Consider the following 288,358-nt stretch of genomic DNA (forward strand, 5'->3'; position numbering starts at 1 on the left):
CACAGGCTCTATCACATATTTTATTTGTTTTATTTGGTTGTGTTAGTGTATTCATATTCTTTTTTCTCCACGGAATGATTTAGAGTGACTTACAAAGAGATACACAGATGTCTAAACTCTGTGAGAGCAGGGACTTGGTTTTGTTCATAGCTGTATTCATAGCTCCTAGAACGGGGCCTGGGAAATGGTAAATTCTCAAGGGTTAGTTGAGTGAAAGAATGAATGAATGGCAAGGCATTTTTTTTAATGTTTATTTTTATTTAGTTAGTTATGTTTGAGAGAGAGAGACAGACAGGCAGACAGACAGAACACGAGCAAGCGTGAGCAGTGGAGGGGCAGAGGGAAAGGGAGAATCTGAAGCAGATACCATGCATGCCCAGTGCAGAGCCTACCTCGGGGCTCAATCCCATGACCTCGAGACCATGACTTGAACCGAAACCAAGAGTCCACCGCTCAACCAACTGAGCCATCCCGGCACCCTGGCATCACCCCTTCATAATCTGAATGAAAGCTCAAGTATTGGACTCTGTGGGTCAAACTGGATACTAACCAACTTCTGGACGCAGAGAGTGCCAGAGGGAGTTCTGGCTTCCTTAGCTCTGTCTTGTGGTTTGATGGGGGTATTGTCTCCTACTGCCCTGGCCCTTCAAGGTCATGTTAAGGCTAGTTTGCCTGAGGGGATTACTGCACCTAAAGTGTGTGTGTGTGTGTGTGTGTGTGTGTGTGTGTGTGTGTGTAGGAGCTTGGCTGCCTGTACCTTTGGTCGGGGTCAAGCTTTGAATTAAGTTCTATCTTTACTCATTCCCCCATCCCTTTTGTGACAACTACTACAAATCTAGCAAGTGGAGCCCAACAGGGTCTTTGAAGAAGAGCAAAACCTCTCCAAATACAGTAAGCTTTCATCTCCCCCCAGTGATTACACGCACACTTAGTATTGCCATTTAGAAACAAGTACAATATGTGTTTTAGAGTCTTGTTACAACCTCTTCCACTCTGGATCTGCTTTCAGATACCAACCTATGAATGAAGTAGGTGCACAAGTCTCTAAGATGTCAGGGAGCTGTAGCCTTTTCAAAGGAAGGAGCCAGATGTCCTCAGGTACCATCTAGACCTATACCTCTATGTTGTTGGACTGCCTTCATTCTCCACTGTTGCTGCAAGTGGTTAGTGGGGGGCTGCTCTAGGAGATGAATGGGGAAAGTTTATGACAGACTTAGGGAAGCATCACATATCTGTCCTTGACATCCTCTGTACCCTCACAAATACCTATTAATGAGAAACACATCACTGCACAAGGAACTGGGCTTCACTATAGCAGGAAATAAATGGTTTGTTCCCTTTCAGAGTTGGCTTTTAATTTTTTTTTCCAGTTTTCTTTCTCTGTGTCCTTCCTTCCCTTTCTGTTTCTTGATTAAAAAAACAATAATCCCTTTTCTGATATCCTAGGAAATATCCTGAGATAGCCTATGCAATTCCATTACAGGTAGTGAAGTTCTGACTTCAAAATGAATTGTTGAATCAAATTCTGCACACTAATGAAGGAATTATTCTACAAGCTTCTGCCAATAGCAAATATGCCAAAATTATGCTACAAAAGGCACATTTCCCAGAAAATCAAACGAAGGAAATAGGAAGGAACAGGCAAAGCCCTTTTCTTTTTTTCTCTTTTAGTTCCCCCTGTTGCCTAATTCACAGCTTTTATAAGGTCACCTGAAAAAGGACAAGATTCTGGAGACTTGGGCCTCTGTTTATTTGATCTTATTTTTGTAGTTCCCCGTTCCAGCTTTACCTTCTCTATTATGGCTTGTGCTCACTTAGAATATGAACAATATCGTTACCAGATGGCATTCCAGGGGCATCACCAAATAGGTCTCTTCTGGAACAGGCTGCAACAAGATTCTAAAACACAGCTTGTATTTCTCAAAGGGTTTAGTTAGCATAGACGCCATCTTACTTGGGGAGCCTGAGACTTACTGTATTTGAAGGGTTTGGGGTCTTTCTCAAAGGAGTTGTTGGCTTCACTTGCAGGGAGGTCACAGAGGTAATGGGGTAACACATGAAAATGGAACCTTCAATCCAAAACATAATGTGAGCCACTTCCCAACCTCTAATCAAGCAAGTTCGTCTCTTTTCTCTATGAGAAGGGACATGGGTTTGGCTAAGCAAAGATGGGGATGGGGTGGGGAAATGCAGGAGAGAAAGAGACAAAGAGACGACGAGGGAAGAACGGAACAGAATTTCTATACCCTAAGTGCTGCTGATTCTTCCCCAGATGGAGCTTGTGTCTACAGTGATGGCCTGAGGTTTGCTCTCATAGACTGGGTGTTACCCTCTTGGGCTCCATCTCCCTTGGCTTTGCCATCTTCATGCCTTCTAGGCTCCCTCATAGCTAGATCCTTGCTCACTGGATGTTGTGGCTGCCTTCACTACGACACGGAAGAACACATTCAGTTTCCATTGGAGCCTTTCTGCATAATTTTTGGGAAATTCAAGAAGAGATTAAAAAGGGGGGGGGGACATAAAAGAACAGAAAAGTGCTTTAGATTTCTGTTTCTTAATTTCCCTTCAAGAAATCTCATCATTTGAGGCTTCCTCAATGGGTGAGTAGCTTGGATTTTGCCCGAGCTCATCATGTATTGATATGTATTTGCCAAATTCTATGATTGGGCACGATACCTGAGAGCACAGGATCCAAATGAACTAAGTTTGTATTATTTTTTCAATGTTTGTCTATTTCCAAAAATTTAAATCAAATTCACGGAGCCTTGAATAAAACAGTACACCAGCAAAAAAATAAAAAATAAAAATAAATAAATGCACTGAAGGTGAAAAAAAAGGAACCTGCTGTTTGATTTACATCATTTTATTAATGGGTTAGTCAACATTTACTCAGAACCTACTGGGCACAGAATGTAATAGACATGTGGGAAAATTACAAAAGATATGGGAAGATATTTTTTCTGCCAACTGATTTAGTCTAACGAAAGACACCAACTAAAGACATTTGAGAACAGCTAAGAACACAAATAATGGGAACCTGCGATGTTTGCTAAGGACACATTAGTTTCAATTGTCTATGAGTGATGAAGGGCTGGCTCAATGAGCGTGTCCTGAGACCCATGTTGCAATGAAGCATTCCACTGGGGATGTTGTGGCACCTCCTTGGCCAAAACAGTCCGACTGCAGACCTCACCTCTCTCAGCCACTGCAGGAACAACCATACAGCTAAATGTGGTGACCTTAAAGGGCTGGTTTCATACCCATCATACCTGATTTTACTTAACTGATAATACAGTTGTGGCCATTTGGGGTTTTTTTCACAGGCTTTGTAACTATATCAGCTCAGCGCTCTTCCATCTTCTTTAAAGTCAGGAGAAACAGATGTGACACTTAGCTTTGAAGACACCACTGGCAACAGTTTCTCTGTGCCTCTAGTTGGCCGGCTCACATTTTTGTGGATTTCATGTGGAATTAAGCATCGCTCTGGATAAATCTGATTTTTTCAAGGAGAGTGTAGACTCCTGATCTGTGCTTCCTGCTGGCAAAAATCTGGAAAGCTGCCAATGATCTGGCCAAGAACTCTGTTTTGAATGAGAAAGCCTAAAGCGTGGCTCCTGACTTGACCTCAGTGTTTCTAGATCCATTGGGAACTGTCGTATTTAACTACCTGTTCTTGTGAGTGGACTGCCTTTGAGGCCCACTTAGTGGCTCTGAACAACGCATCTCAGAACACCTGTGTGGAAGGATCAGTTCTGCCTTAAATCCATTATACATCAATATTTTTACAAATAATAATAAATAACATAAATAGAAAAAAAATCCTCCAAAGACATACAAAACATAAGCTCAATTTCTTCCTTCCTTTCTTTCCTTCTTTCTTTCTTCCTTCCTTTCTTTCTCCTTTCTTTCTTCCTTCCTTTCTTTTCTTTCTTTCTTTCTTTCTTTCTTTCCAGATTCGGCAGACATAAACCATTCTGCCATATTGCCAAAAAAGTTCTAAATGCTTAGTTTGTTTCCGTACTTATCTCACTGCAGACGGGTTACAAACAACTTGCAGAATGGATCAGGAACTGGTCCCTGGGTTGTCGTTGAAGCAGCACTGGCTTGAAAGATGAGGGGGCTGTGAATTATTTTCAGAGTAGGAGCCTTTAAGCTAATTGTTAAGGAGCCAGAGAGCAGCCCCCTTTTAGTTGATTCCCTGTAGCCTTTTTTTTTTAATTTTTTTTTTTAATGTTTATTTTTGAGACAGAGAGAGACAGAGCATGAACGGGGGAGGGTCAGAGAGAGGGAGACACAGAATCTGAAGCAGGCTCCAGGCTCTGAGCTGTCAGCACAGAGCCTGATGCGGGGCTCGAACTCACGGACCACGAGATCATGACCTGAGCCGAAGTCGGCCGCTTAACCGACTGAGCCACCCAGGTGCCCCCCCTGTAGCCTTTTGTTCTGACTTAAACCAGAACTTGCAAATGTGAAATCAACAATGCTCGCTCGGCCTGAAAACCAGCTCCCATTTCTCTTGGTCTCCCAGCTGGGACGCAGGCTCCTCTGGACACGTCCATAGAGCTATTTAGTGCAGCGTCTTACCTCTTTGACTAACCTACAAGATCTGCCTCAATAGTACTCAATAACATGGTGAGGAGGAACAGAATGATAATTCTAAGCATACGCACTGGGGCACGTGACCCCATCAGATTTACAAATACTGCTGAGAGTGTCCCAAGAAATTTTGCTCGGTCACCAGCATCTTCACAGGAGAAAGACTTGTTGAGAAAACCCAAGCAGGGTAAAAGATAAATACAGTCAATCGCTAGACCCGGCACAGTATTCGCACCTTCAGGCCGTGATTCTCCATGGGAAGATTTGGGAGACGCCTTGGCACCAAGGACGGAACCCGATGTCCCGAGGCCCCGCCCTTCCTGCCACCCCCACCCAATGGCCCGAGTGCCCTGGTTGGGCCTCCCTCACTCTCTGCCCGAGTTATTCATCTGGAGCTTCTTAGCTCGGCGGTAGTTTTCTCAGAGAGGCCTTTCCTCCTCCTGCCGGTGTCCTCTCTTTATAAGCCAGGGATTTCTCCCTTTCTACAGCTTATGATTTCTCATTCTATTTTCGTACATGGCTCCTTGTGTTGACACTGGAAGCCGGGGAGGGCGGGAATCGCCGTGTTGTTCCCCCTGCAGGTACCGCGATTGGCACAGTGCTTGCAACCCACGCCCTAAATGGCTGCTTAGTGACAGCCCGGCCACAACAACCACGCTCCGTGTAACCTTTGCTTTTCTCCCTCGATTTTGCTCGTAACCTTTTCATTACATGGGTTTGATAGAGTGGAATCCTAAAGTGACCTCACTTTGTTTCATAGTCCCTTCAAACCCACTCTGTGGGTTCCTTCTTTCCTGCCCCTGAGGGGGATGTCAGGCAGGTCCGATAGCTTGTACAGTTAGTCGTAGGTCATAAAAAGTCGCTTGCAGGGGCGGCTGGTTGGCCCAGGCAATTAGGTGGCCGACTCTTGATTTCGGCTCAGGTCATGATCTCACAGACCTTCGTGGGATGGAGCCCTGCATCAGGCTCTGCAATGACAGTGCAGAGCCTGCTTGTGATTCACTCTCTTCCTTTCTCTCTGCCCCTCCCCTGCCCATGTGTGTATGCTCTCTCTCTCTCTCTCTCTCTCAAAATAAATAAACTTAAAAAAAAAGTCACTTGCAGTCACAAGAGCTGATATATTCGTAGTTACAGCTGAAACCGGGGGCCTGAGGAAAATCTGTGAATGTTTGCCCAAACTTGGCTCCTCTGGTGGGCCCCGTGCACAGTAGTCCAGGAATGCCCTCACATGGCGCTCAGTGAGGTCAGGGCTGGGGGTAACGTGCCGGCACCCCCACCGCCCTCGCCTGCACTTTTCCAATTTGGATTTTCCGCAGGCTGGGGCAGGGTGGTGAGCTGCAAAACTGCGCTCACAACCTCTCCCCACGCGCTGGGAGAGGTCCAGCATCTGCTGTCCACGTGGGAGCTGAGGCCACACAAGGAGCCCACCAGATCCTTCTAGGCCTTAGGTCCGTAAGCGAAAATGAGGCAGAGGGAACCTGGTAACATCCTGTTTGCTCTTCTCTGAGGGCACCGAGACTTCCAAGGAAACAAAGTCGACCAACTCTTTTCAGGCTTTCTTTTTTCTTCTTTGCACCTTTGGACACTGCTGACTGTGTCCTCCTGAAGTCCCTTTGCTTGGTTTCCATGGCGTCTGGCATCTCTTCACCTCTTTCCATTCCCCTCTCAGGCTCCCCCAAGGATTTGTCTCTTAATGATTTTTCCTGACACATCCATGTCCCCAAGTTGTGGGCTCAATCTCTTTCAAGACATAGTTGATGCCTTTTTTCACCGATTTATGGATTCATTCATTCATTCACTCATTCATTCATCATCTTACACTGTACATGAAGCCTGAAGTAAATTCTCATGATTCAAAACTCAACCTTAGGGTCATTTTCTGAAAAAAGCCTTTCAGCAGCCAGATAGTCCGGCTCAAGTTCAGCCTTACATCTGAGGTACCTGGTACTTATCCCTGCTCTAGAACTTTCCCCATTGCTGATATTATTGTCTGGGATGTCTGCTTCTCACACTGGACTGTGAGCCCTTGAAGATAGGGACTGTGTTCTAGGAATTTCTGCATTCTCATAACATCCAGAAAAAAAGTGTATTAGTGTTTATTGAATAAAATAAATAAGCGATTTTACTTTACACGATTAATAATCTACAATTATCTACTCTTTGGAAGGAAGAACACTGAAGATCAAATAAAATGGCCGTCTTCCAAGGACAGGCTTGGCTGGAGGAGAGGGGTGTTAGAACATAGTGAAGAACAGGTTCTCGATCAAAGACCTATGTTCAAAGCCCGGCTTTGTCACTTACTGAGTCACTTCATCTTTCTGAGATTCAGTTTCTGTAAAATGGGGCTAAGGATGGTCCCTACCTATTCATAGGGTTCCTGTGGAGGATCACAATGAGGGGGTTGGGAAAGCACTTAAAAATAATCATGGGGGGTGCCCCCGTTTTTTATATTTAATAATAATGGGGGGTGCCCCTGTTTAGAATATTTAAAATAAATATTCTAAAATTATTTATTTTAGAATCAATAATGTACAATATTATTGTGCCTTATGGAAAAAAAGATTGTGGAGGGTAAAGAATGGACTGTGGGAGGGTATTTTGGGGACAGAGGTAGGAGAGGTTGGGCCTTTGCTATAGGAGAATATAAAAATGCAATTTTCTTTTCCCCATCTCTTCCCTTTCAGAAGACACTGGAACCCTACTGCACGTGGGGAAAGATGAAGGTGCAGTGTAATTACTCTAAGCTATCCTGCCAAGAATGGACATGTGGCGAGCTAACGGAGAGTCAGAGCAGAGAAGGAGCCCATCAAAACTAAGCCTCTCTGGAATGAGAATCACTACGTGTAAAAAAAAAATATCCTACATAACTGACCGCCTCAGGTCTTCAGGCAATTGGTAATATCAGGAAGAAACAAATTTCTAATGCTTTTAAAGCCAAATTCAGATCCATGAGTGAAGTTCCGGACCTACATTCAACTCGGTCTCCCTCCCCAAACCCCCACCCCCACCCCCGCACCATCGGCCATTCTAGCGCATCAAATCACACTAAGGCACAGGTCTTCTGTTTGGAATTCTGAAGCTCAATGTATGAAATGTAAGAGTACTATTTTAGATGCAAGTGCAGATCCTGGAAAACAGCTGAAATAATCAATGCAAAAAAAAAAAATCACAGGCTGAAAGTCTTTTAGTAGAGAATTTGCGACATTAGGTTTTAAAAAAAAGGGAACAAATGTCAAGGGCGGCTGGGTTAATGAGTACAGAGAGTACAGCTGCTCTTACCTCTGGAGACGAGAGCGCTGACGTGGATGGAGCGAGAGCGGAAAATGAGGGTGGTGATTGCAGCAGCCCCTAACGGGCACTTGCTCCACATCAATAGATAATGGGGTGTGATTGGCACCGCCTGCCGAACTGGAGATGCTGGGCTGTAATTAGGATGTTGGCTCTCATCAAAATACAGTAAAAACAAGGAGAGCAGTGATTACTCAAACCTGAAGCTATAGTCTGCAAGATGGCTTGCTTTTTAAATTCTCTATTGTTTCAGCGTTCATTAAAAGAACAAAAAACCCCCGCAGGCCGTACAAAATTCAGATGCCATCTAATAGAACACATGAGACGAGCCTGAGCTTTCTGTACAACGGCCAGTGTTTAGAGATGTGCTCTGTAAATTGCAATGAGAAGCACTGTAGAGCATTTCTCTTCAGAAAGAGATTCCGCTTTGCTACCTGGCCATCTCTCCATCTTCATTTTATGCCGCCTGTATTATTGTGTCCGCTCCGAAGCAGCATTGACCCACCGTAGGGTAATAACAACAGGGAAAGGACTTCTGGGTGTAAACCTTGGCTTTGGATTCACTGAGGGCAGTTAACGTAAGTTCTCTTTGAAGATCAAGTTGAACCAAGCCTTGCTTGCTTTTTTTGAAATGTTCAAAGCTTCTTATGTGTGTTGGGATTTACGCATATCGGTCTTCTGACATTCCTCGTAGTCTTCTAGGCCTTAATCCTACAGAATGGAATTCACTTTTTAAAAACCACACTTATGGGGCGCCTGGGTGGCTCAGTCGGTTAAGCATCCGACTTCGGCTCAGGTCACGATCTCACGGTCCGTGAGTTCGAGCCCCGCGTCGGGCTCTGTGCTGAGGGCTCAGAGCCTGGAGCCTGCTTCAGATTCTGTGTCTCCCTCTCTCTCTGACCCTCCCCCATTCATGCTCTGTCTCTCTCTGTCTCAAAAATAAATAAACATTAAAAAATAAAAAATAAAAAAAAATAATAAACCACGCTTAGGGGAGCCTGGGTGGCTCAGTTGGTTGAGCATCCGACTCCTGGTTTCGGCTCAGGTCCTGATCTCATAGTTGTGACAGCGCAGAGCCTGCTTGGGATTCTCTCTCCCTCTCCCTCTGCCCCTCCCCTGCTCGTGCGCATGTGCACACACATACTCTCTCAAAACAAACAAAAAAACCACATTTAATTTTTTCTTCTTCATATATTTATTTACAGTATAGACATTTTCCCCTTCTGACCCAAGTTACACATAACCTGTATCTTATTATTTTGTTTGTTTGTTGTGAATGAAATCAGCAAAAAAGAGAAAAGAGCCACCCTGGTTAGGAGGTCACGACTAACCTAAATTAGTCTTGTAAAATAGCATTTAAAAAAGTGTTCTCTAATCGTTCTCATAAAATAGTTTCTCATAGTTGTTGAAGGAAAAAAGGATTAGTCCAGAAGTTAATCAGCAAGGACGCCATAAAGTAGCGATCTTAGTCTTCAGAGTTTAGTCCATTTCATGCATTATCCACACTTTTATGTATATCCCACACACACCGTTACGGCCGGGCCTTCCGTCCACTTGTGGAATTGTAATTTGTAGGATATTTTTTTGAGATTAGTTCAAGTATATTGATAACTATTGCTTGTAATACATGTTTTTCCTTATCCCAGGTAAATATTCTCATTTCCCTGATGGAGTTTGATTCTTCCCAGTAGAAGGTAAGGCAACTCCAAGCAACTAAAAATTTTCTAGAAGTTGTACACACCATTGAAGTGAAACTATGATTTCATAAACCCTAGGTATCTGATTTAAAACTCATTCTTGGGGCACCTGGGTGGCTCAGTCGGTTAAGCATCCAACTTCGACTCAGGTCATGACCTCACAGTTCGTGGGTTCAAGCCCCGCATTGGGCTCTGTGCTGACAGCTCAGAGCCTGGAGCCTGCTTCGGGTTCTGTGTCTCCTTTGCTCTTTGCCCTTCCCCTGCTCACACATTATCTCTCTCTCCCTCTCTCAAAACTAAATAAACATTAAAAAAATTAAAAAATATCATTCTTGGAGCACCTGGGTGGCTCAGTTGGTTAGGCTTCCAACTCTTGGTTTCAGCTCTGGTCATGATTCTAGGGTCATGGGATAAGCCCTGCATCCAACTTCACCCTGAGCGTGGAGTCTGCTTAAGATTCTGTCTCTCTCTGCCCCTCTCCCTCACCTATGCTCTCTCTCTCAAATAAAAAATAAATAAAATAAAATAAAGTAAAATAAATCATTCTTTAGAAACTATATAAGCTATTTACGGCTTTTATAATTATGGTATCACAGGGGCACCTGGGTGGCTCAGTCGGTGAAGCATCCAACTTGATTTCTGCTCAGGTAGTGATCTCAGGGGTGTGAGATTGAGCCTTTCCTAGGGCTCCTTGTTGAGTGTGGAGCCTGCTTAAGATTCTGTCTCTCCCTCTCTCCCTCTGCCCCCCCCCCCCCATGTGCACACACTTTCTCTCTCTAAAAAATTAATAAACATATAATTATGGTATCACATAAGTATAAATGATTCAGTACAGACTTGGATGTTTGATTTATGAACTTTTGTGCTAGATAAGCATGCTTGCAGTCTTGTGGTGATTAAATGACCATAATGTTGGCCTGAGCATCTCATGCAACTTTATTGGCCTGCCTGCTCAAGGGTATGTGCATTCGAGAACAGGAGTGCTCTATAACCTTGTATAATGAATCATATATGGAGAAGTAGTAACAACTAGACTTACTTAATAGTATTAATCATTCCTTTACTGTGTTTGTCACAACGTTGTGAGCCTACAACTAACATCTAGTGAACATTAGGCATGGAGGAATGCAGTTTATGCACATTATCTTAGTCTGCAAACTACCTCGTGGGGTAGGCGCCATTACGTATCTCAGGAAACTGAGGCACAGACATTAGGCCACACAGAGCTATCAGTGGAGAAGTCAAGATTTGGACTCTGGTCTGCTAGTCTAACCATTTTGTGCCTGTTAATGTTAACAGAAGTCAACAAGGTTATTTATCACTTGAATTGGTTGACGTGGGAATCTTCACAAGAGACTATGTTTTTTTTCTTTGGCTCACTTAACCTCAAAGTTACTAATAGTTATGCATGAGACTATGTGATGGGCCTAAACCTCTTAACTGCTTTTTTCTGATTTGCTTGCTTTCAGGACACCCAAATGTTTGATTTCAGCCTTAAGCCAGCAAAGTATTTTCACTGAAAATAGTTAGACAAATTGGCTTAGCCTCTTCCTGAATGGTGTTGAATAAAGCTGGTTAATTTTGTAAAGCAAATCATGCTTAAACCCAGGACTGGTTTGTTTTTGTAAATAATGCCTCGTTTCATCCTAGTGGATTGGGCTTCCAATGCAGTCTAACCCCATTCATTCCCTTCTCAGGCCCTGGGTTACTAATCTTTCATTCTTGCAACAAATACTTGCTAATGTCTGCTTTGAAATTCCCAAACCTGTCTTGTGTTGAAATTTTATAGTTGATGATTAACTGAATCACCTATCACATCAAGGGTGATCTTTGGGGAGAACCATCTGTTTAAGCATTTCCCTGGAATTTCCCCAGGATTGCTTTTGAAGCCATTCCTCTATTTTCTCATTTTCATTTTTTAAAATGTTTTATTTATTTTTGAGGAGCACAAGCAGGGGAGGGGCAGAGAGAGAGGGACAGAGGATCTGAATCGGGCTCTGTGCTGACAGCAGCAAGCCTGATGCGCGGCTTGAACTCACAAACTGCGCGATCATGATCTGAGCTGAAGTCCACACGCTTAACCAACTGAGCCACCCAGGTGCCTCTTGAAGCCACTCCTTTAAAAACCAGGGGTGCCTGGGTGGCTCTGTGGTTAAGTCTCTGACTTGGGCTCAGGTCATGATCTCACAGTTTGTGAGTTCGTGACCCGTGTCAGGTCAGGAGCCTGCTTTGGATTCTGTGTCTCCCCCTTCTCTGCCCCTCCCCTGCTCGCACTCTGTCTCTATCTCTCAAGAATAAACGTTAAGAACATTTTCGTAAAATGCAAACCAGTGGGCCCTCCCTGCAGGCCGCAGCCTGACAGGCCGAGCAGCCCCCCAGGCTCCTGCCGCCTCCTCCCTCAGGTGTGGCACAGGGCCTCGCCTCACTATGCCAACAGCGGGGCACAGCGCGCTCACCTTCATGCTCGGCGCCAAAGCTGATGGTGAGACTGTTCTAAAAGGCCTCCAGTCCACTTTCCAGGAGCAAGCGATGACAGAGTCGGTGCACAACTGGCAAGACCACAGTTATTTAGCGGCCTTCGTAAACCAAAAAGGCAGCTTTGCCAATTTGAGAATTCACCCACATGGATTGGCATTGTTGGCACTTCAGAGTTATGATGGTGATTCGCAAGGCCAAGAAGTTGAGTCTTTTGAAAAAGTAGAAGAGAGAATGGAAGAACTGAAGCGATGACCACCCATGGACAGTGGCCCACTGCTGATGGCTGCCTGGTTGAGCTGATGGCTGCCTGAGTATGACACAGAGGTGCCTGGTGTAATGAAGATTCACCTTTCAGAACATTACAATTCTACACTCAAAGAAATTTGGAAATATTCTCATCCTTAAGTGGGGGTGTTAACCTGGCAGAGGGTGATTGAGGTATATCCAAACCATCGTGGGCATTGGAAAAGACTACAGTGGCACTGATTCTAGGGGGTGGAGATGGGGACATATGTGAAATAGTCAAACTGAAACCAGTGATGGTCACTATGGTGGAGATTGACCAAATGGTGATTGATGAATGTAAGAAATGCATGTGAAAAACATGAGGCATCACCTTAGACAAAACTTGAAAGAGCCTACTTTCAGGTTCTAATAGAAGACTCTATCCCAGTACTGAAGAGATACACCAAAGAGAGTTTATGTGATTCATGATTTGACAGCTGTTCCAATCTCCACATCTCCGGAAGGTTCCACATGGGAGTTTCTCAGGCTAATTCTTGACCTCTCAATGAAAGTACTGGAACAGGATAGGAAATATTTTACACATGGTAACTGTCAATTTGACAGAAGCACTCTCAACTCCACGATCAGCTCGGGAGGCTGTATTGTCCTATGGAATTCTAAGGGATCATCGATGTTCTTTCACACTTGGAATTGTGGGTATTTACACTGTTTGGTAGAAAGAACCTTGAAGACCAGTATCCCCTAATCATGCATGCTGCAAATAGCCTTCCTGACCTTCTTATGCTGTATACATCAAAATGAGTCAGGCAACAGTGAATCCTTTCAAGTTTTTTTTTTTTTTCTAATTCTTTTTTTTTATTTAAAAAAAAATTTTTTTTTCAACGTTTATTCATTTTTTGGGGGGACAGAGAGAGACAGAGCATGAACGGGGGAGGGGCAGAGAGAGAGGGAGACACAGAATCGGAAACAGGCTCCAGGCTCTGAGCCATCAGCCCAGAGCCTGATGCGGGGCTCGAACTCACGGACCGTGAGATCGTGACCTGGCTGAAGTCGGACGCTTAACCGACTGCGCCACCCAGGCGCCCCTTTTTTTTCTAATTCTTATTTTTAATTAAAAAAAAGTAAATGGGGGCACCCGGGTGGCTCTGCCGGTTAATCGCCGACTTCGGCTCAGGTCATGATCTCATGGTTTATGAGTTCGAGCCCCGCATGGGGCTCTGTGCTGACGGCTCAGAGCCTGGAACCTGCTTCAGATTCCGTGTCTCCCTTTCTCTGCCCCTCCCCTGCTCGTGCTCTGTCTCTCAAAAGTAAATAAACATTAAAAAAAAAAAAAAAGTAAATGGAAAAAGTATATTTGGATGGGCTAGGGTGTTTCTTCTTTTTTTAAAGTCAGCTTAAGGATGAACAGACAGCACAGTGATGGCTAAATGCACTTAACCCCTAGAATGTGACTTTTGTTACTTTTTTTGTGTGTGGGCTTTTTGTTTTTGTTGTGATCATGAAGATCACAATGATTGAATTTAGTTGTTTGGAGGAATGAACATCACTGTTTTGGTCTGGAGGGAAGTTCTTGATGGTGCTTCTTTCTCCCCAAATTGACTTATTAGATATTGAAATTTGGTGCTTGTAAGAGTTAAGAAAAAATGAATGGCAATGTTTCAGAGAAAAGTATAAATTAGAAAAAAAAAAAAAGAAACGATCAATGTTAACTATCACTTCTTGAAAACAATTCTGTTTTATGTAGACAGGCAGAACTAGTTTTCAGTGAAAACATTTGGGAACACCTTGTAGACACAGGGTGTCATTGGATATTGCTAACAAAATGTGCCACAAAAAATATCTCATTTCTTCATCTATACAAGCTTTGTTCTGGGATTAGTTCTGGTTTTGACTGTGCAGAATTAGTGAATTTTAGAAGAATGCAGTTAATACTTTTGTTCCAGAATAGTCCACCTGGACCACCCACAACCATATTCTACAATGCAAGCAAGCAAAAAGGCATTTTACAGAGGCAAAGACTGAATCCCAAAATGGTAAAGCAACTAGTTCAAGGCTACTCAATGACTCTGACAGCTGGCGGTCCTGCATGCTTCCCATCAGGAAGCTGACCTGAGGCCAGGTGACAATGCCATATTCTGCCATGACCTGAAGGCCAGTAAAGAAAGACTTTCCTGAGAGCATTTGGGACAAGGGGGTCTAGAGCTTATATAATTCACAAATACACTTGGGTATTTAAGTGTGTCTGTGAAGTTTTAGCTACATACAAAGGATTTACACTACATATTATATCCCCATTGCAAATATTCTTGGTGCATCAGCATATCTGCATATAAAGGGTTGAAAAGTTCTGTAGTAAAGAAACACCTTTTGGGGCGCCTGGGTGGCGCAGTCGGTTGAGCGTCCGACTTCAGCCAGGTCACGATCTCGCGGTCCGTGAGTTCGAGCCCCGCGTCAGGCTCTGGGCTGATGGCTCGGAGCCTGGAGCCTGTTTCTGATTCTGTGTCTCCCTCTCTCTCCGACCCTCCCCCATTCATGCTCTGTCTCTCTCTGTCCCAAAAATAAATAAAAAAACATTGAAAAAAAAAAATTAAAAAAAAAAAAAAAAGAAACACCTTTTAACTCAGCAGTCTCTGAATTTATTGACCATTTGTTTCCCTCAGTAGCTCGCATAAATTATATGAAACTAATCACCTTTTTTTGCATAAAAGTTTTTTGGGAAAGGCTATTCTGAATGTCTGTGAAGAGTTTACTGTTTAAACATGGTACATTTAAATGAGATTATATACTAAAAGCATAAAACTTGCTAACAATAAAGAAAATGTCCAGGATACAGCTTGTGAAAGTAAAAATTTTATTTTGATTGATTTCTCAATGTATATAGTTCAATATAATGCCAGTTTTTAATGGCAAAAATTTGGTTCCACTGAAACTCCATGATGCTACAGAGAGCTACTACTTTTTCCAGGAAGTAAGTAAACAGCTGGAAATAGAAAGCAAAACTTTCTAGCAGCATGGCAACTTATTAAGCTGCAGACCTAACAAGCCTGCAACTTTTATACTAAAAATGGCACAAACATGAGCTGGTGACAAAAGTGAGAAATGGAGAACAAGATGTGAACACCAAAAGGAGCAGTATAGGTCCTGTGAAGACAACAAAAAACCAAATATAGCTGTAAGAATTTTTAAGGATAATTATAGAAAAGGGAACCAAATGTTTTACTCAAATGTTTTTTAGAGCCTTTCTTTAGAGATACAAATATATATATATATATTTATCCAAAAATATGTTTTATACAGATAAATGCTTCTCAATTAAAGATGGGACCAAAGCTATAGTTATAACATAAAGCACTGTCTTTTATAAGACTATTTATCCAACTCAATTTTTGATTTCTTTAAGATTAGCGCAGTGTTTTCCAAATATAATTACCCAGCATTCTTTTTATAGATATAAATCAAAGTAGGCATTATTTTTAAAAAGGGTTTGTAGGTTAAACAGTATTTTTCTAAGATGCTGTGCATATAGAACTTATAACAAGCCCCATTAAGAATCATTATTAACAAACATATCAAAAAGGGCTATAGTCAACTTTGCTTCTTTATAGTAAATATTTAATTTTCTGATTTCCAGTTTATAAGTGTTGAAAATGCACAAGAAAGATTTTTCTTCACATGTAGTTTTATGTTCATATATTTTGATTCAATACATACGGCAATAAATCTCCACACATCATAACCAATAGTATGTTTTCTTTTAAATGGGGATGTGACATTAACAACCGTTACCTATATAATAAAGCACACAATTATTTTAGCGAATTTACAAATCTTTTTCCCCAGGTGTAAAGACTACAAAAATTCCTAAAAATTAGAGGATACTTGAAAACATATTAAAGTTTGACTTCCAACTTTATAGTATTTCCATTTTACCCTGAAAGATAACTTTAAAAATATGACCTTGCTGGAAGAGGCCATCTTGCTAATATAAAAAATTGGTGACAGCAAGAAATTTTATCACTGATATGTAGAATTTTTGTAAATAGTTATCTCTCCAAATCATTAGAAAAACGTTCAAAGATAAAAAACAAAATAAAATATGGTGGTGGTCCCTAAACTATTTTGAAGGCAGGTAGCTTAGTCTAAGCTAAATATTTTTTTCACTCATAGTAATCATCCTTCCCTCAAATGCCCTTTAAAAAAATGCATGAAACAGTACAATAGCAAGAATCAAAGAGCACAAACTGTATTTTCAAGGACAGAAAAAAATCTCTAGTGCTGAAAGATATAGTAAAAAGCAGATTTCTTTGGGGACATTAATCAATTAGATTATAATTCATTATGAAGATTTCTCTTTTCTATTACGGGGAGAGTCTGCTCCATTTGAAGTTACTGTTCCATTTACACCATTTTCTGAAAAGAGAAAAGAATCAGGGTTACTCTCTTTTCTAAAGAAATGCAAAGAATACCATCTTTATTCATAAAAGTACCTTCAGAAAAGGAAATTTAAAACCTCGTATGTATCCGTTTGTCCTTATGTAAAACTTAGTGGTAATTAATTTTTTTTTTTTAAATATTTTTTCAACGTTTATTTATTTTTGGGACAGAGAGAGACAGAGCATGAACGGGGGAGGGGCAGAGAGAGAGAGGGAGACACAGAATCGGAAACAGGCTCCAGGCTCTGAGCCATCAGCCCAGAGCCCGATGCGGGGCTCGAACTCACGGACCGCGAGATCGTGACCTGGCTGAAGTCGGACGCTTAACCGACTGCGCCACCCAGGCGCCCCAGTGGTAATTAATTTTTAATAGTATTTAACCAATCATAAAACCTGGTAACATGTAACACAATGAACCAAAAGTAGCAAATTAAAAAAAAAAACTATGTCAATTGTATCTCAAAAAATATAAATTAGAAAAAAAGCAATTACTGATGTAAATTTATAATTTACAAAAAATTTTTAAAAAAGTGACAGAAAACAAAAAATTCTAAAATCAATTACAAGAATTTTAAAATAGTAGTCTTAAGAGCAGTACTTTTGATAGAAATAAAGAACCTTTCACATTTGTCTGCAAAGTTCTTAGGGATATGTTTCTTTACAATACACAGAGTCGGTATTTAGGATAACTCTTATGTTTAGGAGTGTACTATGGCTGCCGCCTTCTTCAAGTTATGATGGGTATATATATATACGTATGTATGTATGTATGTATGTATGTATGTGTGTGTATACAACTAATGTCAGACTCATCTCTCCAAAAAGATCCATAAAAGTTGGAATACATGGGAATGCAAGCTGGTGCAGCCATTCTGAAAAACAATATGGAGGTTCCTCAAAAAACTAAAAATACAACTACCCTACGACCCAGCAATTGCACTACTAGGCATTTATCCACGGGATACAGGTGTGCTGTTTCGAAGGGACACATGCACCCCCATGTTTATAGCAGCACTATCAACAATAGCCAAAGGATGGAAAGAGCCCAAATGTCCATCGATGGATGAATAGATAAAGAAGATGTGGTATGTATAGACAATGGAGTCTTACTCGGCAATCAAAAAGAATGAAATCTTGCCATTTGCAACTATGTGGATGGAACTGGAGGGTATTATGCTAGGTGAAATTAGCCAGAGAAAGACAAACATCATATGACTTCACTCATATGAGGGCTTTAAGAGATAAAACAGATGAACTAAGGGAAGGGAAACCAAATAAAAACAGGGAGGGGGACAAAACAGAAGAGACCCATAAATATGGAGAACAAACTGAGGGTTACTGGAGGGGTTATGGGAGGGGGGGATGGGCTAAATGGGTAAGGGGCACTAAGGAATCTACTCCTGAAATCATTGTTGCACTATATGCTAATTAATTTGGATGTAAATTAAAAAAATAAAATTAAAAAAAAAGTTGGAATACAAAACTTGGCTGTTTGAAGACAATGAAAAAAACATACAAACAAGGCAGCTCTGTGTATTTCTCCCAATTACTGAACATGCATGCACAAAGCAAGACTCAGAGAAGTCAAGCAGAGAGCACTTCCTTTGCAAGTACAAGAGAGCTGATTACTCTATAATAACAGGAAGAAAAAAATTTGAATTCAGAGTCTGTCAGAGAAGACAGATTGTACAAATAGCTGTTGATGTCCTAGGAATGAGGGCAAACTGGAAATGGATACTGTGACAGGATAGAATGATCTACCCATATTCAACCCAGAGCCTCTATAAACACATCTAGAGCCTACACACATTGTTATATAAAATGTCCAGTATTCAATTAAAAATTACCAGCCATCAGAAAGCAAGACCAAATGACTAAAAACCAAGAGAAAAAAAGTATGTATCAGAAATAGATCTTCGTTTTTTTCAGCCAGCACCAGGTGATGGGCATCTCACGGGACAACTGGCACAAGCCCTGCAAAACCAGGGGCAAGAGAAAGCCCTTCCACAAGAAGCAGAAGTATGAGCTGGGATGCTCTGCCCCATACACACAGTCCCAATCTGGGGAGGCAATAAGAAGTACTGTGCCTTGAGGCTGGATGTGGGGAACTTCTCCTGGGGCTCTGAGTGGAATTACTGACACTGTCTACAATGCATCCAACAGTGAACTAGTCCACACCAAGATACTAGTGAGGAATTGTACTGTGTTCAATGACAGCACACCATGCTGACAACAGTATGAGTCCCACTATGGGCTGCAAGCAGGGAGCCAAGTTGATTCCTAAGGAGGAAGAGATTTTAAACAAAAAAGAATCAAAGAAATTTCAGAAGAAATGTAATGACAGGAAAAAGAATGCCATAATCAGCAGTCTTTAGGAGGAACAGTTCCATCAGGGCAAGCTTCTTGTGTGCATTGCTTAAAGACCAGGTCAGTATGGCTGAGCAGATTGCTATGTGCTAGAGCGCAAGAAGCTGGAATTCTATTTGAGGAAAATCAAGGCCCAGAAAGAAAGAAATGAAAATATGGAGAATTTCACCAGAGAACTAAAATCTTTAATCCTAGAACTGGAAAATACAGTAACTAAAAATGCAGACTTAACAAATGGGGGCGCCTGGGTGGCGCAGTCGGTTAAGCGTCCGACTTCAGCCAGGTCACGATCTCGCGGTCCGGGAGTTCGAGCCCTGCGTCGGGCTCTGGGCTGATGGCTCAGAGCCTGGAGCCTGTTTCGGATTCTGTGTCTCCCTCTCTCTCTGCCCCTCCCCCGTTCATGCTCTGTCTCTCTCTGTCCCAAAAATAAATAAACGTTGGAAAAAAAAAATTTAAAAACACAAAAAACAAAACAAAACAAAAAAAATGAACAGCAGATTAGGCACAACAGAAGAGACCAGTGAACCAGAAAAAATACTCAGACTGAAACTCAAAGAAAAGGGATAAAAAATGCAGAAAGTATGAAAAGATGTAAGAGACAGGGGAAGAGGATTTAACACATATTATTGGAGTTCCAAAAGGACAAGAGAGAGAATGGGACAGAAGAATATTTGAAGAAATTATGGTCAAGAACTCTCCAAAAATGTAAAACAAACTAAGCCACGACTCAGGAAGCTCTACATGACAGAATGCAGGATAAATACAAAGACAACCACACCCAGGGACATCACAGTATAACTGCCAAAAAATTATCACACTGGATGAAAATAAATCCAATTATATGTGTTTACAAGAGACACAATTTATATTTAATAACAAAGAAAGGTTTAAAGTAGAAAAAATATAGAAAAAGATACACCTCAACATTTTACCGAAAGTAAGTTGGTGTAGCAGGGTGCCTGGGTGGCTCAGTCAATTAAGCGTCTGAAATCTTGACTTTGGCTTAGGTCATGATCTCATGGTTTGTGAGTTCGAGCCCTGTGTCTTTCCCACACTGTCCAGCAGATTCTCTCTCTCTCTCTCCCTTTCTCTCTGCCCCTCCCTCACTCTCTCTCCCTCAAAATAAATAAACATAAAAAAAAACTGTTGTAGCTATAGTAAATTCAGACATTTACTAGAGATGAAGGTGGACATTCATTAAGAGAAAAGGACATATTCAATAGGAATTTAGAACAACCCTAAATTTTGATGTACCTACATCTTCAAAATATTTAAAGCAAAAACTTATAAGCTACAAGGAGAAGTGGTCAATATCTCCTGCAATAACTGACTGAACCAACAGAACTCCTTCCACCAAAACAGTAGAGATATAAAAGACTGAACAATACAGTAACAAATCTGACCCGATATGTAATGGAATATCCAACAAATACGGAAAACACACTCTTTTGAAGTATAAATGGAACATTTACCAAAACTGAACACATGCTGAGCCATAATGAAAGTCTCAATAAACTCCAAAGAACTGAAATCATTCAGAACATGTTCTTAAACAATAACAGAATTAAGCTAGAAATGAGTAACAACAACAACAAAACCACTGGAAAATGCCCAAGTAGATGTTAATTAAACAATGTACTAATAAGTAATGCATGGGTCAAAGAAGAAACCAGATTGGAATTATAATATCCTGAACTGAATGATAATGAAAAAGACATATCAAAATTTGTAAAATGCAGCTAAAGCAGTGCTGAAAGGGAAAGTCTGCCCTAATTGCAAGTAATTCACAAGATGGGTGGAAAATCAATGATATAAAAATTCATTTCAAGAAGGTAAACCACAAATAACAAAACAGCAAATCAAGCCCCAAAAAGGGAAATGAGAACAGAAATCAATGATATGACTATGAAAATCAATAAAATCCCCCACAAATGTTGGTTCTTGGCTAATGAAAAAAAAAAAAAAAAAGAGATAAAGGCATAAATTACTAACATAGGGAATAAGATACCACTGTTGTACACAAATTAATAAAAGAATATTATGAATAATTTTACCAATATAACTGCAAATTAGATGCAATGGACAAATTCCTTGAAAACACAACTTACCAAAAGAGACACAATAAGGAATAAAATATCTGAATAATCCTATTATCTATTAAATAATGTAAATATCCTCCCCTAGAGAAGATTCTAGGTTACATGGCTTCACTGATGGATTCTTCCAAACATTTAAGTACGAAACAATGCTTGAAATCACACAAAGGATAAAGCTATTAATGGTTTGTTTATTTATTTTTGAGAGAGACAGTGTGAGTGGAGGAGGGGCAGAAAGAGATGGACACCAAGGATTCCAAGCAGGCTCCGCACCGTCAGCACAGAGCCTGATGGGGGGCTCAAACCCACAAAACCACAAGATCATGACCTGAGCAGAAACCAAGAGCTGGACACTTAACCACTGAGCCACCCAGGTGCCCCTCAATACTTTTTATAAAGCCATCATCACCCTGATACCAAGATCTGACAAAAATATTACAAAAACAAAAAGAAAAACAGATTAGAGGCCAATCTTTTGTGAATACAGATGCAAAAATTCTAAAAAAATACTGAAAACACCAATCTACTAAAAGTGATGCATTATCATCATCACCTTTGTGCCATAAATGCAAGACTGGTTTTACATCTGAAAACAAATATTTTACAAAAAAATACCCATCAATATCCTTTATGAATATAGATATAAAAATGCTCAATAAAATACTAGCAAACCAAATCAAACAACATCTTAAAGAGGATTATATACCACGACCAAATGGGATTTATCCCAGGAATGCACTATTGGCTTAACATTCAAAAATCAATTAATGGGAATACATGATATCAAAAAAATGGAAGGACAAAAACCATCTGATGATCTCAGTAGTAGATGTAGAAAAAGCAAGTGACAAAATAGAACATTCTTTCATAATGAAAATGCTAACAAACGCGAAATAGAAGGGAACTTCCTCATGCTGCTAAAGACATTTAGGAAAACCCATAGGTAATAACATCATACTTAATGTGAAAAGACTAGATGCCTTCCTGATAAAATCAGTAACAAGGTAAGAATGTCTGCTCTCACTACTTCTATTCAAAATTATTCTGGAGGTTCTAGGCAGGGCAATATGGCAAGAAAATGAAATAAAAATCATACAGATTTGACAGGAAGAAGTGAAGCCATTTCTATTTGCAGATGACGTGATCCTACATACTGAAAATGGCAAGGAATCCACACAAAACTTCACTAGTCAATAATAAACCTAAAAAATTCAGCAATGTTGCAGGATAAAAGATAAATATGGAAAAATCAATGCCATACTGCCAATGATTAACACAAAAATGAAATTAAGAAGACAATTCTATTTACAATATCATCAAAAAGAATAAAATATTGAGGAATAAAAAGAAATGCAAGACTTATATACTGATAACTATAAAATTTAATTGAAAGAAATGAAAGAAGACCCAAATAAATGGAAAGACATCCATGTTCATACTTCCCAAGGAAATCTACAGAGTCAAAGTAATCCACATCAAAAGCCCAGCTGGCTTTTTTGCAGAAACTGACAAGCTGATCCTAACATTCATATGGAGGGGTGCCTGGCTGGTTCAGTCATTAGAGAATGTGACTCTTTGTCTGGGGGTCATGAGTTCAAGCCCCATGCTGGGTGTAGAGATTACTTAAAATCTTAAAAAAAAAAAAATTCACATGGAAGTGCAAGGGACCAGAATAACTAAAGCATGAAAAAGGACAAAATGGAAGACTCACATTTCCTGATTTCAAAACTAACTAGAAAGCAACAGTAATCAAGACAGTGTGGTATTGGCATAAGAATAGGTACACAGATTGACAGAATAGAATCGAGAGCCCAGAAATAAATTCTTACTTTTGGATCAACCGATTTTCTCCCCTCGCCAAAAACAAGTTATTTATTCTGCCCTGTAAGCACTTGACCAACTGGTTTTCAATAGGAATATCAGGACAACTTAATAGAGAAAGGTTAGTCTTTTTGACAAATGGTGCAAGGGACAACTGCATATCATATGTAAAAACAATGAATGTAAAATGGTGCAACTACTTTAGAAATCAGTTTAGCAATTTCCCTGAAAATGTTAAACACACAGTTAACTATAGGACCCAGCAATTCATTCCTAGGTATATATCCAAGAAAGCAAAAACAGGGGTTCAAGCAAAAGCTTGTACATAAATGTTTACAGCAGCATTATTCATAGTAGCCAAAGAGTGGAAACAATCCAAATGCCTATCAACTAATAAATGATAAACATAATTTGGTATATTCACACAATAGAATAGTATTTGGCCATAAAAAGGAATAAAGTATTGGCATATGCTACAATGTATATATGTTGCATATGTGCATATACATCCACTTAGGTACATGCTAAGTGAAAGAAATCATTTGCAAAAGATCACATATTATATGATTCCATATAATATGCAGAAAAGACCAATCCATAGAGACAGAAAATAGGTTAGTATTTGTCAGGGGTAGGGGGAAGAAAGGGATAGGAAATGACTGCTAGTGGGCATGGGTTTCTTTCTAGGGAGATAAAAATGTTCTGGAATTAGATAGTGGTTCACGAACTTTGTGAATATACTTAAGAACCACTGATACCTACACTTTAAAGGTTGAATTTTATGGTATATGATTAAATTTGGTATGGTATTAAATAAATATTACTGAGAGAAATTAAAGACAGTCTAGGTAAATAGAAGTATACACCATGTTTACGCCCTGAAGTGCTCTATTCTCCCTGAAATGATCTATAGATTCAATGTAATTCCAATCCAGTTTCTCAGCAAGAGTTTTTTTTTGGGGGGAGGGGGGGAGGGCGGGAGTGAAAATTGACAAAGATGTACAAAAATTTATACGAAACACAAAGGCCCAAGAATTACTGAGACAAGCTTGAATAGGACAAGGCTGGAGGACATAAACTATTAAATATGAAGACATACAAGAAGGAAACCATAGTCGATAAAACTGGAACTCCCTGTGTCACAGTTCCATGTATAACACCAAATAGAAGTTAAAAAAAATTATTGCAATGTCAATGCCTTTTCAATAAAAATCCAGAGGAGAAAAGAAGGCAGATGCAGGCTCAAATATGAAAGATCAAGCAATAAGGAGTTATAGAAAGAGCTCTTCCAGTTGGGACTAAAGGGCAGATGGGAAGGGGCTGTGAAGAGGTTTTGTTTTCTAAATATTAGTAAGATGCTTGAAAGCACAAACTACCACTCTCTAGGTTAGTTACTGGCTACTAAAACAGCCCAAACATACTAGTCTAATGGAAAACTTGGGAAAGAGAAATTTAGTGGACAGCTTTTGAGGGGAATAACTGACCTCACACAATAACTGTAGAATGGGGCAAGTTTTACTTTGCCTCTAATTTTGCTAAAGAGAGAAAAAAATTTCTTTATAAGATTTTAAATCTTAATACGTTTATAATAAGACTCCACAACATTTAAAAAAAAAAATGTTTTCCACTGCTTACTGAATACAAACCTGTTCCTTTCCTAGAAGATCTGCCTTTAGTCACTGTTGGTTTCTTCTTCACAGTTGGTGCCTGAAAAGTAGAATGTTCTCTCCACCTCCGAAGCTGAAAATTAATGAACTTCCACATCATGAAGGCTTGGGTAATGCAAATGGATGCCAGGACAGCAATTCTGAGGATATTAAAGTCAATAAACAAAACATTAAGAGTACATCAAAACAATGTCATTGAATGAAGCATTCTATCTTGCACTGACAGAATTAACTTAGTGCTAAATTCCCAAGGCTGACAAGATTATGTTAATAAACAATTATTCCATTAGTAGTTAATCCCCAAAGTCAAAGAGATCCTTTAGTATTTCAATTCAGACATATGCAACTGCAACAGGTCTGATATCAAATCAAATAAATATGCTCCCCCCATATTTGTCTCTATTTTTTTTAAGGGGATTTGTATCATAAATTGGTAATACATACTATATAGCAGGACAAAGTGAGAAAAATGTTAAATCGATTGTACCTTACAGCTAACACATTGAAGTTCCCAGCACTGAAATCCAATTTCTGGTTCTCTGCTCTTGCAAGGCCAAAGCCAACAGTGAGTACTGAAAGAATTAAAGTCAGAAGTCTTCCCAAAACAAACAAAACTGCCCACAGAGAAAACCTGTAAGAAAAATATCCTAAGTCAAATTCATAAAATTGCAAAGATATGAAAAGATTCTAATATGAATCAGATTCCTATTAAGTAAATGCATATTAAGACAGCATTTCCTATTGTTCTGCAAAAGAGATTCGGAAGTAAAATGTCTGGGATATGCTATATACTATATCACACTCTTGAAGATACATAACAGCATATTTAAGATTCTAGGAAGTCCAATAAAGAAATAATTAATTTTGAGAATGCAAGCTGGTGCAGCCACTCTGGAAAACAGTATGGAGGTTCCTCAAAAAACTAAAAATACAACATACAACTACCCTACGACCCAGCAATTGCACTACTAGGCATTTATCCAAGGGATACAGGTGTGCTGTTTTGAAGGGACACATGCACCCCCATGTTTATAGCAGCACTATCAACAACAGCCAAAGGATGGAAAGAGCCCAAATGTCCATCAATGGATGAGTGGATGAAGAAGATGTGGTGTATATATATATGTGTGTGTGTATATATATATATATATATAATGGAGTATTACTCGGCAATCAAAATGAGTGAAATCTTGCCATTTGCAACTACGTGGATGGAACTGGAGGGTATTATGCTAAGCGAAATTAGAGAAAGACAAAAATCATATGACTTCACTCATATGAGGACTTTAAGAGACAAAACAGATGAACATAAGGGAAGGGAAAGAAAAATAATATAAAAACAGGGAAGGGAACAAAACATAAGAGACTCTTAAATATGGAGAACAAACAGAGGGTTACTGGAGGGGTTTTGGGAGGGGGGATGGACTAAATGGGTAAGGGGCCCTAAGGAATCTACTCCTGAAATCATTGTTGCACTATATGCTAATCTGGATGTAAATTAAAAAAAAAATAAAAAGTAAAACAAGTTAATAAAAAAAATTAAATTAAAAAAAAAGAAATATTAGGGCGCCTGGGTGGTGCAGTCGGTTAAGCGTCCGACTTCAGCCAGGTCACGATCTCGCGGTCCGTGAGTTCGAGCCCCGCGTCGGGCTCTGGGCTGATGGCTCAGAGCCTGGAGCCTGTTACCGATTCTGTGTCTCCCTCTCTCTCTGCCCCTCCCCCGTTCATGCTCTGTCTCTCTCTGTCCCAAAAAATAAATAAACGTTGAAAAAAAAAATTAAAAAAAAAAAAAAGAAGTATTAATTTTTATTTAGCTGATCTCTTTTTTAAATATAACTATCATTAATGATCCTCAAAATTATCGGTACATAGAAAAATTTTCAAAAATGCTAAATAAGACAAAACAAAAGCTATCCTGTTAACAGAACACCCATTCCCATTTAATAGGCCTACTTTTACTTTTTTTTTAAAAACAAGTCATAGTGCTCTGTTTTCAGTCCAATTGTGCCGTTGAAATGTTTTAGCATCTTATATAATCTATTATTTAATCTTCTTCTTCCCTGTTACTTTTATCCCTATTATCACTTCCTTATTACTCCTCCTCCAAAAGAAAAACATGCATTAAACAAAAGAGAAGTTATAATAGAAAAGTAAACCCTAAAACTCTTCCAAATTACAAGTTTCAACGTAACATCTGGCTAACTAAGACAAGACTCCATTTTAGAGAATAAAATACCATCCTGAATTGTAAAATCGTTTCATTTTATTTAAAGCTACTACTAACAGCTTACAGAGTGATATAATTGCCGGCAGCAGGGACCTTGGCAATAGCACAGTCCTTGACAATACAGGCCCTGACTCTTTAATTACACAAGAAACAGAATGGCTAAGCAACTTACCCTTTCTGATACTTTTCGTCACTAAAATAAAACAGGCGGGAAATGTGGAAAAGAAATTCAACAAAATAATGCAGCACCAGAAGAACAAGTCCCAGATGATTCAAGCTGTTAAAAGAACAAATTTAAAATGTAAAGATTAATTAGCAGACAGATTAGCATACTATCTACCCAGTCCATTTACAAATCCAAACAAAATCCCAACTCACTTTAAAAGATAAGCTCCAGCGATGTGAAAGAGGTAAAGACCAATGTAGACAAGCTGACGAGGAATATCTTCCTGTAAACAGAGATGCATTACAGATTAAAACATGCCGAAACATTTCCGTTCCTTAGTAGCAGTGTGGTAGAGTGAAAAATACACTCTTAGAGAAGACCTGAAGGCTATTCAGCCCCTGCATTCTACCCCAGCTGCTACACGGCTTTAGCACCTTTCTAGGCTTCAGCTGTCTCACCTGGAAAATGTGACTCAATACTTGGGTTTGCCTGAATCAGAAGAACTCAAAATCCCTTTCAGGGCCAAAACCTATGGTTTCTTTCTGTAATAAACATCTATTAAATGACATAATGTTGATAATCACAATGCTGCCCTTCTAATATTAAAATTGCTATGTTTATAGCAGTAGAGATGCTTTTATTTAGAGTAGTATTCATATTTTTTAGCTCATGCTTTGAATCCCTTTTAACCGTTATAACCATTAAAACTGAAGGTTAAAATTTTATCTTCTCACTTAGGATACTACCTTGTTATATAGTCTTTCTCCTTTTTTTTTTTTTTTTAAATTTTTTTTTTCAACGTTTATTTATTTTTGGGACAGAGAGAGACAGAGCATGAACGGGGGAGGGGCAGAGAGAGAGGGAGACACAGAATCCGAAACAGGCTCCAGGCTCCGAGCCATCAGCCCAGAGCCTGACGCGGGGCTCGAACTCACGGACCGCGAGATCGTGACCTGGCTGAAGTCGGACGCTTAACCGACTGCGCCACCCAGGCGCCCCATAGTCTTTCTTCTTCTAATAACCCTGTAAAGCCACATATCCAGATTCTACGTTTTGCTTTTCTTTTTTCTTCCACAGTCCCTAGTGACCTGGTTATCTTAAAAACCGTGTTTAAAAAAAAAATGTGAGTCAAGGGCTACTAGTGGATCATGAAATCAATTTAGGAGTCACACTAGTATCTTTTAAAATATGAAATAGGGGCGCCTGGGTGGCGCAGTCGGTTAAGCGTCCGACTTCAGCCAGGTCACGATCTCGCGGTCCGGGAGTTCGAGCCCCGCGTCAGGCTCTGGGCTGATGGCTCAGAGCCTGGAGCCTGTTTCCGATTCTGTGTCTCCCTCTCTCTCTGGCCCTCCCCTGTTCATGCTCTGTCTCTCTCTGTCCCAAAAATAAATAAACGTTGAAAAAAAAAATTTAAAAAAAAAATAAATAAAATATGAAATAAACTAGAAAATACTAGGGTGTACAGCACATTGCACTGTTTCATGAAAATTTTATTATGGTTTTCACACACACATATACACATTAAATTATAATGTAAAATATGATTTTTCATCTTGACTTGCAGTCAAAAATATTTGTAAAAACTGACAGTGTTAAACCCAATAAACACTTGTTAATTAATGAAATGCATAGACTTCTCATTTCTACTCTCTCTGGTTTTTGCTCTTCCACACATGTATGTGTGTGTGTATGTGTGCCTGTGTGTATAAAACATAGTTACATTAGCCTGATCTATGTGTAGTACAAAGCTGTATTAATCTGGTTAGTACTATTCATGTACTACAGCTGCTAATTACAATTTTTTACATGGTGGGTTGATGTTAAATGGACTGAACTGTATTCTTCTGGAACCTCACAAAACTCATGTCTGCCACCTAGCACAGTTGAGTGCAGGTCTCTACAGTTCAGTAGTTACTTCCCCAAATCTTCGGAGAAAGAACAGAGATTTTACAATTGTAGTTTTGAAATTGAAAACTCTTCTCTAGTAAGAATGGTACAAAGATCAAGTGTTAGAAAGGTAGGAGAAGAGTCAGATATTACCACACATAGTACTATGTTTTGGGACTGTCAGAGAAAAAACCCAAGATAGAACATCAACTTTAGAGAGGTTCTTCCATTTGGAAAGAGAAGGATCTCTGAAAAGGAACTTTCTTAATTAAGATTTTCTCCACGTAATTTTTACACTTCCAATGAAATATTTCTCCCTACAAAAGGAGAGAGGGAGAACAATGTCAAGACTAACATGCTAAAAATTCAACAAGGGAACCTTTTTCTGCTCTTACAATAATTTTAGAACAGCTCACTGGTAGTGTTATAAATGTGTTTTCATATGCTATGAATAGAGGTGCCACTAAATATATACATGATATACATGTTTCCTAGAGTGTGGTATTCATAGCACTGGCACTGCACAAAATAATTTTATATAGTACACAACAAAATACTTTTGTTGTGTATAGTTACAATACTTTTAACTATAATTTTAATTAAAATATTTTAAGTTAGAGCAAGTGGCATGTAAATGACTTGATATGGGAAATACTGCCATATTCCTTCAGATGTGTTAATCAATGCTCCAAATTTCTGAGGCGAAAAAAGACCAGGGAGACTCTCGATACTCGTAACATAAGCTCTGAAGTGTTTGAATTACTGACTGAACACTAAACTCATTTTCTTACATAAAAACTTGTGTAACACAATTAATTTTCTGGAATGACTGCAGGAAAAACTATTTTATAGAATCTAACTTCTTGGGGGGATTAAAAAATATTTAATTTCTAAAAAATGTTTATTTATTTTGAGAGAGAGAGAGAGCAGGGAAGGGGGGAGAGAGAGAGAATCACAAGCAGGCTTCTTCATGCTGTCAGTGCAGAGCCTGACAAGGGGCTTGAACTCACAGACTGTGAGATCATGACCTGAGCTGAAGTCGGACGCTCAACTGACTAAGCCACCCAGGCGCCCCAGAAAGAGCTTTTAAAATAGTTTCTACAACTTTCCAAAGGACAGAGGATCAAGAAATCTTTTTCCAAATAACATTCCCTTCAGCTATATACAAATTGACCAATGTCTATAAAGGAATGTTTGAAAGTCCAACCAGAGAAAAAGTTTAAGTAAAAACGGGTGACACAGAGGAGTGTTAATACTACAGGGAATGGTGGAGATTGTTGTGAACTGGAGAACACACATTCTACATTAAAGACATTCCCATATTCTTTTAAAATTACAAAGGCAATGGGGATGATATAACATGATTTTTTAAAAGAGAAATTTTACCTATATTTCAATTAGATCATGGCTATAATGGCACCCCTGTTTTAGGCCAAACCCCTCCAACATTCTCCAATCCTTGTGGGGTTACAGCTCCACTGGCAGGGTGCTTATATGTCTGAGGCCAACAACAACCTTGCCCAGCACTTTGGTCTCTGGGGTTACACATTTTCATGGAGTGAGGGGAATGGGAAACAGAGGTGGCTGGGTGAAACCTGGCCATCTTAGTTCACTGGCCACATCAGAGATTCCAGTTAGGCAGTCAGCATACCGTCCAAGAGCATCGATCATTGTTCTACAATCTAGTGTCTAGCTGAATTGCTGAAAGCAAGCTGTTTTGGCTTCTCAAGACATTTTCACACAGCATCCTATAATATTATTATGTAAACAAATGTTTTCTACCAGGAGCCAGAAATTAGGTTTTGTTTATTTTGTTTAAAGATTAATAAACTTCTTTTGTATTTGAGTAGAAAAAATATGTAATGAAAATGAGTTATTAGAAAAGCTTTATCAAGCTCTTATATATTCTTTTTTCTAAAATTTTTTTAATGTTTATTCATTTTTGAGAGAGAGAGAGAGACAGACACAGAGTGTGAGCGGGGGAGGGGCAAGGAGAGAGGGAGACACAGAATTCGAAGCAGGCTCCAGGCTCTGGTCTGTCAGCACAGAACCCGACATGGGGCTCAAACCCACAGACTGTGAGATCATGACCTGAGCCAAAATTGACCGCTTAACCAACTGAGCCACCCAGGCGCCCCAAGTTCTTATATATTCTTAATGCTAATGTTTAAATAGTTTATATAAGAATGATTTCATTCTCATGAATGATGAATTAAAATTCTAATAGTCTCATTTTTTATGGAAAATCTAGTAAATACAGGACATTAAGTCAAAACAAGTTCTAAAATTATAAATAACTTCAAGTGACATTTTCAGTTGTTATTCAAACATCTTTTTATTAAAAAGATCAGGCATATACTTCAGTAAAATTCTATCTTTATAAGAAAATGCTTTTCTTAACTACACACTACTAAAAACTTGACTTTAAATGGAATAGCATAAATATGCCCAAATACAAGGCAAAGATTTTTGCCTAAACCACACATGGAGCCACCTCCTATTTAAATCTTTTCAAAGCTCTTATGTTATAGGGATCTAGATCATTATTTTGAGCAACAAATATATGTTTGGGGAAGTTACACAGCCTGAAGAACCTTAATCAATGTTACTTCTAAGTGCTTATAAAGGTCTAACAGAGGAATCACTAGAGGGAAGATGATGCACTTTGGAAAAACGGAGTTAGAGGATTCAAAATTGGCTCTAGTGATGAATGACAGGTATGAACAACAAAGTTGCATGTGGAAAGTGTGAATATAACTTTCATGAAGTGGGAATGGGAAAATGCATTACACCTAATTTAAAATACTTCATATGACAATGCAATATGCATGTATAATTAAACGAAATAAACTGAATATTGGAATAAAGTATTTGGCTACCTCCTCTAGACTTCCCTGAAAGGTCATATATTCAAGTTGGCTGAGAAATTACATGGTTAATCTTCTTATGGGCAAAATGGAGTAATGTTTATATGGAGCCATACATTGTGTATGCAATTAAAATATTCTCCTCAGGAGAAACTGAGTTATTTGTGACTAACACACCCCTTGAACTGCTACTAACAGTGTTCCTTCCTTTCTTCATTTCTCTGTAGGATCAGTTCGAAACAATCACTGTACTAGTTTCTTCCAGTAAAGAGTTCTTCCAAAAATAATTTTCATAGAGTAAATTTTAAGAAACTGTTTAACACATATGCAGCTGTTACTTTCAAATTATGTTAATTACTTGAAACAGTTACTTTCGACTGTCATATGTAGGTGTTAAAAATAGTTTCAGTTAAGTTCTAAGTTATGCAAATTATTCCATAAAAATTAGATTGCATTTCTGGAGAAATGCCATCTGGCAGGAATTGATAAGGAAAGAACTTTGAAAACTAAAATGAACATTCACTTTGAAATGTCCCTCTTTATTTACATGGTCAAGGAACAAGACAGAGACATATGGATTAATAATGAAGCCCAAACGTCTTATGTCCATGGGTATACAAGTACATACATGAAGAAAGCTTTAAATATTTGAGCCATGGTAGTAAGACATCAAGAAACTATGATGTTCTCAGCAATACTGCCCAACAGAAGTTTCTGCGATGATGGAAATGTTCTCTATCTCTTCTATCCCAAATGGCAGACATGTAGCCACTTGTGGCTAAGTGAGTACTTGTAATAGGGCTAAGTGTGACCCAGAAAGTAAATTTGGTTTTTAATTGTAATTACTTCATGTATTAAAATTTTTTTTTTTGCTGCTACTTAATTTTGAGAAAGAGAGAGAGAGAGTATAAATGGGAGAAGGGCAGGGACAGAGAGGGAGACACAGCCGAAGCAGGCTCCAGGCTCTGAGCCCTCAGCACAAAGCCTGATGAGGGGCTTGAACTCACAGACTGCGAGATCAGGACCTGAGCTGAAGCTGGACGCTCAACCGAGCCACCCAGGCTCCCCAACTGTAGTTACTTTAAATGTGGCCAGTGGCTTCTGTTTTGGACAATACAGCTCTAGGACATCTGTGGTTCACATTAGGTGTTTAATGAATATGGAAGGGCTTCTGGAAATTTTGAGCCTAAGAATCTTAACACAGTTCTTTTTTTTTCTTTTGTTATTTTGAGGGAGAGAGAGAGAAAGAGAGAGTAAGAGCTCACGAGCAGGGGAGGGGCACAGAGAGAGGGAAAGAGAGAATCCCAAGCAGGGTCCATGCAGTTAGCACAGAGCCCAACTGTGGGGCTTGATGTCATGAAATGAACTGTGAGATCATGACCTGAACTGAAATCATGAGTCAGAAGTTCAACCAACTGAGCCACCCAGGTGCCCCTTATCTTAACATAGTTCTAAGCCAAAGGTTTTATGGATCTTCATCCTTATCCTTATAATCAACTTAAATAGAAAAACATTCTTCTTGATACAAGAAATTAACGTAAAGATAACTTCTTTTGAGACATAGTACATGAACTCTAAATTGGTGCTATTTTCTAATCATAGCAGACAACATCAGGACAGATGTTGTTGATGACAAACACATAGGACACAAAAAACAGACACAAAACAGTAGTAAATCAGGTATCTATACTCATGGATTAACTATTTGCAGTACATACAGAAATAAATGTGGCTTTGGAGAAGGCAGAGATAAACTGGTCACATTACACTTCTATCCTGAAAAGCTTCTCAAAGCAAGGAGGCTTTAAATGCAGAAAAATGTAAATACATATATAACAAATAGTATAAAGAATCCCCATGTAGCCATACCCATCTTTAATACTTGTTAACTCAGGACCAAACTTGTTTTGTCCATATTCCCACCCATGTTTCCTATATGGGGATTTTATAAATAATCTCTCCCTGAGAAAGGGAATAAGAGCATTTGATTAGTTTAAAGGTATTCCCAGAAAAAGAACTGATGTGCTGGGATCATAAAATTAGAGACTATCAGTGTGAATGAAGACCAAGGAGAGAAAAGAGGAAAAAAGGAGCAGAGAGGAGTTTGTATACACCAAAGAAACCCATAGAGGACAGGTGAACAGCTGTATTTTATTTTATTTACTTATTTATTTCTTGAGAGAGAGAGGGAGCATGAGTAGGGCAGAGGGGCAGAGGGAGAGAGAGAGAGAATCTTAAGAATCTTAAGTCCTGACCCAGGGCTCGATCCCATGATCCCAGGATCATGAGCTGAGCTGAAATCAACTGACTGAACCACCCAGATGCCCTGAGCAGTTTAAAGCAACAGGGAACTGGTACAGGTTTGAGAGAAGAAAGGGTTAAATAAGGGAACTAAAATTTACTTTGCGGACATCCGACTTCAGGAGTACGGAGGATAAAGCAGAAAGAAGGATATCGCACTGCTCTGGTAGTTATTTGTTCAAATACAACAAACAACAAACAAACATCTTTCCCACATGTTAAAAGTACGTTCCACCCATTTCAGGAAAAGTTTCACCGCTGAGTGTTTAACTATGGTTTACTTTATTTTATACTGAATTTTTCACTGCGACTTAGCACATAGAACGGTTAGTTGTAAAATAATTTGATTAATCCTTTTGTCTCATTTGTGAAACTCCTAAGAGTATCAATAATATAAAACTAATGTTGCGTTTTGAAATTTTAATTTTAATTTATTTTAAATTACCACTAATACAATTTTAAGACAAGTGATTAACATGTCACATGTAAAAGATTCCACTCTAAGATAAAATAGGACGAAAGGTTTACATCAAGAGATACGTGAGGATATCTCTGACGAAAGAGGGGAGGTGGGAGAATATAATGGGAGAGTTGAGGTGGGAAGGAAAGGGGGGAGGTTACAGACATGAGGAAATGTTTAATTTTAGAGTGACTTTTCAGAAAAGGAAAAAATGACAAGACAGCTTTCAAAGTTACAAAATCTCAGCTTACTTTTTTGGTTTTCTGGAAGTACAGTTCAGGAAAAGCATGAAACCAGTAAGCCAACTGGGCTATGTAGAAAAACTTCATTTGAAATCTGCACAAGAAAGCAAAAAATATCTTTTAAAGCATAATATTTTAAAAGAATAAAGTAAAACACTGGAAATCAGGATGTACTACGGAGCTCCCTTTGTGTTATCATTTCATGTCCCCCCCGCAATACTCTGCGCCCCCCCAGCAGCCACTTCCCCATCTCCCTAGAATATTCTTACCACCAGTCAATTCCTCGGGATTAAACGGCAGATGCAAAGACAGTATCTGCAGAACCCTGATGACGTGCAAGCTGGCTGAGAGGTACCAGAGCCCCTTGTCTATTAGCAAATTAATACTGATTAGTATGTCGTGTTAGCTACTGAAAACATAAGGAACATGACCGAGGGAATCAGTTCACAGACCTGTAAGGTTTCATCAAAAGGAAAGCAGGAAGCGCAAAAAGACAGACATAAAAGCGAAGGTGTATAGATAAACCATCACCCGAAACTGGTATAATCCCAACTGCAGATATCCCCTGGATTTTTTCTTAGGGAAACTCTACCTGGTTGGAACCCTGAGAGAGTCTCAAAAGAATGGAGGCAAACCAGAATTAGAAAGAGGGATAAAGCATAGAATTGTTCCCTTGGAGATAGATCTAATCAGCCTAGAATCAACAGTCTCATGACATTATAACCCTCCAGTGCCCCTGCTTTCTCTTTGTTCTCCATTCTCCTACTCCTCCAGATTTCTATAATAGAAAACACAAAGCCAATCGGGAATAAGTTTTTTGCGGAGAGGGGAGATATAGTCCCATATAAACCTGACATCTACCATCCTATGCCATAAAAGCTCATTGAATTAATATCATTTTTAAAGTCAGAATGACTCAGCAGTATGGGTATTACTGCTGGACCTAAAACAAAGGTATGCATGGCCATGTTGTTCCCTTCATATCTTTTTCTCCAAATGTTACACCATAGGGCATTTACTGAACACTGTCTAGGTCGTGAACACCTACATGCAGCCTGGCACAACGAAGGATATATAATATAGAGATAGTTCCTACTGCTGTCAAGGTACACAGAGTCTTGGTGGGTATGGGTACAATATAACTTACACAAATGAGGCAATTATAGAACATTCAAGACAATATAGAGATATTACCAAAATACACCAAAAAGACAAATTCAGGAAAGCAAAAGACAATACAGGCTAAAGTAGCAAGGAAAAATAATGCGGAATAGTCCTACTAGAGCTGGGCTTGAAGAATGAGTCATTTAGCAGAATGTCTTTGCAACACTGGGCTGTTTTACAGGTCTATATAGACACCTTGGGGGCTAGGAAGATATAAAAGAGACAACAATCCTTACCTTCAAGTTTACAGTGTAAGAGAACAAGAAATGAAAGGAATAAAAAGAGACTGGGATAAAGAAAAGGAGCAAAAGTATGGAGAAGATGGAGAACTGATGAGCAGAAAGGATGAGAGAGAAGGGAAAACAGAGAACTAAATTCCGATTCTTGTTAAAATCGGTTTTCTCAAGCTAATGAACATGTTGGAAATATTATATACATGAAAAAAGCACATTTTTTTTCTTATGGCAGCAGGACTGATGACGTAGCTACTGTATGAATTTGCAAAGTCCTAAAGAGAATGACAAGAACGGATTCTGCTTAAAAGTGACGTGACCATGGTCCATTACTAGGAAAAGCCTGCTAAAAATGACTTACGTCATCAGGTTATGGGGATAAGCCCTCCACAAGATAGTTGGGTCTGAGATGTAGTTTTCCTAAGAAAGAAGATATAAAAATTAGCCTATGGAGTACAATGCAAACTTCTTGGAAAATAACACTGTATTTTCATTTCTTGAACATTTATAATTTCCCAGACCAAAGAGTCCCACTGAAGTTGAACTTTTTAGTTATTTCTGAGTCTGTTGAATTGCTTATTTTAGCAAAGTAAAAACCACTATGAAAGACATGAGGTCAAATAAGAATAATTCCTGGCCTTCAAAATTCTTTCAATTCATCAGGGTAAAAAATACATGTAGGTGAACAAACATAAAACAACCCAAAACCAGTAGTGGACATAAGAGAGGTTAACAGTGGCTACAGGAGAGATGAATTTTGTCTCGGGTAATCGGAGGAGGGTTTTTGAGAAAGACGTGGCACTTGGCAGTGGATGGCGGGTGAAGGTGTTGCCAAGTTTTATAGGATGATGTCCACACACCGACCCGATCTATTCAGTGAGAATTATTGTACATGTAAAAACAAACAAACAAAAAAACCTCTCAAATGACTTATCTTTAATAAAAATAATTTCCCACTGAAATGTGTACTTTTATATTTTTTCAAAATATTGTACACTAGATTTTAAGCTAAAATTACATACATTTATAAAGTATTACAGAAACAGCAGTATAAAATGGAATGAGCCCTGGAAAGATTGACTTTTAGTGTATTTCCAACATTAAATATCATACACTTGCCTGTTTACTCATCTTTAACACAGTAATGCAAAAAAATTGTGTGTCCTGATAAATTCAAAAATTTGTACACTCTGGAGTCCATATAAATTTCAGAGATTGTGAATATTAAAACTGATATAGATACTCCCTTCCCCCTCATTAGTTAGAATGATACACTTAAAGGTTTTGATAGCTTTAACTGAAAAGTTATATAATATTTTAAGTTGCTTGGACAATACTCGACTTTTTTTTTTTTTTTTTCAGTAGGCTCCACACCCACCTTGGAGCCCAACATGGGGCCTGATCTCATGACTTTGAGATCAAGAGTTAGGCACTTAATCAAATGAGCCACCCAGGAGCCCCTCAGACTATTTTTAAAAGAGGAAATGACTGGAAACATTACAACTCATGGAACCCACTAAAAGTATCCCTGACCTCTGACTCTTTTTGCTAATAGAGTTATCTACAAATGACTACAAGATACAAAATCGACATTCAGACTGACTGAAAATGAATAACTTTCTGAAACACAGACATAGTTTAGAATTTCTGCTGTATAAAAACTAATCAAAAGAGCCATTTATCACTGAAATCTGATTTATACTAGTTCAAACAGAATTCCTCATCGTAGATAAGAACAAGAATACAAGAGGGATTTTCTAAGGTTCAGGATTTGCTTACGAGCATTAAAAATAGGACATCATTTTTTGTTCTGGGTATACAACATAAATACTTTGAGAAATGAAAACTTCAGCACAGTATATACTTACAGATATTAGAATGAATGTGCCCCAAATACAAGAGAAAAGGTAGAATGCACTAAGCTGACCAGATTCATTAAACTTGCTGTGTTTCGTTTTGGAGAAGTGCATTCGCCTATTAATTTTCTAAAAATAAAAACAACCATTAGTAATTAAGAATATATTATAAAATATATTTAATACATGACTACCACAGTATGGAGAGCTAGTACTTTACAAAGTATAGATTTCTAAGATTGCATACTTACATCCAACACATACTCTTGAATTATGGCATGAATAATTATCGCCACTAGCATGTAGAAGAAAACTGTAGCCAAATCTTTGATACCATAGTAATAAAGGGACGCTGATTCAGCAGCTTGTTCTTCTGAAGGCCAAAAAGGACAGGACACACATACACAAAAATATACATTAAGATTATAAAAACAGCACTAAGTACAACATAGTTATGGAAACAAACAAAAGAAGACTAATAACCTAATAAATAAATCCCACAGAAACATCATAGGTAATTTGCCTTTAGACATTTTGAGTCTTAGGAGCAATGAAAATTGAAGACACCACCTAGAAATCTAAGGCCTCAGAAATTACTTACAAAAGATTTGACACGTGTTAGTTACAGCCATTACAGCCATCAAAGACCAAAAAACAGGGAAAGGGAGGCCATACTCAGATCCTCGAAAAGACTGTAAAATTGGTATTATCCCAGGTAGAGATCGGATTATACTTAGGTTACACAAAGTTATACTTAGCCTGTATGTCTGTCTTTTCATGGAATTTTCAAACTTTCTACCTCATTTCAAATTAAACACTTCATTATGATTCTGATGGAAAAAAATGATTTAATCTATATATGAATTAGTTTTGATCTATAAGCAGTAGAGATAGAAGCAACTGCTACTTAAAATTGTTTTTAATCCTTGAAATTGTCATTTTTCAAAACAAATCTTAATCAAATACTTGTGAATTGCTATAGCTTATTACCAAGCTTTACGATTATGGAAACAATTGGGGAAAAGAAGCATTATTCTTCTCTGGCATATTCAAATTTCAAAACAACTTGGTGATTTTGAGGGATCTGATATCTAAGTCACTAAATCAAATATGGCTGACATCTGAACAACACGGGTTTGAACTGCATGGGTCCACTTACCTGCCGATTTCTTTCAAGAAATACAGTACGGTACTGTAAATGTACATTCTTGTCCTTATGATTTTAGTAACATTTTCTTTTTTTAAATAACATTTTCTTTTCTCTTCGCTTACTTTATTATAAGAATGCAGTATATAATACATACACAAAACATGTTATTTGACAGTTTATGTTATTGGTAAGGCTCTGGTCACCAGTAGGCTATTGTAGCTAAGTTTGTGGGAATTCAAAAATTATATATGGATTTTTGATTGTGCAGCGGTCGATGCCCCTAACCTCTGCATTATTTAAGGGTCAACTGTATTTATACAACTATATAACTGAATTAAATCCAATTCAATGTTTTATATATATATATATGTGTGTATATATATATACACATATATACATATATATACATATATACATCTATCTGATCTTGCATTCTAAATACAGAGCCAAATACTTGTCTGAATATGTTAATATTTTATTAGCCAAATACCCTCACCCATGCTAGTTAACTGTATTACTGTATTCAATTGCAACCAATATCCAATAACAACTGGATTTTCACATAGCCCAATTTAGAAATAAAACATTTAGGGGTGCCTGGCTGGCTCAGGTGGTATAGCATGTGATTTTTGATCTTAGGATTGCAAGTTCAAGCCCCATGTTGGGTGTGAAGCCTACTTAAAATTAAAAAAAAAAAAAGAAAAAAAAAAGAAAGAAAGAAAACTTTTAAAAATAAAGCCTGAAAGTGTAGTTTGGATGCTATTATAAACTCCTAGGGGCGCCTGGGTGGCGCAGTCGGTTAAGCGTCCGACTTCAGCCAGGTCACGATCTCGCGGTCCGTGAGTTCGAGCCCCGCATCAGGCTCTGGGCTGATGGCTCGGAGCCTGGAGCCTGTTTCCGATTCTGTGTCTCCCTCTCTCTCTGCTCCTCCCCCGTTCATGCTCTGTCTCTCTCTGTCCCAAAAATAAATAAAAACATTGAAAAAAAAAATTAAAAAAAAAAAAAAAAACTCCTAGAGTTTACTGACAACTATTACAGGTAGAGCACAACAAAAACACAAAAATAAAACAGGCTTAAAAGGATTGTTATAGGTCCAAAACATAACTCATAGGTCAGAGAAACTGAACCTAAACACTGTACCTTTAGAAACCTTGATTGAATGATAACACTTTAACAATACACTTTAACAATATCTATTCTTAGAATTTTCTTATGGAAAAGATCAGAAGGAAGAGAAGGCAAAAAGAAAAAAAAAAAAAAAAAGGAAAGTCAAGTCCACTTAGAAAATACACAATAAACATTAAACACATAAATTCCGATTTTCATATAGTGCATAGGGTGCAGCCAACAAAAACATCATTTCTGCATTACAAAATCATCAAAATAATGTTCAGCCTAATCATGAATGAAATCTGTTAAAATGAAGGAATTTAGTACTCATGGAAATTTCCAAGTTTGTTCAAGTAAACTAACAGAAAACTACCTACCTGTTGCAGGGAGGGTAACATTGTACTGAAGAGTCACAAAAATGATAGAGGCTTTTGCTGTTATCTAGAAGGAAAGAAAGAAAGGAAGGAAGGAAGAGAGAAAGAAAGAGAGAAAGAAAGAAAGAAAAAAAAAGATCAAGTTAATCTGTGACCTTCTCCCAAATAGAAGACCAGGGGAGGAAACCAGTAAAAGTTCTGCCCCAAATCTAAGAACCAAGGGCACCCTAGTTCCTGTGGCACCATGACAGGCCCAACTGGAATTCCTGATCACCAAGGAGTTGAGCTTGGGAGTGAACATAATTCACCTGAGAGTGCTGCAGTTTAGATGAGTCTGTGTTATTCCTAACTTTAGATTTCTAAAGGGACACTCTGCAGTTTCAGTAAATAGGGATTTGATCCAAATAAGACTCTCTACTCTGTACCATGAACAAAGTTCCTATCAAGAAAAAACTGGAATGTAAATTCATACAGAAAAGGAAGCACAGTTACCATGACAAAATGGATCCAAGGTAGGGTCTGTGGTGTATGTTTATCTCCCACACATTTGGGACAGTTAAGTGGTCAATAAATACTTAACTGACCTGACTACTGGTAAAAGTGAAGTGGTCAGAACAGAAAGATGGGATGCTTATTCAATATTTATAGGCACCCGGTAATGTGCTAGACAAGAAAGGACAACAAAGATGAATGATACAATTCTTGATGACTCACAGCTCAGTTGGGTCAGGAAGATAAGTAAACGAAGTGTTATAATTCTATAGAATCAGTGCAAACAGGTACTCAGGATAAAGAATGCATTTTGTTTTTGTTTTTGCTTTTTTCCTCTCAGTGGGGAATGAGGCAAAGGCTTCTCAGAGCACGTGGCGTGGAACTGTCTCTTGTTGGAAACAGAAGTCCCCCAGCCTCATAAAGAGGGACGAAGAGGGCAGCTTAGATAAAAGAAGAGAAAGCACAAAGGTTGAGTAGCAGCAAACATGAGGCCTGGCATGGATATGCATCAGTAAGCAGTAGAAAAGACTAGAAAACTTATCGAGTGCTAGGAAGGGCCTTGTTTGTTGAACTAAATAGTTTAGATTTTATTTTGGCACAACTGGAGAATTGTGGGGGCGGGGGGAGTTTAATTGTGTTTTTCAGAAAGATCATGGATGTAACCTACTAAGTGGTCTCTAAAGCATGAGATCCATTCTCCACACTTCAACCGGAATCACCTTCTGACCATGTTAACCCCTTTCCCCATGCCACCCATCCTCTATCCCCACCCCAAAAATCCTTCACTGGATTCTCATTCTTTGTAGGATAAAGAACAAGATCTTTAACGCGGCCCATACAACCATCTGTGCCCATTCCCTTCTCTCCAGCCCTACCTCAGACCACTGCCTCCCGCACTCCTCCCATTACAGGGTCTGTGCAAGTTCTATCTGAAACCCTGTTGAAAACCTTCCCCCTTCAGATCTCAGTTCAATCACACCTTTTCAAGGAAGCCTTCCCTGTCTTCTTAGAGTAGGTCACTTCCTTGGTTAGATTATCTCAGAAAACTGTGTTCCTTTCTTTCAAAACACATACTGTTGGTGTGATAATATTACTAATTTCTATCACACTCATTAGAAAGTAAGCTCCGTAAGAGCTGGGACCATGCCTGTTTCTTCATTACATGCTTAGAGCCCAGCATGGGGCCTCCTGACCCATATTAGATTGACTGATCGATACTTGAATACTCGATAACACATAAAATGAAGTACACAAATCAAAATATAAAACTTCTGCAAGATACCACATGAAAGACAGTAAGACCTGAACTAACACGGTGATAGTGGGATAGAGGCAGAATAAGGCTTGGGGAGTAAGAGGAAAGAGTCAAAGATTATGTACGGACACTTACAGCTTGAACAATTACGTGAAAAGTAACACTATTAACAAAAATGTGGAATACAAGAGGAGGAGCAGATTTTGGGGAAGAGAGGAAAAAACTGAGTTTTGGATGAACTTAGATTTCTGTGAGATACACAGGTGGAAAGACCAGTGGGCATATAAGCCTACGCCTGGAACTCTGCCGAGAGACCCTTGCTTAAAGACTTGGGAGTCTCTACTTTACAGATAGTAGTTGAAGCTTTGGGGGTACATAAATCACTTATGGAGAGTTCACAGTGTTTCTAGAGAAGTAGGACAACATCAGAGCCACGGAGTGGGCAGAGAAAAAGCTGGTGGCAAAATGAGAAGAAATGATCAGAGAGACAGAAAGAGAATGAAGAGGGCTTGATGCCCTTGAAGCTAAGGAGGAAACATGGCAAAAAGGTATGGCTAATAAAGTCAAGGTTTCAAAAGAGACTTGGCAGGAAAAGAGTACAATCGACTGGACAGTTTAAGAAGTCAACAGTGGTCACAGCTTGAGTGATCCCAATGAAGCAGTGAGAGCAAAAACCATATATAGTGGACTGAAGAACACAATAGAAAGAAAATGGTATCTAGCAATAGATGCCAGGTCAAAATTAATGTTTTTATGATGAGAGAGACTGAGCTTGTGTGGGGGCAATTAAGAAGGTGCCAGGGAAAAGGAAGAAATTCAGCATAGCAGGGGATAATGGACAGGAAGATCTCACAAGGAATGAAATGTAAGGATAGAGCTAGAAGTTAATTTTGAATAGTTTTCTTCTTAGATGAAGAAGCAGTAATAGATGAGACAGATAAGTGCAAAAGGCAGGAAAACTGAAGAAATTCACATCTAATAAACTCTTATTTTCTCTGTAGGGGGAAAAAAAAGCAATGCCATCTGTTAAGCATAATGGGGGATTTGGATGATGAATATTTATATTGTTCCTATAGGGAAAGGAGCTGGCCAGGGAAAAGTAAAAAAGATCACTGGGTGTTACTGATGTCTGAGATTAGAAACCTTTGATTTGTAACATAATCTATCCGCACAAGTGTAGCACTTTCTCTGGCAACCCTCAGCAATCCATGAATGGAGAAGCACATAAAAGGCGGATGCTGGTTGGATATTTGCAGGGCTAATATGGAGAAAGACCGTGAGGAAATGGAGCTGAGGGCCTGGGGTGAGTGGGGACAAGTAGTTAAAGTCTACAGGAAGAAAGCAAAGCAATGCGGGGGCCAAGGGACCATAAACGCTTAGACTAGGTAGAGAGCTGGCATACGAACAGTAGAATGAGGGAGATGAAACAATATGTAGGTTGTGGCTGTGTTCTGTTCTACTGGAATTCAGAATCTGGAAACAAGGCAGACTACGTGATAAAGTCCACAGTATGGGCACTAAAGTGAGTTGCTTAACTGTGGTAGATATGTAAAGGTCACTCGAATAGAAAAGGCGAGGAAGGCTTCTGGTATTACCATTTGGGTCATTCATACGGATGCATTAGAGCAGAATGAGGGCATGAGTTTCTAGGGCAACACCGCTTTCATGTGATTATTTTTAATAAAGTTGACCGATTACTAAATTTCATTTTTTTGATATCTTTGTTTAGACTTCTCACACATCAGCACATAACATACTTTCACCACATACCTGTTTCTAGTTTGGAATATGAGGTCACCACTACCATAGCTAAGAAAACGACTTAGGAGTCCTTTAAAAAGGACAAGTGAAATTCTTTAAAGATAAATTTAATATCAAATACCCAAAGCAACAAAAACTGGATTATCTTTTTATGGTGGGCTTCCAAATACAATTAAAACCTGGCCTCCAGCTACTTTAGCATGTGGCATTAAGTAGAGCAAGAGGAAAAATACAAACCACACATCCCAAAAAGTTTATTGAAAAAGCAAACCAGTAATCATGCTATTAGCCATTCCCAGGCCTCCTAAGACTCACACCCCAGCTAGCAATCCTTTAAATTAATATTACAATCAGTTAATAGTAAGACAAAAATTAGTTTGGAATAAAATACGTTGCAAAAACCTGTGCTACATTCAGAAGTACAAATAACTGAGTTTATGACAGTTTTGGACATTTACAAGAAAAGAATGAGACTTATATAGATACATCTTGAACAGGTCACATAAATCCTGAGGAATTACCTAATTCTATGAGTATGTAATATCATGAATATCCTAATGTTTGCTTAATCAAGTGGTCACCAGCTGGGGCTTGGTATTTTTTTCTTGCTAAAATTATTTTGTGCTTGTTAGAAGAAGGTGTGACTTACTATACTGACTGTATGCCTGAAAGATAAAGACAATTTCTGAGTATCAAATTCCACTTCCCCACCAGCTGATATAAACTTAAGTTCTTAAAAAATGAGATGGAGGGGCGCCTGGGTGGCGCAGTCGGTTAAGCGTCCGACTTCAGCCAGGTCACGATCTCGCGGTCCGAGTGTTCGAGCCCCGTGTCAGGCTCTGGGCTGATGGCTCGGAGCCTGGAGCCTGTTTCCGATGCTGTGTCTCCCTCTCTCTCTGCCCCTCCCCCGTTCATGCTCTGTCTCTCTCTGTCCCAAAAATAAATAAATGTTGAAAAAAAATTTTAAAAATGAGATGGAAAGAAAATGTTAGCATTAAGGCACGTCATCCTTAAAAATACAACAAGTCTCTAGAACTCTTCCAAGATAGCTACAATTGTAAATGCTCCCTCAAGTCTGCTTGGTACACACAACCCAGCCTCCTGCAAAGAAGCTCCTTTCCAGATGAAAATATTCCTCTTGGAAAGCCCTAACTCCTCTTATCCTCACTTGAATTCCCAAACATCCTTGTATTTTTTGATTGTTCAAATTTTCCTAACTCAAATATGAAGTCATTAGCTATAGACCGTGATATGCATTATGTGGACAGATACTGACTGCTAAAATCATGATTTTAAGTTACAAGCAATTTTTGATAACATGAAGTTTCCTGGAAATTAAACTTCGATTTCTCCAAAACAGTCTACTTCTTTTTCAACCTTTTTTGTATATGAATCTCTTTAAATGCTAACCACTGGACTCTTCTCTCACATTGAAAAATGCTGTCTTCTAGGGGGGCCTGGGTGGCTGTCAGTTAAGCGTCCGACTTCGGCGCAGGTCATGATCTCAAGGTTTGTGGGTTGGAGCCCCACATCCAGCTCTGTGCTGACAGCTCAGAGCCTGGAGCCTGCTTTGGATTCTGTGTCTCCCACTCTCTCTGCCCCTTCCCCGTTCAAGCTCTCTCTCTCTCTCTCCTTCAAAAATACACATTAAAAAAAAATGCTGTCTTCTATTTTCAACTTTGATAAATATCTAATGAATAATAATAGCTACTATTTATGGCATGGCTCCTGTAAGCCAAGCACTGAACTAAAGCCATGATACACATTAGTTAATTTAATTCTCAGAGTAACCCAATGAGCCTCGTTTTACAGAAAAGGAAACAAGTTCTGAGAAGTTAAATGATATGCCCTAGGTCATGCAGTGAGCAGGCTGCAGAGCCCTAACTTGAACATGAACCCCTTTAGCTACAGCATCTATGCTTCTACAGTATATCTATATCGATTTTTCATTTTGGCTAGTAATACAGTATCTGTTATCACTTTGTCAATTTCACCATAAATCCTCTGACATTTCCTCAATATATTTACACAAAAGGCTTAGCAGGTTCTACAGCAAAAACATCAACTTCTCTATTATTCTAGCACAAATACTGTAATTCTATAGTTATGTTAATGTTAGTTAATTTGAGATTCAGCAGCAATTATTTTAAAAGTCACGTAGGAAAACTAACCTAATTAAGTTTTTCTGATATGTAGATAACATGCATTCAAATCCTAAAACTTTAACATGTGGTAAGAAACATGTACAAGTTGCACAAACACCCCTCTTCTGTATATTACTTTAATGTTCCCTCAACTTCTGTTTAAGTCTTTGTTGTGTCTTTTCAGATTTACAAATTTTACAGATTACAGAGTCAAAAATCCACTCATCATATAAAAAAATCATTGACGTGGGGCAAGGTATAGGTGGTGAACTCCCCTCAAAATACGGTAGAAGTGTGTGAAATCTCTTACATAAAAGCAAAGTTATACCATTTTTAAGTGTCGGGATTTCTGATTTATATTCCATTTCATTGAAAACAATGCAACAATACCCTGCAGGTAATATTACTCTTAAATTATATTTTTAAAGTCAGGAATTCTTAACATGTGGAGATGGGTTATGGCAACTTTTACAAAACTGTTTTTACAAAATTGTACATACCAAAGTATCACTTCAAATATCAAGGCAAAAATATATATACAAATGCAAAATTCGGAAAGTGAGTACAAATGTTTAGAATTGCATTTTTAATATCATACATTCATATAGTACTTTACACAACCATCAGATGCTCTCACACCATATTATCTGATTCTTGTAACAGCGGCTGTGAGAATGCCACAGGTGCTGTTATTTCCTTACCCAGAAACACTGAGGCTTAGACTTGAGTCACCCAATAAGTAAGTAGCATAGGGCCAGCCGAATAGCGTGGGACGTATGTTAGTTAGCTCCCTTCTAACTTTTCCTTCCACCATACCTACTACCTCCTTAGTAGTGGACTGGGTGGAATAAATGACACTATCAGGAATCAAAAAAATCTATCTAGGTCCAGAAAAGCCTATTAAAAGAGAAGTAAAAGTAAACTAAAATGTTAACTTACCTAATAACACTTATAAAACCCACATCGACTCCACTTAAAAATTTTATTCATCTTGTTCACACACAAAAAAATTTATTCATCTGTCACTGGCAGTCTCGTTCTATTAGTTTTTCTCAAGAATTCTTAATGTCACTCATTCAACAAATATTTTTAAAGCACCTACTATATCCCAGGTACTATTCCAGGCACTGGAAACAGACTAATAAAACCTCAAAGTTTCTGCCCTCACCGAAGTTATATTCCAGGAGGAGGGAGACAAACCATACATAAGTAAAATAATTAGTATATCTGATGGGGCATAGCGGCTATATAGAAAATTTTTAAAGGAAAAGAAGGTAAGGAATGGGCGTGTGTACTGAGGAGCGAGGGAAAGAAAACCGTAGGATGTTACATACACGTTCACCTTGCAAAGTTTATTACCCCTATTCAACAGCTGTTAAATAAGTCATCAAAATACTAGGCATGTGGGAAGAGAATTTACACACTCCTGACATTTCCATTCTCTCATACTTCAAGAAACAAAAAGAAAATCACTCGGTTTCTTGGCACGGCTGTTCAGAAGCTACATTTATGGATCAGATCTTGTTTCTTTAAGGAAAAAGCAAGAGTCACGGCAAAAAGTTCGGTAAGTGACTGGTAATAATACCAGCTTGGGAGAGAAGAATGAAAACAATCGGGTGTGCCTCAATGTACCGAACTCGTGGAGATCGCTCGCTGCCCCGCGGCCACCGCCCTTCAAATAGGCAGCAGACGCCTGGCTCCGGCTGGTTTCCGCTCATCCCGAACTCGGTCCTACAAGGGCCCCCCCGAGGCCTGGCCTCCCCTAGTCTCCAGCCCGCGCCGGTCGGACGCACTCGGCGCCCAGGGCCGGCCATCCCCCAGCCAGCCCGCCCACCCGCCCGGGAGCCAGCTCGGCGGCACAGGGGCCGCCCCCGCCGCCCGCCGGCCCCTCGCCGGCTGCCACGTAACCCTTCGCGGGAACCAGGAACTGCGCGGCGCGGCCGGCGGGAGGGGACGGGGACAGGGACTGGGGCGGGGGCGGGGTGTGCGCGGAGGCTAAGTGGGGGACGCGGTGGCCCCCAGCTCCTGCGGGCGGTGGCCAGGCCTGCCGGGGCTCGGCATCCTCAGGCCCGCGCGGGGCAGGGCAGGGCAGGGCAGGCCTGCACTTCGGGGTCCAGGGGGCCGGCACCTCCCCCCCAGCCCCGTCCCCCGCGGTCCAGGGCCGAGGGGCCGAGGGGCGGGGGAGCCGGGGGCCCGAGGCTGGCAGCCCGGGGAGGGGGCGGCGGGGCGGGCGGTTGGGGCGCGGGGCGGACTCACCTCGAACATGAGCCCCAGCAGGAAGACCATCGCCACACAGGAGACGATGTCCGCGTGATTCTGCAGGATGAATTCGTGGCTCAGGACCGGGGGGCTCTTGGTGCTCTTCTTGCGAATCGCCATGGTGAAGCCACCGCCCGTGCCTGCAGGTGCTCCCCGGCTCCGCTGTTTCCAGCTGCTCACCGACTAGCTGCCGTCGCCGCCTCCCCCTGCCTGCTCCTCACAGCCCCGCCGCTGCCACTCGCTGGGGCTTCACTTCCCATCCCACAGCCAGTACGCAGCCGCCAGGGCCGCCCGAAAAAAAAAAAAAAAAAGAAAAAAAAAAAAAAATAAAGGCAAGCCCACAGCGGGGGTGAGCATGCGCACCGGGGAGACGGCGCTCGCTCGTGCCGGGGCCGCCCCTGCGAGCCCACAGCGCCGCCTGGGGACCGGAGGCCGTCGGCCCACGGCCGGGCCTGGGTACTGAACCAGAGCGGCACGCCCACTGCTCCGCTGCCGGACGGAGGTTGGGAGTCGTTTGAGGCGCGAGCTTCCAGCGCCTAGTTAACAGGCTGAGTCCGCGGCGGGTCGGAGAGCGGCCACGTGCGGTGGCGTGCAGGGTCGCAAGCATGCCTTCCCGCCCACCTGCCCACGCTGGGCTTGGGTGTCAGTGCTTGTCTCCATATAGATAGTCACTTCTTGAAAGCCGCAGCCGCCATCAAGATAATCTAAATACGACCACAGCCTAACTACATACACAAGGGTAAGGTGCATCCTTCAGTTTTAGCATCTTTTAAAAATTAACTTCAGAGTTATTTTGAACTCTCTTGGTGACTTAAAAAAAACTGTTGAAAGCTTGAACGAGTTTTAAAAAAGGAACAATTCCTATTCAGCCCCACCTACCCATCCTCCCTGCCCCCATTGGGTCTCTCACTGAAAACAATCACCATCACTTTGGGTTTACTTGCTTGATTCCTATTTGCATTTCTTAGTAATCTAGAGAGATGGTAACGAAGGTTTCTGGACTAGATAGGTCTTCCTCTTTTATCTTCTCAAACCAAGACTTCTTTGTACTTTTTCTTTTAAATTGCACCACTGTTTACCCATTTGCCAAATCTAGAAACCGAAGTCATCCTGGACTGATACCTTTCAGCATTCTTCCACATCCAAACTTGTCAGACACAGGTAATTCTGTCCCCTTGCACCTTTACCACTGCCACAGCCTGAGGAGGGGACTTATTTCTTGCTTACAACATTACAACTCTGGTGAATCACTGAGTGGTTTAAGATGATGGTTTTTTGAGTCCGAATTCTGCCACTTATGACCTGAATGACCATGGACAAGTTACTTAATTTCTATGAGACTCGATTTCCTCATTTGTGTATTCATTTATTGAAAAAAATACTGAGCGTTTGCCTACGTGCTCGGCACTGGGGATACAGAACTGAATGAGAAATACAAATTAACCTGTTCTTGGGCATTTTCATTTTAGAGAGTGGAGAGGATCTTTAAACAGCATTTAAAAAGTGAAACATATGTTAAGTTGAGATGAGGGTCCTAGACAAAAAAATAAAGCAAATGGAGTAAGGGAAGCGTGGGGAAGTTATATTTGCCTGAAGACTTGAAAGAGTTGAGGGATCAAGCCATGCCGATATCATTTCTATAAAGAGGAGATGATTGTAATTAAATGAGATGCAATTACATGAGATGATTCCAAGAAAGTGCTTCGTAGAGAATTAGGGCTCTATACACATTAGCTATGAATGTTCTTCTTTCTGGTCAAATGATTACTAGTTTCATTTACCTCCAAATCACCTTTCAATTTTTACATTAGAATGGTGCATTGAATAGGCTCAAGATTTCTCGGTGGTTTTCCTTTTCTTTCATGAAAGCTAGCATGACTAACTAGCTCTTCATGATTTGGCCCCTGCCTTCCCAGACAGGCTCAAACCCTGCCGTAATAAACTCCAATTTCTTAGTTCAAGCATTACTGACTTCACACACTATACCCTCTACAGCATGCGCTCTCCCCTGGCTTTGTGCCTGCTGCTGCTTCTGCCTGAAATGTTTTCTCCTTCCCCTTCTATACACCCAGCACACTCCCACTGTTTCTCCAAGTCACATTCATGTGTGATCTCTTTGAAACCTTCACTGACTTCTATGACTGATCTAGGCATTCTGTCTCTTATGATTCAATTGTGTTTTTTAAAACACATTTTTAAGATTTTAAGTTGAAATTTTAGGGGCGCCCGGGTGGCTCAGTCGGTTAAGTGTCCGACCGGGTCAGGTCATGATGTCACAGTTCATGGGTTCGAACCCTGCATCGGGCTCTGTGCTGACAGTTCAGAGCCTGGAGCCTGCTTCGGATTCTGTGTCTCCCTCTGTCTCTCTGCCCTTCCCCTGCTTGTGCTCTCTCTTTCTCTCTCTCAAAAATAAACAAACATTAAAAAAATTTAAGCTGAAATTTTAAGTTTTTAATAATTTATATCATATAGTTCAAGTGCACAATTTGATGGTGTTGAGTATATTAACAAAGTTGTGCGACATCATCACATTCTAACTTAAGGACATTTTTGTCATCCTCCAAAAAAATCCCATACACGTTACCACTCACTCTCCATTTTCCCAGGCAGTCTTGGCAGCCCTTGGCAACCACTAATCTCTCTGCATCTCTAGATTTGCCTGTTCTGACATTTCATATGCACAGAATTGTGGTCGTTTGTGACTGGCTTCTTTCACTTACCATAAGTGAGGTTTTTGAGGTTCATCCGTGTTGTAGCATGTAGCAGCATTTCATTCCTTTTTATGGGCAAAATAATATCCATTGTAAGGATATATCACATCCTCTCTATCCATTTATCAGTTCATAGGCATTTGGTTTGTTTCCACTTTTTGGCTATTGTGAGCGATGCTGCTGTGAACATTAGTATATAAGTTTTGTAAGGATGCTTATTTTCAGTTCTTTTGGGCTGTATACCTAAGAGTGGAACAGTAGAATTGCTGGTCATATGGCAACTGTATGTTTTACTTTTTGAGAAACTGTCAGACTGATTTCCAAAGTGGCTGTACCACTTAAAGGATCTTACGATCCTACCAGCAACGTCTGAGGGTTCCAATTTCTGTGCACGTTTCCCAGCAGTTGTTATTTTCTGTCTTCTAATTTTATCTATCCCAGTGGGTGTGTCTTAGATGTACATTTCCCTACTGACCAATGCTGTTTATCAGTCAGCCATTTCGTGTGCTTACTAGCCATCTTTGGAGAAATGTCTATTCAAGTCTTTTGCTAGTTTCTGTAATGGGTTATTTTTTAAAAAATTGATTGAGTTACGAGTTTTTAAAATGTATTCTAGATACGAGTCCCTTATCAGACACGTGACTTGAAAATATTTTTTCCCAGTCTGTTTGTTGTCTTTCTGTTTTCTTGCTGGTGTCCTTTGAAGCACAAAAGGTTTAAATTTTGATGAAGCCCAATTTATCTGTCTTCTCTTCTATCACTTGCTTTCTGTGGCCTTGGAAATCATTGCTTAACGCAAGATGGCACAGATTTACTACCGTCTTTTTTTCTAAGGGCTTTATAGTTTTGGCTTTTATATGTAAGTCTCTGATAATTCAGTCGTATTTTGTACATCATTTTATCTTAGCCGTTGCCGTACTGTATTCTCATTGTAAGTCTGCCTGTCCCGTAGACTAGTGCTCCTCGGGAAATGGGAGTCATTTCGTCATCGAATCTCCTATTACTTGGCACCTTGCTGCCAAGTTTTAGTGCTCCATGTCTATTGAGTGAATGAAAAGGAAAAAGGTTTCACGTGGCCTAGACAAAAACTTAAAATAGTTTACCCAACAAACAAATATAAAGGTGAATGGAAATCACGGCTCCACAAATTTAGTGATTTTGAAGATACTTAAAGAGCACTTGCCCTTTCCGCGCTACCCAGGGAAGGGTCCATATGGTGTTGTTCTGCATTCCTGTCGTTAAAGGAAACTTTCATAATGTCCAGAGCCCTTGATGTCCTGTAAATGAAGGAGGAGGAGGGTATCCTAAAATTCCTTGCAGCAGGAACCCACTTAGGTGGCGCCAACCTTGACTTCCAGATGGAACTACATCTATAAAAGGAAATGTGATGGCATCTGAAGAGAACGTGGGAGAAGCTTCTGCTGGCAGCTTGTGCCATTGTTGCCGTTGAAAACGGCTCCCGTCAGTGTCCTATCACCCAGGAATCCTGGCCAGCGAGCTGGGCTGAAGTTTGCGGCTGCTACTGGAGCCAGTCCCACTGCCGGCCACTTCACTCCTGGAACCTTCACTAACCGGATCCAGGCAGCCTTCCGGGAGCCGAGACTTGGGGTGGTTAGGATCCCAGGGCTGACCACCACCCTCCCACAGAGGCGTCTTCTGGTAACCCCCCTGCCATCACTCTGCGTAACACAAACTCTCCTCTGCGCCGTGTGGACATTGCCGCGCCTTGCAACAACAAGGGAGCTCGCTCAGTGGGTCTGACGTGGTGGACGCTGGTCCAGGAAGTTCTGCACGTGTGTGACGCCATTTCCCGGGAACACCCATGGGAGGTCACGCCTGATCTCTACTTCTACAGAGAACCTGAAGAGGTTGAAAAGGAAAAGGCTGTGAGCAAGGAGGAATTTCAGGGTGGACGGACTGCTCCAGCTCCAGTGAGGTCACCGCTACTCAACCTGAAGTCGCAGACTGGTCTGCAGGCGCAGCAGGTGCCCTCTGTGCCTGTTCAGCAGTTCCCTCCTGAAGCCTGGCGCTCTCAGCCTGCCGTGCGGACCGGTGTGCAGCTCCCACTGTTCCGGGCACTGAGTTGGTAGGAACAACCCCGGAGTGGTCTTAAGCTGCCCCTCCACAAAGGCAAACAAAATGGCAATAAGGTTAACAGAAGTGAACAGTTTCAAGATAGATAGATAAATAAATAAATAAATAGCACTTGCAATGCACTAAGCAAATGTTGAGCACTAGGGATATAACTGTGAACAAGACAGATTTAATATTTGTTTCTGAAGCTCATGTACAGGTGTCCCCTGCTTTTCAAAAGTTCACGTTACAACACTTCCCTTTATGAAAGACCGATGTTAGTACTTGTTTTTGACGACCAAAAGAAATCCAAAAGAGGATTTTCTCAAAAAGGCGCGAAGCAAAAATAGCGTTCAGCATCTGTTTTGCAGTGAGTGGTTACAGAGGCAGTGTGCATCCCAGGCCGCGAGAGTGACCCTGCCAAGCTCCTTCCCCTGGGCCTTCCCCGGGAACACGGCATCTCAGCATCAAGCTGCTTTAAACTGCGGCTGTGAGCATCTGTGCTTTATCTCAATTTATTTTGTACATCTTTTGGCAAGGTGGGTCCTAGGGTATCAGAAAAGCCCAAGAAAGATTATTTTTTGGGTCTGAGAATGCTAAAAACCTTTCCATATACATTAATGATAATTGTTTCTTTGCTCTCTGCCATTTCTGCTTACAAAAGGTTTCAAAGGAACACTCTACTTTCCCATAACAGGGGAAACCTGTACCTGGAATAAAAGATGATAAACGAGTACTTACCAGTGTGATGGGTGTTTTCGAGACTTGCTTGGTGCAGGGGGCGATAGGAATATTCTTGGTCATTTGGAAACTAATCGTTCCAGTAAAGTGAGTTTTTAAATCTAAATAGACTCTTTCAAACCTTAAGAATTTAATTATTTTTTACTCTTTTACGGGAAAATCCTCCATTGGTCTTTCAGTTTCATAAACCTATCATACTCTGGGCAGCCACAGGACTTGAGATGACCGGTGGATATGGCAAGGCAGGGGTTGTCTGATTGCATCAGTCTGGGTTATCCAGGAAACAGACGAGACAGAGTTAGAAGCATAAGAGATTTTTTTGGCAAAAAAAAAAAAATGACGCCTGACACCTGAGACCAGAAGGAAGGAGGACCAGGCAGGAAGATCCTCAGATGAAGTTATAGTCTGAGGAGGTTTCAGACAGCCCAGTGGGGAGCACCAGCACGCTGGGCAGAAATGGGGGGGCGCCTTCCACCACTGCTGTGTCAGGGACTGGGGGCTCCCTCCACGCACTCCAAAGATGATGGTGTGGAAGTGCAGCACCCACAATAACAGGCTTGGGATACCCACAGTAACTAGAGGGAGAGTGGAGTTTATGGAGAGGTTGACGACGGCAAGATGAAGTTGTCTTCTTCTGATCGCTTCTGTTTTCTCAGTAAAATACGAAATGAAATCATCAGGAATGGGGGTAGTACAATGAAGAGAGAATGGGGTGAGACTGGGAGGGTGAGTGGATTAGGGGAACATAACCAGACCGCAGAAACTTCTTGAGACTTGTAGACGTAAATTCAAAGTGACACTAGTAAGCAGAGTCACACAACTGTTTCCAGCCACACCCCCCGCTTGGATATAGGTGTGGAGAAGGCTGGGTCTTGCAAGGCCAGTATGACAGTGGAGCAAGGATGTTGAGGATGCGTGTAGATGAGGGCAGGGCTCATGAAGTGAAGGTGTGAGGGGTAGTTGTGCTCTGACCCTCTAGCACCTTCCAGCCTACAATCCACTCTTCTGCTGTGAAAGGCATACCTCTATAGACTGCATCCCTGAGGCTCCCTTGCACTCTCTCTGACTCCTCGTTGACTTCGGCTGAGGGAAGGCACTGGCCAAAAATCAGAGGAGAGCTCTGGGGATTTATGGTCCCTGATTCCTCCTTGCCTTACTGTTTCTGGCAGTGGCTGTGGTTTCCTGTGGCCATTGCCCAGTCAGGTAGCCTTTCTCTCACTGTTCCAGCTCTCCCTGGGCTCAGTGAGCTAGCTTATTCTCTCCTAGGCCTCTTCAGGCTGTTTGTGGTCATGGCTTCCCACATTCCTTATCCCCAGGAACTTCCCTGTCTCTCGTTACTTCCCTCTACCTGCCCGCTCCTCTGTGAACAGGCCCTTCATTAAACTCTCAGCAGTTTAACCCTTCTGAACATGCCATCTATCCCTTGCCAGTCTTCTGACAGATGCAGAGGACAGACCAATAGTGCTAAGACCTCTGAATGGGAGGCACCCATGGGGTTGAAGACAGTTGGGGTGGGACTAGTTGGCCCGAAAGGAAGTAGTCAGGGAGTGGGATGCTGGGAGTGAGTTCAGGTGTTGTGCACTCACCGGCCGTGAGGCGGTAAGGGCGTGATGAAGAGGGTGCGGAGGTGGAGGTAGGAGGAGTGCATTGGAAGTGAGGAGTCAAGGCACCAGGAGGCTAGGGGGCTTGACACACACTTTGCAGGGATGTTCAGTCACCAAGAATGACTGAAGGAGTAGAATCAGAAGGGAGCCAGGGAAGGAGCCAGCTGCCAACGGCTGACATGAACGAGGAGGAGTCAGAGAGCTTAGCAGATGATTGCCACAGGGGGATAGTGGGTGGTACAGTTGGAGGGCATGGGTTTCCAGAAGAGTTGGGGCTTTTGAGCAAGGGAGAAAAACTGTCATCAGCCATAAGGATCATGCAAAACACCCACTCCACCCCTGAGTTCTATGGTATGTGAGGTGCGGGAGGGAAAAAATAGCCACCTTTCGACAAGGCACAAGGGAAAACAGGTTTCAGTTTTCAGTGTTCGGTTTTCAGTTAGAGCTGTAGCCAGGTTTCTGCGTAAGATGGTGAAGAAAGTGGTGGAAAGTGTGGAGGTAACACAGCTGGGGTCCTAGGGGATAAAGTAGAAGGGTTAAGGGGCTGGTGGGGGGAGGGTTGGCTTTTAGTTTAAGTCACTAAGGGGATGAACAGAGTCATGTGGGGAAGAGACAATGGTGACGATGGGTGACGCTGGAGGTTTGCTTCTGGAGAGTACCAAGGTGGGAAGTGTTCTTATGCATGATAGAATCATCCTGGTGGTCTTTTAGGGGAAAGTGGGGAATCTACTCTAATTTTAACTTCCCTTTTAGGATTAAGGAGATTATAAGGAGGGGTGACTGCCACTAAGTCCTCTAAACGTGGGTTATGGTAGCGGGGAAGGTGGTCTTACTAAGGCCCTTGGGGCTCTGGAGGATTCTTTTAAGCAGGTTGGTTGCTCAGGTGTATCCCACTGTGGGGGCCATCGCGTGTCCAGCATAGTGCTGACCAAAGTGTGTACAGTCACCACATTCTGGGTAAGTGATTTTTTGGCAAATGTACCTTGGGCCCTCAGTTGTTGGGATTCTCAGGATATTTTCAGTGATGCAGAAAAGGACTAAAGGCAGATTATGTGGATTTGGGTCTACCCAGGAAAATGTTTGGCATAGGGTTGCTGTCGTTCTGAGAAATAGGAAAGAAACAGAAAGACGATCTTTGCCCTCAAAGAGGTTATCTCTAGTTGGCCATATGAGACCTACCCAGGGATGAAAAAACACTTCTGAGATGACGTGAGAGTCACATGCAAGAAAGTGCCTGATTGAGTGAGAAGGAAAATGTGACTGTTGCATTTCAGCCCCTCTTATATGACAGAAGGATGAGAGGAGAGGAACTATTTGTTGCATGCCTACTGTGTTCCAGGCATTTTGCTTTCGCATGGGTTATGTCATTTAGTCTTCACAAAAACCCTACGAAATAGGTGTTATTTTATTTTATTTAAAAAAATTTTATTGTTTATTTTTGAGAGAGAGAGCGTGAGTGAGCATGAGTGGGGGAGGGGCAGAAAGAGAGGAGGACAGAAGATCTGAAGTGGACTCTTCACTGACAGCAGACGGCCCGGTGCGGGGCTCGAACCCACGAACCATGAGATCATGACCTGAGCTGAAGTGGGATGCTTAACCGACTGAGCCACCCAGGTGCCCTAGGTGTTATTATTTTAATTTAAAAATGGGGAAGCTGAGGCTCAGAGAGGCTAAGTAATTTGCCCAAAGTCACAGGGCTAGTAATCTGTTTGCCAAGCCCGTTCTTGTTTCATGTAAGTACTCCTCCAGGACCTTCACTTACCAGGAAGATGTTGAATTTCCAGAGAACAGTGATTGTCAACCTAATCCATTCCCGACTATAGTTCCTGCCCTCATAGAAACACAGCACATTTTTTTTAATAAATTTTTTTTTATAACATTTATTTATTTTTGAGACAGAGAGAGACAGAGCATGAACGGGGGAGGGTCAGAGAGAGGGAGACACAGAATCTGAAACAGGCTCCAGGCTCTGAGCTGTCAGCACAGAGCCCGACGCGGGCTCAAACTCACAGCCCTCACGGACCGCGAGATCATGACCTGAGCTGAAGTCGGCCGCTTAACCAACTGAGCCACCCAGGTGCCCCAAACACAGCACATTTTTTAAAAGTTTATTTATTTGTTTTGAGAGAGACGGGCCGAGAGAGAAGGAGAGAATCCCAAACACAGAGTCCAATGCGGGACTCGATCTCACAAACCTCGGAATCATGACCTGAGCCAAAATCAAGTCATATGCGTAACTGACTGAGCCACGCAGGTGCCTCACTTTTTTTTTTTTTTTTTTTTTTAAAGCAGGTCATGGGGCGCCTGGGTAGCTCAGTCAGTTAAGCCTCCGACTTCGGCTCAGGTCACGATCTCACTGTCTGTGAGTTCGAGCCCCCGTGTCGGGCTCTGTGCTGACTGCTCAGAGCCTGGAGCCTGTTTCAGATTCTGTGTCTCCCTCTCTTTCTGACCCTCCCCCGTTCATGCTCTGTCTCTTTCTGTCTCAAAAATAAATAAACGTTAAAAAAAATAATAAAAAATAAATAAAAAAAAATAAAAAAATAAATAAAAGCAGGTCATTGATCTGTTTACATGCCATTGTTACATCATATATGGTAAGTTGTTAAAACATAATTGCACTCATATTGTAAGGAATAAATTGTATTTCTATGAGGAAGCAAATTCGTTCCATTCATAGTTGGAAATTATATAATTTCCTTGAGTATAAATTTTACTGCTATGGCAACTGTAAACCAAATTTATAAGGCTGCACCGTTACTAGTAGGGCAGACCGGAAGGAGGTGACACAGCACGACCAGAGGTGGGTCTGACCATTGAGGGAGAGCCGGCTGGTAACAGTTAGAGTCTGTGACCCACCTAGACCACTCCTGTGTTCCTCCAGGGCTAGGACACGAGTCGGCCCAGGACATGGGATTATGACTCTAGAGGCTTAAGGGGCCCAAGGTGGGCTTTCTCCCCTTTGACCTATTTAACTGATTTAACTTTGTTTCATCTTACTTTATTTAACACATCAAGGGCCCCGAGTCAAAGCTTCTCTGGTAGAAGAGAGATCAGTTTCAGAGAGCGGTGAATGCCTAGGGAAGACATGGAAACTAGAGAGTAAATACTTCCAAGAAGTTTCACTTTGAAGAGGAAGAGAAAGCAGGGTCTGCAACTACGGAGGAATAAGGGAGCCAAGGTAGATTTTGCGCAGGCTTTCGAATGATGTGACTGACAGTTGTGCCTGTGCGGATGACTAGGAGGAGGGATGAGAGGGAGAGTTGAAGACACTGGGGAAATGGGAAGAGGTGGCATCAACGGACTGAGGTCTCTGTGGTAGACAGAGCATAGATAGAGGAGTAACTTTACAAAGGAGGGGATGCCAGTTTTCACCCCGAAAGGAAGGAGGAAAGGTCAGTAGGGACAAGGCAGTCGTAGATCTGTGAGTAGAGGTTCCCCCACTTGGGTGGTGAGATCAGGAGAGGCAGTGTAAGGAAGACTGGGAGCGAGATTCTTCTTCGGAATGAATGAATGGGGGGAGGGGGACAAATGGCAATAAGAGTGGAAAGAAAGATGGCCGAAGGAGCAGGGTTTTTTGTTTCTGTTTTTGTTTTTCCCAGGGTGGCACTGTAGCGGTTTGGAGAGGAAGGAGATTGTCAGTCCCACTCAAGAGGGCCGAAGGAGATTGGTGGGTTGAGGGGAGGGCTGTGATAGAGCCAAAGCAACTGGTGAAGAGAATGTTTGGTGGAACAGTCGAGGATGTAGGGGATTTTATTTATAATGGAATGGATTGTATTAGTCATAACTCTTCTAGTTGCAAGTGACTGAAAAGAGGACATAGTGGGCTGAAAGTTAACAGATTGAAAAAGAAAAAAGGAAACAAAAAAAGCTTAGGGAGCTAGAGTGCCGTTGTGGATCTTAGAATCTAGAACCAGGCATTTGACCTTACCGGGACTCTCAACATATCTCCTTTTTTTCTGTCTTCTGTTTCAGCTTGGCTTCATTTTTCCCTGTTATAAATGGACTTTATTTATATGGCATAGAACATGGTTTCTTGGAAGATCTATCAGAATAATCCCAAGGAAAGACCCAGACTAGTCTGGCTTGGTAGCATGATCATTCCTGGGTCCATTTTTATGGCCCATTGTGGTCACCCACTTTTCCCTGTGGGTAGGGTAAGTGAGTTTGTTACTGGCGGGTGTGGAAGAAGGGGTGTTGGGCAAATAACATGAACCACCACAGGTGCTTCAGAGAACATGGTGTAAAGGTTCTGGAGGTGGAGGAACAGCAGGAAGTGGTTGGATCAGGGGAGAAAAATCCAACAGCAGCATGAGCATGAGCAGAATGAGTGTAACAGAGGGTGGGGTGACTCGTATTTGAGGCAACGGTCGAGGACCGTGGAGACGTGTGTAGTAAGGATTTCGGAAACAATCTCAGCAGACACAGATAGACAAGGGGGTCTTAGTTTGAATTTGTTGTGCTTTCAAGAGGGTCCTAGTTCTCAGGAACCGACAGGAAAATGGTAGTAGGTAAGCAGTTCCTGGGGAGGTTGTCACATTTGGGAGATGCTTCATAAAATAATTGGGCAATTACATCTGCCCGGGAGGCCATCCAGTAGATCACTTTCATCTGAGGAGGATGAAATAATGAACCCATCTTTCTGTGCAAAATGCTTTCTTAAACTGCTTTTAACATTAGGTCTTGTGCCTCAGGGAATTTGTGACTGATTGAACTGAGTTGATATCTTGGAGCCATCAAAAATGGTATAGGGCTCAGTGCCTCTAAGACAAAGCTTACAGCACCAATGAAAACAACTAAAATGTATATAGTTTCTTGCAGCCTCCCAAGTGCTGTTCATAATATTAATTTTTACCTCATGTCAACCTAGAACGTAATGTTATTCCTATTTCAAATGAGGAAACAGAGGCTCAGCAAAATGACTTGTTTAAGGTTTTACAACTATTACATTTTAACTCCCAAGATGAAGAATGTGAATTCTATCTTATAAAATCTCATAATCTTATGTAAGATTTTAGCAGAGAGCAAATTTGGTGTTTTGTGGAGTTTAATTGGTATAAATCAAAGTGAAATAATCATAAGGACTATGTGACTATATTCTGTCAATAATAACAACAACAAAAATAATAGCAACTGATATTTATTGGGTACCAAGCATTATGCTGAACACTATGGATATTTAATACTCATAACAACTTATTGAGTTAGGTACTGTTACCGTTCCTTTTCTTCAGATGAGAAATTGGTTGGACAAATACTATTGCTAAACCATTACCGTTAACCACCACCGCCAGCACCACGATGAATGAGAACAGGAATTGAACGAATACAGAGAAATCAGTAGTTTACTTTAATTTGGGGCAGGAATACCAGACTGGGGAAAACAGAAAGGGGTCTATCCCTGAGACTGTCTAAGACAAATGTTAAGTTTTGTCCCTGTGAAACAGGGCAGTTTTATTTCCTAGGCAATTTATCACTCCTTCTGAGATCACTCATAATCACTGGCATTTTCTTTGGTCTTCAGATTGCATCCACATCCTCAAATTAGGGCATAAATATTGCCCTGCTAAGTGGAGGGGGATTAAAAGAAATGAGTAACCAAGGACTAATTCAGCTGGGGATGTGGAAAAAAATGGTGATGCTATTTACCTAAAGGGCGAATTGGAAGAGGGCAGTAATCAGGAATGTAAAATTGCACATTGATGTGTGGTCTTTGGGAAACAGCCAAATGAAGAGTTTCTGCAGTTAGCAAAGGATTTAGGCCTGGGGCTTTAGTGAATGATTCAAGTTCAAGCGTACATCTGGAAATTGTTCAGCATGATGGTAATGGTTGACACCACTAAAATGGATTCGATCTTTGAGGTGGTGAATAAAAAGAAAGAAACAATGTATTTAGTCTGGGGAGTACCCTTAGCAAAGAGATTGAAAAGGGATCAGAAACTTAATTATGTATATGGCATTTAATAACAATGATTTTCAGAGTGCCTTTCAAACAGTAATTTCCTATGAAGCTTCCATAAAATCTGAATGAAGAAACATTTAAGCCCACCAGATTCTTTTACTCTATAATCCCAATAAGTGATTTATTTTAGGCTAAAATGCCCTTGCAAGGAATGTGCTGGTCCAAAGGATAGTATTATTACAAGTTATTTCCTCTGAAGTTGAAACTCATTAAAAAATACTGAACCAGACAAGTAATAAAATGAGGGAAAGAAAAGGAGAATAATTATATTAAAGAACTGAATTTTAAGAAAAATTGCTTTAAGACTAGTTTCCAGGAAGCCAAGGCAAAAAGTGAACATGGGGAATTATCTAGACATCATCTCACGTATAGTTTTGAAACATGGTTAATGTTTAGTCTTACATGGATTCTCTTTTACCTGGAGTATCTCATGAATGGGTTTTACATGGGGTCTGGGATGCATGTATTTTTAAAAATTTCCCCAGGTAATTTTGATAATTAGCCAAATTTGATGAACACTAGTCTAATAAAGAAAGCACAGCAGTTCATAGAAAAGAACACCTTTTATCCAGCTCTGAAATCTGAAAGGGATTTTGTTCCATGGAAACCAAAGAACACTGAATAATAAAATAGACAATGTCCTTGATAGGTAGCATTAAAAAAAAGATAGAGATTTTATTTGTGTGTATCTCACAGCAACCTTTGATAAATAAAAGCCAACAACCCAATACTAAATTAGAATTCTTTTTTTTTTAATTTACATCCAAATTAGTTAGCATATAGTGTAACAATGATTTCAGGAGTAGATTCCTTAGGGCCCCTTACCCATTTAGCCCATCCCCCCTCCCAGAAACCCTCCAGTAACCCTCAGTTTGTTCTCCATATTTAAGAGTCTCTTATGTTTTGTCCCCCTCCCTGTTTTTATATTATTTTTGCTTCCCTTCCCTTATGTTCATCTGTTTTGTATCTTAAAGTCCTCATGTGAGTGAAGCCTTATGATATTTGTCTTTCTCTGAGTAATTTCGCTTAGCATAATACCCTCCAGTTCCATCCACGTAGTTGCAAAAGGCAAGATTTCATTCTTTTTGATTGCCGAGTAAGACTCCATTGTCTATACATACCACATCTTCTTTATCCATTCATCCATCGATGGACATTTGGGCTCTTTCCATCCTTTGGCTATTGTTGATAGTGCTGCTATAAACATTGGGATGCATGTGTCCCTTCGAAACAGCACACCTGTATCCCACGGATAAATGCCTAGTAGTGCAATTGCTGGGTCGTAGGGTAGTTGTATTTTTAGTTTTTTGAGGAACCTCCATATTGTTTTTCAGAATGGCTGCACCAGCTTGCATTCCCAGGTATTCCAACTTTTATGGATATTTTTGGAGAGATGAGTCTGACATTAGTTATATACACACACATACATACATACATACATACATACGTATATATATATATCCATCATAACTTGAAGAAGAAGGCAAGATTTCATTCTTTTTGATTGCTGAGTAATACTCCATTGTCTATACATACCGCATCTTCTTTATCCATTCATCCATCGATGGTCATTTGGGCTCTTTCCATCCTTTGGCTATTGTTGATAGTGCTGCTATAAACATGGGGATGCATGTGTCCCTTCGAAACAGCACACCCGTGTTCCTTGGATAAATGCCTAGTAGTACGATTGCTGGGCCGTAGGGTAGTTCTATTTTTAGTTTTTTGAGGAACCTCCATACTGTTTTCCAGAGTGGCTGCACCAGTTTACATTCCCACCAGCAGTGCAAAAGAGATCCTCTTTCTCTGCATCCTCGTCAACATCTGTTGTTGCCTGACTTGTTAATGTTAGCCATTCTGACAGGTGTGAGGTGGTATCTCATTGTGGTGTTGATTTGTATTTCCCTGATGATGAGTGATGCTGAGCATTTTTTCATGTGTCGGTTGGCCATCTGGATGTCTTCTTTGGAGAAGTGTCTATTCATGTCTTTTGCCCATTACTTCATGGGATTATTTGTTTTTTGGGTGTTGAGTTTGGTAAGTTCTTTATAGATTTTGGATACTAACCCTTTATCTGATATGTCGTTTGCAAATATCTTCTCCCATTTTGTTGGTTGCCTTTTAGTTTTGCTGATTGTTTCCTTTGCTGTGTAGAAACTTTTTATTTTGATGAGGTCCCAATAGTTCATTTTTGCTTTTGTTTCCCTGCCTCCAGAGACTTGTTGAGTAAGAAGTTGCTGCGGGCAAGATCAAAGAGGTTTTTGCCTGCTTTCTCCTCGAGGATTTTGATGGCTTCCTGTCTTACACTGAGATCTTTCATCCATTTTGAGTTTATTTTTGTGTATGGTGTAAGAAAGTGGTCCAGGTTCATTCTTCTGCATGTTGTTGTCCAGTTTTCCCAGCACCACTTGCTGAAGAGACTGTCTTTATTCCATCGGATATTCTTTCCTGCTTTGTCAAAGATTAGTTGGCCATACTTTTCTGGGTCCATTTCTGGGTTCTCTATTCTGTTCCATTGATCTGAGTGTTGGTTTTTGTGCCAGCTAAATTAGAATTCTATTGGTATCAGAAAAGAATCATCTGGGTTGATAGAAGAAATTATATTTCTTGGTCCTCTCTAGAAATTCTGATTTGGTAAATCTGGGAGGTGCCAGAAATGTGTATTTGTAGTAAGCTCCCCAGTTGATAGTGATCCAAGTGGTCCAAGAGCACATTTTGTGCTGAGAGACTAGATGGCTAAGAGTATTCCTGGGAGTTTCAAGTTTAGATACAAAATTTTGAGATATACCATTTTTGATAGACATTTTTACCTTTTTTGAGAACTGAAACAGGAGAAGGAGGCTGGATTATCTACTTCCACGAAGTATGCTGGGAAGACTTCTGTGGTATGAAACCAGAGAGCTTCTGCTAATAAAAATTTTTCTTCACCTCTTGGGAAAATATGAAGAGCATAGGTTGCTTTATATGGCTCCATAGTAGATGTTAGTCTCACCCTAAAAGGAGGAAATGGATACTGAATGGATTAAAATCTCATGGAATTATGGGGACAAACATGGGAAAACTAAGTAACTGGTCTTTTGTCAGAGAAGTACTTTCTTCCAAACTTAAGTACCAAGGATATCACAGTAGTATTATAATCATGCACAAAATAAGTTCATTATAGCCTGGATTGCTGCAGCCTAATTTATATTTGGAAACCTCTGATTTGGAAAAATACTATTTTCCTCAGAGGAGTGCTTCTATGGGGCCAAAGTTCTTAAAAACGCTAGTAAACATAAGTGAGGAAATCTGTCATTTTAGTGTTAGCTTGCCTGCAAATTCTGTAGTGGGTAACTTAACCAACCACAGAGAAAGTATTTGTTGAGAGATAGAGGCAAAATCTTTTTCTCTTTACATTGGCTAGTTACTGAATCCTAAATTCAGTTTAGATCTCAATGGGAGAAACTTAAACTATGATAGATCTTTAGTACTGTACTGTGTTATGATTGGAATACAAAGTTGGGATCTACCATACAGCTATAAATAGCACACTCTGCTGGCTTCGGGTAACCTCAGGTCTAGTTATCTTTAGATGGTTTCATACTGCAGTGAAACTTTAAAGGCCATGGACGTCCAGTTCACCTTCATTCTCCAGGTCCTACAGTCTAGATACTAGGTATAGGATTTCCTCTTAGGGGAATCTTTATGCTTCAGATTTGTATCCATTAAGGATTATGAACTTGGAAGATTCTTACCCTTTGGGCTAAGAGAACAGTAAATAAGCATGTGTCTCTTATTGTTTATAATTCCTGAGGATTTTTGCAAGAGCAAATTCTATGACAAAAGTGCTTGCTCCACCGGACTAAAAGAGTTGGAACTTACCCATTGCATACTGTCACTATTTTGACATTAAAATGTTTAGTTTATATCACATTTATTTAAAAATTTCTTTAAAAATTTTTTATTTAAAATGTTTTTAAAATATTTAAAAGTTTATTTAAAAGTCAAATAGTGCCAACAGGAAAACCCTTTCCCAATCTCTTCCTTTTTTTAAGATGCCTTTTCTGGCATTAATGAAATTCTAACCCTTTTATTTCCTGATTTATCAATTTTAGACTTTATTGACTTTTTCTTATCATAGGTGATGATTCAGCACTCACAACCTCTTATTTCCTTTCCTCTATTATCCTTATACCACATTAAAAAAAAGTTTATTTACTCATTTTGAGAGAGAGAGGGAGGGAGGGAGAGGGAGAGAGAAAGAGCAAGTGAGCATGAGTAGGAGAAAGGCAGAGAGAGGGAGAGAGAGAATCTCAAGCAGGCCTTATGCTGTCAGCATGGAGCCCGACACAAGGCTCGATCCCAGGAACCAAGAGATCATGACCTGAGCCGAAATCAAGAGTCAGATACTTAACTGACTGAGCCACCCAGGTGCCCCCTTAACACAATTTTTAGTCAGTGTTTATCATTATTGCCTAGGTAGAATTGCAGAGACCAAAACTATTTCATAATTATTCCTTCCTTGTGTAGCTTGTGTTTTTTGGAATCAGTGCTTGCCTCATTTTTTCCCGCACCAGTATAGTTTTCTATTTACTGATCATTGTTTCAGTTGTTCAGCTAGTGCTGTTGTAGGACCACCACAGATTTTTCCTCCCAAAGGCTCAGGAGTACCAGATAATCAATCAGTTTCCCCTCTGGAGATCTCTTTTTGAAGCCCCTACCTCCTCCTGCCCCGAAATAAATAAATAAATAAATAAATAAATAAATAAATAAGTAAATAAATAAATAGGATAAATAAATCTAGAGCAGGGTTTAGGCACACCTTTGCCTTAGAATGTACTTTTGACGTTTTTCTATTTTGGATTTACTGTATCCGTTGTGTGCCTTTTTCTTGTTCTTCTGGAGTACATTATCCAGCAGTTCCTGAGAGGTGCATGGCAGACATAAACTTTTTGAGTCCTTGCATTCACACATGGCTGATAGCTTGGTTGGTTATAAACTTCTAGGACAAATAATTTCTCCCTCAGATTATTGAAGGCATTATGTCCTAATACACACTGAAAAACAAAAACAAAAACAAAAAAACTGTGCCGTTTCGATTCATGCTCCCTTCCAAGTGACTCCAAATCCCCAATCCTACTACCATACCCACAACCCAGAATCTTTTAAGATCTCCTCCTTAGCCCCTGAAATTTTATAATGTTATGCTCAGAAATCTTATAATGTTATGACTTAGTGTGGGTTGTTTTATCTTTTTTGTATTGCTGGGCATTAGTAGACCCTTTCAACTGAAAGACTCATGTCCTTCAGTTCTAGGAAATTTTTTTGTACTTCTCCTTTGATAGTTTCTGCCCAATTTCAGTCCTTTTTTTCTGGAACCCCAATTACTTTGGTGTTGTACCTCCCAGTTTTCTCCCCAAATCTTCTATCTTTTCCCTTCTGTTTTCCATCTTTGTTTTGTTTTCCAAAATTTCTATTTATTTTGGTTATATCTTTACTTCATCAGGCTTTTTCCTAGAGCTGTTTTTCACAGCATCCTGTTCTTGTGTTACAAATTATAATACCTTCTCTTATCTAAGAACACTAATAATTAAAATATTTTTTTGTATACTCTTTTTTTCCCTATCCCTGCTTATTTTGTTCTTTCATTTCTTATGAACTTTGGATTTCTGTTTATATTAAGAGATATTGATTGGGAACTGTATATATGTGTGGGTGGGCTTCCCTGGAGGGAGATATAGCTAATCTGTTGGAGAACTCCTATACAAATTTATGTAAAGTTCTTTTTTCTTATTTTTGTCTCTACCATTCACTTTCTCTAGAGATGAAAGTCCCAATATTCTATCTAACATTCATCTCCTTGGAAGCCACTGTTCTGGGGACAGGTAAGGAAAGGGGAATGGGAGTTTACTGTTCTTTCACTTAATTTTTTTTTTTCTGGCCTTCCGCTTCTAAGAATAAACTTTGGTTTCTTTTTTGGGGCAGCTGTTGCCTGGCTGTGTATCACTCGGGTATGTTGCACATATAAGCTTTCAACAATCCCACTTTTAGAACAGAGCACTGCCCCCACCTTCTGTAGCACCTGGTGCCTGTAAGTCCTAATCTTCTGAAAGGGTTGTCAGGGTGACTTGGCTCTCTTCCTTCCTACAGCAATTTCAGGATATAGTTTTATCCCTGCCCTAGCTCTATCTGTAGTCCTGCAAAATTTGGTTGTAATCTACGTGGTCCCCTCTTGCATTCTGTCTTCTCAGGTTTATACGTTTTACTATTATTTTTTTAATCTATAACTCTGTATACTTAGTATGTATTATTTTTTATTGGGTCTTGGAAAGGAGTAGCAATAAACATGTAGTAAATCTGCCACAAATGGTACTAAATAGAATTACATTCTCAAAGAATAATGCTTACTGTTTTTTAAAACTGCCTGTAATGTTAATGGATTTTAATGTGGATTTCTTGGGGATTCAGAATTGTAGCATTTATGTGCAATCTTTCAGGATAAAATTGGTAATATGCAGTAACAATATGGTAATATTGTTGAGGATTTAATGTTATATAATCCAATAATGGGTAAAATAAGCATAAACAGCACATAAGAGTCTTTATTTAATACTACTGACTTTTTTTTTTTTTTTTTTGGCTGGTAAAACACCTCTGTCCTAGTGATTACCCTATCCTTGATCAAGCTATTTTTGGTATCTTTCCAGAGGTATTTTCTGCATATGCAAGTAAATACACCTATACATATCCCTCCTCCATTTTAATTCCAAATGTTTCAGAAGGCCCAGCTCCATGGAGGTTGGAAGTAAGACTTTCACAATCAATGTTTCAAATATTGAACCTTTTTCTTCTATCAAAATGAAGTCTCCGTTCAAGCACCCCCCCCCCCCCCCCCACCCAATAGAATGGGGGAAAAGACCGATAATGGTGCATTTTCCCGGTCCAACAATGCCTGGAAGTTCGTAGCGTGTCTCACGCCGGTCCACGCTCTGGTAAGCACAGAGTGATTTGCAAGGGAGGTGGTGCTAATATATCGTCCTGGCAGGTTGAAGAAACACCTGTACTTGAATCTTTTCTCGTTTTCTCTAGGATTTTAGCTTCCCTGCTACTAGCCAATTCTACTTTTTCTTGAAGTGACAATCGGGGACGTGAAGATACTCCCAAATAACTTAAAAACACTCAAAAACTCTCACAGAAATACACAGGAAAGGTTCAGTTTGCATAGAGTTGGTCCGACATTCTGTGAGCTACTGCAGGGAACTGTTTTATCATACACTGGAAGGAAAGGAAAGCAATTCAGTAAGGAATCCATATTGCTCTAGAATCTTCCTTTGACTCTTCTTTATCTGAGAACAGACCTCATCCACTCTGGCTACAGGGGTAGGCATGTGACCAAACCTGGGCCAAATTACAGTACCTTATGTCCTGTACAGCTGAGACTGGCCTAAGGAATGGGTAATGAGCCAGTGTAAGTCACAGAGCCCTTCCCCTAGGATTTTTTCAAACAGAACCTGAAAGCATCAGTTTTGCTTGCTGGTTATGGAGCGGTTAGGATATGAGCCCAGAGAGGCCTGTAGCCATGTCCCCTGCCTTGTGAAGAAGCCAGTCTGATCCGCAAAAAAGGAAATAGAGGTGAGAGGATTGGGGTTGTATTGATGGGATCCATATCTTTATTCTTGTTCACAAGCCTGGCTCCACCCTTATCCTTCTTAGGTTGGTTACATGTGCCAATCAACTTCCCCTTTTGCTTAAGCTACTTGAAAATAAGTTTCCGTCACGTGCAGCAAAATAGATCTTGCCTATTCGGCTCCAGTTCCATAGACCTAAGTGCCTCCTAGGTATCTCCCTCTGTACGTTCCTTGGTACTTCCAACTCATCTATAGTACAATGCATCTTTCCTTCCTTAACCCATTCTACCTTCTCTATTTCCTGTATTTTCTCATCCTGGTTATCAGGTCAACATCTACCCAGCTGCCCAAGCCAGAAATCTAGATCTCTACTAGACTTCTCCTTTTCTACTTGATCCCCCTCTTTCAAGATCTAGTAGTTTCTAAGTGCTATTCCTTTTCTTAAATACTTCTTATACCCTGTCTTCTACTACCTTTGAGACCCCTTCTGCTGCTCTTTTTCTTCTCACTGTACTGAAAAGGCCAATCTCAGAATCCTTACTCAGTCCACTGTTGAATGGGGTTCCCTTCTGGTCCCAGATGATTGGTCTAGAGTAGTTACATAAAGGCTGGTCAGTAATATAAAAGACGGGATGGCAGGAAAGCACTCTTGAACAGGGACACTGAAGGTTAATTACACCAAGCAGGTCCTCTTCTAGGAGGAGATCTGCATCTGAGACATGTACAGGTCTACTCAGTTGTTGTGAAACAGAAGTTGAAGATACACAGAGAAAGGCAAAAGTGATGACAAGGAGAATGCACATTCTTGAGTAAACAGAAAATGTGTTTAAGCAGAAGCTGTGAGTAATTCAAAACTACTGAAAGGGTATATTGAAAGGAGGGTATAGTAATTGGCTATGACAAACAAAGAGGAATGAAATCACAATGGTTGGGAACCAACTCTTGCTGTTGGGAAGACAACAAAATAATACTACAACTGCTCTAGACTATGATTAACTGTAAAAAAATTTTTTTTAATTTAATTTTTTTTAATTTACATCCAAATTAGTTAGCATATAGTGCAACAATGATTTCAGTAGATTCCTTCGTGCCCCTTACCCATTTAGCCCCCCCCAACAACCCCTCCAGTAACCCTCTGTTTGTTCTTCATATTTAAGAGTCTCTTCTGCTTTGTCCCCCTCCATGTTTTTATATTATTTTTGCTTCCCTTCCCTTATGTTCATCTGTTTTGTCTCTTAAAGTCCTCATATGAGTGAAGTCATATGATTTTTGTCTTTCTCTGACTAATGTCACTTAGCATAATACCCTCCAGTTCCATCCACGTAGTTGCAAATGGCAAGATTTCATTCTTTTTGATTGCTGAGTAATACTCCATTGCATATATATATAAACCACATCTTCTTTATCCATTCATCCATTTGGGCTCTTTCCATCCTTTGGCTATTGTTGATAGTGCTACTATAAACATGGGGGTGCATGTGTCCTTTCGAAACAGCACACCTGTATCCCTTGGATAAATGCCTAGTAGTGCAATTGCTGGGTCGTAGGGGAGTTCTATTTTTAGTTTTTTTAGGAACCTCCATACATTTTCCAGAGTGGCTGCACCAGCTCGCATTCCCATATGATTAACTTTCTAATTCCTAAATTATGCATATTCCAGCCTGTGTGAAGCATGGCTGGATGACAATACATTGGTTCCTGTGAAATTTCTATGTTCCCTTGATTCTTTTTGTCTCTAAGACCTCAACCCACAAACATTATACTTAGTTCTCCAACCATGTGATGCTCTGCCATATCTGTTTATGTGCATACACTATTTCTTCCAACTGGAACAATTCTTCTCATCTCCTAAACATCTCTAACTTCTAGGGGTGCCTGGGTGGCTCAGTCAGTTGAGTGTCCAACTTTGGCTCAGGTCATGATCTCATGGTTCATGGGTTCAAGCCCCACGTTGGGCTGTGTGCTGACAGCTTGGAGCCTGGGGTCTGCTTCAGATTATGTCTCCCTGTCTCTGCCCTGCACACTCTCTCTCTTCTCTCAAAAAAATTAAAAAAAAAAAAAAGTAAACATTTCTAACTTCTTTACCTGGATACCACTTACTCATCTTTGAAGACTGGGCTCAGGCTCCTCTAAGCTTTTTTTTTTTTTAATTTTTAAAGTTTACTTATTTTGAGAGAGAAAGAGAGAGGCAGGGAGGGGCAGAGGAGAGGGAGAGGGGGAGGGAGAAAGAGAATCCCAAGCAGGAGCTTGGAGCGTGGAGCTCAAATTCATGACCTGAGCCAAAACCTAGTGGGTTCAACCGACTGAGCCACCCAGGTGCCCCATCCTCTAAGCTTTCTATAACCCAACCAAATTTCATGGTACCGCATATTGTAACTATATATCTCCAGAACTAGAATATAATCTTCTTTTGAGAGCAGAGATGCTGTTTTGTTCCCCTTTGTGTCCCCAGTGCCTGATCCAGTACCCAGCACAGATACTTAATGAATGCCATTGTTTTTGTTAAAGGTCAGTTGCTTAGACTCTGAAAAATCAGAAAGTTGAAGGGCCTTCCATTATCACCCCTCCTCCAATAGGTCCACTTGTAGTGGTGCCATGGTACTTAAAAAAGACCATGATTACATGGCTTTGTGCAGATTTCTTCAGTTCAGAATGCCCTTCTCATCCCTGTCCCCTCACTCCCTCCAAGAACAGAAGTAGGGAGACCAGAGTTATGGGCTATGGCAGTTGTCCAAGCAAAAAAGGGTGATGGCCTGGGCTAAGGACTATTGGTGGAGTAAGAGGCAGAGACAAGTTCCAGAGCTGGAACAGTCAGTATGTACTTGATGAAGAACTGGATATGATATGAGGGATGGGGCATATCAAAAATAACTATTGGGTTTTCTGGTTTGATCAACTGCTGTTTTATTCAAAGAGATTGGAAAGAATGGAGGACATGCAAATTAAGAGGTAAACTAAACATTCACATACACACATAATCAGACTTCTTGTCTAAATTTTGCTGGTATCTGCTATACTTAGGCAATGGGAATACAGATTCTTTTTTTCTTTTTTGGTGGTGGTGTTGGGGAATATGTTTATAGCCATTTTTTACCATTTTTAAAAAGTTTTTAAAATGTTTATTCATTTTTGAGAGACAGAGTGATACAGAGCATGAGTGGGGGAGGGGCAGAGAGAGAGGGAGACACAGAATCCGAAGCAGGCTCCAGGCTTGAGCTGTCAGCACAGAGCCCGACGCGGGGCCTGAACTCACGAACCATGAGATCATGACCTGAGCTGAAGTCAGATGCCCTAGCTGACTGAGCCACCCAGGCGCCCCCATTTTTTTTTTTAAACAATTTTTAAGTATACTGTTCAGTGGAATTAAATACATTCATGATTTATGTACAATCATGATCACAATCATCTATTTCCAGAACTTTTTCATCTTCCCAAATTGAATTCCTTACCCACCAAACACTTATGCCCCATTTCTCTGTCTCTCCCAGTCTCTGGCATCTACCATTCATTCTTTTTAAAAAAAAATTTTTTTTTAACGTTTATTTATTTTTGAGACAGAGAGAGACAGAGCACGAATGGGGGAAGGTCAGAGAGAGAGGGAGACACAGAATCTGAAACAGGCTCCGGGCTCCGAGCTGTCAGCACAGAGCCCGATGCGGGGCTCGAACTCACAGACTGAGATCATGACCTGAGCCAAAGTCGGAGGCTCAACCGACTCAACCACCCAGGCACCCCACCATTCATTCTATTTTCTGTCTCTTACCAATTGGACTACACTAGGTATCTCAAGTAAGTGGAATCATATAGTATTTGTCCCTTTGTACTGGCTGATATCACTTAGAATAATGTCTTCAAGTTTCACCCATATTGTAGCATGTGTCAGAATCTCCTTCCTTTTTTTTTTTTAAATTTTTTTTTTTAACATTTATTTATTTTTGAGACAGAGAGAGCATGAACAGGGAGGGTCAGAGAAAGAGGGAGACACAGAATCCGAAACGGGCTCCAGGCTCTGAGCTGTCTGCACAGAGCCCGACGCGGGGCTCGAACCCACAGACTGTGAGATCATGACCTGACCCAAAGTCTGACGCTTAACCGACTGAGCCACCCAGGCGCCACTATCTCCTTCCTTTTTAAGGCTGAATCATAGTCCATTGTCTGTATATACACCATTTTAGTTACCCATTCATCCTTAAATAGACACTTGGGTTGCCTCCACCTCTGGCTATTTTGAATAACACTGCCTTCATGAACCTGGGCGTGTAAATATCTATTCAAGTCTTTGCTTTCAATTCTTTTGGGTATATACCAGAAGTGGAATTGTTGAATTGTATGGTAATTCTATGTTTAACTTTGGAGGAGCCACCACAATGTTTTCCATAGCAGCTGCACCATTTTACATTCCACCAGTGATGCCCGAGGGTTCCAATTTCTCCACATCCTCCCCAATACTTATATTATTATTTTTTTTGATAATAGCCATTCTAATAGGGATGAAGTGGTATATCATTGTGGTTTTAATTTTCATTTCTGCCGTGATTAGTGATGTTCAGCATATTTTCCTGTGCTTATTGGCCATCTGTATGTATATCTTCTTTGGAGAAATGTCTATTTAAGTCCTTTGCCCATTTTTGAATGGAGTTGTTTATTTTTGTTACTGTTGAGTTCACAGTTATTTTGTAATGTGAAATGGTTTCAGGAACACAATAGGTCTCTAAAGGATGAGAATAAGTGTTTAGAATAGTATGAACATGCTGGGGACCTTGGGAAAAGGAGCAGAAAGAGGTGAGGATATCAAAAAAAGCTTAAAAAAATTTTGTAGTCTTACCTTTAGGAAAGAATTTTAAAAGGGCCATTTCTCAGGATTCTGAGCTCATTTTAGTATTGTAGTTTGGCAACCTTGTGGGTTAAATAAGCACTGGAGAGCTGCCCTGAGAACCTAACCCCTATTGAAGAACACTACTTATATAAAAAATGCCCTGTCTTATAAATCCTCTAATTAATTAAAAAACAACTTTTGGTATATAATTCATATATATGCTGATGACTACATACTAAAAACTAAACTTGAAAAAGTATGTTGGTTGTAGTAATGGACTACAGAAATAATTATTATATAATGACTTTAATTGGCATTATGCCAATGTTGATGTTCATAAATTATTGTGGGATACCATTATAAGAAAATATACAAGATACAGGGCTATAGAACTAAAATAAAATCATAATCGGTAGAAGCATGACAACAAAGCTGTTATCTACAGACGTAAAGAAGGATTATGTAGAAATCTGTGCTGTTAACTGCAGCAGCTGGAGAAAAATAGTATTATTGGCCATTTGTAATAGATAACTAATCTCCAAGAATAATATTCAGTTTTAAAGTACACAAATTCTATTATTTTTAAAGTAGCCATTTTATTGAATCTGTTGAACATGGATAAATTGTTGGATTCTTTTTGATAAAATGTTATACGACTCAGGTTAGATAAGTAACATGTAAAATGTAAAAGGTAATATTTATTTTAGAAGAAAATATGACAATATTTTAAAGTATATCTAGGGTTATTTTCAATGTTCTATACTCTGTCTTTCGTATAAATAATTAATAGTTAAGAAAATCACACCATTCTCTAAAAACAAACCAAGACAAGCTTTCATTAATCTGCAACTAAAGATTAGCTTTCCATTTCTTGTCAGGATCCATGTTGCTAACTGTGGAAAGAAAATTAGAGAGTAAAAATTTAACAACAGATAAGCAAATTTAATGGATTTTAAGTTATTTTGTGGCTAGTAAAAACATTCATTCCTAAAATAATTTTATTGCTCAATATAAAGTGGGTATTTTTTTTTATTTTTGGACATATAAAAGCATTGTTGAGGCTTCTACACAAAATTCAAGCTTTAAGCTTCTTGATTTTAAGGATTAAACTTCTAGAAAGATTAATTTGATGAATTAACCTAAAACTAGTAAAGACAGATTGACTGCTTTAATATCTTTGTGTTACTACCTTTACTACTGCTAAAACATTTGGCTATTCCCAAGCCTTCTACATGTGAAATTCTTTGTGGTCTTGTGGTTGGGAGAGGAGAAACTATCTTTCCATTACACGCCTTTGATTATAGTTCTGGTGGGTAAGAACTGCAACCCCTAAGCAAAATTCTAATTCCTGTGGGAACTTTAGGTTCCAACTTGTGGTCCACTGGCCTTTCACTATTAACCCTTCCTAGCGTGTTTCTCCATCTTACAGTGACGTTCAAGGAAGGACTTGTAAGAAAATATTTTAGATGCTGGTAATAAAAGAAGTGAAGTTTGGAAGTATACTTACAGATTTTTCCTTCTTTTTCTAATTTTATTAAATGAAGCAAGACATTATGTTCAGCCATCTTATATAAATGCTCAGGAACAGTCTAAAAGAAAGACAAGAGTGAAAGAAAATATTTCCTTTTTAAAAAAGAAGAAGTAAATCGTTTTGAAACTATTGAAGAAAAATGCATCAAAAGGGGAAAATTTTAACTTAAATACATTTTTATAGAGGAATAATCAAAATGATTTCACCTTGTACATGTCTTGCTTTAGGCCACTGTATTTCTATCTATATACCTGTAGATCAAATAGACTGAACAGTCTAGACAGTTAATAGTGTCAGTTTTGTTCATCATTGAATACCCAGTGCTTAGCATAATGGCACAGAGTAGGAACTCCACATTTTATGAATGAATGAATAAATAACTAACTATGAAAATTATTCTAGATAGTTTTGATGATGCCACAGATCCATTGGCCCTATGGTTTATTTATTAGGTTACATGATAGTATCTTTGTATGTTTCCATTGGTTATACTACCTCTCCCATCATTTAGTTTTCATCCTGAAAATTTCCTTAGACTTCTCTTAAAACACTCATTAAAAAAAAAAAAAGTTTATTTAATTTTTTTGGGGGGGAGGGGCAATGAAAGAGGGGTACAGAGGATCCAAAGTGAGCTCTGCATGGACTCATGAACTGCAAGATCATGACCTGAGCTGAAGTCAGATGCTCAACTGACTGAGTCACCCAGGCACCCCTAAACATTCATGCAACAATGAGTTGTATTGTGGACTCACTTCTTACACAACCAACTTGGCACAGCAGTATCAGATATTAATGTTCCCAAATATAAACTTCTAACCCCCAACTCTCCCTTAAGCTCCATTTACCATATCTGCCATTGTGATCTTCTAATTTTTTTTAAATGTTTATTTATTTATTTATTTATTTATTTTTTTAAATGTTTATTTTTTAGAAAGAGAGAGAGAGAGAGAGAGAGCAGGGGAGGGGCAGAGAGAGAGGGAGACAAAGAATCCTAAGCAGGCTCCAGGCTCTGAGCTGTCAGCACAGAGCCCAATGCAGGGCTCAAACCCACAAACTGCAAGATCATGACCTGAGTGGAAGTTGGATGCCCAACCAACTGATCCACCCAGGCGCCCCCAGCATTGTGATCTTCAAGATCTGATTATGTGACTCCTCTCCCAAGATCCTTGAGTGGCTATGCCCAGGTTTATTGGCTAAAGCCCAATGGTGAAAGCTTCCATGATCTGATCATGCTTGCCTTTCTGCCTCATTCCCTGGGATTCCTTTCCTGCCCATCCCCATATGCATTGTGTGCTCCAGTCATATGCAGTTTCTTTGTGGGTTTTCAAATGTACACAATGCTGGTTTATTACTCCCAGGGCATGTTTTTCCTTCTGTCTAGAATGGCTTCTTTTCTCCTATACTCTGGCTTGGGAAATGCTTACTCTTTAAGACTCAATTAAATGATTAAAATTTTAAAGCTTTTCCAGGCAAGCCTTAATACCCTGCATCTTCCATCAGATATAATTTATTCTTCTTTCTTTAATGCTCTGATATACTATAAAGAGGTCTTGGAGGAAGCCTGGTGTGATAGAAAAAGCAAGATATGAGTAGTATCTGACGTCTCACTTTTGAGTATGTGACATCTGCTAGTGGTGTACCTTTGGAAGTTACTTAACTCAAACTTTCTGAGTCAGTTTAAAAAAAAAATTTTTTTTTTAAAATTTATTTTTGAGAGACAGAGAGAGACAGAGTGTGGTGGGGGAGGGGCACAGAGGGAAGGAGACACAGAATCTGAAGCAGGTTCCAGGCTCTGAGCAAGCTGTCAGCACAGAGCCCGACACGGGGCTTGAACCCACGAACCGTGAAATCATGACCTGAGCCTAAGTTGCTTAACTGACTGAGTTGCTTAACTGAGCCTAAGATGCTTAACTGACTGAGTTGCTTAACTGAGCCTAAGATGCTTAACTGACTGAGCTGCTCAGGCGCCCCAGTTTTTTGTTTTTTAAGTCTATTAAATTGGAATAATAGTATCTTCATGTGTTGAGAATTCGAGGTATGTGAATTAAGGACCTCAAATTACATTTGTAAGTGTGAAACAGGGAGTACAGCATCTAGCGCATAGTAATGTGTTCAAAAAATGCGAGTTAGTGTTACAATTATCTGTTGAACGTGTCTGTCTTCACTAAACTATGAGTCCTTTGAGGGCAGGGATCTCTAATCATCTGTGTAACTCTGTATCTCGTCCATTGTGTGGCACAGGAATCTAGTAAATGTTGACTGAATACATCTCTGTGTAATACCTAGTACTGTTCTGTATGCAACAGGTACTTGACACATATATACAGTGAGTATACCTCTGAACGTACCTCTGAATGCAGAACCAGCATTTTTTAGGGTATGGGAAACTGCTTAATGACTCATCTGGGAGGGTTATAAGAGTTCTGCTGTCTATACTTAAGTTAGGAGAGAAAACCCCATTGTACCAATGTATAGTCTAGAGTGGCTATACTCTGTTATTATGAGGAAATGAACTCTTTCACAGAATTTAAATATTTATGTTACCAGGGGCTCCTGGGTGGCTCTGGCAGTTAAGCATCTGACTCTTGATTTCGATTCAGATCATGATGTCATGGCCGTGGGATTGAGCCCTGAGTTGGGTTCCACATGTGGAGCCTGGTTAGGATTCTCTGTCTGGCTCTCCCTCTACCCCTCCCTTACTCATGCATAGGCATTCTCTCCCCCTCTCTCAGAGAAAGAAAATTTATATTACCGCTTTGCCAGTGGCACTTTTTATCTTTAGCCATTTTAACCACTCATCCCTCCTTTTTAAAACAAAGCACACTGAGTATGATGTGATTGTCTTGATAACTTAGGCCTATGGAACGTTACAGTTCTTTACTAATTATAACTGGGCCCGGGTACTTTTCAAGCTCATTTTTATACTCCCATGTATCTTATGGCTATACAGGTTGTGGTAGTAGTTACATGTGATATGCTCAGAGGCCACTGACGTGAGGGTTTCTTTTCTCTATATACTAAGTTATTTACTCATGTTCTGTTACATGTACTTTCTCCTTCTTCTTCCTTGTTAGGCATTGCTACTTCTCCCTGCTATCCCAGTATGTCTCTAGCAGATAACCCTTCTCACTTGCTACAGACTAGGACACCAACAATCAAGAGGGATACAATAATACATAAATCGCTATAGGCTGTTGGTAATGGTCTCTCCTACAGAATGAAGTACATAAGGTTTAATGATAGTTCAGAATGGTTTGTTTGGTTTCCCGTGTCCATTTTTGTTTAACTTCTGTGTTCTAGAAAGTTGAGATTGTTGATCTCAAATTTATACAAGCGCACTACTTATAAAATTAACAGACTTATTCTGTTCTGGGATGTGATAAGTCTACCATATGTGTTCTATTACATAGATTCTTCTTTTTTTTTTTCATCTATTTATTTATTTTTGAGAGAGATAAAGTGAGAGCAGGGAGGGGCAGAGGGAGAGAGAGACAGAGAATCCCAGGCAGGCTCTGCTCTGTCAGCTCAGAGCCTGATGCGGAGCTTGAACTCACAAACTGTGAGATCATGACCTGAGCTGAAATCAAGAGTCTGATGCTTTAACCGACTAAGCCACCCAGGTACACCTGTGTAGAGTATTCTAATAAAACTGTTGCTATGTACAAATAAGATAAATGAAAATTACCTTGTAAATGTTTTTTACCAGCTCCATTGTTGTAAATGATTTTTCAAAATTATCCTGAAGTAATGCAAGAATTTGCTGTTCTCGCATATTTCTGTGAGAAATGTATTCCAGAATTTTATCTTCGGCATTATGGATTACTGGGCCATGTCCTGAATTAGAATTATAATATTTATTTCAAACAGATAAAAAACACTAAGTACAACTGAAATTAATTCAGTCTGTTTAAAAATAATGCACATGATGTACTAAAAAAGCATACTAAGTGTTCTAAATATGAATTTGTGGAAAATGATACAGGTGTAAGAGATTTAAAAATTACATACAAATTTTAAAAATTACATACAAAATTTAAAAATTACATACAAACTCTGGCCAAAACCAGAGTATTATATCAGATAAAATCTGCATGAAATGTTACTATACTTAAAAAAAAATTAACAACAAAAACAGTAAGCACATGAGTAAGGATAGGTACTATTTATAGTGTACTCATTATCTGCCAGGCACTGCTCTAAATGCATAATATATATTATTGTTTTTTTAAATATGAAATTTATTGTTAAATTGGTTTCCATACAACACCCAGTGCTCATCCCAAAAGGTGCCCTCCTCAATGCCCATCACCCACCCTCTATATATTATTGTTGTAAGAGTCTGATGAGGTAGGCACTCTTATCATACCTTCTTTATAACAGAAGTGGGAGTGTAAGGAGGGTAAATAATTTGCCCACAGTTCAACAGTGAGGAGGGGACGGTGCTGGGGTTCTGACCTGTGAGCTTTTAATTACTCTGTGCTCTTACCCACCATGCCACACTTACAAAAGATTGAAAGGAGGAATGTAAAAAGTAGCTTCATGTAAGTGACCAAGATCTATTAAAAATTCACAAGAACCACAGTAAAACTTTAAGCATCTTATGTATAGGCTAGTCATTCAGAAATGCTGACAACCCCGATTAAGTTATAGTAAAAGTTTTTTTTTTAAGTTTTTAAAGTTTTTTTTTTTTTTTTTTGTAACATTTATTTATTTTGAGAAAGAGAGAGCACGAGTGGGGGGAGGGCAGAGAATCCAAGCCGGCTCCATGCTATTGGCGCAGAGCTTGGACGTGGGGCTCGAACTGAGATGAAACCAAGAGCCAGATGCTTACCTGAATGAGCCACCCAGGTGCCCCTAAGTCATATTGAAATTTAGTTGCTCTTTCAGATAGTGCAAATTATGTATGACCCAAGTCTGCAAGAGGGATGTTTAAAATACTTAAGAACAAATTCAGCAGACTAACCTGTTACCATATACAGAGCATGGGCTTTGGTTGGAGTATTGACTATCACTTACTAGTTGCGTGGCCATCAGAAGTCTGAATCCCTGAGCTTGTTTCTTCAGCCGTGCAATGAAGATCCCACAACCTGCTTCACTGGGTTTTTGTGAGGACAACACTGTAAAGGTCCCTGCACAGTACCTGAGAGGTAGCAGGCCTTAATATATAGTAGCTATGGTTACAGAACGTATTTTAAGTTCCTGCTATGCCAGTAGGCCAGTTCACTGGAGTCACTAAAGCAAACACTCTAAGAACCTTTACCAAGGCAGCCTCTCATTAGTTTTACTCCAATGTGAGTACATCAAACATGTGCTCTCTTCTCTTTAAAAACAGCTGTCAGCTTCCATTCCTCTTAGGTCATAATAAATCCAAATGCCCAGCTCCACTATGTTTCCTATCCCCTCAGCAGTAGAAACTCATGAAAGAATATAAGGGGATTGAAGACACTGTAATTACAAGTCTCTCCATGGCTCTCTGGTTAGGAACAAGTTGGAAGGACTTAAACAATTAGGTAACCTCGTTTCTTTTTCCTTCTGGGCCCTCTTGTCCAGTCCTATGTCTTTCTTCACTTTTAGGATAAAAGGGAGGTTCATATTGAAGAGCAATGCCGTGACAGCTGAGATACTAAAACAGGCTTCTTTTTCTGGAGAAGTGAAATGAATACACAATTTTACAGTTGACATGGAAGCTACTGATATTTCAATAGTGTGAGTTAAAGAAACTAGAGCTCAGAGTTCACTGCTAAAATGCAGTCTACAACAGAAGTCAAATTGACAGAAGTGAAGACAGTTTGTGGAATGAAAATGTAAATTTATTTCCTTTGTTTAACAGTTCTATTAATAGCTGTGTAGATATTAAAAAATAACCCTTATATCTTTATATAAAGTTATTAATATCACTCTCAGCCTTTTTAATTGCATGGCTTGATAAGACCTGGGGGGGGGGGTGATTTAAAGAAGCACTGTTTATCTCTTCAAGCCCTGAAAACATAAATACACATACAGACAAACCAAAATGAACCTTCTCCATCATGTCACACACGTGGATCGCTACATGTAAGAAACTACCCACCTGGATATATAATATCAGCTTTGACTTTCAACAGTTCTTTTAGGGAGTTCATATAATCATAAAGGTCCTCAAATATAGTTGTTCCTTCTCCTAGGATGCAATCTCCAGAAAAGAGAGCATTTTCCTCTTCTAAAAGTAGAGCCATATGATCATCAGTGTGGCCAGGTGTGTGTATAACTCTAGTTAAAAGACAAAGAAGAAATAGTAACAATTATAGACTCTTAGGCTTAGAAGAAATTTTGAGAAGTAAATTATTCTCTGTCCTCATCTCAGTAAGACACAAATAAATGATGTTAACCTGTTAGAAAACTCCTTTAAAAATTTTTAAAAAATGTTTTTATTTTTGAGAGGGAGCGAGAGAGAGCACGCGCGCGCGAGAGTGCACGAGCGAGCACGAGTGGGGAAGGGGCAGAGAGAGAGGGAGACACAGAATCTGAAGCAGCTCCAGGCTCTGAGCTGTCTGCACGGAGTCCAATGTGGGGCTTGAACTCATGAACCATGAGATTGTGAGCTGAGCCGAAGTTGGAGGCTTAACCAGCTGAGCCACCCAGGCGCCTTGGGAAAAAAACCAAAAAACAAAAAAAAGTCCTTTTTTTCTTGTGGCCCATTGAAAATTATCACCAGAAAATTCTCTCCTTTAAATCAAATTTCTCATTCTGAAGTGCAAACTCAATACTTTCCCACCTTTTTCTCAATAATAAGCATGCACTGATTACAACAAATTTTGAAAAGAGAAAGGAAAATACTTAAAGGAGACAACAATTCACAATCATTGCACTACTCAAAGACAGTGCTTTTATTATTTAAAAACAATTTTTTTTCAATTTCCTTTGCATATGTTTATTTTACAATATACTTTATGGCAAGACTATGAGAAAAAAGCACTTTCGTGAGTTGCTGGTGGGAGAGCAAAACGGTGAAGCCCACAATGAAGGGAATTTGGCATTTTCTAGCAAAATTACATAACCCTTTGACCCATCGCTCCCACTGCTAGAAGTTTACCCTGAAGATATACCTTCACAAAAACAAAAAATATATACAAGTTATTCATCACGCTATTTATAAAAACAAAGTATTAGGAACAACCCCATACCCATCCATAGGACACTGTGGTCACATTGTGGTACATCCACACAATGGAATATATGCAGCAGCCATCAAAAAAAATGATGAAACTCTCTATGAACTGATATTGAGTAATCCGCAGGATATACGGTCAAGTGATAAAAAAAAAAAAGAGAGCAAAGCGTGGTTCTTTTCATGCTTTGCTTTGTTGCTGGTGTAGGCTGCGAAGTCTACTTGGCGTCGCACCCTGGTCTTTCAGGCCATGAGCAGTGGGCCTCAGGACGAGGTGGCTGGTGTGGTTCTGGGAGCCTGAGGGTGCGTGTCTGGCCTGGCGTTTGGACCCCGGAGACACACAGGCAGCTGTACTCTGGCACCCCGCACTGCCCTGATGAGAGCGCGTGGCCCTGGGCCAGCCCCTAACATCAACTTTGCTGAATGTGCCACGAAGCAGATCCTTGACCTCCCTCTGCCTACAGACCCCTCACAGTTGGGTAAGCTCTCCCCCTGCCCTGTCTCCATTTGGCCTTATCACCAAGCACCTTTTCCACACAGCCATCCAGACTGAGGAAGACCTGGAAATTTCAGGGCCACGGGAGCCACAGCCACAGACCCACCAGTAAGCACGGAAGCGCCCAGAAGGCTGGGATAACGCTGGTGGCATGCATCACCACGGGACCAACTTTGACAAGTATCATCCAGCTTGCTTTGGGAAAGTTGATATGAGGCATCACGACAGAGGAACCGGGGCTTCTGCCCAACCGTCAACCTTGATAAACTGTGGACTGTGGCCAGTGGGCAGACACGGGTACATGCTGCCAAGAATAAGACTGGAGGTGCTCCTATCACTGGCGTGGTGTGATCGGGGTACTACAAAGTTTTGGGGAAGGGAAAATTCCCCAGACAGCCTGTCACCTTGAAGACACAATGACAGTGGGAGAGCTGAGCAGAAGATTAAGGGTGTGTGTGTGTGTGGCGGTGGGGGGGGGGGGGGGGGGGGCTGTGTCCTGGTAGCTTGAAGCCATGTGGAGGGAGGTTCATTAAAGGCTAACAGATGCTTTTCTCTTAAAAACAAAGTGTGCAAGAGTGTTGATAATTGCTCTTTTGTATAGAAAGTTAGGGAAATGAAAATGTATCTATTTCCTTATTTTTGTAAAAAGAAAAGAAGGATAAATAAAAAAATGAATGAATGTAGTTGCCTATAGGGGTAGGCAGGTAGGATGTAGGGAACAAAGATACAATCAAGAAGTCTCTGATAGTAACTTTTTATTGGTTTTAACTTTTAAGCTAATATATTCTAAACATGAAACTAAATAAAAGGTGAAAGAAAACGTTAATATTGAATACAGAAAGCCAATCTTACTATGCACCAGATAGATAACAGCCATACTAATGTTAACTCCAGTAACTTTTAAGTACTAAGATTATACATCCTTAATAGAATATATCCCAAGATTAAAAGAACTGGAAGGATTTTGAACTTGGCTTAATAGGTTTATTTTTGGCAGTGTGAAGGTTAGCATGTTTCTGAGATTATTTTGTGTTTATTGTATCATAGTATAAACGAGTAAGTAAATTGATGTTGAGAAGCAAGGTTTTTACTGTGGGATAAGGAAGAAATATATATGAATGAGGGAATTAAGGTTTTAGGTTGTTTCTCATCTGAACTGAGGAATCATTATGAATTCTTTTTTTTTTTTTTTTCCTAGCTCCATGAAAGGCCCAGAAGTAATGATACTCCAGTAGTAATGAGCACACCTCACACTTAGTTCTTTGTTTCTAAATACCATTTCCCACTTAATGAAGTCAGGGTTCTTGAAGACATGGCTGGCTCCAGGTCTGGGGCAGGGAAAGTAAAAAGTGATACGGAGACATCTCTTTTGTCTGGTTCAATGTTACATGAAAATAATTCCAGGAGGCGTATTTTCACATCTATAAACATGTGTGGGTTGTCTGATATCTTATGGACAATCTTATGAACAATCACACATCCAATGCATTTATAAACAGAACCCCAATCTTTTTTTTTTTTTAATCTACAAAAATTGATCAGGAGAAGCACTCTTTTTCAGAGTCTGCGGACTGTCTTATCTGTCACTGTGCTTGCAATGCGTCCTTTCTTTTTCCCTCCCATTCCCTACTCCTGAACTCAGTAATGGTTTTCTTTGATAACCAAGGCAATAAGATTTCTTAAATTAGGGGATCAGAAATTCCAGTTCTCCAGTCACCTGGGCAGCAAATGCTTTAATCTGCATAAAAACGGTATTAAAATTCACTTCACATAGGCAGGGGGAGGAAAGGAGATGACATCAGAGGTGCTTTGCCACAGATCAGAGGGACTGCAGCTGTGGCCTTCCCATTCATCAGGTGCCACATTTATCCAGTTCTGCCACTTGTGTAATACAGCAGACTTTATAAGGACGGCTCTCTTAAAAGATTTAGAACAGGTAACAAAAGCTGTCAGACTGACTTGTCTTTGAGAAAATGAATTTAGGTCACTCGAAAATTCTTGAAGGTTATATTCAGAATCAAATCCTACTGAAACACCTGCTTTCTTCTTTTTCACTAAAGGGTTCTTGGTGGGTATTGTCTCTATCTCTATTGTATTTCTCCCCTCAAATTGGCAAGTAGACCAGATCAACTGGACATGAAGTACTTGAGGACTTAAGTAGATTTTAATCTTCTGTTTATGGAACTTTTGCTTAACGAATCTTCTCGTTAACATTTAAAACAACTGGGTTTTACTAACTTTATTAAAGATGGAAAAGGAAACAATGTCATCAATAAACTAAATGTTTTATTCAAATTCTAGTATAATTTGGGGCGCCTGGGTGGCTCAGTCCGTTGAGCGTCCGATTTCAGCTCAGGTCATGATCTCACAGTCTGTGAATTCGAGCCCTGCGTCAGGCTCTGTGCTGACAGCTCAGAGCCTGGAGCCTGCTTCCGATTCTGTGTCTCCCTCTCTCTGCTCCTTCCCCACTTGTGCTCTGCCTCTCTCTCTCTCAAAAATAAATAAACATTAAAAAAAAAAGAGAATCAAACTCTGGTATAATTAGATTTTTGTGCAAAGGTTATTTACTAAGTCATTTTTAAAAAGCGTGTCTACTTTTTTTGATTCTTTTCATTTACCTCCCAAATCTTAAAATAGATTCCCATAATTCATCTTAATCAGAATTCAGTGAAAAATTAAATGCAATTCAGATAATATCGAGGGCTTTGGCATCAATTCACCCCATGAATCTAAGATCACATTCAAGTGAGGGGGAGGCAGTGACACGAAGCACGCACATGAGAGGCTTTAGGGCACTGATACTGTCATCACTTGATCCAGTGCTGCTCACATGGTTTGTCCAGTTTGTAATAATTCACCATGTTGCACACTGATGATATGTACACTTTTCTTTTTGTATACTTTAATAAAAAGCTTAAAAAGATATGGTCTGTTCATGGCAGATGGGTGGTAATTAGTTACCTGGGACCAAATGTTCTCAATCTGCAAATTAGGTATAAATCTAATATCCATGATTCTGTAATAACTAATAAACCAGTACCATGGTTCCCAAGCCTTTGAGACAGACCCTTACTGTGTGATGGGGGAAATTCATCATTGCTGAGAACACTCCCTGAAGAAGTAGTAATGTAATGTTTATTATCCTTAGGTATCATGAACAAATTATAGGAGATACTACCGTATTTCCAACAAGAGCATTTTTAGAAAATTGCCCATAAATTTATGGCTTATGAATTAAATTTATAAATCAATGGCATAGTAGGAAAAAGGGAACACTGGTTTGAAAGAGGGCACGGATACCTAGTTCTTCATCTTCTCTTTCTCATTCATCTGTTCATCCATTTCCCTCTTTGTAGATATTTACTATGTGTTGGTAAATATTCCGTGCCTTCTATGTGCCAGGGACTGAGGATCTGACGATGAATCTGGTATCTGCCTTGTGTCAGAGAATAGCTAGCTTATCATCAAACCTTTCTTCTTTTTCCTGGGCATGAATTTAAACTCCATTTTTCCAGCCTCCCTGCAGTCAGCAGTGGCCCACCATGACTGAATTTACAGCCGATGTAACAAAAGGTCTGGTCCCTTCCATGCTCCTTCTCTACAACCCAATGGATTGACTGAGGTGAACAAGGTGACCTTGAAAACCAACTATTGAGGATGGTGGAGTCGTAAGATGAAAGGTATCCGAGACATTATTTGCAGGGGCAGGGGGCACTGGATAAATCAGGAAGCTTTTCTGGACTTTATGTGACTGGGAAGAAAACTTAATTCATGTATGAACCATCATACATTTTGGGATTGGTTTATTACAGCAACTGTCATTAACTAACACTGTGAACCTAAGGGGTTTATTACCGTTTAAGGAAATAGCTACTCACACAAAAATTACAATACAACTCAATAATTACTACAATAAAATACAAGTTATATGAAAGTTAGAGGAAGGAGCAGTTAATTCTGCCTGGGTAAGTAACATGTGAACTGAAGTTGGAATATTTGGATACGGTTAATTGTGTTTACAAGGAAGTGGTAGAATTCAGGCCAGGAAAGTGGTTTGGGGCCAGACAGTGACATGGTAAGGAGAATAAACATGATCTTGTATGCAGTTGAGAGTTATTCAAGGTTTCAAGTGACATGGGGTGTGAAGGGTAGATTGAAAAGGGGAGCCTGGAGACAGAAATATTAAGCAAGAAGCAGTGGTGGTGGACACGAAGAAAAGGGGACAGAATAGACAAATATTTTTAAGGTAAAAACTAACCTCATTAGATGTGGTGGGTGGGGAAAGGGGGAGCGATAAAGGTGAAGTAGAGCCAGCTTTCATCTTAGAAGAAAAATTAAAATCTTATGTGCTGAGAGCAATAGGTGTTCTGAAGTCGGAAAGCAAGTCGATCATGGGGGACGGAGGAGAACCATCAGTAGTTCGGTTTTTAAACTACTGAGTTTGAAACAACTTTTCAATCTCACTTAGGTTATGGGAGATTATGGGTCTGGCCTAAAGTAAATGTATTTACTTTAGGTACGGATCATCTTTTGGAACTGACAGCATGAGAAGGTCCTTAATTTGACTGAGAGCTCTAAACCACCCTGGCAGGAAATGCTGATCTATTTTTTTAATTTAAATTTTATTAAAAAATGGTAACCCTATAATTCAAACAAATTAATTTTAAAAGGGTAGATAGAGTGAAAAGTCTCTTCCCCTATTTCTCAAGCAACTGGTTTTTCTTCCCAGAGTAACCAATGTTATCAGATCTTTTATATCCTTCTTGAGATACTCTTCACTCTTATAAGCAAATATGCAGAAATCTTCCCCTATTTACTTTTTATAAGACATACATAACCTCCTCCCCCCTTCCCTGGCTAAAGGATGTTTACTGACCTGAGAGTGGCACCCTCAGTTTTAATCATGTCTCCATCTTGCAGATAAACATATTGTTGCTTTCCATCTATAATTTCTCCTCTTGGAGGGTTCCGTGGGAGTTTTTTAATGCAATAGGCAGTGTCTAGTAACAAAACATGTAAAATAGATTAAGTCATACTTTCAATGACAATTCAGCCTTTTAAGAGATCAGCTTTCATAGAGCTAACACTGTGCATGATGGCAAAAAATACTAACATTAAGAGAGAGACAAGAGGAAATGGGATGGGTTATAGCAGCGTTATCTCTGGAATAGTATTTTTTCTATCCCAACAAAAGAGCTTTTTATTCTTTCATGTGCTTCTAGGTCTACATAAACGCCCTTGAGATTTTCTAGTCACCCTTATTTCATACAAAAGTTTGAAAGTAGTTCTTCATAATCTCAGCTAGTTTTGCTATCAAGATGGGTGTTGAAGAGGCAGTAATACAGTACCTGAGAATTTTCTTTCTTATCTAGGTCTTAACATAGAGTAGAAGTCATGGCATCATGGCAGTACTTAATAATAAAAGGATGAGAGCACAGTGTTCTTTCTGTGAATGTTGAACGGAAGCCTCAAACCCGGGGCTAAGATATTAAATTGCTAAAATAAATTTAACCCATACTAGACCTCTCACTGACGTTAAGAAAGTCAATTAACCAATCAATAGCTGAGTGTGAATTATCTAACCGGTATACTATACATAGTGAATAGAAGCACCATGACATCCAGATGCTTAAAAACTGTCACAGTTGGGGACATAAAATTTACAAACCAGAAATAATTAAAGAACTATCCTTGGTCTCATTTAATGAATACTACGTGGACAATTCAGCTCATAAATGCAATGCTAGTTAAGAGAAAGAAGAAACAATTAGGAAAAAAATTCATAGACTTGATATAACTTGAAGCGTGGTGTAAAGGATGAGTAATTTGGGAAAAGGTACTGAGAAGGACTTATGGATAAGGGGAACAGCATCTGGAAAAGCACAGAGATGACCACGTGTGTCTACCAACCTGTCTAATGCAAAACACTGGCTGAGAAGCGGAGATAAAGTGGGATTAGATGCGCTCAGACCATGGAGGGCCTTATATTGCCTTTCACAGAATAGAGGAATTTAAACTTTACCGTATGTGGCCACTGTACAGTCTTTGGAAAGAAAATGAAATAATGTTAACCCGTTGATCAATATGGCAGCTCTAGGTGGGACAATGGAGGGGAAGAGATCAGAAAGACCAGGAGGGGATGACTAGGTGTCAGAACTAAGGTGACAGCAGTGGACAACATGGAGAAGAAGACATTCAGGGAAACACTGACAAGGCACAGAAATCAGGCTAGAATGGAAGAGAAAAGAGATAGAAATACTGCAAATGTAATAAAAATAAAACAACTGGGACCAGACCTTCCCTCTCCAGCCCCAAACTCCACTATTTTGTATCTTGGAGGCTGAAGCAAAAAATAATATGCTATTCTGGGAACTGGCATTACATAATAAGGCTGTCTTCATTCTGGAGTGAGATGGGGAGGTTTTTTGGTATGTGTTTATTTTTAATCTGTATAATTTTGTCTTTCAGTAGAGAAGTAGAGGTATTACATTTCTTCTGGTTATGAGACCTTTGGTACACAATCCTTCCAAAAAACTCACTGTTATCTCAAAATTATAAAACAAATGTCGTACAATAACTTTGTGTTAGTTTTTATTTTTTTATTTTATTTATTATTTTTTTTTCAAAGTTTATTCATTTTTGGGACAGAGAGAGAGACAGAACATGAACGGGGGAGGGGCAGAGAGAGAGGGAGACACAGAATCGGAAACAGGCTCCAGGCTCTGAGCCATCAGCTCAGAGCCCGACGCGGGGCTCGAACTCACAGACCGCGAGATCGTGACCTGGCTGAAGTCGGACGCTTAACCGACTGCGCCACCCAGGCGCCCCTGTGTTAGTTTTTAAAGTTACGTGCAAATATGAAAACACATGTCCTCCTCAAATTAACAATCTATATAGGCAGGATGGAGAAGGGCATGCTGAAAGCAATCATATAATAATAATTGTATTTAATAAAAGCTTATTGAGAGATAATTCAATAGTATAAAATTCATCCTTTTAAAGTGTACAGTTCAGTGTCCTTAAAGTATATCCAGGGGTGCCTGGGTGGCTAAGTTGGTTAAGCATCTGACTCTTGGTTTCAGTTCAGGTCATGATCTCATACAGTTGGTGGCTTTGAGCCCCGCATCTGGTTCTGCACTGATAGTGCGGAGCCTGCTTAGGATTCTTTCTCTCTCCCTCTCGCTCAAGATAAATAAACTAAAAAAAAAAAAAAAAAAAAAGTATATCCAAAGAGCTGTATAACTATCTCCACTATCTAATTTTATAATGTTTTCAAAATCCCTCAAAGAAACCCTTTACCCAACTGTAGTCACTCCCTATTCTCTCCTTCCAGCCCCTGGCAACCACTTACCTACTTTCTGTCTCAATCATGTAATTATTTTAACAGGGAGAAACCCTCAGTCATTTGTTAAGGTTCGAATAATGGTTTATAACATCATTGTTAATGCTAATTACTGAAGCTGATACAAGTGATATTGTTTATAATACCTTCTAATGAGAATACATTCTAATTGAATGGCATAGAAGCAAACATTTGACTCTTAAGACTGGGATGGGAAATAAACGGCAAAGACCCAGCTTTAGCTGCAAAATAACAGCTATCAGATTACAAAATATATTTTGTAAGATTTACTTAAAAATAAACCAAAATATTGGGGCAGCCTGGGGCTATATAGTTCTCATGTCTAGTAAAATTCTGGTTTCCTGCCAGCTACTGGGAGTTCCTAAATTATACACTGATTGTATATTAAACGTTTGAAAGCAGGATGCTTCGAAGTTACTGTATCTTCTCACAGAAGTCTTTTTTTTTTTCTTAAAATTTTTAAATGTTTATTTTTGAGAGAGAGAGAGCAAGCAGGGGAGGGGCAGAGAGAAAGAGAGACACGGAATCCAAAGCAGGCTCCAGGCTCCAAACTGTCAGCCCAGAGCCTGATGTGGGGCTCAAACCCACAAACCCACATGAGATCATGACCTAAGCCGAAGTAAGACATTTAACCAACTGAGCCACCCAGGCACCTGGTCACAGAAGTCTTATAAATGGCATTCATAATTTAGGTGTGGCCTGTAAAACCACAGGTTGTTAGCATCATAAAGCAGTTGAAAAATTTCTGCCATCTGATAGTTAACAAAAATAGTAAAATGATATGGAGCAAAGAAAGTAATAAAATAAAATGGAACAAGAATGCCAGTAATTAAGGATTTAGAGAATGAAGAAATACATGGGACTCTTGTGGGGAGATTCTGAAAGGTACCTCTGTATGATTTCAGTGCTGAGCAACTCAAGGTCTGTATTCAGTTGGTCTAGCTTCAATAAAGTTCAGAATGAAAGTCAACAAGTTACTTCTCAAAATATTAAAATTTTAGTGGCTATAGAGCAGTGTCAAATTTTTTTCTTTATTTCGGGGCTTGAACTCACGACCCTGACATCATGACCTGAGCCACCCAGGTGCCCCTTCTCAATTTTCTTTAAATCAACCTAATAGGTAATCTATTATACAAATATTCATTATTTTATATGGAACCCAAAACTTTTAATTTTTAATTTAAAGAAATAGGTCAAATGTCCATTGGCAGGTGAATGGCAGGTGAATGGTATAGTCCCACCATGGATTACCACTAGGCAATAAGGAACAAACTACTGATATATGAAACCTAGGTGAATCTCAAAAACAAGACGCTGTGTGAAAGAAGCCAGAGAGTGATTCTGTATGCTTCTATTATGTGACATTTTATTTATTAAAAACATTTTTTTAATGCTTACTTATTTTTGAGAGAGAGAGAACGAGAGAGCAAAAGCAGGGGAGGGGCAGAGAGAGGAGGACAGAGGATCCAAAGCGGGTCTACGCTGACAGCAGCAAGCCCGATGTGGGTCTTGAACTTGCGAACTACGAGATCATGACCTGAGCCAAAGTCAGACACTCAACAGACTGAGCCACCCAGGTGCCCCCCATTATGTGACATTTTAAACAGGCAAAACTATAGTGAAATAAAGCAGATTAATGGCTGCTGGAGGGAGACTCACTGCAGAGAGGCACCAGGGGACCTCTTTTTAGGGGCATGAGAGTGTTCTTTATCTTGACTGGATTGGTCACAAAGGTGTTTATCAAACTATACTTTTAAAATGGGCACACTTTATGTATATAAATTCAAGTTCAATGAAGTTGATTTATGAAACAGTAGGCCATAAACATTAAAAAATTTCAAACTGACCCTCATGCTAAAAGAGTTGGCCAAAGCTAGTCAAGAACCTTCAGCATTGATTTTTAATTCACAAAATTTAATGGGTAGACAGATAAGAGAAGGGTGAGGAAAAGTGACACTGAGAGATAATGATTTCCTATGGCATACGGTCCCCTAGGATTGTAAGAAAGGAGGTAAGAGGGGGAGACTGGGTGGCTCAGTCAGTTAAGTGTCCGACTTTGGCTCAGGTCATGATCTCACTGTAAGTTCAAGCCCCTCATGGGGCTCTGTGCTGACAGCTCAGAGCCTGGAACCTGCTTTGGATTCTGTGTCTCCTTCTCTCTCTGCTCCTCCCCCACTCACACTCTGTCTCTCTCTCTCAAAAATAAATAATAAAACATCAGAAAAGGGGCGCCTGGGTGGCGCAGTCGGTTAAGCATCCGACTTCAGCCAGGTCACGATCTCGCGGTCCGTGAGTTCGAGCCCCGCGTCGGGCTCTGGGCTGATGGCTCAGAGCCTGGAGCCTGTTTCCAATTCTGTGTCTCCCTCTCTCTCTGCCCCTCCCCCGTTCATGCTCTGTCTCTCTCTGTCCCCAAAATAAATAAACGTTCAAAAAACAAAAAAACAAAAAAAAAAAAGAAAATTAAAAAAAAAAAATCAGAAAAAAAAAAAAGGAGCTAAGAAGGTAACAAAGGTTGGAGCGTTTTTTAATAATGGGCCTGGTGATATTGGGTGCCCTGGCTGAAAATATCTTGGTGTCCCAAATGTAATCTCAAGCCCAAAAAAGACGACACTTAAAAATATTTAAAACATGAGTTGAATGCAGATGTGCATTCCTTTTGTGAATGAATGCTCCTGACCTTCTGTCCTTCATGTGTCTTGAACTTGCCAAGCACACCCCAATTCCAGTATCTCTGCTCTTGCAATGCCTTCTGTCTGTTCAGACACGCCAGCCAGCCAGCCATACTGTATGGCTTACTCCCCCTCCCCGTCCACTCTGGATACAAACCACTGCCCTTCCGCCACTTTGGCTTCTCTCCCCTTTTACTTTACTTAGCTTTATTTTTATCTTCATGGCACCTATCGCCATCCGACCCATTATGTATTTACCATTTACCTTCCCTACTAGAATGCAGGCTTCAGGACAGCAGAGCCTTTGTGGTGTTCGCTGCTATATCCCTTGTGCCAAGAACAGTGTCTGGATATAGTGGTCGCTTGGGTATTTGTTAAAGGAAGGAATGAATGAATGAATCTGTGTGTGATGGCGAGATGGGGGAATAAAGAGAGAAACAGTAAAGTGTCAGTTCTGAATGGGTTTCAGGTACAGAGAATTATCAGTGCAATTTACCAGCATTTCAGTGTATTGCAGTTAGTGCCTTAAAGTTACGGAGGACCTGAGACCAGGTTTAGAACGTGGACAAAAACAGCAGCTCCCTGTAACGCGTTTAGCACAGTGCCTGGCACACAGTAAATGCTCAATACTGGTTAGTTATTGGATCTGAAGTAGTAACTGTCACAAAGACAAAATTAAAACTGACCTTCATCACTGGGCAAAGGGGAAAAATAAGCGGGATAAGAGATCTGAAGTAGAAAACAGGACTTTCCCTCTCCTCTTTTGTTAACATTGGGGCAGTATTAAAGTATATTAACTTCTAAAAGTATCACATAAATATATAAGGTACTCAGTAAATGACCAACTAGCTTACATGGTTGTGTAACTGAAATAAATTATTCTGAAAACATACTTTTCCTCAATGAGCTCAATTAATGCTTTCTGTTTACCATTACTGATGCTTTTACAAATATCTCCTATGCCCCCGGTATGATCATGGTGCCAGTGAGTCACTACGATTTCCTGGATTGTTGTATTAAATTCAGTCAGAGCCTGCTTTAAACAGTTGATATATTCTGGAATTGCTGGTTCTCCAGTGTCAATGAGGATTCTCCTGAAAATTAAATGGAAGATAATCACACAATTGGAACAGAGAATATCAGCATATGTCTCACATAGATAATTCATATTACATTTAAGAAACTACATAAATTGCTTAGCTTTCAACCTCCTCAAAAACCAACTAAAGGATACTTTGCCTTAACCACAGTAATCTCACTGTAAGAAAAGTTCTTTGAAAAAAACTTATAGGGGCGCCTGGGTGGCTCAGTCGGTTGAGCGTCTGACTCTTGATTCCGGCTCTGGTCATGATCTCAGGGTTGTGGGATCAAGCCCCATGTCGGGCTCTGTGCTGACTGTGGAGCCTGCTTGGGATTCTCTCTCTCCCTCTGCCTCTCTCCAGAGCCTGTGTGTGCATGCTCTCTCTTTCAAGAAGAAACAAAAAACAAAACAAAACAAAACCTATAGTTAAATGTGAGTCTGAACTTGGCAAGTTCAAGGCACAATAATATTGAATACTTACATAGCACTTAAATATGGCATTGTTCTAAGGACTTTACATATTTTAACAATTATGTTCCTTATGAAACTATTTTTTTTAATGTTTATTTTTGAGAGAGACAGAGAGAGAGAGAGAGAGAGGGAGAGAGTGCGCACGAACAAGCGGGGGGAAGGGCAAAGGGAAAAGGGAGACACAGTATCTGAAGAAGGCTCCAGGCTTTGAGCTGTCGGCATAGGGCCCAATGTGGGGCTTGAACCCACAAACCATGAGATCATGACCTGAGGTGAAACTGGATGCTTACCCGACTAAGCCACCCAGGACCCCTCACTCCCATAAAACTATTTAAAATAGGTATTTCATGGGGTGCCTGGGTGGCTCAGTAAGTTAAGCCTCTGACTTCGGCAGTTGATTATCTCACAGTTTGTGAGTTTGAGCCTTGCATGGGGCTCTGTGCTGACAGCATGGAGCCTGGAGCCCACTTCCATTTCTACGTGTCTCCCTCTCTCTGTCCCTCTCCTGTTCACACTGTCTGTCTCTCTCTCAAAAATAAACATTAAGAAAATGTTTTAAAAATAGGTATTTCATTTTTATATCCAGAAATTAAGTAACTTGCCCAAGGTTACTCTGCAAATAAATGGCCAAACCAGCATTCAAACCCAGATATTCTGGCTCCAGAATGCGCTTTTTTTTTTTTTTTTTTTTAATTTTTTTTTCAACGTTTATTTATTTTTGGGACAGAGAGAGACAGAGCATGAACGGGGGAGGGGCAGAGAGAGAGGGAGACACAGAATCGGAAACAGGCTCCAGGCTCTGAGCCATCAGCCCAGAGCCCGATGCGGGGCTCGAACTCCCGGACCGCGAGATCGTGACCTGGCTGAAGTCGGCCGCTTAACCGACTGCGCCACCCAGGCGCCCCCAGAATGCGCTTTTATGCACTCTCTCTTTAATGCTTATTTTTGAGAGAGGGAGACAGCATGAGCAGGGGAGGGGCAGAGAGAGGGGGACAGAGGATCCAAAACAGACTTTGCGCTGACAGCAGAGAGCCCGATGGGGGGCTGGAACTCATGAACTATGAGATCATGACCCGAGCCGAAGTTGGAGGCTTAACTGACTGATCCATCCAGGTGCTCCTATCCACCCTTTGAGATCTTTTATGACATCCTCAAGTGTCTCATAGATATGGAAGAATTAGATTCAACGGTATTCCTAAAGAAACCTCGTCTTCTATACTACACAAAAACTTACACTCAAGTTTTACATTGGTTCCCTTCCACATAAAAATGAAGGTAGGAGGGAAGCATGGGGAAATGCCTGAGTTGCTTTATTTCTTGACTTAGACAACCCTGTTATATTTTTCGGCTTTGTGGTTCTGAACCTTCCTTATACTTTGTTTGCCCTTCCTCACTATTTTATGGGATGGTGTTCTTTCTCTGTGAGGTTTTCCTGAACTAAAGAACCAGCTCACAAACTTCTTAATTCATGCTGCTTCACAGTAACACCTCCCTAATTTATATTGGGGGAGAGAAGATTAGTCTTAATGAAAAGTCTGAGTCATTCATTAATATAATAACTGTATGAATTACCTACTATATGCCATGCCTTTCTTACAAGACAAAAAATCCTGTTTATACTAGTGGAGGGTGGGAAGAGCTATGAAAACAAACAGTAATAGTTGACAGATAAACAGTTCAGCATTCTGCAGAACATTAATATGGGGTAAATGACAGGAAGAAACCGTATGGCTCTTTTATATTGGATGGCTTGTTTCCCTAACCCTATTCCCAGAGACCCAATAAAAACAAACTGTCTACTTGCAGGATTGGGGTGTTTCTGTGTGTGTGTGTGGGGGGGGGCATGAATGGCCTTGTGGTCCACAGCCTTTTATCTACACCTTAAGTTCCATGGAGCAGTGGCCATACTTCACAAGTACATAGTATTCTAACTGTCCCTTCTGGAGACAGGGAAACTAGATGGTTATATTGGCCCAAGAATGCATTACGAGGTCCTGTAGGCAGTGGAAATGTAAGGAGGAGATGGTTAAAAAACATTGACACAATCGGCAGGATTTTTTTTTTTTTGAGGGAGACAGAGTGAGCGTGCACGCACATCTGTGCGTGCATGTGGTGGGGAGGGGCAAAGAGAGAGGCAGAGAATCTTAAGCAGGCTTCATGTTCAGTGCAGAGCCCAACTTGTGCTTGCTCTTACGACCATGAGATTGTGGCCTGAGCTGAAATCCACAGTTGGACACTTAACCAGCTGAGCCACCTGGGCACCTCAACAGGATTTTTTTTTTTTTTTTTAAACAACTGGAGTTGGAAGGGAAAGGAAAGAGTTGACGATTCTGTGGTTTCTAGGTGAGATGACTGGTATGTCATTAACCAGGACTGTAAACGCTGGAGGGAACAAATGTGAGATAAATCTGGTTTGGGCCAGGGTGAATTTTGATGACATTCCAGCCATCTTCCCTTGCTGTTTCTCCGTAGCACCTATTACCATGTGACACATTATATACTTACATGTTTATTTATTTATTGCCTATCTCCATACCCTCCCACAACCTACAAATTTAAGCTCTCTGAGGACAGAAACCTTGTCTGGCTTTGCTGGAACCTAGATAGTGGCATGTACTAGGGAATAAATGTTTGTTGGAGGCAGTAGCTTTATTTTTATCTTATTTAATTATCAAAACAATCCTGAGATTCTTCTCTCATTATATAGATGAAGAAACTGAGGCCTTGACAAGTTAGACATATAAGTAATATAGTAACTTGCTCAGAGTCACAAACTCTAGCAGAGAATATAATTGAATCCATACCTTTCTAACTGCAATGCACATTTTCTTTGGATATGAGGAATACCCTTTGAGGTGGATACTATTCAACTCTCATTGCACAAATAAGGAATCTGAAGCTTAAGAGAATCAACTGTCTTGTCCGAAGTCATAAGCTAGGATCCAGATTTAGGTACAGAGTCTTAACTCTAGTTGCTACATTAGACTGCCTTTTCCTATAAAAAGATACTATTTGCCATCAAGGGAGTTACAGTTTTGATAGTAAAGGTTAAACTTGCAGCTTTTGGAGATTTTTTTTTTTATGTTTATTTATTTTTGAGAGAGAGAGAAAGACAGAGCATGAGTGGGAGTGGGGCAGGGAGAGAGAGGGAGACACAGAATCCAAAGTAGGCTCCAGGACCCGAGCTGTCAGCACAGAGCCTGACGTGGGGCTCGCACCCCATGAACCGTGAGATCATGACCTGAGCCTAAGTCGGACGCTCAACCGACTGAGCCACCCAGGTGCCCCAGTTTTTGCAGATTCTTGAGCAGAGGAGGAACACGGAAACACTTGTCAGAAGATCTGGCTATTATCTGTCCACTCAAATGTTTACCGAATACCTGTGTACTGGGCATCACAGGATGGTTAGTAATGCTTTAGGGAAATTTATTTGGCATACACAGGCTAATGAGAATGAAGAATACCAGCTACAACTGCAGTTATTCAGAAATCTTTGAATCATAGTACTGAAAATGAAAAGAAAACCTAGAGAACCCTCATTCATTCATTCAGCAAATATTTACTGTACTACTGCACCATGTACAAAGCTCTGTGTGAGGTGCTGGGGATACAGTGATGAGTAAGCCTTCATTGCACTTAGTTTGGTGGGGAGTGGAAGTGAGGAAAGACATGAAGTTTCTTCTTACACAAAAATTCATTTTTTGGAGGAAAGATGGCGGCGTAGGAGGACGCTGGGCTCATGGCATCCTGCTGATCACTTAGATTCTACCTACACCTGCCTAAATAACCCAGAAAACCACCAGAAGACTAGCAGAACGGATTCTCCGGAGCCAAGCATAGACGAGAGGTCCACGGACGAGGGTAGGAAGGGTGGCGAGGCGGTGCGCGCTCCACGGACTGGCGGGAGGGAGCCGGGGCGGAGGGGCGGCCCGCCGGCAAAGCAGAGCCCCCGAGTCTGGCTGGCAAAAGCGGAGGGGCCAGACGGAGTGTGTTCAGATAGCAAGTGGGACTTAACACCTGGAAGGTTATAAGTTAACAGCTCTGCTCAGAGAATGGGAGGGCTGGAGGACAACCGGAGGGAGAGTTGTTGAGCCCTGGACGACAGAGCGCAGCTTGGCGGGGAACAAAGGCGCTTGCCAGCGCCATCTCCCTCGCCAGCGCCATCTCCCTCGCCCATCCCCCAGCCAAAATCCCAAAGGGAACCGATTCCTGCCAAGGAACTTGCCTGCACCACGCAAACACCCAACGCTGTGCTTCTGCGGATCCATCCCTCCGGCGGGTTTGACTCCCTCCCGGTGCTGCAGGGCCCCTCCCGAAGCAGACCTCTGAAGGAAAAGCGAGCTGAGCCTGCCCCTCCTGCCTTGCACCTTGCCTACCCACCCCAGTTAATATGCCAGATCCCCAGCACCACAAGCCTGGCAGTGTGCAAGTAGCCCAGACGGGCCACACCACCCCACAGTGAATCCCGCCCCTAGGAGAGGGGAAGAGAAGGTACACACCAGTCTGACTGCAGCCCCAGTGGTGGGCCAGGGGCAGACATCAGGTCTGACTGCAGCCCCACCCACCAACGCAAGTTATTCAAGACAGCACAGGGGAAGTGCCCCGCAGTCCTGCACCACTCCAGGGACTATCCAAAATGACAAAACAGAAGAATTTCCCTCAAAAAAAAAAAACCTCCAGGAAAGAACGACAGCTAACAAACTGATCAAAAACGATTTAAACAATATAACAGAAAGTGAATTTAGAATAATAGTCACAAAATTAATCGCTGGGCTTGAAAACAGTATAAAGGACAGCAGAGAATCTCTTGCTACAGAGATCAAGGGACTAAGGAACAGTCAGGAGGAGCTAAAAAATGCTATAAATGAAATGCAGAATAAAATGCGGATGACCATGGCTCAGATTGAAGAGGCAGAGGAGAGAATAGGTGAACTAGAAGATAAAATTATGGAAAAACAGGAAGCTGAGAAAAAGAGAGATAAGAAAATCCAGGAGTATGAGGGGAAAATTAGAGAACAAAGTGATGCACTAAAGAGAAATAATCTACGTATAATTGGTATTCCAGAGGAGGAAGAGAGAGGGAAAGGTGCTGAAGGTGTACTTGAAGAAATAATAGCTGAGAACTTCCCTGAACTGGGGAAGGAAAAAGGCACTGAAATCCAAGAGGCACAGAGAACTCCCTTCAGACATAACTTGAATCGATCTTCTGCACGACATATCATAGTGAAACTGGCAAAATACAAGGATAAAGAGAAAATTCTGAAAGCAGCTAAGGATAAACGTGCTCTAACATATAAAGGGAGACCTGTAAGACTCGTGACCGATCTCTCTACTGAAACTTGGCAGGCCAGAAAGGAATGGCAGGAAATCTTCAATGTGATGAACAGAAAAAAATATGCAGCCGAGAATCCGTTATCCAGCAAGTCTGTCATTTAGAATAGAAGGAGAGATAAAGGTCTTCCCAAACAAACAAAAACTGAAGGAATTCGTCACCACTAAACCAGCCCTACAAGAGATCCTAAAGGGGGATCCTGTGAGACAAAGTACCAGAGACATCGCTACAAGCATGAAACCTACAGACATCACAATGACTCTAAACTTGTATCTTTCTTTTTTTTTTTTTTTAAATTTTTTTTTTTTTAACGTTTTTATTTATTTTTGGGACAGAGAGAGACAGAGCATGAATGGGGTGGGGCAGAGAGAGAGGGAGACACAGAATCGGAAAACAGGCTCCAGGCTCCGAGCCATCAGCCCAGAGCCTGATGCGGGGCTCGAACTCACGGACCGCGAGATCGTGACCTGGCTGAAGTCGGATGCTTAACTGACTGCGCCACCCAGGCGCCCCTAAACTTGTATCTTTCTATAATAACACTGAACGTAAATGGACTAAATGCGCCAACCAAAAGACATAGGGTATCAGAATGGATAAAAAAACAAGACCCATCTATTTGCTGTCTACAAGAGACTCATTTTAGACCTGAGGACACCTTCAGATTGAAAGTGAGGTGATGGAGAACTATTTATCATGCTACTGGAAGTCAAAAGAAAGCTGGAGTAGCCGTACTTATATCAGACAAACTAGACTTTAAAGGCTGTAACAAGAGATGAAGAAGGGCATTATATAATAATTACAGGGTCTATCCATCAGGAAGAGCTAACAATTATAAATGTCTATGCCCGAATACGGGAGCCCCCAAATATATAAAACAATTACTCATAAACATAAGCAACCTTATTGATAAGAATGTGGTAATTGCAGGGGACTTTAACACTCCACTTACAGAAATGGACAGATCATCTAGACACATGGTCAATAAAGAAACAAGGGCCCTGACTGATACATTGGATCAGATGGACTTGACAGATATATTTAGAACTCTGCATCCCAAAGCAACAGAATATACTTTCTTCTCGAGTGCACATGGAACATTCTCCAAGATAGATCACATACTGGGTCACAAAACAGCCCTTCATAAGTATACAAGAATTGAGATCATACGATGCATACTTTCAGACCACAATGCAATGAAGCTTGAAATCAACCACAGGAAAAAGTCTGGAAAACCTCCAAAAGCATGGAGGTTAAAGAACACCCTGCTAAAGAATGAACGGGTCAACCAGGAAATTAGAGAAGAAATTTAAAAATATATGGAAACAAACAAAAATGAAAAGACAACAATCCAAACGCTTTGGGATGCAGCGAAGGCAGTCCTGAGAGGAAAATACATTGCAATCCAGGCCTATCTCAAGAAACAAGAAAAATCCCAAATATAAAATCTAACAGCACACCTAAAGGAACTAGAAGCAGAACAGCAAGGCAGCCTAAACCCAGCAGAAGAAGAGAAATAATAAATATCAGAGCAGAAATAAACAATATAGATTCTGAAAAAAACTGTAAAGCTGATCAATGAAACCAAGAGTTGGTTTTTTGAAAAAATAAACAAAATTGATAAACCTCTAGCCAGGCTTCTCAAAAAGAAAAGGGAGATGACCCAAATAGATAAAATCATGAATGAAAGTGGAATTATTACAACCAATCCCTCAGAGATACAAGGAATTATCAGGGAATACTATGAAAAATTATATGCCAACAAACTGGACAACCTGGAAGAAATGGACAAATTCCTAAACACCCACACGCTTCCAAAACTCAATCAGGAGGAAATAGAAAGCTTGAACAGACCCATAACCAGCGAAGAAATTGAATCAGTTATCAAAAATCTCCCAACAAATAAGAGTCCAGGACCAGATGGCTTCCCAGGGGAGTTCTACCAGACATTTAAAGCAGAGATAATACCTATCCTTCTCAAGCTATTCCAAGAAATAGAAAGGGAAGGAAAACTTCCAGACTCATTCTATGAAGCCAGTATTACTTTGATTCCTAAACCAGACAGAGACCCAGTAAAAAAAGAGAACTACAGGCCAATATCCCTGATGAATATGGATGCAAAAATTCTCAATAAGATACTAGCAAATTAAATTCAACAGCATACAAAAAGAATTATTCACCATGATCAAGTGGGATTCATTCCTGGGATGCAGGGCTGGTTCAACATTCGCAAATCAATCAACGTGATACATCACATTAATAAAAGAAAAGATAAGAACCATATGATCCTGTCTATCGATGCAGAAAAGGCTTTTGACAAAATTCAGCAACCTTTCTTAATAAAAACCTTCGAGAAAGTCGAGATAGAAGGAACATACTTAAACATCATAAAAGCCATTTATGAAAAGCCCACAGCTAACATCATCCTCAATGGGGAAAAACTGAGAGCTTTTTCCCTGAGATCAGGAACAAGACACTGCTATTGTTTAACATAGTGTTGGAAGTTCTAGCATCAGCAATCAGACAACAAAAGGGAATCAAAGACATCAAAATTGGCAAAGATGAAGTCAAGCTTTCACTTTTTGCAGATGACATGATATTATACATGGAAAATCCGATAGACTCCACCAAAAGTCTGCTAGAACTGATACATGAATTCAGCAAAGTCGCAGGATACAAAATCAATATACAGAAGTCAGTTGCATTCTTATACACTAATAATGAAGCAACGGAAAGACAAAGAAAGAAACTGATCCCATTCACAATTGCACCAAGAAGCATAAAATACCTAGGAATAAATCTAACCAAAGATGTAAGAGATCTGTATGCTGAAAACTACAGAAAGCTTATGAAGGAAATTGAAGAAAACATAAAGAAATGGAAAAACATTCCGTGCTCATGGATTGGAAGAGTAAATATTGTCAAAATGTCAATTCTACCCAAAGCTATCTACACATTCAATGCAATCCCAATCCAAATTGCACCAGCATTCTTCTCGAAGCTAGAACAAGCAATCCTAAAATTCATATGGAACCACAAAAGGCCCCGAATAGCCAAAGTAATTTTGAAGAAGACCAAAGCAGGAGGCATCACAATCCCAGACTTTAGCCTCTACTACAAAGCTGTAACCATCAAGACAGCATGGTATTGGCACAAAAAGAGACACCTAGACCAGTGGAATAGAACAGATACCCCAGAACTAGACCCACAAAAGTATGGCCAACTAATTTTTGACAAAGCAGGAAAGAACATCCAATTGAAAAAAGACAGTCTCTTTAGCAAATGGTGCTGGGAGAACTGGACAGCAACATGCAGAAGGTTGAAACTAGACCACTTTCTTACACCATTCACAAAAATAAACTCAAAATGGATAAAGGACCTGAATGTGAGACAGGAAACCATCAAAACCCTAGAGGAGAAAGCACGAAAAGACCTCTCTGACCTCAGTCGTAGCAATTTCTTACTTGACACATCCCCAAAGGCAAGGGAATTAAAAGCAAAAATGAACTACTGGGACCTCATGAAGATAAAAAGCTTCTGCATAGCAAAGGAAACAACCAACAAAACTAAAAGGCAACCAATGGAATGGGAAAAGATATTTGTAAATGACATATCAGACAAAGGGCTAGTATCCAAAATCTATAAAGAGCTCACCAAACTCCACACCCAAAAAACAAATAATCCAGTGAAGAAATGGGCAGAAAACATGAACAGACACTTCTCTAAAGTCTCTAATGTCTCTAAAGAAGACATCCAGATGACCAACAGGCACATGAAAAGATGCTCAACGTCGCTCCTCATCAGGGAAATACATATCAAAACCACACAGATATCACCTCACGCCAGTCAGAGTGGCCAAAATGAACAAATCAGGAGACTATAGATGCTGGCCAGGATGTGGAGAAACGGGAACCCTCTTGCACTGTTGGTGGGAATGCAAATTGGTGCAGCCACTCTGGAAAACAGTGTGGAAGTTCCTCACAATTAAAAATAGACCTACCCTATGACCCAGCAGTAGCACTTGGGTAGGAATTTACCCAAGGGATACAGGAGTGCTGATGCATAGGGGCACTTGTACCCCAATGTTTATAGCAGCACTCTCAACAACAGCCAAATTATGGAAAGAGCCTAAATGTCCATCAACTGATGAATGGATAAAGAAATTGTGGTTTATATACACAATGGAGTACTACTTGGCAATGATAAAGAATGAAATATGGCCCTTTGTAGCAACATGGATGGAACTGGAGAGTGTGATGCTAAGTGAAATAAGCCATACAGAGAAAGACAGATACCATATGTTTTCACTCTTATGTGGATCCTGAGAAACTTAACAGAAACCCATGGGGGAGGGGAAAAAAGAAACAAACAAACAAACAAACAAACATAGGTTAGAGTGGGAGAGAGCCAAAGCATAAGAGACTCTTAAAAACTGAGAACTGAGGGCTGATGGGGGGTGGGAGGGAGAGAAGGGTAGGTGATGGGTATTGAGGAGGGCACCTGTTGGGATGAGCACTGGGTGTTGAATGGAAACTAATTTGACAATAAGTTTCAAAACAAAAAACAAAAAACAAAAAAGAAAAAAATCATTTTTTTTCCCCACTAAGACAAGGACCATAAAAAGCATAAAGTGCTAACACAGTGCATTATGTCAACCTAACATAGTCTAAGGGGCCAGGGACAGCTTCCTTGAAGAAATATTTTGGACGAGTTCATCCTGAACTCTACAGGATGAGTGAAGATAGCTTGGTAAAGAGGAGAGGGATAAGTGGGAGACTTAGGGGAAAACCTGCATGAAAGCCAGGGGGCAGAATGAATACAACCCATCTGGCTGGGATGGAGAAGGGTTGTAGATGAGGTTGATGAGACAAGTGGAAGCCACAAATGCAAGACCTTCTAATTTTAATTTTGAAAATACTATTCCTGCCACATGGGGGAGAATGGATTTAAGAAGGACAAAAACAGTTCCAGAGAAGCCAGTTAGGCTTTCTAGAAGCGTAAGCAACAGTCATACTGGCGCAGTCTGGGTGACAGAAGTGGACATGGAGAGATCCTCCAAATGGCATGGAAGTGTGTGCAGGAAGCTGAGAAGTGGCAGGGAGGGTGCTAAGCATTTGCACCGATCAAATGTGGGGATGGTTCTGTTTACCGAGATATGGATGACTGGAAGAGGACCAGGTTTGGTGGAAATCACAGGAGTTCAGCTTGTGAAACACTGAGTTTCAAGTGGCTGTGTCATCCAAGTAGAGATTTAAGAAAAGGAGCTGGATATCCTAGTCTGAAGATCAAGTTTGTATTTCACCTAAACTGGAGCTATAACGTTGGGAGCTATTAATGGATAGATAATACGTGAAGCCAAGGAAGTAGACAAGATCCCCTAGATAGAGAATATAGCATGAGAATAGAAGAGAAACTACGATTATATCCTGAGGAACTCACACACTTAAAGATCTGGTAAAGAGGCTGATTCTATAAAGAAGATTGAGAAATAATAGCTAGAGAGGTAAGAGGAAACCAGGAGACTGTGGTGTTAGTAAATCGAGGGAATGGTCAATAGTGTCAAAAGGTACTGAAGTCCAAATAAGATAGGAATGGAGAAATGCCACTAGGTTTGGTGACATAAGCACCACCTGTGATCTTAGAACTGTTTTGTGCAGAACAAGTGGATACCAATACCTGATCTCTTATTTGTACCAAATCAATATTCATCTCTTGCCACCTGACTTCTACTTTATACAGCAGAGTAACATCATCTGCACGTTATTCTAGCTCCACTGTAGGAATTCGTCATATATATGTCATATATGAGCGATTCCACTGGCCATTTCACCCCATGAGTTGACGTGAGTGGTAACATAAGCAGTATAAAGTGGGAGACTATGAAAGTTTCCCTTAGTCACTTCCAGGTTCTCTATGTCCCTTTTACCACAAGCACTCTGCTACAGTGAAAGTGATTCCAGTGTTTAAAGATACAGTATGTATTTTTCATACAACATGGCCCCTAAATGCAAGCCAACTTCGTCATCTGGTTTTCAAACAGAACCAGCCATCTGCTTCATTGCTGGAAGAAAAGCAGGCTGCACTGAACTCATTGTTAGATAGTACACGACCTCCAACTTAGTGCCTCCTAAGAGACTTCTCAGGGTAATTCTGACTATATTCCATTTTATCATGGTACTGACGTGGGAACTAGTTTAAGATGACACGCTGAAGAGAGAAGAAATGCCTAGGGACTTCCTGGGGTGAGGGAGTCCCAGCCAAGACAGAGTCTATCCTAGCTCTGAGGTATGTTTTCTGCTGAATTTTCTATCCTACTAGTTCTGGAGGCAGCCCAAAGCAAAGCTTTTGTACCTACTTGATCCTGCCTTGTTACTCTGAACTTAAGTTTTGTTTTCCTGACTTCAGCATTTCCGATTCCTTAAGTTTTGTTTTCCTGACTTTAATACTTCCACTTCCTTTCATCCTGCTCCATCTAACATTCAGCAAATACAGCAGACACTTCAAATGAAAACTCCAATTATTCTTACTAAACTGTTTTTGGAAATCACATCTTGAAATATACGATTAAATTCTAGGTTCAAGGAAAACTATTATCTTATTTTTATTTTGTATTACATAGGATATATACTAAAGACGAAGCCTACAAAAACTGTTCAATGCACATTTGTGCAGTACAACACCTCCCCACTTCAGAATTACACTAAAACAATGCAGCTGAATAAGAGAAAAATCTTAGAAATACAGATAGGTTATTCCACCAACAAAATAACTTAAATGAGGCCACACAATAGTAACAAAACCCAAAATCTGTTAGTGGGCTCCTCTTTCCCAAGAGCTGGGGGGGGGGGGGGGCTCTAGACTTGAGCAATTTGCAAGCAAGAAAATCCTGCCCTCTGCTGCTGAATTAAGAAAAAAGTCTCAGCACAAGAAATCTACTTTCGTGAAGGGCAACTTATACTCTGAGCAAAACGCTAGGTCAAAGGCAGAAGGTGAGCAAAGTAAACGCTTTTCTGGATTACTAACTCTAGGCGATCCTAATTTCTCAACATCTTAAATACACTCACTCTGACATTCAACATCAAGCAAAGTAAGTGGGGTTTCAAAAACAGGAAGGTTCCCCTCCTCCATTATTTCTCCCCCATCGGCTATTTGTCAGTTAGAGGGGCTACCACCCGGTACTACAGTGATTTAGGGGATGGCTGGAATCGGGGCGTCTGACGGTGGTCCTGAGTGGGGCAGCCTGGCCCGGGCAGGTCACCGAGCTCCAGGGTGCCGGCTCACAGCCTCTCCGTCTCCGGCGAGCAGTCGTCGCAACCCCAGTTCCGTGTGCCCCGCAGGCCCGGGTGCTTGTCGGAGAGGAAGAGGGACGTTTACCTGCTGCCGGTCCCTACCAAGTAGGTGTTGGTGCCCTGCAGGGTCATGGGTCCCGGGTTACAGCCCAGAACGCGCACCACCCTGCTGGACAGCTTCTCGATGCGCTGCATGATAGTCGACATCTCGGTTTCCGCCACTCGCCGACGCGCGGAGACCACAGCGCGGAACTAGTGACTAGGCTCGGGGCGGGGCCGGCAGTCAGCTGACGCCGCGCTCGCCCGAAGGGAGGAGAACTCCGCTGTGCTGGGGGCGGGGCCAGAGGTCAAAGGACACCTCCCGGGCTGCGCGGGCAGCGGCGGGAGGGCGGGCGAGCGAAGGCGCGTGGCTCGAGGCTTCTTGAGGCCGGGTTGGGTTCCGGCTCGTCGGGCGCTGTCGCCTGTCACAGAGCCTGGTGCCTTCACAGGGATTTGTGTCCAGACAGGCGAGTTCATCTCAGTGGTTGAGAGACAGAGAGACATTTTAACCCAGGAAGTCTTGTAGTGGAGCAAAGGGCAGGCAGGTGTGGGGTTGGTTACAAAACACTGGCCTCTCGTTGTTTTTAGGCCATGGCGGGGTGTGTGTGTGTGTGTGTGTGTGTGTGTGTGTGTGTGTGTGTGTGTGAAGGAGCTTGTGAATCTTTTATAATAGCGGCAGCTAATATTTCCTTAGTCCTTACTGCTATGCTGAGTGCTTTCTCTAGACACTATTTAACCCTCACAACATTAAAACGTACGCGCTATTTTTATGGCCGCTTTACAAATGAAAAACGATCTGGAGACTTGCCTAGGTGACAGCTATGAACCCCCGCTCAGCGTCTGCTGCTTTGCCCCCATCTGGTCACGTTCAAGGAGCTTGTCACTCCCTCCGCGGGCCGTGTTCCTGCCCAGACACCTCGGTCGGCCTTGAGGAGTTGTGTGCCTAAGACCTAAGGGAGTTATTTTCTCTATAAGGAGTCCATTTCTAAGCTGTTCAGCACTAACTATCCCACTATTAACCACTGCTACCTATTAAAAAAAAAAAATCTAGTTACAAGTTACCTAAAAGGAAATGCACAGATCCTATGATCAGTTTCATTGAGTTACGACAATCGTCTGTAAGCCCTACCTCAAAAGCGATCTAGATCATCTTCACTGTCCCAGCCCACTTCTTTTTCAAAACAAATGAGAAATTGACAGTAGATGCTTGTGGTTCTAAAATTTAGGAAACACAGTGTAACTTTTTTTTTTTTGCGGGTATTTCTGAAGAAAAGACTGCTATTTGTACAATATTTATTTTGCAAATTATTAGTTTACTATTTCAGATTTCTTGAAAGACACACCTGTATCATGTATAACATTTTCTTTGCCTTGTGTCTCAAAGATGTACTTTTAATGGAAAAGTGTTTCAAAAACCTTTGCTGAAATAATCACGTAAATTATTCCCTTTGTAATAGGAAGGCTGGCAATATGCCCTTTAAAAAAATGTTTGGAAGAATCATAAAAATTCCCCACATCAGGCATTTTCAACTTCCCAATTTTATTTATTTGTAGCCATCACTTAATGGGTATTCAGTCAGGAAGCTACTTCCATTTTCCTTTTTTAAAATCCCTGAGCTGGAAAGTCAGCCAACCTTTGAGAAAATGGTGGAACAATAATTTCTGGGACTTGTGGGCAGCTCCATTCTTCTATCCCTCGACTTTTTGTTTTAAGTTAGAATTTCCTTTGTGGGTTCCATCTCAAGTTCTTTTAATCCGTTGCCAAGCTCTTCATTTGGCAGAGAATGGACCCAACAAATAATATAAAAGTTGAGTGACTTGATTTGAGACATTAGACACCAGCAGAAGAGGAGGAACAGATTGGGTAGTGAACTTGGTTTGGACAAACTGAAATTAGGATGATTATGGGATATTCTGGTGAAGAAATATATAGACAGTTGGATATATGTGTTGAGCTCAGAAGAGTTCTAGGCTGCTGATACAAAATTGTCTTTGTGGATATGTTTAGAAATGTGACTTGAAGTTAAAGCCCTTCTTCAAGAAATAAGATGAAATATTTTATATTCTGTTCAGTTAATTTATTTACAATCATTTATCATCTGCCTACAATGTGCAACGTATTGTTGTAGACATATGGGGGGGTGTTAAAAATGTTAGTTGGCTTTCTAGAGGTTTATAACTAGGAAGGAGACATACATTATCTTATTTTAAAGCATGTGTGGGTAAACCCTAGAGAAGTATAGTTGAAGTGGTGGGATTGCAAGGGGGAAGGGGAGAATCAAATTAACTGGGAAGATCTGGGAAAGCTTAAAGGTGGTAGGGCTTTGAACTGATTCTTAAAGGACTGATAGAACTTGATCAGGTAGGTGGAGGTAGGGTTTTCTAAACAGTAAATAATGTTGAGAAAAGGCTTGGAAATAGAAGAACTGTAGTATTTATTTGGGGAAGAGAAACCAGTAATCATATGTTCTTGGGGCATAGGGTTTGAGAAGGTATATAGTTTGAAAAAGGTAGGTGGTACTAAGTTAAAAATACTTCGTAAATTTCTTTATCAGAGTACTTCAAATTGAACAATCTCTCTCCTTCCTTTTCATACACTTGTCATCTACTTGGATATGCTGGGAAGCAAATTGTATTTTCTTGAAACTTAAATTTTGAATACAGTAAAACCTTGTAACCTAGTTAACTTATAAAAGGGGCCATGTGATTCCTTCTCCCAATGTGATAGTTATGAAAGGGTGTACTGTAAGTTCCAGTGACATAAACTCTGTTATCACTAGATGAGGAAATCCCATAATATGACTAACAGATGATTTCAGTTTCATTTTAGTATTTGATCTTAAAGGTTTACATACCCTTTAATGACACTTATTTTCAGTGAAGAAGAAATAAAAGATGCCAAGGATGAAGATTTTCCAGAAGGGACTTTGAGTTAAAGACAGCTTTTTATACTTGACAAGTAAGTCTGTATTTTATATGTATTGAATTTGGTTAACAAACGAAAGTTTGCTAGTTTTTATTTCCTCGGATGTCTGGATTATTGCAAAGAGATCCCACACAGCGGGCAAAGGTTATTTATTTTGGCTGGCAGCCAGTTAGCCACATAGCTGGGTTGACCTTTGACTGAAATTGGATTGAAACTGTCCTATTAAGTCAGCATGTATCACAAATTCTCTATGAAGTCAAATTTTGTAGGTGGTATTATTTGTCCTAAGGTGATAAATGGAACAGTGATTATACTGTAGGGATAGATAGGAACCATCCTTTATATAATTTATACAACTATGTGGTCATTGAAGGAGCTGGAGAGCCTCTTTATGAGAGCTGCTATGTTTATTGCCTTGCTATGTAGTTTTCTTTCCAGTTGGCATTATGTTCTGCCTGACTAAGTTAGGAATATAGAAGTTGCCATGTCAGATCAGTCTATTGAGTCTGATGTTTTGCCAATAACTTAGAAATTATTTTTGCCATTTTGTAAAATTTGTTTCAGAATTGCAAGTGATTTCCATATCCAGGCCAGGTAAAGGAAACTATCTTTGTGGGGATAGTGATTAAGAAATGTACCCATGGAGTGCTTAGGTCTGTAACGTTAAGGAAATTATCTACATTAAAGTCAGTTTACTCATTAGAGATAACTCACAAGCCTCAGAATTCTGGCCAGTAATACCCTTCTCATAGAGATTTGTGAGTATTAAATAAAATGTGTCTAAAAATACTTCACACATAGTAAACCCTCAGCAGTGGTAGCTATTGTTACTATTATCTGTTCTTCCATTATATATGTGATATTCTTTTCCCTAGGTAGTGAAGCTTAACAAATTTCATTTTTAAAATTAAAAATGGGACTACTCTATGACCCAACAATTGCACTACTAGGTATTTACCCAAAACGGATACAAAAATACTGATTGGAAGGGGCACATGCAACCCGATGTTCACAGCAGCATTATCAACAATAGCCAAATTATGGAAAGAGCCCAAAGATCTATTGACTGATGAATGGATAAAGAAGATGTGTATATCTATACAATGGAACATTACTCAGCCATCGAAAAGAATGAAATCTTGCCATTTGCAGTGATGTGGTTGGAGCTAGAGTGTATTATGTCTAGCAAAATAAGTCAGAGAAAGACAAATACCATATGATTTCACTCATATGTGGAATTTAAGAAACAAAACAGATGCACATAGGGGCAGGAAGAAAAAAAGAGGGAGGCAAACCATTAGAGACTCTTAATGATAGAGAACAAACTAAGAGTTGCTGGAGGGGAGGTGGGCGGGCAATGGGCCAAATGAGTAATCAGTATTAAGGAGGGCACTTGTGATGAGCACTGGGTATTACATGTAAGTGATGAATCACTAAATTCTCCTGAAACTGATATTATATACTATATATTAACTAGAATTTAAATAAAAACTTACAAAAATACTATATTTTTTAGAATGATATTAGAACAGGGTTTGGATGCACATTGAACACATCCAGTATGACCATGGTAAGGAATTTGCCAATTTTTGGTGGAGCTTTTGTTTCTGGAGGATATATTTGAAATCTAGTACATTAGATTTTCAAACTAGCTGTTCTTTTCACCTGGAAAACTTTTCTACATGATATAGATATAACTAATTTCATTACTCATTTGCCTACCTCCTCAGTGAGGCCTGTCCTGACTATTCTAGTTAAAATTGCAACTCATAATGGGGGGCACCCAGGTGGCTTAGTCAGTTGGGGGACCGACTTCAGCTCAGGTCACGATCTCATGGTCTGTGGGTTTGAGCCCCTCATCGGGCTCTGTGCTGACAGCTCAGAGCCTGGCACCTGCTTCAGATTCTGTGTCTCCCTCTCTCTTCTCTCCCCCCCCCACCTTGTGTTCTATCAAAAATAAGTAAATATTAAAAAAATTAAAAAAAATAAAATTTCAACTCATGATGAGACTATCTCTACTCTCAACTCCTAGAGTTGTGTTTTTTTTTCCATAATAGTTATCACCTTCCAGTATAATATTTCATTCACTTACTGTTTTTATTGTTAATTGATTGTCTTCCTCTGCTAGGATGTAAGTTCCACAAGGGCAGGAATTTTTGTCTCTTTTGTCATTTGATATATCCCAAAAGCCTAAAATAGCACATGGTAGGTTCTAAGTAAGTATTTAATTCAATTGAACAGAACCTTCTGATTAAATTTCATCCTCCTAAACTCCATGCTTATGTTGGGCATGATGTCTTTCATTTTAAAATAAGAAGCATACTGCAGGGAAATTCATGGCCTGCTGGATAGGGAAAACTCAGATTTTAAAATTATTTTTTTCTATCCCGTTGGCCACAGCATTCTTGACAGGAAGAGTAGTAATAGCGAGCTTTTTTTTTTTTCTGTAAGAAGAGTGAAATACCTTTTAATATAATTTTGAAGACTTTTAAACAAAATACTTATACATGGTAAAATAACGAGAACACTGTAAGTATTGGGTTGTGTGTGTTTTTAGTAACATTGCCCCCTCCTGGTTTTTAAAGTAATAAATGTTCTTTATAGAGCATATCAGGTGTTAGTCTATTCAGGCTGCCGTAACAGAATACCGCAGACTATGTGGCTTAAACAACAGAAATTAATTGTTTACAGTTCTGGAGTCCAGAAGTCCAATATCATGTTGCCAGCAGGGTTGGTTTCTTGTGAGTCCTCTTTTTTTTTATTTATTTATTTATTTATTTTTTTTAACATTTATTTATTTGTGAGACAGAGAGAGAGAGAGCATGAACAGGGAGGGTCAGAGAAAGAGGGAGACACAGAATCTGAAACAGGCTCCAGGCTCTGAGCTGTCAGCACAGAGCCCGACGCGGGGCTCGAACCCACGGACTGTGAGATCATGACCTGAGCCGAAGTCGGGCGCTTAACTGACTGAGCCACCCAGGCGCCCCATGAGTCCTCTTTTTGTTGGTTGCAGATGACTGCCTTCTTGCTGTGTCCTCATGTGAGTGTATGGGAGGAGGGTGTGTGGGGGAGATAGGTCTGTGTTGTCACTTCGTTGAAAAAAAATTTAACGTTTTATTTTATTTTTTAAGAGACAGAGACAGAGTGTGAGCAGGGGGAGGGGCAGAGAGACAGGGAGACACAGAATCTGAAGCAGGCTCCAGGCTGTGTCAGCACATGGGGCTTGAACCCATGAATGTGAGATCATGATCTGGGCTAAAGTCGGATGTTCAACCAACTGAGCCACCCAGGCACCTCTGTCACTTTGTTTTATAAGGGCATCAGTCCTATTGGATTAGGGCTCTGTCCTTATTATTCCTTTTAAACTTAATTACCTCCTGAGAGGCCTATCTCTAAATACAGTCACACTGGTGGTTAGTACTTCAACATAAGAACATGCCACAGTATTTATTTTTACTTAACATTCTTGAAAGTGAAGTCAAAGATGCCAAACTCAGATGCTTATAGAGATCAGGGAGGCAGGCAAGGTAATGATGGTAACTTAACATTTATTGAGCTCTAACTGTATGCCAAGTGCTAGAGGTTTATGTGTATTATACATATTACCTTTCTTAGTTTTCACAACAACCCTGTGAGGTATATGCCATTATTATTTCCATATTTCAGGTGAAAGAAAATAAGGCATAGGCAGGCAAAAGAACATGTTTAAGGAGACACAGCTAGTAGGTAGCTGTATTAGCATTGAGACCCAGCTGCTGAAATGACTGAAGTTAGGTGGCTTACTACTGTGGTGAACTTGAGAGAGCATGCCCCCATTAGTAGGAGGCATCCACTACTAATGAAGGAATATTAGCCTATTGTAGCAGATCTTTCAGTTTTTTGATAGCCATGAAAAATCTGGATTTTTATATGAAATATTGGCAATTACTTAGGAAAATTAAAAAAAAACACTGTTGACTCAAACTTTTTTCTTTTTCCTTTTTTTTGTAGCTTTGAAACATTTTATTATAAAAAGCTGGCACTCTTAAACATAAACTAATAAGAACTTAAAATTCATTGCACATGCAGCACCTGGGTGGCTTAGTTTGTTGAGTGTCTGACTCTTGATTTCGGCTCAGGTCATGATCCCAGGATCAAGCCCCACATCAGGCTCCATGCTGAACGTGGAGCCTGCTTGGGATTCTCTCTCTCTATCTCTCTGCCCCTCTCCCCCACTCTCTCTCTCTCTCTCTGTCTCTCTAAAATTAAAAAAAAATCATTGCATATTTACTTCATTTTTTAGCTTGACCATGTAGTAAATCTTTAGCTTCATTGATTTTGGCTGCTATAAGGAGATCCTCTCCTGTCTAGGTGATTTAAAATCGTAATTCGTTGATGAGCATCTCTTATTTTTCCTTTATTGGCAGTAGAGCTTATGCCTACTACTTATTTTTTATTTTTATTTTATTACTATTATTTTTTTAGCTTACTCCTGCTATTAGTGCTGCTTCTCATTTTGTCATTTCGGGTTCAAACCCACCTCTGTAATAGCGACCACTGAAGGCAGATTTTGGTAGACTTTGAAAAGCTTGTTTTGCTTTAGGCTCTGTATGGTTTATGGCTTACAAAATTATAACAGCCTGCAAATCCTGCAGCAGTAATGGTCAATCCATTTGCTACCACTGTATTGGCTCTGGCTCTGGGTCTGGTTTAAGTCCCCTGCTTCTACCCAGCCTAGAGGCTGCAGCCACCAATTCCATGCCTTTACCAGAGAGCACCACTGGCCGGTGCAAAGGGCCCAGACACACACACCCCACAAAATGTGGGCGCATCTTTCAAGTCAGACAGATTTTGTCTGTGGATTGCATTCATCCCACATTTATAAAATAGGGGTCATAATAGTAGTACCTATCTCCTAAATTTGATGTAAGAATTAATCTTACATCAAATTTAACCTTACATCTAAATCTTGTATAAGATTTAGTTTAATGCCTGACACATAGGGCTAAGTAAATGTTAGCTAACATTAGTAGCATAAACATTTTTTCCAGTCATTCAAATTCTTTAAAAGTATCATTTCCTATTATTTTTATTTTAAGAGATTATATAAGTAATACATGAGTACATGTCTCTTGTAAAAAACTCCAACAATATAAAAGAGTAATTAATTACAGGATTGAAATTGCATTTACTTTCTACTCCCAACTTCCTTACTTTCTCCATATATAATTGAAAACCATAAATGCTATATTTTTCCTTCTGGCACTTGCTTTTTTTGCTTAACATATCTTGGAGACCTTCTGAAGTCAGTTTATACAGAGCTGCTTCATTCTTTTTAAAAGTTGCATAGTATATTCTTTGCTATGGAGGTAAATTAACTTATTGAACTAGGTCTCTTGTCATCTAAATAGTTTTCAACTTTTTGCTGTTCTAAAAACAGGTTTTGCAAAGAGCACATATCTTTGTACACATTTGTGACTATTTCCCTAGGCTTGATTCTTAGGTAGAATTGCTGAATCGAAACCATATAAAGTTAACTATAGAGAACAAACTGATTGTTACCAGAGGGGAGGTGGGTGGGGGGATGGGTGAAATAGATGATGGGGGATTAAGAAGTGAATTTGTGGTGATGAGCACTGGGTGATGTACGGAATAGTTGAATCACTATATTGTACACCTGAAACTAATATAACACTGTGTGTTAACTAATGAATTAAAATAAAATTTAAGAACCATATTAAAAATTTTCACAGCTGTTGCACCTTTGTTAAATATTTTTTGGTAGCTGTGTAATGTTGCATTTTGTGAATCTACCATTATTTACCAATTCCTTATGTTGCCACATTTAGATCATTTCTAGTTTTTTGCCACTTTAGATAGACAAGTGATAAATATTTTTGTTAGTAGGTTATGGTTTTTAAAAGGTAAGTAGTCTGACAGGAAGTTGTCAACTAATAAGTTTATTTCTGAGGCTTTACTTTACCAAAGCTATTATAAGAACTGTATGTAGTGGTAATATGTTGTTTTTAGAAAAAGTACATGTTTGATAAAGTCATGGACTAATATTATACTCAAGATTTTTAGAATCTTTTATGTATCTTTCATTTTAGGTGTTGTCATCTGTAATGAAGATCATTGAGAAAACTGAATGAAGACTTTTAACATTGGATCTGGATAGGAGGTTTAGAAAAGAAAATTAAAATTAGTCACTTTAGTTTTAGTGTTCCAATCTCATAATATTTATTCTTTCTTCTGAATAAATTCAGGGAACAGAAACTAAAATTCATTGCTATCCTAATGGACACAAATATTTGTTCTTTGTATGTGTGTGAGAGAAAAAAAAGTAGCTAACCAAGAGCTATAGTGATTCATAATGAAATACACTAAATTGAATTTTATGATGTCAGTTCTTGGCATTGTAATCTATATAACTGATTTAATTGTGGACATCTGGGTGTCTGTCAGGTTTTTCCATGAAGGACAATATGTTTTTGGTATTTTAACAGTAAGCTTTATGTTCTTTGGAACACTCGTGGTTCAGTGTTTTAGTTATTCTTGGTTCAAGGCTGATTTAAAAAAAGCAGGCCAAGAAAGTCAGCATTGTTTTCTTCTACTTCATTGCTTGCAAGGAGGAGTTTTTACAAGGTGAGCATACACTTTTGATCATTAACACTATTTTTCCTTCATCCAAATAAAAACTATGTTTCTGTGTTTGGGTAGTGAAATGTACAAAGATCCCCTATTTGCATGTAGCGCAAAGGTTACTTGCTCCTTAGTATCAGTGCTTATATGAGTCATTGCTGTACTGTTAGAATTTTCCAGGTTAATAGAATGTTTTAATTTACCTAATTAAGTTATTTTTTCTGATATGTATTCACTTAATATAGGAGGGGAATGACTCTTTTCTGTGCCTTGTGAATCTTTTATCTTCTATTTTATATTCCAAGCCTGATAATGTAAATATAGATTATCACTTGCAACTCTGATAGAGCACTTAATTTTTCAAGTTACTTATGCCACTGATTTAACTAAATGAAATTTTTACTGCAATAATGCAGTAGCCATGTGCAGAACTAAAAACAACCTTAAGAATCATCTTGTTCAAAACCTTATTTTATAGTTAAAGAAACTAGGATCCAAATAGTCCTGAGAATTCTGTGATTTTCCGTATGTCTAATTTCATCTGACATTTTCATTATTATATTAAGGAATTTAATTATGTTAAAAGCAATATATATATTCTAGGTAAAGAGAAAAATTAAAGACAAATATTAAGATGATAGGATTAATTGTTTTGTTACAGTTAGATTTTGAATTTGGGCTATTTTAATAACCATCTATCTTGAGAGATATTTTAGTGGCTCTAGAAATCTAGTGAGTAGTTATTTTGTCTCTGCATATTATATTTTCTTGGGTTTCCGTTGTTGCTATTCAGAAATTAAATGCCAGTCTTTTCTAAAGTTTTGCCACATTTCCTTCTGGGATTCCAAGAAAATATAAATTAGACCTCACACTATCTAACGTGAGTATTACATGTTAGATGTTTTCAATTTTTATTTTCTGACTCTCTGTGGTACATTCTGTGAATTTTTTTCATAACTCTTTAAAAAATTTCACTAGTACTTTCTTTTGCTGTGGGCAAAATTTTATTACATCCAACCACTGAGTTTCAAATTTTGACTATTATAATTTTTATATTTGGAAACTCTGTTTGGTTCTTTTCAAGTCTGCTATGTCACTTTTTATAATTTCCTTAGTTGTTTCATATATAATTGCAATGTCTGAAGCCTTTTCAGGTTTGTTCCAACTGGTTCTGCTTCTGCTATCGAGTACTCATATTGCCTTGTTTTCCTGTGTACCTGGTGTCAATGATCATATTCTGGTCATTGCTCTTGAAAAAATTATTTGTGGGGCCTTCACCAAGCCCTCTGTAGAGGCTTTGAGTTTATTCTTAGGGGATGCCTAAAAGGTCTATCAGATGGGATCTCCATTTAAATTCTTAGCTTGAGGTTCCTTGGTCTTACTTAGGTAATGCATAACTGGTATACGACTCTGTTCCAGGAAAGTCTGTGTCAACAATAAATATACTGATCAGTTTTTAAACAAATCAGCTTATTAAGGTATAATTTTACATATGATAAGATGCGCATATACATATATAAAAGGCATCTTAAGAGTTTTGAGTCATTTAGTCTTCTAGTCCATGAACAAGGTTTTTCTGTCCATTTATTTAGACTTTTGAAAATTTCCTTAAACAAAGTTTTGTGGTTTTTTCACATATAGGTCTTTTATTTATTTATTTATTTTGAGAGAGAGAGAGAGAAAGAGAGAGAAAGAGCATGTGCAAGAGGTGGGGGAGCAGAGAGAGAGGGAGGGAGAGAATCTCAAGCAGATTCTGCACTGTCGGTGCAGAGCCCTATGTAGGGCTTGATCTCATGAACCACGAGATCATGACCTGAGTAGAAATCATGAGTCTAACACTCAACAGTCTGAGCCACCAGGTGTCCTTAATGTATAGGTCTTATATATGTTTTGTTATAGTTATCCCTAAGTATTTCATTTTTTTGGATGCTATTATAAGTGCTATTTATTTTTAATTTTAATTTCCAATTTTTTATTGCTGATATATAAAAGTATAGTTTTTATTTTTTAAATGGATTTTAAAAAACTGAAGTATAGTTTATATATTAGTTTCAGATGTACAACACAGTAATTCAACTATTATATATGTTATAAAATGCTCACCAGGATAAGTGTGGTTACCATCTGTCACCACACAAAGTTATTATATTATTGACTACATATCCTATGCTGTACTTTTTATCCTCATTTATTTTATAACTGGAGGTTTGTACCTCTTACTCCCCTTCACCTATTTTGCTTATCCTCTCATTCCCTGCTTCTGGTAACTGCCAGTCTGTATTTATGAGTCTGTTTCTGTTTGTCTTGTTTTGATTTTTAGATTCCACAGATAAGTGAAATCATATGATATTTGTCTTTCTCTGACTTATTTCACTCAGCATAATGCCTTCAAGGTCCATCCATGTTGTTGCAAATGGCAAGAGCTCATTCTTTTATGGCTGAGTAATACTCCATTGTGGGAGTGCCTGGGTGGTTCAGTCGGTTAACTGCCAGACTCCTGATTTTGCCTTAGGTCATGACTCACGGTTCGTGAGATCGAGCCCTGTGTTGGACTCTGCACTGAAAGCATGGAGCCTGCTTGGTATTCTCTCTCTCCCTCTCTGCCCCTTCCCCACTTCTGCACACGTGCACATGCACTCTCTTTCAAAATAAATAAACATTAAAAAAATACTCTGTTGTGAATATACTACATCATCCTTATCCATTCATGTATTGATAGATACTTTGGTTGCTTCCGTATCTTGGTTATTGTAAATTATGCTGAAGTACACATAGGAGTGCACATATCTTTTTGAATTAGTATTTGTGGGGGGGTAAATGTGGAAATGAAATTATTGGATTGTATAGGATTTCTATGTTTAATTTTTTGAGGAAACTATGTTGTTTTCCATAGTGGATGTACCAATGTATATTCCCACCAATAATGCATGAGGGTTTGCTTTTCTCTACCTCCTTGCCAACACTTATTTTATGTCTTTTTGATACTAGCCATTCTGATTGGTGTGAGGTGATATCTCATTGTGGGTTTTGATTTGATTTCCCTGATAATTGGTGATGTCGAGCGTGTTTTCATGTGTCTGTATGTCTGTTTTGGAAAAAAATATCTCTTCAGGTTGTCTGCCGATTTTTTTATCAGATCATTGTGGGTTTTTGGTGTTGAGTTGTATGAGTTCTTTACATATTTTGAATATTAACCCCTTGTCAGAGATATCATTTGCAAATATGATAGGTTACCTTTTTTTTGTTGTTGATTGTTTCCTTTGTTTTGTAAAATCTTTTTAGTTTGATGCAGTCCCAGTAGTTTATTTTTGCTTTTGTTTCCCTTGCCTGTGGAGACAGATCCAGAAAAATGTGGCTAAGGCTGATGTCAAGAGTTTACTGCTTGTGTTTTCCTTTAAAACTTTTATGGTTTTAGGTATTACATTTGGGTCTTTAAACCATTTTGAGTTTATTGTTGTGTTAACAAGTGGTCCGGTTTCATTCTTTTGCTTGTAGCTGTGCAGTTTTCACAGCACCATTTATTAAGGAGACTGTCTTTTTCCCATTGTATATTCTTGCTTAGTTTTTGTGGTTTAATTGACATACAAGCATGGGTTTATTGCTGGACATTATTCTATTCGTCGATTTATGTGTCTTTTTTTTTTTTGGTGCCAATACCATACTGTATTTTTAAAAAATGTTTATTTTTGAGAGAGAAAGCATGAGTGGGATAAAGGCAGAGAGAGAAGGGGGCAGAGGATCTGAAAACGGGCTCTGTGCTGACAGCAGAGAGCCTGATGTGGGGCTTAAACTCATGAACTATGAGATCATGACCTGAGCTGAACTCAGAGGCTTAACCAACAGAGCCACCCGGGTGCCCCAATACCATACTATTTTGATTACTATAGTTTTGCAGTATAGTTTGAGATCTGGGATTATGACACCTCCAGCTTTGTTCTTTCTTAAGATTGCTTTGGTTTTTCAGGATCTTTTGTGTTTCCATACAATTTTAGGATTATTCATTTTAGTTTTGTGAAAAGTACTGTTGGTATTTTGATAGGGTATTTTGTGTTGGATCTTTAGATTACTAGAGTAATATGAACATTTTGACAATATTTGTTTTTCCAATCCACAAGCATGGTATATTTTCTCACTTGTGTTTTCTTCAGTGTCTTACAGTTTTTAGTGTACAGGTTAAATTCACTTCCTTGGCTAAATTTATTCCTAGGTATTTTATTCTTTTTTTATTTTTTTTTAATGTTTATTCATTTTTGAGAGACAGAGAGAGACAGAGCATGAGCAGGGAAGGGGCAGAGAGAGGGAGACACAGAATCCAAAGCAGGCTCCAGGCTCTGAGCTGTCAGCACAGAGCCCAACCTGGGGCTTGAACTCACGAACTGCGAGATCATGACCTGAGCTGAAGTCGGATGCTCAACTGACTGAGCCACCCAGGCACCACCCCCCTAGGTATTTTATTCTTTTTGATGCATTTGTAAATGGGATTTTTCTTTCTTTCTGCCAGTTAGTTGTTTGTGTGTAGAAACACAACACATTTCTGTATGTTGATTTTGTATCCTGCAACTTTACTGAATTCGTTTATTAATTCGAATAGTTTTTTGGTGGAGTCTTTAGGGTTTTTATATATAGTATCATGTCATCTACAAATAGTGACAGTTTAACTTTTTTCTTACCAATCTGGATGCCTTTTATTTCCTTTTTTGCTGTGGCTAGGACTTCTAGTAATAGGTTGAATAAAAGTAATGAGAGTGGACATCTTGTCTTGTTCCTAATCTTAGACGAAAGCTCACAGGTTTTCACCAATGAGTATGATATTGGCTTTGGGTTTGTCATACATGGTTTTTATTATGTTGAGGTATGTTCCCTCCAAGCCTAATTTGTTAGAGTTTTTATCATGAATGGATGTTGTGCTTTGTCGGATGTTTTTCTGCATCTCTTGAGATGATCATGATTTTTATCCTTCATTCTTGTTTTTTATAATGATCTTCTATCCTATGACTTTGATAGGGTCACTTATTAGTTCTAATAGCTTTTTTTGTAGACATTTACTAGTTACAGTAACTCTTTTGTAGACTCCTTAGGAATTTTTTTTAGGAATTTTTTACATAGGGAAGCATGCCGTTTCGAAAGAAACCATGTTGTCTTGATTACCGTAGCTTTATAATACTTCTTTATGTCATGTATGCTTTTCACTCCTTTAGAGTAGACTTTATTTTTTTAGAGCAGTTTTAGGTTCAAAGAAAAATTGAGTAGAAAGTAAAGTTCTCATATATCCCCTAATCCCCCATCAACAGCTTTCTATACTAGCAACATTCCTTACCAGAATGTTACATTTGTTACAACTGATGAACTTATATTAACACATTATCCTCACCCAAAGTCCATAGTTTACACTGGAGTTTATTCTTGGTGTTGTACATTCTGTGGGTTTTGACAAATGTATAATGACATGTATCCACCATATAGTATCATATGTAATAGTTTCACTGCCCTAAAAATCCTCTGGGCTCTGTCATCCCTACTGCCTCCCTAACCCCTGGCAACTACTGATCTATTTACTGTCTTCCAGTTCTTTCCCAGAACATTATACAGTTAGAATCATGAAGTATGTAGCCTTTCAGATTGGCTTCCTTCCCTCAGCAATTGGCATTTAACATTCTTTTGTATCTCTTCATTTCTTTTAGCACTAAATGATATTCCTTTGTCTGAATGTATCACAGATTATTTATCCATTTACCCAAGGAAGGATATCTTAGTTGTTTCCAAGTTTTGGGAATTATGAATAAAGTTACTGTGAGTATTCATGTATAGGCTTTGTATGGACATAAATCTTCACTAATTTGATACATACCAGGGAACTGGTATGTATTGCTGGATCATATGGTAAGAGTAAGTTTTTGTTTTTTTTTTAACAGAGTATGTGTGTGTGTTTTTAAAGTTTATTTATTTTGAGAGAGAGAAAAAAATGAGTGGGGGAGAGGCAGAGAGAGGAAGAGACAAAATCCTATGCAGGTTCCATGTCATCAGTGCAGAGCCTGACATGGGGCTTAAAATCAAAAACTGTGAGATCATGACCTTAGCTGAGATCAAGAGTCAGACGCTCAGCTGACTGAGCCACCCAGGTGCTCTAAGTATGTTTAATTTGGTAAGAAAATGCCAGACTATTTCCCAAGGTGGCTGTACCATTTTCTGTTCCCACCAGCAGTGATTGAAAGTTCGTATTGCTCCACATTCTTGCCAGTATTTGATGTCAGTATTCTGAATTTTGGCCGTTCTAATAGGTGGGTAGTGGTACCTCATTTTAACTTGCATTTACCTAATAACATATGATATGGAGCATGTTTTCATATGCTTGTTTGCTATCTATGTATCTTCTCAAGTGAGGTATCTATTCAGGTTTTTGCCCATTTTTTTAATCAAGTCATTTTTTTATTGTTGAGCTTTAAGAGTTCTTTATATATTTTGAATAACAGTTGTTTATCATATGTATTTTACAATTATTTTCTCCCAATCTTTAGCATGTCTTCTCATTCTCTTGACATATCTTTACTTTCAATCTGTATGTGTCTTTATGTCAAAACTGGGTTTCTTCTAGACAACGTATAGTTGGGTCTTGAAGTCATATATTCATTATGTTTTTTTTCAAAATTGTTTTGTCTGTTTTAGGGCCTTTGTATTTCTACATAAATTTGAATCAGTTTTCCAGCTATTATAATTGGCATTGTCTTTAAAATGTCATTTTTCAATTATTTGTTTCCACTGAGTAGAAATACAACTGACCTTTTTTTTTTTTTTTTTAACTTAATCTCCTGAGAACTTGCTGAACTCACATAGTCTATTTTTTGTTTGTTTGGTTTCTTGGTATTTTCTGTGTTAATCATCATGTCATTTACAAATAGGAATAGTTTGATTTCCTTTTTAAAAATGCTTATTCCTTTTATTTATCTTTTGTATTGCATCATTCTCTGTCTAGGTCTTCCAGTAAAATATTGAATAGAAGTGATGACAGTGACATTCTTGGTTTGTTTCTGATCTCAGGGATAAAGTGTTGCATGTTTTGCCGTTAAGTTTGGTGTTAGCTGTAAGGTTTTCATAGCTGCCCTTTATCAGATTAAAGAGATTTCATTCTCTTTTAATAATCTTGAGAGATTTATTTTTATGGATTGATGTTTAATTTTGTCAAATATTTTTTTGTACCTGTTGAGATCATATGGTTTTTCATTAATTCATTTTTCATTGATTGATTTAAGGCTATTAAACCAACTTTGCATTCCTGGGACAGACCCTAATCGATCTTGATTTTTTTAATACATTGCTGAATTTCATTTGCAAATATTTCATCAAGCATTTTTGTGTCCATGCTCATAAAGGATATTTGTTTTACAACAAATTGTTTTACAATTTTCTTTTTCTTTTTTGGTGGGGGGTGGGGGAGGGAGAGTGTGCACATGTGTGCAAGTGGGGCAGAGGGAGGAGGGTGAGAGAGAATCTGATTCAGGACTTGATCTTACAACTGTGAGATCATGACCTGAGCCAAAAATCAAGAGTCAGATACTTAAGTGACTGAGCCCCCCAGGTGCCCTACAATTTTCCTTTAATGTCATTGGCGGATTTTATTTTTTGTTATTTAGTTAAAAAAATGTTTATTTACTTAGAGAGAGGGAGGGAAGGAGGATGGGAGGGGCAGAGGGAGGGGGAGAGAGAGAATTCTAAGCAGGTTCCACGCTGTCAGTGCAGAGCTGGACTCAGGGCTGGATCTCCTGACCTAAGCCAAAATCAGGAGATGCTTAACTGAGCCAACCAGGCACCCCTCACTGGCAGGTTGTAGATAGTTTTATGCTAGCCTCATAACCCAAGTTGGAAAGTGTTCCTTCTTTGTTTATTTTCTGAAGGAGTTAGTATAAGACTGGTGCTATTTCTTCCATAAATGTTTGAAAAAATGTATTGGATGGAGTTAATGTGTGTAGATTTTTTAGAACAATTAGATTTATTCAGATTTTCTGTTTGATCATTTGTCAGTGTTAGTAAGTTGTGTTTTTCAGGAAATTTTTCTGTTTCATAAGAGTTGTTCAGTTTATTGGTGTAAACTTGCTCCTAATATTCCCTTATTGTAGTTTTGCTCTCTATAGGCTCTTTAGTGCTGTCACCTTTTCTATTCCTGATATTGGCATTCTTTGTTCTTTACCTCTCCCCACCCCACAGCAGTCTTGTTTGAAGTTTATCAGTGTCTAATGTCTTTTTAAAGAACCAGATTTTGACTTTGTTTTTTCTATGTTTTTCTCTTACTTATTTTATTGATTTTTGCTTTTATCTTTATTGTTGTCTTCTTTCTATGTGTTTAGGGCTTTTTTCCCCCTCTTTTTGTAGTTCATTTCTATGAAAACCTATATCATTACTATTAACCCTTTCTTTTTTCTAATAAAAGTATTTAAGCTATAAAGATTTTCCAAACCTTTGAATTAGCTGTTTTCCAGACATTTTGATAGTTTGTGCTTTTATTATCAATCAGCTCAAAAACTGTTTGCTTTCCATGTGACTTCATCTTTTACCCAAATGTTAGGCTGTATTTAAAGAATTTTTCAGGTATTCAGGTGTTCTGTAGATATTTTAATATTGATTTCTAATTAATTCCATTATTATCAGCTAACATACTTTTGACATTTCAATCTTTTGAAATTTATTTTGGTTTGTTTTACTGTCCTACATATGGTCCATCATTATGATTTCATGTGTACTTGAAACATATGCGTTCTGTTGTTGTTAGTTGTAGTATTCTATAAATGAAATTTAGTAAATGTAGTTGATAGTATCACATAGAAATTCTACATTCTTAATGATTTCTTGCTTTGTCGTTAGGTGTGTTGGGAGAACTGGGTAGCCATTTGGGGGAAAAAAGCATATGTGAATTATAATTAGACTGGACCTTCATATAAAAGTCAGGCTTAGCTCATAACCTAGCATGGCACATGGTCTTGAAAAGGGTTTAGCTTGTTCAGTGATAAAGGTGAACTCTTTAGAAGTAGCTTGATAGAAACATACAGGTGGGTATTGGGAGAATTTTAAAATGTTGCAGTTTATGTCTTCAGCCTCCCAGTCTTTTATGTGAGAAAATAAATTTAATCTAATTCCTGCTAGAAATCTAATTCCTGCTAGACAGAAGAACATATGAAAGGATAAATTGGAAGACTTTTGTTTCCAGGGTAGCACTACTCCCTACCCCTCCAAATCCAAACCACAAGGATAAGAAAAGAGGTGTTTTTGTCTGTATGCCATGTAAAGACCACAGATTGTAGAAATATACCAGACTAGAAGAGGAAACAATAGCAAGTATATGCAGCATTAGAACAGTAAAGTTTTCATTAACATTAGAGTAGGGATAATTTAAGATTGCATGTTATGGATTATATTCTAGGTAAGTTATCAAACACCAGGATAGATTCCAATTGAATAAATAGTTAATGTAAAAAAGCAAAAAAAAAAAAAAAGGTGCTATAAGAAAACATGGGAGAATTTCTTTATAGCCTTGGAGTCAGAACTTTCTAACCATAACTCACCCATAAGCCATAAAATTATAGGTTTGACCTATAAAAATGCATGTCAATAAACAAAAATAAAAATTCCCCAAGTCAACAAAAACAAAAGCAAAGCAAGAAGAAAAGGCAACATTAGGGGCACCTGGGTGGCTCAGTCGGTTAAGTGGCCGACTTCGGCTCAGATCATGATCTCGCGGTCCGTGAGTTCGAGCCCCGCGTCGGGCTCTGTGCTGACAACTCGGAGCCTGGAGCCTGCTTCAGATTCTGTCTCTCTCTCTCTCTCTCTCTCTCTCTCTCTCTCTCTCTCTCACCCTCCCCCGTTCATGCTCTCTCTCTGTCTCAAAAATAAACGTTAAAAAAAATTAAAAAAAAAAGGCAACATTAACAGGGAAGAAAAATATTTGCAGCTTATAACAGACAAAGCGCTAGTCTTCTAATATTTAAAAAAAATTTTTTTAACGTTTATTCATTTTTGAGAGACAGAGACAGAACATGAGCGGGAAAGAGGCAGAGAGAGGGGAGACACAGAATCTGAAGCAGGCTCCAGGCTGTGAGATGTCAGCACAGAGCCCAATGCAGGGCTCGAACTCACACACTGTGAGATCATGACCTGAGCCGAAGTCGGTCACTCAACCAACTGAGCCACCCAGGTGTCCTAGTCTAATATTTAAAGAGCTTGTGAAGTAAAAAGTAAAATAAAAATATAATAGAAATAGAATAAGAAAATGGGAATTTTCTTTTTTTTTATTCATTTTTTTTCATTTTTTAAAATTACATCCAAGTTAGTTAGCATATAGTGCAACAATGATTTCAGGAGTACATTCCTTGATGCCCCTTACCCATTTAGCTCATAACCTCTCCAGCAACCCTCTGTTTGTTCTCTATATTTAAGAGTCTCTTATGTTTTGTCCCCCTCCCTGGTTTTATATTATTTTTCCTTCCCTTCCCTTATGTTCATCTATTTTGTCTCTTAAAGTCCTCATGTGAACGAAGTCATATGGTATTTGTCTTTCTCTGACTAATTGCACATAGTTGCAAATGGCAAGATTTCATTCTTTTTGATTGCTGAGTAATACTCCACTATATGTATGCATGTATGTGTATGTATGTGTGTGTGTGTGTGTGTATATATATATATATATATGCGCCACATCTTCTTTATCCATTCATTCGTCAGTGGACATTTGGGCTCTTTCCTTACTTTGGCTATTGTCGATAGCACTGTTATAAACATTGGGATGCATGTGCCTCTTTGAAACAGCACGCCTGTATCCCTTAGATAAATACCTAGTAGTGCAATTGCTGGGTTGTAGGGTAGTTCTATTTTTAGTTTTTTGAGGGACTTCCATATTGTTTTCTAGAGTGGCTAGATCAGTTTGCATTCCTACCAGCAGTGCAAAAGAGATCTTCATTTTCCACATCCTCGCCAACATCTGTTGTTGCCTGAGTTGTTAATGCTAGCCATTCTGACAGGTGTGAGGTGGTATCTCATTGTAGTTTTAATTTGTATTTCCTTGATGATGAATGATGTTGAGTATTTTTCATGTGTTGATTGGCCATCTGGATGTCTTCTTTGGAGAAGTGTCTATTCATGTCTTTTGCCCATTTCTTCACTGGATCATTTTTTTTTTTTTTTTTTTGAGTGTTGAGTTTGAGAAGTTCTTTATAGATTTTGGATACTAACCCTTTATCTGATATGTTGTTTGCCAGTATCCTTTCCCATTCTATCAGTTGCCTTTTAGTTTTGCTGGTTGTTTCCTTCACTGTGCAGAAGCTTTTTATTTTGATGAGGTCCCAGTAGTTCATTTTTGCTTTTGTTTCCCTTGCCTCTGGAGACGTGTTGAGTAAGAAGTTGCTGTGGCTGAGGTCAAAGAGGTTTTTGCCTGCTTTGTCCTTGAGGATTTTGATGGCTTCCTGTCTTACATTGAGGTCTTTCATCCATTTGAGTTTATTTTTGTGTATGGTGTAAGAAAGTGGTCCAGGTTCATTTTTCTGCATGTCGCTGTCCAGTTTTCCCAGCACCACTTGGTGAAGAGACTGTCTTTATTCCATTGGATATTCTTTTCCTGCTTTGTCAAAGATTAGTTGGCCATACGTTTGTGGGCCCGTTTCTGGGTTCTCTGTTCTGTTCCATTTATCTGAGTGTCCGTTTTTGTGCCAGTACCATACTATCTTGATGATTACAGCTTTGTGATAAGCTTGACGTATGGAATTATGATGCCTCCAGCTTTGATTTTCTTTTTCAGGATTGCTTTGGCTATTCAAGGTCTTTTGTGTTTCCATACAAATTTCAGGATTGTTCTAGCTCTGTGAAGAATGTGAAGAATGCTGGTGTTATTTTGATAGGGATTGCATTGAATATGTAGATTGCTTTGGGTAGTTTTGACATTTTAATGACGTTTGTTCTTCCTATCCAGGAGCAGGGAATCTTTTTCCATTTTTTTTGTGTCCTCTTCAGTTTCTTTCATAAGCTTTCTATAGTTTTCAATTTATAGGTTTTTCATCTTTTTGGTTAGGTTTATTCCTCGGTATTTTATGGTTTTTGGTGCAATTGTAAATGGGATCAATTCCTTGATTTCCCTTTCTGCTGCTTCATTATTGGTGTATAGAAATGCAATCAATTTCTGTGCATTGATTTTATATCCTGCAACTTTGCTGAATTCATGCATCAGTTCTAGCAGTTTTTTGGTGGAATCTTTTGGGTTTTCCACATAGAGTTTCATGTCGTCTGCAAAGAGTGAAAGTTTGACTTCCTCCTTGTCGTTTTTGATGACTTTTATTCCTTTGTGTTGTCTGATTGCTGAGGCTAGGACTTCCAATACTATGTTGAATAACAGTGGCAAGAGTTGACATCCCTGTTATGTTCCTGACCTCAAGGGGAAGGCTCTCAGTTTTTCCCCATTGAAGATGATATTAGCGGTGGGTTTTTCATATATGACTTTCATGATCTTGAGGTATGATAATTTTATCCCTACTTTCTTGAGGGTTTTTATTAGGAAAGGATGCTGTATTTTGTCAAGTGCTTTCTCTGCATCTATTGAGAGGATCATGTGGTACATGTCCTTTATTTTATTGATGTGATGTATCATATTGATTGTTTTATGGGTATTGAATCAGCCCTGCATCCCAGCTGTAAATCCCACTTGATCATGGTGAATAATTCTTTTAATACATTGTAGGATCTGGTTGGCTAGTATCTTGTTGGGAATTTTTGCATCCATGTTCATCAGGGAAATTGGTCTGTAGTTCTCCTTTTCAGTAGGGTCTTTGGTTTTGGGACTAAGTTAATGCTGGCCTCGTAGAATGAGTTTGGAAGTTTTCCTTCCATTATTATCCTTCCATTATTATATTCCTTCCATTATTTTTTGGAAGAGCTTCAAAAGAATAGGAGTTAACTCTTGTTTAAATGTTTGGTAGAATTCCTGTGGAAAGCCATCCAGCCCTGGACTCTTGTTTTTTGGGAGATTTTGATTACTAATTCAGTTTATTTACTGGTTATTGGTCTGTTCAAATTCTCTATTTCTTCCTGTTTCAGTTTTGGTAATATATATGTTTCTAGGAATTTGTCCATTTCTTCCAGATTGCTCAATTTATTGGCATATAATTGCTCTTAATATTCTCTTATTGTGTTTCTGCAGTGTTGGTTGTGATCTCTCCTCTTTCATTTTTTATTTTATTTATTTGGGTCATTTCCCTTTTTTTTGATCAAACTGGCTAGGGGTTTATCAATTTTGTTAGTTCTTTCAAAGAACCAGCTCCTGGTTTCATTAATCTGTTCTACTGCTTTTTTGGTTTCACTAGCATCAATTTGTGCTCTAATCTTTAGTATTTCCTGTCTTCTGTTGGTTTTGGGGTTTATTTGCTGTTCTTTTTCCAGCTCTTTAAGGTGTAAGGTTAGGTTGTGTGTGTGAGATCATTCTTCCTTCTTTAGGAGGGCCTGGATTGCTATACACTTCCCTCTTATGACTGCCTTTGCTGTGTCCCAGAGGTTTTGGGCTGTGGTGTTATCATATTCATTGGCTTCCATGTACTTTTAATTTCCTCTTTAACGTCTTAGCCCATTCATTCTTTAGTAGGATGTTCTTTAGTCTCCAAGTATTTGTTATCTTTCCAGATTTTTTCTTGTGGTTGATTTTGAGTTTCATAGCATTGTGGTCTGAAAATATGCACAGTATGATCTTGATCTTTTTGTACTTTTGAGGGCTGATTTGTGTCCTAGTATATGATCTGTTCTGGAGAATGTTCCATGTGCACTGGAGAAGACTATGTATTCTGCTTTAGGATGAAATGTTCCGTATATATCTGTTAAATCCATCCAGTCCAGTCATTCAAAGCCATTGTTTCCTTGTTGATTTTCTGTTTAGATGATCTGTCCATTACTGTGAGTAGGGTGTTGAATTTCCCTACTATTATAGTATTATTTTTTAAAAAAAAATTTTTTTTCAACGTTTTTTATTTATTTTTGGGACAGAGAGAGACAGAGCATGAACGGGGGAGGGGCAGAGAGAGAGGGAGACACAGAATCGGAAACAGGCTCCAGGCTCTGAGCCATCAGCCCAGAGCCCGATGCGGGGCTCGAACTCCCGGACCGCGAGATCGTGACCTGGCTGAAGTCGGACGCTTAACTGACTGCGCCACCCAGGCGCCCCTATTATAGTATTATTAATGAGTTTCTGTATGTCTGTGATTAATTGATTTATATATTTGGGAGCTTTCATGTTTGGAGCATAAATGTTTACAGTTGTTAGATCCTGTTGATAGACCCCTTAATTATGATATAATGCCCTTTTTCATCTCTTGTTACAATATTTATTTAAAAATCTATGTTGTCTGATATAAGTGTTGCTACTCCAGCTTTCTTTTGGCAACCATTAGCATGATAGATGGTTCTCCATCCCCTTACATTCAATCTGCAGGTTTGTTTAGGTTTAAAATGGGTCTCCTGTAAACAGCATATAGATGGATCTTGTTTTCTTATACATTCTGTTATCCTGTGTCTTTTGATTGGGGCATTTAGTCCATTGATATTTAGAGTGAGTACTGAAAGATATGAATTTATTGCCATTATGTTGCCTGTATAAAATGGGAATTTCCAATAGAAAAATGCGAAAAGAATAAGATACTTCATAAAAAAAGGAAATGCAGGTGGCTCTTAAATTATGTGAAAGGTGCTGTGCCTTGTTCATAATTTAAAAATGCCAACTAAAAGTTCACTGAGATGTTTGTCACTTGCCAGACTGGCAAAAATCCAAGTGATAATATACTCTCTTGGAAAGGCATGGGAAAACAGGTACTCTCATATTTCGTTGATGGGAGAATGGATTGGTACAATCCCTGTGAAGGCAATTTGATTATATTTCAAATGTATATATATACCTTTTGGCCAGACGTTCCTCTTCTGGGAATTTATCATACCTACATACATGTAAAATGACACATATGAACACAATTTTCAGTCATAGATTTTTTTTTTTTTTTGTAAAAGGCGAATGATAGAAACAGTTTCAATAAATGTCTGTTGGGAGAGTTTATGGTATATCCAAGGCAATGGGGTACTTCATAGCTATTACAAAGAATGTTAAGTACTTTATGTACTGAAATGAAAAGATCTCCAAGATGTATTTTTTCTGAGTTTTTATTTAAATTCCATCTAGTTAACATACAGTGTAATACTAGTTTCAGGTGTAGAATTTAGTGACTAATCACTCACCTACATCACTTGGCGCTCATTACAAGTGCCCTCCTTAATACCCATCACCTATTTAACCCATGCCCCCCTCCCACCTTGCCTCCAGTAACCATCAGTTTGTTCCCTATAGTTAATAGTTTGTTTCTTGGTTTGCGTCTCTTTTTTTCCCCTCATATGTTTATTTGTTTTGTTTTTTAAATTCTATATGAGTGAAATCATATGATATTTGTCTTTCTCTAACTCATTTCACTTAGCATAATACTCTCTAGGTAAGCGTAATCCTCTCCATCCATGTCATTGCAAATGGCAAGTTTTCATTGTTTTTGTGGCTTTGTAATATCCCATTGTGTGTGTGTGTGTCTGTGTGTGTCGCACCCCAGACACACACCACATTTTTTTTTATCCATTCATCAGTCAGTGGACCTTTGGGCTCTTTCCATTGTTTGGCTGTTGTTAATAATGCTGCTATAAACATTGGGGTGCATGTATCCCTTCAAATCAGTATTTTGTATCATTTGGGTAAATACCTAGTAGTGCAACTAATGGATCATAGGGTAGTTCCATTTTTAACTTTTTGAGGAACCTCCATACTGTTTTCCAGAGTGGCCGCACCAGTTTGCCTTCCCACCAGCAGTGCAAAAGAGATCCTCTTCTCTTCAGCCTCACCAACATCTGTTGTTGCCTGAGTTGTTAATGTGAGCCATTCTGACAGGTGTGAGGTGGTATCTCATTGTGGTTTTGATTTATATTTTCCTGATGATGAGTGATGTGGAGCATCTTTTCATGTGTCTGTTAGCCATCTGTACATTTTCTTTGGAAAAAATGTTTTTTTCATGTCTTCTGCCCATTTTTTAACTGGATTATTTGTTTTTTGGCATGTTGATTTTGATAAGTTCTTTATATGTTTTGGTTACTGACCCTTTATCAGATATGTCATTTGCAAATATCTTCTCCCATTCAGTAGGTTGCCTTTTAGTTTTGTTGATTGGTTTCTTCACTGTGCAGAAGGTTTTTTTTTTTTTTAATGAGGTCTCAATAGTTTATTTTTGCTTTTGTTTACCTTGCCTATGGAGACATATCTAGAAAGAAGTTGCTATGGCTGATGTCAAAGAGGTTACCACCTAGAATTTTGATGGTTTCTGGTCTCACATTTAGGTCTTTCATCCATTTTGAATCTATTTTTGTGTGTGGTGTATCAAAGTGGTCCAGTTTCATTCTTTTGCATGTTGCTGTCCAGTTTTCCCAGCACCATTTGTTGAAGACTATCTAAGATATATATGTGTGTATGTGTATATGTATATGTATATGTATATATATATATATATATATATATTTTTTTTTTTTTATGTTTACTTATTTTTGAGAGAGAGTTAGAGAGAGAGAGAGAGAGAGAGCAGGGGAGGGGCAGAAAGAGAGGGAGACACAGAATCTGAAGCAGGCTCCAGGCTTCAAGCCATTATCACAGAGCCCGACGCGAGGCTCAAACCCATGACCTATGAGTTCATGACCTGAACCAAAGTTGGATGCTCAACCTACTGAGCCACCCAGGTGCCTCTAAGACATATTTTTAAGTGAAAAGACAAGGTGCAGGCAGTAAGTATGATATGATACAATCTGTGTAAAAGAAGGTGGTGAAAGGCTTATATGCTTGTTTTTGCTTGCATATACATTAACAAACTCTAGAAAGGTATGCCTGAAACCAGTAACAGTGAATTCTTGTGGTCATAGGGGAGGGTAAAAACTGGGTAGTTGGGCCAGAGGAGTGGGAAGAAGTTTTTTCAGTGAATAACTTTTTGTATTTTTTGATTTTTGAATTATGTATTTTGCCTGCTCAAAGAATTAAACAAAAGAAGAAAAGAAAAAGTTGAATTAGATTGGCTCTTAGTGAAAAATGCCTGCCAGCTAGATAAACAAAAACTCTTCCTTCTTTTTGTCTTTCTTTTTCTTTGTGTTTTAGTTAGTGTAAGAAGTGGCAGAATACTGAGACAAATAGAAATAAGCAAAAATTAAAACAGTAAAAATGGGCAAATTATCCCGGGGTTTGTCCAGACTAAGTAGAGAAAAAATTGAGACATACTGAATTATGGATTCATTTCCTTATAGGATAGCTAAATTGAGTTTGTGTTGGTAGATGAAAGACAAGGAATATCAACATGAATTATTTATTAGATATAAGTGCCTGTTGTTAGTAAGTATGCTGTTACTGCTCAGGGGTCTGTGGAAAAAAATGTTTCACTTTTCAGAATATAAATTAGATGACCCTTTCGCATTTCCATTTTATGTATGATTTGTGATAAAACCTTTTTCTTTGTCAAAGGAGACTTTCCCTTTGATAGATACATGAAAGACATTTGAATTATTTAAAATATGGAATTTATTTTTGCTCCTTTTGAATACATTGTAAAAAAAAGTTCAAATTGTATAAAACAGAATACAGTGGGTGATGAGTCTCTTCCTTCCCACAGATCCCTACACCCTTCTTTATAGAGTTTCTCAAATGGGCATTAAATAGTTGAACCCTCTTTCTTATTTATTTTCTATCTGAAACTCTTTAGAGACATGTCCTTTAGTAATGTTCAAATTTCCTAGGTTGCAATATTTATGAAACGTTAGGATCTGGATCTTTTACCTCAAACTCTAAATATTTGGGGATTTTCCTAGATATTTTATTGTTGATGATCTCTCATTTAATCATACTTTGTATGATTCAACCTTCTCAAATTTATTGAGACTTCTTCTAAGGCTCAGCATATAGTCTAACTTGGTGAATAGTCCATGTGCATTTGAAACGAATTTATAATTTGCTATTGTTGGGTGCAGTGTTCTATGCATGTAAATTAGGGCATTTAGGCTGATAGTGTTATTAAAATCTTCAGTATTCTTATTGATTTTTTCTTTTTGCATTTTTCTTTCAGTTACTGAGAGATGCATGTTAAAATCCTCAACTAAGATTATGAATTTGTCTTTTTCTCCCTTTATTTTTGATAATTTTTGCTTCAGGTATTTAAAGCTCCAATATTAGGTACACACAGATGTCTTCATGAAGAATTTATTCTTACATCATTTTGACATGACCCTCTTTTTCCCTGGTAATAATCCTTGATCTGAGGTCTCTTTTGTCTGAGATATTAATATAACCCTACCAACTACTTTTTTCTAATTTTCTTTCAAACTATTTGTATATTTATGTTTAAAGAGTGTCTATTGTGGGATGGCTGTGTGGCTCAGTCAGTTAAGTGTCTGACTTCGGCTCAGGTCATGATCTCATGGCTTGTGAGTTTGAGCCCTGTGTCGGGCTCTATGCTGACAGCTCAGAGCCTGGAGCCTGCTTCAGATTCTGTGTCACCCTCTCTCTCTGCCCCTCCCCCGCTTGTGCTATGTCTCTCTCTCTCTCTAAAAAATAAACACTAAAAAAATTTATTAAAAAAGAGTGTCTACATAGATCAATGGAATAGAATAGAAACCCCAGAACTAGACCCACAAAAGTATGGCCAACTAATCTTTGACAAAGCAGGAAAGAATATCCAATGCAAAAAAGACAGTCTCTTTAACAAATGGTGCTGGGAGAACTGGACAGCAACATGCAGAAGAATGAAACTAGACCACTTTCTTACACCATTCACAAAAATTAACTCAAAATGGATAAAGGACTTGAATGTGAGAGAGGAAACCATCAAAACCCTAGAGGAGAAAGCAGGAAAAGACCTCTCTGACCTCACTGAGGGCACCTGAGATTTTGAGACCATTTTGCGACTTCAGGTTGAGTGGCAGTGAACTCAGGAGCTGGAGCAGTCCATTCATCCTAAAATTTCTCTTCGGTCACATCCTTTTCAGCAGTGGCCTGCTTCTTTTTCCAGTTTCCTCAAGATCTCTGTAGAAGTAGAGATCGGGCATGACCTCCCATGGGTGTTGACAGGAGATGGTGCCACACGTGTGTAGAACTTCCTGGAGCAGCGTCTGCCACATTTTACCCAGAAGAGTTCCAGGCAGAGGCGGGTAGCAAAGATAAAGCCTTTAAATTGGAAAAAATAGCAAGAAGAGAATACCAAAAGTGTGAGAAAAATATGATGGAAAGGTAGCGGGAGTAATGCATGTGAGGCAGATTATGAAGGGCTATGTAAAAACTGGTAAGACTTTGTTTTTTTTCTAAGTTTGATGGAAATCATTGGAACATTTTGAGCAGAGTGACATCAGAACTATGTTTAACAGGTTCAACCTAGATGCTATTTATGGAGTAGAATGCATTGGGAGCAATAGAATCAGAGAGCCCAGTTATGAAACTATTGAAGTAATATAGACTGGAGATGTTGGCTGCTTAAACTAGGATTGAAGCGGTGGAAGTGATGATGTGTTTAGATTTGGATATATTTGAAGTTAGAACCAAGAACCAAGAGAACCTGGTGAGGAATTTTTTTAGGTTGTGAGAAAAAGAAAGGAGTTAGAAATTATTTCCATGTTTTTGGTCTGAGCAGCATGGTAAATGTTGGTACCATTTACTGAAATGGGAAAAATTGACAGAAGAGGCAGGTTGAAAGAAGGTATATATCACTGCCCTTATTTTATATATGAGGAAACTGAGGAATAGATAAAGAGTTTTGATAAGCTTTGGGCTAGAATCCTGGTTGCCTTGTTGCTAGCCCCAGATTTCTTCTAAATAAGTGTCTCGATATGTTTTGTTATTAGTTTTACTTGCATGGTGAAAAATCATGTTCATTTTAAAATTCTTTAAAAAGAAGAGCTTGAGCAAGAATGTTTTAAAAGTCTTTGAGAAATTACATATTTTCTAGGATGGTAGTGGTCAAAGAGTGTAGCACTTTGCAGATATTGAGTAATTGTTTGCTAGGTTCAGTCTTATCTTCAACCTTGACATTATCATAAAACCATGTATCTGTCTTGTATTTAAGATAAATTGCATGAATTGAAAATTGCGATTTGTCTTTCAGAAAGTAGTGGTTAAGACTAGGAATCTTAAGATCTACGTTTGGAGTCTATGTCTGCCTCTTATGCTCTGCATAACTTGCAGTGAATCACTCTAACATTCTCAGCCATAGATTTCTCATCTGTGAAAATGGAATAATACCTACTCATTTCCTATAATTACTGTGAAGATGAATTGAGATCATGTGTGCTAGCATACAACTACAAATCAAACATGCAATTAAAGTTTATGGAGTCTGAATCTCAATATAGCCACTATGAAATATTCAGAATTGAAAGAAATTTTGTAGTAGACAAAGTTTGTATGAAAATTCTATACTTAAACATGTTACCTTTTCCAAAATTATTATGTATATTAACATACATTTATAAAGAATATATTACTGGAGGGGCGCCTGGGTGGCTCAGTCGGTTGAGCGTCCGACTTTGGCTCGGGTCACGATCTCACGGTCCGTGAGTTCGAGCCCCGCGTCAGGCTCTGGGCTGATGGCTCACAGCCTGGAGCCTGCTTCGGATTCTGTCTCTCCCTCTTTCTCTGCCCCTCCCCCATTCATGCTCTGTCTCTCTCTGTCTCAAAAATAAACATTTAAAAAAAAAAAAGAATATATTACTGGAGATAAATGTTTGTGTTTACAGGTATTGGTTTGCCTTGAAAAAAGGTTATCATGTGGCTTTCAAATACAGCAGCAAAACTGATAACTTCATGGAAGAACAAATTGATCAGCATAAAGAAGTTATAGATAGAATGACTGATTTGAGCATGCTCAGGCTGTTTGAGACCTACCTGGAAGGCTGCCCACAGCTTGTTTTGCAGCTCTACACCCTTCTGGAACATGGTCAAGCAAATTTCACTCAGTGTAAGTCTTTCCTCACACCCTATGTTAAATGAATACACTGAGATCTTGTGTCAACTACACAGCTCTTTGGCAGGTTTTAGAATTTTTCTTACATTTTTTCTTTTTAGAATTATTCTTTTTTTTTTTGAAAAGAAGTACATTGTGGAAATATCAAAAAGTATATGAAGACATAGTCTCTCTCTTCCTTATTCCCATTCCTTCTCTTCATCTGCCCAGAAAGGAAACTATTAGTGTCAATTTTTTGATGATTCTTTCAGAAAAATTTTTAAAAAGCCTATATCCTTTTTTCCTATTGTTTCTTTTACAGAAATGGTAAACATAAAAACTGTCTTTGCTTTTTGAACTTAACAGTATGTGTTGGAAATCTATCCATATCTGTACAGCAAGAGCTCCCTCATTCATTTTTATTATCTGTATAGGATTACAAATTATGGATGTACAATGAGTTATTTAACAAGTCCCATATTTACATTAATTTAGGTTGTTTCTAATATTTTACTATTGTAAAATTACAATGAGTAATCTTACGTAGTCATCATTTTGCATGTGTGAAGTTTATTCATAGGGTAACTTCTGGGAATTTCCAGAATTTGGTATTTCCATTAAAAAAAAAACCTTTTTAGGTATTTAATTTAGATATTAAAAAAACCTACTTACTAAATAATAGACCCAGTTTTCAATAATGACTATTGTTCTGTGCAGACATGGATTCATCTCAGAGGAACAGATTATCATCTTCCCTGGAGTTCTCTCTGTGGTAGAGTCACCCATGAGATCAGTTCATTCTCCCAGGCTTCCTGTTTCTGGTTTCCCATAAACCTCTAGACTGCAGCCCTTTTTAATGTTTTTACCTTTACTTTGATAGTAAGAGATTGAAGAGAACCTACTTATGAGACATTTTATTCCTTGTGATACAAAGACTTTGTGGGTTTGGGCTTAAAAGTTCTATATCATATAGTTCCTGAAGCTGGAAGATCAACCTTTAGAACTTACAGCCTATATTATGGTGGATCTTCTGATGATTTTGAGTAGTACACAGCATCCAGACTAGCAATGGGTTCCAATGACAGCTAGCTCTATGTTACGGTTCTATCCTCATCCTTTAGTTTTTTCATGAAGTAAGAAGTTGAGGTGTTAGTAAAAAATAGCAAAAAATGAGAAACCTAATTGGCTAACAGTGGAATTAGTAAATAAATTATTGTAGACTGTTAGTATAAAAAATGATATAGCCACTAGAAATAGTACTTACAGATAACTTTTGATGACAAGAAAGTAATTCTAAAATAAAATTTAGGCAAAAAGCAGTTTATGAAATTTTCTATCAGCATACTTTTAAGGATACAAAGAAATCATTATATAAAAATGTCTGGAAGAAAATATGCAAAAATGTTAACTGTGGCTGCTTCTGGGTAGTAGGATTATGAGTGATTTTATTTCATCTTCTTTATACTTTTCTGAATTTAAAAATTTTCTGCAGAAATCACATATTGTTTTGACAATCAGGAAGAATAATTCAAAATGTAAAAAATAATCAGGTTATATATAGAAGTACTTCAGAAGACTGAACATATTCTTTATCTTTGCACTTTCCTGAAATTATACTAAAAAGGAGAGTAAAGGAGTAAAAACAATATAAACCCACAAGGACAAAGAGAATGCAGAGTAGAATAGCAGATTAGAAATATCAACAAATGTTTAGAAGATGGAAAGCAGATGGAAAACTCAGATTATTTAAATAAACCCTACCACTGAAAGGCTAAATTACTTGAATTAATCCTCTCTCTGAAAATATGTAAAACAATTGGATAAATATTTTCAAAAGCCTTCCTAAAGCCATAAAACAATCTGATACCACAAGCCAAAATATGTGAAAGTGGGAACACAGCAGGGTTAAGTAAGACTTTGAAGGCATACCTGGAGGTTTTAACCAAACCTATAAATAATAGATTCAGTTTCAATAGCTTCCAGTGGTGTGGAAGACTGAGGACAAAACTCAGAGTCCTCACAAGGGAAGGACATCTGGTAGAAAATTCTAATCTGTAAAACTGGTACTCCAAAAGGTACCCCCCTCAAGATAAAGTGTGAAGTTACTTACCTCCCTCTCTACTTTGAAGAGACAGCAAGGAATATTGCCTGGCGCCGAGTAGAGAAGGTAAACATCACACTGTAACAATTGTGCAATCAAAATTCTCACCTTTGGTTAGTCCAAAAAACAAAACAAGACAAAAACCCCCCAAAAACAAACCAATAAAAGCCTATAACCTATGAATATAGGTTAAAGTGGTTCCAGACTGATAGTGACCCTGTCTAGCACAAACAAGTATAAATCCTCCCTGGAGGAATTCACTTTCTCTTAGGCCTCAAATAATTTTCACAGTTTTCCAAGGAGAATGAATGTTTTACAATAATTTATAGCACCAGAAGGAATAAGGCATCATGAGTAAGAATCAGCAGAAATAGAAAAAAATGTATGTAGTAAGGCTTTAGATATTGGAAATTAATGGTTGCCAAGTATGTATGACATACATCCTATTATGTTGAAAGAGGTAAATGATGAACTTGAAAATATGGAATAGGAAGCTATAAAAAATGAATTGTGTAGGGGTGCCTGGGTAGCTCAGTCAGTTAAGTGTCTGACTTCGGCTCAGGTCATGATCTCCCAGTCTGTGGGTTTGAGCCCCATGTCAGGCTCTGTGATGACAGCTCAGATCCTGGAGCCTGCTTCGGATTCTGTGTCCCTCTCTCTCTCTGTCCCTCCCCTGTTCATGTTCTGTCTCTGTCTCTCTCAAAAATAAATAAACATTAAAAAAATAAAAAAAATGAATTGTGTATTTGACACAAGAGCAGAATTTTTGAGAATTAAAAATTTTAAGAATTGAAAACTTAGCACATAAGACACAACTGTATCGACAATTAGTGAGTCAAAGTTAGATCAGAAGAAATTATCCAGATTATAGTTTACAGAGACAAAGAGATGGGAAATATGTAAGAGATATTAAGAGACATGGAAGAAGAGATGAGAAGGTCTAATATACATCTGAACAGAGTCTGGGAAGGAAAGAGAAAGAATGGAACAGAGGCAATATTTGAGAAGTTAATGGCTGAAAAAATTTCAGAACTGATGAGAGTCACTTACCTACAGATTCAGGAAGCCCTTTATCTCACAAGCAACTAAGTAGAAAGAAATTCATACCTTAGCATATCCCCACTAAAGGAAATTCCAAAGAATGTACTTCATACAGAATGGAGGTGTTCTGAAATGCAAGAAGGAATAAAGAGGAAAGAAAATAGTAAATATGTGGGTAAATCTACATGAAGATTGTATAAAAGGAAAATAATACTATGTGGTTAAGAAAAAGATAGAATGAAAGTATAAAACAGCAAAAATGTGTAAGTCCGGTAAAAGATAATGAGCTAAAGTGTTTTAAGTTCCTTGTGTAGTCCAGAAAAAAGGTAAAGCAAAGGTAGATCTGGGTTTTTTGAAGTGTAAAGCTAAAGCATTTAGAAAGACCCTATTTAAGAAAAAGAATGTAATATGTAAACAAATTAGGTATTGTGTTAGTCTGTGTAGGCTTCCATAATAGAATTTCACAGCTTAACCATCAGAAATATATATATTTTTATAGTTCTGGAGACAGGAAGTCTAAGATCAAGGTGCCATTTGGGTTGGTTTCTGGTAAGGGCTCTCTCTTTGGGTTGCAGATGGCCACCTTCTTGCTGTGTCCTCACATGGCCTTTCCTCTGTGTGTGGAGAAAGTTCTCTGGTGTCTCTTCTTCTTCTTATAGGGACACTAGTCCTATCAGATTTGAGCCATGCCCATGTGACCTCATTTAATCTTCATTACCTCTTTAAGGCACTATCTCAAAACAGAGTCACACTGAGGGTTAGGGCTTCACCATATGAATTTTGGAGGACCGCAGTTCAGTCCATAAAAGGTATGAAAGTAGACATTTAAAAAAAATTTTTTTAACGTTTATTTATTTTTGAGACAGAGAGAGACAGAGCATGAACGGGGGAGGGTCAGAGACAGATGGAGACACAGAATCCGAAACAGGCTCCAGGCTCTGAGCTGTCAGCACAGAGCCCGACGTGGGGCTCGAACTCATGGACCGCGAGATCATGACCTGAGCCAAAGTCGGCCGCTCAACCGACTGAGCCACCCAGGAGCCCCGAAAGTAAACATTTTTAAAAAATAAATTGTAGTAAATTACAGATATAAGAAAGGTGACAAATACTATAAATTTCACAAGAGAGAAAAAAGTAATATGTTTTTATTATTTTGATACTCTTCTAAATTTTTTGGCATGTACTCTCTGACTGACTTGATTTGATAATCATTTTATAATATTTATGGAGAGAATAGAAAATTTCAATCCGATTTTTAGCATAGTTGATTGAAATTTGTTTTTTATTTTAACTTAGAAAAGCTTCATTCAATGTCACAGATTATTAATAATATGCATAGTTTTTTGATTTTGTTAAATTTGGGAAAAACCCTGGCAATTTTGTCAATAATGTGCTATAATATCAGAGTATATAAATTTTTTTTAGATGAAGTAACTAATTTTAAATATTGTGTGAATTGACAACATTAGTTTATTGTTGATGTCTCAGTAAATATTGAGAGTCTTAGGTTTTCTTCACCGGTGTCAATAATGTCAAATCAAAAAGAAATTAATAAGGATCTGTGTATGTGTAATTGGGCAAGGGCATTTCAGACTGAGAGAAATACATAGGCAAAGACATGGTTTGGCAAAGACAAGGAATTCAGTTTGGATAGAGTATAATACAATGTTACATTAGCTAAATTACAAGAAAAATATGTTAGAGCATATAGATTAGTAAGAAATGGGAAGTAGTGTCAAACTAATAACGTGTACTGGATGAGGCAAGATCATCGTGCCTTCCTGTTACATAGTCAAAGGCCTGTTGATGGCAATCTAGTGAAGTGTTAAAATCAGGCAAACAGAATTCTAGCTCTGTCACTTACTAATCTTAATTATTGAAACAGATCTTATAAACATGTCCCTCAGACCTACACTTAATGTATTCTCAACTCAATTTCCCTTTAGCCAGATCTCCAAAATGACCCACAACTACTTCAATACAGCAAGGGAAAATGTAAGAGAGAGTAAGTAGGGGTAGAGACAGGAATTTTAATCAACTTCAATTAAAATGTTTTATTTTCCTGAATCTTATAAAAATATATGACAAAGTGAACACATTGTTAGGACTTTGCTAGGCTTGGAAGGAACCTGGGCAAGTGTGAGTCCCTGAAATTTAAGCTTCATTACCATTGTTGTAAATCCACCTCTGAGGTAGAGCATTAACTTATAACTTTGATATATTTGATATGCATATTGTGATTTGTAGTGAAACCACCAAAGAATAAAATAGCATATCACTGAAGGATGTGGGTTATTAGATTGAAAGCATGAATAAAAATGGGCATACCAAGCCCATCATTATAACATTCAGAGAAACAAGAATAAAGATAACTTTCTGTAAGATTGGAGAGAAAAAAAAAGATTACTTAAGGATAGAGAAACTGAATGGCATTGAAATTCTTAACCCTAGTACTTGAAATTAGAGTTTATAGAGCAATGACTTTAGAATTTTAATGGAAAACATTTTTAAACACTCAATTCTATTTCTAGCAAAACTGTGTATCAAATTTGAAGGTAGAGTAAAGACATTTTGAGGCATACATGGTCTTAAAAATTTTTGCTTAGATGAAGCTTCTCTCAGGAATATCTGGAGAATGCTTGGTAAAAACATGGGAATAAAGCGAGAAAGAAACATGAGAACAGGAAACAGAAGTCAACACCGAAGAGAAGTGAAGGGAAGTTCTTGGAAGGCAGGAAGCAAACCTTGGGAACAACCACCTTAGACCAGGAGGATTATATTCTTAAAAAAATAAGAACTGATAGATATATATATAGGGGAGTTTTATTAATTAATTTGAAGATTTTCCTAAGAAATATTAATACAGTTATAAAAAACTAAACAAGTAAAGGAGCAATGGGCAGTTTTAAAGGAAAGAAAATATAATGAATGTAATACTTGGCTGAGCAGTAAAAAAAAAAAAAAGCTCTACTTATGTAGTTATAGTAAGATAAACACCGAATATAGACTTTTACCAAAAATTGTGATGTTACTCTGTTGGGCAGATGGAGGGAGAGGAAAATGCAAGGAGCATGTGCATATATGTGTATATGTGCTAAGTTTTCCTCTTTCCAAATAGGAAATCAGTAAGCACTGTCTAAAGCAGATAAATTATGAAATAGAATAGGTGTGTTTTATTTGCAAATATGGCAATAAGTGTCAGAAGAAAAACTAGAAATTGATAGTGATTTCTTCTGGGGGTTGCGACTTAGAAGTGAGGAGGCAGGTAGAACAGGGTATTTTTCTTATAAGTTTTATAGTACTTACTGACTTAAGTTATATATGTGTATTAATTTGTTTTTGTTTATTTGTTCAATTGTTATGTATATGTATTTGGTAGAAGATAAAACTAATTAGAAAAAAACAAAATTTAGGGGAAAGAGATGCTTTAATTAAAATATGTTTGAATTAAAGAAGAAAAAAAAAAGTCCAGCTAATTGTGTGGTCCAGAGTGGAATATGCTAAAACCAGGAGGGTAGATGAAGGCATTTATAATCATCATAATCCTCTTTAATAGGTCAGTTTAAGTCTGCCTTTTTATCATAATATATAGACCTCCAATGAGGCTAAATGGGAAGAAATAAAGCATTCTGTAGTCTGCTTTAAATTCTAATTCTCTAATGTCTTTGCTTTCAGTTCTGTTAAAGTTCCCAACTTTGGCAATGGGGCTAATGGCATACCTTTTTACAGTAGTAATGAACTTACTCTTCTGTTACTTGTTGGGGGAAAAAATGGGACAAAGATGTCAAACTTACAGAAATTTGTAAGTTTTAGAATATATTTGCTCATTTGACTCGTCTTATAGAAATGGAAATTAAGCTTGTTGATACCTTATACTGACATTAAATTTTCTGTTTAACATCCCTCTTTTCCTCTTTCCCTTCCTACCCCCGTCCCCCATCTTGCTGTCTCTTGGAGAATTAGGTATATGTCCAAGGTCAAAGCCAAAAAGACTGGAAAGACTAGGACTGTAACTGTAGTCTCTTAGAGAACTTCTAGAGTGTGCAGTTTTCATTATATAAGTTGCTCAATAAGATTTGTGCAGTGAATTTATTTAAAATTTTATAAAGCAGTCTAATATAGCATTTAAGTAAACCAACTTTGGAACCCTCAGGCAGATTTAGCTTCAGATCTCTGCAACTTGCTAGCTGTGTGACTTGAGTCAAGTAATATGTATATTCTCTAAGCATCAATTCTTTCATATGCAATATGGGAATTTAATATCTACTTCAAAGATTAGATGAAATGAATATATAAGGTACCTGACATGTTTGTGGGCATGCGTATATACAGATAAAGCATGTATGGCATATAGTAATTTGATATTGCTATTATTATTCCTATAACAATATATGTTTTTATTTTTTGTTTTGTAGATGCTGCCATCATGGTTTCTTGCTGTGCTATTTCTTGGTCGACTGTTGATTATCAAGTGGCTTTAAGAAAATCCTTGCCTGATAAAAATCTCCTTAATGGATTCTGTCCTAAACTCACATACCTCTTTTACAAATTGTTTACATTATTATCTTGGATGCTGAGTGTTGTACTTCTTTTGTTCATAAATGTTAAGATTGCATTATTTCTGTTGTTATTTCTTTGGTTTTTAGGGATATTGTGGGCATTTAAAAAGCAAACTCAGTTTTGTGCTTCTATAAGTATGGAATTCTTATACAGAGTTGTTGTTGGATTCATACTTACCTTTACATTTTTTAATATTAAGGGACAGAACACCAAATATCCAATGTTCTGTTATTATATTGGAAGGGTACTGGTCACAGTGGGGATATTAATTGTGTTTTGGGTTTGCCCAGTCTCTATTTTTAATTCAGACTATTTTATACCTATCAGTATCACTATAGCTCTTAGTCTGGTCCTTGGAATTATTTTCCTTATTGTTTATTATGGGACTTTGCATCCAAACAGAAATGAAGAAACAAAACCTGATGAAATTGATGGAATAGCAGCTGAAAAAGATTGTAGAATGAAGTATTTTCTAATGGAATAGCTATTCATTTATGAGATATGTTTTTTTATTTTTTGTTTCATTGGTTAGTAAAGAAAATGTCATATGTATGTGTTGTTTCTTATTTTTGCCTCCTTCCTGCCCCGCCTTCCTTCGTACCCTCTTCCTTCCCTCCCTCTCTCTTTCTTTCCTTTATTTTGAGATCACTTTTGGTATATTAACTATGAATATGAGAGAGTATTGTAATATTTTATTATTTAAATTAATTTCTCATTGGGCTTTAAAGATCTTGAGTACTCAGATACGTTTCCCTATTGCCTGGTAGAGTTGCCAACTTGACCTGAATTGGAAGAAATGTTCTGGTTCCCCCAAATCAGAAGCCTGGAATTGAGCTTCCCTCCAATTTTCCCCTCACTGTTTCTGAACCAAAACTAATGCTTCTTGTGGAGAACTGCAAAGGGAGGAGAAGAACAGAATGCTCATTTTTCCTTCCTCTATTTTGTTGATTCAGTGCATATATTTTGAGTTTGGGACAGATTGGGTAGAGGGAAAGGGAATGGAAAGAAAGAGGAAGAAAGCAAAACATAAAGTTTACCATTGTTAAATGCACAGTTTAATCGTGTTAACTAGCATTCACCTTGTGCATCTCTATAACTTTTTCGTCTTGTAAAACTGAGACTCTTTTCCCATTGAACAACTTCCCATTTTCCTCTCTCCAGCCTCTGGGAACTATAGTTCTATTTTCTGTTTCTATAAATTTGAAACAGGTATCTACTTTAGATACCTCATACAAGGGGAATCTCAGAGTTTTTGTCTTTTTGTGACTGGTACATTTTATGTAGCATGTTGTCTGTTGTGCTGTGTGACAGGATTTCTTTCTTTTTAAAGGCTGAGTAATATTTTGTTGTATGCAGATGCCACATTTTCTCTGTTTATCCATCACTGGGTTGCTTCCATCTCTTGGGTATTGTGAATAATGCCATTGTGAACATGGGTTTGCAAATATTTCTCCAAGATCCTGCTTTCATCTCTTTTGGATGTATACCCAGAAGTGGGATTGCTGGATCATATAGTAAACTCTATTTTTAATCTTTTGAGGAATCTCCATACCATTTTTTGATAGTGGCTGGCTGCACCATTTTATAGTTCTACTAATAGTATACTAGGGTTTCTTCCAGTTTCTTCATGTCCTCACCAACATTTTCTATTTTTTCTATTTTTGATAGCGGCTATGCTAATAGGTGTGAGGTGATAATCTCATTATAGTGTTGATTTGCACTTCTCTATTAGTGATGTTGAACATCTTTTTATATACCTGTTAGCCATTTGTATATCTTCTTCAGGGAAATGTCTGTATCTGATAAGGCATTAATATCCAGAATGGAGGAGGAACTACAGCTCAACAATAACAAAACTAAAATAGCCTGATTAAAAAATAGGGAAAGGACTTTAACCAAATCATATATTAATAGTTTTTTGCATTACTCCTTACAGTAAGAAGTAAATTTTCGTCCTAGGAGTAAATAGGGCAATAAGATTACGTTGAACTTCTGGAAATAATCAAACTTTTTCCATCAGATTCTCTTTTCTTTTTCAGTTTCTTACCTTTTCTTTTCCTTGGGTCAGCTGTTAATGAATGAGCCCTCAAACAATAGCCTTCTCTAATACCAGGAGAAAAAATTTCCATTTCCACATTCAGTCTTATAACTTAAAAATTTCTTAAAATTTATTTTTGAGAGAGAGAGAGAGAGCGCGTGAGAGAGCGCGCAGGGGAGGGACAGAGAGAGAGGGAGACACAGAACTCAAAGTGGGCTCCAGGCTCTGGACTGTCAGCACAGAGCCCAACACGCAGCTTAAACTCATGACCTGAGCCAAAGTCGGACGCTCAACAAACTGAGCCATCTGGGCATCCCTAGTCTTCTTTTTTTTTTTTTTTTTTTTTTTCTGAAATTTATTGACAAATTGGTTTCCATACAACACCCAGTGCTCATCCCAAAAGGTGCCCTACTCAATACCCATCACCCACCCTCTCCTCCCTCCCACCCCCCATCAACCCTCAGTTTGTTCTCAGTTTTTAACAGTCTCTTATGCTTTGGCTCTCTCCCATTCTAACCTCTTTTTTTTTTTTTTCCTTCTCCTCCCCCATGGGTTCCTGTTAAGTTTCTCAGGATCCACATAAGAGTGAAACCATATGGTATCTGTCTTTCTCTGTATGGCTTATTTCACTTAGCATCACACTCTCCAGTTCCATCCACGTTGCTACAAAAGGCCATATTTCATTTTTTCTCATTGCCACGTAATATTCCATTGTGTATATAAACCACAATTTCTTTATCCATTCATCAGTTGATGGACATTTAGGCTCTTTCCATAATTTGGCTATTGTTGAGAGTGTTGCTATGAACATTGGGGTACAAGTGGCCCTATGCATCAGTGCTCCTGTATCCCTTGGATAAATTCCTAGCAGTGCTATTGCTGGGTCATAGGGTAGGTCTATTTTTAATTTTCTGAGGAACCTCCACACTGCTTTCCAGAGCGGCTGCACCAATTTGCATTCCCACCAACAGTGCAAGAGGGTTCCCGTTTCTCCACATCCTCTCCAGCATCTATAGTCTCCTGATTTGTTCATATCCCTAGTCTTCTAAATTAATGTATAACTACCGTATAACTTTTGGGATGAGATTAAACTTAACTGGATACAACACATTTTACCTATCAAAGCTATTTGAAAACAATAAGTAAATGTTAAACACTCACTCTGCCCAGCATTCTGTTAGGTATTGTTCAGGGTAAAAACAAGTGTATAATAGAGTTCTGTTCCTTGAAAAGGTTATATACTGAAGCATTTATAGAAACTGATGAGTTATCTTTCAGAATGTTTAATGTTTGCAGTTTTCATTTTATAGTAAGTGAAACAATATTGACTAACAAAAGTGGTTATATTTATAGAGTATATAAACTCAGTATCTCCATTGAGAAATATAGGCAGTGTGGAAAAACCTTGCAGGAACTAGAGAATCTACAGTTTACTTTGGGCACCTAATCCTTGTATATGTGAATACCACTTATTGAATATCTCCCCATCCCTGCATGTTTGGTGCTATGTATACATGTATGTTTGAGAAAGTGAAGTTGGGAAAAGAAGTTAGGCCCATTTAGTAGCACTTTAATCAGAATCTTTGAGTCATTTTAAAAGACACACTTTGAGGCATAAACAAAGTGCTCTTTATTCCTTTCTGGTGATTTGAATACTCATGTGTTATCATTTCCCTTCAGCCTAGAGAACATCTTTTAGCATTTTCTGTAGTTTAGGTTTGTCGATGATGAATTGTTTTCTTTGATCTGAACATGTCTTTTTTTTTTTTTTTAAGTTTATTGATTTATTTTGAGAGACTGAGAATACGGTGTGGAGCCTGATACAGGGCTTGAGCTCATAAACTATAAGATCATGACCTGGGTGGAAATCAGGAGTTGGAGGCTTAACCAACTGAGCCACGCAGGTGCCCCTTATCTCAACATGTCTTTATTTTTTTAAAAAAACCTTTTTTTTTAACGTTTATTTATTTTTGAGACAGAGAGAGACAGAGCATGGACGGGGGAGGGTCAGAGAGAAGAAGACACAGAATCCGAAACAGACTCCAGGCTCCGAGCTGTTAGCACAGAGCCCGAGGCGGGGCTCGAACTCATGGACCGCAAGATCGTGACCTGAGCTGAAGTCGGCTGCTCAACCCACGGAGCCACCCAGGCGCTCCTCAACATGTCTTTATTATTCCTTTGTTCTTATATTTTTTTCTGGATACAGAGTTCTGGGTTGACAGTTTTCTTTTCCCCTTATGCATTTTAAAGATTATTTTGCTAATTTCTGGCCTCCATTGTTTCTGATGAGAAGTTAGTTATCATTCAAATTATATCCCCTGTATGTAATTGGTTGTTTTTCTCTGGATGTTTTTAGGTTTTACCTTTAGTGTTTTGTTTGCAGTAGTTTGACTACTGTGTTAATGTGTGTAGTTTTTCTTTGTATTTATCCTAATTGGGGCTCTCTGTGCTTCTTGAACCTGTAAATTTTAGTCTTTTACCATATTTAGAAAGTTTCCAGTCATTCTTCACATATTCTTTCTATCATTTTACTTCTCTTCTTGGACTCCATTGACACATGTGTTAGACTTATTGATGTTATCCCACAGATTTCTGAGAAGCTCTGTTCATTTTTTTTCCAATTTATGTTTTCTGTTCTTACTGGATTTGTTTTCAAGTTCGTTGACTTCTTCCTTCATCTTAAATCTACTGTTAAGTTCATCCAATGAATTTTTAAAAATTTTTGTATTTATTTTTGAAAGAGAGAGAAAAAGAGAGAGCCAGCATGTGAGGGGGGAGGGGCAGAGAGCAAGGGGGACAGAGGATCAGAAACGGGCTCCGTGCTGATAGTAGAGAGCCTGATGTGGGGCTCAAACTCACACACCATGAGATGATGATCAGAGCTGAAGTTGGATTCTTAACAAAGTGAGCCACCAGGCACTCCCATCCAATGGATTTTTTAAAAAATTCAGAGATTTTATGTTTATGTTCTAGTATTTTCATTTTTTATGGTTTCTATTTCTCTGCTAAGATTTTGTATTACTATGATCATGTTTCCTTTATATCCTTGACCATAACTGTAATAGATGCTTTAAAATCCTTGTGTGTTAATTTCAGTATCTGAGTCATCTCAGGTGTGGTCTCCATTGATTGTCTTTGCTCTTGAGTACAGGTCATATTTTCCTGTTTTCTCATAGGTCTACTAATTTTTTTGTGTGTCCTGGATGTTATGAATGATGTATTTTAGACCTCCCTTGATCATGTTTGTTTTTCAGAAGAATATTTTTTTTTCTTTTAGCAGACAGCTAACCTGAACTTCAAACTCTGAACGGTCTTTATTTGCTTAGCCTTCATTGTGCTGATTGGATTTTGCCCTTCTATATATTTTTCAGAGTCAGAGAATTAGGAAGACTATTTAATATATGGAGTAAGGTTTACTTTCTATTGGCTCTCTCTTTCCCTAGGATTTTCACCCTCACTTTTCAGCTGCTGTGGTCACTCCATACTCTGTCTTCTAGGCTTTAACCACTAAGACTTCAGGTTTTCCGTGTTTGTGTACTCAGTGTGTTGACTGGGGTCTATCCTTGCTCAGTGCCATTCTTTCTTATAAATGTTGACCCCCTCTTCAATGTCTGCTTGCTTTTTTTTCCCTCAAGTGCTTTCAGGTAGTTTTTTTCTATATTTTGTGCAGAGTTCATAGTGGTTATTTGTAAGGGTTTTGTGTGGTAGGAGATATGGCCATCATTTTATTAATCAATAACAATTCTAATACTCTGTAATATATGCCATTCTTTCTGGGATATTTGCTTAAACATGATGTGTAAGTTTCTTTTAACATTTAATCTTCCTTTAGTCTTATGTACTTGACCCTCACAAAACCTCAGTAATATAGATATCATTTTTTCCCACTACTCTTTAGCTGGGAAACCATGACTTATAGAATTTAAGTAACTTACCAAAGGTCACATAGATCAAATCTCATATAAATATATATGGTTTTTTTTTTTTTACCTCAAGTCTATTTTGGTTTTTGTAGAACCACACCATCTTTATCTGATGAACAGAGTAAGTGACCATTAGCAGCCTAGAGCTGACACTAAGTTATACATGATTTAAAAATTATTGAAATATTTATTCAAAATATAATTTTTAAAAAGTCTGGCTTACATAGTTTTTGGCCTTAGCTCGGGATGTGGCTGAGGTACTGTCTCTGATCGTTTGAATAATTCAATTAACAATATATGTAATGGGAAGTAGCAATTTATGTAATGGAAAAATGGTAGAAAATAATATACATCCATTAAAGAGCTTGGATATTAAATTCCCCACCCAAACCTGGATTTAATATTTAGTTCATTGAACAAACATTTTCTCACTGACTTATAGACAAGTAACAAATAGGTAGATCCTGATCAGATGTTTTGGTTAGTCAGCAAGGTCTTAAAATGAATTTACTTTTATTCATTTTATCCTATGTTTTTCTGTATCAGTTAGTCATGGCTTTTTAGCACTTTTAAATCTCCCCAAATGAATGTAAGCTTTTCTTAGAGTATTCTGTGCATATAAAAGACCTTTCAAAATTCAGAAAAAGCATAGGAATAATTATGAGCAGTACTCTTATAAAAGAACACTTATATTTACTGTATTAGGTTTCTTCAGAGAAAGGACCAATAGGAGATAGATAGATAGATAGATAGATAGATAGATAGATAGATAGATACATACATACATACATACATACATACAAGAGGAGATTTATTATAGGAATTGGCTCATATGGTTAAGGAGGCTGAAAAGTCCCATGATCTCTGTCTGCAAGCTGGAGAATCATGAAAGCCAGTGGTGTAATTCAGTCTAAGGCTGAAAGCCTGAGAATTGGGGGGCTAATGGTGTAATTATTCATCTGAGTCTGAAATCTTAAAACCAGAAATGCCAATATCTGAGGGCAGGAAAATATGGATGTCTTAGCTCAAATAGAGAGAGAGCAAATTTGCCTTTTCTCTGCCTTTTTGTTCTATTTAGACCCAGTAGATGATACGCACCCATGTTGGGGAGGACTTTTGCTTTACTCAGTTCACCAACTCAAATGCTAATCTCTTTAAGAAATACCGTCACAAACCGCCAAGAATAATGTTTTATTTAATAGCTATTTGGACATCCCTTAGTCCAGTCAAGTTGACACACAGAACTAACCATCACATGCACCTATCTGTATTCACATTTACTTCGAATTGAATAAAATGCTTCCCTTAGACTAGTGAGTAGTTCCCAAAAGCTACTGTGCATCAGAATTGCCTGGAGGGTACATTGAAACAGATTGTTGCGTACCATCCACAGAGTTTCTTTTCACTAGATCTTAGGTAGGGCTTGAAATTTGTATGTCTAAGTTCCTGGATGTTGCTGATGATGTTGATCTGCTTACACGCTTTGAGAAGCACTTGCTGACTTTCAAAGGCTATCGTTAATAACTAGTTGCAAAATCTCCACTAGAGGGCAATGGAACCATGGACAAATTGGATGTGCTGCTTAATAGGTTCCCTGGTTTGTGCCATAAACTACAATATTGCTATAAGCCATGAGAATACCCAAGCCAAACATTAATTTCCTGTACAATATCTTGAGGCTCATTCTCAATTGTAATATAAATCAAAGCTTGTCCTTATGATTGTGGGGGTCAGAGATGTGTAATGCAGCTCTAACTCTGGATGAAGCCCATTTAGTGATAATGATAAAGTAAAAGTTGGACTTCTTTAAGTGGGCATTTGCACGTATACCTAGTAGTCTTTGAGGTTAAAAGGAACTATTTGTGGTTTCCCAAAGAGACTACATTTTGATAATAGGTTTAGTTTGTTATGGAGATAATGCCACACTTAAGTGGTATTGTTTTAAGACCCACCTTTTATTTTATGAAAGCGAGATCGAAGTACTTTTTAAAGATACTAAACTTAGTAGATTAAGTTTATACTAAACATGAACTCACAAAACATAAAGATCCACACAGTATATGGAATTTGTAATTTTTTTCTCCTAGATACTTGCTTTGATAGTAGACAAGGATTAGAGAAAAATCAAAAGATGTAGTCTGTAGGGCTGTTATATTTTTTGTTTGCCTGGCCTAGTACAGAACTTGAAAGCTGCCTTTAGTGCTGCTGTTATTAGTTTAAAAAATCATTTTTGATAGATCATGGCTGTAGACATAGACATCTTTCTGAGTAGGCCTCTTTCTTAGATTGAACCAGCGATTGCTTTTCATTGTATTGCAGACATTTTGATTTGAAAGCCCAAAGACTTGAGTTTGATTCCCTGCTTTGACATTATTACCTATGTGACCCTGATGAATCACTTAATGTCTCTAAGTCTCAGTTTCTGTGTATGTAGAGTGAGAATTATGGGTAAAATAATTTGTTTGCATTTTCCAAGGATATGAAGATTAGTGGTAGTGGTGGTATTAGTGGTAGTTTGTCCTTTTGAAAAAAAAATAGCTTTATTGAAGTGTAATTCACATACATTTCACCTATTAAATTGTATAGTTCAGTGTTTTTTAGTGTATTTACAGACATGTTCAACCATTACCACAGTCAATTTTAGAACATTTTCATCATCTCAGAAATAAACCCTGTACCTTTATCTATTAATCTTGTGATGGTTAATTTGTGTGTCAACTTGGCTGGGCCACAGTGCCCAGAAATGTGGTGAAACATTATTATGGATGTTTCTATGAAGGTGTTTTTGGATGAGATTAATACTTAAATAGATGGACTTTGAACCTCATCCAATCCGTTTCAAGGCCTGAATAGAATAAAAGACTGATTTACTCAAAGAAGGAAGGACTTTTGGTCTTTATGCTTGAACTACATCATGAGTTTATCCTGGGTCTCAGCCTATTGGCCACTCTGAAGATTTTGAACTCACCAGCCTCCATAATTGTATAAATCAATTCCTTAAAATAAATCTCCTTCTTTATATACACACTTTCTATTGATTTGTGTCTCTGGAGAACACTAATATAACCCTCCTCTCCCATCTTCCCTTCCACAGCTCCCAGCCTGAGGCAACCATTAATCTACATTCTGTCTACAGATTTCCCTATTATGGATTTTCATATGAATGAATTATATAGTATCTGGTCTTTAGTGACTAGCTTCTTTCACTTAACATATTATTTTCAAGGTTTATGTTGTAGCATGTACTAGTACTTCATTTCTTCTTTTTATGCAGAATAATATTCCATTGTATGAATATACCACATTTTGTTTATCTGGCTGTTCCTTAATGGACATTTGGGTTGTTTTCACTATTTGGATATTATAAATAATGTTGCTATGAACATTTGTACAAGTTTCTGTGTAGACATGTTTACATTTTTCTTGAGAATATACCTACAAGGGGAATTGCTGGGTCATATGGTAACTCTATGTTTAATTGTTTGAAGAACTGCCACTCTTTAGCAGAGTAGCTACACCATTCTACATTCCTATCAGTAGTGTGTGAGGGTTCCAATTCCTCCACCTCTTCACCAACACTTGTTATCTGAATCTTTTATTCTAAACACCTAGTGGTAAGAAATGGTATCTCGTGGTTTGATTTGTATTTCCCTGATGACTAATGATGTTAGGCATCTTTTCATAAACTTATTATTGGCCATTTGTTTTTTGTTTTATTTTATTATTTTATTTTATTATTTTTAATTTATATCCAAGTTAGCATATAGTGCAACAATGATTTCAGGAGTAGATTTCTTAATGCCCCTTACCCATTTAGCCCATCCCCCCTCCCACAACCCCTCCAGAAACCCTCTGTTTGTCCTCCATATTTAAGAGTCTCTTATGTTTTGTCCTGCTCCTTATTTTTATATTATTTTGCTTCCCTTCCCTTATGTTCATCTATTTTGTCTCTTAAAGTCCTCATATGAGTGAAGTCATATGATTTTTGTCTTTCTCTGACTAATTTTGCTTAGCATAATACCCTCTAGTTCTATCCATGTAGTTGCAAATGGCAAGAATTCATTCTTTTTGATTGCTGAGTAATACTCCATTGTCTATACATACCGCATCTTCTTTATCCATTCATCCATCGATAGTCATTTGGGCTCTTTCCATCCTTTGGCTATTGTTGATAGTGCTGCTATAAACATGGGGATGCATGTGTCCCTTCAAAACAGCTCACCCGTGTTCCTTGGATAAATGCCTAGTAGTACGATTGCTGGGCCGTAGGGTAGTTCTATTTTTAGTTTTTTGAGGAACCTCCATACTGTTTTCCAGAGTGGCTGCACCAGCTTGCATTCTCACCAGCAGTGCAAAAGAGATCCTCTTTCTCTGCATCCTCGTCAACATCTGTTGTTGCATGAGTTGTTAATGTGAGCCATTCTAACAGGTGTGAGGTGGTATCTCATTGTGGTGTTGATTTGTATCTCCCTGATGATGAATGATGTTGAGTATTTTTCATGTGTCGGTTGGCCATCTGGATGTCTTCTTTAGAAAAGTGTCTATTCATGTCTTTTGTCCATTACTTCACTGGATTGTTTGTTCTTTGGGTGTTGAGTTTGTTAAGTTCTTTATAGATTTTGGATACTAACCCTTTATCTGGATATGTCATTTGCAAATATTTTCTCCCATTCTGTCAGTTGCCTTTTAGTTTTGCTGGTTGTTTCCTTCACTGTGCAGAAGCTTTTTATTTTGATGAGGTCCCAGTAGTTCATTTTTGCTTTTGTTTCCCTTGCCTCTGGAGGCGTGTTGAGTAAGAAGTTGTTGTGACCGAGGTCAAAGAGGTTTTTGCCTGCTTTCTCCTTGAGGATTTTGATGGCTTCCTGTCTTACATTGGGGTCTTTCATCCATTTTGAGTTTATTTTTGTGTATGGTGTAAGAAAGTGGTCCAGGTTCATTCATCTGCATGTTGCTGTCCAGTTTTCCCAGCACCACTTGGTGAAGAGACTGTCTTTATTCCATTGGATATTCTTTTCCTGCTTTGTCAAAGATTAGTTGGCCATACATTTGTGGGTCCGTTTCTGGGTTCTCTGTTCTGTTCCATTGATCTGAGTGTCTGTTTTTATGCCAGTACCATACTGTCTTGATGATTACAGATTTGTAATACAGCTTGAAGTCTGGGATTGTGATGCCTCCAGCTTTGGTTTTCTTTTTCAAGATTGATTTGGCTTTTAGGAGTCTTTTCTGGTTCATACAAATTTTAGGATTACTTGTTTTAGGTCTGTGAAGAATGCTGGTGTTATTTTGATAGGGATTGAATTGAAAATGTGGATTGCTTTGGATAGTACTGACATTTTAATAATGTTTGTTCTTCCAATCCAGGAGCATGGAATATTTTTCCATTTTTTTGTGTCCTCTTCAGTTTCTTTCATAAGCTTTCTATAGTTTTCAGTGTATAGATTTTTCACCTCTTTGGTTAGATTTATTCCTAGGTGTTTTATGGTTTTTGGTGCAATTGTAAATGGGATTGATTCCTTGATTTCTCTTTCTGTTGCTTCATTGTTGGTGTATAGGAATGCAATCAATTTCTGTGCACTGATTTTATATCCTACAACTTTGCTGAATTCATGAATTGGTTCTAGCAGTTTTTCGGTGGAATCTTTTGGGTTTTCCACATAGAGTTTCATGTCATCTGCAAAGAGTGAAAATCTGACTTCCTCCCTGTCGTTTTTGATGCTTTTTATTTCTTTGTGTCGTCTGATTGCTGAGGCTAGGACTTCCAATACTATGTTGAACAGCAGTGGCGAGAGTGGACATCCCTGTCTTGTTCCTGACCTTAAGGGGAAAGCTCTCAGTTTTTCCCCATTGAGGATGATATTAGCATCAGGTTTTTATTGGCCATTTGTGTATCTTCTTTGGGGAAATGTCTATTCAGAACCTTTGCTCATCTTTTTAGTTGGGTTATTTGTCTTTTTATTACTGACTTGTAAAGGTTCTTCATATATTCTAGATTCAAGTCCCTTATCAAATATATGATTTACAAATATTTGCTCCCACTCAGGGGTTGCTTTTCACTTTCTTGATGGTATCCTTTGAAACACAAAAGTTTTAATTTTGATGAAGTGCAATTTATCAATTATTTCTTTTGCTATTCATAATTTTGGCATAATATCTAAGAATAATTTGCAACTTCGAGATCATGAAAAGACTGTTCTTTCTCTAACTGACTGGTCTTGACACCTTTGTTGAAAATCAGTTGACAACAGAAGTAAGGGGGTTATTTCTGGACTCTTAATTCTATTCTTTTGCTCTATGTGTCTTTCTTTGTGCCAGAACCATGCTGTGCTGACTACTTTTGCTTTGTAGTAAATTTTGAAATTGGAAAGTATGAGTCCTTTTAGTTTTTTCTTCTTCTTTTATTTATTTTTTATTTTGAGAGGGAGGGGAGCAGAGAGTGAGCACACACACGCACGTGCAAGTTGGAGAGGGGCAGAGAGAGAGAGAGACAGAGAGACAGAGACAGACAGACAGTGGGAGATAGAATCCCGAGCAGGCTCTATCCCACAAACTGTGAGATCATGACCTGATCTGAAATCAAGAGTTGGACGCTTAACTGACTGAGCTGCCCAGGCGCCCCTAGTTTTATCTTCTTTTTCAGAATTGTTTTGGCTATTCTGATCCTTTGCAATTCCATATAAATTTTAGAATCAGTTTGTTAATTTATATAAAGAAATTGGCTGGGATTCTAATAGGGAATGTGTTAAATCTATAGATTAGTTGGAAACTAATACTATCTTAACAGAGTTAAATCTTCCAGTACATGAATGTGAGATGTTTTTCCATTTATTTAGATCTTTAATTTCTTTCAACAGTGTTTTATGCTTTTCAGAGTATGAATTTTACACTGCTTTTTATCAAATTATTCCTAAGTATTTTATCTTCTTGTTGCTATTGTGAATGAAATGATTTTCTTGATTTCATTTTCAGATTGTTGCCAATGTATAGAAATACGACTGTTTTTTTGTGTATTGATCTTATGTCCTACAAACTTGTTAAACTTATTTATTAGTTCTAATAACTTTTTAGTGGGACCTTATGATTTTCAATTATACAAGGGCGTATCACCTGCAAGTAGAGATAGTTTTATTTGTTCCCTTCCTATCTGGATGTCTTTTGTTTCTTTTTCATATTTAGCTCCCTTGGCTAGAATTTCCAGTACAGTGTTGAACAGAAGTGGTGAGAACAGACATCTTTGTGTTGTTCTTCATCTTAGAAGGAAAGCTTTCAGTCTTTCACCATAAATTATAATGTTAGCTGTGGGTTTTTCATAGATGCCCTTTATGAAGTTGAAGAAATCCCATTCTATGCCTGGTTTATTTAATGTTTTTTTAATCATGAAGGGGTGATGGGTTTTTTCAAAATCTCTTGAGATTCTTTTGTGATTGAGATGATCATTGATGACTTTTGTTTTTTGTTCTATTGATATGATGTACTGTGTTAGTTGATTTTCAGATGCTAAACCAATCTTGAATTCCTGGGAAAAATTCACTTGATCATGGATTTTTCCTTTCTTCTTTCCAGGTACTGCCTTTATCTGTATGTTGTTGTGCTTAGCGATGTCTCACATTTCTCTGAGGCTGTTTATTTTTCTTCATTCTTTTTCCTCTTCTGTTCTTTAGTTCCCATAATCTCCCTCAATCTATCTTCAAGTTTACCAATACCTTCTTCTGCCAGCTCAAATCTACCGTTGATCCCCTTCTTGTAAATTTTTGTTTCAGATATTGCATTTTTAACTCCAGGATTTCCATTTGGTTCTTTTTTAAAAGTAAGTTTTGAAGGAGGAGGGAAGATGGCAGTGTAGGAGGACGCAGGGCTCACAGCGCGTCCTCCTGATCACTTAGATTCCACCTACACCTGCCTAAATAACCCGGAAAACCGCCAGAAGACTAGCAGAGCGGAGTCTCTGGAACAGAGAGCAGACAAGAGGCCCACGGAAGAGGGTAGGAAGGGCGACGAGGCGGTGCGCACTACACGGACTGGTGGGAGGGAGCCAAGGCAGAGGGGAGGCCCATCGGCCAAGCAGAGCCCCCGCGTCTGGCTTGCAAAAGCAGAGGGACTGGAGGGAGTGTGTTCCGACAGCAAGCGGGACTTAGCATCTGGGAGGTCATAAGTTAACAGCTCTGCTCGGAAAGCGGGAAGGCTGGAGGACAACGGGAGGGAGAGCTGCTGAGCCCCGGATGACAGAGCTCAGTTTGGCGGGGAACAAAGGCCGCTCAGCAGCGCCATCTCCCTCACCCATCCCCCAGCCAAAATCCCAAAGGGAACCGGTTCCTGCCAGGGAACTTGCTTGCTCCCTGCAAACACCCAACGCTGTGCTTCTGTGGAGCTGCCCCTCCGGCAGTGGGTCTGACTCCCTCCCGCTGCCACAGGGCCCCTCCTGAAGTGGATCACCTAAGGAGAAGCGATCTAAGCCTGCCCCTCTTGCCCCCGTGCACCTTGCCTACCCACCCCAGCTAATACACCAGATCGCCAGCACCACAAGCCTGGCAGTGTGCAAGTAGCCCAGATGGGCCACGCCACCCCACAGTGAATCCCGCCCCTAGGAGAGGGGAAGAGAAGGCACACACCAGTCTGACTGTGGCCCCAGCGGTGGGCTGGAGGCAGACATCAGGTCTGACTGCGGCCGCCCACCAACTCCAGTTATACATCACAGCAGAGGGGAAGTGCCCTGAAGGTCCACACCACTCCAGGGACTATCCAAAATGACCAAACGGAAGAATTCCCCTCAAAAGAATCTCCAGGAAATAACAACAGCTAACGAACTGATCAAAAAGGATTTAAACAATATAACAGAAAGTGAATTTAGGATAATAGTCATAAAATTAATCGCTGGGCTTGAAAGCAGTATAGAGGACAGCAGAGAATCTCTTGCTACAGAGATCAAGGGACTAAGGACTAGTCAGGAGGAGCTGAAAAATGCTATTAACGAGATGCAAAATAAAATGGAAATGACCACGGCTCGGATTGAAGAGGCAGAGGAGAGAATAGGTGAACTAGATGATAAAGTTATGGAAAAGAAGAAGGTGAGAAAAAGAGAGATAAAAAAATCCAGGCGTTTAAGGGGAAAATTAGAGAACGAAGTGATGCATTAAAGAGAAATAATCTACGCATAATTGGTATTCCAGAGGAGGAAGAGAGAAGGAAAGGTGCTGAAGGTGTACTTGAACAAATCATAGCTGAGAACTTCCCTGATCTGGGGAAGGAAAAAGGCATTGAAATCCAGGAGGCACAGAGAACTCCCTTCAGTCATAACTTGAATCGATCTTCTGCACGACATATCAGAGTGAAACTGGCAAACTACAAGGATAAAGAGAAAATTCTGAAAGCAGCTAGGGATAAACGTGCTCTAACATATAAAGGGAGACCTGTAAGACTCGTGACCGATCTCTCTACTGAAACTTGGCAGGCCAGAAAGGAATGGCAGGAAATCTTCAATGTGATGAACAGAAAAAATATGCAGCCAAGAATCCTCTATCCAGCAAGTCTGTCATTTAGAATAGAAGGAGAGATAAAGGTCTTCCCAAACAAACAAAAACTGAAGGAATTCGTCACCACTAAACCAGCCCTACAAGAGATCCTAAGGGGGATCCTGTGAGACAAAGTACCAGAGACATCACTACAAGCATGAAACCTACAGACATCACAATGACTCTAAACCCGTATCTTTCTATAATAACACTGAATGTAAATGGACTAAATGCGCCAACCAAAAGACATAGGGTATCAGAATGTATAAAAAAACAAGACCCATCTATTTGCTGTCTACAAGAGACTCATTTTAGACCTGAGGACACCTTCAGATTGAAAGTGTTGAAAGTGAGGGGATGGAGAACTATTTATCATGCTACTGGAAGTCAAAAGAAAGCTGGAGTAGCCATACTTATATCAGACAAACTAGACTTTAAATTAAAGGCTGTAACAAGAGATGAAGAAGGGCATTATATAATAATCACAGGGCCTATCCATCAGGAAGAGCTAACATTATAAATGTGTATGCGCCGAATACAGGAGCCCCCAAATATATAAAACAATTACTCACAAACATAAGCAACCTTATTGATAACAATGTGGTAATTGCAGGGGACTTTAACACTCCACTTACAGAAATGGACAGATCATCTAGACACACGGTCAATAAAGAAACAAGGGCCCTACATGATACATTGGATCAGATGGACTTGACAGATATATTTAGAACTCTGCACCCAAAAGCAACAGAATATACTTTCTTCTCGAGTGCACATGGAACATTCTCCAAGATAGATTACATACTAGGTCACAAAACAGCCCTTCATAAGTATACAAGAATTGAGATCATACCATGCATACCTTCAGACCACAATGCTATGAAGCTTGAAATCAACCACAGGAAAAAGTCTGGAAAACCTCCAAAAGCATGGAGGTTAAAGAACACCCTAGTAAAGAATGAATGGGTCAACCAGGCAATTAGAGAAGAAATTAAAAAATATATGGAAACAAATGAAAATGAAAAGACAACAATCCAAACGCTTTGGGATGCAGCAAAGGCAGTCCTGAGAGGAAAATACATTGCAATCCAGGCCTATCTCAAGAAACAAGAAAAATCCCAAATACAAAATCTAACAGCACACCTAAAGGAACTAGAAGCAGAACAGCAAAGGCAGCCTAAACCCAGCAGAAGAAGAGAAATAATAAAGATCAGATCAGAAATAAACAATATAGAATCTAAAAAAACTGTATAGCAGATCAACGAAACCAAGATTTGGTTTTTTGAAAAAATAAACAAAATTGATAAACCTCTAGCCAGGCTTCTCAAAAAGAAAAGGGAGATGACCCAAATAGATAAAATCATGAATGAAAATGGAATTATTACAACCAATCCCTCAGAGATACAAGCAATTATCAGGAAATACTATGAAAAAATATATAACAACAAATTGGACAACCTGAAAGAAATGGACAAATTCCTAAACACCCACACTCTTCCAAAACTCAATCAGGAGGAAATAGAAAGCTTGAACAGACCCATAACCAGCGAAGAAATTGAATCAGTTATCAAAAATCTCCCAACAAATAAGAGTCCAGGACCAGATTGCTCCCCAGGGGAGTTCTACCATACGTTTAAAGCAGAGATAATACCTATCCTTCTCAAGCTATTCCAAGAAATAGAAAGGGAAGGAAAACTTCCAGACTCATTCTATGAAGCCAGTATTACTTTGATTCCTAAACCAGACAGAGACCCAGGAAAAAAAAAGAGAACTACAGGCCAATATCCCTGATGAATATGGATGCAAAAATTCTCAATAAGATACTAGCAAATCGAATTCAACGGCATATAAAAAGAATTATTCACCATGATCAAGTGGGATTCATTCCTGGGATGCAGGGCTGGTTCAACATCTGCAAATCAATCAACGTGATACATCACATTAATAAAAAAAAGATAAGAACCATATGATCCTGTCAATCGATGCAGAAAAAGCCTTTGACAAAAATCCAGCACCCTTTCTTAATAAAAACCCTCGAGAAAGTCGGCATAGAAGGAACACACTTAAACATCATAAAAGCCATTTATGAAAAGCCCACAGCTAACATCATTCTCAATGGGGAAAAACTGAGAGCTTTTTCCCTGAGATCAGGAACACAACAGGGATGTCCACTTTCACCGCTGTTGTTTAACATAGTGTCGGAAGTGCTAGCATCAGCTATCAGACAACAAAAGGAAATCAAAGGCATCAAAATTGGCAAAGATGAAGTCAAGCTTTCACTTTTTGCAGATGACATGATATTATACATGGAAAATCCAACAGACTCCACCAAAAGTCTGCTAAAACTGATACATGAATTCAGCAAAGTTGCAGGATTCAAAATCAATGTACAGAAGTCAGTTGCATTCTTATACACTAATAATGAAGCAACAGAAAGACAAATAAAGAAACTGATCCCATTCACAATTGCACCAAGAAGCATAAAATACCTAGGATAAATCTAACCAAAGATGTAAAAGATCTGTATGCAGAAAACTACAGAAAGCTTATGAAGATAATTGAAGAAGATATAAAGAAATGGAAAAACATTCTGTGCTCATGGATTGGAAGAATAAATATTGTCAAAATGTCAACACTACTCAAAGCTATCTACACATTCAATGCAATCCCAATCAAAATTGCACCAGCTTTCTTCTTGAAACTAGAACAAGCAATCCTAAAATTCATATGGAACCACAAAAGGCCCCGAATAGCCAAAGTAATTTTGAAGAAGAATACCAAAGCAGGAGACATCACAATCCCAGACTTTAGCCTCTACCACAAAGCTGTAACCATCAAGACAGCATGGTATTGGCACAAAAAGAGGCACCTAGACCAATGGAATAGAATAGAAACCCCAGAACTAGACCCACAGAAGTATGGCCAACTAATCTTTGACAAAGCAGGAAAGAACATCCAATGCAAAAAGACAGTCTCTTTAACAAATGGTGCTGGGAGAACTGGACAGCAACATGCAGAAGGTTGAAACTAGACCACTTTTTTACACCATTCCCAAAAATAAACTCAAAATGGATAAAGGACCTGAATGTGAGACAGGAAACCATCAAAACCCTAGAGGAGAAAGCAGGAAAAGACCTCTCTGACCTCAGTCGTAGCAATCTCTTACTTGACACATCCCCAAAGGCAAGGGAATTAAAAGCAAAAATGAATTACTGGGACCTTATGAAGATAAAAAGCTTCTGCACAGCAAAGGAAACAACCAACAAAACTAAAAGGCAACCAATGGAATGGGAAAAGATATTTGCAAATGACATATCGGACAAAGGGCTAGTATCCAAAATCTATAAAGAGCTCACCAAAATTCCACACCCGAAAAACAAATAACCCAGTGAAGAAATGGGCAGAAAACATGAATAGACACTTCTCTAAAGAAGACATCCGGATGGCCAACAGGCACATGAAAAGATGCTCAACATCGCTCCTCATCAGGGAAATACAAATCAAAACCACACTCAGATATCACCTCATGCCAGTCAGGGTGGCCAAAATGAACAAATCAAGAGACTATAGATGCTGGCGAGGATGTGGAGAAACGGGAACCCTCTTGCACTGTTGATGGGAATGCAAATTGGTGCAGCCACTCTAGAAAACAGTGTGGAGGTTCCTCAGAAAATTAAAAATAGACCTACCCTATGACCCAGCAGTAGCACTGGTAGGAATTTACCCAAGGGATACAGGAGTACTGATGCATAGGGGCATTTGTACCCCAATGTTTATAGCAGCACTCTCAACAATAGCCAAATTATGGAAAGAGCCTAAATGTCCATCAACTGATGAATGAATAAAGAAATTGTGGTTTATATACACAATGGAGTACTACGTGGCAATGAGAAAGAACGAAATATGGCCCTTTGTAGCAACATGGATGGAACTGGAGAGTGTGATGCTAAGTGAAATAAGCCATACAGAGAAAGACAGATACCATATGTTTTCACTCTTATGTGGATCCTGAGAAACTTAACAGAAACCTATGGGGGAGGCGAAGGAAAAAAAAAAAAAGAGGTTAGAGTGGGAGAGAGAGCCAAAGCATAAGAGACTCTTAAAAACGAGAACAGACTGAGGGTTGATGGGGGGTGGGAGTGAGGGGAGGGTGGGTATGGGTATTGAGGAGGGCACCTTTTGGGATGAGCACTGGGTGTTGTATGGAAACCAATTTGACAATAAATTTCATATTGGAAAAAACAGTAATTTTTAAAAACTTATTTATTTATTTATCTGTTTTGAGAGAGAGAGAGAGAACAAATGAGTGAGGGAGGGTCAGAGAGAGAAGGAGAGAGAAATCTCAAGCAGGCTCCATGCTGTCAGAAAAGAGCCCGTGATGGGGCTCGAACCCATGAACTGTGTGATCATGACCTGAGCCAAAATCAAGAGACAGTTGCTTAACCAACTGAGCCACTCATGCCTAAGTAATTTTTATCTCTTTTTGATATTTTCTTTTTGGTACAATATTGTCAATATACCTTCCTTTACTTCTTTTTTTTTTTTTAATTTTTTTTCAACGTTTATTTATTTTTGGGACAGAGAGAGACAGAGCATGAACGGGGGAGGGGCAGAGAGAGAGGGAGACACAGAATCGGAAACAGGCTCCAGGCTCTGAGCCATCAGCACAGAGCCCAATGTGGGGCTCGAACCCACGAACCGTGAGATCATGACCTGAGCCAAAGTCAGACGCCTAACTGACTGAGCCACCCAGGAGCCCCATTGCTTTACTTCTTAAAACATGGTTTTCTTTAGTTCTGTGAACATAATTATAATGGCTATTTTGAAATATTTTTCTGTTATATCAGACCTCCGGTTGCTTTCACAAGAAGTTTCTGTTGCCTGCTTTTATTTTTTCTGAGGTATGGGTCATACTTTTCTATTTCTTTGCATGCTTCTTAATTTTTATTGGTATTATTGATATGGTAATTTTATGGCCTTTTTAGACAATATATTGTAGTAACCCTGGGCAGTGTTCCCTCATTCTGGGGCTTGTTATTGTTACTTGCCTATTTATTTGTTTAGTGATTGGCTGGATCATTTTAGTGAAATCTATTCCCTGCTTTCCCCACCCACCTCCTCACCCCCCCAAGGTTATGAATCTGATGTTGCTCCTCAGGGAGGCACAGCTTTAGGTGTGCCCACCATCACTTTGGGATGACAGCAGCAGTGGTAGGGCTCTTTTCCACTCTTTCCCTGACTGTACTCAGCTGTTAAAACTCCTGTAATTGCTGCCTGTTACTCTTTTTTTTACAAAAATGTCCTGGGGCATACATTCATCTACAAATGAATCCAATCAGACTGTGGCTCTTTGGACAGAATCATTTCTGAGATCAGGGTGATATTTGTCCTGACCCAAAGAGGGCTCTCTACTTCCCCAGTTCTCTAAATTAGTAGCCAGGCCACAGTCTAGGCCTTTTCTTCTTTACATACACGAATCTCTTCTCAATGGCCTTTTACCATAGCCTCCGCTGTTCTGTTCTTTCTTTCTTTCTTTCTTTCTTTCTTTCTTTCTTTCTTTCTTTCTTTCTTTCTCTTTCTTCATTCCTTCCTTCCTTTCTTTTTTTTTTTTTTAGGTTTTATTTATTTTTGAGAGAGCACAAGCAAGGGAGAGGTAGAGAGAGAGGGACAGGGGATCCGAAGAGGGCTCTGTGCTGACAGCTCTGTGAGCCTGATGTGGGGCTTGAACTCACAAACCGTGAGATCATTACCTAAGCCAGAGTCGCTCAACTGACTGAGCCACCCAGGTTACTGTTCTCAAGAGTGCTCTTAGGTTAAACTTCTCCAAAGCTCTATTGCAGACGAAGTCAATTGCTTTGCGAAAATATCAGGAACTATCTGTTTTATGGCTGCTTCTCCCCTAGGCAAAATCTGTGGGCTAAGGGCTCTGGAGCTGGGAGTGGGGACAATGACAGGTTCTGTTTGGGTGACATACCACCATAGGAACCTCAGTTCCACAAGTGGGAGTTGGGTGAAAGAAGAGAGCTCCCACCTCGTGACTGTACTTGCCTGGGACTTATCCCCAGCAATGGGCAGCCGGGTGCAAGATGAGAAGCACTGAAATCTTGCTAGCTTCCAGAAAGAAAGCTCTCTCTCTCTGGGAGAGAACAGGGGACAGAGGGAGGAGCTCCCTGCCACAGCAGTCTTGAATGAAGTGTCTGCCTCACTGTGCTGGGTGTGGGGTGGAAGAAGTGGTCTTCATTCAAATGCCACAGACTGTCACTTATCTTATAAGAAATTTCTTAGGTTTTATCGAAAAGATGTTTTTCTTCATTTGCTGTTTACCCACAGGACCATTTCCAGAGGCTTCAGTTGCTTGCTTTTTAATAATCCTGTCCAGTTTGGGAATGAGTCAGTGGAGCTCTTTGTGCTGTTAGGCCGCTTTCATAGCGGTCTGTTGCTCTTGACAACTGTCCACTAACCTGACATTATGAAGATTCATTCAACTCAAGCCAATAAGAAAGTCTCTTAATTCATTATGAGAATTCAGGGCTGTTTAGGCACCATTTAAATAGAGCTCTTCCTTATACAAAACTGTCCAGATAGTTTGAAATCAAGGGTGCTTGGAGACCCAGCTCCCAGTTCCGTTCTTTCTAAACACTTTTCCTGTGACACGATGGTGACATTTTTTTGTCTTTCACAAATAACAGTTACATTTAGACATTGCCTTTTTAAAAGTCAGTCTTGGTGACACGGTTTCTTGGGTTTAAGATTGGAGTGGCTTAACACCTTGCATTTTCAGTTGTCCTTTACCCTCTTGTTTGTATTATCAGCAATAGCCAAGCCAGCGGGCTTGAGCAGTGCAGTTATATAGTAATGGCAGTGTTCTGTATTTGTGGCCTGACTCAGCTGGCACTTCATGTGGAGCTGTCTGGCTGGTCTAGTGGCAGAACTCTGATGTGTTGGCCTGCATTACTTGCAATTGTTTGGGATGAATTATGCAGAGGTCTGTCCAGCAACCTGTGACAGGCAGAGATCCTTCGTTTTGTACTGCTAAGTCGTGGTGTGTGAACAAAAAGGGCAGAAGCCCTTTTTAGCTGTATTGTATGAGAAAGCATAAAATTTCTGTTTCCATCACAGAATATAGTCAAATATCTTTTATTGTATGTGTTGTTCTTTCTATAAAGGAAAAAATACCCACATAGAAAATAAAACTGAGTCATTAAAACACTTATAACAAGGAAAGATTTATAATGGTTAGAGATAATTATAACAAATTTGTAATATTAAGAGGCAGAATTCTTAGATTTTATTTTATTTGTCATGCTAGTCACTCAAATCTGATTTTTCTACATCTTTCACTAGGTTTAGACAGTCTAATGTCAAGAAAATTTCTTCCTCTTGGTTACAATACACAAATTGTGCTTTCATTCCATACCGCATTCCCCTACCTTTTCATGGTTGGTACATTTGGCCTATAGAGGGACATTGACAAGTCTTTAGAGTTAAGAGTCTTACCGATTTTCAGTTGCAATGAGTTTGTGGTTTTGCCAGAATTTTCTTGTCGACTGTTTTCTTTTTTGGCAATGAAGAATGTGAGCTTTTATCATAGAATTTTTCATACAACTCAGATCCATGCAATATATTGCTGAATTGTGCTATACTGGTCCCGGTACACTAGGCCTTATTAATAAGACTCACTTCTTCAGGAAATAACTTATTTAAAAGGGGGATGGAAGATAAGGAAGGGAAGAATAAAAATAAAAAAAGAACAGTTCTTCTAAGGACATAGTTCAGACAGGGGATATATGCAGATGATTTTTTTCCCTTTTTATTATGAGGAATCAACTGTCTGAGAGATCATGTATCATTCTTGACCTTGTTATTTTAATCCAGCAGTAAATAGAAAGCAATGTGTTTCTTTTTCCTTTAAGGTATGGTTATGACATCTTTACTAATTTAAAGATAATAAGCTTTTATTATTTTTTAGTAATTTAAAGATAATAAGCTATTTCTTCCTCTGTCTTCCCTACTGTCATTGTGTAGGAGAAGGACAGCATTCCATGGGCTTGTTTTAATTATCCTATCGGTATGTGCCATGACATCTGGTGGCATTGGTGAGCTCACCTGATGGGCCACAATGAACCCTGATTTATGAACCCATAATTGGGTTTCCAATAAACATTTGTCAAAATAATGTATTAGCTCAAACCAAAGCCTTCTTTATTTATTCATATAAAAGAGCACTTAACTTTCAACAAAGAATTGCCTATCATCAAAAACACTCTATAAATGATTCAAATTTATGAAGACACAGTTCTAGAGGGTGACCGCTCACAGACTACAGCTTATTTTAACTCTTTAGAGGACTTAGTGTTCTAACTTGCTTGTATTCACCATATTATTTCATATTTTTACTTTCAGATATATATTTTAATATTTACTTGTTGAGGTAGTTATTACAGAATAAACATAGTGACTTTTAAAAATATTTAGTTGTGAAACTAGTATATCTTTAAAAGGTATCATTCTTTAGCTATTTCAAATTTTGTTACAACATATTTTTATCTCTTCTTATTCAGTGTACATCTAAGTAAGAACAAAATGTACACTGCCCTCAATCCAGTCTGTAAATTGTTAAGGCTTCTGATGAGGAGATAATTATTGATCTTTATTTTCAATATTTTAGCTGTTTTACTTGTATTCCCATTAACAGATTCATCTGTTTCTGTTGGAAATTCACATCGGTAACTAAGATCTGTAATGTATACAGCTTGTATCCCTTGGAGACTTTTTGTAGGGTGCATTGTTACAAAACACCATATGAAGCATTGTTTTAATACTTACTAGTTACTACCTTTTTTATTGTTACATAATATACATAACATAGAATTTAGGATTTTAACCATTGTAAGTATTTATTTTAATTCCAATTAGTTAACATACAGTGTTATATTTCAGTACAATATAGTGATTCAGCAATTCCATACATCACCTGGTGCTTATCACCACAAGTGCATTCCTTAATCCCCAAACCTATTTAACCCATCCCTTCATGTACCTCCCCTCTGGTAACTATTGGTTTGTTTTCCATAGATAAGAGTGTATTTCTTGCTTTGTCTCTCTCTCTGTTTTTTGGGTTTTTTTTTTTTTTTTTGAGAGAGAGAGAGAGAGAGAGAGAGAGAGAACACATGCTGGGGAGGGGCAGAGGGAGAGGGAGAAAATCTTAAGTAGGCTCCCTGCCCAGCATCGAGCTGGACGTGGGCCCAGATTTCACGACTGTAAGATCATGACCTGAGCCAAAATCAAGAGTCCCACGCTTAACTAACTGAGGCACACCTCTCTCTTTTTTATTTTCCTTTTGCTTGTTTGATTTTTAAATTCCACGTATGAGTGAAATCATATGATATTTGTCTTTCTCTGACTTATTTCGCTTAGCATTATATTCTCTAGCTCCATCCATGTCATTACAAATAGCAAGATTTCATTCTTTTTTAATGACTGAATAGTATTCCAGTGTGTGTGTGTGTGTGTGTGTGCATGTGTGTGTACCATATCTTCCTTATCCATTCATATATCGATGGACATGTGGGCTACTTCCGTAATTTGGCTGTTGTAAATAACACTGCAATGAGCATCAGGGTGCATGTATCCCTTTGATTTAGTGTTTTTTTTAATGTTTTAATTTTATTTTTGAGAGAGAGAGAGAGAGAGAGAGAGAGAGATTCCATACTCTGAGCTGTCAGTGCAGAGCCCACCATGGGGCTTGAACTCATGAACCTTGAGATCATGACCTGAGCCAAAGTTGGACGCTTAACTGACTGAGCCACCCAGGTGCCCCGGAATTAGTGTTTTCGTGTTTTAGGTAAATATCCAGTAGTGCAATGACTGGATCTTAGGGTAGTTCTATTTTTAATTTTTTTAAGGAATCTCCATACTGTTTTCCACAGTGGCTGCATCTGTTTGCATTCCCACCAACAGTGTAAGAGGGTTCCTTTTTCTCCACATCCTCATCAAACACTTGTTGTTTCTTGTGGTTTTGATTTTAGCCATTCTGACAGATGTGAGGTGATATTTCATTGCAGTTTTGATTTGTGTTTACCTGATGATGAGTAATGTTGAGCCCCTTCTCATGTGTCTTTTAGCTATTTGTATGTCTTCTTTGGAGAGATGTCTATTCATGTTCTCTAACCATTTTTAATCGGATTATTTGTTTTTCTGGGGTATTGAGTTGTATTAGTTCTTTATATATTTTGGACACTAACCCTATACTGGATATGTCATTTGCAAATATTTTCTCCCATTCAGTAGGTTGCCTTTTAGTTTTGTTGTTTTCTTCACTACGAAGAAGCTTTTTATTTTGATGTAGTCCCAAGAGTTTGCTTTTGTTTTTGTTTTCCCTTGAGGAGACTTATATAGATAAATGTTCCTATGGCCAGTGTCAGAGAAAGTACTGCCTGTGCTCTTCTATGGGATTTTTATGGTTTCAGGTCACACATTTAGGTCTTTAATCCATTTTGACTTTATTTTTGTGAATGGTGTAACAAAGTGGTGTGGTTTCATTCTTTGCATGTAGCAGTCTAGTTTTCCCAACACTATTTGTTGAAGAGACTATTTTTTTCCCATTGCATATTCTTTCCTCCTTTGTCAAAGATTAATTGACCATATAATTGTGGGTTTATTTCGGGATTTTCTATTCTGTTCTATTGATCTACATGTCTATTTTTATGCCAGTACCATACTGTTTTGATTATTACAACTTTGAAAATATAGCTTGAAGTCTGGAATTGTGATTCCTCTAGTTTTGTTCTTCTTTTTTCAAGATTGCTTTGACTTTTTGAGGTCTTTTGTGGTTCCATACAAATTTTAGGATTGTTTTTTCTAGTTGTGTGAAAAATGCTGTTGGTATTTTGACACAGATTGCATTAAATCTGTAGATTGCTTTGGGTAGTATAGACATTTTCACAATATTTATTCTTCTAATCCATGAAGATATCTTTCCATTTCTTTGCATTGTCTTGAATTTATTTCATTGATATTTTATAGTTTTTATAGTACACCTGAAAAAGAGGTTTTCACCTCTTTGGTTAAAGTTTTTTCCTAGGTATTTTGTTCTTTTTGGTACAATTGTAAATGTGATTGTTTTATTTATTTTAAGGGAGATTGTTTTCTTAATTTCACTTTCTGCTGCTTCAATATTTATATATAGGAATGCCACAGATATCTGTACATTGATTTTGTATCTAGCAAATTTACTGAATTCATCGATCATTTCTAGGAGTTTTTTTGTTGCTTTAGGGTTTTTTTATATGTAGTATCATATCATTTGCAAATTTGAAAGTTTTACTTCTTCCTTACCAATTTGGATGACTTTTATATCTTTTTGTCATCTAATTATTGTGGCTAGGACTTTCAGTACTATGTTGAATAAAAGTGGTGAGAGTGGATGGACTTCTTTTATAGAAAAATCTGTGATGGAGTCAGATATGCATTTTCATTTGTTAAACAGGGACCTCAAGGAATTTAGAAAATCCTTTTCTCTCCTACAAAGCCTGCTTTCAAGACTATTTCTTATCCTCATTGACTTGACAAGATTGACTTGAAAATTCTATGTTGTGGTCTAAGTGATTACTAATTTTTATTTCTACTTATTTTAATGCTGCCACAATCCTAATCTCCTCACCCAATTTCAAAGAAGATAGATAATTTATGATGTTTTGTGGTATATAAAAGAGGAAAGCTGTTGATACACTATAAAAAGTATTATGCTTGTTATATATAGATCAAGTGACTCTGAGTTAATCTGGCTTGAATATGATATTGGCCTATAAATGAAGATAAGGTGAGACTATCTCAGAAGAAAATGTGGCCTATACCCATTGATAGAAGGCTGGTAGTACCTAAAATGTTCCTTGGCTGTGTGTTCCACTAATGGTGTCCTGTGAGTAGACCTTCAGAGAACCCACTCACACTTGTCAAGCCCTGTTTTCTGGGAATTGGGTGAAGCAGATGAACCAGTCCTGCCGTAGCATGAATTGTTTAGGACCTGGCAAAAAGATAATTGTGGATATTTACAGATCTTTGCCAGTCTTAAAAAAAAAAAAATTGGCTTATAAAAAAAACCCAAGAAAATTTCCTAAATGGGCTTTAGGTAAACAAAATAAAATATACAAAATAAAAATGTTTTGTTTGCCATGTATAATGTACCATTGAACACTTTTATAGTTAGATTTTATTTAAGATGGTCTGGCTAACTACCAAACTTACACTTATATATCAGAAAGTTAATACAATAACACCACGAAAATCCCTCTATTTTTGTGTAATTAAAGGATGTTTTCTTTATTAGACTGTAAGCAACTTGAGACCAGGACTGTGCCTTAATCACTTTTGCAACCTTAGACTGTAGCATGATAATTGGAACACTGTAAATACTTAAGGTATGTTTGATGTCTGTATAGATCTTTGCTGATCTCTGAACAAAAGACTCGTAAAAGAGAACACAAAGGAAATGATGTATATCTCTTTTTAGTGTTTTATGCTTAGGATAATACTCCATGACAAAGGAACCTAATGATTTGAATTTCAACTTGTGTTGACCCCGAAAGGATTTTGGATGGCCCAGTTTAATAATAGGCAGGGATAGTGGGGAGAAACAGATTTCTTGGCAATGTGCTCTAGTTTAAAACACCATGAAATGCTTTGGTTATCACAACCTCCATAAGCTAACAAGCCAGGAATCCTATAATGTTTATGACACTGATAGGAGTTTAATAATGTATGCTGTGTAAGATTTCATTTGATGGACTGCAAATATTCTGAATTGTGATATCTCCTCATAATATCATGCTGAAATACCATGATGACTCTTTCTTTTTATTCATACAAATATTTTTAAAATATAAAAAGATCTGTGTAAAGATGAACAGCAAAATTAGTCCTTTGATTTCTAATTTATGAGTTGTAAGTCTTTGCTTATTAGGACTTGAAAAATCTTTTAGTTTTCCCCATTTCTAGCCAGGTATCCAGTAAAGGGGAATATTTTGATATGAAACAAAGAATTTTGATGGCAAGGACAAAAAATGTTGGTTCCAGTTGAATAATTATTTTGAGAATTGATTTTTTTCAATGCTGTGTCCATAGGCTGGATAGGAAATTAATAGATCATGAAAATATTAAGGTATAAGGTTATTTATACATGTAAGGGAAATGCATTTTTGTGATGAACTTACTGTATAGTTATTGTACTATGAGAGAGGTCTTGTTACTTTGTAAAAAGCCCCAATATTGTGATTACTGAGTGCTCAGAAATGTTCTTTGAGTGGTTATAAACAGATCTAACCAACAGATATGGTGAGGTAAACAGTTTATAAGTGTCATTGAGGGATTTTTAATTAAGGTTGCCCGACTGAAAAAGGAGTATTATTTGGCATGTCTATGGATATAATGGTATGCAGGGCAACAGGGCTATGGCCTAATTCAGCAGAGAACATGTGTTAACAAATTGGCTCTGTCAATGATGGATTATACCTGAAAGAAGTTAACTGAATGCAATCTACTGGCCATGGTCATAGAGGAACACAGCTTTTTTTCTTCCCATCAGGCTGACTTTTCTTTTGGCGTAGCACTTAACAAACTCCACATGCAAAATTGGATGATCCCGATTGTTGTAAAATGGACTCAACTTGTGCGTTTTGAGAAAAGGAAGAAATGCTTGGATTAAATTTTGTGTGTTAATCTTTTGGAATGTGTGTGGATCAGACTCCAGGAAAGAAATTGATAGCTCCATGGTGAAATGTTGGCATACCATTTCTAACTTCCATTTGTCAGTTAAAAAAGAGGGGCGCCTGGGTGGCTCAGTCGGTTGAGCGTCCGACTTCAGCTCAGGTCACGATCTCGCGGTCCGTGAGTTCGAGCCCGGCGTCGAGCCCGGCGTCGAGCCCGGCGTCGAGCCCGGCGTCGAGCCCGGCGTCGAGCCCGGCGTCGAGCCCGGCGTCGAGCCCGGCGTCGAGCCCGGCGTCGAGCCCGGCGTCGGGCTCTGGGCTGATGGCTCAGAGCCTGGAGCCTGCTTCCAATTCTGTGTCTCCCTCTCTCTCTGACCCTCCCCCGTTCATGCTGTGTCTCTCTCTGTCTCAAAAATAAATAAACGTTAAAAAAAATTTTTTTAAAAAGAGAAGTGTTCAGAGTCAAAAACATTGATCTATTTGCTACCTACAAAGACAATGAATGGACAAAATGAGTGTGTGATTGTAATATTTGGAATTAAAGTCCAGCATGAAGTCCAGCTATTTAATTAGCCCCTGAGCCAGTTGGTTGCAATGGTGTCTTCATTTCTTTGCAATCTTGGTAAGATTTAGTTAGAAAACAGAACTCAGCTATTGGTACAGAGTCATCTTTATGTAGAATAAAAGTATGGAGATTTAAAATCTAGAGCAGTGGTTTATTAGAAATGATTTCATACTTTTCTCTTGGTGTTCTTTTAATAATACTTTTCTATTTTTTTTTCTTTTCCCAAGTCACCTTTAACAGCATTTTTCTTTATTGAAGTCTTACCTCCAATATCATGCTTGATTGAAGTTCTCAACTGATGATTTGCCAGATTTATAGATTAAAAGTGCCAATAAGATCTTACATTTCTAAGAAAAATAGCATATGAACTGTATAACCAAAACATTTATTACTGACTGGTCTAGAATATGCTTCAGTAGCAAAGAATGCCCAAATATCAGTGGTTTAACATAACAAAGGTTTAAGTCTCACTCATGCTATGCATCCACAAAGGATCTCTGCACTTTGCATTTTGACAGATGCTTTCATGATTACATGAGAAAAGGAACATGTTATATCATACCCTGGCACTTAAATCTGCCCCTTCATATCCATTCACATTTTTTTGGGGGGGGGCAAAAGCAAGTCAATATTTGCTACTCCAAAGTCTCAAAGATTTTCTCCTGTGTTTTCTTCTAGAAGCTCTATAATCTGCACTTTAATTCTGTGAGCCATTTTGGGTGATTCTTATGTGTGGTATGAGGTAAGGATTGAATTTAATTTTTTTTCCATATGGCTTTCTAGTTGTTCCAGCAAAATTTGTTGAAAAGACTGTCCTTTCCCCATTGAATTATCTTAGCACCCTTATAAATAATGAATTGACTGTGTGTGCATATATATATATATATATACACACACACACACACGTACATATATGTATATGTATATATATACATATACATCATATACATACATACATACATATGCCCATAGCCACTGGTTTAGCCTGTTCTATTTGTTGTCCTAAGGTCAATTCATAATGTTCTGATAACTGTAGCTATAAGTATTGAAATAAGCTGTAAGTATTGAAATAAGTAGTGTAAGTTCTACAACTTTGTCCTTCTTCAAAACTGTTTTCACTATTCTAGGTCTTTTGATTTTCCATATAAATATTATAATTAACCTGTCGGCCTTTATAAAGAAGCCTCCTGGGGTTTAATTAGGATTGCATTGAATCTTTGGATCAATTTAGGGAGGGATGATTTATATCTTGTTTTTACATTTATTTATTTTTGAGAGATAGGGCGTGAGCAGGTGAGGGGCAGAGAGAGAGGGAGACACAGAATCAGAAGCAGGTTCCAGGCTCCTAGCTGTCAGCACAGAGCCCGTTGCGGGGCTCGAACCCACGAACTGTGAGATCATGACCTGAGCCGAAGTCGGACGCTTAACTGACTGAGCCACCTAGGCACCCCAGGGATGATTTATATCTTATATCTTAAGCCTATTGAGTTTCCCAATATTTTCTCATTGTGTGGGTCTTCATTTTTGCTCAGTAATTTTGTAATTTCAATGTACATATTTAATTTTTCATGCTAATGCAAATGATATTATTTTCTCAATTTCTCCAATTGTTCATGCTAAGATATATATAAATACACGGATTTTTTTGTATTGATCTTGTATCCTATAAACTTGCTAAATTCACTTAATTCTAGTCGCTTTTTCTTCATAGATTTCTTAACATTTTCTATTTACACAGTAATTTCTTTTGCAAATTAAGACAGTTTTACCTTTTTCTTTCAGACTGTATGCTCCTTCCTTCCTTCCTTCCTTCCTTCCTTCCTTCCTCCCTCCCTCCCTCCCTCCCTCCCTCCCTCCCTTCCTCCCTCCCTCCCTCTCCATTTTTCTTTTCTTCCTTCCTTCCTTCCTTTCTTTCTCACTTTCTCTTTCTCTTTTCTTTCTTCCTCTTTCTTTCTTTCTTTCTTTCTTTCTTTCTTTCTTTCTTTCTTTCTTTCATGTAGTCCCAATAGTTTATTTTTGCCTTTGTTGCCCTTGCTTGAGGAGACATATCTACTTCATTCTTCTGCTTTTTCCAGCCTGCTGTTCATTGCATGAAGCTTGTTTCCAAACTTGTTCATTGCATTCTCCATCTGATTGATTCTTTTTTTTACTCTTTTATCTCTCTGGTAAAGGTCTCAATGATTTCTTTTATTCTTTTCTCAAGCCTGGTGAGTATCCTTATGATGTTTGCTTTAAATTCTCCATCAGGCATGTTACTTATATTTGTTTTGCTTAGATCTCTGGCCATGGCCTTGTCTTGTTCTTTCATTTGGTATAAATTCCTCCATCTTGGCATTTTATCTAAGTCTCTGCATGTCTCCTGCTCCTGAAAGTAATGGCCTTATGAAGAAGAGGTCATATAGTGCCCAGGGCATGGCACTTCAAGGAATGTCTCTGGTGTGAGCTGTATGTACTCTGCTCTTGTGTTTTGGCTGCTCTGTCCTTCAGGCCAATTATCTGCAGAGGCTCTCTTTGCCTGTTGTGGGAAGTGTTTGATCCCTGGCCTGAATGTGGCAAGTTTTAACTAGGTTTTAGGGCTCTGGTCTGCCTGTGAAATGAGATCTGACACCAACTCCACCAGAACTGAGGTCCTGCAGAACTCTCTGGTTGAGAGATGTGGTGTGGGCAGGAGTTTGTGCTGGTCTACTAAGGAAGGGGCCCACCACGCTGGGACTGAGGCAAACTTGACTGAGAAGGGCAGTCCTGCCAGAGTGTAGGGTTGTGGGGCTTGATCTAAGCAGCAAGTTAGTCAGCCCATGTCGGTGCTGTGCTGCTTCATTTGGGTGGTTCTATGTTTGTGCTGAGAGGTGAGGGCTGAAATGTTGCCAGCCACTCTTTGTTCCTGCAGAGGTGTCTCCATGAATGCTGCCTCTCAGGGACATGCTCAGAGTAGAGCTACTAATCTCCCCTGTGTGTGCCTCAGGAATTCTTCTGATGCTGTTCCCACACTGTGAACCACACACCCCCCCAGCTCAGGTTGTTTACCTGTCTTCTCTCCAGAAGCAGGGAAGTGCCCTCCAGGCTATATCCCAGCCAAGCCTGATGACCTTTAAAACTCCAGGCTTTAAGCCCTGCTGGTTGCAAGAACCCACAAAATTCAGCCCCTTTTATTTTCTAAGCCAATGGCTTTGGAAAATGTCCTCCTGTGTTCCCCTGTATGCTCCTCTCTCTCTTGCCCTTCTCTGTGACCATGGCTCCCTCCCCTCTGCAGCACCTTTGATCCATTTATCCCCTAAACCATGTCTCCACACTTCCTACCTTCAATGTGGTCTCTTCTCTCCTTTCAGTTGTGGAGTTCTGTCAGTTTTCAGGTCGATTTTGGTGGTACTTAGGATGATTTGATAGTTATCTAGTTGTGTTGGTGAGACAAGATGAGCTTAGGGCTCCTCCTATTTTGCCATCTTCCTCTCCTTATCAGAGTCTTTTAAAGAGTAGAAGTTTTTAATTTTGATGAAGTACAATTAGTCAATTTATTTATTTTTAGCAGTCAATTTATTTTTTAAAGAAGTGTCCTTTTTGTTTTATCTTTAAGAAATTTTAGCCTAACCCAGGAATCAGCCAACTGTGACCTGGAGTCCAAATCTGGCCTGCTGATTGTTTTTGTATTATTTCAATTATTTTAATTGAAATTTTTGAGGTAAATATAGATTCATGTGCGATTGTAACAAAATGTAGCAAGGTATCCATGAACACTTTCCCTAATTTCTCCGGATGGTAAGAAGGATGGTAAAAAGGATACAATTTAATATCTCAACAAAGATACTGACATTGACAGAATCCACAAACCTTATTAAGATTTCCAATTTTACTTGTACTCATTTGTGTGGGTAAGAATGATTTTCACATTTTAAGTTAACTCAATGCCTATCATGGGCTCAAACTCACAATTTTGAGGTCAAGTGTTGCATGCTTACTGAGTGAGCCAGCCAGGTGCAGTTTTTACATTTTTAAATGGTTGAAAAAGTCAAAATAACAATATATCTTGACTTATGAGTATGATATGAAATTCGCATTTTAGTGTCCATAACTTTTTTCAAAGCATAGCTACATTTATTCATTTATGTATTGTCTATGGCTGCTACTGCTCTACGATAGAAGAATGGAGTAGTTGTTATAGAGACCATATGTGGTGGTCTCATTGACTTCTGCTGCTCAGTGAACTATAAATTGCAACGATGCAGTTATAATTTGACAGCATTTTGTGTACCATACATCACCGTACAATTACATTATATTTCATTTTAATTTCCAGTGCATTCCCATCATGTCGTAACAAGAAAAGAAGGGAAGAGCAGACTTTGAATATAATGCTTATAAAGCACAATGGAGTTTAGATTATTTTCTTAACAAACCAGATGGTAAAGCATTGTATTTATTATGCAGTGACACCATACCTCTGCTGAAAGAATGAAAAATACATGGACATTATCAGACTATCACAATATTCCTGACTCATAGGAAAGAAACAGAAAAAATTAGAAAATTCATTGTGGAATATCTCATCATGGCAAAATTTCATTCCAAAAATAAAAAATGAAGCTGCAACCAGAGTCAGTTTTCGAGTGGCCCATTTGTTAGCCAAGCAAGGATTTCTGATGCTGAATTAATTAAATCATGTTTGTAGCAGTTGAAGAAAAAGTGTGTCTAGAGAAAACATTTCAGATTATTAATCTTTTGGCAAAAGCAATTTCTCAAAGATTTGAGGATATTAATATATTAATAGTAACATCAGTAATCAGTTAAAAAAGAAGGCAAATTATTTCAAGTGGTTTTCCTTGACTCTTGATGAGGTGAAAATGTTATTAATATTTCTCAATCGTTTTTACTTATTCCAAGATTAAATACCAAGTTTGAAATGATAAAGTATTAGCCCTATGAATAGTCTGTATGGAACAGCTACAGGTGAGAATATTTTTAAATAAGTTATGAAAATGCTAATATAGTACAACCTGAAGATGATATCTGCTAAAATGTATTACAACTGATAGTAGTAAAAATATGTGTGAAGCAGGAAAGATTTTGTTGAACAAATTAACAAAGCATTTGAAAACAAAAGATGTTTATTTGGTTATTCAGTGGTACTTTGCAAGAAATATTTCAATCTGTCATTTGTTATTGAACCAGTAGTGTTAACAGTGGAGTTCATTCACTCTTGTGGACTTAACCATCATGAGTTCTGTGAATTTTTGTCAGAAACAGAAGTGAAATATCCTCGTTTGCTCTTTCACATAACAATTCAATGACTTAGCAGTGGTAATGTTTTATTGTGATTTTTTTGAGCCCAGAGCCAAGATTGAAATTTTTCTGAAAGAGAAGAATGTCTTTGAATTACTATTATCAAGCACCAAGTAGCTTTCGAAATTGGCTTTTGCTGCAACTTAATAAAATGTATTAATGAGTTCAACCTAAAATTACAAGGAAAACAGCACTTATGTAACTTGTACCAAGGCAAAGTCATCTTGATTTTTGTTGCTTGAATCACAAGTAATGTCAAGCTATTTTATATACTTTCTCTATTTTGAAAGTTAAAAAAAGAAATGAGATCTTTTTTCCTACACAAATTTGTAGCAGACATTTTTTTTCCCAGCAGCATATTTTGGACTATGTTGCAAATGTATAATGATAAATATACTCAATTAAAATCAGATAATTATGGATTGATATCAGTAGTTTGTAGTACCTGTGTGAAAGACATTTTCAAAGGTAAAAATCTATAAAATCTCATTATAGATGAGCATTAACAGTTGCACATTTGCAAATATTTTTTAAAATTTATTTTTTATATTGAGATATCCACATATCAGAAAATTCATCATTTTAAAGTATTCACTTCAATCATTTTTTGTATTTTCACAATGTTGTACAACTATTATCCAGTTCCACAACACTTACGTCAGAACCAAAAGAACCTCATAACCATTAGTAGTTACTAATTTTCCCCTTCCCCCATCCCCTGCAACCACTACTTACTTTCTGTCTCTATGGAATTGCTTATTCTGAACATTTCATATAAATGAAATCATATATATATATGGCCATTTGTGCCTGGCTTCTTTCACTTAACATAATGTTTTCAAGATTTATCCAGGGATATCCTATTTCAGTACTTCATTCCTTTTCCTGGTTGAATAGCTTTCCATTGTATGTATATACCACATTTATTTATTCTCTTATTAGTTGACAGATATTTGGATTGTTTCCATGTTCTACTATTATGAAAAATACTCCTGGGAGTGCTCATGCACAAGACATTGTTTGAGCATCTGTTATTAATGTTTTTTGGGTATATACTTTATAGTGGAATTTCTAAGTATTGTGGGTTAAATTGTATCTTCCCAAAGATGTGTTGTAGTCCTAACCTTTAGGACCTGTGATATGACTGTATTTCAAATTAGGATCTTTGTAGGTATAATCAAATTAAGATGAAGTCATACTGGGTTCAGATGAACTCTAATCCAGTGATGGATGTCCTTATAAGAAGAGACAAATTTGGACAGAGAGACAGACACACACAGAGAGAAGACAGCCATGTGAAGACAGAAGTAGAAATTGAAGTGATGCAACTCCAAGCCAAGAAAGCTAGGGATTGCTGGCAACTACCAGAAGCTAGAAAAGACAAGGAAGGATTCTTCTCTAGAATCTTTGGAAGGGGTGTGGTCTGAAATCACACACTAATTTAGAATTTCTAGGCTTCGGATCTGTAAAGGAATAAATTTCTATTGTTTTAAGTCATCCAGCTTATGGTAATTTGTTTTGGAAGCCCTATGAAATGAATACACTGGGTTATATAATTCTATGTTTAACTTTTTTAGAGATGTCAAACTGATTGAACAACAGCTGTACCATTTTACAATTCCATCAGCAGTATTTGAGGGCTTCAACTTCTCCACATCCTCGCTAATAATTTTTTTTAATATAGCCATTCTAGTGTGTGTGAAATGGTATCTCATTGTGGTTTTGATTTGCATTTCCTTACTGAGTAATGGTGGTTAGCATCTTTTCATGTGCTTGTTGGTCACTGTGTATCTTCTTTGAAAAAATATCTGTTGAAAATTTTTTCCTATTTTTAAATTGGGTTGTCTTTTTATTGTTGAGTTGTGTTCTTTATATATTCTGGATACTAGACCTTTATCAGATATATGACTTACAATATGTTCTCCCATTCTGTGGATGTCTCTTCACTTTCACTTCCCATTCTGTGGATGTCTTTCATTATTCTTTGATACATACTAGTTTTTAATTTTGAAGAAGTCATGTAATGTTTTTTTCTTTGATTGCTTGTATTTTTGGTGTCATAGATAAGAAACCATGCTTGATCCAAGGTCATTAAGACTTAAACTTATGTTTTCTTTTAAGAGTTTTATAGTTTCGCCTTTTAGATTTAGGTCTTTGATTCATTTTTAGCTAATTTTGTGTATGGTGTGAGGTATGGGATCAAATTAATGTTTTTGCATGTTGATATCCAGTTGTCCCAGCACCATTTGCTGAACAGATTATCCTTTCCCCATTGAATGATCTTGGTACCTCTATCTAAAAGTGCATGTGTTTACTTGTGGAATGCCAACTCTATTCCTTCGATCTATATATCTGTCTTTATACCAGTATCACACTGTCTTGATTACTGCAGCTTTGTAGTAGAATTTGAAATAAAAAAGTGTGAATCTCCCAACTTTGCCCTTCTTTTTCAAGATTGTTTTGTCTATTCTGGATCCCTTGTAATTCCATATGAATTTTAGGATCAGCTCTGTATTTCTATGAAAGAAAAAGGCAATTGGAATTTTAAAAGTGATTGCGTTGAATCTCTGGATCAATTTGGGAAGTATTGGTATTTTAACAATATTAAATGCTCCATTCAATGAACACAGGATGTGTATCTGCCACATATTTATTTCTTTAATTTCTTTTAAGTATAATTCTTATACTTCTTATGTTGAATTATATCTAGGGGTGCCTGGATGGCTCAGTCAGTTGAGCACCCAACTCTTGGTTTTGGCTCAGGTCATGATCTCACTGTTGGTGAGATCAAGCCCCAGGTCAGGCTCTATGCTGACAGCACAGAGCCTGCTTGGGATTCTCTCTTTCCCTTTCTCTCTCTGCCCCTCCCTCTCTAACACATGCAAGTGCTCTCCCTCTTTCAAAATAAATAAATAAATTAAAAAAAATTATGCCTAAATATTTTGGTATCTTTTGATGCTTTTGCAAATGAATTTGTTTTCTTCATTTCATTTTCAGATTGTTCATTGCCAGGTTATAACTGATTTTTATTGAACTTGTATCCTGCAACCTTGCTAAACTCGTTTATTCTAATAGATTTTTTCTTTTCTTTTTTATATATTGAGGTAAAATTGTTACATAACATTATGTTTCAGGTGTACATTATAATTTGACATACATATATAAGACAAAGGAATCACCACTAAAAGTTTAGTTATCATCCATCACCATACAGTTGACCCCCTTCTTTCATTTCACCCACTCTTCCTCCCCTCTTCCACTTTGGTAACTCCCATTCTGTTTTCTGTATGTATGAGTTTGATTTTGTTTTGTTTTATTTATTCTTTTGTTTTTTGTGCTTATTTAGTTTTCATATATGAGTGAAATCATGTTGTCTTTCTCCATCTGGCTTATTTAACTTAGCATAACACCTTCAAGGTCCATCCATGTTGCCATAAATGATTTTTTTGTATGTGTGTGGCTGAATAGTATTCCATTCTATATTCCACATCTTTTTCCACTAATTTATTGATGGGCATTTAGTTTGTTTCCAACCCTTGGCTATTATAAATAATGCTGCATTGAGTATAGGGATACATATCTCTTTTTAGATTAGCATTTTTAATTCTTTGTATAAATACCCAGAAGTGGAAGAGCTAGATCATACGATAGTTCTAGTATTAATTTTTTTGAGGAATCTCCATACTGTTTTCCATATTGGCTGTACCAATTTACATTCCTATCAACAGTGTACAAGAGTTCCCTTTCTCTACATCTTCTCTAACCCCTATTATTTCTTCTAGATAATAGTTATTCTAACTGGTGTGAGGTAATATTTCTTTGTGGTTTTGATTTTCATTTCCTTAATAATTAGTGATGTTGAAGATTTTGTCATGTGTCTGTTAGCTATCTATATGTCCACTCTGGAAAAATGTCTATTCAGCTTTTCTGCCCATTTTTTAATCAGGTTGTTGGTTGTTGTTGAGTTGTGTGAGTTCTTTATATATTTTCAATATTATATCCTTGTCAGATATATGATTTGCAAAAATCTCCCATTCAGTAGTTTGCCTTTTGGTTTTGATAATGGTCTCTTTTGTGTGCAGAAACTTTTTGTTTGATGTAATTCCATTTGTGTATTTTTGCTTTTGTTTCCCTTGCCTTTGGAATCAGATTCACAAAAAATATCACTAAGGCCAATGTCAAGGAGTTTACCGCCTGTATTTTTTTCTAGCAATTTTATGGTTTCAGGTCTTACATTCAAGTCTTTAATCCATTTTGAGTTAATTTTTGTGTATGATTAAGATAGTTTAGTTTCATTCTTTTGCATGTTGCTGTCCAGTTTTCCCAGCACCATTTATTGAAGAGACTGTCCTTTCTCTGTTGCTTATTCTTGGCTCCTTGGTTGCAAATTAATTGCCTATATATGTGTTGGTTTGATTCTGAGCTCTCTATTCCGTTACATTGATTTGTGTGTCTCTTTTTATGCCAACACCATACTGTTTTGATTACTATGGCTTCGTAGTATAGTTTAAAATCAAGAAGTGTGATGGGGCGCCTGGGTGGCGCAGTCGGTTAAGCGTCCGACTTCAGCCAGGTCACGATCTCGCGCTCCGTGAGTTCGAGCCCCGCGTCAGGCTCTGGGCTGATGGCTCAGAGCCTGGAGCCTGTTTCCGATTCTGTGTCTCCCTCTCTCTCTGCCCCTCCCCCGTTCATGCTCTGTCTCTCTCTATCCCAAAAATAAATAAACGTTGAAAAAAAAAATTAAAAAAAAAATAAAATCAAGAAGTGTGATACCTTCAGTTTTGTTCTTTCTCAAGATTGCTTTGGTTATTTGTTACCTTTTGTGGTTCCATACAAATTTTAGAATTATTTGTTCTAGCTCTGTGAAAAATGCCTTTGGAATTCTGATAGAGATTGCCTTGAAACTGGTTTGCTTTGGGTAGTATGGACACTTTAACAGTTCTTCTATTCCATATGCATGGAATATCTTTCCATTTACTTATGCCATCTTCAGTTTTTTTCCTCAGTGTCTTATAGTTTTCAGTGTGTAGGTCTTTCACCTCATTGCTTGAATTAATTCCTAGGTATTTCATTCTTTCTGATGCAATTGTAAATGGGATTGTTTTCTTAATTTCTCTTTCTGATGATTCATAGATATTAGTGGAATGTTTTGTGGGAAGCTTTTTGAGTACTAACTAAATCTCTTTACTTGTTATATGTGCATTCAGATTTTTAATTTCTTCTTGAGTTAATTTTGGCAGTTTATGTCTTTCTAGGAATTTTTCCATTTTATTTATCTAATTTTTTGGCATATAATTGTTCATTATACTCCCTAGTAATCCTTTATATTTCTGTGTGGTTAATAGGAATGTTTCTCCTTTTATTAATAATTTTAGTAATTTGAGTTTTCTTCTCTTTTTTCCTTTGTTAAAGGTCTGTCAATTGTTTATCTTTTCATACAACCAACTTTAGGTTCCATTGATTTACTGTGTTATTGTTATTATTTTTTTAAGTTTATTTTTGAGAGAGAGAGACAGCATGAGCAGGGGAGGGGCAGAGAGAGAGGGAGACACAGAAACCAAAGCAGGCTCCAGACTCTGAGCTGTCAGCACAGAGCCTGATGCAGGGCTTGAACTCACTAACCATGAGATCATGACCTGAGCCAAAGTCAGACACAACTGACTGAGCCACCCAGGTGCTCCTACTGTTTATTTTTCTATTTTCTATTTCATTATTTTAGCTGTAATCATTATTAGGTTATTGATTTGAGGTTTTTAAAAAAAATATAAGCATGTACAGGTATAAATTTACTTCTGAATACTGCTATTCCTACATTCCATGGATTTTGGCATGCTGTTTCTTCATTTTCTCTCATCTCAAACTATATTTAAATTTGCCTTATGATTTTTTCCTTGATCCATTGCTTAAGAGCACACTGTTTAGAGGGTGCCTGGGTTGTTCAGTCGGTTCAGTATCCAACTCTTGATTTCAGCTCAGGTCATGAACCCAGTGTTGTGCGATCAGGCCCTGCATTGGGCTCTGCACTGAACATGGAGCCTGCTTAAGATTCTCTCTTTCCCTTTGCCCCTCTCCCCCACTCATGTGCTCTCTCTCTCTCTCACTCTAAAATAAAAATAAAAATAGTGTACTGTTTAATTTCCATATATTTGTAAATTTCTCACATTTTCTTCTCTATGTGTTTTCCTCTCAAACTTTTATCATTGTCAACTATGCTTTGTTTGATTTCAATCTTTCAAGATTTATCGAGACTTGTTATACAGCCTAGCATATGATCTATAATAGAAAATGTTCCATGTGCATTGAAGAATGTGTATTCTGCTGTTGTTCTGTAGATACCTGTCAGATCTAGTTGGCTTAAGTTGTTGTTGAACCTGTTATTTCTTTGCTGGTTTCCCATGTAGTAGTTCTATCCATTATTGAAAGTGAGATATTGAAGCCTCCAACAATTGTTGAATTGTCTATTTCTTCTTTCACTTCTGGCAGTTTTTTTTTCATGTAATTTAGGATGTTTATTATATACATATATATATATAATTGTTATATCATTTTGATGATTCACCCTTTTATCATTATAAATGTCTTTCTTTGATTCTAGTATCAATACTAGTCCTAAAGTCTAATTTGTCTAATATTAGTGTAGACTTTCTAATTTTATTTTGCTGACTTTTACTATTAACATATTTTTGTCTTTGAATTTAAACTGTTATGTAGTCAGTGTATAGTTAGATCATGTTTTTAAAACCAAGTCTGCGATTTTCTGACTTTTAAATGGAGAACTTCATCCATTTACATATAATGTAATTATTGCTAAGGTAAATTTATACTTTCAATTCACTATTTGTTTCTCATATTTCTTTTTTCCCCCTCAGTCCCTCCATTAATGCTACCTTTTGTGTTAAATGGATATTTCTACATGTTTTAATTATCTTATAAATTTTTGGTGTATATATTTTTAATCTTTTTAAAAAAGTTTATTTATTTATTTTGAGGGAGAGAAAGAGAGAGAGAGAGAGAGAGAGAGAAAGAGAGAGAACACGAGTGGGGGAAAGTCAGAGAAAGAGGGAGAGAGAGAGAAACCCAAGCAGGTTCTACACTATCAGCATGGAGACTGATGGGGGGCTTAAACTCATGAATCATGATATTATGACTGGAGCCAAAATCTAGTATCCTTTCATTTCAGCCTGAAATACTCCTTTTAGTATTTCTTGTAAGGCAGTTCTGCTTGTAACAAATTTTCTTAGATTTTGTTTATCTGGAAATATCCTAATTTCTTCTTCATTTTACAAAATAGACATTAATTTTTTTAATGTATTATTTATTTTTGAGAGAGCACAAGTGCGGGAGGGGCAGAGAGAGAAAGAGACAGAGGATCCAAAGAGGGCTCTATACTGACAGCAGTGAGCCTGATGGGGGGCTTGAACTCACAAACCATGAGATCATGACCTGACCTAAGTCAGATGCTCAACTGACTGAGCCACTCAGGTGCCCAAAATAGACATTTAAAAAAAAAGAAAAACAGAAAAAAAAAGAACAGGTTTAGGGGTGCCTGTGTGGCTCAGTCGGTTAAGTGTCCGACTTCGGCTCAGGTCATGATCTCATGGTCTGTGGGTTTGAGCCCCGCATTGGCTCTGTGCTGACGTCTCAGAGCCTGGAGCCTGCTTTGGATTTTGTGTCTCCCTCTCTCTGCCTCTCCTCCACGTGTGCTCTGTCTCTCTCTCAAAAATAAAATACAAACATAAAAAAAAAGAACAGGTTTAGTGTTATCTCCTTCATTTTTGGAGGATAATTTTGCCTGATTTAAACTTTAAAAAAAAATTTTTTTTTCAACGTTTATTTATTTTTTGGGACAGAGAAAGACAGAGCATGAACGGGGGAGGGGCAGAGAGAGAGGGAGACACAGAATCGGAAACAGGCTCCAGGCTCTGAGCCATCAGCTCAGAGCCCGACGCGGGGCTCGAACTCACGGACTGAGAGATCGTGACCTGGCTGAAGTTGGACGCTTAACCGACTGCGCCACCCAGGCGCCCCTGATTTAAACTTTTTGATTGACAGGTTTTTTTTTCTTTCACTAGTTGAATGTTATCCTAATGCCTTCTGGCCACCATGATTTCTGATGAGAAATCAGCTGTTAATCTTATTGAGACTCCCTTGTATGTGATGATGTGATGAGTCTCTTCTCTTTGCTTTCATGATTCTGTTTTTGTCTTCTGCTTTCAACAGTTTTATTATGATTTGTATAAGTGTGGATATCTTTAATTCTTATCCTATTTAAAATTTGTTCAGCTTCCTGATTGTACATATAAATGTTTTTCAACAATTTTTGGAAGTTTTTGACCATCATTTCTTCATATATTCTTTCTACTCTTTTCTCTCTCTTTCCCCCTACAATATTGTGTATGTTCGCATATATGATGGTGTTTCACATGTCTTTGAGGTTCTATTCATTTTTCTTGATTCTTTTTTATTTCTGTCCTTCAGACTGGATAATATTAATGGACCAGCTTTAAGTTTGCTAATTGTTTTTTCTGCCTGCTCAAATCTGCTGTTGAGTTCTTCCAGTAAAGTTTTCATTTATTTACTTTTCAACTCTAGAATCAGTTTGATTCCTTTTTATAATTATATTTCTTTATTGATATCTTCTATTTGAATGTACATAATTTGCTACTTTATTTAAATATATTTTTCTTAGCTCTTTGAGCATATTCAAAATAGCTGATTTAAAGTCCTTGGCTAGTATGTCCAATGTCTGGCTTCCTCAGGGACAGTTTATGTTGATAACTTTTTCCTGAGTTCTTCTAATTCTTTCTGTGTTTTCACATGTCTTGTAACTTTTTGTTGAAAAATTTTTTGTTGAAAAACCGGACATTTCAAATAATATAGTGTAGTGCTCTGGAAATTAGATTCTGTCCCATCACTAGAATTTAGGGTTACTGTTCCTTGTAGTAGTAGTAGTTTTTTGTTGTTGTTGTGGTGGTGGTGGTTGTTTGTTTCTTAAGTGGCTTTTCTGACCTAACTTTGTATCTTTTTTGTGTGAATCCACTGAAGTCTTCATTTGTTAGCTGAGTGGTCAGCTAACTATTAAACAGAAATTTCCTTAAATATCTGGCACCATTAGGTTTCCCAGTATTTTCCAAGGGATTATGAATGCTTTTTGAGACATGTTTTCAACCCTCAGCCAAGAAGTTTACAACACTGCCTTACCCTTCATTTCCTACTTGTACAGAGACTTAAGGTCAGTTAGAAGTGAGAGAATGGGGCATTTTTAGGTCTTTTCCTTAACATACTTATAGCCCTGGGCAGGCATATGGCCTTCTACATGCCTGGGAATATGTCAGATCTTTTTTTCAAAGCCCATATGGACATTTCATTTCTCAGGTTTTCCTTTTAAACTTTTTTTTTTTTTTTAATTTTTTTTTTCAACGTTTTATTTATTTTTGGGACAGAGAGAGACAGAGCATGAACGGGGGAGGGGCAGAGAGAGAGGGACACACAGAATCGGAAACAGGCTCCAGGCTCTGAGCCATCAGCCCAGAGCCCAACGCGGGGCTCGAACTCACGGACCGCGAGATCGTGACCTGGCTGAAGTCGGACGCTTAACCGACTGAGCCACCCAGGCGCCCCCCTTTTAAACTTTTTGATTAGTATATTGTTTGCTCCAACTGTTATCCATCACCTCAGGTATGTGTGATATTAAGCATTTGGCAAATGCTTCCCAGAAAGAGACATTTGGTACTGGACAAGTTCAAGTGAGATCAATAAATGCAGGTATTTTAAGTGGAATCTTCCAGGGAACCACCAGATAGGCCAAAGAATAATTCTTTGAGATGAATTTTGTTGTACTCCCTCTGGAACTGAGAATGTGAGCTATGAATTTTTTTTCAAGACTATCTGGGATAAGGTATGGGACTAATGCAAGTTAAAACAAAGCTCAATTTCTTATTGAGATTTAGTTTTTTTTTTTTTTTATTAAATGCTTCCTGGATTGCTACAAGCCTTTTGTTAATTTCCAGAGTTCTAAAAAAGTTAATTTTGACAATTTTTGGGGGGGCATTTTTTGGTTGCTTTTATGGAGAGGCAAACTTGTGGATGTACTTACTCTGCCAGTTTTATTGATGTCATTCTGAAATCAGTTTTGATGTTAGAAAACACTAACTTGGGGTCCAATTAAGTGAAATATTATCCCTCCACCAATTCCATTATTCATATTGACAACCATATTGTGGACATGCACCACAATGATTGCACTCAGTTATCATGATTCTATTTTGAGTTTCTTCAAAATTTTATGGAAATTTGTTTTCTTTCTTGCCATATAAGTACCTATATAATATTCTTATTTTTTTCCCTCTTGATCCCGAGCTTAAAATATTTACTCTCTGGCCCTTTAAAGAAAAAGTTTGCTGACCTTTGGTCTAATCCAAGGTCCAGAGATTTTCTCCTATGTTTGTTCTAGAGGTTTTATAGTTTTAGATTTTTCATTTAGATCTATCATCCATTTTTAGTTTTTTTTTTTATTGCAAGATGTGGATCCACATTCATTTTTTCTATATGAATATGCAGTAATTCCATCACAATTTATTGGAAAGGCTTATTTTCTCCACTACATTTTCTTTGCACCTTTGTCAAAAATCAGTTTTCTATTTCTGTGTGGATTTATTTCTGGGACTGTATTCATTTCCATTGATGTATTTGTTTAATATTTATGCCAACACTATACTGTTTTGATTACACAGTTTTGTAATAATTATTGAAATAAGTAGTATAAATTATTGAACTTTCTTATCATTTTTTTCATAGAATTGTTTGACTATTATAGGTCTTTAACATTTTTTAAGTCTTTAGCATTTTTATATGCAATTTAGAATTAGCTTGTTAATTTCTACAAGAAATTCTTGCTGAGAGTTTTATTGAAATTGTGTAGAAATATAGATCAATTTGAGGAGAGTTTACATCTTAATATTGAGTCTTTGGACCTGTGAATAAGGGATATCTCTTCATCTGTTTAGGTCTTATTTGATTTTCCAGCAATATATTTTTTCTAACCCAAGGGCCTTGGAAATTAAGTACTACATATACTACTGTGCTAAGCATAAACATGGGAGCTCTGACTTTTAGTCCAGTTTGCTTGGTTTTTAATTTCAGCTTCACTACTTACCAGCTGTGTGATCTTGGGGAACTCCTTGACTTCCCTTTGCTTTAGTTTACCATTTATAAAATGGGAGAGTGGTAGTATTTATTCACAGGATTAATATGAGTTAGTCTATATAAATTGCTTAGGACCCTTCCAGGCACAGATTAATTACTATGTAAAGATCAGCTTTTGTATGCTGTGATAAGGAATTCATATATGTAAAATTTGGTTAATGCTATTAATACTAGTGGGATGGTATGCCTAAAACTTTCATATTGTATAAGGGAAAATAAAAATTAAAATCTAGGGGCACCTGTGTGGTTTAGTCAGTTAAGCATCTGACTCTTGGTTTCAGCACAGGTCATGATCTTATGGTTTGTGAGTTCGAGCCCTTCATTGGGCTCTGTGCTGACTGTGTGGAGCCTGTTTGGGATTCTCTCTCACTCTCTGTCTGTCCATCCCCTGCTTGCTCTCTCTCTCTCAAAATAAATAAACTTTAAGTGAAAAAAATTAAAGATACAGCAAGTGACATTAACTGCAAAAACATTTTTCCTGAAGCACAGTCTTTAAATTCATACGTAGTAATGATGCTAAGTGACATAGTATAGTCTTTTGAGTACTGTGGATAATAATAGTTTGCATTTGTAAAGAACTTTTAGCCTTTAATTAATTTTACAAAAATTATTTGAGCACATGGTAACTGTGAATGGCTTTTAAACTATTGCAGTCACAGAAGAGAAACTCTACTTGACTAGCCAAATAATATGAGTTAGACTATTTCCCATTTTGATTTTTAAATAAACACACAAAAAAACCTTAATTTTAACTAGTGAGAGCTTTGTATATAACAATAGACTGTGTTATTTATACTATATTAGCATAATGATTAAGAGAGTAAGTCTGTAGCATGACTGACTGGGTTCAAATATCTGCCTCATCACTTTCTAGATGTGTAAATGTGGGCAAGTTACTCTATACCTCAGTTTCCTCATCTGTAAAAGAGAAATAAAAATAGTACTAATCCTCATAAGGTTATATGATGATAAATGAATTAATATACATAAGGTATGTTTCTATACTGTTAGTTACATACTGTTATTTATTATTATTATCAGTACCAACAGTAGTAGCATTTTGTTATTGCTATTATTTTTAAAAGGACATTTTTCCTGATTATAAAAGTGATGCCTGTTTATTGTGGAAAATATAAATAATTCTTAAGAAGGAAAAGAAAATCATTTATAGTTCTATCCCCTGAGATAATTGCAACTAACCCTCTAGTGTGTGTGTGTATGTGTGTGTGTGTGTGTGTGTATCTATCTATATCTATATCTATATCTATATCTATATCTATATCTATATCTATATCTATATCATCTATATCTATATCTATATCTATCTATCTATATCATCTATATCTATCTGTATCCATATCCATATCTATATCTATATATCTATATCATCTATATCTATATCTATATATCTATATCTATATCCATCGCCAGACTTTTTTCATTATTACCACATGAGTTTACTTTTTTTAATACAAAATATATTACACTATAAATATTGGTTGTCTCAGGTGTAAACTTCTGGAAGAAAATAAATTTTGGTCAATTGAGTTTCCCAGCTCAGTTTATTAATTATGTGAAGATAGGCAAGTTTTATTGCCTTTCTTTGCTTCAGTTTTCACATCTGCCAAATGTGATAATTGTTAAATGAAATTAAATGATATTGTGTATGTAAAGTTCTTAGCATACACCAGGCATATGGCTGTTTTTGTCAGATAAAAATTGGGAAACAACTTGGAGATATAAGGTATAGTAAGGTGGTAGATATGTTATCCATGGATAACAAACAGGGACAAGGAGTTATAAAACATACTATTTTCTCTAAAAATGGTTTCATACTAAGAGTTTTTATGTTAGCTGAATCTAGTATGTGTAGTTGCCAAAATATATCTTGAATCAGTTTACATTTCTGCATCTCTGCTGCCATTTCCTTAGGCAGTACATCATCATTTCATGTATAAATAGCAATAGCATCCAACTGTTTTTCTTTTTGTCTTATCTCTTTCCAATTGATTTCCACATTTTAGTGAGAGTCAATGCTTTTAGAAATTTAAGTAGGTTTATGTTAGTTCTTAGCTTAAAGCACTTAACTGGTTTTACATTGTATTTATAAATAAAATCAAAACTTTGTGTCATGGACTACAGATCTTACATGTTCTATCCTATGATACTTAGCCTTTCTAATCTCAATGTTCTTCTCTTTGCTTATACTCTATCCACTATGATCTCCTTTCAGGTCTTTAGGTGTCATAAAAACTCAGGTCATCTGCTTGTGGTGTGGGATAGAAGCAGAAAAATGTTCACCTTTAGCCTAGAAGGCTGACTTATAGCCTGTATAATTTCAATAAAGATAAAAAACATGTTAGTTGCTACAGTTTTAAAGGGTCTCATAACTGTCTGTACATCTCACTGATAGTTAATATCAGGCTGAATGATAAACACCAGAGAAATCTTGTGAAAGTAGTTTTAGGAGTATAAATTCTAAGAAAATGTTTATGATCTAATACTCCATGCATCTCTCCTCTCCTTTGAGCACTAAGCATGTAATCACCAGTTTCATACAGCAAAAGTGCAGCTCTTTCTGCCCATGGGTCTCCATGCTACTTAAATAAACTTACTAAGTTGCATTATAAAACATCCCAAGAATTCTTCCTTGACCATTGTGCTCAACAATCTTGCAACATTTTTGGTGGCCTGGAGAGTGTCAATGAGACTTGGTAAGTCTTCTTTACTGCCAGTCTTTGTTTCTTACCTCTTCTTTTTCTTTTTTGAGGATATCCTGAATAGTATGACCCTTCAAAATGTGTCTCTCCTGAGTGCTCAGGAATCTCTTACCTGTGACTACACTATGGGGAGGGACAAACTCCTGCCGCCCAGCTGGACACCAGTACCTTGGCCATAATGGTGTTGAGCTCAGAAATCAGGAAATCCTTCTTTTTACCTGTTCTTTCAATACTTGTATTCTCCTAGGGCATGGGATGACCGTGCATGTTATTAGGACAGTTATGGATCTGAAGACTCCTATGTAAGTCTTCCTTCTAAATAACCCTGTGAGATCTCTTGGTGAGCAAAAATCCAAGATACATCTGACTGTGAGCTTCCTGAAAGGGACTGGTTGGAGCTATTACCAAGTTGGGGCACTCATCCAATCTGGTGTACTCCTCTGGGACTGGATCATGGACAAAACTCACAAGAAAGGTGCCTGAATTAGATAGGAGTTCCACACTTTCATTTTTTCCATTGTTTTTCATTTGTTCTTACCCACGGGTGATTTGGTGTTCTTGGTCCTGCTCTCAGTTTGAAAGTACTTCTAGCTTAGATATGTGGCTTAATATGATATAAAATAGCTGCCCCTTCTTAACAAAGGCCAGAATCTCTACCCCATTCATTAATACTAGATCTACAGGCTTACAAACGTATTATTATTGGTCACCAAATGTACCGATTACTCCAAAATGGAAAGAGGCAGCCCCAATTTCTTTGGCATTTCAGTTCATCCACCAACACCTATTGTAATCTGGAATGCAATGGGGAAGCAAAGGGAGGCAGTACAAAGGTGTCAGAGCGTTCAAGAAAGAGGGATGCCTCCTGCCATTCTGAACCTCAGGAACCTTCAGCAGTATTCCTGATGGGATGCCATTCAGAAGCTGAAGGGACTTTTTGGTAATGGACTCCTAGTTAGTTAATGTACTCTCCTCGTTTTGTAGGAATCAGCCTTGGGGTCAGCTTCCTTGATCTCAAAATATTCCCTCCTGAGCTCTCTTTTAGCACACTGGCGTCAATTTGTATTTAGAGAAAAAGCACCCCAAGCTTTTGGGCTATAAAAGATAGAAACCCAACCCTCAGGGTATGCAGCTCTCCTGTAAGCTGGTTGCTGCCAAGATCCTATACATGCCTGTCTATGTTTTTCCTGAGTCACTCGTCTCTTCAATGTTGGCTTCTCTTGTGTGTCAAATCTGGAATATATTTTGAGAGGACTGGATGAATGTTGCCGGGCACTTGTTGTATGTGGGGTTTTCTCCTTCGTTCATTACCCGAGTTAATGGCTATGATAATTGGAGCCAATAGTCTGGTTAGTCTATATTGGGACAGGGACTTGAAGGAATATTCCAAAGAAGCTGCTGAAATTCCTTTTGTTTGGGGAGGTTCCCTGTCGTCTCTGGCTCAATATGGACTACCTATTTTCACTTTTTGTTGGTGGAAAGAAACTGTGTGTCTGTTCATCTGTCTGAGCGGACCAGCTTTAGGACTGGGAGTTTTCTTTCTCTGCCCTCTGGGCTTTTATCTGTGTTCAGCCTTGTGGTGGCACCTCAACTCTTCTGCTCCCACCTGCCCCTCCTCCTGTTTCTGCATCACCATGGGTTCAGCTTGCATAACCACCTCCTATACTATCCTCCATGCCTCTGGCACCATTGGCTCCTGTTTCTCCTACTCTACCAAAGAGCAAAGGTCACCCCAAGCTGTTGAGCAACCTCCTTAACACGAAGGGGCCCAAAGGTTCCCTTGGACTTAAACTGCCCACTTCATTTCCCCCACAGGTGCTCCAAGTAAAAATTGACAGTGGAGAATAAATTGAATTTTAGTGGACCCAGCTGCAACATATTCAGTATTTAAAGTAATTTAAGTTTTTTAGTTTAATTAAGGTAGACATAACTTCAGACGTATCAGCATTAAATATAACTTTTATTCTACCAATGTTTACTAAAGATCAAATATGCTTATGTATCTCTATTGCAATTTGTCAGGAAAAAGATGACTTAAATGATTGGTTAATTTTGTCTCATAAGAGTTTTCATGGGTAATTGTCGAGGACAAATAAGTTGAATAAATAAAAATGTTTATTGGTGAAACTTTTTTTTAAAAGTTTATTTTATTTATTTTGAAAGACAGAGAGAGAGGGAGGGGGAGGGAGGTGAAGAGAGAGAGAGAGAGAGAGAGAGAGAGAGAGAGAGAGAGAACAAACAAGCGGGGGAGGAGCAGAGAGAGAGGGAGAGAAAATCCCAACCAGGCTCAGTGCTGACAGTGCGGGGCTCTATCCCACGAACTGTGAGATTATGACCTTAACTGAAATCAAGAGTCAGATGCTTAACTGAGTGAATCACCCAGGTATCTTTATTAGTAAAACTTTTAAATAACTTTTGAAATTTTTGGTAACCTGAAACTTTGAAGTTTGGCCAAATTAAATGGATTGAATTCATTAGATATATAAGTCTTTTCCAAATAAGATAAAATACTAAAACATTGATTCCTGAATGTAGGTTTATCTATTCTGACTTCTTATCATGGAGAAACTGAAGATACTTGGGTCTGTTGGTAAGTATGCTTTATTGAAAGATTGTACTATGGAAAAACATGTTTTGTTTTTTGTTTTTGTTTTTTTTTTTAAAGAAATTGTGGAATGTATTAATGTATTTCAGATCTAAAGAATTCTTGTGTAATACTTCACAATTAGTTACTATTTAATTTTTGCTGGAACTAAGGTTTCTAAGAGTTAAAATTCTGCTCAATGTAATTAAGACTGATGAAAATAAGGAAAGAATCTGTATGTAGGAAAATAGGAGATACATGAGAAATATATAAGGAATAGCAATATATTTTATTGTGAGTAAAAGACAATAATTTTGTCCTGAGACTGGTTGTTTAGAGAGAAAAGGCTTAGGACAAAATCAGAATGAAAAAGAAAATTGTAGAAGGTTTGTGAGGGGAAATCTTTGGAAAAGAGTTTTATGTGTGGTCAGGACTGAGCTTGAAATGAATGAATTTTAAAAATATACTTGTATAAGCCTGAAATTCTGCTTTTCTCTTTGTTAAAAAGACTAAGTTTTCTTGGATTGTTGGTCTGCTTTCGATAAGAAAATATAAACAAAGTTTTTTTTCTTTATCTGCCCAGAAAGCCAAAGCTCCTGTTTTGTCTTTATCAGGTCTTTGATTACTTAAGAAAGTTAAATCTTCTCAGTGTTAAAGGAGCTAAGTTTTGCTAACAACTATATAGTTTCCTGTAGAACCCCTTATTGCCAATATATTGCCAATATATTTATATTGTTAAATATAAATATTAAATTTATAATGATCTGTAATCCTATTTAGGCACATGCTTTAAAACTTTCTGAGATTTTTAACAAACTTCCCAATATTTAAATGGTAAATAAAATCTTTTTGACTAGTTAGGCTTGTTTGTTGCTATGTTAAATTACTTGGAAAGCACTGTCAAGCCCATAATGATAGGCCTTATGTTGTATTGTATGGATAAATGTTCTAATTATTCTAAGAAATATATGAAATTCCTGAAGTTTTAGTATATCCTGGTAAAAGGTCATTATTTGAATTATTGAAATGTGTGCCATAGAAATAACTGGATTTCTTTGTCAATTTCATTATAATGAATCCTCATATCAGACTGTTAACTATGTCCATTTCTGGGTTTGTCATTTATAGTTATTGTTCTGATGTTCTTGCAAAATGTGTTTCATCTTCAAGTAGATTCATAAAACAATTTTTTTCCTTTTTAAAAAAATTTTTTTACTTTTTATTTTTTTAATTTGTATCCAAGTTAGTTAGCATATAGTGCAGTAATAATTTTTGGAGTAGAATCCAGTGATTAATCCCCTACATATAACACCAAGTGCTCATGCTAATGAGTGTCCTCCTTAATGCCCCTTGCCCATTTAGCCCATCCCTCCACCCATAATCTCTCCAGCAACCCTCAATTTGTTCTCTATATTTAAGAGTCTCTTATGGTTTGTCCTCCTCCCTGTTTTTATATTATTTTTGTTTCCCTTCCCTTCTGTTCATTTGTTTTGTATCTTAAATTCCACATATGAGTGAAGTCATATAATATTTGTCTTTCTCTGACTAATTTTGCTTAGCATAACACCCTCTAGTTCCATCCACATTGTTGCAAATGGCAAGATTCCATTCCTTTAGATTGCCAAGTAATACTCTCTTGTGTATATATACCACATCTTCTATATCCATTCATCCGTCAATGGACATTTGGGCTTTTTCAATACTTTGACTATTGTCGAAAGTGCTGCTATAAACATGGGGGTGTATGTGCCCCTTTGAAACAGCACACCTGTATCTTTTGGATAAATACCTAGTAGCGCAATTGCTGGAAGATAGGTAGTTCTATTTTAATTTTTGGAGGAACTTCATACTCTTTTCCAGAGTGGGTACACCAATTTGCATTCCCACCAGTGATGCAAAAAGATTCCTCTTTCTCTGCATCCTTGCCAGCATCTGTCATTACCTGAGTTGTTAATGTTAGCCATTCTGACAGGTGTGAGGTGGTATCTCATTGTGGTTTTGATTTGTATTTCCCTGATGATGAGTGATGTTGAGCATTTTTTCATGTGTCTGTTAGCCATCTAGATATCTTCCTTGGAGAAGTGTCTATTCATGTCTTTTGCCCATTTCTTCACTGGATTATTTTTTTGTTGTTGTTGAGTTTGATAAGTTCTTTATAGATTTTGGATACTAGCTCTTTATCTGATTAGTCATTTGAAAATATCTTCTCCCATTCTGTCAGTTGCCTTTTAGTTTTGCTGATTGTTTCCTTTGCCTTACAGAAGCTTTTTTATCTTGATGAGGTTCCAATAGTTCATTTTTGCATTTGTTTCTCTTGCCTTTGGAGACATGTTGAGTAAGATGTTGCTGTGGCCAAGGTCAAAGAGGGTTTCCTGCTTTCTCCTCTAGGATTTTGATGGCTTTCTGTCTTACATTGAGGTCTTTCATCCATTTTGAGTTTATTTTTGTGTATGGTGTAAGAAAGTGGTCTAGGTTTATTCTTTGGCATGTCACTGTCTAGTTTTCCCAACACCATTTGCTGAAGAGACTGTCTTTATTCCATTCCATTGGATATTCTTTCCTGCTTTGTCAAATATTAGTTGGCCATGTTTGTGGGTCCATTTCTGGATTCTCTATTCTGTTCCATTGATCTGAATGTCTGTTTTTGTGCCAGTACCATACTATCTTGATGATTACAGCTTTGTAACACAGCTTGGAGTCTGGAAATATGATGCCTCCAGCTTTGATTTTCTTTTTCAGGATTGCTTTGGTTATTTAAGGTCTTTTTGGTTCCATAAAAATTTCAGGATGTTTGTTCTACCTCTGTGAAGAATGTGAAAAATGCTGGTGTTATTTTGATAGGGATTGCATTGAATATGTAGATTGCTTTGGGTAGTTTCGACATTTTTAAAAATTTTTTTTATTTTTTACTATATGAAAATTATTGTCAAATTAGTTTCCATACAACACCCAGTGCTCATCCCAAAGGATGCCCTCTTCAATGCCCATCACCTACCCTCCCCTCCCTCACACCCCCCATCAGCCCTCAGTTTGTTCTCAGTTTTTAAGAGTCTCTTATGCTTTGGCTCTCTCTCCCACTCTAACCTCTTTTTTTTCATTTTTTTTCCTTCCCTTCCCCCATGGGTTTCTGTTAAGTTTCTCAGGATCCACATAAGAGTGAAAACATACGGTATCTGTCTATCTCTATATGGCTTATTTCACTTAGCCTCACACTCTCCAGTTCCATCTGTGTTGCTACAAAGGGCCATATTTCGTTCTTTCTCATTGCCACGTAGTACTCCATTGTGTATATAAACCACAATTTCTTTATCCATTCATCAGTTGATGGACATTTAGGCTTTTTCCACAATTTGGCTATTGTTGAGAGTGCTGCTATAAACATTGGGGTACAAGTGCCCCTATGCATCAGCACTCTTGTATCCCTTGGGTAAATTCTTAGCAGTGCTACTGCTGGGTCATAGAGTAGGTCTATTTTTAATTTTTTGAAGAACCTCCACACTGTTTTGCAGAGCGGCTGTACCAGTTTGCATTCCCACCAACAGTGCAAGAGGGTTCCCGTTTCTCCACATCCTCGCCAGCATCTATAGTCTCCTGATATGTTCATTTTGGCCACTCGGACTGGCGTGAGGTGATATCTGAGTGTGGGTTTGATTTGTATTTCCCTGATGAGGAGCGATGTTGAGCATCTTTTCATGTGCCTGTTGGCCATCCGGATGTCTTCTTTAGAGAAGTGTCTATTCATGCTTTCTGCCCATTTCTTCACTGGGTTATTTGTTTTTTGGGTGTGGAGTTTGGTGAGCTCTTTATAGATTCTGGATACTAGCCCTTTGTCCAATATGTCATTTGCAAATATCTTTTCCCATTCCATTGGTTGCCTTTTAGTTTTGTTGGTTGTTTCCTTTGCTGTGCAGAAGCTTTTTATCTTCATGAGGTCCCAGTAGTTCATTGTTGCTTTTAATTCCCTTGCCTTTGGGGATGTGTCAAGTAAGAAATTGCTGTGGCTGAGGTCAGAGAGGTCTTTTCCTGCTTTCTCCTCTAGGGTTTTGATGGTTTCCTGTCTCACATTCAGGTTCTTTATACATTTTGAGTTTTTTTTGTGAATGGTGTGAGAAAGTGGTCTAGTTTCAACCTTCTGCATGTTGCTGTCCAGTTCTCCCAGCACCATTAGTTAAAGAGACTGTCTTTTTTCCATTGGATGTTCTTTCCTGCTTTGTCAAAGATGAGTTGTCCATACTTTTGTGGGTCTAGTTCTGGGGTTTCTATTCTATTCCATTGATCTAGGTGTCTCTTTTTGTGCCAATACCATGCTGTCTTGATGGTTACAGCTTTGTAGTAGAGGCTAAAGTCTGGGATTGTGATGTCTCCTGCTTTGGTCTTCTTCTTCAAAATTACTTTGGCTATTCGGGGCCTTTTGTGGTTCCATATGAATTTTAGGATTGCTTGTTCTAGTTTCAACAAGAATGCTGGTGCAATTTTGATTGGGATTGCATTGAATGTGTCGGTAGCTTTGGGTAGTAGTGACATTTTAACACTATTTATTCTTCCAACCCATGAGCATGGAATGTTTTTCCATTTCTTTATAACTTCTTCAATATCCTTCATAAGCTTTCTAAAGTTTTCTGCATACAGATCTTTTACATCTTTGGTCAGATTTATCCTAGGTATTTTATGCTTCTTGGTGCAATTGTGAATGGGATCAGTTTCTTTCTTTGTCTTTCTGTTGCTTCATTATTAGTGTATAAGAATGCAACTGATTTCTGTACATTGATTTTGTATCCTGCAACTTTGCTGAATTCATGTATCAGTTCTAGCAGACTTTTGGTGGAGTCTATCGGATTTTCCATGTATAATACCATGTCATCTGCAAAAAGTGAAAGCTTGACTTCATCTTTGCCAATTTTGATGCCTTTGATTCCCTTTTATTGTCTGATTGCTGATGCTAGAACTTCCAACACTATGTTAAACAACAGCAGTGAGAGTGGACATCCCTTTGTGTTCTGATCTCAGGGAAAAAGCTCTCAGTTTTTCCCCATTGAGGATGATGTTAGCTGTGGGCTTTTCATAAATGGCTTTTATGATGTTTAAGTATGTTCCTTCTATGCCGAATTTTTATTTTATCGAGGGTGTTTATTAAGAAAGTTTGTTGAATTTTGTCAAATGCCTTTTCTGCATCAATTGACAGGATCATATGGTTCTTATCTTTTCTTTTATTAATGTGATGTATCACATTGATTGATTTGCAAATGTTGAGCCAGCCCTGCATCCCAGGAATGAATCCCACTTAATCATGGTGAATAATTCTTTTTATATGCTGTTGAATTCGATTTGTTAGTATCTTATTGAGAATTTTTGCATCCATATTCATCAGGGATATTGGCCTGATGATATAGTTCTAAAAAGAGATATAGTTCTCTTTTTTTTTACTGGGTCTCTCTCTGGTTTAGGAATCAAAGTAATACTGGCTTCATAGAATGAGTCTGGAAGTTTTCCTTCCCCTTCTATTTTTTGGAATAGCTTGAGCAGGATATAGGTATTATCTCTGCTTTAAGTGTCTGGTTGAACTCCCCTGGGAAGCCATCTGGTCCTGGACTTTTATTTGTTGGGAGATTTTTGATAACTGATTCAATTTCTTCGCTGGTTATGGGTCTGTTCAAGCTTTCTATTTCTTTCTGTTTGAGTTTTGGAAGTGTGTGGGTGCTTAGGAATTTGTCCGTTTCTTCCAGGTCCAGTTTGTTGGCATATAATTTTTCATAGTATTCCGTGATAATTGCTTGTATCTCTGAGGAATTGGTTGTAATAATTCCATTTTCATTCATGATTTTATCTCTTTGGGTCATCTTCCTTTTCTTTTTGAGAAGCCTGGCTAGAGGTTTGTCAATTTTGTTTATTTTTTCAAACAACCAACTCTTGGTTTCATTAATCGGCTCTACAGTTTTTTTAGATTCTATATTGTTTATTTCTGCTCTGATCTTTATTATTTCTCTTCTTCTGCTGGGTTTGGGGTGTCTTTGCTGCTCTGCTTCTATTTCCTTTAGGTGTGCTGTTAGATTTTGTATTTGGGATTTTTCTTGTTTCTTGAGATAGGCCTGGATTGCAATGTATTTTCCTCTCAGGACTGCCTTCGCTGCATCCCAAAGCATTTGGATTGTTGTATTTTCATTTTCATTTGTTTCCATATATTTTTTAATTTCTTCTCTAATTGCCTGGTTGACCCACTCATTCTTTAGTAGTGTGTTCTTTAACCTCCATGCTTTTGGAGGTTTTCCAGACTTTTTCCTGTGGTTGATTTCAAGCTTCATAGCATTGTGGTCTGAAGGTATGCATGGTATGATCTCAATTCTTGTATACTTATGAAGGGCTGTTTTGTGACCCAATATGTGATCTATCTTGGAGAATGTTCCATGTGCATTCGAGAAGAAAGTACATTCTGTTGCTTTTGGGTGCAGAGTTCTAAATATATCTGTCAAGTCCATCTGATCCAATGTATCATGCAGGGCACTTGTTTCTTTATTGACCGTGTGTCTAGATGATCTGTCCATTTCTGTAAGTGGAGTGTTAAAGTCCCCTGCAATTACCACATTGTTATCAATAAGGTTGCTTATGTTTGTGAGTAATTGTTTTATATATTTTGGGGCTCCGGTATTCGGCGCATAGACATTTATAATTGTTAGCTCTTCCTGATGGATAGACCCTGTGATTATTATATAATGCCCTTCTTCATCTCTTGTTACAGCCTTTAATTTAAAGTCTAGTTTGTCTGATATAAGTATGGCTACTCCAGCTTTCTTTTGACTTCCAGTAGCATGATAAATAGTTCTCCATCCCCTCACTTTCAACACTTTCAATCTGAAGGTGTCCTCAGGTCTAAGATGAGTCTCTTGTAGACAGCAAATAGATGGGTCTTGTTTTCTTATGCATTCTGATACCCTATGTCTTTTGGTTGGCGCATTTAGTCCATTTACATTCAGTGTTATTATAGAAAGATATGGGTTTAGAGTCATTGTGATGTCTGTAGGTTTCATGCTTGTAGCGATGTCTCTGGTACTTTGTCTCACAGGATCCCCCTTAGGATCTCTTGTAGGGCTGGTTTAGTGGTGACGAATTCCTTCAGTTTTTGTTTGTTTGGGAAGACCTTTATCTCTCCTTCTATTCTAAATGACAGACTTGCCGGATAGAGGATTCTTGGCTGCATATTTTTTCTGTTCATCACATTGAAGATTTCCTGCCATTCCTTTCTGGCCTGCCAAGTTTCAGTAGAGAGATCGGTCACGAGTCTTACAGGTCTCCCTTTATATGTTAGAGCACGTTTATCCCTAGCTGCTTTCAGAATTTTCTCTTTATCCTTGTAGTTTGCCAGTTTCACTATGATATGTCGTGCAGAAGATCGATTCAAATTATGACTGAAGGGAGTTCTCTGTGCCTCTTGGATTTCAATGCCTTTTTCCTTCCCCAGATCAGGGAAGTTCTCAGCTATGATTTGTTCAAGTACACCTTCAGCACCTTTCCCTCTCTCTTCCTCCTCTGGAATACCAATTATGTGTAGATTATTTCTCTTTAGTGCATCACTTAGTTCTCTAATTTTCCCCTTATACTCCTGGATTTTTTTATCTCTCTGTTTCTCACCTTCTTCTTTTTCCATAACTTTATCATCTAGTTCACCTATTCTCTCCTCTGCCTCTTCAATCCAAGCCATGGTTGTCTCCATTTTATCTTGCAGCTCATTGATAGCATTTTTTAGCTCCTCCTGGCTGTTCCTTAGTCCCTTGATCTCTGTAGCAAGAGATTCTCTGCTGTCCTTTATACTGTTTTCAAGCCCAGTGGTTAATTTTATGACTATTATTTTAAATTCACTGTTAAATTGTTTAAATCCCTTTTGATCAGTTCATTAGCTGTTGTTATTTCCTGGAGATTCTTTTGAGGGGAATTCTTCTGTTTCATCATTTTGGATAGTCCTTGGAGTGGTGCGGGACTGTGGGTCACTTCCCCTGTGCTGTCTTGAATAACTTGCGTTGGTGGGTGGGGCTTCAGTCAGACCTGATGTCTACCCCCAGCCCACCGCCGGGGCCACAGTCAGACTGGTGTGTGCCTTCTCTTCCCCTCTCCTAGGGGTGGGATTCACTGTGGGGTGGCGTGGCCCATCTGGGCTACTTGCACACTGCCAGGCTTGTGGTGCTGGGGATCTGGCGTATTAGCTGGGGTGGATCAGCAAGGTGCACGGGGGCCGGAGGGGCAGCCTCAGCTCACTTTTCCTTCGGAGATCTGCTTTGGGAGAGGCCCTGAGGCACCGGGAGGGAGTCAGACCCGCCGGAGGGATGGATCCGCAGAAGCACAGCGTTGGGTGTTTGCGTGGTGCAGGCAAGTTCCCTGGCAGGAACCGGTTCCCTTTGGGATTTTGGCTGGGGGATGGGCGAGGGAGATGGCTCTGGTGAGCACCTTTGTTCCCCGCCAATCTGTGCTCTGCCCTCCGGGGCTCAACAACTCTCCCTCCCGTTGTCCTCCAGCCCTCCTGTTCTCTGAGGAGAGCTGTTAACTTATAACCTTCCAGATGCTAAGTCCCGCTTGCTGTCAGAACACACTCCCTCCGGCCCCTCCACTTTTGCAAGCCAGACTTCGGGGCTCCGCTTTGCCGGCGGGCAGCCCCTCCGCCCCGGCTCCCTCCCGCCAGTCCATGTAGGGTGCACCGCCTCACCGCCCTTCCTACCCTCTTCCATGGGCCTCTCGTCTGTGCTAGGCTCCGGAGACTCCATTCTGCTAGTCTTCTGGCGATTTTCTGGGTTATTTAGGCAGATGTAGGTGGAATCTAAGTGATCACCAGGACATGCAGTGAGCCCAGCGTCTTCCTACGCCGCCATCTTCCCAGCAGCTCCAGATTCTAGTTTTGATTAATTGTCTTTAAATGTTTGTTTGCGTAGGGGTGCCTCAGTCATTTGAGTGTTTAAGTTTGGCCCAGGTCATGATAACACAGTTTGTGAGTTCAAGCCCTGCTTTCGGCTCTGTGCTGAGAGCTCAGAGCCTGGAGCCTACTTTGGATTCTCTGTCTCCCTCTGTCTCTGCTACTCCCCTGGTCATGCTCTTGTCTCTGTCTCTCTCAAAAATAAATAAACCAGGGGCGCCTGCATGGCTCAGCTGGTTAAGCGGCTGACTTCGGCTCAGATCACGATCTCGAGGTCCGTGAGTTCGAGCCCCACGTCAGGCTCTGTGCTGACAGCTCAGAGCCTGGAGCCTGTTTCAGATTCTGTGTCTCCCTCTCTCTGACCCTCCCCTGTTCATGCTCTGTCTCTCTCTGTCTCAAAAATAAATAAACGTTAAAAAAAATTAAAAAAAAAAAACCAAAAAAATGTTTGTTTGCCTAAACTAGACAACTAGAGATAAACTTCAGAGAAATTCCCATAATAGCTCATATATAGACAATCTTCCTCCTTGTTATCCTGAGCAGATAATAAAAGAGACCCCATGGACATATGATTATTTAAACAGCTGGATAATGGGATGGACTCCGCAACAATTGTATAACTTAGCTGTCACCTTGATCAATTCGATATGGCTGGGATAACAAAATTGTTCCTTAAAAGTTAGAGTGTACCCTCTTCCACTGGGTTAACTATGAGTTTGTGGATATAATGGATGGTCCCGTGTTCCTTATATTTGGTTTGGAAAATACACTTGGGGATGCCCTCATCTACTGGGACAAGTTATCTCCCACTTGCTAATAGGTTCTTGTATTTAGGATATTGTTAAGGCTAGACATCAGGCAAACACGTCTTCTTAATGGTTTTATACATTTTGATATATATTTTTAAAGTTTATTATTTATTTTGAAGGAAGGAGCACAAGCTGGGGAGGGGCTGGCCTATGGTAAATGTTTCTTGCTGCCCTATGGTAAATGTTACATGGGACTCTCTGGGCTTTTATCCTCAAACTATCAAAATATTAACTGAATATGCCAACTCACAGGTAAGCTTATGACAACAAATTCCCTGACTATGTAGTCCTTCCCATCAAAACCCCCAGGAAGGATTATATCAAATATGGAGTGGATATATGTGGGTTACTCAATAGGACAACTAAGCCAAAAGGCCCTTTCATGATGGAAACAGAAAAATCATACCCTTCTTCAAGGCCCAGTAGTACTCATCAAATGAGATAGCTCTCTCCAGAAGCCTGTGACCACACCATTGTTTTACAGGCAACTGATTGGTTTACTACTGACTGGACAAGGCAACCAGACATCAGATGGCTAGAACCTAATGGAACACAGTGGTTATGTGGGCAAAATTTGTGGTCATGGCTTCCACCAGGCCAGATCAGAAAATGTACTATGGGTTATGCCCGGATGCATGGCTGTAGTGCTAGGCCTATCACAAGTCCAGCTGATCTTCCATATATAAAACAACAACAGACAAGATCTTTGTTCTGTTGGTATGACAGTCTGACATCTATTTTTCTTACATCAGTAGGTTTAGAAGATGTCATAAGGCATATGGAAGCCCTTGATAAATACACAATTAAGGCCTTAAATGACTTAGGGCACCTGGGTGGCTCAGTTGATTAAGCATCTGACTTCGGCTCAGGCCATGATCTCGTGGCCTGAGAGTTTGAGCACCGTGTGGAGTTCTGTGCTGACAGCTCAGAGCCTGGAGCCTGCTTCAGATTCTGTGTCTCCCTCTCTTTCTCTGCCCCTCCCCCACTCACTCTCTATCTCTCTCTCTCAAAAATAAATAAACATTAAAAAAATAAAATAGCAAAAGACCTTCAATGACTCAAAATAGTATTACATTATTGAACACTAAGGTAACTCAAATGAGTATAACAATTATACAAAGTAGAATAGCATTAGATATCTTAGCAGCACAAGGGGGAACATGTGCCATTATTAAATTGGAATTTGTGTCTACGTTCCAGATTATGATAAAAATATAATAGGATTACTCGCTGAAATAAATAACCAAATTGGTGCCTTTAGACCCTACATTGTCACTTAATGATTGGTTAAATTTTTGGTCAGGCGGTGGACTCTGCTGTACCCTAAAGAGTCTTCTTATCACACCTCTTTTTTTTAAATTATAATATTAATCTAATATGTTGTCTCTTTTGCTTTATTCTGTCCTTTTGTTGAGATAAACACAGTCACTTCTTGACTCCTTCACCCAGGTGACAGATGGTCCTAACTACTTGAAACAAATTCATTCTGATGTCCAGTCTGCACTCTCAGCAATGGCCTTCCATAATAGTTACTTGTAAGGACAGAGTGACCAATTTTGGTCCATAAGTAGGGACATCTCTATGGTGCCTGCCAATTTGAAAAAGTTTAAGAGGATGAGCCCTTCACCCTTTCACAACCTTAAAGATTTAAGGACTGAATATTGGTCAGGGGGAAATGATGAGGCATAGTAGCAAAAAACATGTTCATCTTTAGCCCAGAAGGCTGCCCTATAGCCTGCATAGTTTCAAAAAGGATCAAATACCTGCTGGTTGCCACATTCTTAAAGGGTCTCTTGACTGCCTGTACATCTCACTGATAGTTAATATTGAACTGAATGATAAGCATCAGAGAAATATCTTGGAAGTAGTTTTACGAGTAGAAATTTGAAAAAAAAATTATGATCTAACGTTCCCTGCATGTCCCCTCCCCTTTGAGCACTAAGCTCATAAGCACCAGCTTATACAACAAAAGTGCAGCTCTTTCTGCCCACTGGTCCTGTCCCTGTGCTACTTAAAAAAAACTAAGTTACACCATAAAACATCTCAAGAATTATTTCTCGACTGTTGTGCTCAATGATCCTGCAGTACTTGGAGTGCTTTCCAAAGTGATTTTTTTACATGATTAGCTCTTTTTCACCTTTCAAAATTCAGCTAATCCTCAGAAAATCCTTCTCTGGTCACCCTATCTAAAAATCATTCCCCATCCAGGCACTGTTATTTCCTATTACGGTGCTTTGTTTATTTTTCTTTTGTGGCATCTTTCTTACCTTATAATTACATTCTGTTTATCTATTAATTTAATCATTTATTAATGATCTCTCACCTGGATTAAAACCATTATGAGTGTAGTGATTTATCATTTTTATTTATTGTAATGTAACCAACTCTTAAACTGTGACTGTTTATCAGCATATAACCAGTGTCTAGTACTTTGTTAAATGAATGAATTAATATATCTGAAGGTTCTCAGAGATTCTGAAGAAATCTATGAAATCTGAGGGCAAAGAGCCAAACATATTGGTAGCATTAGGTAGCATTCATGCTGTGTTATGCAGAATACATTTGATAGTCTGGGACTTTGGTTTGTACTAGCTTGCTATTGGGAAATGTAACTAGGGATTGAATGGTCTTAGAGACAGTGCCATTTTGACATACCTCTCCTAAGTCATTGCTACCAAATTGGGTTACACACTGGCCTATTTACAGTGGGGTTGCAGTTTGGCAAGGCCGAGTCTATGGCTGGCCATCTATGTCTTAGGTCCTTCTTGTAGCTCTGGAATGGTGAGACAAAAGCACTGCTGTCTTTCTAAAGCTGATGAAGAACAGACTTCTTCCCTGGAATGGGGCCGAATGGTAATGCGCCTCTAAGGACTGCACTGAGTAAACCTTTAGAGCAAGGTACAGTCAAAGCTGATTAAAATCACACTATTTCATAACACTGCTTACAGGCAAAGACTTACACCAGGAAGCTGAGAAGAAAGAGAGCTGGCTGCCCAATGAACAGCAGCCTCCTGGATCTGTTCTTCCACCCCTTGAGCTATTTGTTTAGCACTGCATGGAACTGATTTTCTGCTTTGTTTATTACACCTCCAACTTCTCTCTGTCTGACTTATTGATAAGATGACTGTAGATGTCTTAGAGTTTTCCACCTTCAGATCAAAAGTTGAGATAACATTCCAGTTTCTCTGCTGCTTCCTTAAAATAAAAGGTTTAATGATATCTTAGGAAAATTGAGAAAAAGAATCATACCTCTTAGAAATCTTTAGTATGTTAATAACATATAGAGAGTTGCCATTCTGAACCTGGATGGTATTTCCAGGAAGCTGTCCACTGGTATTCTAGTATTCAGTTGTCTGAGTGGTGGAGAAAAGAGTGTTGCTCATGGAATTTAAAGAAGGGTTCAAATTATGATTCTGTTACTTAACAGTTTGAGGACGTTAGAAAAGTCACTTAACATCTCTGAGCCTGAATTTCCTTATGTAAAATAGAAATAACAGCTGTTCTACCTAACTCAGTGTCCTCACATCCATTATTTTATTTGATTTTTGTATGCTGTAAAGCTATTTGCAAATGTAAAGTACTATGTCCTTGCCAAAGCTTTTCCCCCCTCTCTTTTTCTTTAAAGAAAATGTTAACATTCTTCAACCATTAGTTAGTTATTCCTCTAGGGTCATACTTTTTTTTTTTTTCAGACAGAACAGGTGTCAGACTCTATGATGCAATTTGGAGGAAACCCTAGAGTCTTTTAAGTGACCTGCCAGCTTTCAAAAAGAAGGCTTGTATAAAATCCTTTTCCTTGTCATGTCTCTTCTAGCAAAGCCCCTATGGAAGTACAGACTTCAGATACAAAGCATATACTTGGAAGAGCATCATTAGCATGTAGTTATTAAAGGGGATTATAGATGCATTACTTTAACAGGCTTAACCCATCACTTCACTTAAAGGAAAACAGAAATACCCTTGACATATTTATCAACCTAATTAAAAATAAGTTTAGCTTGTTGTATTGCATAATATTTTTAATATTTTCCCCAAGCAACAATTTTTGGTGAAAAACAATCTTATTTTCTTCATCTAAATTTCATCAGTACAGTTTTAGTGGTTTAATTATAGATCTTGTCCATTTATCATAATTGTCATAGAAAAAGATCTTATCAAAATTATTTCAGATAGTTTGGGAAGAACAGAAATATTTGTGGCCATCAGTAATACAAATAGAATATAAAGGACTCTTTTTTAAATATTTGAATCTAATTCCCCCAAATTATTATATTACTTACATTTTCCATAAAACTTAGAAATATAATTTATTGATGATATTTTGGTAATAATTTAATAATGATAAATATAATGATAAATAATATGATAATTTACATTAAGAAAAGAAAAAGGGAATTGGTTCCAATTATGGCAGCAGGAATATAAGTTAGATAATCACTTTAACTTAATAACTACCCAGGATAGTGAAATGGACACTGTCACTACTCAGTGAAACTTGGTTCAGAGCAGCAAGGTTAGCTTTAGCAACAACTAGACTTGTTTCCTTCCGTCCCTGCTCCACACTCCAGATTTAAGACTTTATGTACTCTGAAAATGCAAAAGAGCAGATTCCTCACCCCATCCCCAGCACACACGCGCGCGCGCGCACACACACACACACACACACACACACACACACACACTGATAGGGCCAAGTTCCTGATTCTTTGGTAGGACAATTCATAGTTAAAGAATATAAGACAGTTAGAAAGATTGAAGATTTTAGGATCCTATAAAAGTTCTTATAAATAATCTTAAAGTCAAGAAAATAAAACAACAAGCATAATACATGAAATAGAGAGGAGTCAGTATCATTTAACCACTTGAGATTAATAATAATGGACACTTTACAACTGATTTCCATCAATCATCTGCTTGCTTCTTAGAACATTTTCAGGATCTCTATATACTTGAGTTTCAGTGAGATGTAAAAATATGTCCAGTTGGCCTTATGGGAGATAGCACAAATACTAAAGGGCTATTTATTTTGTGTCTGATGCTCTGTTTGAATGCTGTTTGAACTTTAGTAGTCCAGAATATTGACTCCAATCTCCAGTTTCCACTCTGGTCCCAGAAATGCAGCATAGTTTATGGATTTACATTTACCAAACTTTGGGTAGCCTTATTTTACATATTTGACAGAAATAAATAGATATTTCCTAAATGATGTCCTCAACTCAAGATTCTATATCCTTGGCTCTGATCACTGCAATGTTCATAAAAACATACCACCAGCAAAATAACTCAACTTCCCTCCTTACAGGAGTAGAAGTATAATTCCAAGTACAATTACTTTTCCTTAGCTTCCTTTATCTCTGGAAGGGGCCAATGAGACAACTCTTATTGCTGCTGGCCCTTCCATTCTATCTTTTCCAATCCTAATCACTAGTTCCTTCTTTTTTTACTTCACTCTCATAGGAATGACGTATAACTTAGGGACTCTGGAACTCAAATGCGCATGGTAGCTAAAAAGCGTGTGGGAGACTAGAATTTCTAGTTAGAGAAAATTGTCATTGGAAAAAGATTCTTGTACTTGGGGAAAACTGTTTTTATTTAGTATTTTTTCAATATTTTCATATCTCAATTAGGTAGGTGGGTTTATGAGGTTATCCCCTGAGAGAAGTTTTAGATGGGGATGGGATGGGGATGGGGATTGGGGAGGAAAAGGGGAACAAGAGCCCTTGAGTCCTTCATGAAGTGGACAGGGATTATATAAAGGAGTTAAGGGGGATGCTGAAGGAAGGGCACTAAGAATGCTGAAGATAAACTTTGTCCATTTCACTGTTTTACTTCCATTCTCAAAGAACTTGAAATCTGGTTTCTATAGCAAAAATTTCTCGCCATGGAATTGTGAATCACTGGAATGTATTATCAAAATAATTTGTAGTCTTTTGAGCATTTTTTAATGAAAAAAATTAGATCACAATATCTTTAGAGGTGGATTAGCTTAAATACAATGCTGTGCAGAGAATACTGGAAAAAAATGAGCTGGTATACACTATGATTCTGAGATAGTACCTAAGGAGATACAAAACAGACCATTTCTGGTTATGAAAACACCACTGACCATTTTCAGACCTTGTGTCTTTTAGAAAAGGAATATGTGAACATTTGGTTGATTCTATACTCTATTTTACCTGTTTTCAATGTTAGTGTGGTGTCTGACATGAAGTAAGTACACAACACTTATACATTGTTTAGTATAATACTAACACAAGATTATTGTCTTCAATCTAGAACTTAGAGGAACTGGAGCCTATGCTTGCTTTTCTCTTCATTAGGTTTTATAGCTCTGTTCTTAATTTAGGACTCATCCTTCTAACTTAGCTCTCTATTTCCTAGTCTAATAATCATATTTTGAAGTTTTTTTCATTAGCACTGTAGTACTTTATTAGGACTGCCTTAACAAAATGCCACAGACTGGGTGGTTCAAACAACAGAATTTGTTGTTTTGTATTTCTGGAAGCTAGAAGTCCACCATCAAAGTGTCAGCATATTTGATTCCTTTTGAGGCCTGTCTTCTTGCTTTGCAGGTGATGCCTTCTGTCTATGTCCTCACATGATCCTCCTTCGGACTCTGTGTGTGTTGTCTTTGTCCTGATCTCTCTTTCTGATAAAGACACTGGTCATATTGGATTAGCACCTACTCATATGACCACATTTTACCTTAGCTACTTCTTTAAAGGCCCTATCTCCAAATACAGTCTGAAGTAATGGGGGTTAGGACTTCAATATATAAATTTTGGAGTAATCCAATTCAGCCCGTAACAACCACTTTAAGCAAAATGCTTTTTACTGCTTTAGTTCAGATAGATCCCCAAAATAGGTTTATGTAAAAGGCCAAAATGAGGACTGTGTTGATTTGAAAATCTTCTGTTAAGAGGATCGTATCCTCTTGCCAACTACATACTGAAGACCTAAAGGAAATTGAAGACTAAGTAATTATATATATTCTCTCTTTCAAATTCTGTATAGGATTCATGGGCAGACATTTATACCCTAGAATATTAGGAAGGGCAAAAAAAAAATCTAGTGAATAGCTATGATTATATGATGAAAACTATTTTATGGTCTTCTTGAGTTGTGGTATATGGTCTTAGATTTTGGTGGGCTCAATTTAAATGGAAGCACTTCTTAAGAGAAGTAACTCTCAAGTACAATAGCTCTTTAGGGGATCAAATACTCTCTAGTACTAATAGAAATGTTAATAATCATAAGATAACAGAGGTCCTGCAAATTTCTGTGGTTTCTCAACCCTCAAAATAAGGTTAAAACATCCAGGATAGTTTCAGTGGCAAGAGTATTTTATTTTGAGCTGAATGGAGTTCCATATTCATCATGATTTTCTGGTTTCTCCTTTGTGTGGACTTGTTAGCCTGATTTTTGACTGAAGATTTTCTAGAAGTTCTCTTTGCTCTGTTTGAGTTATTTGGTGAATGATAAATTGTAGCTTGTAGCTGTTCCTTGCTCCCCCTCCCACCTTGCTCTGCTCCCATACTGATCATATCTCACACTTTCTTCTTGCTGCTGGGGTTCTCAGTTGGACTTGGTTGATTTGCTCATCCTACTTCATTGAACATCTTGCTCAGATATTTTGAAAATTTGTTATCCTGAATTCTTTTCTAAATCCCATTGCCTAGGAAATTTATTTTCTCCTTTTATGCCTTCCCTCAAAGTTTTTCTAAATTTAAGAGAATATTTTAAACTTATAAAGTTCTTTCATAGAATCCAAGCAAGATATCTCATCTTATTATCTTCATATTCTAGGAAAAAGGACATTTCCTTGAAGACTGGCTATTAGTCGTCTCTTCAGAGTTCCTTTAGTTCTTTCATGGGACCACCCTGAAGAGCTTTTTTGATGAGGATTCAGTCACTTCTATGTTTCCCAAACAAATTGCACAGCCATGTCTGTGAATGTCATTGCTGTCATCTAGAATTTTAATAGATAAGCCATGGGGAAATCTACCAGACACCTGGAAACTTAAGAATCCTTTGAAAATTGATCATTCATTTGTGGGATCTATGGACACGCTCTATTAACTATCCAACTTCCTTCCTCTTTCCTCCAGTCCTGCAAAGATTATGCTGGAAAAGGGAATTTGTTGCAAAGCGATTTAAAAACAAATTATACTTCCTTTAGAAAGGTCCAGTTTATTCTTTTGATGATATCACATATACATATATATTTATAAATTATATATTTATGTATTATATATTTATAATTTATTTTGCAACTGATTTTAAATTAAGGTATGTAGTTAGATTTTCAAGTAGGGTATGTAGTTAGAATAATTCATTAGGAAAAATTAGAATCAGAAACCTCAGCGTAGTAGATAAATGTATGTTGATAAAAGTGAGGCTGTAATTACAGCTTATTTTGGGTCTTTGTCTTCTAAGGAAAAACTGTATTAACTGTGTTGGGTCAAGGCGTTTGTACAATAAATTCTCAAATGTTAAATTTCTGCTCTGGTTTCCCAAATTTTGACTAGATCTTGCTATATCCTTTAAAGTGTGGACTGTAGAAATTAGGAAATGAAATTTGAACTAATTAGTTTTATGATATGTTGGAAGACCTTTGTAAAAGGTCTATTTGCTTTTGTTCTATTATTGGCAAATCAAACACTGACTTCTTTTGGTTTGTCTACTATGTTTTTTCATTGTCAAGTGAATGTCAATCAAGTGAATGCTCATAATATGTAGCTTCTCTAATGATCCCCCAACTTTTAATGACATAAGTAGATAACATAAATTTTGCCTTTTTTTGGATAAAAGACATCAGTTTAGCCTAATTTAAGTCAAACAAAATGACTTAAATATTTCTTATATTTAAATTATGAGAAATTTAGAGGCATGAAAACTTGCCTTAAAATCTTTTATATTGATTTATGTTACTTCCTTTAAGAGTTATAATAAGCCAGTCTGGTTGATTTTGCAGGCTTTCCATTGTCCATATTTGGAAGATCTTTTTTCTGTTACAGCTAATTTGAGAAACTCGGCAGGTAACATTGCTGTCCTAGTCTCAAATAGTGTGTATATAGAAATGGAGATTAGCTGTTTAATATATTAATATAAATAAAGGATTAACAACTTTTAAAATAAAAATGCTTATGTTATAACATTAAAAATGAATAATTTTTTGGTGATGCATTTGTATCCTATTCTAAGTATAGTTTAAAAAAGAAAAATAATTCCTTGAAGCGACTTTTTGAAGACCATTTTTTTAAAGGTTAACAAGTAAAGCACAATGCAGGCTACAGGCTCATAATACGTAGCTTCTCTAATGATCCCCAAACTTTTAAAATTTGTTAGACATAAAAGCGGTGCTAATCTGATTAGTAACTGTGATTCAGTAAATCTACTGTAAAAATGGACCGTGTTCTGGTTTTTAACATGATACCATGAAAGTCATTTGAGAACTGCCTCTGTGGAACATAAAAGTCTCTTTGATGGAATATTTATTCCATGATTAAAATCTATCCCTATGTACAGACATACACATATATATGTATTATGCCAAAATATATAAGTGTATGTGCGTATATATTATTTGTGTTGTTTATTTTAATAAATAGTTATAAAATTTAGTTCTTGGAAAACTGATAGGCAGGAAAGAAAAACAGCATGACACAAACAAATGTCAGTCAAGTCTGGATGTGAATGTGTTTACCAAATATTGAGACTCAAGATTATCCAGTGCTCTTTCAATTTCCACCCTGTCCTTCTCTCTGCCTCCATATATATGTAGAGAGAAGAGCACTAATGTCTGAGAGGCTATCGTGTGCAGGCATTTTACATATGTGGCTTATTTAATTAGGAGAGTAGAGGGGAGTATGGTAAGCTTGTGATGTTGAAAAAATCTGTTAGCTATATTGTGAGACATTGGAAATATTCCTCAGGCCCTCTATCTAGGCTGTAGTGTATTTTTATATGTCACTTTAGTGATCACAGATACATACTTCTTTTGAAGCAAAAAAGCTCATTTCTTGGCATCCACATACACTGCAATTAGACTTTTGGCAAAATGCCAAAAATCTCTGGCAGTTTAAGTAAAGTCCAGAGAAATGTCAGCACTGCTTATTAATGTATTTTTTTTAAAAAGGAAGTCATTTTCATATTGCTAATATATATGAAAATATACCAAGAAAGGAAAGGTTTTAAGCAAGAAAAATAAAAAAAATTGCTTAATTCATAGTTAACCTAGAATTTAAATGGGATTTTCCCATTTTTATCACAGATATTTGTTAAAATATCAAGTTTTGTGATCCCATTTTAATATTTCTTTATAAATCCAGTGAGCACCTTATTTATAAATAAATCACTTTATAGTTTTATAATGCTTTTTGCACAAGATTTTCATTATTAACAATGTCATAAAATGTGAGTGCTGAACATCATGTAAGACACTTTCTAATATGTAACATAGGAACAATTGGTGAGTAGAGTTAGGTTTTTATTTCAACTTTGCTGCTTGGCATTTTCCGGTATTTTCATGGCACTTTTTGAAAGAATTGACCAAAGTTGGGTACTCCTTTAAGGATTTCAAACAGTACACTGATTTATAGGTAAGGCTTCCATTTTCAAAGAAGATAAAGGTTAATGAAGAGTTTTCAATGAATAAAAAATTAAATTCCAAGTAAACTTTGGATTTTAGATGTATGATTAATCAATTCATAAATCCCTTAGTTCACACTGATTTCATATGATTGGTCTCCCTTCTGCAGCTTATGAATATATAAGGAGAAGACCAGTGGCTGGGGTACCATATGGGGAGTAGGACAGGGACTTCCAAGGTTTAGGTTGGGGCTGTGGGTCGAATACCTAACCATTCGATTTAAAGTGTAAAAAGGATTGGTTGGGGGTGGGGACAGGAAATGGTGCTTAGGAGAATACAGTATATAATGACCATGAAAATTTAATTATTTCTAGTTGTGTCATCTATTGGGTAATTAAGAGTCCTCAGAATAAAGTCAAGTTCCCATTCTAAGAATTTTACATACATTATTGACTTCCATCTCTAGCTGTTACTTCCCCAACAGTTTTTCCTGATTACCATTTAGAGAACTGCTTTCATTGTGAAAGAAATTCACTGTTTTCTCCATGAAAGGGAAATTCTCCTGTTGAAAGTCACAAAAGTTTTTGCCAACAAAATAGATGGCACATATGGTATTTCTTTGGCATTTATTGTCACAAAAGCTTGCATTGTGGTTTATCATTTAAAAAAAAGAGTGAAATTTATTGCCCAAGTGTGAACTAAATCCTAGTTCCTCTCTTACCAAATGTGTAGCCTTTGAAATTACTTAATCTTTCTCTGCCTCGACCCATTTGAGATAAAGAAGATAATAGGGCTTCAGGGGGTGCCTGGGTGGTTCAGTTGGTTAAACGTCTCTGTTTTGGCTCAGATCATGATCTATGGTTCCTGAATTTGAGCCCTACACGGGCTCCACACTGGCAGTGGGGAGCCTTCTTAGGATTCTCTCTCTCTTTCCCCCTCACTCTCTGCACCTCCCCTGCTTGTGTGTGCAATCTCTCTCAAAATAAATAAATAAACATAAAAAAAAGATAATAGGACTTCTGTATAAACAGGAAAATACAAGTAAGTCACTTAAAACAATTAGCACTAAATGAGTGCTGGCTACAACAATTATTGTTTGTTACCACATACTTTAGTTACCAAGAAATTCTGGGAGTCTTTACGACCTAGCTCTGCATTAAGAAATAGAACTTTTTGGACCAAGGCTTTGACTATTTTTAAACTTCTTGATATGTGTTATTCACTGTTTCCCCAAAAAGATTCTACTAATTTATGTTTCCAAGGTACCCGTGAAAGTTCCCATTTCACCTATACCAACACACCATTATTTATAATTTCAATCTTTGTTATGTTCAAACGTGGTACCGCATTATGGCTTTAATTTTCATTTCTTTGATGATTAAATAGGTTGATTTAAAAAAATGAATTTGGGGCACCTGGTGGCTCGGTCGGTTAAGAATTCGACTTCAGCTCAGTTCACGATCCCACGGTTTGTGGGTTCGAGCCCCACGTCAGGCTCTGTGCTCTGGCTCAGAGCCTGAAGCCTGCTTTGGATTCTGTGTCTCTCTCTCTCTCCCTGCCCCTTCCCTCCTCTCTCTTTCTCTCTCAGAAATGAATAAACATTAAAAAAATGAATTTATTTACTTATTTGTAAAAGGTCCTTGTCCTATTGTTCTTTGAGGTCTTCTTGTTTGATCATTTATTTTTATTAGTGCTTTATTTATTAAGGATATTAGCCCTTTGTCATATTTGTTGTAAATATTTCTTCCTTTTAATTTTATATTTCATATGTAGAAATTTCAAGTGCTTATATAGTGAAATATCTTGATCTTTTTCCTTTGTTGTTTCTTCCACTGAAAAGCCCCCCATTCTTATGATTTATGAAAACAACTGTTAGTTCAGAATAAGTCCTAGAGTGGAGTAATTTACTCATTAGTTTTAAGGTCTTGGAATCATTTCTTTGTGTGAGCTTAAGAAGTCACTCTTACTAATTGAAACTTGTCACCAACAATCACAGCAGAAGTCTCCTATTAAATATAAATTTATATTTATTTTTTTAAATGTTTATCTTTATTTTTGAGACAGAGAAAGATAGAGCATGAGCGGGGGAGAGGTAGAGAGAGAGGGAGACACAGAATCAGAAGCAGAATCAGAAGCAGGCTCTGAGCTGTCAGCACAGAGCCCGATGCCGGGCTCGAACTTGTCAAGTGCGAGATCATGACTTGAGCCGAAGTCAGACGCTCAACTGACTGAAACACCCAGGCGCCCCTATCAATTTATATTTATATAAGCCAATCAGGTACCCAGTATCTGTTGACATAGCACATTATAGTTTACAAAACACTTCTAACATACGTTCTATACTTTTATTTCATATCTTACAACTGCCTTATGGAGTAGAAGATAGATATTAGTATACTATTACATATCCAATTCTCAGACGGAGTGTATCTTCTCTTAGGTTACATAACTAGTGAATAGCAGAGTCTGAACTTGAATCCATATCCTCCAGTTCCAAATCTGTGCTTCACTCATTTGTTGGAATGTTTTTGAAAAACTTTACATATACCAAGTAAATATTTTTTTAAGGACATAACTTCTTTGGGTTTTAAAATTTCAAATTCTTGCTGCTCCAGGTACCTTGCTAGAGATGAGGAAAGGAAAGAACATTTGTTGAGCTAATATCTATATTTAAAATATTTACATTGGGGCATCTGCTTTCATTAAAATATCTTTTAATTCCTTTTTATTTTCCTTTTGTCAGGAACTATATCATGTCTTATTTGTAAGGGCTTTTCATTCATGTCATCTCCATGTTATAAACCCTCTCTATCTCTCTCTTTTATTTTTTTAAATAATCTTTCAGTAAGGCTCTGCATTTTTTACCCCTGTAGCTATCTGTGCTGGTTTCTGCCAAATCAGTCACACTTCTTTCTCTTTCCGTCAATGATAAAACCCATGTCTGGCTCTCATAAATGTTTAAATCCAGGATGCTATACATAATCCTTACCTTCTCTAATTCTCACAGTAGTTCAGAAGGTAGATATTACTATCTTTTCCATCTTACTGGTGATGAACAAACATGGTTTGCCAACTTGCCCAAGGCCTCACAGCTAGTAAATCCTGGTGCCATGTTCAGAGTTCAGGTGTTTTCCTGTTGCACCCTGCTGACTCCTGGTGGGGATGATTGAAATTCTTTTCACCTGTTATGATCCTAGAAGCAGTTTTTCTTCTGTGTCGGAGCAGCTGTAAATGCACTTCTTGGTTCCCATCCCATAAACCTAATTCCATCTCAGGGTCATTCTGCACAGCTTGACTTACACATAAAAATTAACTTTTAAGAGGTTTACTTTAGCTTGATAGCCATCTATTCACTGATCTAGAAAGCAGGTATCCTGAGTGCAATTTCCTTTCTATAAATGAACACATTGCCCCACTCTTCTATGAGCTCATTCTTAGAGAGTATCACATTTGCATTATTGTTCCAGACTAGATGAGGACATACTGACCTACAGTTTTCAAACCCTCTTGGTCTTCAAATTTCCACAGACAACTGGGTTTGGACATTCATTAGACCTGGACATTGATTTTTTTTTCTTTTTTTGGATACAAGCAAAAGAAAAGAGAAATGGAAAGTACTTGGCAAAGATAGACACGAAAGCTGTTGGAGTAGAAGAAAAGATTTTCAAAAATGGAATGAAAGGCGCTTAATTCCCACAATATAGACAAAAGATAATTGAGAGAGGAAGTCTTTACTTACATTAAAAAAGGACTTATGTTGAGGAGAGAATGAGCCGAAAGGAAGTTTAGTTGTAGCAGTTTTTTTTTTAATATGAAATTTATTGTCAAATTGGTTTCCATACAACACCCAGTGCTCATCCCAACAGGTGCCATCCTCAATGCCTGTGACTCACTCTCCCCTCCCTCCCACCCCCCATCAACCCTCAGTAGTTGTAGCAGTTTTTAACATAAAAAATATAAAAACCTGGAATTGTGTGAAATCACTGGGATATTCATATTAATATTACTAGTTAATCTCTGTTAAGTGTTGCTGTGTTCTAGACAGTTAACTCATAATTAATTCTCAAAACAATTTGTGAGCAAGGTACACCTTTTCTCTGTTTTATAAATGTAATTTAGAGAGGTTAATAACTTGCTCAAGATCACAGAATGGGTAAGGTAGAACTGCTACACAAAGCCTTAATAGTACCTACCATGCTTTGTTATTATTTGTTTATTATCCATATCCTCTACCAGAATGTAAGCCCCATGAGGGGAAAGCAATGTCTTTTTACTACTGCATCCCCAGTGCCTGGCTCATGGGTGGACACTTAGAGCTTATTCAATACATATTTATGAAATAAAGGAATGAATGAGGAGTGAATAAAACTCATTCTAATCTCAGAACCATACTAATTCTTTTCCAGTAATGTATAAAAAGTTTCTTGCTGGATAAAGAAGATGTGATATATATATATATATATATATATATATACACACATACATATATATATACATATATACAATGGAATATTACTCAGCCATAAAAAGGATGAAATCTTCTCATTTGCAACAACATGGATAGAGCTAGAGAATATGATGCTAAGCAAAAAAGGCAGTCAGACAAAGACAAATACTGTATAATTTCACTCATATTTGGAATTTAAGAAATAACTCAAATGAATGAAGGAAAAATAAAAGAGAGAGAGAGACAAACCATGAAACAGACTCTTAACTATAGAGAACAAAATGATGATCACCATACAGGAGGTTGTTGGAGGGATGGATATAATAGGTGATGGGGATTAGGAGTGGCTTTATAATGATGAACACTGGATAATGTATACAATTGTTGAATCACTATATTGTACACCTGAAACTAATATAACACTGCACATTAAGTATACTGGAATTAAAGTTAAAAGCTGAATAAAAAAATCTCTCATTGGTTAGTTGGGTCTTCCTTCAAGCACTTTTGTATTATTTCCCTGAAGCTTTTATAGATTCAGGGAAGAGGTTTAGCTAATCAGTAGAGGGTTCCTTCCCACTCTAAATATTGAGTTTACCTCCATGTAGAGATGGTGGAGAGAAAGTTTAGAATTTTACCAATTTGAGTCCGATGTATTTCTCAAAATTATAATTTATAGTAATTGATTTCTATGATTTTCATGAAATTCAGGTGAATGAACAAGTGATAGTGTCACAGCAATGACTGAGACAGACATCTAGACCTGCATGGAACTTATTGTCTATTTATTAGTTTTGAGATTTATGTCAGATCCTCATTAATTTTTGAATTTAACATAATAAAGGACATACTATTTTTCAAAGCCTTTTTAAATATCAGAAATAAAAGATAAGATATATGTAGATAGTACTCTGTTTTGAGATGTGTTAGATTGCAAAAAAATCATAAGAAATGTGAAGTATCTTATAAAAGGTAGAGCCTCCAACGTCTAGCTCAGTGTTCTCAACTCTGGCTGTGCAATAGAATCAGGAGGAGTTGTAAAAATATGTCTAGAGCCTGGGCATCTGGGTGGCTCAATTGGTTAAATGTCCACCTTCAGCTTGGGTCATGATCACTCAGTCCATGAGTTCAAGCCCTGCATTGGGCTCTGTGATGACAGCTCAGAGCTGGAACCTACTTCGGACTCTATGTCTCCCCCTCTCTCTCTGCCCCTCCCTCACCCATGCTCCATCTCCCTCTCAAAAATGAATAAATGTTAAAAAAAATTTATAGAATAATATGTCTAGAGCCTACCTTAATATTTGAGCTAGGCCCTTTTATGTTTAAAAAAATACAACAATCTTTGTTATTATTTGCAGATGACATGATACTATACATAGAAAACCCTAAAGACTCCACCAAAAAACTACCAGAAGTAATAAATGAATTCAGTAAATTTTCAAGATACCAAATTAGTACCAAGAAATCAGTAGCATTTCTATACACTAATAGCAAAGTAGTAGAAGAGAAATTAAAAAAGCAACTCCATTTACAGTGGTACCAAATGTAATAAAATACCTGAGAATAAACTTAACAAAAGAGATGAAAGACCTGTCCACTGAAAACCATAAAACACTGATAAAGGAAATTGAAGATGACACAAATAAATGGAAAGATAGTCCATGTTCATGGATTGGAAGAATTCATACTGTTAAAACATCCATATTACCCAATGCAATCTTTATCAACAGAATTTTTCACAAAACTAGAACAAATACTGCTGAAATTTGTGTGTAACCACAAAAGACCTTAAGGAGCCAAAGAAATCTTGAGAAAGAAAAATAGAGCTGGAGGTATTACAATTCCAGATTTCAAGATACACTATAAAGCTGTAGTAATAAATAAATAAAAAACCAAAAAATAAAAAAAAATTTGTGCCAGTGCAGTACTGGCACAAAAATAGCAATTTAGATCAACGGAACAGAACAGAGGCCCCAGAAATAAACCCATGATTATATGGTCAATTAAAGGAGGCAAGAATATACTGGGAAAAAGAGTGAAGCTGGACCACTTTCTAATACCATACACAAAAATAGAGTAAAAATAGATTAAACACTAAATGTGAGATCTGAAACCTTAAAAATCCTGGAAGAGAACACAGGCAGTAATTTCTTTGACATTGGTTGTAAAACATTTTTCTAGATATGTCTCCTAAGGCAGGGAAAACAAACAAACAAATAAAAATTATTGGGACTCTGTTAAAATAAAAAGGCTTTTGCGCAGCAAAGAAAACCACCAACAGAACAAAAAGGCAATCTACTGAATGGAAAAAGATATTTGCAAATGATATATCTGATAAAGTGTCTGTATCCAAAATATATAAGAGAACTATACAATTCAACAGCAAAAATCAATCTGAGTAAAAAAAAATGTAGAGGACCTAAATAGACATTTTTCCAAAGAAGGCATATAGATGGCCAACAGACGCATGAAAAGATGCTCACCATCGCTAATTGTCAGGGAAATGCAAATAAAAACCACAATGAGGTATCATCTTACACCTGCCAGAAAGGCTAAAATAAAACACACACACACAAAAACCCCACAAGAAAAACAAGTGTTGATGAGGATATGGAGAAAAAGGAGCCCTCTTGCCCTGTTGGTGGGAATGTAAATTGGTACAGTCACTGTGGAAAACAGTATGGAGTTTCCTCAAAAAATTAAAAATAGAAATACCATGTGATCCAATAATTCCACTATTAGGTATTTACCCAAAGACAATGAAAATACTAATTCAAAAAGAAATATGAACACTTGTTTATTGCTGCGTTATTTACGATAGCTAAGATGTGGAGGCTACCTAAGTGTCTGTCAACAGATGAATGGATAAGGAAGATGTGGTGTATGTCTACACACACACACACACACACACACACACACACAGGAATATTATGCAACCATAAAAAAGGATGAAATTGTGCCATCTGAGACAGCATGGATAGATCTAGAGGGTGTTATGCAAAATGAAATAAGCCAAACTGAGAAAGACAAAAACCAAATGATTTAACTCATAAGTGGAATCTAAAAAACTCAGAAAAACCAAAGCACAAATGATTAAACAAACAAAAAGCAGCATCAGACCTATAAATACAGGGAACAAACTGATAGCTGCCAGAGAGAAGAGACCTGAGGGGTTGGACAAAATGGGTGAAAGGGAATGGGAGATACAGACTTCCAGTTATGGAATGAATAAGTGTTGGGAATAAAAGGCACAGTGTAAGGAATATAGTCAATGATACTGTCACAGCGATGTATGGGGACAAACCATAGCTACACTTGTGAACGTAGCATAATGTATAAACTTGTTTTATCACTATGTTGAATGCTTGAAACTAATGTGACATTATGTATCAACTATAGTTGAAAAATTTGAAAAATAAGTTTTTAAAAACTATTTCTACTATGACATGGATTTGAATACCTTCATAGTGCCTTTCCCTCTCACTGTACTTAATTTTTCTTTTTAAACACTTAGTATCCCTGAAAATAACATAAAAGTCAATATATGGTTTAATTAGTGTAATACAGAGGATTTTTAATTACCTTCTTTCTCTAAATGAAATCTAAGATATAAGAAATATCAACATGATACTTAAGACATACAAAGAGATATAAAGAATAATGCAATGGGTATCCATAGACCCACCACCAGATTAAGCATATGGTTTATTAACTAGTTATAGTTGAAACTCCCTCAAATGCACTCACCCAAAGTAACCGTGGATTTCTCTCTTTTTAAATTATAAACTTATGTATTCCTAAGCAATATATGACATCATTTTGCATTAAAAGTTTTTGAACCTTTAGATATATATACACATATATATTATATACATACACATATATGTGTATGTATATAATATGTATATTCTATCCCAACTTACTGTTATGTTTGTAAGATTCAACTATGTTGCTATATGAAGATTTTGTCCATTTATTTTCATCCTTACATCAGATTCTATTGTAGTAACTATACCAATATTTATCCTTTCTCTCCTGACAGACATTTAGGCTGTTTCTATTTATTTTAATGTTGTCCAAATTAATATTACCTTTTGAATAAACAACTCACACTTTTGATTAATTTTTCCATATGCTGCTGCTAATCTATGATTTTCTCATCCCATTGCAATTCATTTTCTGAAAAAAATTTATTTTTTCATTTTCATTCATTTCAATTTATATTTTGTCCCAATTATATTTCATGTTTAAGCTTTTGAGGTTGTGTTTTCATTTAAAAGTCTCTCTTGTTAGTTTCATCTCATTTTTCAGCTTGTCAAACTATTTTTGGATTAATTGGTCACCTGGTGTTTTAACTCCCCTTCCATCTTTGTGTTATTCACAAATTTGATACAAAGTCCTTCTATATATTATTTAAGCCATTGATAAGAATTATGTGGAGTAGGATAGGACCTGTTACCCAATGAAGCAGTCTATAATTTACCATGCTATAGTGTGGATTTAGCATAGATAAAAGAAAAAGCAGTGAATTTATTGTTTAGAACTAGATTTGAGCAGCTAAAAGATGTATGTTACTTTAAACCACCACAGATTGAAGAAAGATCCTGAGACTGAAAATCATACTCTGGATTGTCTCTCAAGTAACACTCATTGAGCTGGATTGGTTAAAAAGATGAATGAGTGGGCATCTAGGGAAATGGAATAAAAACAAAATCATACCGGTGTTTTTCACCTCATAGTTAATCCTAGTATGATCATATTCAATTTTTAAAAAACTGTTTCTGTGGTTGGAATTTAAGGGTCTTACATCTGTCAACCACAAGGAGGAGCTATGATCTAATAAGGAAGAGGCTGGCTTCTGATTGGGAGTGGCAGCTCAAAGATAATCTTTTAGAAAAGAGGCCGTATCTTAGAAAATGATCTTTCTCAAAAATGACATTTATAGAGGAAATTTTAAATGTGTAAGCTCGTCTTTATTTTCAAAGGGAAAAGAAACAAGAGAGTTACATATAATTCAAATATAACCCCTCCACTAAGAAAAAAGTAAATTTCTTCTTCTTTTTCAATTGGTTAGATACATGGAATAGACCAATTAGCTAATTCGTTAGTTTTTCATCCGGAACCATTAGGTTTTAGAATGGACAGGGATCTCAGCATCATCCAGTTTACCTCTTTGCCTTAAAGCACTCAGGTATTAAGGTTTTAAGATATATAATGTGGACTCAGTAATTATTTATTGAATGAATGAATGAATGAATGAATGACATAAAAATCTATAGGCTGGGTAGGTTAATATAGGCTAATCTATAGACTTGCTAGGCAAACAAGTACCTAACAGGGTAAGGACCTGGGAAGAGGGATATCACACTAAATCCCAGGTTTCTAGTTCCTTGGACTGTACATCTTACACAAAATCATGCTCTCCCTCTCACCTGCTCTGCTTAAGTATAGTCTAAATGTAAGTTAACTGCTTTTAGCCATGTTCAAAGATACAATAGTCTACCTTGGGGTTACAGCAAGCTTCCATGCACCGTATATTTGTCAACTGAGGCTGTCACAATCTGCTTGTTTTGGGAGGTCGTAGAGAAGATTCCTGTATTAAATCCTAAGCAAACTCCACACTGATTGAGGAGCCTAATGTGGGGCTTGATCCCACGACCCTGGGGTCATGACCTGGAATCAAGAGTGGGGCATTCAACTGACTGAGCCAACCAGGCACCCTGGAAAATTTTAAACATACAAAAAAGTCGAGAGAATTTTATAGTGAATACCCATATACTCCCTACACAGATTCTACCATTAACAATTTGCTCTATTTGTCTTATCATTATCTATCCATCTTATTTTTTGGTACATTGCAAAGTAAATTGTAGACATTAGTATGCTTCCCCCTAGCCACTTCAGTATGTATAATATACAAGTAGAGTTCAATATGTGTTTAGGTTTTTAAAGGTAAAATTTTTGTGCAAAAATACAGAAATCTTAACTGAACCTTTGCAGAATTTTGACACACGAATACACCTGTGTCACCTAAACTCCCCTTAAGTATAGAGCATTACCATCACACTAGAAGTTTCCCTCAAGTTCCTTTCCTGTCAATCCCTGGCCCCTCCCAAAGGTAACCACTGTTCTTTTTTTTCCTTCATATCAGATTAGTTTGCCTGTTACAGAACTTCACATAAATAGAAGTACTCTATTTACTTTTTGTGATGGTCTCTTATACTCAGCATACTATTTTTGAGATTCATCAGTGTTGTCGCCTGTATTGGTAGTCTGTTCTTCTTATTTCTGACTATTATTCCGCTACTAAGTAAATACACCACAGTTTTTAAAATCCATTATAAGCCAAATGTTGGTGGCTAGGTGGGTTGTTTCCAGGTCTTAGTTATTACAAAAAAAGTTGCTATAAACATCTTTGTACCAGTATTTCTTCTGGACATAGGTATCTCTTGGGTAAATATCTAGGTGTGGAATTTCTAGGTTATAGGTAAATGTACATTTAGTTTTATAAATATTATTTCATATTTTAAAGACTATTTGTTGGCTGCTTACTATATGTCAGGCACTGTGTGAGGCAGTGGTGAGGGATACAGTTGTGAAGGCTAGTTGATCTTCTAATGTGTGTCATGTTTTTTTCTCCTACTGGTTTAATGTATTATTTTTAGGTTTTGTCTTATGAAGTTGATCAGGTACATTTTCTACATTATTTTGTAATTCTTCTTTCAAAATAATAGGTTCAATAGAGACTGTTCCCACTACTACATGGTGGTTAAGACCACAGGCTCTGGAGCCTGAATACCTGGGTTCAAATCTCAGTTGTTTTTTTTTTAAGTTTTTAAATATTTATGTATTTTTGAGAGAGACAGAGACAGAGCGCAAGCGGGACAGGGACAGAAAGAGAGGGAGACACAGAATCCGGAGCAGGCTCCAGGCTCTGAGCTCTCAGCACAGAGCCCCAGTCAGGGCTGGAACTCACTAACTACAAGACCATGACCTGAGTCGAAGTCGGATGATTCACCGACTGAGCCACCCAGGCGCCCCTCAAATCCCAGTTCTACCACTCACAGCTATGTACTCTGGAACAGTTTATTTGACTCCTCTATCCCCCAACTACCTGCTATTATAGCCTCCTGTACATACTTCCAATACCTCTCGTTTAATTGTATTGCAATTATTTGCACACACACTTGCTTCCTGTACTGGACTGTGGGCTTCTTGAATCAAATATGTCTCTCACTTATGTGCATAATGTTAGTACCAAGCTCACTGCATGGAAAATAGTAAGTACTCAGTAAATGTCTGATGAATAAATGACTTATGACAGCTATTTGGGGTTAAGACGTAGTTCCCAACAAGGCTTTGTCAGGATTTAAATGAGAAACTTGAAGCAGGAAATCCTGTAAACACATGCTGTCATAGCATTGTGGATTTGTCTGTCAGATTATTAGTGTACAGAGCAGAAAGCTGAAGGGATGGGACAGAGGATATGAATCTTCTAGAAGGTGCGATATAAAATAGAAGGCTGTTCTGGAGGCAGGTTACTGAGCCTCAGCCTGGCAAAAGGACTTAAAGGGTAAGAGGTATGGGTTGAGGGACTGAAAAGGAAGGAAGGGAGCAAGAGAAACAAACTTAGCAAACTTCACAATTAGTCAAATCCTGGTTGTGCTGGTCTCAGTTCTGGTTTGGAGGCAACAAAAACACCTACTGGATTATTGTTACCCTTGGATTTCAGTGGATCCTATATATAAATTGAGAGAGAAGCAGTGTTCTCTTAGGATCTCCAGGCCATGGAGGATGCACATTCTCCCTTTCTGTTTCTGTTCCAACACTGAGCTAATTAGAAGCAGCTAATGTAGAAGTGGTGAAAATAATAATCAATTGATGTTGAATGAGATATCTTGAGGTTTTTAACCACTATCTCTTGTTTACATGTTCATGATCCTTCACTGTTACTGAAAATCCCCTTCCTCGTCAGGGCTTGAAATTTTGAATATCACTGCTGAGACAAAAGTTCAGTCATTGGATGTTAACAGTTTGTGACAAAAATATTTGTTCCTTTAGAGAAGACTTCAAGGGTGCTGAAAAGACCAGCTGATCTACACGCAGGCATGATTATAGATCAAATTTTTTGAGAGCTGATTTTTGAATATATTTCTAAATAAGAATAATAATGATGATAACACAGATTTGTTGAGTACTTACTCAGTGCCATATTCAGTGCAGAACAATTTTATATTTATTGTCTCTCTTTATGTAGTAAGTATTATTGCACCTTTTTATAGATGGCCAGGTTGAGGCTCAGAGAAGGCAAAGAAAGAGCATATATCAGGTATTTAGGATGTTATTTTGCTAGGTACATATCATTGCCCTCACTTTTACAGAAAAGAAAACAGGCTGAAAAAGACTCAGGGAATGGACACTTACTGAACACCTACTATGTGCCAGGCATTCTTAGTGCATTTTTATCACTGTTAGTTCAATTTCATAGCCTCGTGACTACCCTGTCAGATAGGTACCCTCACCCCAAAATTACGAATGTGAAAGCCGAGGCTCTGGGACTGGCCCAAACTCATAAATTCATTGAACAAAAACGAAGCAAAACTGAACATCAAAAGCAGTCACATCTTTCCCCAAAGTCCATGTTACCTCAAAGTTATGATGTTCTTTTTCTGATACTTAATCTGTCCAAGGTCACACAATTAGCAGAGCGGAATTTCTTACTCGAAATTTGGTTCTTCTTTCTACTACATCCTGCAGCTGCTCTGTGGTTTTGTTTTGTTTCTTCATTCTGTCCTCTGCAGAGGTAGAGAAAACAGGTCAAGGGTTTGCTCTTTTCAAATCCAAGTGATTAAGCAACCGCATATGCTCGGTTTTGCTAGACTAAATACTGTGATGGCAAATCCTTTACCCTTCACTTATAGCTCATGTTTTCAGCCTCCAATATTTTTGCTTATCTTTTTAAAATTGTGATCAAATAAAACATATAAAACTTACTGTCTTAACCATTTTAAGGGTATAATTCAGTAGGGCTAATTATATTCACATTGTCGTGAAGCAGACCTCCGGAACTTTTTCATCTTGCAAAACTGAAAGTCTATATCCATTAAACACCAATTCCCCTTCCCTCCAAGTCCTTTGCAACCACCTTTTTACTTTCTGTCTTTATGCATTTGACTGCTTCAGATGTTTCATATAAGTGGAATCATGCAGGATTTGTCTTTTTGTCATTGGCTTATTTCGCTTACCACAACATCCTCAAGGTTTATCCATGTTGTAGCCTGTGACAGGATTTCTTTCTGCTTCAAGGCTGCTTATCCTTTTATTTTGATTTTTTGTGTTGTTGCTGAACATTAAAGAAAACAGCATAACCTGGTGTGTTCTGAGGGGCTGTTTCCTGATATAGTGGTCCTGCAATATTGTTCAAGAGAAAAGTGTTGCTTTGAAGAATAATATGTAGGTGAAATACGACGACCTAATTCCATATTTTTTATACTTCTATGACTTGGGGATATACTGGACAGAGAGTAAGGGAAACTTCATAATTCTAAAATCCATGTTTGTTATCCTGAAGGACTGAGTTTTGCCTGCATGACTGTATTTACAATATAAAACAGTATGTTTCCAAGGAATTTCACTAAAAAAAAAAAAAGGGAATTTTAGCCTCTGTTTTGAAGGTTGGTTCTGCAGCTATGTGCTTGGAAGCTAGTGTTTCTCTTTTCTTTTTATATGCCACATGGAAAATATATTCCCTGGGAGATTAGGTCTCTTAGGAGGTTTTAAGACTTAGTCTTAGGTATGTTCTCAGATAAATCAATGTGCTACATTGCTATTTTTCCATGCATAGGAATCACCATCCATTTGGTAAAAATTTGTTACTATTTGCTTAAATACGACAATTTTATCTGCAGGATTTCAGTGTAGCACTTGGACGAAAATGCATTTGTTCCCTTTTTTTCCTCTTCTGGTTTTTGAGATATCTTGTTCAAGTTCCTCAGGGGAATTTTCTATCTGTCTAATCAACAGAGAAGACAGTCTAATTTTAACAGTGAAAAAGAAACTACTACTTGCTGCGTGATTCTGTGTGCTCTGGCGTAAGGCACAGTCCCTAGATTTCAAGGGCATCTGTCCCTAAGTAGAGAGCCACCAGCAGATGGCAATCCCCCTACATGGAATCTCCTTGCAGACACATGGCAAGTACCTAAGTAAACTGATACCTCAGTGAAGTCACATGCCATTTCAGAGAAACCTGATAGCTTTGGTTGGGTAGGAACCCATTTAACATTATCTCTGAGCTATTATCTCATCTCTCCATTCCATCTGACAATTCTTCCACTCAGCATTTTGTGGCCGGCCATCCTAAAGGTCAAACATGGCTACTAGGGTAGGTGCTTTGAACGTGATGCCTGGATTTGGTATTAGGAGCACACGTTTTTAACAAGCAACTTATGTTAACTGCTCTCCACAGTGACCTTGATGGGGCTATTTGCTGTCCTCACCTCTGTGATCTCCTGCACTTGACGAACCCATGTTTTGGGATGCTAAGCATTGAATTACCGTAACTTGTGAGCAAACCTTAAAGCAGAATATGTTGATGTTTTATATCAATAAGAACCTTGAAGATTTCCCCACAACAAAAAGGCTGTCGTTTTGAATTTGGTTGACTGGTTTAGCTCTCCTCATGTCCCTCCTTTATCTTCTACGGACCTCTATACTCTTGCTTACGATATCCACCTGCACTGGACTGTACCCTTCCAGAAACTGGTTGAGACATGGAAACTGTGTTAAGTAATTTAAAACTATGGCTGATATTTTCTTTTATTTTAAAGCACATTTTAAGATTTATTCATTTTGTAGGCGATTTTCTCTGATCTTACGCTTTTTTTTTATTGACGTGTATGTATTAACTTCTGGTTGCAACAGAAAACCTATCTCAAATTAATTTAAATGACTTATTTCTTTTTTTAAAAGTTTAGTTATTTATTTTTGAGAGAGACAGAGATAGCACGAGTGGGGGAGGGGCAGAGAGAGGAGAGAGAATCCCAAGCAGGCTCTGCATTGTCAAGGCAGTGCTGGACGTGGGGCTCGAACTCACAAAACTGTGAGATCGTGACTTGAGCCGAAACCAAGAGTTGGACGCCTAACCAACTGAGCACCCTCCTCAGCCGCCTTAACAAACTAATTTAAATAGTAAGGATACTTGTTATCTTCTATAATAGAAAATCCTAAGGTAAAACAATTTGCAGGGTTGGTTAATTTAGTGGCTAAACAATGTTACTGGACACTGAGGTTCTTCTATAGCTCTACTTTGTTACTCATAGCTTTTGCTCCATCCTTAGGCTCCGTCTTATGATCATAACATGGCTTCTAGCAGTTCAGCATCATCCAGGAGAGAAGATTCACTTCTGTGCCCCAAACCCCTTTAGAGGCCTCTGCATCCTTGAACCAACTACTGGCAAGGGGATAGGGGTTAATATGCTTGCCTAACAGTAATCCTTTGGACTGGAATGGAAGTTAAGGAGAAATTCACAATGTTTACTACAGTATCTGTGGAAATCGTTTCTTTCTCAAATCTATTTTAAAGTTGATCTATATGCTCTTTCAGTCTCAAGGAAATTTGGGGAAAAGGTGTTAAAAGAATAGTAATTTCTAATGAAAGATTAATAAATGCCTTGTATGTGAGTAAATTGTTTGTAAATTTGCAGAGTTCTGGGTGGGTCAGTAGCTGAAAAATGTGTATCATTCGGTCTATCCTTTATGGAAATTACTTGAGGCATTATTTGCACTGTGAATAGTAGGCTTTTGCTTTAATATTTATTTTATTTTTTAAAAAAATTATTTATTTATTTTGAGAGAGTGAGAGAGAGAGAGAGTGTGAGCAAGTAAGGGAGGAGCAGAGAGAGAGAATCCTAAGCAGGCTCCGCACTGTCATTGTGGAGTCGGATGCCAACTTTGAACTCATAAACCGTGAGATCATGACCTGAGCCGAAGTCATGAGTCAGACATTTAACTGACTGAGCCACCCAGGAACCCTTTTCTTTAATATTTCGATTTATTTATTTATTTAATATTTTAAATGTTTATTTATTTATTAAAAAAATTTTTAACATTTTATTTATTTTTGAGAGACAGAGAGAGACAGAGTGCCAGCAGGGGAGGGGCAGGGAGAGGGAGGGAGACACAGAATCTGAAGGAGGTTGCAGGCTCTGAGCTGTCAGCACAGAGCCCCATCGGGGCTCGAGCCCACCAACTGTGAGACCACGCCCTGAGCCTAATTTGGATGCTTAACCAACTGAGCCACCCAGGTGCCCCAATGTTTATTTATTTTTGAGAGAGAGACAGAGAGACAGAGCATGAGCAGGGGAGGCGCAGAGAGAGAGAGGGAGACACAGAATCCAATGCAGTCTCCAGGCTCCAAGCTGTCAGCACAGAGCCCGACCTGGGACCCGACCTCCCAAATCATGAGATCATGACCTGAGCCAAAGTCAGACACTTAACTGACTGAGTCACCAAGGCAACCCCCCTCCCCCTTGCTTTGATAATTTTAAAGCATGAGAGAAAAACCTCAGATTTTTAAAAGAAAACATTATCTCTGAATAATATTCTGTAAATCTGATAAAATCATAACATTCAATTTTTCCTTATTTTCGCAGCCTCAGTTTCCAACTGTATAAAGGATGGAGTGGGTGATTTCTCAGCTTTTAGTATGGATATAATTAAAAATAAATATTTCTGCCTACTTAAGTACTTTATCAGACATCCATGAACCCTCTGGTTAATGTACAAATTGCAATTTAGTCTTATGCTATGTCATATTCAACATTATCAACTATTTGAGATTTTAAGAAACAATTTATTTGGCAATAATATCAAACTTACAGAAAAATTGCAGAAACAGCACATAAATCTCCTGTATATTCTTCACTTAGAGCCTGCATTCAAGTTTTACCATTGCCCAACTGATATCCTGCATAGTGTAAGGATCCACGCAGGATCACACCCTGCAACCAATTGTCATATCTCCTTAGGTTCTTTCAATTTGGAACGGTCCCTCAGTCTTCCTTTGAGTTTCATATCGTTTTCAAATTTAAGGTCATAGATCGGTCACTTTGTAGAATGTCTGTCAATTTTTGAAATGTTTCCTGATGATCAGGTTATGCAGTTTTGGGAAAAATTTTACAGAATGATGCGGCATTCCAATCAGATGGCACATGATGTTGATTCGTCCCCTCAGTGGTAGTGTAAATTCTGATGACTTGATTGCCATAGGAGTCTCCACTGTGAAGTTGCTTTTTTTTCTTTGTCATTAAGTAAGTGTTTTTTGTGGAAATTCTTTGAAACTGTATGAATACCTGATCTTCACCTCACTTTCACACTCAAGTTTTAGCATCTATTGTTCATGCTTGAATTAATTATCAGTATGATGGTTTCTAAGTGGTGTTGTTTCTAATTCTGTCATTTCTCCTACATTTGTTAGCTGTTGTTATACTATAAGCAGAGCTTTCTTTTCTTTCCACTCATTTGTTTATTTACTTACATCAGTATAGATGCACTGATTCCTATTTTATTCAATGGTTTATAGTCTGTTATTATCATTATTATTTTGATGACCCAGACTTGGCCTTCAGTTGCCCCTTCAAGCTAGCTTCTGTGTCCTTTTGACATATCTTTACCAATCTTTTAGCATTTGAGGCCAAAAAATGTTTTAGTCTCATCTTGTACTTTCCTTGCCCAGCCCTGGATTCAGCCATTCCCTCAAGAAGTCCTAGTTCCTTTAACTGCAAAGTGGTATTTAGAAACCAAGTTCAGGGTGCTGGGTGTGCTCATTGCAAATGGGGTGTTGCTGTTCCCAGGCCAGAGCTAAGAAATACACACAAATACACACATCCTTTTACATCTATATTTATGTATTCTGAGACTATAAATTCATATTAATGACTCCAATACCATGGGGTTCTTCCCAATCATTGGGAAACCTGGTTCTCATTATCACCAATATATTTACTCATTTGCTCAATCCTTTTTATATAACCAACTGCTGACCTTGTCAGACTGTGCCTGCTGCCCTACTCCAACATCATCTTCACGTGAGCTGTCATTACCAGCTGTAGCCAGGCTTCTCTCACCACATGGTTTAAATACCATCTTTAAGAGGTGCCACTGTTAGGCTGCTCAGGTTGCATTTTCTCCACAACTTTGATGCCATTTGAGTCCTAATGAGGTCTGCCTGATGAATTTCATACTGAAGAAGGAGAGAAGGAAGAAAAAAAGAATGGAGACCTATGAAATTATAGATTAAAATAGATAACAGGGATTTTAATGATCACTAAAGTTAGAATGCATGCCCATAGTTTCCTATTTCTTCTTTACTAGTTCCTTTTAAGTTTCATACTAAAGCACACTTTCACAGAAAATTATCATAATCCCTTCTTCAAAAAAGAAATATACAGACTTAAGAGACTATTTTTAAAAAGCACAATGAAAATGATTGCCTCTAACCTGAACTTGGCATATGAAATCACACATACACCTATTAAACAGATAAATGCAGCCTCCCACTATGAATATCCTAAAGGTAAGTATAGCATAGGTTGTCTTAAATTGCCCAAGTTACTTTTTGTATGACTATGGTTAAGTTAATTAAACTTTGTTCCTTAGTTTCCTCATCTATAAAATATGAATAGTAATAATGTGTGTCTTTCAGAGTGATTTTGAGAATTAAATGAGTTGATAAATGTAAAGTCTTTAGAATAGTGTCTGATGCTTAGTAAACACTATCAGGATTATTGCTATTGTGATTATTATTTGTATTCCCAAGTCCCTTCTTATACAAATACTAGTTATTTGAGTTTTTATTGTCATATCTCTAATTTCTTTAAAAGCTGCCCTCCCAAACCTTCTCTAAACTTTATTTGCAATATTTTCTTTTCTACATGAACTAGTGATTAAATTTCCTCCTGCTACATTAGGCATTCTCTTGGAAATTAGTTAATTTAGGCCCCTCATCCCTACAACTCTGCTTTGTTTCTACCCATTTTATCCTGCATGTGGATAAATATGTTACCTAAATTCTGGGGGCTTTGTAGAATCTAGAACTTCAGAAGACCACAGAGCATAGTTCTTTTGTTTGGGCTCTGGACTTGGCTGTGTGACCTGGTGAACGTGCCTCAAATACCTTGATCCCTGTTTTCCTTAACTATAAAATGGAACTAAGTAGTGTTATCTCCTGAGGCTACTGTAAAGTTTGTTTAATTAATTAACTAAATCTAGATATAATTGACATATAACATTACATTAATTTCAGGCATACCACATAATGGTTTGATATTTGTTTATATAGCAAAATGATCACCATCTTATGTCTAGTTAACATTCATCACCACACATAGTTACAATTTTTTCTTGTGTTGGGAACTCTTAAGATTTATAATTTAAGCAACGCTCAAATATATAGTACAGTATTGTTCACTATAATACCATGCTGTACATTGTATTCCTATGACCTATTTATTTAATAACTGCAAATTTGTAGCAAAAGAGATGCTTTTTTGAATGGGTATCACAGTATTTTGGTATCATACCTATTTTTTGAAAAGTTGTTTGTTTTAGATAAATTGGGCCAGTACAGATTAGACTTTGGATATATTGCCCTCTAAAACGTAGACTGTAGGGGTGCCTGGGTGGCTCAGTTGGTTGGGCGTCTGACTTTGGCTCAGGTCACGATCTCGCGGTTTGTGGGTTTGAGCCCCACGTCTGGCTCTGTGCTGACAGCTCAGAGCCTGGAGCCTGCCTCAGATTCTGTGTCTCCCTCTCTCTCTGCAACACCCCCCCCCCCCCACACACACACACTCTGTCTCTTTCTCCTTCAAAAGTAAATTAACATTAAAAAAATTAAACGTAGATTATAATATATAATTATAATTAAACGTAGATTATAATTAATCTGATCACATTTTTTAAAGAGGCAGTGTGCAATGATAAAGAAAATTCATTCATTAAACAAATATCCTTAAAAAACACACAAAAAAACCAAATACCTTTTAAGTTTCTTTTTTTTTTTTTAATTTCTTTATTCATTTTGAGAGAGAGAAACAGGGAGAGGGAGGGGTAGAGAGAGAGGGAGAAAGAATCCCAAGCAGGCCCCACGCTGTCATCACAGAGTCCCATGGGGGGCTCAATGTCGTAAACCATGAGATTGTGACCTGAGCTGAAATCAAGAGTCCAGCACTTAATCAACTGAACCACCCAGACGCTCCTCTTTTAAGCTTCTAATAAATGTCAGCCAGCTGTACTGGGTGAAGAGAAAGTATGTGCACACACACGCATCGCTGCCCCCTCCTGCTTCTGGTGAAAAGATATTTCTTCTCTTATAACTTACATCAGGTGGGAAGATAGATAGTAATCTAAGCATCATGTAAATAAAAGAATAATTATACCTGGGGTAAGAACATGGTATTGAGAGAGTATATATTAGGAGAGGCCAAAGGAGGCTTCCTGAGGCAGGGGCGCTTGAGCTGAGGTCGAAAGGATGAGCAGAGAATAACCTTGCAGGGCCATCAGGGAGTTAAGGAAGGAGATTATTGCAGACAGGAGCATTTGTATGCAAAAGTTTGTGGGAGGAGGGAGCATGGATTGTCTCAAGAGGGGAAAGAAGGTGAGAATGGCCAGAGTTCAGAGGCAAGGAGGGGTGTAGTGTAGCCTCAGTGATGAGATCATATAGTTAGGTAGGAGTCCAGAGCAATTAGGGCTTTGTGGGCCATATTAAGTACCCGTGTTGTCTCAAGTTCTCTGGGAAAGGACCCCTCAGATGTTGAGAGAAGCTTAGGCCATGGATTCTGGTATATGAAAAAAAAAATGAAGAAATGCCAAAAAAAAAGCACTAATAATTAAGGCTTTAATTTTAATATTCTGAAAATATAAACAAATACAATTCCATATAAGCATGCTATTCATAAGAAAATTACAGAATTTACAAAAGATCAGTTTAAAGTAATATAGCAGGTGGTATGGGTTGGTAATAAAACACCAATTTAAAGTTGTATAACGAGGGCTGTTTGAGTGGCTCAGTCGTTTAAGCATCTGACTTTGGCTTAGGTCACGATCTCACAGTTCATGGGTTTGAGCCCCGCATCCAGCTCCCTGCTATCAGCACAGAGCCTGATTCAGATCTTCCCTCCCGTTCTCTCTGCCCCTTCCCTGCTCATGCACACATGCTTTCTCTCTCTCAAAAATAGACAAACATTAAAAAAAAACTTAAGTTGTATGATGAGCATCTTCTCTCAATCCTGGCACTGTGTCTCCGTGACTGTATATATATATCCTCACTTGGAGGTAGGGCCAAACTTTAAATGTGTGGCTTTTCATGAATGTGAGGCCACGTGGTCTCTCAGATAGGTTGTGAATAAGGAACTAGTGAAATATTGCATGCAAGAGTAAGTGATGCAGTCAAGGCATACATATTAAGAAAAAACACTCTTAATGTAAATTGACCAGATTTAGAGGGGCCCGTGAGAATTTGGAGAGGTCAATTAAGAGAATGTTGGCGGGGCGCCTGGGTGGCGCAGTCGGTTAAGCGTCCGACTTCAGCCAGGTCACGATCTCGCGGTCCGTGAGTTCGAGCCCCGCGTCAGGCTCTTGGGCTGACGGCTCGGAGCCTGGAACCTGTTTCCGATTCTGTGTCTCCCTCTCTCTCTGCCCCTCCCCCGTTCATGCTCTGTGTCTCTCTCTGTCCCAAAAATAAATAAACGTTGAAAAAAAAAATTTAAGAGAATGTTGGCAGTAGTCCTGATAATAGATGCTGGAGGCATATGGCGGGTGATGGCAGTGGAGCTGGAAAGACACAAGTGGCTTGGTTTAGTCTTTGTTTCGAATGAAATACAGAGAATAACCACAAGTTAGGACTTCATAGAATGCCATCCCCATATTAGTGCTAGAATTAGGTAACCTGACTGAAAGGTAAATAAGATTCCCTAAATGACACCAATATAGTGATTCTTTTTTGTTTTTCCTCCGCATGAAACTGTCTTTTCATGTTTGCATATCTGGATATATTTTAAACTTTTCATTTTCCAAACAACTATTTGCATGTATAAACAACCACTTGATATGGAAATAACAAAATTTGCACATGTCAGTATTAGCACAGGCTAACACTCTGGCTTTGTTGTTAATGCAGAAATTAAACAGAATTTGCCAACAAACATTTACTGAGCACCTGCTATGTGCCAGGTAATAACGGGTTTTAGTTTATGACCTGTAAATTTGTATCCCCCCATAATTTTATAACATGTATGCTAATTCTGAAAAAAATCAAAAGCATTTCAACTTAGTTTTAAAAAGCTTGGGGGTTAAAAGTATTAAAATGTAAAAGGAAAAAGAAGTTAAACTTTTTAGTTCTTGAATATTGTGTGCCAGATGTCCTAAATGTTTTAAGAATCCTTTTAGCCTTTTCATCTACCTTCCCACTGTGTGCCCGGACTAATTGATTATCCGTGTGCGATCCTACAAGCATTGCAGCAAAAAGGGCAGAAAACAATGGACAAAGATAATGAGATTTCACATTTTGCCCTGCCTACCTTTTTCTTTCAAACTAACCTAAGTTAATAAAACTTCACATGAAAGCCTTTGAAATTTCATCGTGGGTTTTGTGAAAGAGGTGAAAGTTGACCTAGAAGTGCTTGACCTATAACTTGGCAGCTACTGAAAGTCTAGCCTCATAATTCAGAGGTCCAGTGACAGCTTTGCCTATAAACTCAAGCCTTCATTTCACTGACATTTTCAGGTTTAGTCTCCTTGAAAATGCTAACAAAAGTGAAGCATATCATCTCTCCGCTTGGGATAGCAATGGTGATGTTTATGGAACCATTTGCTGTCTCAGGGGTAATCTCCCGGATAATTTGGATTAACCTTATCGGGTCTCCAGATACCACATTACCCAGGGTGGATGATCTCCAGAATAACCTTTCCAGATCCTAAAGTTTTAACCGCAGCACCATGTGTTATCAAAAAACTTTCCACAGAAATTCATTGAAAACTATCCTACCAGGCTTACTTCAACCCTTTTGGCCTAAAGTGGCCTTCATTCAGGCAAGAAAACATGATATTTTCTGTGAATCATTCTAATTAGAAAGTGGGGCAGCTTGACATCTTCCTCTGTTTACTTCTTCCAGGAGACAGTTGTTCTGTATCAAAGTGCCTTTCTTTTCATATTTGCCCAGGTTTTGAAACTGATTACCTGGAAAGGGGTGGGGAGAGAGTAATGCTTTTGACAGTTTCTTTGCTGGTAGAGAGAATTTACTTAAAGGAGTGAAGCATTTTCCCCAAGGAAGAATTTGTCTTTTGGACAGACAACAGAAAGAATCTTTTATATGTACTGATCAAAAGTCCTTCTCAACATTTTTTTTTTTTTTTTGAAGGAAAAAGGGAAATCAGATGCCTTCTGAAGCTGGGATCAACCCTGAAATTCTGTCCCACTCAAGATTTCTACATCCTAATAGATCTTTTAAAATCTAATGATGTTCATAATTACTTCTTAATATTATAAAGCTAGAGCATATAGTTCCAGTGCAAGACTGAATTTCACAGTCTCAAACTAAAAAATAGAAATTACAACCACTGAATTATTTTATTTTTCTGCTTTTTAGAAAGGGCAAGCCCAGGTGATTCACTGCAGTTTTTCTGGAAAATATTCATCCCATTTGAATCAGTTTAAAGAGGTAGAGCAGAGTAGTGATGGTTAGTAAAATTAATATATCTGCAATAGCCAGAGTACTCATGATCTCAATTGAAAGGGATAATAGAAGAAAAAAAAATCCCTATGCACTCTTCATATTGAAACCTGACTTGTGCTTCTGAAAGTGAGATGTCTATATACCTTTACCCAATGCTCATTAATTTTTTTCTAAAAATTAATCCGATTAGGATGCTTTAAAATTTTTTAAAAATGTTTATTCATTTTTTGAGAGAGAAAAACAGAGCAAGCAAGTGGGGGAGAAACAGAAGAGAGAGAGGGAGACAGAAACCAAAGAAGGCTCCAGGCTCTGAGCTGTCAGCACAGAGCCCAATGTGGGGCTCAAACCCACGAACCGTGAGAGCATGACCTGAACCGAAGTTGGATGCTCAACCGATTGAACAACCCAAGTACCCCCGGGGTGTTTTTAAATATGCAGGGTGAAAGAGAGTACTGAGGTTGTCTGTGCTGCAAAAATAAGATCCTATTGCTGATTTACTTTATAAAATAGTTTGATTTGGTCAAGTTATAAGATTCAACAATTTAGCCTTAGAAGGGACAAATAAAACACTTTTCAAAATAACACTAGTTTCTGTTTCCCTGAGAGTTTCCTTTGTGCCTTGCATGTAAAGCCTCATTAATCTTGATAACATTGTAAACTGTACATTATCATCTCCATTTTATAAAGAAGGAAAACTGAGACTCAAGAGACTAAGACACCTGCCTAAGTTCACCTGTCTGGGTTGAAATTCCTCGGCGGAGGAGCTGCCATTGTGACCCACTCTGTCTCTGGTGCCCATGCCCTTTCCACTATGCACCGTGCCTACAAAATGCTCAGTTACTTCCTGCTGTACCTTCTTGAGAATAAAAGTGGAGAGGTTAATGTGAAAGGCCAGAACGTGGGGCTGGGGGATGGAAGTGATTATGGATGCAGTGGTGTTTTCACTGGAGAGTTACATATTTGGATATTAATGTGGAGAGCTGTGGTCAGGCAATTAGAGGATGAGCCAGTTAAGCTAGCTTGAGGAATTTCCACTGAGCTCGGGAGCACAATCTATTAGAAAGATTCATTTAAAGAGTGGTTGGACCATTTCCTTGTCTCAGACCAATGGAATAATGGAAAGAAATATTGCATTCCAACAATAGAACAGCTCCCTGCTAAACGGAAGTGTGATATTTAAATAAATAATAACAGTAGCCATTTATGGGACTCATCCTAAGTATGAAGCTTTTAAAAAATGCATTATTTTTTAACCTCACAGCACCTTTGTAGTGTAGGTTTTATTATTTTTGTTTTACAGATGGGGAAAAAAAACCAAATAAATCAAGTATCGAGGAGGTTAACCGAGTTCCCCTAGGCTGGCAAATAGAAGGAAGAGAATTTCTAAAAGCTTGTTATATTAGTGGGACTTTTGCATTGCTTCTTGTGTTTGTGAGACCCGCCATTGTGTGGTCTCATTAAATGTGGAGGCCAGGTGCTGTTGTGCTCTAGGCCTGGTAATTTTCCACGTGAAGGTCACTCATGCATCTTGATTCTCAGTTTATTAATTTTTAAAAGTTGATATTAACATTTATACCATCAGTTTATTGTGGAGGTTGATAATGACTATAGAATAATCTGGGAAAGTTCTATTTCTACAACTATGTGGTTATTATATATTTGCCTAGCCTGTGAAATATCAGAATAAATTAGAAGCTCATATTTGCTAAAATGTAACAAGTGGAACTTAGACCATAGGATTTTATCATTCACTTTTCTTTGCTAAAAGCCGTAAGACGAAAAGAAAAGGAAAGAAAAGAAAAGAAAAGAAAAGAAAAGAAAAAAGAAAAGAAAAATACGGGCAAGCCTTTCTTTACTGGCAATGAGAAGTGTGTCAATTGCAAAATCTTCTGAAAGCATGGTATTTTCTCCAGCTACAAGCGTGGACTATTTGTAAAAGTGTTAGTGGATTTCCCAGATTTGTGCTAATAACATACAGTGATTCCAAGTTGTCATTTATACTTACACTTTACTTGTAGAGAAACTGAATCAACAAAAATAATGTTATATGGGTAAAATACAAGAGTCGGATGTTGGGTAATGAGTTTTCATTAATTTAAAAAATTCATTTTTTCATCTCTTTATTTGTCCATACATTTATTCATTTAGCCAATATTAATTTCCCAGTACTAAGCTAGGTGATGAGGATAAAAAGATAACTAGTCTCATGTTTTTTCATTTAATTTCTTCCTTATTAATATGTGAATAACTTATGAAAGTTAAAAATAGGCTATCCTGATATTTCTGTTAATATGTACATTTCTCTTTATTTATGAAGAAGCTTATTCTTTACCAGGAATTCCTATGAATACAGGAAAGCCTTTGTATACTCTGAAATATCTGTAGTAAGTAGAAATATACACAAATTAAGAAATGAATAATAACACAAAAGTATGGTGCTTGCTAGAGACTCTTCCCATTGCAAACAAAAGCATCTTTTAAGACTGGAATATGAGCTATGTGACTGACTCTCCTCAAGTATTTAAAAAAGTGTGAACCATTAGTGTATTTTAGACTAATCCTTTAGAGAGGACTTTCTTTTGTTTGATAACTGGCTTAAGAAAAAAGAAGAAGAAGAAAAAAAAAAGGATTGACTCCATATCTGAAAAGCCAAGACCTTTACCTACACGGTCTGATCCAGGGATCCAAATGATGTCAGTAAGGTTGTCTTTCTCTCTTGGCTCTGCTTCTCTGTGTTGGCAACATTTTATGGAGCAAGTTCTTCCCCAATGGTGATAAACTAGCTGTCAATAGTTCTAGATTTATGTTCTATTTTGGGAACAATTCAAGTATAAGAATTGAGTTTCATTGGCTCTGGTTGGTCTGTCTTGAGTCACATGCCCATTCTTGGAGCTGGTGAGTGTCAGTCTCACCCAAACCACATGAGCTGAGAATGAGGAATATCAGACTTCTGCTACTAGAAGGAAAGGGCATGAATACAGATGTCCATTACATTATTTTTAGCAATATGTAGTATCTAGAAAGATCCTATCTGTTCTTTGCCTTATATCACAGCAGTGGGGTCCACAGACAGCTGCCTCTCTCTTACCCCAGTGCACCAATTTTTCTCTATCTTACACATTTGGGTTTGCTCATTAGTTTTTTTTTTTTTATGAGACCATGGTTTACAACCAGGGGTTTTCAGAGCTGTGAAATCCTTAAGTGGAGAATGTTTCCATTTATAGAAGAAAAACTGCTCTGTGCTTTTTGGCCATATGGCCTGCCTTGGTGCGAAGACGTGTATTCTTATGTCAGCAAAATCCCTTGATATTGATATAAAATCAACTTTTATAGAACAGGATACATATTTTGTGTCCTCCTTACAAAGAACATTTAAAACTGTGTCTCCTCAAAGAAAAAGCATCATGAAGTTGTGTGATTATATTCATTTCATTTCAAATGATTTTTAATATAATTTACACAACTTCATGATGCTTTTTCTTTGAGGAGATGCAGTTTTAAATGTTCTTTGTAAAGAGGACACAAAATATGTATCCTGCTCTATAAAATTAAATTTTGCATCCAACTGGATGATTCTATGTAACCTCATGGATTTCTGAGTGTTTAAAATAGTAACATCTGCCAATGGAGTCATAAAGGAATCTATACATGATAACAATCAGAACAGTACGAAACTTTTAAGTTTAACTTTCCATGAGGATACAAGATCAGTATACTCCATTAAAGAATATATTTGGAATTATTCAATTCAGTTTCATTATATTGCTGTCCCTTCAGTAATTTATTTCTGTATGAGTTTCTGCAGTCCCAAAGACTAAAACTCTTTAGTTAAACTAGTCCTTGTCATAGTGTGAGGTACTCAAGATGTAAATAAATAAATAAATAAAAAAACCCCAAACCATTATCTAATTTCAACAGAAAAACTCCTTTTGAGGGTGGTAGAAACTGAGCTAGATTCCTAGTATATCAGTAAACCATAAATGTAGGGTGAGAAAAACTCAGGAGGACGTAAATAGAGTATAATAGGCACACAAATACCCAAAAATATATAACACAGAAATAATTACCACACAATAGAAAGGTGGTATTGGGTGGCGTGAATTCCATATTTTGAAATAAAGCATAAAGTATCCGAAGCATTCATACTACCTGAAGTTTTAGAATTAGAGTCTTGGATGCAAGAAGTAGGAACTTCAGAAAGTTTACTTTTGTTTATTAGAAGATTTATTCTTAGCAAGTGGGTGTGTGGACAGGTATCCTTTTTCTCCCTTGATTCTCACACAGATTTGGCTCTTGTTTAATCTCTCCAGCATGAAAAATGCTCCTTAGTTTATATCAATAAAAGTTTCCTCTTTGAAGTAATCTGGACAATCCTACTATTTCAACTCCCTAAAAGAAATAAATCCAGGGGCTTCTGGGTGGCTCAGTTGGTCAGGCGTCCGACTTTGGCTCAGGTCATGATCTCATGGCTTTTGAGTTCGAGCCCAGTGTAGGGCTCTGTGCTGACAGCTCGGAGCCTGGTGCCTGCTTCGGATTCTGTGTCTCCTTCTCTTTCTGTCCCTCCCCCCACTCATGCTCTTTCTCTCTGTCTCTCAAAAATAAATACATCTATACATTAAAAAAATTTTTTAAATGAAATAAATCCATAACTGACACAAATTCCAGAAGACTGGTTGGAACTTTCATGAGAACTGTGATTTAAGAAAAGCCACAAGTGTAACACCTTCACTAGGAAACTGATTTTGTGAGTCTCAAACTATTTCAGCAGGTTTCTTCTCAAATCCATTTCAGTTTTCCATTTTATTTTTCAATGGAGTCAGATTTTAGAAAGTGACTACTAATGCTCATTACCATAAAGAGTGATCAATCATAGGGTATTATTTCCCTTTTCCAGTTTTATTTCCTTTTTGTTTGATTTTTTAAAAGTCATCTTGTGCTTTTTACAATGTAGGCTGTGTGTGTGTGTGTGTGTGTGTGTGTGTGTGTGTGTGTGGTGTGTTAATGCTGGAGACATTCTGAGATCTGGACTATGCAACATTCCAACCAGTAATGCAGTAGTGATATGTGACGAATACAAATTTTATTATTATTGCATATGTAATAATTATTAGTGCATTTATAATAATTATTATTTTCACCAACTTTAATGTGCTAGGCATTATGCTAACAACTTTCACTTTCATAAGTGGAGGGAAATATTTATATCCTCATCTTACAGACGATATGATTAAGGCTTAATTTGGATTAAGACTTGGGTAAGTATTATATTCACTCTAGACTTTTTTGTAGATGCCCTTATCAGGTTGAGGATATTCTCTTCTGTTCCTACTTTGCAGAGAGTTTTTATCATGAATGGATGTTGACTTCTGTGAAAGGCTTCCTTTTTTCATTAATTGAGATTATGATTTGAAAAAAAGAGTGCCTGGGTGGCTGAGGTTGTTATGTGTCTGACTCTTGATTTCAGCTCAGGTCGTAATCTCGCAGTTTGTGAGATCAAGCCCTACATCAGGCTCTGCACTGTCAGTGCCTCCTTGGGATTTTCTCTCTCCCCCTCTCTCCGCCCCTTCCCCTCTCAAGCAAACACACACACACTCTCTTTCTCTCAAAATAAATAAATAAACATTAAAAATAAAATAAGATAAAATTTTAATGGTGAGTTACATTGATTTGTAATTATTGAACCAGTTTTTATATTCCTTGGGTAAACTCCAGGTTGCTCATATGTGTTATATTTTTATATGTTGCTGAATACAATTTGCTGGAGTTTTGTTGAGGATTTAGACATTTATGGTCATAAGGATATTGGTGTGTAGTTTCTTATAATGTCTTATTTCTGGTTTTGGTATCAGTGTGATGCTGGCTCATAAAATAAGTTGGGAAGTATTGTCTCAACTCATTTTCTGGGAGACATAGCATAAAATTGATATTATTTTTTCCTAGAAATGTTTAGTAGAAATCTCCAGTGAAACCATCTGGGCCTGGAGTTTTCTTTGTAGGAAGGTTTCCAATTTCTTTAATAGATAAAGGAATATTCAGGTTATTTCTTTCGTTTTTAGTGAGTTTTGTTGATTTCTGTCTCTTTTAAAAATTTTTTTCAACATTATTCATTTTTGAGAGACAGAGAGAGACTGGGGGAGGGGCAGAGAGAGAGGGAGACAAAAATCAAAGCAGGATCCAGGCTCTGAGCTGTCAGCACAGAGCCCGACATGGGGCTCAAACTCATGAACCGCAAGATGATGACCTGAGCTGAAGTCAGACGCTTAACCAACTGAGCCACTCAGGCACCTCGTTAATTTCTGTCTTTCAAAGCACCGGCCCATTTGATCTAAGTTGTTGAATTAACGGGCATAGAGTTGCTTGTTGTATTTGCTTGTTATCCTTTTATTTTTTTAAAAATCTTTATTTATTTTTGAGAGAGAGAGACAGACAGAATGAAAGTGGGGGAGGAACAGAGAGAGACGGAGACACAGAATCCGCAGCAGGCTCCAGGCTCTGAGCTGTCAGCACAGAGCCCCATGTGGGCCTCGAACTCACGCTGGAACTCACGCTGGAACTCACGCACTGTGAGATCATGACCTGAGATGAAGTCAGCCGCCTAACCAACTGAGCCACTCAGGCACCCCTGCTTATTATCCTTTTAAAGTCTGTGGGATATCTTATTCCTGCCACTGATTTATGTCTTCTCTTTTTTCTTTGTCAGCCTATCTTGAGGTTTACAAATATTATTGACCTTTTCAAAGAACCAGGTTTCGGTTTCATCAAATTTCTTATTAAAATTTTATTGATTTCTGTTCTCAGATTTGTCTTTTCCTTGCCTCTATTTAGGTTTACTTTGCCTTTTCCTTTTCCACTTTCTTTCATTATTGAGATCTTTCTTTTTCTAACATAGGCATTTAATGCTATACATTTCCCTCTAAGAAGTCTTGTAGCTGCATGCTGCAAATTTTGGTACCTTATATTTTTGTTTTCATCCAGTCAAAATATTTTCTTTTTTTTTTTTTTAACGTTTATTTATTTTTGAGACAGAGAGAGACAGAGCATGAACGGGGGAGGGTCAGAGAGAGGGAGACGCAGAATCTGAAACAGGCTCCAGGCTCTGAGCTGTCAGCCCAGAGCCTGACGAGGGGCTCGAACTCACGGACAGTGAGATCATGACCTGAGCCGAAGTCGGACGCTTAACCGACTGAGCCACCCAGGCGCCCCAAGTCAAAGTATTTTCTAATTTCCTCTGTGACTTCCCCTTTGACCCATGGCTTAGTTAGAATGTACTGTCTACATTTTACAAACTGGGGATTTTCTAGATACATTTCTGTTTTGATATCTAGTGTAATATCTAATTAATTATGGTCCAAGAGCACACTTTCTGAGATTTTTATCCTTTTAAATTTGTTACTTAAGTTATCTAATTTTTTTCTCTAGGTGAGAGTGTCCTTATTTTGTCATGAAGGATAACTTTACTGTATGTAGAACTCAACAGTTCTTTTCTTTCACTGCTTGAAAGATGTCCCATTCTCTTCTGGCTTCCATGCTTTTTGAGGAGGATTCTGCAGTCAAAGTTTTGTTCTCCTATGTGTAATATGGCATTTTTCTGTGGCTGCTTTCAAGATTTTGAAATTTTATCTTTGTCGTCCAGTTATTCGGTTGATATATGTCTGTGCGTGCCTTTCCTTGGGTTTCTGCTGTTTAGGATTTGTTGAATTTCATGACTTTCTAAATTCATGACTTTCAACAAATTTCTTAAAATATTTCTTTCTGCATCAAACTCTTTCTTCTCTCCTTTGGAGACTTCAATGGCTTAAAAGAAAAGAACAACAAAAAAGAATCAGTGGGTGTCTCCTATACTCTTCTACTTATTGTGATCCCTTTCCCCAATCCTCTCCCCAGAAAGACAGCTTTTATCAGAGGTTTTGCTGCCTGTATCCACTGTTCAGTTTTGCATTGGGGTCACCCTTGGGTCAAAGCTGGATGATAAAGGAGGAAATAAAATGGCAAAACTCAGCCCTATTATATATAGATCGTTCTTTTTTTTGAAAAAACTGTTTTTTATAGTTTATTTTTATCTATTTTGAGAGAGAGGGAGGGAAATGTGGGGGAGGGGCAGAGAGAGAGGGAGACAAAATCCCAAGCAGGCCCTGCACTGTTAGCGCTGGCCCGATGCAGGGCTCCAACTCCCAAACCATGGGATCATGACCTGAGTCGAAGTCAAGAGTCCCCTGTGCGATTTGGCTCCAATTATTAATTCTCCACAGTTCCTTTGTAGTTGCTTTTTAATTTGTAAAGAGTTGTTAGTTACAATAGGGGGAGAGAGGGCAGTAGTAGAGTTAATTCTATTTTGGCTGGAATTGTCGCCTTTGGTTTTTAAAAATTGACATCTTGCAGATGCTTCTATAGCAACACGTACAGATTTGCTTTGTTCATTTTAAAGTGGCAGAGTACTCCATTTTGTGACTATATCATAGTTTATTTAATAAGTTGTTTATCTTTTGCTACTGACAATGCTGAGACAACATTTTATACATGTGCATTGGAATATTTTTGTGAGTACATCTGTAGGCTAAATTGCTAGCTAGGGAATCATAGTTTGAAGGATATGTGCACACACCTCCACAAATAGTGCCCGAGAATGCCCATTTCTCCACACCCGTGCTTGACTGGAGACTTAAAAATGTTTGCAGTTTGATAAGTGAAAAAAGCTATCTTTTTTTTTAATGTTGATTTATTTTTGAGAGAGAGAGAGAGAGAGAGAGAGAGAGGCAAAGAGAGAGGGAAACAGAATGTGAAGCAAGTTCCAGGCTCTGAGCTGTCAGCACAGAGCCCCATACAGGGCTCAAACTCCTGAACTGTCAGATCATGACCTGAGACAAAGTTGGACGCTTAACAGACTGAGCCGCCCCGGAGCCCCTTAAAAGGTCTCTTGTTTTGATTTACGTTTCTTTTCACAATGGTCAAGGCTGAGCATTCTTTCATAACTTATTGACCACTGTGTTCCTTTTTCTGATAACTGCTTGGGGTTTGTGTTTAGCTAGAAGGGTCAATTCCTCCCCACCCTCCTCTCGACCCAGGTTTTAAATAAAATCACTCAGATCTTCCACATGTCGGAAATTTATGATTTTATTTAGTCTACATTCTTCACCCTTGGCAGCCAATGCAAAAATGGTGTATTAATCTTTAAAAAAAATTTTTTTTCAACGTTTATTTATTTTTGGGACAGAGAGAGACAGAGCATGAACTTGGGAGGGGCAGAGAGAGAGGGAGACATAGAATCGGAAACAGGCTCCAGGCTCTGAGCCATCAGCCCAGAGCCCGACTCGGGGCTCGAACTCACGGACAGCGAGATCGTGACCTGGCTGAAGTCGGATGCTTAACCGACTGGGCCACCCAGGCGCCCCAAAAGGTGGTATATTAAAAAGAAACCCCAACATGTTAGCATACTTGGCTCATGTATCCTTAAGTATAGTTTAAATACCTGTCTGACAGGTCTAAGTCTTCTTCTGGAATAGGAAGAATTTGATCATGTGATTCGCAGACTTGAGCATATTATTCAACTTTATAGCACATCCTATGAGGGCTGACAAAGCAAAATGGAAAAAAAAAAAAAAGCATCACATTAGCTTCCATGCTCGCGTGTAGCCCTTTTGGCTCTGGGGCCGGAGGAAGGAGAATTGGAGGGTTGTATCCTCAAGGCCACACTGCTCTTTTCACTTGCTGACCTTTTCATTTTCTGATTTTACTTGATGGCTATAGTGAATATTGGCCACACAAGCCATTGGCTGAAAATTAAACACTTATCTACAAAAATTATCTACCTTCAGCTTGAATGGTGAGTTGAGGAAAGAAGTAGAGAATGCGTTGTCTGGCCTTTCTGTGTTTATTCTGAAATGTGGGCGTAAGAGAAATGGGGAGAATAAATGTGTTCCTTTTAACGAAAATGCTTTTCCACAGTGATGTCTATATAAATGATATGTCCCTTTCTCTGATGAATGTATGAAAGGTTTTCTAAGATAATTAGATTTATGTGTATACAGTATTTAGCATTTCTTATTTTATTTTATTTTATTTATTTATTTATTTATTTTTTTAAATTTTTTTTTTCAACGTTTATTTATTTTTGGGACAGAGAGAGACAGAGCATGAACGGGGGAGGGGCAGAGAGAGAGGGAGACACAGAATCGGAAACAGGCTCCAGGCTCCGAGCCATCAGCCCAGAGCCTGACGCGGGGCTCGAACTCCCAGACCGCGAGATCGTGACCTGGCTGAAGTCGGACGCTTAACCGACTGCGCCACCCAGGCGCCCCATAGCATTTCTTATTTTAAAATTTACATACAGTAGATGGGTTTATTTATCCTTAGACTTTTTGAGTGTAGCGTCTTGGCATTAAACATTCTCAACTGAAACTGGAGTCTCAGCCTCTCTCAGAACTGCATTTTTTAGCTGACTTTTTATAACAAAGATTTTTTTTGTTTGGTTACTTTTTCCCATCAAAATTGTTCTCAAAACGTGCTTCCCTTTATATACTTTATTTTTATTTTACCTAACTTATAACAGCAACAATTTATAGTCTCTACGTCAAGTTTTCTTAATTTTACTTCTTCTAAGGGTCCTATTTGGCTTTTGTTTGTACATTTAGTAAAAAATGGTACATTTCCTTAAGCAGTTAGAGCTTCTACTTAACAATTAAAACATAACATGGATTATTTTTTATGTAATATTAGAAAGTAACTACTGATCTAACCAAGTCTTATCACCTTGTCAGTTCTGTATGTCAACTCAGTTTATTCTAAAAACAATTAACTATACACACACACACACACACACTTAACTCTCTCTCTCTCTCTTTCTCTCTCTCTCTCTATATATATATATATATACAATTAACTATACACACACACACATATATTAATAAATTACATACAGCAAAATGCACTCTTCTTGGTGCACAGTTCTATGAGTTTTGACAAATGTGTAGTTTGTGCAACTAGCACCACCATCAAGATGTAGTTCTGTCACCCCCCACAAATGTCCTTGTGCTGCTCCTTAGCTGTCATCCCTTTCCCTATTTCCAGCCTCAGCAACCAATGCTCTGTAATGTGTCTTACAGATTTGTTTGCCATCGCCAGGATCAGGTACAATATTACAAATGGAAATGTGAAACACGCTACCCTGTTTCAGCCACCACTTCCCATGAAAGCCACTATGCTCTGCCTGCCTGAGACTCTAGTTGAAGCTCTGTGGACTGTTTCATCGCTGGCCAATCTCTGTGAACTCAAATGTTTTCTCGAGAAGCCAGTCACCTTAGGTCTTTGATCAAAACACTGTTATTATGCTGTTTCGTATAAAAATTGGTGCAGTTAAAAATAGCTACTAGGGACAGAATAGATTGCACTTCCTATTTTATACTGCCTTTTCAAAAGTCAGACATGCCTTTATGGCAGTGTGGACTGAAGTCATATCCATTGCCATGACTAAGGACTTTCTATAAAGTGATGTACCCATGTATGTAGGATTCCTCCCTCCCTCCCCTTCTCTTTCTTTTACTCTCTCTCTCTTTCTCTTCCTGTCTCCAAAACAGCATATGTATGTTGAAGAATGGTGGAAAATCTTGATAAGTATAGCAGAGTTGGGAGGGGGAATAATCTAATTAGTCTCAATTCTTGTATAGTATAGAAATAGTTAACTGTCTGTGATTGATATCTAGACCTACTTTAGACACCAGAATAACAAATTTGTGAATGGTTGTTCCTTTTTCTTATAGTCAAACATGACCTCTAACTTTAGTCTGTTTTGATCTCTATCATTTATTAAAAATATCCCATCATATTTATTCTTTGCTTTGTTAAGTTTTGCAAAGACCCTTGACTAAAAAAATTTTTTTTGATATAACCTCATCTTATTTGACTATTTGAAATAGCTTAAAGGCTAAAAACAGAAAGTTATACAATAATTTCTGCCAGAGTGAAAAGGAGATTATTATTTCAGAAAACTAAGTAACTAAAATTTGACTTTTAATGGCAATTGTCTTCTAATCTTCTTCATAATTTTCTCATAATTTTTGTAACATTACTAATCTCTGGAGGTCCAGCTGAAATGAAACCTACATTTTTTGTGCAAGTAGATAAGGTCTGTTTTTCAAAAGTTTCCTGTGGCACTGAAATGAACATAAGCTATGTCCCAAGTACCTTGGAGGGAGACTGCTTCAATGAGGAGTACTTAGTTCATACATTCCCACAGTAAACTCTTACTGAATACCTTTATGCCTCAGATTCAGTACTAGGTACTGGGGATGTGGAAAGGAGACTTCATTCTTTGCCTTCAAAGAGTTCATAATAACAACAATCTTAAAGAAGGTGTTTTTAAATCCATATAATATTCCTTTCCTTCACCAATCACATCTAAACAATCACTAATCTCTATCACTATAACCCTCTAAGTCAGCAGTTTTCAATACTGGTTGTACAGCTTAAAGCTTGCTAGGACACTTAAAAAAATACTGATGCCTGGATTGCACCCCCAGAGATCTGACTTGGGAAATGAAGATGATTCCAAGGTACAGCAAAGAGTAAGAATGATTGCTCGAGATAAGGACTTAGCAACTTTTCCTTTAAGGGACTAGATGGCAAATAGTTTAGGCTTTGGACCTTTAGGATTTGTGGTCCTTGCTGCTACTACTCACTTCTATCATTATAGTACAAAAGCAGTCATTGACAATGTATAAACAAAGAGTGTTTTGATAAAACTTTATTTATGGATCCTGATATTTGAATGTCATGTAATTTTCGTGTATCATGCAATATTCTTTTTGATTTTTTCCAACCGTTTAAAAATGTAAAAACCATTCTTAGCCCATGGGCTATCCAGAACAGCCAGTGGGTCAGATTTGGTGCATAGCTGTAGTTGGTTAATCCCTGCTCTAGAACAGCTCAGAAACCGAGGTGCTCATCAGAATCATCTGTGACTTTTGGAAAAGTGCCTGGCCTTGCTCCTGGGGACTCTGATTCAGAAGGTCCCTCTGGGATCAAGGGATTCTATGGCCACGGCAGGGTTACGAATTCTGAAGATTCGTTGGATTGTTCTCTTCTGAGAGAACCACCACCATTTTCCTGCTTCAGGTCTTTGTTACCTCGCACCTGCACTGTGGTGATACCCTGTGCCTATGTTTCCAGTCTACATTCCAACAAACCCATCTTCTTCATTGCTACATTTTTTTTTTACCTCTCACTTCCAACTTTCCAATGGCTTCTGTTGCCTAGAGGACAAAGTTCATACTCTCTAGCGAGTCATACAATGGTTTTTATTATCTAGTTTTTGCCTATGAACGTGTCTCCTCACACCCTTGGTTCTCGGCAAAAAGGGCTACTTGCGGTTTGCACTGTGCAATTTCTTGTTGGTACATTTGGGCTCATGCTGGTCCCCCAGCCTGGAAAGCCCTTTTCTGCTGGCACATATCTACTTGTTCTTCAAGATATGGGAGTGTTCTTCATTTCCTCTGTCTTCATGTCTGGGTTACATGTCTGGATTAGATGACCCTCCCCAGAATTCCCATGGCCCGTTTGTTTGACTTTTGCACAACATGTATCACATAACATTGAAATAATCTGTTTATAAGTGAATTATTTCAGATCAGGAAGCCAATTTTATCTTTATGTCATAGCACTTAATGAATACTTAATGTGTAGTAGGTGCTCAAGAAACGCTTATTGATCTGAACCCTGTAAAGAAAGCAGGGCAGGGAATATTTTTTCCCCTCATACAGATAAGAGAGCTGAGGCCCTGAGGCAACGAAGGATGTCCTCAGGGTTCACCTAACTACTAAGTCAGTAAGCCAAGGAGTTTCTAGTTTCTTATTGCCAGTGGCAACCCTTCTCCACACCATGCTGGACGGCTCTTTAGTACAGCTGAAGGCCATCTGTGAGTGCTACAGTTACATTATGTGGTCAAATGAACACTAGGCTGGTAGTTATGAACCTGGCCCCAAATAGCAGCTTTTCTGTTGATTAGGAATATGGAACCCGGTTTTCCAGTCTGCAAAAAAAGGAGATTCAGTTAGATTATTTTTAAGATGATTCTCAATTCTTAAAAAAATTAAGTTCTTTCAAGTAGTTCCTTTTACTTGATTTGTTTATTTGCAAGCCCACTTATTAGTTAGAACTTGATAGCAAACTAAAGCAGAAATGTGAAATAATTTATTCAGAGAGTCCCTGCAAACTGGTGGTCGAATAGGAAATGAGCCTCTGTTAGTTTTCTATTGCTGCCATGATAAATGACCACAAATTTAGTAACTTAAAACAACACAAGTTTATTATCTCACAGTTCTGTAGGTCAGAAGTCTGGGTGGCTCAGTTGGCCTCTCTGTTTAGTCTCACAAGGCTGAACTAAAACTGTCAGCTTGCCTGGGCTCTTATCTGGTGGCTCTCAGGAAGAATCAGTCTTCAGGCTCCTGAAAATTGTTGGAAGAATTCAATTCTATGTGGTTGTAGGACTGAGGAGACTGTTGCCTTGCTAGCTGTCAGCCAGAGGCTATTCTCAGCTTCGGGAAGCCACCCGTATTCTTTGGCTTGTGGCTCTCTTTTTTCATTTTCAAAACCAGCAACTACGATAAATTCACTGACCTTCTCTTCTGATTTGCTGCCTTCCTCTTTTGTTTTAAAGGGCTCATATGATTATATTGTGGCTACCTGGTTAATCCAGGATAATCTCACTTTATTAAGGTTAACTGATTAGTAACCTTAATTACATTGGTGTCTTTTTTTTTAATTTAACAATACCTCCTGGAAATCACTTTATATCAGTTCATAGAAATCATCCTCATTCTTCTTCTTTTTTAAAGTTTTTATTTAAATTCCAGTTAGTTAACATACAGTATAATATTAGCTTCAGGTGTACAATATAGTGAGTCAACAATTCTGTACAACACCCGGTATTCATAATGACAAAAGCATTTCTTTTTTTTTTAAATTTTTTTTTTTTTTCAACGTTTATTTATTTTTGGGACAGAGAGAGACAGAGCATGAACGGGGGGGAGGGGCAGAGAGAGAGGGAGACACAGAATCGGAAACAGGCTCCAGGCTCTGAGCCATCAGCCCAGAGCCTGACGCGGGGCTCGAACTCCCGGACCGCGAGATCGTGACCTGGCTGAAGTCGGACGCTCAACCGACTGCGCCACCCAGGCGCCCCTGACAAAAGCATTTCTTAATCCCCATCACCTATTTAATCCATCCCACGACCCACCTCCCCTCTGGTAGCCATCAGTTCGTTCTCTGTAGTTAAGAGTCTGTTTCTCGGTTTGCCTCTTTTCTCTCTCCCCTGGCCCCTCCTTTTGCTCATTTGATTTGTTTCTTAAATTACACATATGAGTGAAATCATATGGTATTTGCCTTTCTCTGACTGACTTATTTTGCTTAGCATAATACTCTCTGGCTCCATTCATATCATTGCAAATGGCAAGATTTCATTCTTTTTTATTGTTGACTAATATTCCATTATATATATATATATATATATACACACACACACATATACATATATATTCTGTTATATGCTTCTATAATTTGGCTACTGTAGATAATGCTGCTATAAACATCTGGGTGCATGTATCCCTTTAAGTTAGTATATTTGTTTTTTTAGGTTAATACTTAGTAGTGTAATTGCTTGATTGTAAGGCAGTTCTCTTATTAACTTTTTGAGGAAACTCTATACTGTTTTCCTGAGTGGCTGCACCAGTTTGCATTCCCACCAATGGTGCAAAAACGTTCCTTTTTCTCCATATTTTAATCAACACTTGTTTCTTGCATTTTTTAAAAATTTTAGCTATTCTGCCAGGTGTGAGGTGATATCTCATTGTAGTTTTGATTTGTATTTCCTTGTTGATCAGTGATGTTGAGCATGTTTTCATGTGTCTGTTGGCCATCTGTATGTCTTCTTTGGAAAAATGTCTATTCATGTCTTCAGCCATTTCTTAACTGGATTATTCATTTTTTTGGTGTTGAGTTTGATAAGTTCTTTATATATTTTGGATACTAACCCTTTAGCAGATATGTCTTCTCCCATTCCATGGGTTGTCTTTAGTTTTGTTGTTTCCTTCATTGTGCAGAAGCTTTTTATTTTGATGTAGTTCCAATAGTTTATTTTTGGTTTTGTTTTCCTTGCCTCAGGAGACATGTCTAGAAGGAAGTTGCTATGGCCAATGTCAAAGAGGTTACTGCCTGTGTTCTCCTCTAGGATTTTGATGGTTTTCTGTTTTGTTGAGGTGACTGTCTGACTGTCTTTTCCATTGTATATTCTTTCCTGCTTTGTTGAATTAACCATATAGTTATGGGTTCATTTCTGGGTTTTCTCTTCTGTTCCATTGATCAATGTGTTTATTTTTATGCCTATACCATACTGTTTTGGTCACTACAGCTTTGTAATATAACTTGAAATCCAGAAATGTTGTGCCTCCAGCTGCTTTCCTTCTTCAAGTTTGCTTTGGCTATTCAGGGTCTTTTGTGGTTCCATACAAGTTTTAGGGTTATTTGTTCTAGCTCTATGAAAAATGCTGGTGGTATTTTAATAGGGATTGCATTAAATGTAGATTGCTTTGGGTAGTATAGATATTTTAACAATATTTGTTCTTCCAATCCATGAGCATGGAATGTTTTTCCACTGCTTTGTGTCCTCTTTAATTTCTTTCATCAGCATTCTATAGTTTTAAGAGTATAGGTATTGTACATCTTTGCTTAGGTTAAGTCTTAGATATCTTATTGTTCTTGTTGTAGTGGTAAATGGGATTGATTCCTTGAGTTTTCGTTCTGCTGCTTCATTGTTGGTGTATAGAAATATCACAGATTTCTGTACATTGATTTTGTATCCTATGATTTTACTGAACTTGTGTATCCATTCTGGCAGTTTTTTGGTGAAGTCTTTTGGATTTTCTATATAGAATATTATGTCATCTGCAAACAGTGAAAGTTTTACTTTTTCCTTGCCCATTTTGATGCCTTTTATTTCCTTTTCTTGTCTGATTGCTGTAGCTAGGACTTCCAGTACTATGTTAAATAACAGTGGTGAGAGTGAACATCCCTCTTTTGTTCCTGATCATAGAGGAAAATCTCTGTTTTTCTCCACTGAGGCTATTAGCTGTGGGTTTTTCATATATGGCCTTTATTATGTTGAGGTATATTCCCTCTAAACCTACTTTGTTGAGCGTTTTTATTATGAATGGATATTGTATTTTGTTAAATGCTTTTTCTGCATCTATTGAAATAATCAGGGGTACCTGGGTGGCTCAGTTGGTTAAGCCTTCGACTTTGGCTCAGGTCATGATCTCACGGTTTGTGGGATCAAGCCCCGTATTGTACTCTGCGCTGACAGCTTTGAGCCTGGAGCCTGCCTCAGATTCTGTGTCTCCCTCTGTCTCTCTGCCCTTCCCCTGCTTGTGCCCTCTCTCTCTCTCTCTAAAATAAAATAAAATAAAATAAAATAAAATAAAATAAAATATTTAAAAAAGGAAATGATCACATGGTGATTATACTTTCTTTTATTAATGTGGAATATCACATTGATTGGTTTGTGAATATTGAACCACCTTTTCAACCCAGGAATAAATCCCACTTGATTGTGGTGAATGTATCTTTTTTTTTTTTTAATGTATTGTTGCATTTGGTTTGCTAGTATTTTATTGAGAATTTTTGCATTCCTGTTCATCAGGGATATTGACCTATAGTTCTCTTTCTTAGTAGAGTCTTTATCTGGTTTTGGTATCAGAGTAATGCTGGCCTGAGAATGAATTTGGAAGTTTTCCTTCTTTTTCTGTTTTTTGGAATAGTTTGAGAATAGATATTAACTCTTCTTTAAATGTTTGGTAGAATTCACTTGTCAAGCTATCTAATCCTAGAGTTTTGTTTGTTGGGAAATTTTGACTCATTTTGATTCATTTTCATACCTAGTAATTGATGTGCCCCATTTTCTATTCCTTCCTGTTTCAATTTCGGAAGGTTATATGTTTCCAGGAATTTATCCAATTCTTCTAGGTTGTCCAATTTGCATATAAATTTTTCATAATATTCTCTTATAATGCTTTGCATTTCTGTGGTGTTAGTTGTTATCTTTTCTTCTTCATTTCTGATTTTATTTATTTTAGTACTCTCTTTTTTTCTTAATGAATCTGGCTAAAGGTTTGTCAATTTTGTTGATCTTTTCAAAGAACCAGCTTCTGGTTTCACTGATCAGTTTTTTTGTTTTTTAGTCTCAATTTCATTTATTTCTTCTCTAATCTCTATTATTTCCTTTCTTCTCCTGGCTTTGGGCTTTGTTTGTTTTTCTTTTTCTAGCTCCTTTAGGTGTAGAGTTAAATTGTTCATTTGGGATTTTTCTTTCTTTTTGAGGTAGGCCTGTATTGTTATAATCTTCTTTCTTAGAATAGCTTTGCTGGATCCCAAAGTTTTTGGACCATTGTGTTTGAATTTTCATTTGTCTCTATTTTTTTTATCTCATCTTTGATTCTTTGGTTGACCTATTCATCACTTAGTACATGGTATTTGTTTTCTTTTCAGACTTTTTCTTGGATTTATTTCTAGTTTCATACCCATTCTAAAAGCATTATATTTTTGGTCCCCCACCACATTTTATGTATATGATGCTATACTTTTACATCCTTTAATTTTGTGAACCCCTTGATTGACTTTTATAGATGTAATTGATTTTACCTTTTTTTTCCTTTAACCCCCATGCTAGTTTTATATATACTACTTTTATTATGTTTGCATTTACCTGTGAAATTTCTTCCTTTGAAATAATTTTCTTTATACTGATTACAGCCTTTTCTTTGCATTCAGAGTGCCCTTTAATTTTTTTGTAAGGGTGGTTTAGCCACTCCCTTCTGGCTTGCAAAGTTTCTACTGAAAAATTAGCTGATAGCTTTATGAGGCTTCCCTTGTATGTAACTTTTTTTTTCTCTTGCTGCTTTAAAAATTCTATCAATACACTTTGCCATTTCAATTATTATGTGGCTTGGTGTGGACCTCTTTGGGTTGATTTAGGCTCTCTGTGCATCCTGGATCTGAATGTTTTTTTCTCTGAATTAGGGAAGTTTTCAACAGTTATTTTTTAAAATAAATTTCTGCCCCTCTTTTTTTCTTTTCTTTTGGGTCTTTATACTGTGTGTTATTATTCTTGATAATGCCACTGAGTTCCCTCAACCGATTTTCATTTCTTATCATCTTTTTTCTTTTTTTGGTTCAGCTTGTTTGCTTTCCCTTACTCTGTCTTCCAGATCTTCTGGTTCCTCTAATCTACTATTGATACACTCTAGTGTGTTTTTAATTTCAGTTATTGAGTTGTAACTATTTGTTCTTTAAAAAAAATTTTTTTAAACCTGCTATATATATATTTTTAATATATGAAATTTATTGTCAAATTGGTTTCCATACAACATCCAGTGCTCATCCCAAAAGGTGCCCTCCTCAATACCCATCACCCACCCTCCCCTCCCTCCCACCCCCCATCAACCCTCAGTTTGTTCTCAGTTTTTAAGAGTCTCTTATGCTTTGGCTCTCTCTCCCACTCTAACCTCTTTTTTTTTTCCTTCCCCTCCCCCATGGGTTCCTGTTAAGTTTCTCAGGATCCACATAAGAGTGAAAACATATGGTATCTGTCTTTCTCTGTATGGCTTATTTCACTTAGCATCACACTCTCCAGTTTCATCCATGTTGCTACAAAGGGCCATATTTCACTCTTTCTCATTGCCACATAGTACTCCATTGTGTATATAAACCACAATTTCTTTATCCATTCATCAGTTGATGGACATTTAGGCTCTTTCCACAATTTGGCTATTGTTGAGAGTGCTGCTATAAACATTGGGGTACAAATGCCCCTATGCATCAGTACTCCTGTATCCCTGGGGTCAATTCCTACCAGTGCTACTGCTGGGTCATAGGGTAGGTCTATTTTTAATTTTTTGAGGAAACTCCACACTGTTTTCCAGAGTGGCTGTACCAGTTTGCATTCCGACCAACAGTGCAAGAGGGTTCCCATTTCTCCACATCCTCGCCAGCATCTATAGTCTCCTGATTTGTTCATTTTGGCCACTCTGACTGGCGTGAGGTGATATCTGAGTGTGGTTTTGATTTGTATTTCCCTGATGAGGAGCGATGTTGAGCATCTTTTCATGTGCCTGTTGGCCATCCGGATGTCTTCTTTAGAGAAGTGTCTATTCATGCTTTCTGCCCATTTCTTCACTGGGTTATTTGTTTTTTGGGTGTGGAGTTTGGTGAGCTCTTTGTAGGTTTTGGATACTAGCCCTTTGTCTGATATGTCGTTTGCAAGTATCTTTTCCCATTCCGTTGGTTGCCTTTTAGTTTTGTTGGTTGTTTCCTTTGCTGTGCAGAAGCTTTTTATCTTCATGAGGTCCCAATAGTTCATTTTTGCTTTTAATTCCCTTGCCTTTGGGGATGTGTCAAGTAAGAAATTGCTGTGGCTGAGGTCAGAGAGGTCTTTTCCTGCTTTCTCCTCTAGGGTTTTGATGGTTTCCTGTCTCACATTCAAGTCCTTTATCCATTTTGAGTTTACTTTTGGGAATGGTGTGAGAAAGTGGTCTAGTTTCAACCTTCTGCATGTTGCTGTCCAGTTCTCCCAGCACCATTTGTTAAAGAGACTGTCTTTTTTCCATTGGATGTTCTTTCCTGCTTTGTCAAAGATTAGTTGGCCATACTTTTGTGGGTCTAGTTCTGGGGTTTCTATTCTATTCCATTGGTCTAGGTGTCTCTTTTTGTGCCAATACCATGCTGTCTTGATGATTACAGCTTTGTAGTAGAGGCTAAAGTCTGGGATTGTGATGTCTCCTGCTTTGGTCTTCTTCAAAATTACTTTGGCTATTTGGGGCCTTTTGTGGTTCCATATGAATTTTAGGATTGCTTGTTCTAGTTTCGAGAAGAATGCTGGTGCAATTTTGATTGGGATTGCATTGAATGTGTAGATAGCTTTGGGTAGTATTGACATTTTAACACTATTTATTCTTCCAACCCATGAGCACGGAGTGTTTTTCCATTTCTTTATATCTTCTTCAATTTCCTTCATAAGCTTTCTATAGTTTTCAGCATACAGATCTTGTACATCTTTGGTTAGATTTATTCCTAGGTATTTTATGCTTCTTGGTGCAATTGTGAATGGGATCAGTTTCTTTATTTGTCTTTCTGTTGCTTCATTATTAGTGTATAAGAATGCAACTGACTTCTGTATATTGATTTTGTATCCTGCAACTTTGCTGAATTCATGTATCAGTTCTAGCAGACTTTTGGTGGAGTCGATCGGATTTTCCATGTATACTATCATGTCATCTGCAAAAAGTGAAAGCTTGACTTCATCTTTGCCAATTTTGATGCCTTTGATTTCCTTTTGTTGTCTGATTGCTGATGCTAGCACTTCCAACACTATGTTAAACAACAGCAGTGAAAGTGGACATCCCTGCCGTGTTCCTGATCTCAGGGGAAAAGCTCTCAGTTTTTCCCCATTGAGGATGATGTTAGCTGTGGGCTTTTCATAAATGGCTTTTATGATGTGTAAGTATGTTCCTTCTATCTCGACTTTCTCGAGGGTTTTTTAAGAAAGGTTGCTGAATTTTGTCAAATGCTTTTTCTGCATCGATTGACAGGATCATATGGTTCTTATCTTTTCTTTTATTAATGTGATGTATCACATTGATTGATTTGAGAATGTTGAACCAGCCCTGCATCCCAGGAATGAATCCCACTTGATCATGGTGAATAATTCTTTTTATAAGCTGTTGAATTCGATTTGCTAGTATCTTATTGAGAATTTTTGCATTCATATTCATCAGGGATATTGGCCTGTAGTTCTCTTTTTTTACTGGGTCTCTGTCTGGTTTAGGAATCAAAGTAATACTGGCTTCATAGAATGGGTCTGGAAGTTTTCCTTCCCTTTCTATTTTTTGGAATAGCTTGAGAAGGATAGGTATTATCTCTGCTTTAAATGTCTGGTAGAATTCCCCAGGGAAGCCATCTGGTCCTGGACTCTTATTTGTTGGGAGATTTTTGATAATTAATTCAATTTCTTCGCTGGTTATGGGTCTGTTCAAGCTTTCTGTTTCCTCCTGATTGAGTTTTGGAAGCGTGTGGGTGTTTAGGAATTTGTCCATTTCTTCCAGGTTGTCCAGTTTGTTGGCATATAATTTTTCATAGTATTCCCTGATAATTGCTTGTATCTCTGAGGGATTGGTTGTAATAATTCCACTTTCATTCATGATTTTATCTATTTGGGTCATCTCCCTTTTCTTTTTGAGAAGCCTGGCTAGAGGTTTATCAATTTTGTTTATTTTTTCAAACAACCAACTCTTGGTTTCATTGGTTGGCTCTACAGTTTTTTCAGATTCTATATTGTTTATTTCTGCTCTGATATTTATTATTTCTCTTCTTCTGTTGGGTTTGGGGTGTCTTTGCTGCTCTGCTTCTATTTCCTTTAGGTGTGTTGTTAGATTTTGTATTTGGGATTTTTCTTGTTTCTTGAGATAGGCCTGGATTGCAATGTATTTTCCTCTCAGGACTGCCTTCGCTGCATCCCAAAGTGTTTGGATTGTTGTATTTTCATTTTCGTTTGTTTCCATATATTTTTAAATTTCTTCTCTAATTGCCTGGTTGACTCATTCATTCTTTAGTAGGGTGTTATTTAGCCTCCATGCTTTTGGAGGTTTTCCAGACTTTTTCCTGTGGTTGATTTCAAGCTTCATAGCATTGTGGTCTGAAAGTATGCATGGTATGATCTCAATTCTTGTATACTTATGAAGGGCTGTTTTGTGACCCAGTATGTGATCTATCTTAGAGAAGGTTCCATGTGCACTCGAGAAGAAAGTATATTCTGTTGCTTTGGGATGCAGAGTTCTAAATATATCTGTCAAGTCCATCTGATCCAATGTATCACTCAGGGCCCTTGTTTCTTTAGTGATCGTGCGTCTAGATGATCTGTCCATTTCTGTAAGTGGAGTGTTAAAGTCCCCTGCAATTACCACATTCTTATCAATAAGGTTGCTTATGTTTGTGAGTAATTGTTTTATATATTTGGGGGCTCCAGTATTCGGCGCATAGACATTTATAATTGTTAGCTCTTCCTGATGGATAGGCCCTGTGATTATTATATAATGCCCTTCTTCATCTCTTGTTACAGCCTTTAATTTAAAGTCTAGTTTTTCTGGTATAAGTATGGCTACTCCAGCTTTCTTTTGACTTCCAGTAGCATGATAAATAGTTCTCCATCCCCTCACTTTCAATCTGAAGGTGTCCTCAGGTCTAAAATGAGTCTCTCTTTTTTTTTTTTTTAATTTTGTTAACGTTTATTTATTTTTGAGACAGAGAGAGACAGAGCATGAACGGGGGAGGATCAGAGAAAGAGGGAGACACAGAATCTGAAACAGGCTCCAGGCTCTGAGCTGTCAGCACAGAGCCTGACGCGAGGCTCGGACTCACGGACCGTGAGATAGTGACCTGAGCCGAAGTCGGATGCTCAACCGACTGAGCCACCCAAGCGCCCCTAAAATGAGTCTCTTGTAGACAGCAAATAGTTGGGTCTTGTTTTTTTTTTTATCCATTCTGATTCCCTATGTCTTTTGGTTGGTGCATTTAGTCCATGTATGTTCAGTGTTATAGAAAGATATGGGTTTAGAGTCATTGTGATGTCTGTAGGTTTCATGCTTGTAGCGATGTCTCTGGTACTTTGTCTCACAGGATCCCCCTTAGGATCTCTTGTAGGGCTGGTTTAGTGGTGACGAATTCCTTCAGTTTTTGTTTGTTTGGGAAGACCTTTATCTCTCCTTCTATTCTAAATGACAGACTTGCTGGATAGAGGATTCTCGGCTGCATATTTTTTCTGTTCATCACATTGAAGATTTCCTGCCATTCCTTTCTGGCCTGCCAAGTTTCAGTAGAGAGATCCGTCAGGAGTCTTATAGGTCTCCCTTTATATGTTAGAGCACGTTTATCCGTGGCTACTTTCAGAATTTTCTCTTTATCCTTGTAGTTTGCCAGTTTCACTATGATATGTCGTGCAGAAGATCGATTCAAGTTATGACTGAAGGGAGTTCTCTGTGCCTCTTGGATTTCAATGCCTTTTTCCTTCCCCAGATCAGGGAAGTTCTCAGCTATGATTTGTTCAAGTACACCTTCAGCACCTTTCCCTCTCTCTTCCTCCTCTGGAATACAGATTATGCGTAGATTATTTCTCTTTAGTACATCACTTAGTTCTCTAATTTTCCCCTCATCCTCCTAGATTTTTTTATCTCTCTTTTTCTCAGCTTCTTCTTTTTCCATAATTTTATCTTCTAGTTACCTATTCTCTCCTCTGCCTCTTCAACCCGAGCTGTGGTCATCTTCATTTTATTTTGCAGTTCATTAGTAGCATTTTTTAGCTCCTCCTGAGTGTTCCTTAGTCCCTTGATCTCTGTAGCAAGAGATTCTCTGCTGTCCTTTATACTGTTTTCAAGCCCAGCGATTAATTTTATGACTATTATTCTAATTTCACTTTCTGTTATATTGTTTAAATCGTTTTTGATCAGTTTGTTAGCTGTCGTTATTTCTGGTGGTTTTTTTGAGGGGAATTCTTCTGTTTTGTCATTTTGGATAGTGCCTGGAGTGGTGCGGGACTTTGGGGCACTTCCCCTGTGCTGTCTTGAATAACCTGCATTGGTGGGTGGGGCCGCAGTCAGACCTGATATCTGCCCCCAGCCCACCGCTGGGGCTGCAGTCAGACTGGTGTGTACCTTCTCTTCCCCTCTCCTAGGGGTGGGATTCACTGTGGAGTGGCATGGCCCTTCTGGGCTACTTGCACACTGCCAGGCTTGTGGTGCTGGGGATCTGGCGTATTAGCTGGGGTGGATCAGCAAGTTGCACAGGGGCGGGAGGGGCAGGCTCAGCTTGCTTTTCCTTCCGTGATCTGCTTCTGGAGGGGCCCTGCGGCACCGGGAGGGAGTCAGACCCGCCGGAGGGATGGATCCGCAGAAGTACAGCATTGGGTGTTTGCGAGTTGCAAGTAGGTTCCCTGGCAGGAACCGTTCCCTTTGGGATTTTGGCTGGGGGATGGGTGAGGGAGATGGCGCTGGCGAGTGCCTTTGTTCCTGGCCAATCTTTGCTCTGTTGTCCAGGGCTCAACAACTCTCCCTCCCGTTGTCCTCCAGCCTGCCCGTTCTCTGAGCAGAGCTGTTAACTTATAACCTTCCAGTTGTTAAGTCCTGCTTGCTATCTAAACACACTCCCTCCGTCCCCTCCATTTTTGCAAGCCAGACTCGGGGGCTCTGCTTTGCTGGCAGGCTGCCCCTCCACCCTGGCTCCCTCCCGCCAGTCCGTGTAGCACGCACCGCCTCTCTGCCCTTCCTACCCTCTTCTGTGGACCTCTTGTCTACGCTTGGCTCCAGAGAATCCATTCTGCTAGTCTCTGGTGATTTTCTGGGTTATTTAGGCAGGTGTGGGTGGAATCTAAGTGTCCGCAGGACGCGGTGAGCCCAGCGTCCTCCTACGCTGCCATCTTCCCAGAAGCCCCTCTTTAAAATTTTTAATGTTTATTTATTGAGAGAAAGAGAGAGGGCACAAGTGGGGGAGGCGCAGAGAGAGAGACACACCCAGAATCCGAAGCTCTGAGCTGTCAGCACAGAGTCCAATGTGGGACTCGAACCCATGGACCGTGAGATCATGACCCAAGCTGATGTCGGACGCTTGACCGACTAAGCCACCAAGTGCCCCAAATAGCTTTTATGTTCATTTTAATTTTTTTTCATTTTCATTTCACCTTTATTTTCCATCTTTAATTAGTTAACTCTTACTGTCACTAACTTCATAAACATAACATTTGGTCATTAAAAATATATGTGGCTAAATGTACAATTCTACATTTCTTTTTTTAAAAAAAATCATTCATTCATTCATTCATTCATTTTTTTAAAAAATTTATATCCAAGTTAGTTAGCATACAGTGCAATAATAACTTCTGGAGTAGAACCCAGTGATTCATCCCCTACATATAATACCCAGTGCTCATACCAAGTGGCTCCTTAATGCCCCTTGCCCATTGAGCTCATTCACCCACCCACAATCCCTCCAGCAACCCTCAGTTTGTTTTCTGTATTTCAAGAGTCTCTTATGTTTTGTCCCCCTCCCTGTTTTGATATCAGTTTTGCTTCCATTCCCTTATCTTCATCTGTTTTGTATCTTAAATTCCACATAAAAGTGAAATCATATGATATTTGTCTTTCTCTGACTAACCAATTTTGTTTAGCATAATACACTCTAGTTCCATCCACATTGTTGCAAATGGCAAAATTTCATTCTTTTTGATTGCTGAGTAATACTCCATTGTATATATATATATATATATATATATATATATATACCACATCTTCTTTATCCATCCATCCATCCATGGACATTTGGGCTCTTTCCATACTTTGGCTATTGTTGATAGCGCTTCTATAAACATTGGGGTGCATGTGCCCCTTTGAAAGAGCATACCTGGATATCCTTTGCATAAATACCTAGTTGTGCAATTGCTGGGTCGTAGGGTATTTCTATTTTTAATTGTTTGAGGAATCTCCTTTTTCCAGAGTGGCTGCACCAGTTTGCATTCTCAGCAGCAGCACAAAAGGGTTCCTCTTTCTCTGCATCCTTGCCAACATCTGTCATTGCCTGAGTCATTAACATGTCATTAACATGTTAGCCATTCTGACAGGTGTGAGGTAGTATCTCATTGTGGTTTTGATTTGTCTTTTTCTAATGATGAGTGATGTTGAACATTTTTTCATGTGTCTGTTAGCCATCTGGATGTCTTCTTTAGAAAAGTGTCTATTCATGTCTTTTGCCCATTTCTTCACTGGATTATTTGTTTTTTGGGTGTTGAGTTTGATAAGTTCTTTATAGATTTTGGATACTAGCCCTTTATCTGATAAGTCACTTGCACATATCTTCTCCTATTCTGTCGGTTGCCTTTTAGTTTTGTTGATTGTTTCCTTTGCTGTGCAGAAACTTTTTATCTTGATGAGGTCCCCATTTTTGCTTTTGCTTCCCTTGCCTCTGGAGACGTGTTGAGTGAGAAGTTGCTGTGGCCAAGATGAAAGAGGTTTTTGCCTGCTTTCTCCTCTAGGATTTTGATGATTTCCTGTATTACGTTTAGGTCTTTCATCCATTTTGAGTTTATTTTTGTGTATGGTTTAAGAAAGTGGTCTGGGTTCATTCTTCTGCATGTCGCTGTCCAGTTTTCCCAGCACCACTTGCTGAAGAGACTGTCTTTATTCCATTGGATATTCTTTCCTGCTTTGTCAAAGATTAGTTGGCCATACTTTTTTTTTTTTCAACGTTTATTTATTTTTGGGACAGAGAGAGACAGAGCATGAACGGGGGAGGGGCAGAGAGAGAGGGAGACACAGAATTGGAAACAGGCTCCAGGCTCTGAGCCATCAGCCCAGAGCCTGACGCGGGGCTCGAACTCACGGACCGCGTGATCGTGACCTGGCTGAAGTCGGACGCTTAACCGACTGTGCCACCCAGGCGCCCCTAGTTGGCCATACTTTTGTGGGTCCATTTCTGGGTTCTCTATTCTGTTCCATTGATCTGAGTGTCTGTTCTTATGCCAGTACCATATTGTCTTGATGATTACAGCTTTGGAATACAGCTTGAAGTTCAGCATAGTAAAACCTCCAGCTTTGGTTTTCTTTTTCAGGATTGCTTTGGCTATTCAAGGTCATTTGTGCTGTCATACAAATTTTAGGATTGTTTGTTGTAGCTCTGTGAAGAATGCTGGTGTTATTTTGATTGGGATTGCATTGAATATGTAGATTGCTTTGGGTAGTATTGATATTTTAACAATATTTGTCTTTCCATCCTCCATTCTTTTCTTAAGTCTGGTAAGTATTTTTATGACCATTACTTTGAATTCTTTATCAGACATATTGCTTATCTCCATTTCATTTGATTTTTTTTTGTTGTGGTTTAGTGCTGTTCTTTCATTTGGGACATATTCCTTTCTTTGTCTCCTCATTTTGTGTAACACTCTTTGTTTATTTATACTTATTACAAACATCAGCTACATCTCCTGATCTTGAAAATAGTGGCCTTATGAACATGAAATCCTGTGGTGCCTTGTAGTGCAATGATCCCTGTTCACTAGAACCGGGCACTTCAGGGGTGTCTCCTGTATGGTTTGTGTGTGCCTTAGTGTTGTGGCTGAGCCTCATTGACCTTCAGTCCCATTGGCTGCCATGGCCCACTTTGCCTGCTGTGGGTGCACCAGGCAGGGTTTGGTCAATGTGCTGTTAAGGGGTCAGTTTGGGGCTGCCGTGGGCTTATAGATGGGTAGTGTCAGCAGTCAGATCAGATGCCTGCCCTCAGCCTGTTTGCTGGGGATCTGGTCACACCAAACTGCAGGATGCTCTCCCTTTGATGCTCCCTGAGAAATTTTTGTTGGTGGGCAGGGCCAGCAGTCAGATCATATGTCTGCCCTCAGTCTGTCTTTTGGGGCTGCAGTGGAACTGGTGTGGTGGTTATCTTCCCCTCTCCCAGGGCAAGAGTTTCTTTGGTAATGCCGATCCCTGATGGGGATTGCACATCCTGCAAGTGACATGGCAGGAGCCCCTTGGGAAGGACTCCCTCCTGCTGAGTGGGGTGGGTTGGATCTGCAGGAGAGTGTGAATGCCGGGCATGCAGTGTTAGCAAGGTAGTTAGAGGTGTTCACACTGGTGCCTACAAGTGTCCCACCATCCAGGCTGGGGTAGTCTGGGGGTAGGGAAGAGATATGGTACCTGCTAATAGCACTTTCATTTTTGGAGAAGTTTCCTAAAGATCCCTGCCCCTCCAACACATGTTCTGAAGTTAATGAAAAAATATTCTACTCATATACTATAGGTGCTTTAAAACTTTTTTTGATGTTTATTTTGAGAGACAGAGACAGAGCGCAAGTGGGGGAGGGGCAAAGAGAGAGGGCAACACAGAATCTGAAGCAGGTTCTAGGCTCTGAGCTAGGCTCTGAGGCTGTCAGCACAGAGCCCGACGCGGGGCTCAAACCCATGAACTGCAAGATCATGACCTGAGCCCAAGTCCGAGGCTTAACTGACTGAGCCACCCAGGCGCCCCGAATGTGCTTTTTAAACTGCTGTTTTTGTCTATATCTCCAGCAAGGTTATTTGTTATGCTGGCTTGTTAAGGGCAGGGACCCCGTTTCCTGTCACTCTCTGGCTCTTCCAGAGCCAAGCCTGCTGTTTTAAAGTACCCAGATTTAAGCCCTGCTGATCGTAAAGCCTTCTGAAATTAAGATCCACTTATTTTCGAAGCCAAATGTTAAGGCCCTCATCTTCCCAGTGCAGGTCCCCTATGTCTGGGGTGCCTGGCTTAGGGTCTGCTTTTCTCCCTTCTTTGTGCTTGTGGTGTCCTTCCCGTTTGTAATTAGTCTCGCCAGGAGTTTGGTTCTGACCGCATCTCTACCCCTCCTACCCTCTGCTATGTGGCTTCCTCTCTACAATTAACTGTGGAAATCTGTTCTGCTAGTCTTTGGGTATTTTCTGGGTTGGTTGCACTAATGTGGCTGTTATCTAGGTGTGTCTGTGGGATGGGGTGGGCTTAGGATCCTCCTACTCCACCATTTTCCCAGAAGTTCATGCCTATTTAGGTGTTTCTTAATTTCCTTAAATGACGTTCTGCAGTTTTCTGTGCAGAATTTGTGGATCTTTCATGAAACTTCTTCCTAGGTATTTGATGCTTTTGATGCTTATGTTATTAGTATTAATAAATATTTTTATTTTCTAATTGTTTACTGCGGATATATTGATGTGCTGTTCAGTGTGTGTGTGTGTGTGTGTGTGTGTTTGTGTGTGTTGCCCTAATATCCAGGATTCTTACTAAATCCACTTAATTATAACCATTAATCTATAACTTCTTTGGGAGTTTTTATTTATACAATAATGTCATCTGTAAATAAGGAGAGTTTTTTTTTATCCTTCCCCATATTATAACTTTTATTTTATTATCTTGTCTTATTTGCTTTGGCTAAGATTTAAATATATTGTTAAATAAAAATGTTGCTGGAGGGCCTTCTTATTTAGATGTAGATCTTGGAGGTTTCTAACATTTCTAAACGTTAAAGATGATATTTGTTACAAATTTTTGTGGTAGATATACTTTATCAGATTAAGGTAATTTTATTCTAACTTTAATTTTCTGAGAGGTTTTGGATTTTACCAGATTTTCTATTCTTCATCTATTAAGAGGATTATATATTTTTCCTCCTTCTTTTGTTATCTTAATGTGCAAAAGTACATTGTCTTTAAAAATTTTTTTTAATGTTTATTTTTTGAGAGAAAGAGAGACAGAGTGTGAGTGGGGGAGGGGCAGAGAGAGAGAGGGAGACAGAATCTGACCCAGGCTCCAGGCTCTGAGCTGTCAGTACAGAGCCCGACGTGGGCTACACACTGTGAGATCATGACTGAGCCGAAGTCAGATGCTTAACTGACTGAGCCACCCAGGTGCCCCGATTGATTTTCAAATGTTAAGCTATCTTTGAATTCCTGAAATGTAGCCAATTTTGTTATGATATAATATTCTATGTATACAACACTGCCTTCAGTTTGCATATGCATGCATATATGTATTTGCATATATATATATTTAGGTTTGTTCATGAAAGAGATTGGACCATAGACTTTATTTCCTTGAAAAATTCAGTTTTGTTATCAAGGTTATGTTGGTCTCTTTGCTTGGCTTTGTGTCTTCTATTGCACTATTTCCTAGAGAGTCTTTCTTTCTGAAGCACTCTCACCTCTATTTCACTGTTATTTTTACTAGGATGCATGGGAAGAGAGAGTAGAGCATTCTCTGATGTTCTCATTAAGCCTCAGTTTTTTGTTTTTTGTTTTTTTTTTTAAGCCTCAGTTTTAGGCAGGCACTGAGAACCTAGGTTTTAACAGTGTGGCCTTCACACGTGTTCTGCACCTTCTGTAGATGTAATATTTGACTGAATCCTTTCTCCACCCCAAGGGTAGAGCTTCTTTGTCCCCACCCCCACCTTGTTTCTGTCTCTTAGATGCAGCGGGTTTCTACCAGTGCTCTCCAGCCAGTTTTTATGCTCTTATCCCTGATGTTTAAGGGTTTTGTTCCATAGGGGAAATCAGAGAGATAGGTCTGGATGTTTTGACAGGAGCTGCTGTTCCCCTCTCCAGAAATGACCGTGGAAGACTATAGATATCTCTCCCCACCAACCATATAAGGATAGAGCAAGAAGGCAGCTGTATGTAAGAACCCAGCCATGCTGGTACCTTGAGGTTGGATTTCTAGCTTCCAGAACTATGAGAAAACAAATTTCTGCTGTTTAAGCCAGTTGATCTGTGGTATTCTGTTATGGAAGCCCAAGGTGACTAATACACTGGCGTATATGATGTTTGCTTGCCTCTGCTCTGGATAAGCAAATGCTCAGCTTCTGTTTCTCCCCGCAGGTGCCAGTCTCTCTTACTTTGGGATTAATTGTTCTGCGACCTCAGTTCTCAGAAGGGTTAAAGAAAAGTAATTGATTTTCAATTTGTCCATCTTCTTTCTTGTTTTAAAGGTGGGAGTGGTGCTCTTTCAAGCTGTCTACTTTCTGAGCTGGACTGAGAGGTTAATTAATGACAGCCTGGCCACGCGGCCCTAACCCACTTCAGCAACAGGCGACAATGAAAAATATACTTCAGATACAGTCCTGAAATCATATCATTCTGCACAACAGAGCTGCTATAGGGCAACCCACACAGGAAGATAAATAGAAACTGAATTGGCTTTCTCTCTCCTCTTGAAGTATATGTACCCTAAACATATTTTCTGAACTAATAATGAGAACCTGTTATCTGATACATGGTCTGTAATGTCACCAAGTATTTGTAAAGGGGCTGTCTTGGAAAATTTGTTAGGTATACAAGACATAAAGCAGAATTATGGTGGATATGCCACTTAAGGCCCCCTTTAAGGAAGGATCTGCTGCTGAACTGTGGAGAGTGCCATCAGTGGGCCGCATTCAGGCATCAGCTTGTGAAGAGTCTGCCTCAACTACTGAGGGCTGCCTTGCTATAAGTCACAACCTTCCCAGCCTCCTCACATCCAATGACTGAGAGGTGGGGCTTATTTCTGATGCATAGCACTCACTCCAGGGCTCCTTATGAGGTTGGTCGAGAATTGGTCGTCTTTACATCGCAGTTCAAATTCTCCACCTGCCCAATCCTGCTTCCTCCTCTTTTTTTCCCATGGTGTGGATCCTTAGTAAATATCTAGCCCTCCAAACTCCTCATCAGTACCTGCTTCCAGAGAATCCAACATGAAACAGCAACGTGCTTTAATTTTTTCCTTTGTAGTTTTGTATCTTCATATCATTCATAGAGGTATTACACTGTAATGCCAAAAAACGTGTTCATGACTGTTGACTGATTTGGTTGATTAGAATCAATGAGAAATGAGACAGATGTAAACAACCAGGGTTTTTTTTTTAATTTTTCTAATTAAAAAAATTTTTTAGTGTTTATTTATTTTTGAGAGACAGAGTGCAGGTAGAGGAGGGACAAAGAGAGAGAGAGAGAGAGAGAGAGAGAGAGAGAGAATCTGAAGCAGGCTCCAGGCTCTGGTCTGTCAGCACAGAACCTGACACGGGGCTTGAACCCACGAGCCATGAGATCATGACCTGAATCGAAGTTGGTGCTAAACCGGCTGAGCCACCCAGGTGCCCCACAAACTTAGTTTATTGTGGGATGCGGTGCATTACATTGTTTTTACCCTTGACTCCATCCTTGATTACTCCCTTTCCCTCTTTCCCCACATCCAATCCATCCAGATGTGTTTGAAGCCCTACCTTCAAATGTCTCTCTACCTATTTCTTTACATATTATGTTCAATATTCTAGTCCAAGCCATTGTTATCATTTGCCTGGACGACTGCAGAAGACTCCTGACTTTTTCCCCTACTTCGATCCTTTCCTATCCCCAACCTGTCTTTTATTAATTTTTTTGAGTTGAGATATAATTCGATCCTTTAAAATTGTTTTTCCAGTCAATCCGCTTTTACAAAGAAACCAGAGCGATCTTTAAGATCCCTTGCATAAAAATCTTTGATTGATTTTCATTACACTTAGAATAAACCCAAATTCTTTAATGTGGTCAACACAGCTTTGCATGAGCTAGCTGGGCTTATTTTGGCATTGCCTTCTATTCTTCTTGTCTTCACTTCATGTCTGCCTGTTCCTTGACCCCATCTCCTCCTGCCCCAGGGCCTTTTCCTCATAGTCCTTCAACTAGAATGCCTCACTAGACCATTGGCTGGGTCAATGTCACCTTTCAGTACAAGTAACACCTCTTCTGAAAGACTTTCCCTGATCATTCTACCACAAGTAGCTTCCCTCCTTTAATCACATTTCCCTTATCTCACTTTTTATTATTCAAAATTACCCAATTTTTAAAATTTGCTTATGATCTAGCTTACCCCAGTAGAATATCAGCTATAGGAGGTCAGATCCCAGGGTGCCTGGGTGGCTCAGTCGGTTAAGCGTCCTACCTTGGCTCAGGTCATGATCTCCTGGTTCGTGAGTTCCAGCCCCGCATCAAGCTCTCTGCTGACAGCTCAGAGCCTGGAGCCTGCTTTGGATTCTGTGTCTCCTTCTCTCTCTACCCCTTGTCCACTCACACTCTGTCTGTCTGTCTCTCTCTCTCAAAAATAAATAAACATTAAACTATTAAAAAAAAAAAAAGGAGGCCAGATCCCTTATCTATCTTGTTCACTTCTGTGTCTAGTTCCTAGAATATTATAATTCCTGGTTTTACAAATATTTATTCAAAAAATGAGGGGCACCTGGGTGGCGCAGTCGGTTAAGCGTCCGACTTCAGCCAGGTCACGATCTCGCGGTCCCTGAGTTCGAGCCCCGTGTCGAGCTCTGGGCTGATGGCTCAGAGCCTGGAGCCTGTTTCCGATTCTGTGTCTCCCTCTCTCTCTGCCCCTCCCCCGTTCATGCTCTGTCTCTCTCTGTCTCAAAAATAAATAAAACGTTGAAAAAAAAATTAAAAAAAAAAAGAATAAATGGCATGGTTGAACCTATCGATTTTTGCTAAATGTTAGCATCTTATAAACATGGATTATCATAATCTTTCAAAGTATAGCAGTTAAGCATGTAGGCATTTAAGCCAGATTGCTTGGATTCAAATACTAGCTTTATGTATTCCTAAGTGTTGTGATATTGAGCAAGTTACGTATCTGTCTGTAAGTTTCTTTCCTCACCCACCTCCTTCCATGGGGATAATAGTAGTAGCTACCTCAAGGGTTAAGATGAGGGTTATATGAAATAATCCATGCAACATACTTAGCCAAGCCAGGTACATAGTAAGTGCTCCGAACATATTAGTTATTAATTGTAGTATAGGGAGTTACGTGGAGATCTTGCCTTACACGTAGGTAGAACCAGCAGTCATCTGTATGGTAAGCTTGAGGGACAGTGGGAAGGTTTTCTTGCTTCAGAATCTTCTACATGTCTGCTAAATTGCTTGACATTTTATCTTTGGGATTTTTTTTCCTTTGGATTTAGTCATTGTTTGTCCCTACCAAGCAGCTATGCAGGTTGGACAAGAAATGACTGAGAGAGAGAAGATAGAGTTCCCAGACTGGGAGAGACCAATGCAGAAGTCAATCAACAAAGATGGGTGCAGGTGGCAGATAGACTGTATTAGGGAAGATGCACAGAGGGTGAGAACATAGGTGAGGGACTATACATAAGAAGGAGGGCTCCTATCCTTGGAAAGACTTGGAGGAAGTAAAGCCCTCAGATACAAAGAGCTGGATCTGGAAACCAAGTCAGAGATTAAGGAATAGATAATATCTAGTTCTTGGACTGGCGTATAAGATAGTTAATGCAACTGGGGGACAACTCAGTTGGCCTCAGGCTGAGCCAAAAGGTCTTAGAGAGCTCCTGTAAAAGGAGTGATATTGGTCTCAGATTTAGTCATTTGGTTATAATAAAACTAGAAGTATCTGAGAGCTAGCATGCGGATCATGAGATCTTTACACGAAGCATGGCTGGTACAGTAACAAGGACTTGGGCTAGAGTCAGACACTTATATTTCAGCTCTGCTGTTTATAATGTGTCTTAATTTGAGTGGGATACCTAACTCCTCTGAGCCTGAGTTTCTCTATCTGATGAAAAAGAAAATAATAATATGTTTCTAATAGAAGTTTTTTGGGAAGATTAATTGAGCTAACATGTGAATGCATTCTGCAGAGTTCCAGGTACACAATAGAAGCTCAATAAATGATAGTTTCTCTCCCTATTATTGGTCATTTATATGTTAGGGTGAATGTTTTTGCATTCGCTCAATGAATAATAGTTCTTTTTGTCTGCCAAGGGCAAAACATCTGTAGCAGTGAATGGTTTGAATAGGGGAAGGTGGGGAAAAAAAGGAAGAAGAAGTGATATTGAATGTTACGCCTGGATGGAGTATCCAGTGGGGTATCACTGATATGCTTTAGGATACTCCAGAGTAGTCCTTTAGAAACTGGGGGAGTGGCTTGCATATACCCCAATTAATTCTCTTCATTTTACCCTTTACTTCCAAGGTAAGTATTCTCTTTTCTTATTTCCTTGCTATATCACAGGAATTACTGAGCGTACCTTTATTCTTGTGAATATTTGATCATTGTCTTCACGGGGCTGCCTGCTCCATGAGGGCAGGGAACCCACCGTACGCAATGTGAACACAGTATGCAAAATGATCATGACAGCACCTGAAACAGGCAAGGGACACCAAGATTGGGAAGAGGAACATTAAAATATTGAAAGTGTTGAGATAATTTAACTTCTCTTTCTTTACGGTTTTGCCTATGGCTTTCAGAATTGTTACAATGCTGTACAGACACTAAGATTCACTTGAGAGATGTTGAAGATTTATAAACGCTTATCATTATCCACATCATGGGTTCAACATTCTAGAAGTTCTTCAGGAGAACTTTTGGAAGATAATTTCCACCATAAAAAGTCTACTGACAGTAAATTATGTTTCTATATTAACTTTTATCAAGATTTTTAGATTCAAACATGAAAAATAACCTAAAAATTAAACAACACTTTACTTACCAGAACTTTTTTTTTTGGCATTTGCACAAAAATGAAGGTTGTTAAACTCGAACAGCTAAAGGTTTTTCTTGGAGAGTGGATGTGAAGTATGACATCTTCTTTTTTGGTAAAACACCAAAAATAATGATGTGGAATTAAATGAGTTCACTAGTTTTCAAATGAAAATAATTCAGGGAAAAGAATGCATGAGAGGCCGTCACTTAAGGACATTTTTTTTTGCACTTACCTATCTCAAATTGTTAGGATATGATTGTGATGTTTTCCTAGTAACCTGTCTACATTTTTGAGTAACTGTTTCCATTATTTCAAAATTAAGCAAGCAAGAAAAAATATTTTAACTTCTCTTTCCAGAGTAAGTGAAATAAGCATTTTCTACATGCTTTCCTTAACTACCATTTATTGACCCACTACTATGCATCAGGCATTGGCCAAGTCCTTTAAATATGTTTTCACTGTCTTCATAAAAGTTCCAGATACTATTACTATTCCTATTTTTATAGATGTGAAAACTAATGCTTGCCTAAGGTCACCAATTGAATAGGAACGGCTGAATTTCCACTCAGATCTAAGTTTCCATTATTGAGGGTTTTGTTTTTAAATTTATTTTGAGAGAGAGTTCAAGTAGGGGAGGGGCAGAGAGAGGGACAGAGGGAGGTAGAGAATCCCAAGCAGGCTTCCAGCTGTCAGTGCGGGAGTCTGACGAACCCACGAATGGTGAGATCATGACCTGAGCCGAAGTCCAACTTAGCTTAACCCACTGAGCCGCCCAGGCACCCCCTAAGTTTCCGTTAAAATATGTTATACCCTCTAAACTAACATTCTAAAAATGTTAACAAGAAAAATATCATTTTAAATACCAAATAGAAATCAAAGAATCAAATAAAACAAAATAGTTTCTTTTCTAATGTGTTCAATTAGTAATAGTAGCTTCTATGAAAAGATTTTTATATAAATCTCTTTATATAAACTTTTATACAAAATATTTTATTATTTGTATATAATATATACTTATATATATTTATATAAAGCATTTTTATATAAACCTTTTTATGTAAATCTCTTAGCTAACGGGTCACTACAGATAATGTCACTGATTTCCAGTCTCCTTATTGGGAATACTGACCTACTGAGCTAATCATAGTGATGACATTTTTTTTCTCGAACAGAAAGGAGAAAGAAGACATTTATCAATGTAAACATTCATTCATTTAAAATCTTTTCCCAGCTGATCATGGGGTATTATCTTTGTTGATATGATAAAGAGGCGGGGGTAAACACATCATAAAACTCCCTAACTTGGCTCCTAGGCAAATAGCTTCTCTGATAGAGGAAGGATATGCCATCCCTCAAACCGCCAATGACAGGATGCTCTCAGAGACAGCAGGATCTCTCTCTGCTCTTGACAAACAGTAGTGAAGAATTAGCAATTATTGGCATTTGTCAAGTCTGCTTCTATGGCAGGAAAACGGAAACAGCAGCAATCATGCTCAATTTAAGTCTCCCGTGATGTCAGGCTTTTTCACGGACTCGCATGGACATCTGAAGAGACTCAAAAAGGTTTACAGATGTGCAGGCAGCCATGACAGTGACGCTGCCAACGTGGCCCATGGATCAACTAACGATTAAGACATCAAAAGCGATCCCTGTAGCTTGTTGACAGCTGGTTCAATTGTTTGCACCTGTTTCCCCTGCATTACACATGTGTCTGGAATGGATTATTCTGGCTTGTGCTGGAAACATTTCACCTTTCCTCATGGTGACGTCCTCCAGGAGCATCACTGCCAAAGAGCAGGCCGCTCTCTATAAGGGCCCACAGAGGGGAGCCCGCATGGTGTGCTTTTAAAAACGGCTCTGGGATGTCAAGGCCTGACAAGGTTATCAGTTAAGGTTAGTTCTTGTTAACAGTTAACGGTGACATATGAACAACGTTTGCTTCCAATAGGAATAATGGAGAAAGCTCTGTGATCTCACAGGGATAGTCAACCCTCACCTCTTCTTCAGATAACAGTGTCACCATCCAGCCAGCCATCTTGAATCCGTCGTGGAACTAGATGGAAGTGTAAGTAACTCAATGAGCCATTCCCTTGGTCCCCTAGTCTTCCCGTTGCCGAGAATACCTCTCTCACTCTCAGAGCCAAATTTACCGCGAAGCTGAGGAAGCTCAAGCTTCACATTCTTGCAATTGCACGGGCTCTTTCCCAGGTTCTGAGAGATGCCCTCGCAAGGGGTTCACATGGTTACATATTTTTGCAAAATGTGCAAAAGTAAGACATTTTAACCACAGTGGGTTAGGACTGCTGTTTCTTTCCACTTTGACTTCTCTTCTGACATACTTCCCATCATGTGATGTGGTGTTGGAGTGGTTGTGGGCACTTTTCGTGTCTGGCTAAGGGGAAGCTGCGTTGGGGACACATTTAGTTTGGGTTTAGTGGGATATTTTTATGCGGTTTGCCGTCACTTCCGTGTATATATAAGTTATTGCTGGCTTCCAGGAATACTCCTCCTGTCCACTATTTATACCTAATTTTGAATTCATAGTTCTATATTTTTTAAGGAGGATCCTCTAAATTGGAAAAGTTGCAAGGTCCAAAAAACCTGATATCTCCCTCCAGCTCCTTGTATCTAGTCACCAAATCCTGTCAATTCCATCTAGCGGTATGCTGGTCAACTGACTCTCAAAAAATAAAAAGCCCTGATTTATAGTGTGTGCTAATATCTGTCACTTTCTGTTTCAGATACCAAGCTACCAGTGGTTTAACAACCAGCTCACAGGGGCACCTCGGTGGCTCAATTGGTTAAGTGTCTGACTGTTGATTTTGGCTCAGGTCATGATCTCATTGTTCGTGGGATCAAGCCCTCTGTAGGGTTCTGCACTGACAGCACAGAGCTTGGTTGGCATTCCCCCTCTCCCTTTCTCTCTTCTCCTCACCCCCTATCAAACTAAGTAAAAACAAAACAACAACAAAAAACCAACCTGCTCACAGAATCTCTGACTATGTGACAATTGACTATGGCAAGCTGGTACACCATGGCTCCAATATGACACTAATTTTCTTCAGGAATAATTTTATGAACTGGCCTCTCTTCTTCATTTCTTTTTTCTTCTTTTAAAAGTTTATGTATTTTTGAGATAGAGCGCAAGCATGGAGGGGCAAGGAGAGAGGGAGAGAGGATCCCAAGCAGGCTCCGTGCTTTTGTTAGCACAGAGCCCAATGTGGGACTCAAACTCACGAACTGTGAGACTATGACCTGAGCAGAAATCAAGAGCCGGATGCTCAACTGACTGAGCCACCCAGGTGCCCCTCTTCTTCATTTCTAATGTCTTTAGTTCAGAATTTCATCTTGCCTCAATCCCATCCTCCCAAGACCATTCTTAACATCTTGTCCTGTTTCCCCTTACCTGGCTGTTGTGAGCACAGTATATTTTATAGAATACCACTAGATTTACTGCTTAAGATGCAAATTGGGCCATGTGAGCCTCTTGTTGTAATCCTCCTCTGGCCTCCCCATTATCCATAGGGGAAAAATTTAAATCCAAACTTGTTTATAAGTTCCTTCATGTTCTGGCTCTTACACATCGTCTGGCCTCATCTCCCTCCATAGCATTGGAGCTTCCTGAGTGAACTCAACAATTCCCAAACATGCTGAAACCATCACTTTTCTGGGCCTTTGTTCATGCTCTGCCTCTGCTTCTTTCCTTTCTCTGCTTGGCAAACTCCTATGCACACGTCTATACACTGGCCTATTTTTCAGACTATGGAAAAGTTTCCCTACATGACGGTTCCCTCAAGGATGTCTTCTGTAGGGACTCATGAAATTCACAAAAGTTTACTTTGAAGATCCAGGACAAAAAGAGGGACAAAAGAATGAAATATCTCCATATCAGGAGTTACATTTCCCCAAATTCCCTTTGTACCTCACCAAACAGTACCCAAAATAATATTGTCCCAACAAATAAGACCACTCTTTCATTACTGGCTCTAAAGCACATTACTCACTGTTGCAGGATAAAAGAAGATGAATATAGATTTGGGATCCCAGGCTAGGAGTGTGAATAGTTAACTTCAGGTTTCCTGCCCAAATCAGCTCTCAGAGATAGTCATTAAAATAATGCTGTCTGCTTGTTGAACCAATAACGTATCATATTGTCACATTCAAAAAACATTCTGTATCTCTTGTACTTTCAGTTGCCTTCCCTGTGAAGGTCACTCAACCTCATAAGGTTCTTGGGTCTTCCAGCAGGATTCTTTCCATACTTTTTATGGCACTCATGAGGATGTACATGGCCATCTGTTTATATGCCTATCTCCTATGGCTAGACTGTTCGCTCCTCAAGAATAGGAACCATGTCTTGTTAAACTTGATATCCTCAAGGCCTGACTAAATGGGCCCTCGATAGCATTTAGAAATCTTCAATAAGTATGTGCTGAATATAGAACGGATGGATGGATATATGAATGAAAGGATGAAGTAGGCGAGGCAGTGGTCAAGGTAGGAGAGATGATTTTTTCCACATCGATACAAGTGGAAGTCAGAATACATCCAACATGATTGAAGCAAATGATGAATCTGGAAATAAACAGCGGAAGCTTTTGGTTTTGTGGCTATTAGTGTTTACAAGTATAATGTCTTTATGAAATTAATCCTTTCTCTTGATATGACAAACTTTAAACATTAAAAAAAGAGACATAGTTGGGACAATAGGACAAACTACCAGAATTAAAGCCAGGCTTATGCCTGTAGTGAGTACATGATGAACACTTAATGAATATTAAGTGTTGTTTAAGAAAAGGGAATAAACAAGGCCTACTGGGGGAAGCTAAGAGAGGAGAGAATGAAAAGCAATGTACAAAAGAAATGCAGAGGAGGCTGCTATCATAATAAAGAAATTTGCTATTGGCTCTGTAGGAAAAAACTGGGATGGGGCAGGCACAGGAATACAGGAAGGAACAAATACAGAAAGGTATCTAGTAAACTAAGTGAAAAAAAGTGGTAAGAATTCCTGAAATGGGTGAATAGATGGGGGCAGGCACCAGTTTCATAGACTGATTTGCAGAGCACTTTCTCGTACATTATAAATACACATCATAGGACTGATGTTTCTAAACTTTATGACAGTGTTTCCCATACTGTGTTCTATGGAACACTAATGTTTTCAAGATGGCAATGGTTGTTTCACTGGAAAAATATTCCATATACCTTATAATCAAACTTTGCTCACTTAGCTATTAAAGACTAGGGGAATTTCAAACACATTTATCCCCCGCCCCATTTTTACACTTATCCCCCTTAAAAAAAATTTTTTTTACATTTATTTATTTTTGAAAGACAGAGAGAGACAGAGTGTGAAGAGGAGGGGCAGAGACAGAGGGAGACACAGAAACCGAAGCAGGACCCAGGCTCCGAGCTGTCAGCACAGAGCCCGATGTGGGGCTTGACCCCCATGAGATCATGACCTGAGCCGAAGTCAGATGCTTGACCGACTGAGCCACCCAGGTGCCTCCGTTTATCCCCCTTTTTAACCTAACTTTCCCTAAACAGACTGAACCATTAAACACTTCTTTCACAAAACATCTACTGGGACAGAAAGGATGAGAGTTTTCGTCAGAATGTAGTTTAATAAATACATATGCTTCATCTAATTCACTTCAAAGAGTGTGACATGGAGGGAAACTGTTTATTTCAACCAATCTGAATTTTTAGTAACCACAGAGACAAAATACACACAAGTGACTTACTATTTGAAGTTCAATTTTCTTCTCTGTGGTATCGTGATGAATGACTGCCCCACCAATGTGTGAAGATGATGGGAATAGCACCTTTGAAAATGCTTTGGAAAATTTTAGAACAGTTGCTGGAAGGCAGCATGACCAGACCACTGGACCAGGAGTCGGGAGACCTGGCATGCCTGGTTATGCGTGGCATAAATGGCTTTGACAGTTAATCGTGCCGTTAAGTGTGTGGGTTTACAAAAGTTATACGAACTGCCAGGGTTTCACTTTCATATATATATTGCATACGTATGTGCAACGGACTGGATGTAAAAGCTATAATGTCCTGAGTTGAGATTGTTTGACAGTAAGCTGAAAACAAGATGGGACACAGATAAGTGCCCAGTCCAGGGTGAGAAGTTCCTAACAGCTGGGAGTGCTACAAGATAGGAGTTAACTGAAGGGAGAGGATGAACCCACTTTTTCTAGGTAAAGAACCTCTTTGGGTGCTCAGCAACAAAACCAGGAGTGGAGAGCCATGGGCTCACCCCTCCTTCCTTGGCTCTATCCACATGCTTACTATCCCTGTGTCAGCTTGAGCCAATCTATTCCTCCTGCCTGAGGTCATGGGCCAATGGGCGCTGGATCTGATAGTACATACGAAACTGACTCCATTCTTTTATAAAGAGAATGGTCTCGAAATGGTCTGATATCCCCTACTTATCTCAGTAAGACTAAACTGAGCACCAGGGCCCATTTGAGCCTGAAGCTATAGACTTTCTGACCATTAATATATGTTTGTAGTCTGTTTGGCACTGCGTGTAGGTATAGAGCCCTCTGACTGTGTGTGTTGTGTCTAGTTTTCCTATTTCCCCGTCTTCCCAAGGCCCTGGTATGTGGTTTTGCCTTCCATCTTCCTGGAATGACTTGAGTCTAGATTTGGCCTTTTGTCTAATTCCTGTAGTTTTCTTTTCTGCCAGGGCTTAAAGAAACATCTGATTTCCAGGTTTTTATTAGGACATTTTGGCCTTCCAATGTGTAGTCTTCCCATAGCCTTGGGGACATTCTTAAGCACATACCATGGGACGAAGTTATCTGTTGCAAAATGTTTAAAACGGCTTAAAATGTGAGGTTTTTTTTTGTTTTTGGTTCATGAACTACGTGCAAATGACAAAAATGCCTGCTATGACACTGATGAAAATCTTATCATCTTTTAGAAAAACAATTTTGTGGATTATTATTGATACTTAATTGATATCTATAATCACTGCCACCTCAAAGCCTGTGTGCTCTTCCATTGTTTGTATCTCAACATTATCCCCACGCCATTAGCCAGGGTCAGACCTCCCTGGATTTGGTCTTAAATGGCCAAAGTATTCCTCCTGCCAAGCTGGTCAGACTCCAAAGTCAGTCCCAGCTTGTTCTTGTCTCCCAGATGGCCCAGACATGTGATCGCCAGCTTTGTGCAAAGAAGGAGTAGGAAGGGTACAGTGTAATCATATGCACGTTTTACTAAAACAAGTCCAACTACAGGAGCTCAGAGAGATAGGGTGGAGAGAATACCATAGATCTACCCTACCATTTTACCAACTGATTGTGCAACTGGGTGCCGGCAGGAAATGGAAGGCAGAAATAATTTCTCTCGATCAGTCTTAGTTCCCTTTTGTTTCTCCATGGTGTGAGCATCTCATTGGGCTAAGTGTGATTACAGTATTAAACACACACACACACACACACACACACACACACACACATATATATACCTACCACATGGTCCTTTCATTCAATTCTCTTGAACAAAAGAATGAGAGTTTTCATCAGAATGTAGTTCAATAAATATATATGCCTCATCTAATCCACTTCAGAGAGGTCCCTGAGTGTGACATGGAGGGAAACTGTTTATTTCAACCAATCTTAATTGCTGCTCAACCAACGAAATAGCCACGTGGGCCAAAGCTATAAGCGAATTGGTTCTTCCAGAGGAGTACTGTCCTGTAAAATTTTTGTGATGATGGAAAAGTTCTATAGTTAGTAGTGTCCAGTATGGTAGCAAGTAGTCACACGTGGCTAGGGAGTACTTGACATGTGGCTCGTGTGACAGAGAAATTTAAACTAATACAAATTAATTTAAATGAAATAGCCTCATGCTACCGTATTGAATGGCATTAGTTTTCTGTTTAGGCACAGCAGAGTTACCACAAACTTAGAGGTTTACATACCCATTTATAATTACCTCACAATTCTTTAGGTCAGAAGTCTGAGATACTTTGATTTCTCTGGTTAGAATCTTGAAAGACTGAAATGAAGGTATTGGCTGGGCTGGGCTTTTATCTGGAGATTTGGGAAAAATCTGCTTGTAGGCTCATTTAGTTTCTCATGGTTATAGGTCTAACGTCCTTGTTCCTGGCTGGCTGTTGGCCAGAGGCCACTCTCAGCGGCTGGTGGCCAATCCGTGGTCCTCCCACATGGCACATTCCAACTGCAAACCAGAAAGTGGCTTGTTGATTTCTTTCAGTGTTTTGAATCTCTCTGATTTCTCCTGCTACCGGCCTGTGAAAACACTCTGGTTTCAAAGGGCTCACTCAATTGGGTCAGGCCCACCCAGTTAATCTGCCACCTATTTTATTTTAAGGTGAACTGACCAAGGACTTTGCATCTGCAAAATGTCTTCACAATGGTACTTAGGTTAGTGTTGAATAAACACTGACTTAAACACTAACTTAGGTTAGTGTTGAATAATCAGGATGGGAATTCAGGAGGCCACCTTTAGCATTCTGTCTACACAGTCACCTTCTTAAGATTTCCAATGGTAATTTTAGTGTTTATTTTTGAGAGAGAGAGAGAGAGAGAGAGGGAGGGAGAGAGAGAGAGAGAGAGCATGAGAGAGAGAACACAAGCAGGGGAGGGGCAGAGAGAGGGAGACAGGATCCTAAGTGGGCTCTGAGCTGACAGCAGAGAGCCTGATGCGGGGCTAGAACTCATGAATCATGAGATCATGACTGGAGTCAAAGTGGGATGCTTAAGTGACTGAGTCCACCCAGGCACCCCAAGATTTCCAGTGGGTGGGTAATTTTGACCAGGCTTGATTTTTGTATTTCACACTAACTTTAGAACCCAACTCCCAAATAAAACATGATCTCATACTAGATAGAGTAACTTCATTGCTTTGGTTTTGAATTCTTTTCTATTTCCTAGAATCACTTTAAAAATATAGAAGCCTAAGAGTTAGCGGCTGGAAGTTGTAGGTGGGGTGGAGCGAGAGTGTATGAACCCGTGTCTACTAAGACTTTCACTTTTAACACTCTAGTTATGATTAGGTGATATACAGATGAGATGGGCTGATGGAATTGTGGGGAAGGATGACGGCGAACCAGCTGAGGAGGGCCAGGAGGAAGGAGGCCGATGGAAGGACTTAATGGCTCCTGAAGCCCACCTTCATTTATCTCTCTCAAAATTATCTACCACTTTGGCATTTGAGCCATAGGTTGCCACTCATTGAGCATATTTTGAGAGCTATTAAGGTCAACAAAACGGCATGATTTGTTAAAAAAAGAAAGATCCCTCAAATCCTTTCAAAGTGATATCAGTGTGTGTTAATGGAAGCATTATGTTCCAAACCAGGAAAAAAAAAAAAAGAAAAAAATTATTTCCAGCAACTTGGCACTCATCCTGCCTGAACATATTTCAACTGCTTTTAGTTTGGGATACCACATGTTGAAAAAGAGACAAATTAGAGAAAATTCAGAGAACGGCAACCGACATGATAAAATGTCTAGTTAAAAGTCCATGGCGTGGCCCAAGGGATTGGTAATGGGATGTAAATCCTCCCGAGTCAGCACTTCATTGTTAGCAGTGTCTATCTAATGGCTGTCGTCACTGCTTCTATTCAGAGACCAGCATGGGAGGAACTGAGCGTTGGTTGGTACATGGTTTGGAATGTTGTAGTTCATGTCCCAAGTAGCATCGCCGTCAGAGTCTTTTTCACCTCTCTGGTGAAGAAGTGAAGAGTTTAAACACAAAGGCTAAATCAGGTGTTCAGTTTGACCTGAGCCAGTTGCTTCCAAGTTTGGCCGGATGTATGTTACTTGCTCTGAGCAGTAGTCTTTGCTGTCTGTATTTGAGTTACGAGTGAGAGAAAGTCTTTTTCTCGAGTTTAAATAAATATCCACAGCAGTTGAACCGTTTCCAAGAAGTTTTCAATCTGCTTCAAGTTTAAGTTAAAAAACCAGAATGTTAACTTATTTACCTACAATGAGAAGTAAAACGGTCATCTAAACTGCAATGCGCATGTTGGTGAAATCCGTGCATTCTATACTTCTAGGAGGACCTGCGATGGAAGGCGAATCATAATCGGAAGGGTGCTCTGTGGCAGCACAGTGTTCTTTAGGTGATTCTAAAATACCTGGATGTGTCTGTGCGTCTGCGATTTTTTGGTAAGTCTGGATGACTGTCCAGGTTGTTTGGTGGGATGAGGTCTACAATTTGTGAGACCTCTGGTTCAGTCATGGATCTGATAATTAACTCACTGAGTGATGCTTGGTGGAATGGTAAAATAAGAAACTGGCAATAAATGATCTCTAAGACCTTTTTAATTGTAAAATTTGATTTTATGTATATTCTCTGTAGGCAGCTAAGTACATAGATAATTAACTGTCATGTTCTGTTCACTAAAGACCTCATGGCTTTTTATAAGTATCAGTCAATTTAATAAACATTTGTTCATGGCTTCCTGTGTGCAAATATTGTGCTAGGCATGGAATTAGACATAA

General features: G+C 38.4%; 3 protein-coding genes and 4 pseudogenes across 4 annotated transcripts; 4 read left to right on the forward strand and 3 right to left on the reverse strand.

Annotated features, from left to right (window-relative positions):
- The first annotated feature begins 12,008 nt into the window (after positions 1-12,008).
- Positions 12,009-13,106, forward strand: LOC125156181 (spermine synthase-like; annotated as a pseudogene).
- A 2,033-nt stretch (positions 13,107-15,139) lies between these two features.
- TRAM1 (translocation associated membrane protein 1) lies at positions 15,140-48,953 on the reverse strand. The gene is made up of 11 exons (XM_047841880.1): positions 48,635-48,953; positions 40,730-40,793; positions 38,344-38,465; positions 38,105-38,221; positions 36,598-36,656; positions 34,849-34,933; positions 27,295-27,365; positions 27,089-27,193; positions 25,177-25,320; positions 24,669-24,829; positions 15,140-16,715 (listed from the first exon to the last, which is right to left on the reverse strand). Exons 1-11 carry the CDS (start codon positions 48,755-48,757, stop codon positions 16,642-16,644), a joined length of 1,125 nt encoding a protein of 374 aa, XP_047697836.1. The 5' UTR covers positions 48,758-48,953; the 3' UTR covers positions 15,140-16,641.
- Positions 48,954-51,936: 2,983 nt separating this feature from the next.
- LOC125156143 (40S ribosomal protein SA-like) lies at positions 51,937-53,967 on the forward strand (annotated as a pseudogene).
- A 20,754-nt stretch (positions 53,968-74,721) lies between these two features.
- Positions 74,722-107,797, reverse strand: LACTB2 (lactamase beta 2). Its single transcript, XM_047841883.1, has 7 exons — positions 107,607-107,797; positions 94,282-94,445; positions 88,196-88,319; positions 81,747-81,925; positions 79,362-79,510; positions 75,653-75,734; positions 74,722-75,038 (listed from the first exon to the last, which is right to left on the reverse strand). Exons 1-7 carry the CDS (start codon positions 107,726-107,728, stop codon positions 74,995-74,997), a joined length of 864 nt encoding a protein of 287 aa, XP_047697839.1. The 5' UTR covers positions 107,729-107,797; the 3' UTR covers positions 74,722-74,994.
- Positions 82,617-85,209, forward strand: LOC125156657 (60S ribosomal protein L27a-like; annotated as a pseudogene).
- A 2,638-nt stretch (positions 107,798-110,435) lies between the features above and the next one.
- Positions 110,436-146,308, forward strand: XKR9 (XK related 9). Of its 2 annotated transcripts, XM_047841881.1 has the most exons (4): positions 110,436-110,519; positions 116,576-117,110; positions 137,901-138,121; positions 145,664-146,308. In XM_047841881.1, the coding sequence occupies exons 2-4, from the start codon at positions 116,839-116,841 to the stop codon at positions 146,290-146,292; spliced, it is 1,122 nt and encodes a 373-aa protein (XP_047697837.1). In that variant the 5' UTR covers positions 110,436-110,519; positions 116,576-116,838; the 3' UTR covers positions 146,293-146,308. The 2 variants fall into 2 exon arrangements, with proteins under 2 accessions (XP_047697837.1, XP_047697838.1); XM_047841882.1 differs by lacking the exons at positions 110,436-110,519; positions 116,576-117,110 and adding an exon at positions 132,981-133,021.
- LOC125156182 (mitochondrial import inner membrane translocase subunit TIM14-like) lies at positions 114,758-115,297 on the reverse strand (annotated as a pseudogene).
- Positions 146,309-288,358: the final 142,050 nt, after the last annotated feature.

This window comes from Prionailurus viverrinus, chromosome F2 (assembly GCF_022837055.1).
Source record: "Prionailurus viverrinus isolate Anna chromosome F2, UM_Priviv_1.0, whole genome shotgun sequence".
NCBI lineage: Eukaryota > Metazoa > Chordata > Mammalia > Carnivora > Felidae > Prionailurus > Prionailurus viverrinus.

What these genes read in the sequence shown, in the direction of transcription:
- TRAM1 (XM_047841880.1), bottom strand. Translation starts at nt 48,757, where the DNA reads ATGGCGATTCGCAAGAAGAGCACCAAGAGCCCCCCGGTCCTGAGCCAC. An exon ending in TTCAAGAGTATGTGTTGGAT is followed by an intron (nt 38,222 to 38,343) that starts GTAAGTATGCAA and finishes TTTTATTTTTAG; the next exon opens with AAAATTAATAGGCGAATGCA. An exon ending in ATCTTCTAGGAAAGGAACAG is followed by an intron (nt 16,716 to 24,668) that starts GTTTGTATTCAG and finishes TTCTCTTTTCAG; the next exon opens with AAAATGGTGTAAATGGAACA.
- XKR9 (XM_047841881.1), top strand. Translation starts at nt 116,839, where the DNA reads ATGAAATACACTAAATTGAATTTTATGATGTCAGTTCTTGGCATTGTA. An exon ending in CAAGGAGGAGTTTTTACAAG is followed by an intron (nt 117,111 to 137,900) that starts GTGAGCATACAC and finishes TTGTGTTTACAG; the next exon opens with GTATTGGTTTGCCTTGAAAA. An exon ending in TCAAGCAAATTTCACTCAGT is followed by an intron (nt 138,122 to 145,663) that starts GTAAGTCTTTCC and finishes TTTGTTTTGTAG; the next exon opens with ATGCTGCCATCATGGTTTCT.
- LACTB2 (XM_047841883.1), bottom strand. Translation starts at nt 107,728, where the DNA reads ATGTCGACTATCATGCAGCGCATCGAGAAGCTGTCCAGCAGGGTGGTG. An exon ending in ACTGAGGGTGCCACTCTCAG is followed by an intron (nt 81,926 to 88,195) that starts GTCAGTAAACAT and finishes TCTTTTAACTAG; the next exon opens with AGTTATACACACACCTGGCC. An exon ending in AGCTGATATTATATATCCAG is followed by an intron (nt 79,511 to 81,746) that starts GTGGGTAGTTTC and finishes ATTCTAATTCAG; the next exon opens with GACATGGCCCAGTAATCCAT.